We start from the raw sequence: 288,358 nt of genomic DNA, 5'->3' as shown, positions 1-288,358 counted from the left end.
GTGTGTGTGTGTGTGTGCGCGCGCGCGCATACGTGCGCGTGTGTGGCTTGCCACCTGCCTCCGCCTGCCTCCCCGTTCGTTTTCCCTGTGTGTCACCATACAAAAACATGACACTGTCACGATGCAAGATGTAATTGTAAAGGAAATCATTGTGATTAACAATTTAACTGTGTTTACATTGGAGGGTTAGGCTCTAATATTCGCTATATTTCTGTCTATCTTTGAAAGAAATAGAGATAGATATTGCAATCTTAATGCGATTAAGTTCATGTAGTCTTTTAGGGGGTTATATACATAGAGTTATAATAAGAATAGAGAGGACACCAGATATCCCCGCCCGTCCACTTGCATTGAGTTGCTCACCCAGCGCATGAGGCGTTTTCACCCCTCCTTCCGGCTAGTAAAACCGTGACGTAGTGGGGCCACTGTGACGCGTTTTGCGTCATAATTTGTGTTCGTGGACGCGCTTCATGAACGAACTCTTCCGGTATGAACGCACGTCAATACAAAGAAGCCTAGACGCGCGTTCATGTGAGTAGACCCAACTGCAGTACCTCAAAACGGCCACCATGTCCATTTGGTTTCAGGGCGCCCCCAGGGTTCTGGGGGCTTGGTTATATAGGCTCTAAGAGAGAGAGAGAGAGAGAGAGAGAGATAGGGATATACTGAGCCAAAGAATTACTTAGGCTTAACATCCTCCTCTTCTTTCTTTCTCCGTCTTCCAGTTCTTCCCGTACGGCGATGCATCAAAGTTTGCACAGCACGCCTTCAGGACCTTTGACAAGAACGGCGACGGCACCATCGACTTCAGAGAGTTCATCTGTGCCCTGTCCATCACATCACGAGGCAGCTTCGAGCAGAAACTCAACTGGGCCTTCAACATGTACGACCTGGACGGAGACGGCAAGATCACAAGGGTGGAGATGCTGGAGATCATCGAGGTATGGAAGATAGATAGGAAGGAAGAACAGACGCAAGGAAGGAAGGAAGGAAGGAAGGAAGGAAGGAAAGAAAAAAGGCAGTTCAACTACACACCATTTCAGATAGATAGATAGATAAATAGATACCTTTATTATCCCAAGGGGGAAAATCAGTTGCCCAGAGGCAGCACAGCAGTATAAGGTTATTTACAAAGTTACAGAGAAGTATGAAAAAGATTAAAAGAAAAACATGAACAGAGTACAGTAAAGAGCAAGGTACACCAAGAAAGTGAACACATAATATATAAATAAATATATAAAGTGTCCTTAAGCACAACTATCAAGTATCTCACCGTCATGTCAAACACAAGCAAAAATACTCAAAAACTACTAACACAACCTAATAGTGCAGAGTGTCCAATGGTCGGTGCGATAAAAAAAAAAAAACTAGAAAAGGAAAAAAATAAGAAAAAAACACTCAGCTAAATTTCAAATTTTGCTGAGTGTTCATTTAACTCTGAGGGTGTAAGAATGTAACCATAACGGGTCCCAAAGATGGAGGTATCTATCAGTTGTATACAGTACCTACAGGTACCTTCTGAGTAGGCTATATATATCGAAAGCTTAATAAACATCAGAGGATGAACCCTACTGTTTTTGTTGACCGGTGGCCTTTCCTCTAGCACCACCATCAGGCCAAAGTCTTCAATTGCACAGAAACATCTCAAATTCGAATGAATTGGTGGATTGCCATGAGATTTGCTGAGTGACTTCATGCTCCCTTGAGATACAATTCCCAGGAGATACACTCCCTGGAGATCTGCTCCCCCCAGCCACCACGGACGGTACAGCGAGAAATATTGTTACATTCAGTTTGCAGCTATATTTCCACTGGAGATTGGACCCTTGCCACTTGAGTCACCACAATCTTTCTATCTTTTTTTTCTATCTTTCCATCAATATCACCCTCAGTCTAAAATATATTTTTTGCATGCAAAATATCCCATAATCTAAAATTGGAGAGTTAATCCTAGTCTTGTTGGTGACCTTTGAATTCTACCAAATAAATGCTTAAAATGTCCCACCAATATAACTTAAATTATGTAACACACAAACATGTTTTATCATGGAGATAAGAGCATTGGACCTGCAGCAATGTTGAAGTTCAGTGCAGTGTATACCCTACTGTCACCCGCACAGCCTCGACCTGTGAGCCCACCTCACACAAATTAGTACTGGTTTGGGGCCTGCGTCTTCTTGTGTCTCAGTAGTTTGTGTCTCATTTGTGAAAAGCATGTGCAAAGTCCAAAAATATTTTTCCTTCACTGAACCACATAAGCCCTATATACTATGTCGTACAACGAATAGAAAATAATACCCAATCTACAATGCGTTGTGGGCCTTTAGATTATATAAGTTTGCTGTTTCTGAAGAAAAGTATATATTTTGTGGAACATTTTGAAAATCTTTGCAGGTTGAAAGTTGTTAGTGATCAAATCTCAACCCACCGCTTGTCTTTCTCCCGCAGGCCATCTACAAGATGGTGGGCACAGTGATCATGATGAAGATGAACGAAGACGGCCTGACGCCACAGCAGAGGGTGGACAAGATCTTCTCCAAGATGGACAAGAACAACGACGACCAGATCTCGCTGGAGGAGTTCAAGGAGGCGGCCAAGAGCGACCCCTCCATCGTATTACTCCTCCAGTGTGACCTCCAGAAATAAATAGGCCGGAGGGCGAAGCAAGCGCTCCCCTCCCACAGCCACCACAGACTGCACAGCGAGAATTTCATGTTCCATTCAGTTTGCAGCTATATTTCCACTGAAAAAAGAAAATATTATTATATATATTATGCTTGGACTACCTTTCAATGGATTCCCGCTTCTTGTGTTTGAAACACTCGTGTGCATGAGAATGTTATTTGCTATTAAAAAGATCTACACGTAACATACGACAACAGTGTGCGGATGCAAGAGTGCGGGTTGCACGCTGACACGTTGAACCACATACACGCACTCACTCACTCTCACGCGTGCGCGCACGCACAGACACACAGACACAGACACAGACACACACACACACACACACACACACACACACACACACACACACGCACACACACACACACACACACACACACACTCCTTCCCTAAATATTGACCCCTCGCACAAATATATAAATAATATATATATAGATATATAAATATGAATAATATATTTAAATTATTTAAAGATCAACTGCCAAAATGTGAAGTGTGCAAAGTATTTTCCATACAGTCACTCAACCGGAGCTGGCGCATCGGTGATGATGTGCTACGCTAAAGATTTACTGCTACTACACTTATTGTTCCGAGTTTACTGATGCTAGCTATACAGTATGTGATTCATAATATTGAGAAACGTCAACCAAAAACCAGTTTCCTAATAATGACAATTTATTTACAACAGATAATCCATCCTCCGATGTTAGCCCAGGATAGGCGAAGAAGAGGTGGATTAGCATCCGTCCAACTTTTCCTTCCCCACACCTGCTTGTACAAAACAAAAAGTAAATGTAGTTAATTTGCATGTCTTTAGGTTCTGCCTTAAAATCTCCTCAATGTGCATCCTGTAAAAAAAATTATGGAAGACAGAAAGCCTTATCAAAGAAACATGGTGACACTTTAAAAAAACATATAAGAAAAGATTTTTATTGAAATGGGGCGGGTGGGTAATTATATTAGGGTAGGTCGTTCTACAATTATTGTCACATGGGATGTACTTTTTTGTGATTTGTCGACATTTTATTTTGACTGCTATAACTGTGGGAGCATGTTTCCTTGTAGATTAGCTATAGTACATGTTGCAAAGATCTAATTCCCTACCCCTGTGCATATAAAAAAAACTCCATCTCCTAAATCAATTTTTGAATGAGTGGATGATATGGAGGGATGTAGAGTATCTGGTGAACCCATCGTTCTAAATCGGTATGAGGGAGAAAAGAAATCTAATAGTTAATTGGTAAATCAATTATTGATTGAAATTTAAGCTGTTGGGTTCCAAACAATTGAGATCATAAAATCTACACTACAAAACTAGGTACCACCAGAGGTAGTGAACGTTTAATTACCGGTAGGTTAAATGGTAAGAATATAAAATATTTATCTACAATAGTTTTTTAATGTATGTTATCAAACTTAGTTTCAACTTGTGCCACCCTCTCAACCACTACTTATTTTACCCCCAATGGACATACAGTACAGGTTGCATATCAATGAGGCTTTTTTTGTTTACACTGTTCAGGTATAAAGTTGTAAAGGAGAACAAGGAATAAGGCCAATGCAACATTTCTTGTTTGTCTTTTTGAACTTAAGTAAATGAGTGTTCAGAGCAGCACAGACAGAAGCAGCGCGTGACATTTCTTTGTACCCTCTAACAAGACGACAGCCCTTGAAAAGCCACGTGTTTACTAAACAGTTCTCTCCCCCTCCCCTCCTCCTAGAAGTGTTATTCTCTCTCTATTGCTCCTGTTAACCAATCCGTCTTTTTGTACTTTTTTACTCCCCTGTATCTCTCTCTCTCTTAACATACACATGCTTATGCATACTAACTGTATATAAGTTCAGTAGAGCACCGTCCACTTCAGAAAGACAAGGATTGCTTGGAAATAAGGCGCAAGCCCTGGTCGGCGCCGGTTTATGAAGACAGATCCATGGTTGTGTTAGGGCTGAGCCATAAATCTTGCTCCACTGGTATAAAAAAAAAACATATTTGAAACTACGTACACAGTAAAATCCTGATCATCTGTTAATCTGAGTGTACAAATGGAACCAAATGTACCCGTAACACTCAGAGTTAAATTAACATCGAGGACTTTGCAGTGTACACAAAATGCTGAGTGTTAGTTTAAATGCAAGAGTGTAAAAATGTACCCTTTTTGTCAATTCTTTGACACTATATGGGCCATCATTTACACTCTCGCAGTTAGACTAACAATGAGGATTTTGCAGTGTACTCATTTATCAGGGAGTTTGCATAATTAAGAGGTTTGACATCATTATATCCATTGTATACAGCACCGCAATAAAGCCTACAGTATATCAACACAACATAACACCAGTCCATTGCCATCGTTTAGCAATTAGGCGTGTCCCAGTAAGTTTGTAATCTGAATTTTGCCCTGAAATGTTTATAATTACAACTCTCTTGCTATTGCTATTATGACCGAGATACCAAATGTAAGCAATGGCAACCGTGTACGAGGATTCTTTTGTAGCATGTATTGTGTTCCTGATGACATGGCTGCACTACTCCCCTTGTGTTGTGATTTACTCTAATAAAAGGAACTCTATGGGCCCTTGACTGTTCTGTTACCTCAACCCAACTCACAAGAGCTTGTTTGGTCAAACAGCTGTGATTTAGGCATAATATGCCCCTCTACCCGATAACCATTTGAACCCTATAGTTGACTGGGGACCCAGGGTTCCAGGGATGCCCAGAAGCGAAATTTGAGTTACAAATGTTCGCTTAAAAAATGCATATATTCAAAGATTTGCACACATTTTCACGACCTTTCAAAAATAGCAGATCTACGGGGCGCCTGGTGGCCTATAGTGGACCAGGTGCATACCATATAGGCATTGCCATTTCGGCATCAATGCCTGTCGGCGTCGTCGGTTCGATTCCTGATCCGAGCGACCTTTGCCGCATGTCACTCCCTGTCTCTCCCCCATTTCCTGTCAGTCTACTGTCCTATCCAATAAAGGCAAAAAGCCCAAAAACAAATCTTAAAAAAAATAAAAAATAGCAGATCTACAAGCTCGCAGCGTGGCACTCGGTGCCGCGCTGTGAGCTTGTATATCTGCTATTTTTCAATAGCTAAAGTATAAAATAATTAAGGCTCCCACTCCACCTTGGGCCCTAGTAACTCAGCCCCACTTTCCCCCCTTGTGACGCCTCTACTTGTACACAATGTTTGCCTATGAAATTTCCAGAGGGGGAGGGTTTGCCAGGCTATATTATGACATGCCCAGAATTAAGGACGCAAGGGTTGAAGGGTTAAAATGTTTGTACTTAGTAAATTGCATACCTGTGCCAACAGATGTTTTTCCACCATACCTATTTGTTAACGTTAAACACTTTCCAATTGGTGTCTATTATTTTTGGGCATGGCAATATGAGTAAAATGTAAAAAAAAAAAAAGGAAATCAAGCTCACAATGCAAGGTGTTGTGAGCTTTGGCTATTTTGTTATGAAGGTATAAAATAAGTATACAATTTGACTTTGCATGAGGAAACCAACACATCAAACCACATGTTTGTAAGTCTCTTCGCGTGGCTAATACAGTTTATTTAGAAATGGAACTCAATTGTGACCTTGACTTTTTCAACCCAAAAGTTAATCTTCTCTTCAGGGTATAGCCTACCGGTCATTCCCTCCAAAGCTAGCCTACATGAAGATCCGGCCATCTGGTATTTTGCAAACAGATAAACAGAATGGGGAATGAAAACTACCGTCTAAATCAATTGGCAGAGATTAAGATACCAGTATCAAATAGCGGTCTGAAGTCAGAACAAAGTGGAGGATCACAATCTATTACTCCTAGCAGGACATTTAAATTTGAGTCTTAATAGATCAATGCAAAGCAACTTCTTTTTCCAGTCTATTTCACTGGATGCTATAACCTTCTAATTTAGATGGCTATCTCAAACATTATGGTAATTGGTTTAGTCCTCAAATCAATCGTTGTTGGTAGAGAAAATGTGGTTTTATTTCAGCCACACTAGAATGTAGTACTGTATACAGCCACTAGATGGTGCCAAATAATTTCCAGATAACAGGACAGCTTCAGAAACACAGTGGGGGCATACACTGTTCATTAGGCCTACATTACATCATAATAAAAGCATGTTTTTTACAACAAGGGTTCGTATTTTAGATTGTAATTAGAGAAAAGAAAAAAATAGTGTTAAAATGTTTTCATTTACTGCTTTCTATCGTTTTAGAAATTTTAGTTACTTTGATTTTAGTGGTGGGGGAATGCATGTAAATGTCTAAATGTCTTTTTAGACACAATAAACCCATTCCCAAGATGCACCATAATCCTTCATTGGAAGATGTGACTTAAATAGTAATAAAGAAATCACCAGCTTATGGTGAAAATATATATAAATATGAACCCTTGTTGTAAAAGAAAATACCGTAAGTTGTCCTTTAAACTTTTAAATGCATTACTTTGTCAGGGGTCTTCAATGTTTTTCAGGCCAGGGATCCCGTATATGAGAGAGATGAAGCTGGGACTATTGTGTAATTGTGTCCCGTTTTACATGGTATAAAATGGTTCCAAAACATCCCTTACGTAACTGCAGAGTAAAATTGATTTACATTTCCCACAAGTACATGTGTGTATTGACCATCTACTGGCGATGCTGTACATATAGAATAGGCTGCAAGCCAAATCTATGTTTAGCCATGACCCCTTAACACAGAACATGGAGGCATTGATCATCTAAGGTTCATTAAGAGGACTGTGCTCTCACATCATGACAGCAGGGAACACTGCACAGAGTGCCACGCTATGAACTGTAATTGCTCTAAATGAAATCAACATCATTTTTTTCTAATAAAAAGCAACATTTATTTTACAGAAAAGACATATTTTACACCAGACAAATGTCATATGTAGTTTCCAAAGAAAAGACCATCAGGACAAAAGAAATTACAAATTCAAACGGTTGGACAATGAAATCCAGAAAGGCAAGCCAGTTCTTTCTCTTTTTTATATATAAGTTAACTTGCCTTCTGCAATTCTATCTTGAATTGCAAGCCTAGTAAAGTGATAGGGAGAACAAAATAAAGTAAACACTGGTTTTACTTCTAAATCGACAACGTCTGATCCCATCAAACAATGGTCTAAATCCAATTCCAAGTATGACTCTAAATTAATTCTCTCAACTTTCTCAAACTGTTGAAAAGAAGATTGGGTCACTTAGGCATCACTGACAGTAAATCAAGCAATCTGAGAGTGTGTACACGTGGTCATGTGGCTGTAGGGGTGGGCGATATGGAAATATTTTATATCACAATATTTTTCCAAGCAGTATCACGATACACAATCTTGTCGCAATTCTTTTTCATGTTGTTTTTTTATGGTTATTTTTCAAGTTACTTAACAGTACAAGGTAACAAAAGCTAAAAGAAAAGGATCCTTTTGGGAGGTCTAAATTGACCCTTACAAGTATATAACTCTGACAGTATACAGATTAAACCATTTGGTTTAATTTGTATACTTTTGGTTTAATTTGTATACTGTCAGAGTTAAGTGGAGACCTTTACATTGTAAAGTTTGAGAACAACTGATTAGAAAATGCTGGTTTAAATTGAATTCTGCAGTGAATCTCTGTATTAACAATTCAACTGGATTTTTTACAAGGCTTCCCTCATTGTATCACGATATATACGATACCTCTGAAAAGGCATATCGTGGAGACATTTTATCGTCTCAACGATATTTATCACCATATCGCCCACCCCTATGTGGCTGTGCAGGGAGAAAGGAAGTGGCGTCCAGGTTGCTACTTTGGTGGGTCTGTGTTGATGCCGTATTTCTCTTTCAGAAGCTTCAGCTGCTCTTCTTTCTTCTTTGTGTCCATTTTCTGGAAAGCCTGGAAAACACAAAGAATAAAAAAGGAGACACAAAATTAATTCAGGTGAATCAGCTTCAAGCAATTAACTTTATTGTTACATCATAGGGGTAAAGATGTGGGTGGAATTTGTTTTGTGCAAGCTCCAAAGAGAAATGTTTGGGATCGGCAAAAATCTAAGGTTTGACATAAAGGTCCATAAGGTAATGCACAAAAGGTGGTAGCACTTCAGCAGGTCCACAAAGCAGAAGGTATGTACATGACATTAATTGGAAACAAGTGTCAAATACTGACATTAAAGATCTGGACCAAACAATTTTTTTTAAATAAATGTCAGCCTTCGGCACAATAACGTATTATAAGCCTTTACCAATATAGTGTTGTGTGCATCACCACTACAAAATACAGCCTCCTGGATTATATAACAATTTAAACTAGAAGTACACAGAATAAAATCAGAATACATACTCTGTTTGCATTGTAGTAGAGGACCACCAGGTAACGATTGCAGACATTGAAGCCTGACAGGTGGTCACAAGCATTCTTGGCATCAAAGATGTCCTCATAGACAACATATGCTGTTCCTCTGGATTCTGGTGTGTTCCCTCTGAAAAACACATGTCAAGGCATTATTGAAAGAGCAAGAGCATTTAGGGCTGTCACGATAAGGACATTTTACATCACGATTAATTGTCACTGAAATAATTGTGATTAACGATTTATTTATGTTTTTGTCATTGACAATTACATTTCTGTTTGGCTTTTAGGCTTTGAAGTTGCACATGGCAGATATGACACATAACCTAAATAAATAAAGACATTACTGACATATTTGACAACTTTATACTTAAAAAATAACATTGATAGTGGAAATAGCCAATCTAAAAGCTTGTAGATCGACTATTTCCACTATTTTTGACTTAAATATATGAAAATTTTTCAACATGGAAACGATTATAAAATATTATCGCGATTATGTCAAATAATTGTGATTAGACGATTATGTAATAATTGTGACAGGCCTAAGAGCATTCATTCTTTCATGGCGCATCAATATCCTGACCATTTCAGCAGTACTAAACATCAGTGAGAAAATCCCCCCAGAGGGCGAGTTTAGAGACTCTAGGCTTGCTAAGGGAAACCACGCCCCGCACTCATTTTTGAAGCTTGTGATTGGCTGAACCGGAGGTTGGGAGCGCTCCGTTGTAGTCACTTGGACCGCACGAGGTGCACCAAAACCCAATTATCATTGCGTTTATCGTGCGCTGCGGCGCTCGGGCGCGAAGAGCAGGACCAAGGTCCGCTGGCCTTCGCACCGCTTGCAATGTCGTGGACAATAACTGAAAACGAGCGCTCCTTCCCTTAGCAAGCCTAGAGTTTCTAATCTCGCCCCCAGAGGATGTTAGAACTTACGTCCTGATTTGCCGTATTGGTCCATATTTCCCAAAGATATCATACATTTCCTCGGCTGTGATCTTGTATGGAAGGTTCCTGATGTACAGGATTCTGTTTACCTCGGGAGGTAATCGTATCTGCAGGAAAAAGAAAACACACGTCAGTTACATGCATGAATCCAGTCTCAAGACCACAGTCTTTGTCTCACCTGCAATTTTACTTGGTTTTGACCATAGGGCCTTGATTATTCTTTCCGCTCATTTCCCGGGTATAACATAACGTATGCCGATATATTAGCACAAATCTTTATCCTAATAAAGGAGGACACAGGGGGGCTCATAGTAACGTAAGTAACGACTAAAGCGTCTGACCAGTAAGTGTAATGTGATGACTCAATCGAGTAGTGTCGTTACATTACCTGGCTGATACCGAAAAACGTATCTGATTACAGTAATTAGCCAGTAGCTATGCCCCTCCCCTAAAAGCTTTTGTCCAATGCTAGCTTAGCAACCGGCAGCTTGCCAAGGCTGTTGCCAAGGCAAATCTTGGCAAGCAGGAAGTTATTCTAAGCTAGCATTGGACAAAAGCTTTTTGGGAGGGGCTGCCCGCAGTGCCCTGGCACCTATGGGGCTTTTAAGCCGTGACATCATTTTGTAGTCAGACCTCTTCAGTAATGACATTTACAAACTATTTTAACCATTATACAGATCATTAGATATGTAATTCATGCAATGAATTTTCTTATTGGTAAGCAGTAGTGTTTGTTTGTGGGTAATTTGTCTTTTCCTTTTTAAAGACTATTTAGTCATAGTCTCAACTGTCTAGAACTCAAGTTGTTCTGGCCTTGACTCTCTCCAGGTGGTCTGTTTATGGATAAAGCACAGCCCTCCTCCATACAATTCAATATAGTACATACATACCACTAAATACAACATGACAACCTATCATTGCCGTCATATTAGTCGATCTATTAGCCGTTCATTTGCTACTGGTCTTTTGCCACTGCATGGCTACAAAACGTATAATAATTTAGACCAAAATATGAATAGGTAAAGTTAATGTAATCTTTCCTGCTCCAAATCTATAGCTAGCTATCAACTCCCCCCACACACTTTTTAAACAATCTTCAGACATTAACAAATAAACAAAACGGTCGTAAGCCCTTGAAAACATGGACCGCACTTTCGACGTTGTTTTGTGGGGGACCGAACATAAGTCCGACCTCTCAATATTCCGACCAGGTTAGCGTTCACCAGCGTCGGCAGGTTAGCATTCACCAGCGATAGTTTTACTGATGTTAGGTTTAGGTGGTCGTTTCGGAAGAATGGGAGGTCATGTCTCGTGTTGTGTTCCAGAACTATGGATACACATTAGCATCCTTGCTACCTCAGACGTATTTGCGCTGCAATTCTCAACTCTACAGTATGTAGTGTTGTTGCTGTGTTCATGAACAAGTGCTGACCCTCCCAAATAAATGTATGTTGACATTCTTGTGTACGTTCTAAATGCGTTAGCCAAATAGCAGATGCTATGTTAGCTAGCTCATGTTAGCCTCCGCTACTCAGAGAAGCTGGTGTTAAAAGCTGTACATCAATGAAACGCTGGTCTTTTTAACAGCGTTCAATAGATAGTAAAAACTTACATTAGCTCGTTTCGCTGCTTGCATAGCCATGGTGAGGTACTTTTAAAGAACAGTAAGCCTGTGAAGAATGGAAACTATCTGCTCAGATCACTGCTTATGGCAAAATGGCTGCGACTGTTGTTGACGAATGACGACCTTCCGGTTGGAACTTCTGGTCTATTTCCGCAGCGGCGTCAGTTCAGAAAAAGCTAAGGCATGGCAACCATACCTTAGCAACAGGCACGATTACAGTACATTTTATAATTTTCCCCTGTAGCCAAGGTATGGCAGTTGCCATAGCCAATTGACGCCTCTGTATTTCCGCCCCCATAGAAATATAAATCCCATACACAGATATATCAATACATCTATCAATAAGTTAAAAGCCATATGATAGATCAAATAAGTTTAAAAATGTAGGTCTGCCTAAATAATATATTGTAGATCAAGGTGTATAAATTGATCAAATATTCTGCTCTAAATAAAATCAGTTTGTACCGATGTATTTTGTGCTAGTGTATTTGTTTATACACAGATCAAAATTACAAGTATTAAAATCTGTGTATGAATGTGTTCTTTGATTAGTACTAAAAGTTTTTCAGTGGTCTTGTACCATAAGAAAAATTCAAGGTTGTTTTAAATTATACATTCATAAAATAAAACCTTCAAGCTTGAGAAAAGACCCATTTGAAATATCAAATGTAAAATTACTCATTGACTTCTCTTTTGTGTTTCTCTTTAGTGTGCGAGTGAGTGTGCATGCGTAGCAGGATGAAGAGAAAGGGAAATGACTCATTACATGGAGCTGCACTTTTTTTATATTTGATGTTCCCCAAAGAACAATTGCTGTGTTCAACACGGAATTAAAACAAAAATATTTTTTCAAAACAAAATTACACAGCACACTGGCATGCAAAAGGAATTAAATAAAGGAACTAAGGGAGATATAGTTGAGCTGTCAGTGATGCAAAAATAAGTTTGTTTTTTAACAATCACAATAAGCTGTACTCAGCTCAACCGGCCCTCTTGAGAAAACAAAATATCTGTAACAGTCAAAATTATTAACAGTCAAATAAATCAAAAACAAACACATTAAACTTAAATCTACCCATCGGGCATATCAAACAGAACACAACACTGAAAAACGTGCATCACAATAGAAAAAACAACACTAAGAACAAACAGTGCACTCGTCACAACATTCTCATTCCTTAACGACGTCTGACTGGTCATCCTTCTGCTGCTGAGCGGGAGCAATCGCCTTCTCAAAGATGACGACGTCATCAGGTTCATCTTCCACCACCAGACAAAGATGAGTCACCATTGACAGCTGCGCTTCTGAAAAAGCACATGAATAATGAAAGGTTTATTATCAATCCTTTTCTGATTGCCTGATCCACCGTTTCAGAAGTGTCCACACTGTACAATACATCTTCATTGTTGCGTTGAAAACACTACATTTGTTATAAACAGGGTTCCCACACATCTTTACCAATTAATTTCCAAAACCTTTCCAGAATATTTCCAGGACTATATAACAATAATTCAGCTGAATAATGAGTCGCCTACTCCTATGTGCAATGCCTAAAGACAGGTAGTGTATGCCAGTGGTTCTCAACCTTTTCAGGCCGTGACCCCTGAAATAATCATGTTTTAACTGGGGACCCGGCACCCTGACGAGCACTAAGAGTTGAGGAATTTTTTATAACGCGGTTCTATTGTGAAAATAGCAGCTGCGAGGCGTTGTGAGCATGTAGATCGGCTATTTTCACAATTTCTGCCTCTAATATTTGACAATTTGGCCCATGTTTAATTTGTCATTTCAGAGGTATTAACAAAATCAATAACCAAAGACAATGCATAGCTATTTTTTCCAGGACCTTCCAGTACCCTTGATAAATTCCAAAACTTTTCCAGTACTGGAAAAATATTTTTCTAATTTCAAAATATTTCCAGGAATTTCATGACCGTGGGAACCCTGAATTCATGGTTTATCAATCCTTTTCCGATTCCCTGATCCACCGTTGTCCACGCTGTACATCTTCATTGTTGCATTTAAAACACTACATTTGTTATAAATTACTTACCAAGACTGTTGGGAGAAGGGGAGGACTCTTCCTTGGACACATCTTCAGCTAAATCCTGTAAAATAAGCAACAATGTCAGACCAGAAGGTTGCTGTATTGGCATAAAAATAAAATGTGAAACATTTTCCATTTCTCTTCATTTACTTTCATTCACTGTGCGTACTGTAACAAAACATGTCTGTTTGAAAGACATTTTATTCATCTATAAATAAATGTTGCATTATTATGCGTGTCTAAGCCTTACCATACAGCTGAACATATAATTATACATTAATACCATTCATGACACAGCAAAGACTGACCTGACCAACCAATTATGGGTTTGTATTAATTTGTTTAATTCATGACTTATAAAGGTGTGTGAATGTATTGTACATTGAAAAGCACCTTGATAAAGGCACTATATAAATGCATTTACCATACACATGTACTACATACAGTACATATGCTGGAATAAACCATGCTAAACTCAATCACCACTCATGTACACGTGGTTGGGAAAAACAGCACCACATGGCAGTTTCCTCCATGAAGGGTCAAGGGTGTATTCTAGTACCGTGGTCTCTGTAGAAGCATCATCTGCATGCTGTTCACTGCCCGCCATTTCAGCTTCAGGTTCCAGGTCTGGGGAGCATAAGAGCACATCAGTAGAGAATGAGGAAAGAGACTGGAAGCAGAGTGCAGTCATGAGTAAATCAAGCAAGGTAGACAATCGAATATTCACAAGGATATCTTGGGAGTCTAGAATAGCTCATTCTGTAATCACAGACTATGGCATCATACATATGCACACATTACCAGAATACTCATCGTCAGAGCAGGCTGCCTCCAAAAAGTCTTCGTCATAGCAGGCTGCCTCCAAACACATGATACACACATCATCCTAGACAGGAATAGAGATCAACCTTAAGTAATAATGAAAACATTTTGTCGTTCATGAATTCTATTAATAGCATTTAGATCAAATCTTGGTGGCAAAACAAGTAATCTAACAGCAGGTGACGTCTCATTAATCAAAGAAGCCCCATAAAAAATAAAAAATAAAGAAACATGTTATGAGCTTATAGACCTTATATTTTTGCTAAATTCTGAAATTCTTTGCTTATGGTGACATCCCCAAAATAAGGACGCCAAGGATCAAAGTGGTAAAATGACAACCATGGCAGTGAGCTGTGGCAGTGTGCCATATTGTATGACAAAGTCCATCGTGAGAATACTATGAATTACCATCTTCAGGCGAGGATCACTGTGGCCTTGAGGCTCACAGGTTGCAGGTTCAGTCTCGGCTAACAGGGCTGTAGGGGAAATGGCAGATAAGTAAACAAAGATTAACAACAATTAATACATTTGCATTTAACTTTCAGTTCATTATGAAGACAGTCAAAGTGGATCAGGTGCAAATTCAAAAGGTTTATAAACAAGATCCAGAGCACCAGTTTATTAGAAGAAATGTACCCCAACAAAGATTAATAGAGTCAAACAAGACATAGGCATCTAGTTTAAGGGTCATTGATCAGTGAAATACTGACCCACATCAAGAACACCAAATACATAACAGTTTTGGATCTTGGCACTGATATAAGCTTTCGTTAGAGACCGCATTGGAGATCAGAGTAAACAGTGTTCTGTTACTGTATATGCAGTCAGTGTGCTAGTTTATTCCCCTCAAAACTAAGGGACCAGAATCTAATAATGGCCTGGATTCCCTGTCCACATTTTAGGAGCAGATGGCAAGTTACAAGTTGTGTTGATCATGATCAACTGAACAAATCTCAATCCAAGTTTTCAGTGGCAAAGCCCTACTATATACACACACAAAAACCCAGACTAGATTGTCCCCACATTGACAACTGGCTGCCTGTGGTCATGCCAACTAGTAAGGTGTCGAACTAGTATTGTCTCCATGTACATCTTCATTGGCAATCTTTATAAATACTTCACCTATAAGTACAAATCTATTTTACAAGAAAAAACTGTAAATAAGGGATTCAGTGGGGGGGAAAAATGCATAAAATGTACATGCATAAATTAACTAGGATGCAACAATCACACTCCTCAAACTATTATAGCTGCATTGCTTTATGTCTGGTATTTGTTTTGTGATGTTATGCACATAGTGCCTTAAGTTTTGACTGATCTGCATTTGAGTGGACATAGAAAGACAGACAATTGCTTATAGTTATAGACAGCATGGACATCTATACCAATATATTGCACCAAAAAGGCTTATCAAATCAAAATACAACCAATCAATGTATAATAAATGCACAAATACAGATGGAACTAACCAGATGAATGTTCATCATCATCACGACGCGTCTCCTCTTCGATCATCAAGTCGCTCTGAAACAGAACAGGTCATTTAACTCAGTCATATGTAACTATTGATGGCTTCGATGACAAATTTGCCAATTAAGCGGTGTACAGTATACACTGTATGGTAAGCATTCAAAGAAAAGAATATGTGGTCAGCCATAAAGTGGTAAAGGGTGCATTTGCTTAAATATTTCTGTGCCCTCACATAGTTTAGTCTATCTAAAATGGGAAGTACAGTGCTCATACTGGGTCAGCAGTGGCTCAGAAGGTAGAGCGGCCCCTCGAGAACCTGGAAGGATCAGAGTTGGATCCGGGGCTCCCCCAGAATTGGAGTCAAAGTGTCCTTGAGTAAGACACCGAACGCCTAATTGCCTTGCATGGTTTCTTCCGCAGTCAACGTGTGAATGTAACCTTGGATAAAGGCACTATATAAATGCACCATTCAACCCCACGCTTGCCTTGTACTGTATATGATGGATTATACAACAGGTAGTCCTGACAACACAATCTGATTGGTTGAAATAGATTTCTGCCCAGGTCTAATCAAATGAGAACATCAGCTGTGCCGGGTCCTGACCGATAATACACATGTAATATTGCTTAAATAAACCATGCTAACTAAACACAATCTCCTCTAATTTGGTTCTGAAAAACAGCATCACATGGCAGTTTCTTCCATGAAGGGTGTATTCTAGTACCGTGGTCTCTATGGAAGCGTCATCTGCATGCTGTTCACTGCCCTCCATTTCTGCTTCAGGTACCAGGTCTGGGGAGCATAAGAGCAAATCAGTAGAGAACTAGAAGCAGTGCTCTTCCGAGCACAGGTCTCCACCAGGCCACACAAATCGGCCTGTTATAGCGCCACCATGAGGCTGATTTAAAAAATGTGGGGCAGAGGTTCTGAATTAGCATCCAGGGAGTGTGTGTGCTCAGTTTGGCAGCGATCGGGCCAACGGCGCCCGGAGATTAGCTGGTAACAACCAGGCCACACAAATCGGCCTGTTATAGCGCCACCATGAGGCTGATTTGAAAAATGTGGGGCAGAGGTTCTAGATTGGCATCCAGGGAGTGTGTGTGCTCAGTTTGGCAGCGATCGGGCCAACGGTGACTGAGATTAGCTGCTCACAAACTGCGAGGACGCACGCACGGACGGACGCACGCACGCACGGACGGACGGAGGGGAAAACATACTCTCCCTCAGCCTTCGGCTGGTGGAGACAATGAGGAAAGAGACTGGAAGTAGAGTGTCAAAATACAACCAATGTATAATAAATGCACATGTTCACTGACAAATACAGATGGAACTAACCAGATGAATGTTCTTCATCACCACGCCGTGTCTCCTCTTCGATCATCAAGTCGGTCTGAAACAGAAAAGGTCATTTGACTCAGAGTCTTATTAATGCAACTATTGATGGCTTCGATGAGAATATTGCCAATTAAGTGGTGTATGCACTGTATGGTAAGCATTCATAAGAATTTGCATTTGTGTTCCCTTACCTTATGATGGGTGCCAACACTCTGTGCCTCCTCTGCAACATCTTCAGCCTTAACTTCATGTTCTGCAAGGGCATCTGTTAAGACATTCACAGTAAAGTTCCAAGTTCACATCAAATAAATGCCAAACTAATCCACACCTACAACAGTATCGTACATTGCAAAGGCCTGGGATACGTGAACACAGAAATGATTTCCAGTCAACTTCCAAACACCAAAAACATTTTGGGTTGTCTACAGAAACCAAGTTTAGAATTTCTTTGTGCAGCTGGAAAACACTGACTGCTTTTGGTATTTGTTAAGATCTTTTCACTCACCAATGAATGTCTCTGATGGCACACAAGGAGATTGTGGGGATTCAGTCTGAACCTACAATTGCAAATTACAATATTCAAATGAAAATTCCATTCACTTTAGTACAACCACCACAATGCAAAAATATTTAACTCCAAAAAAGGTAACACTAAATGCATTGTACAACATTAGAACCGAGGGAAATTGATGTTACAGAAAGGATTTCCAGTATTAAGTGTACTTGACAAAGTTGTAAAGTACAACAGTTGTCAAGTGCTGAAATTACAACCTACTAGAATGGTTACAGATTTTGAGATAAGATTTGGGGGATAAATGACAGAGATTTAGATCAGATTATTAAACAAGAAAGTTAACAGGTTTATTTGGTCTGCACAACAACAAGCAATCAAAAGCGGAACACGTATTTACATCATGACAGCGGGCCTCTGGAGCATCAAAGTCAATAAGATCATCCATTGTAATGGTATCATCATCACTGGTATCACTTTGTTCATCCAAGGTGTCTTCTGTAAATGTACAGAGAAAGCACACAACACCAAGATCAATGGGAATGCAATAGATGATGGATGGATGATAGAATACTAAAGATGCTGATGCCGTCAGGTGAGGTACCAATAAAAAGACCAGGAATCGAGATAAGAAAATGTACCTTCCAAAGACTTTGGGTTAGAGACTGTGTCGGTGCGGTCATCATTGTCACACTGGAAGAAAGGGCCAAGGAAATTGTTGAATTAAGTTTACAGTTAACATTTTATGCTTAAAAAGAATATTGACAGGATATAATGAACACCCATTATCTGTTCTCAAATCTATGGTAAAGCACGGTCTCTTTTAGCTTATTACTTAAACATGTCCATAATACTGGCATTTATTTTTGTCAGCTATAAATATTGATGGTGCAGTTGTATTTATACCTTGTGGGGTGTGAAAACACTCAGTACCTTCTCTTCAGAATCTTTGGTCTCAACATCCTGTTTTGCAGAGGCATCTGTCAAAACAGTCACACACAGCACTGAAATTAACCAGTTATATTGTAAAGACAATTTATCACTAAAAGAATATTTCTCCATCTCCAGTCAAAGACATCTAAATTCCAAACAGTTTTGAAAAGAAATGTGTATCGCTGCAAAAAACTTCACCAAGTTCGTTTTTATATTAAGATTTTGCCACTTACCAGATAACTTCTCAAATGGCTCACAATGAGACAGAGGTGATTCACTCTGGACCTATCATTTAAGAGAAGTTCACCATTTTAATGCATGAAAATACAATAATACACAATTAAAAGACATTGCAAGTATTTCTATTCACATTCACCAAACAACTATGGCAACCACAGAATTATAGGAAAAACACCATGTCTGTTTCATTCTTTTACTCGTATACTGTACATAGTGACATTTTATGTTACAGAAAGAATTTCCAAGCAGAGTGTATTTTGAAATTAATATGTAGCATTTGTTAGACAAAACATATTACCGGGTTGGGTTCAGAAGCGATCACAATAGAGGTTGTGGCATAGTCGGAGCTGCCAGCGTCACCACACTGAAAAAAGGCACAAGGCAAAGTTGAATTTACCGTTAGAGGTTTTGCTTCAAGTAATGACCCATTTAGAACGGGTACACATTATTGTGTATCATTATTTTATGCTTAACTATTGAAAAATAGCAGATATACAACCTCACAGCGCGGCACCGAGTGCTGCGCTGCGAGCTTGTAGAGCTATTTTTGAAAAATCTTGAAAATTAGAATTTTGACCCGATTCTATAAGTGTCTTTTGAATCCTTCTAAGACTTTTTGAAAAACCTATGTTTCTCTGTCCGCAATCTGGCCAGCCATCGTCAAAGAAAAGGTCCTTTTCACTTAAATGGAGCTCAGTTAGTTCTTGAGAGACTACTATGTCAGAGGTTCTCAAACATTTTCATGTGAAAGACCCCCCAAACTGATATTTATTTGGCCACGGACCCGCATCTCAAAATATTTAGTTCCAGGGACCCCCCAGAAGCAAAATTTGAGTTACAAACGTTCGCTTTGAAAATACATAGTCAAAGATTTGCACACATTTTCCTGACTTTAAAAAAAATAGTAGATCTACAAGCTCGCAGCGCGGCACTCGGTGCCACGCTATGAGCTTGTATATCTGCTATTTTTCACTGGTTAAAGCATTCAATAATTCTAGGCCTAAATGGGTTAAGATGGTTGGGAAATTAATATACAGTACATCCCAAAAGAAACACAAAATATTGTTAACAATACATTTTCCTTACCTCCTCGTGGCCTGAAAACAACTCAAAGACACTGCATGGTTCTACGTCCATCTGCGTGTCACAATCAATCAGAACAACCTGCCAATAAAAAAAAGGGGGGGGGGGGGGAGGCATAAAGCACTGGTTTTACAGACTAAACCCACAGGTTTCAAATAATGATGATTGGATTAATATTTATTCATCTTGCTACAATAAAGTATATATCAAATACTGTATAAAGTTGAAGTACATTAAGTTTCGATTCAAAGTGTCGACCGAGGGATCGATTAACCTTTATATGCATTTACACTGGCAGTGGATGAGATAAACATGACAGCTGCAGTTGTGGTGCTAAAAGGAAAGTGCAGTTTGCGCTCTCCTCTCAACTGTGCAGCAAAACTATAAATAAAATCGATTGACACATTGATAAAAGCCCCGACACGTCGACATGCAAAATACTTGTGCCCATCCCTACTTGTTCTATGACAATAGGGAGAGCAGTTTGCAAGTTAAGTGTTAAGTTTAAAAAAAAATCATAACATTATGTTTCAATTTAAATGCTGGAGTACCACATTCATCAATATTCATTTGTTGGGTAGTATTAACTAAATAAATTCAAGGCATAATTATTTATGAAGAGAAGGAAAAAGTAAATCCTTGTCAAAGCTTGTAATCCTCACACAAACCCTTAAAAGCAATGAATATTTCAGAATATTAGGAGTGTACAATTTACCAGAATGGAGTCACTTGTGCTCTTCAAGACCCTTGCTTTGCACCAGGACTTGACAACAGGTGACCAGACAACACAGGAAGAACCAACAGTGATAGTCTTGGCAGCCTTTAGTGGACCAAACTCTGTAAGCGACAACAGGAGAATAAACTATGAAAATTACATTCATGTACATGATTACCTGTTGCTACATTCACATTTATGCAAACTAGGCTAATTACAGGATTATGTAAAGATCTGTACAGTGTAAAATGGATTCTAATATCCACATCGACCATAATGTACCTTGGTGGATTTCATATCCAAATTTCAAGACTGTTTAAAGTTATTTCAGATTATGAATAATAGGGAATTCAGACACAAGATCGATATACTTTAACTTACCAGACTCCAGAACGGCAGCAGAGTCGTTTCCCTCCGTGTGGGTCTCTGGCTCCTCTGGCACACTTTCCAATTCAGGGTCCAAGGTCTGGACCTTTTCAGCCACTATGACCTCCTCCTCTTGGGCTCCCAAATCGGCTTCAGTGGTGGGAGCGGACTCTGCACTTTCAGGGGAAGCCTCAATGCAGGTCTCCACAACATCTGCTACTTCGGGTACAATATGCTCCTCTTGCTGATCAGTATTCTGTTCATCTTCCTTGCAAGGCGTTTCATCCACATCTCCTGACATCTTAGGAGTGACATCATCAAAAGGAGTCAGACTTCCAGTGGGGATTTTACAACAGATTTCAACCCTGCTGTCTTCAGGGGAAGCCTCAATGCACGTCTCTGCAACATCTGCCGCTTCAGGGACAATATGCTCCACTTGCTGATCAGTATTCGGTTCATCTTCCTGGCAAGGCGTTTCATCCAAATCTCCTGATATCTTAGGAGTGACATCATCACAAGGAGTCAGACTTTGGGTGGGGATTTTACAAGTGATTTCCACCCCACCGTCTTGCAGGTATTTGCTGTCAATGCAGGTCTCCACAACATTTGCCGCTTCGGGGGCAAAAAGCTCCCCTTGCTGATCAGTATTCTGTTCATCTTCCTTGCAAGGCGTTTCATCCACATCTGACATTTTAGGAGTGACATCGTCACAAGGAGTCAAACTAGCGGTGGGGATTTTACAAGTGATGTCCACCCCGCTATCTTCAGGGGAAGCCTCAATGCAGGTCTCCACAACTGTCGCTTCAGGGACAATATGCTCCTCTTGCTGATCAGTATTCTGATCATCTTCCTGGCAAGGCTTTTCATCCACATCTCCTGAAATCTTAGGAGTGACATCATCACAAGGAGTCAGACTTCCGGTGGGGATTTTACAAGTGATTTCCACCCCGCCGTCTTCGAGGCGGACTTCCCAAACAGACTCTACTTGTCTGATGAATTGACACTTTAACACTTTGTCTGTACTGGGCCCAACTTCCTCTTCGAAAGAGGACACAACCTCTGGATCCAGCACCAACTCCTCCTTAATAGCTGCAGCCCCGCTAAGCACACAGTGTGTACTGAACCTAGGAAATCGTAGGAATGGCTTTGAGAGTGTACACATCTTGGAAAGGGACACCACGGCACTATTTCCATAATCCACAAACTCCACAAGAGCAGTCTTGTTCGCATGAATTTCTCTTACAACTGCACGGTACCATGAATTATCATCTGGGAACTCTGCAATGATGAGGTCACCTGAGTCCAAGTCTTTAATGTTACCACTTTCTGCTGATGACTCACCATCGTTGAGTTTGTCCACAATGGAGATTAGGTCAGCTTGGTCCTCGACTAAGTGGACATAGAAACTAAGAGGGTTGTTACAATGCATGACAAAGATATCTGCTTCCATACCAGCGGTTATGGATTGTGCGGGCAGGTCTGTTAATTTAGGGAGGCCATCCTTGTCAAGTTCAGGAGCTCCAAGGTCTTTCGTCTGTTCCCCATCCTCCTTCCGGGCATCAGAAACAAACATGGGTTTGACGGTGGCATCAAAACTGTCACTGGCCTCATGACTCCTCAGTTCCGATAGTCCTGCTTCACTGCCAAGCTCCAACGGTTCAGGGTGTTTATGAACAGAACGGTCATTCGAAATTCTGGTGGATATCGTACACATAATGTCTACCCCACCATCCTCAAGGTTGACTTCCCAGACAGATCCTGATCGCCGGATAAAAAAGCACTTGAACACCTTTTCTCCATCTGTGGCTACATTCTTTTTGAAGGAGGACACAAGGTTTGGATCCAGCTTAGACTCATGTTGGAAGACTGCAGCTCCACTAAGCAGACATTGTGTACTGTATGCAGGAAACTGAAGCAAAGTTTTGTCAAGTTTGCGGATGTTATCCCTGGGTACTTCACAGGAATTTCCAAAGTCAACAAACTGCACAAGAGCCGTCTTGTTTTCACGGACTTCTTTTACAACTGCACGATACCATGCATCATCATCTGGGAACTCTGCTTGCACAAGGTCGCCTGGTTGCAAGTATTTAATGGTTTCGGTGGATGGCTGACCATCATTGAGTTTACTCACAATTGAGCATATGTGAGCCTCATCACAGGCTAACTGCACATAGAAGCTAAGAGGACTGTTGCTGTGTGAAACAAAGACATCTGCTTCCATACCCAATTCTATGGATTTAGTGGGTAGGTCAGTCAGTTTAGGGAGGGTTTCCACCTCTGGTTGAAAAGACGAATAGCTTTTCTTCTGAGATTCTAAGCTGGGTAACTTTGATCCCTCTGAACATTTTTGTTCTGACAAAGGATCCAGTGGGTGTCTGTTATTGACACCCACTGGTTCAGCGTAGTCTTGCGTGCTATTCTGTGTACTGCCATCCAGCTGCCTTTGTTGTGGAGTTCTGTAGGGCTCCAGAGTGGCACTCCTAACCTTTGGGGCAGGACACTGATTTGTCTTTGTGGCTTGTGTACCTTCCATCTCAGTGGTGGGTTTTGAGAAAGCATTAGGCGAATGCTGTGCACTGCTGGTGAACTTAGGACACTGATTTGTGGCTTGTGTACCTTCCATCTCAGTAGTGGGTTTTGAGAAAGCATTAGGCGAATGCTGCGCATTGCTGGTGAACTTAGGACACTGATTTGTGGCTTGTGTACCTTCCATCTCAATGGTGGGTTTGGAGAAAGCATTAGGCGGATGCTGGCGAATGGTACTCCTACCATGGCTTTGCACGTCAATGCAAAATCTCTGCTTGATAGTGGCATTAATTTGGGTTTTTCCGTGATACAACTCAACCTGCAGTTTGCCATCATGTTGTGCCACTACTAGAGCTCTAAACGGCTGTTCTGTTGCATTGGTCTCAAACCAGCCATTTACCTCACTGGGAACCTTAGTAGGGATGTCTGAAAGGCCACACTCTATTGCTTGCACTGGAACAGAGATGATGTCACATGCCTCTCTGGGAATGGGAAGCAAGTCAGATGGGTCCACATTGAGTGTATCACCATAATCCACAAAGTGGACCCGGATAGATGGTTGCACGGCCTTGACTTGTCCTCTGTACCATTTTCCGTCTGGGTATTTAGCAAAGCACAACATTCCAAAAGTTGTTGGGAGCTTTGAGCCCTTAAGCTCGTCACACAGTCCGTTTACTTTCAATCCAAGATCTTTCACAATGCCAGCATTCCTCTCAAGCTGGCAGTAGAACTTATTGACATTGCTGACACATGTCACTGTGACATTTTCTTCTGTCCCCGTTTTGATGTTGTGGGTTGAGTAGTAGTATGTGTCGAAACGTACATTGGAAGCAGGCTCTTTTGAGAGTGATGCGATCGTTGTATGATGGACCATGCGGGTGCAAGCACTTTCAAAGGGAGTTTCGAGATCCACAATGTTGAACACTACATTCTGCTCATTGTACATGACTGCATAAATGGTGCACTTTAAAATGACATGGCTGGATGCAGCAGCATCGACAAAGTCCTGAAACTCAGCAGTTGCGACCTCGTCCCAATCATTCATGGGTGATGTAGGTTTAACAGGGTTGTACAGGCTGCATCGAAAAGCTTGACCTTTCATGTTCAGGAAGCTTGGGTTTATCTTCCGCAGCTCATGCAGGGGGACTCTCTTCCTCTGGCCATAGTCTATGAACAACACATCTACATGCTGTGTTGTGTCCCTGTTAAGAACAAGAGCTCTGTACCACATTTTATTATGTGGATGGCGAGCAGCACACGCAGATTCTGCAAACGGCTGAAACTGGCTCTTGTCATAGAACATCTGCATCTCTTGCATCAGCAAATTCAGCTGTCCTTTGTTCTGGCACAGTTGGCACCAGAAGTCATTTGGGCTTTCAATGTAAGACACGTTGACGTCAATGGCAGTTCCTATGGGAAACATGAGCTCCTTAAAGGTAGCAGGGCCACTTCCAAGTGGGACCGGTTTGGTGCAAAGGGCCAAGTTTGGTGTTTGGGAAGGTATCTCACTGTTCTCGTTTCCTCTTAAAGGTAAAGCAGCTGGCGTTGATTTGACAGGATAAAGGACAGGAGATGTGGTCCTCTTTGCATTGGGCCTTTTCGGGGACACATCACTCTCAGCAATTCCAGAATTGCACAGCAACTTATTGACATCTTGCTCTCCATGTGCTGAAGAGTCTGTGATCTGAACGATATATGCACCATCACACTTTGCAGTAACATGCACATCCAGGACTTTATCCACGATTGCTTTGATGAAAAAGTCAACGGCACTACGGCTCCACGTCTCATCTTTTGGCTTGACACCAGCCAGGCAACATTTCAAAGCAAGTTGGGGCAGCTCTTTGCATTTTTCAGGAAGGACACGGATGCAGTTTCGGTCAATTCGTTCAGTGTTTCCATAATCGACAAAAAACACATTGACTTGAGCATTGCTGACTTCAGTCACAGTTGCCCGGTAAAATGCACCGTCTTGCGCCTTGGCAGCACAGTATAGGCCAACAGTTGGGTTTCTGATCAAATCCGTAGTGGCCAAATCACTGTAAAGACCGTCCATGTTCTCCATCAGTTCGTCAAACTCATCTGCATATTTCTGTGTCTGGATCCAAAATTCAAACGGGCTTGACACGTGATGCACAACTGCTACATGCGAGGAGTCAACAGAGAGGTCTTCTTCAGCCAGCAACTTTTGCATGTTCTTCCCTTTTGTGTCCTTTGCAGCCTCAACAGGTACAACTCCTTGGCTTTCTCGTTGAGCTGGATGCTGGAGTCTGCTTGGTGGGCTGCGGACGTCAAAAGTTAGGAGTGATTTTTCACACTCCAGAAGGCACTTCTCCTGGGAGCCAAACAAAGAGTTGATGCTTGTTTTTTCATCTCCATACAGTGTGACGTAATGGACACCCTCACACAGGCTTTGGTATTCAAATTTGGCAATCACAGTCTTGTATAGGATTAGAGATTTGAGATACTCAATCTGTGCTGCTGTCCATCCAAGCCCTTTATCAGTGACACCATGGAGTGAGCAGACATATGTCACAACTGGCATCCTGAAGAACTCAGCAGCCAATGGCCTTATGTTCTCCACCTGAACAAGCTGTTTCTTCCCGTAGTCAACATTTAGTACTTCAACCACATTGTCGGCTGGCAATATTTGCTGTAAAACAGAACGATACCACCTGCCATCACTTCCTCTTGCGGCACATGGGAATCCAAGCATGTTAGACGTGACTACACAAGGAGTAAATCTGCCTTCATAGTACAGTGTGATCTGCTCAGTGACTTTCTTCAACTCTTGTGCAAAAACCTTCAACTGACAGAAAACACGCATCGGGTTTGTTACTTCTGTGACAATGACAGTCTCGACAGTTCCCATCTGCAACTCCGGGTACATGAAGCGCTGCTGGCTTGGTGTAGACAGTCCTGTCCCTGGTTGTTCATTTCTCATAGACTCTTGGTGCAACTCGGTGGGCATTGCCACACGGCTAGGAGACTGTAATGTCTTGAGCAAGAAGTCTGAGAACATCTCTGGTGACAGCTTTTTGGCGAATCCCATCTCATACATTTGCTTAGAAATGCTGGGTATGTGCAAGACAATTGTTCTCTGGGGCACCATCACATTCTGGACATGTGCTTTCACAGTCTTCCAATTAAGAGTTTTCAAGAACTCCAAAGCCATCGGGGACCATTTGCTCTCATGTGATAGTGGCAGGACATTAGCGAGGACACAGAATTCCACTTCGGGTGGAAGGTGGAAAAACTCCTTCTTGCCCCACGCCAACATACTTGTGGTGGCACTGAGTGTCCAGCCTTTATCGATGAGAAAGACCTTGTAATTTGAGCCATTTCTTGAAACAATGCGTGACCTGTACCAAGTCTCATCCACCTGCACCAGGCATAGTTCTCCAGGACTTCCTTCAAACTCGTGAAGTTTGTTTGTGGGAAATTGAATATCTTTTGACAGGCACTGATAGTCTGCCTTCCTTTCCTGGTTAAAGTTGCCCCAGAGTTCCACATTCGGGCACAGGGGATTCAAGTTCACCCTGGTAATGAGAACAATTACATCTGATCCTGATGCAGGGAGTCCAGGGATTGAGGACATTTTGGTGCTTTCTTGTCCTTGGAGCTGACCTTGCATGTCAGCATCAGGCCTAAAACATGCAAAAACATTACTTCAGGAGGGGAGAATTTGCCAAATATTCTACAGGTTAGGGCCGTAACTAGCCATTATATTATCAGTTACATTTTTAATTAATCAAATAATCTAGAAGCATTTATTTTGATACATCAGCTAATCGCATTAGAAATCGTGAAAATAGTTGATCTACAAGCTCATAACACGTTACATTGATTGTGACATGCAGCAATTGTAAATCATCTGCAGGCAGTCAGAAAATGAAATCATTTCGAGCATGTGATGAGTGGAACGGTCAGTAATCCAATGGGAGGAGGGTTTTAAGAAAACAGTCCAGAGCAGGGCTCTAGTTTGCCTTTAGGCTGGATGAAAGGAGTGGCAGCAAACCTGGATTAGCCAATATGCACGTAGAGCTACAAGATATACAGTACTACTATAAAAATAAAAAATAAACACTTAGAGCAGTGGTTCTCATTCTCAACCTTTTCAATGCCTCACGTGCGTTGTGAGCACGTACAACTGCTATTTTTTACAAATTCGGCCTCTAATAATTGACAATTTGACCAATGTTTGACCAGAGGTGCTAAAATTAAATTGTCACTTTAGAAATGTGCAGATACCCTGTATACACGTATACTGTATGTTGGTCTGTTAACTGTTGAGTGAGAAAACAATGTAAACATTTAGCTAAACATCTGGGGACCCCCCAAAATAATTTGGGGGTCCCGACCCACAGGTTGAGAACCACTGACTTAGAGGACGTCGTCACCCATTTTCAACCAATCTTCATATAATTAGGTCCTCACTAATGCTCATTGTAATAGCAGCATCACAGCTTGTGTCTGGACTCTGTCTGGACAGTTCAGAGACTTACATAACAGCAACATCATCAATGGGGAGTGTAATTAATTACATAAAGCAGAAGAAGGTCAAATCAATTATGCCATCACTCCAGTGCAAGTCGAAGCCGGTCAGTGGCACATTAATGACCAGCGTAGGGTGACCATATTTTCAGCCACTCAAACCGGGACACGAAACACTGTTGCCTAAAACCGGGACCCTAAAAGCAATGCGCACATTACCGTGCACGCGTGTGCCCATTCTTTAACGTTTGTGCACACACGCACCGCAGGGTTGCAAACAGGCAGTGAGTGATTGACAAACAGGCTCAGTGTTGAATTCAGACACGCAATGAATTTGTTCATGTTTTCTGATTGGTTAGGTGACCATGTTTTCATGAAAAGAACATGATAAATGTCTATGCAACCACTGAAAACAGCTACTATTATTTTAATTCTGGTAAAAACAGGGACAATTTTGCAGTGAATGTTGAAAACTGGGACATATTAGTGTTTTAGAGATATTTGTCGGGACACCGGGACACGCGGCTTGAAAACGGGACTGTCCCGGGTAAACTGGGACGTCTGGTCACCCTAGACCAGCGGGACAGCTCCCCTTCAGCCATAGATAGATAGATAGATAGATACCTTTATTATCCCAAGGGGGAAATTTAGTTGTCCAGTTGTAGCACAGCAGTATACAGTTATTTACAAAGTTACAGAGAAGTAGGAAAAAAATAGATAAGAGTAAAAACAAGAGCAGTACAGTACCAAAAAAGAGAAGGTGCATCAATAGAGGGGGCGAATTAAATATAAGTATATATACATAAAGTGTCTTACAAAAAGAGACCAAAGCAGTCAATGCTAGTTAGTGCAACAAGTATCTCACTGTCATTGTTAAACAAGACACATACTCAGAAACTACCAACACAACCTAATAGTGCAATGTCGAAAAACAGTGCGAAAAAAACAACAGAAACAGCTCAGAGCAGAAGAAACTAGGCAGCGTGTCACCGCAAGACGCACATGAGCACTCTCCCTGGAAGGTCCTTAGAGGTCAAAGTCAATACAGCAATAGTTCCAACTTAATAGTGCAAAGTAAAAAAAAAAAACAGTGCGAAAAAACAAAACAATAACAGCTCAGAGAAGAAGAAACTAGGAAGGCATACTGGAACATAGGCCTACTCTGCATTATCCATGTTCTCACCGGACATGTTGGATTATTTCTTCAAATTGACTGGATCACAGAGGCAGCAGGGATAACATGGGTGATTCACATCCAGGTGTTTATAGGGGAGAGTTTTTCGCAATGTTTTCCCATCAAAATCCTCACAAAATTTGCTCTTTCTGTAAACTGACAACTGACAAGTGTCATTCTGTAGCTACTAGGCTAGATGTACTCACTGTACAGGAAGTGAATGATGCCAGCTGCAGCCAGGCTGCAGGTGACCAGCACTGTGCAGCTCAAACAAATCACCCATACTTAATTGGCATGCTTTTGCTTATTTTGCTGGTTAAAAGCAACATTTTATTAATACATGAAAGTAATATGGGTGCAAAATGGAAATTGGAAATTTTTTTAAATAAATACAGTATATATCAATAAAAAATACATTTAATAGAATAAACAAATATGTTGCAAATGTTTAGTAGGTTAACCAAATACCCACACACCCCCCAGTATGAAGAAGATAGGTTGAAAATGGGTGAAGTCATCCTTTAAGCCCCATTTTATACTTCAATGTCACAAAAAGTTATTATATTAGTTCAACTGTTAACTGTTGAAAACCATTATGCAAGCATGGCTGCAGCCATCAATTATTCTACTCTAATGTACATGCAGTGCTTGAAGCAATTTGATTCAGTGCTGACCTGTAAACAGCCCATGTCTATCATTCATATACCGTAGGTGCCTTTATGAAAGACATGCACTGATGAACTCTTGTTTCTATAATTGTTACATTTGAGCAAATGAAGCCTTGCACGAAATGTACTGACTGTTTACTCTGAGACTAACCTTTTCAGGCCGCGACCCCCAAAATAATCATAATTTGAACTGGGGACCCCACACCCAGCACAGGCACTTGGAATTGTAGGAGTTGGCATTACATTTAGTTTGACTCGATCTATTCCAGAAATTATGAAAATAGCAGATCTACATGCTCACAACGCCTCACGATGCGAGGCGTTGTGAGCATGTAGATCTGCTATTTTCACAATTTCTGCCTCTAATATTTGACAATTTGACCAATGTTTGACCAGAGGTACTAAAAAAGTCTTTAAAGTCCTTAAATTGTCACTTTAGAAATGTGCAGATAGATACCCTGTATACACGTATACTGTATGTTGGTCTGTTTACTGTTGAGTGAGAAAACAATGTAAACATTTGGCTAAACATCTGGGGACCCCCCAAAATTATTTGGGGACCCCTCTGGGGGTCCCAACCCACAGGTTGAGAACCACTGACTTTTTTTCTGCATGGGCACACTTTTCATGTCCCAAGAATCCATAATACGGGGGTATAAATATTGTCACTGTCGGGAAGAAACCTTGTATCTCCAAGTTTCAAATGTGTACGTTTCTTCGCAAAGTAAAGCCTTGTTTCATCATACAAGGCTGTCACACAACAGTAGTGAAAACAGCAGATCTACAAGCACACAATGCATCGCGGTGCGAGGCGTTGTGTGCTTGTAGATCGGCAGTTTTCACTAGTTTAAATCATTTTTAAAATAATACAATACTGTCTTTCAAGCAGTTTCAAGGGGCACACTTGACCCTTCTCAGGGGCACACCAAAGGTCCCAAGGCACAGTGGTTGAGAAACACTGACTTAAGAGGCAACATCAACTATTTTCAACCCATCTTCATATAATTAGGTCCTCACGACTGCTCATTTTAATATAGCAGCATTTTTGCCAACTCAGCCTCACAGCTTGTGTCGCAGGAGGTCTGGACTTTGGACAGTTCAGAGACTTTTACATAACAGCAACATCATCAATGGGGAGTATAATTAATTACATAAAGCAAAAGAAGGTCAAATCAATTATGCCATCACTCCAGTGCAAGTCGAAGCCGGTCAGTGGCACATTAATGACCAGCGGGACAGCTGCCCTTCAACCATAACAGGACATGTAGTAGGCATACTGGAACATAGGCCTACTCTGCATTATCCATGTTCTCACTGGAAATGTTTGATTATTTCTTCAAATTGACTGGATCACAGAGGCAGCAGGGGTAACATGGGTGATTCACATCCAGGTGTTTATAGGGGAATGAGTTTTTTTGCAACGCTTTACCATCAAAATCCTCACAAAATTTGCTCTTTTTGTAAACTGACAAGTGTCATTCTGTAGCTACTAGGCTAGATGTACTCACTGTACAGGAAGTGAATGATGCCAGCAGCCAGGCTGCAGGTAGTCTCGCGTAGCCAGACAACTATTCCACAATCTCTGAATGCTATATAGAGTCTGGAACAGCAGCTCCCGAACGGCGAGTATCGAAAACGGGCATTAAAATCAAAAAAATATATTTTAAAATGTCATTTCTGCTAAGCAGCAAGCTAAACATGCTTATATGATTTTTATTTATATAATGATAAATGTGTGCGATGTGAGACTGAAAAGGAAGTGACGTGGGGGCTTCACTTCCGCTTTCATCTCGCACTCATTTTTATCTTTCTGCTTTGCCAGACTGTATGCTGGGAGCATTTGACCAAATCGCGGAGGCAACCGTCTGGCCACGCGAGACTAGGCTGCAGGTGACCAGCACTCAGCCCAAACAAATCCCCCATACTTTATTGGCATGCTGGTTAAAAGCAACATTTTATTAATACATGAAAGTAATATGGGTGCAAAATGGAAATTGGAAAAGAAATGTAAATATATATCAATAAAAAATACATTTAATAGAATAAACAAATATGTTGCAACTGTTTAGTAGGTTAACCAAAATACCCACGCACACCCCAGTATGAAGATGGGTTGAAAATGGGTGAAGTCATCCTTTAAGCCCCATTTTATACTTCAATGTCACAAAAAGTTATTATATTAGTTCAACTGTTAACTGTTGAAACTCATTATGCAAGCATGGCAGCATCCATCAATTATTCTACTCTAATGAACACCCAGTGCTTGAAGCTATTTGATTCAGTGCTGCCCTGTAAACAGCCCATGTCTATTATTCATATACCGTAGGTGCCTTCATGAAAGACATGCACTGATGAACTCATGTTTCTATAATTATTACATTTGAGCAAATGAAGCCTTGCTCAAAATGTACTGACCGTTTACACTCCAGACATGAAGAAATCAGAAATGCTCATAAAATTTGAGTCACACAGTAACCCTTTAATCAACCACAAGGCTTCAAAATGTACCATTCAAACCTGACACTGTCCTTTATACCATTGGTTCTCAAAGTGGGGTCTGGGGACCCCCAGGGGTCCTTGAGGGAATTCCAGCTAAATGATAGTTAGGAACCAAATGGACCCTGGGTATGTAACTCACTCAGTGTACAAATGTGGACCCATTTGTACACTCGAGTTAAATTGATTTTACAATAGAAATTGGGGTCCCAGAGATAGAAATGCCATTAAATGGGGGCCTGTTGCCTAAATGCATGTCAAACTGGAGGTCCTTGAAATTATTTGTTTTGATTATCACTGTTACAGCTGGAAAAATCTCTTGTATGTATTGTATGGGGGTCCCTGAGTCCCTGGCATATCTTTTCAAATGGGGGTCAGACTCAGCAGGCAAATACGTGTCAATTTGGGGGTCCTTGACATGAAAAGGTTTGAGAACCACTGCTTTATACTTTGATGTAAGGTGGCATGTCGCAGGGGAAATTGCTGTGAGCTTGTAGATCAGCCATTTATGGAGAAGAAGTGTTCAATCTTTTGAAATGGCGCGAGTGTTTCTCAAAGGAACAGATATACAAGCCAACAACTCGTTTGCTTCGCGTCAGCACAGCGACGCGTCGTTGGCTTGTAGCTCTGTTCTTTTGGGTAAACGACGCCGTCCGCCTGTCATAGCCTACTTCATTTCGGACAGTACATTTAAATTAGGCTTTATTCGAGTAACTTCTGTATTTCACAATCTATCTACCTCTCTAAAAACAGCAGATAATCGATAAAAGTAGAACTCACTCGGCCGTCTTCCTTCCTGCATCCAGTCTTCTGGAATCGGTCGATGTGACACCTGCAAAAACATCCACACTGTTGATGATCACACTGGTTCCCAAACACTGGGTCTGTCTGGTCCCATTTTTAATGGGTCCCTTATTTTTTCGTTTCCTACATTTTGTTTTGAATTATTATTTCAAAACATTTTCAAAAAACACTACCAAAAAAAGCCAATTTGAAAAAATTAATATAAAATAAAAAGTAATTTCATTAATAAAAAAGAAAAAAAATGAAGAAATTCCATAAATTATTAAATTAATGTTTAACAAGTAGTGTAAATAATCTATATCTACAGGCTCGTGGTGATCTTGTAGATCACATCTGGCTGTATCCACTAGAAGTTTGGATCAAGGCCGGGTTAAAAAGTTTGGATTGCACACAATCATGGCCACCTGTCGTTCGTTATGCCGCTAATAAACCGTGTTTATCGGTTTTTGTGAGGTACATTCCACGTGGGAAAAGCGACGTGTGACTTGAACGACGCAGAATTGATTAATTCCGTAGAGATTAAATTATAACTTTTGCTTTTTTACCTAATTATTCTTCTTCAGACAGTCTTCTCCGCGTGCTCTCTCTCTCTCTCTCTCTGATGGATGATGAATGACGTTGACCCGGAACTCATGAGGCCTGATCATAAAAGTTCACCTAAAACACATGACCTGATGCTGGTGTCATTAAAGTAACTAAGTACATTTACTCAAGTACCCTTGGCCTATAATTAATTACAAGTTTGAGCTATTTGTACTTTACTTGAGTATTTCCAATTTCCAAGACTTTCTACTTTGGCATTTTAAGTACATTTTGATACCAATACTTTTGTTCTTTTACTCAACTAAAAAACATTGGAGTACTTTTTCCATCACTGGAAATAATGATTATGTTTGTAGTTTAAATGCACACGTATTTTATTCTCTATAAGCCTATGAATATATAATTTGTTAAAGTAAATATTTGATAGACCTATTTTCTTTATATTTTTGGGCCTATTTCGTACACGTAGGCCTATATTTATTTCGTTATTTTACTAGATGATTACATTTGATTATAAAATGTATTATAATAAATAAAATGTCATTAATAGTGAATTAATTGCTACTATCTAACTCCATGGCGTGTTAACTTATGGACAGTAGGTGGCAGTGCAGCGCTGTGGTTGGTTTCGCTTCGTTCGCGAATCTCGTCCTGACCGTAGCGATTCATACCTCCTCGTACGACGGTGGCGCGCATTGAAAATAGCCGAACTACAAGTTCACAACGCGACGAAGATGAAACGTATTGTGAGCTTGTAGATCTGCTATTTACGGCGACGGAGAAAAAAGAAAAAAGAAAAGAAAAAGGGGACTTCCCCACGCCAAGAAGCCACCTGCCTCATACGCATCCCATATTTCATCAGGTTAGTGATAAAGTACACAAAGCATACAAAGATGGATGTTTACCCATTCAATTTAGTTTGAATTAGTTTCATATAGTTTTAAATAGTAGTGTGTGTAACTATTAGTGAGTTTTATATCAATAATGACCGTCAAGGACCGTCAAGTTCCAGCTAGGGAGCTGGTATTTGCTTCCCTTGAGCCAGAGCCCAGAAACACAGGGGAATAACAAGTATACTAAAATACAGTATAGTATGTTGTTATTCCCTTGTGTTTCTGGCTCAAGGGAAGCAAATCAGATGCATATAGTAATCATGTAATATGTGAGTCCATTTTGCACATGAGCAAAACAGCTAAAATTGTTTATATATTTATCATGACAAATTGATTTGAGCAGGGTGAAGTAAGAAATGGAGTGAATAGATTATTTTTCTAAAAATGTCTTTAGAATGATTTCATAGATTAGAGTTAGACACAAACAAAGACATTATTGTTTGGTTTGCCTTTGGAAAATGTATAAAATATATGTAGTAAATGTAGTACAATTAGCTAGTTTATGTCTTGATCTTTCCCATGCTGACTGGAAAAGATGGTTTCCTCTTAAATGTCCATTCTCTCTCTTGACAGATCCAATCTGCTCCAGCAGGGTGTCAGTCAGAACAGTTAAAAATCAAACCTCGGTTCGAAGTGGAGCGGTGAATCTGAGCAGCTATACCCTGTGTGTGTTGCTAAATGCCTAAACTGTAAACTGTAAACTGTGCCTGTGAGTGAGTGGTGAGTGTGCCTGGCCTGCACAAAACAGCGCCCCTCCTTTAACTAGTGTGTTGTGTGTGGCCACTCAAGGTATTGCCAGGCTACGGACACGGCCAGCCAGCCAGCCAGCCAGCCACCCAGCCACCCAGCCACCCAGGGACATACCCACGGACATACCTGTCTATTGGGAGCGCTTTCACCGCTCCAAAAAGATGTCCACTCTGTTTCCATCTCTGTTTCCACGCATGACTGAGTCACTGTGGTTAGATATGGAGCCGCTCTGCATCGATGATGATGAGCTTTACCAACAGGAGCAAGAGCACCTAACCTGGGTAGGTTAGGCCTATACTCATGTTCATCCAACATGTGTCTTTGCATATACTAGAGCAGTGGTTCTCAACCTGTGCTTTGATCGGGACCCCCAGGGGGTCCCCAAATTATTTTGGGGGGTCCCCAGATGATTAACTTAATGTGCAACATATAAAGTTGTATAAAATAAAGTGTATAGAGGGTATATGCACATTTGACAATGTAAGGACTTTTTAATACCTCTAAAATGACAAATCAAAAATTGGCCAAATTGTTAATTATTAGAGGCCGATCTACGTGCCGATCTACATGCCGATGATCTACATGCCGATCTACATGCTCACAACGCCTCGCGTTGTGAGCATGTTGATCTGCTATTTTCACAATAGAACCGTGTTATACAAAATGTAATGCCTCAGCTCTTAGTGCCTGTCAGGGTGGGGGGGGGGGGGTCCTCAGTTAAAATATGATTATTTTGGGGTCGCGGCCCGAAAAGGTTGAGAACCACTGTACTAGAGCAGTGGTTTCCGACCTTACCTGTATTTCTTGGAGCCACCCCTTCTTACATCTGACAAAGGCTGAGACCCCCAACCAACCATTCCCGACCCATGTGGCCAATAGTAATCTATTGTATATTGACAATAAAGTTGACACCGAAATTGACCTTAAAATTGTTCTTGTAGTATAACACAGTAAGTAGTTCTGCGTTATACTGGCACAATGTGTTGAAACATCAGTTTGTAGATTTTTTTGTTTGTTTTTTGCTTTTATTTATTTAATACAATTTGTGAAAATATGACATTTGACATTTTAATGACATGCCCAAAATAGGGACGCAACTACTGTACTTCCAAACAGACAAGGCCTCGTGCCTCGTAAAAACTGAGCTAGAGGTTCACATGCTTATGGGTACAGACTAAAAAGAAAATAACTAATTCAAATGTTCCTTGTTAATGTTCTCATCGTGTGTAGCTACAGAGCATTGCTGAGAAGGACATCGACCTGGCACCTCTAGGACTCATCAGTCAGGTATTTACTGCGTTAGTAAGATAATGTGGCAAATCGGAGTCATGTGTGACTCCTATGGAACAAGCTGTCTATATGAGGGTCTTTGTGTGTGTGTGTGTGTGTGTGTGTGTGTGTGTGTGTGTGTGTGTGTGTGTGTGTGTGTGTGTGTGTGTGTGTGCGTGCGTGCGTGCGTGCGTGCGTGTGTTTGAACATTTTCTTCGCCTATTTTCATTGACTGACATCATAGTACTAATGTCATAGTACTGACCTTATAGCAAGGACGACGTCATGTTCTTACTGTAAACATGATGGAGGCGTTAACAATAAGTAAATGCTTTAAGTGTTTAAGTGTATTCATTTAAGTAGCGTATCGGTGTGTCATAAAGAATGGAGTTAATATGTGGGTGTCTGTGTGTACTGTAGATCCACATCCACCAACCTTTCACAGATTGTCTGCATTTATTGTGCCCTGTAGTGCGATTTTGAAGTGGAAGGAAAGGAGAATGACAAGGATAAGGAGGACAGCGAGGAAAGCTCTGAAGTTGAAGAGGTGAGCAGTGAGCTTTCAGGCCGTAGCAGAAAGTGGGGACTGAGACTGAGAAGAGAGAGGTTATTCCACAGCTTGGGATTCAGGAGGGAGAAAGGTCTCTTAGGGAAGGGAGGGACAGATCACAGTTCTGTCCTGTGTTAGCTGCTCTTTTTTTTTTTTTGCAGGAATGGGTGTAGGGGTACACCCATTGGTAATTGGGTGGCAATGGGTGCCATGCCCATGATTGCCTTGTACTGTAGGTCATCACTAGTATCTTGAAATGAGTGTGGGCAACAAGTGGAAGCAAGTGAAGGGAACGCAGAACTTGGCTGAAGAAGACTTGAATATGTAGGCAGGTTGAAGATCAGGCATGCCACAGCATTCTGGATCAGTAGTAGGACATCCCATACCTTCCTACAGTATGTATCTACTAGTAAGACGCCTCAGGGCGACAAGCGAGGTCGCACTATGTCTGGAGATATGCTGTTAGACCCCAAACATGCTTACTCAGTTCGTTATGTGAAAATCCTGACGTCTATCACATCTGACATCATAGATATAATGCCCATACATGGAGATCCATGTCTGAACCAGCCACACCACTGTGATGTCACCTGTTTATGCCCATATATGGAGATCCCTGTTGAGTATCTGACATCACTGTGATGTCACCTGTGATGTCACAGTGATGTACATGGGAACCACAGTGTCAGGCGTTACCCGTACGGACGGATACGGACAAGCTGTGCCGGATACTGACAGTAAACTGCAACCTACGGTCGCAATAAACAACCAGTTATATCTTGCATTTTTTTTGTTCCCCACATAATGCGAATCAATTTGGTTATTCTCGCTAGTCACGCTACGAAACAAACCGATTATACAAACCAATTTTAAACTAGCGGAATCATTTTGGAGGTGCACGGCAGCAGTGGTTCCGACCGCCTGATGACTATAAAATTACATAAAAACTAGGGGAGGGGGATAGCTACCATAGAAAAATGTATTATGTAGGAATATATATTTACTTAATTACTTACTTTACTTAATCCTCTTTGTTCTGGATAGCACAACTCTTCGCCAATGATTATGAATATGTATGAATGAATATTAATGAGCATTGTTTAATCATGTGTGGTCAGTGACACACACAAAGTGGCCCAAATCCTATGATTGACGCCTGATATTACTGTATGTATGCTATGACGTATCAGCTTTCTGGGTGGTAAGCATTTCTTCTTTTTACCAATGCTGATTTTCATGACAGTGTTATAGTTGTGTTGAATTGATCTAGCCATAATCAATTGATTGAATGCCATACCCATTCGTATTTTTAAGAATGACAGGATTGAGGAATACAGCATGGAGGAGGACACAGACAGCGTCAGCAACTAAGACTTAAAGAGGTGAGTTTTGAAACTGAAAATTGGCATTGAGTCTGCAGCATGGTCTGTGATCCTGAGTGACTGAATCAAGAATCAAGCCGCATTGGCTAGGCTAGGCTAGGGTGTTGTAGACGGGAGGGACTAATTTCAGTCTAATTTCAAAGAGTTGTGCTGTATGTAGGTAAGGGGGTGAACAAACTCTTTGGCTGGGTAGTAAAATATACATTTCAAGTATCATGTATGTGGAAGAGTACAGTAGACGTAAACTGTTCAATTTATTTTAGAATATTTGTATAATTGTATATACACAGGAAATTATATATGTTCTTTGTCTTCTACACATTTATGCTGTCTAAAAGCTGCTTCATCAACACCCATTATGAGGATTCAGTATTTGAAAGTGCACAGTAGTGTTTGAACTACTGGCTGTCCGATAGCAAGCATTACTTCCGCAGTCTGTTTAGTGATCATTCATGGGAATCATTGCTGAAAACATCTGGGCAATATATTGATATTATGATATGACAGCAGATATCGTCTGGGACTTTGGATGTCATATATCCTGTTTTTAAGGGTGACATTACAGTAAAGTGATGTCATTTTCTGAACTTCCCTGAGCTATTCTGTCATTTGCATTTACAAACTTAAATATCCATTACTGATGATTATTTATCACGTATGTCATTGTGTAAATATTCTATGAATACACAAATAGTCATATCCACAAAATCGGTAGAGGTATTATTTGTTGATATTCTGTCCATATCGCCCAGCTTTAGGTGAAAAACAGACCTGAATCACCTGATACTGTATTTGGAGAGCAGCACCATAACTCAATTGTGACTACTGATTTGATCAAGCCCAAGCCAACAAAAGAATAAGATTTCTGACTAATGAACTCTATATGAATAACCAGTCCACTGATATTGTCATAAATGTCCAACCTGGGCAGTTAAGTATGCTCATTACATTTTAACCTAGGGAGAAACACAAAATATATCTCATTGTATTTCAATGTTATGATGTCAGTGTTAAAGTAAAGCCTTCCATAATTTGACGACTGCAATCATCAAATTGGAATTTTCTTTCATGGCCATGAGAAAAGCAAATAATGGTCAGGATTTTATAACCAAATATAAGTAAAACCAGTGTCCCCAAGTCTTGCCTCAGCATGGCAGACAAGAAAATTGAAATGAGTTTGACACCATGAAAATAAAATAAATAGAATAAATAAAATATTCTGTATTCTTTACCTATTTTATTCTGTTATCTTAAATAACATTTGTATTCATGGTGAGCCTTTTATTACGTGTATTCTTGACTTTGTCCTTTTTATTACACTTGTAATTCTGCCTTGAAAAGTGCTGAATAAAGTTATGTTCACCGAAAGTCAGTCTAAGTCATCATGCATTCTCACTTTACAACTGCTGCGAAAAATTGCATTCAACACTAGACTAAACATGCACCTTTCACTACATGTGCATTCAGGCATGCATTATGCAGCATCATAGAAGCCCTTGCATACAGTGACATCATGCTTTTGCCATGTCTCATCATGAGAATTATATGGCTGCTTTTTTCTCATGCCTCTCCTGCTTTGTGACAAAGTAGAATCTTTTCCACAGCCTAGCAAGGTTTCTGAGACAAGTTGATAATAAGCTGAAAACGGTTTTGAAAATCATTCCCTTTTTTTAAAAAACTTTTGAAAATCATTCCCTTTTTTTCTTCTCTACTTGCATTGCAAACATAGGGACTATGGTTTGAGCACTCTGGCTCTGGCCCTGGGTACTTAAATATGTTGCTTTTATCATTAGTGATCAAGGATTTAAGCTTACAGAATTCTACAATTGCACAAAAAAAGAGACATTTGAAATTACCTGTCAAATAACAATTGCCCACGCTCAGAATTCATAACCACATAAAATGTTTAAGTTAGCACATTCATAAACAAGCATATCAAAGAAGCAGCAGGAGCTAATTCAAAGGTGCAATGTTGCAAAACATATGAAATAGACAGATTTACATTGTGTGCCATGTTTATCTTTCACATTCCATATTCTATCTACAAATTTAGCAGAGACAACATAAAGCCGAATAAAAGTGTTGAAGGTTTCTCATTTACAAGAAATACAGTAAGAGCTCTTGGTTGAGACCAGGCATCATACAGTCCAGATTATGCTGGTTAACATTATCTAATTCACTTACCACTCAAGTAAATTCATATCAATTTCCAGTTAAGTCATTCACACCTCTCAATCAAACTATAAGCCCAAAGCCCATGCAGCTTAGAATTCAGCATTTAGACAAATGCAACATCATATTCACATTCAATGTACGACAAGTGCGTTTAGGACATCATGTACATAGTTCTAAATAACAATTTGTAGTGCAGGGTCTCTACAATACAGCATATCAAAGTCATATCAATAGTTTGACTTATTGAGTGCATACAGAGTTGTAACATCATTGCTTATATTCTCCAGTCAAATGAACAGGAGAGATGACAACAAAACAAACACTAAAGATCTGAAAGTAATCAAAATCATGGTCACTGAACTAGTCACACTTATACAAAGTAGAATAGATACAGAGGCACTGTGGGGTACGACAATCAGCATATGAACCAGAACAGCGTGCATTAGGTCCCATATTACGTTCTTCCAGTGGTAAGATTTTAAAGGCATAATTTCAAATAATGGTGCAAAGTTGGGGAAATAATGACTACTGTGTGACTGGAAAATAAATGCTACATATAAAGATCTGTTTTGAATGAATGTGGTAATAATCCAATGGCCTAGATCCAGCTCAATAACTGTCATCCTTATTTTCATTCAACATTTACTCATTTATTAAAACTTGCCTTTATATTCATCATACTTTCTTTGTCACCACAGACTTTGCCTGACCTACCACAACAGTACAATGTTTGATAAAAGCACAGCTTTACTCCCACCTAAATGAGAACCAGGCCAAATGTACAGTATTCGCTAGCTTGCCTAACAATCCAGATCAGAAATTGTTCAGGAAACCAGTTCTTTACTGAATTTATTGTCACAAGATATTTTAATACTTAGCCTAGATGGTTTCTGACTATTTACAGCTGGAAACATGTAAACACTAATAACATCTGGTCTGGCCCACAAACTGGCAATTCCAATTAGTGATGACGAATGGGTATCCAATTTGAAATTCGATTCAAAATAAGATAACAAATACCGGTAACCAACAAATCCGACCTGAAATAAAAATGGATGATTCAAAGTGTCTGAAAACCATGGAAAGAGGAACCATGAGACAGAACGCTGAAATGCAAATTTCAAAACACTGCAGCAAGTATTAATGAGGAAATATGAATGAAAAGTAAGTGACCCTGGGATCTGGACTGAGAAAAAACATTCACTTAATCCATGTTCATTCAAGGTCTCTTCTCTTCTTCTTCTGCCTCTGCTTCTATCTCTATGTTCTCTAGTAGAGTGTGCTTCTCATCCTCTGGTAGCAAGGTGACAGGGTTTAAATGGAACATTCGCCTGAGAGAAAAAGAAAAGTGACAATACTTTTTGTCATATTCAGATGACATGGAAAGGCAAGGAGCAAAAATCAGACAATGATGTGGACATGAAGGCAGCTGCAGAGCAAATGTAATACGGAAGAAGGGATAATAAATACATTTGTGGGCTCCTTAAAAATTGTTATTGTAATTACAAAACATTTGAAGTAATTAAAACTGTATATAAAAGATAGTTTTTCCCCCCTATCACCATATCCACAAAAACCCAATTCTAACTGTAAGTGGGATTGCCAGAGGTTAGTTAGTGCAAGCAATTTAGTCGATTCAACACATTTTATTCACTTACTTGTGTTCACATGTTGGGAAAAACATGTCCAGGATCTTAACGATGACAGCTGAGCCAACCACACCGATCACCACCACCCACATCACCAGGAAGAACAGAGGCAGTGACTCGGAGCAGAAGCGCCTCAGACGCTCTCGCACCTCCTCCACCCACCGACACACAGCCTGAGGAGAGGAGACTAGTTGATTTAGCAAATATTGAAAAAAAAATATATACATATACATGGTTTGAACTTTGTTAACACCCAAGGAGCCAAACTCGTTCAGTAACGAGATAAGGCCACTAGGGGTCACTCTGCCAAAAGGAGTTGCCTCGTTCCTCAACGAGACAACAAAGGGTTAACTGTACAGCTCTGCGCGCATGCTGTGTGCCCTGTGAATGACCCTAGTCCATACGTCACACGGTGGCAGGCAGAGAGAGAGAAAATGGCGCGACTCGGCTGCATTGATTTCCATTCTAGGCTGAAACATAAAAAGGGCTTTATTTATGAATGAGGTGCAAAGAACGCCAGGGAAGCAGAGATCTGATTGTTTTCACGGCGACACTTTACCGCGATGGTCGGCCCCGTTTTGGATTTTAGTTTCGCGAGCGTTTGTAAACAAATGGATTTTCTTCCTCAATCGTCAGTGGACACTCACGTGCACACGCACGAAGCTTCCGAGGCTCTTCAAAATAAAGCGTGAGTGAACGCCGGCAGCAGCAACAGCTAGAAATGTTAGAAACCTTGGCTTCCCATGTGTTAAGGGGCGGACAATCCGCTCCCTTTTTACTTTCTCTTTGTCCCTCAAAATAAAAAAGCCAGGTCCACTGCCAGTTTTTGCCACTTCCAAAGCAGGCCAGGTGGTCAGTCAACATTTAAGGCCCACTTCACCTCTGGGACAACCAGATCTTATTTTATTGTTGTTTGGGACACGATCAACACAATCCTGAGTTATTTTTTGTGTTCAATCTGTGTTTGGAGATATTTTAGTATTTCAGCATGACTGGTGATGCATTTTGCATCATATGATGCATCATGCTGCATCATATGTTGCAAAATGCATCACTAGTCTCGGGTGGCCAGGTGAGCCAGATATCTCTGCCTACTGAAACGTCTGGTGACAACTACTGTACATTGAATGAATGGGATGAAACCAGATGGGAAAAAAACTAAAACAGCATCACAATGTAACAACCTTACATGGGAAGGTGATCATAATTGGAATTCAAAGCAGTTAATTTAGGTTTGTTGGCGCTGTTCAAGACTATACAATGAATTTAGATTTTCCCAGACGTATCAGTAGGCAGAAATCTATCTAGCAACACAAGACAACCTGGCATCCCTATTTTGGACATGTCATTGCAGGTGTAATGTTTAACCAAATTGTATTTTTATATAGCAGAGGTAAAATCTCGAAACGTCGCCTTGTGACGTTTCGTGAGCTTGTAGATCGGTATTTTGCCATTAGTTTTACAACAGTATATATATACAGTAGGTCTTAATGCTAAACTGTATCCGATTTCTGAAACATGCTTACAGAGTAACTGTATGGAGATTCAGTCTCCGTCTGAATCTGGTCCGACTGGCCTGGTTCCTCATCGTCACCGTTGTCATCTCCGCCGTCTCTGGTGTCGTACAGCAGGTCTGGGTCCATGCGCAGGGGCGTCTCTGGGAGTTTGCCTGGGGCGGCGATCTCTTCCTGGGTGGTTTCAGCGTGTTTCAGTGGGTACTGGCTGGTGGTCTGAGAGAAGACTTGGTCCTCTGTTTGATGCAACAAGGAGAGAAGAAATCAGTTCATTTGTTGAGTGTTGTTGTTAGAAGGATGTGCATTATTTTCACATAGCTGCACACCAGTGCCATAACATCTCATCACCAGATTCCATTCATATGAATATTTTCTTGACTGCATTCATGGTTATTTTAGCTAAGATTATCTACAAGCTGTCCATTAAATCTACGTTGATTTCAATATAACTTTCAAACTTTTGGGTACTCATTTCTAGATTGTTAAAGTGGGTTCTGCTTCCCCCATTTGGTGGAGTAGTAAGGTTCTATTTTCTTTCCAAGGTTGGTAAGACAGTGCCACTTGCCATTTAATGAAAAAAGAATAAACATTTCTTATATTTTAATTGTTGGAAAGTGGCCATGGTATAGCCTAAGTGACCACGGGATAATCATCTTCAGGCTGTGCTCTGAAGAATTATGCTCTCTGCAAAGCTGAACCCCTACAATAAGCCAATACCGAATAAGGTAATAAAGACAGTAGGATACTCAAGCATCATCAACAAAGCAGAGGCTACTGAAACAAAGTACAACAGTAGGTAATGAAAAAATACTTTTTAAAGGGTTTAATAACAATAAGGTTGAGTAGTACCCTTTTTAGGATTGGGTGGATCTGTGATGACCACATCATCCTCCCTGGGAATCCTGAAGATTTCACTGTGTCCAATGGGATAGATGTTGGTATACTGAGCTAGCTTCTGGAAACTCGGGCTCATGAGTATCTTCACCTCACACATATCAGGTTGGTGGACCTACATACATGAAGTCAAAATGTATTAATATTTCACAAGAACATTAAAATGTCCCATCTTTGTTCCATAGACCAGGGGTCTTCAACGTTTTCAGGCCAAGGACCCCTTAGTTGAGAGAGAGATGAAGTGACGACCCCCACAACCTGTACATAGATTCCATATACCGGTAGTTTGATTGTTTGACAGCACAATCATCAGTGTATTTTAATTTTTGGATTCATGTCAATTTGTGTTTTCAGATATTTAACCACTTGAACCGGCAATACTTAATAAAATTGTACTTAGTCTGCTCTTTTTCCCCCTCTACACCAAAGCTCTTTACCGAAAATAGCCAATCTACAAGCTCACAACGCCTCGCAGCGCTAAAGTTCTCAGAATATGGACACTAGGGTTCAAGTGGTTTTTTTTATCACTCAAAGATTTGGAGGACCCCCTATAGTAACTCTGCAGACCCCCTAGGGGTCCCGGACCCCCTGTTGAAGACCCTTGCCATATTCACATCCCACCCGGCCCGAGTATGAAGTACCGTAGGAGTCAAACAGGCGACCCATGTTTGTTGTTTGCCATGTTTACCTTCCTGCCTTCCATCTCTATGACCTCGCTGAACACCTGCAGAGCCACCACCTCCTCTGAGTCACTATAAAGCCGGTTCTGGTTGACCATCACCCGGGTGACGGTGGAGACCAGGTCCCCTGATTCAAACTCACTGGTTCCATTGATGGTCTCCACTGAGGAAAACAAGGGTGAATATAAAGAGGCTTAGAAAAATGGCAGACACAAGATATCGTCACTGTCGGGCAGAAACCCAAGTTTCAAATTTGTAAATTTTTTCGCAAAGTAAAGCACTGCTTCATATGGCCATCGCACAAAAGTAGTGAAAAACGGCTGATCTACAAGCACACATCGGAGGCGATGTTTAAGCGTCATTCCAACCGGGCACGATAAAGATAACGGTATTGTTTTAAAAATCATTCTCAATCCAAGTGGATAACCACAACGATATGCCGACATAATTGACGTGCTGACATATCGTTATAGTTATCTTTATCGCGCCCGGTGGGAATGATGCTTTAGTACCACACAAACGTTTAAGTTTAGCTCTTGTGAAATGTGTTATGGTGCGTTATCCACTATCCTCTAACAACGACAAAACTCACAGAGCAGTGCTTGGCAGTTTAGCCTGGTCACCCCTGACAGCTCCACGGGAATGTCATTGATGAGTACTTGTTCTTCATCCACAGATATATTTAGATTGATCTGAAATGTCAAATAAATAATCAATCAGTAATAAACAGAAGGTTAGATTGGTTCTTTCAATTTCAGCTAGTTAGATTGAAGTATGCAATCATTTATGACAAACAAGTCCTATAAGCGGAAAGTTCAAATCCTCCAAGTTCTGAGGCAGAATTGTATTGGCACATTAAAACAAAAAGAACCAAGGTTAATATGCCTTACCAGCCAGCACATCTATACTATAATTTTGCGAATGTCTGTCTGAGTGAGTGAGTGTCTGTCTGTATGAAACAGCGTTTCTCCTCGGTGGCTGGAGCAATTGATCTGAAATCGCATCACCATCAGCATATGAACACACCTGACATAACTGTGAAGCCCGTTTGTCACTTTCACAAATCGTATGCTGTATATTCGCATTTTTATGGTGTATCTATATCTATTTAGCCTACAGTACCTTTTGTGACCACACATGTTAAGGGAGGGGCGCTGTTGTTCAGGCCATGCACAATCACACACAAACCCACACACACACACACACACACACACACACACACACACACGGGGGGGGGGGGTTGTGCAGGCAGGCGGGCGGGGGGGGGGGGGGGGGGGGGGGGGGGTTCTGGCCCTGTTACAGATGATGTCCAAAAATCATGCAGATCGGTACACAGTATCTCTGTAGCCGTTAAATGGAACGGGTATTTCTTACATTGATGCTCCTACATATTAGCATGCAAGCACCAGTTAAAGTTACTTTCCATCCCTCATATACTGTGTGCACAGTGCACATCCCATAACCCACACACTGCACATCATTTCGGAGCTCATATCTTTGAACGGGTAAGGGCTAGTTAATAATAAAACAGTAAATTGTATCAATGTCATCATTTATTTTTGCTAGAAGTAAACCAGTTTTGATCATTTGGATTTCATGCAAGGAGACAAAATATCTCATATTTAAATCAATTGTATTTATTTTAGAAAGAGATTTTATTCTTCACCAAATGTATTGAGGACAATTGTAATTATCTTATTTGCACAGGGCACAAATCATTTCTAATATTAATGCATTAAACATGATTACATTTTCACAAATTGAGTACAAATGGAGAAGGGTGTGTGTGGGTGCGGGGGGCAAAGGGGAGACAGATTCTGACATATATGAATTTTGCCACAACACCTCCTGCGTCCAGCCCACAGCACAATAAGATGCAACACTGGAATTCGAATTATTTACCTACAGGTTGGGGCTAGCAAAAGGACAACAAGATGCTACACTGGAAATTAATTCGAATTATTTACCTGCAAGTTGTTGGATTGTTGTATCTCGGCGTCACCCACTGTTCCCGCTGTCACATTAATGAGAATGTTTTCCTGTGAGAATAGGGGATCAAATTGAGACACAGTGTTTGAATGATTGAAGAATGTATTAGCAGTTTGCAATAGAAAAAGTACAGTTTCATTTCACAAATCACTGGTACAAGGTCAACTAAAAGGAGATCCTAGTAAGCTTTACGGCTTATTTACACAGGAACCACTTTATGTATCTCATATAACATTGAAAGACAGACGGATAGAACGTAGTACTTTAGGATAACATCAATTTCAAAAGCATAGGGGGGGGGGGGGGGGGACATGGGGGCAGTCTGTCTCGAGTAGCAGCCGTCTGAAGGTGACTTTTAATACCAATTTTGAAGGAGACTAGGGATTTGCACTACTTTAAGGCTTGCGGAAGGGCGTTCCACATGTTGGTGGTGGCATAGCAGGAGAACGAAGATACTTTTTTTAGTGTTAAATCTAGGTTGAACATGATTAGTGGAGCTGCTTCTGGTGTTGTGATCGTGGACCTCATAATATGAGGTTTGATTGATTGATTGATTGATTTAAGACTTTGTTAGAAGTTTGCATAGGAAAAGGTACAGTTTCATGACGGTACAGTTCACTGGTACAAGGTCAACTAAAAGGAGATCCTCCTAGGAAAGCCCTTGGCTTATTTACACAGTAAACCAATGAAGTATCTCATATAACATTGAATGACAGACGGATAGAACACAGTACTGTGCAGTAGATATAGTCAGGGAAAAAAGGGGGAAAATATATATATATATATATATATATATATAATATATATATATATATATATATATATATATATATATATATATAATATATAATACAAAAAACAAAGAAGGGTCTGGGGAGGGTAAAGGTCCACGGACATTATGTATATGAGGCTCTCAGGCTCATATACATATGTCCGTTATTATCCCAATAAATATTAAAGCAGGAAATGTGACTGGCTTGGTTCTGCTAGAAAGCAAGCCCGTCATGCTAGCGCATCCGCGTTGCGAAACATTAGCGAGAATCCTGAATGCTTCCTTACCGTGTTCACTTGCTTGGGTGAAGATGATGATTCCGCGCCAATGAGCGAAGCGCAGAGCAACAGCAGGACCAAGTACATCGTTGCTGCTGTAGAGTTCATGTTGTGGTTTATTATGGCTTATTATGGACGCTACAGTTGAGCTGCTGCTGCTGCTGATGATTCCAACAACAACAAAAACACAAAGCTAGCACCACATCTGTATTACGTAAGAGCGTACTGCGTAGAGCGAGCTGGCAGTGACGCGACGTGCACGCGTCACTGCCAGCAGTGGCGTCATGTTCAGCAAAAGCTAAGGTATGGCAACATGACTGGTGTCTTGCACGCGCGCCCTTACCTTAGCAACAGGCACAATGAGAAGTACATTTTATTATTTCCCACTGTAGCCAAGGTATGGCAGCTGCCATAGCTTGCCATACCCAATTGACGCCACTGACTGCCAGTAACTGTAAAGTAACTAAGTAAATTTATTTAAGCAGGCTTGTCAATGCTCCTGGATTTCCCAGGAGTCTCCTGGATGTTGACCCCATCTCCTGGGAATCTCCTGGATTGGCAATTCTCCTGGATTTGGTATCAAACTCCCAAAATTCACCAGCACACAGGAAATTACATCTACTATGTTCATCATGATACAGATGAGAAGTCATTATTAAAGATGTCCTTTGCTTCAGTCATCAAATCTGTACACCTACATTTGGCATTTTAAGGCTGAAATTGTACCCATGCTATAAAGCAAGCCTGATAAAAGTATCAAATGTGCACATAACCAAAAATAAATCTCCTGGATTCTGACATTCCAATGTTGTGCCAACCCTGCGCAGTAAAACTGTAAAGTAACCAAGTACATTTATTTAAGTACTGTAATTTAGTACAATTCTGAGGTATCTGTGCTTTACTACTGGAGTATTTCCAATTTCCAATACTTTTACTTTTACTCCAATACGTCTCTCCAAACGTGAGTAGTTTTCCCAGCACAGTGCGACCTTGGTCCTGCTCTTCGCCCCCGAGCGCCGCAGGCGCGAGTGGCCGCGAAGAGCGCGCGAGGTACGAAGCCGTGGTGAATGCAATCGTTATATTTATGCCCAGGCCGTAAGGCCTGGGCAAGCCCACGATAAACGCCCTGTCCAAGCGACTACAATTGAGCGCTCCCTAGCTCCGCTTCAGCCAATCAAAAGCTTCGGTGGGCGGGGTTTCCCTGGAGCCCGGGTGTCATTTCCAATCACGCGGATTTGAGAGGAAATCAAACGCTCGCTTCTCTAGTTCAGCCTCACGGCACAGTGGAAAGAAATAACGCACCTGGCTTTGATATAAACTGATTCAAGGTATGGGTTACAGTCTCAGGTATACCATGGCACCCAGCCAATCAGAATCAAGGAATGGAACTAGCCGTTTTAGAATATTTATTTTATCCCACGATTTTGTAGTCTCGCGTGGCCAGACTGTTGCCAACGCAATTTGCAAATGCTCCCAGCATACAGTCTGGATCATCGAAAGAAGAACGATGAGTACCGGTTAAAGCGGAAGTGAAGCCTCCTCGTCACTTCCGTTTCCGTCTCACATCGCACACATTTATCATTATATAAATAAAAATCATATAAGCATGTTTAGCTTGCTGCTTAGCAGAAATGACATTTTAAAATATATTTTCTTGAACGGTAATGCCCGTTTCCATTACTCGCCGTTCGGGAGCTGCTGTTCCAGACTCTATATAGCATTCAGATATTGTGGAATAGTTGTCTGGCTACGCGAGACTGACGATTTTGCAACCCATTTTCACCCAGTGCCAATATGTAATCCTGGGCTCTGCTCTCCTCTCCCTCTGCCGCGCCTGGGGAGACAAAGGACTGACCTCAAGCTTCCTTCGATGCATGAGTAGTCCAAGTTGTTTCTTTTCACCTGACAGGGATTTCCCCGGGATGGACGTAGCGTGTGAAAGGAACACGTTATTCCAACCAGTTCCTTTCCCCTCCATCAGGTGCCCCAGCTGGCCAGGGGGAGGCCCTATCGCCTACCCCACCTAGGGTGTGGGCACTGATGACGCGGAGGGAGAAACATGCCGACACGACTGTCGGACAGTTTTGAGGAGAATAACCATACTATATAAAGATTTGGGTTGTTATTAATATCAGGTCACACTTGTTGGTGGTGATGTCACAAGAACGTTGCTCCATCATTGTCAATTTAATCAGATACACCCACCTCCTATAGTCTTATATAAGCCTATTTACCGTATTCAGCTCCATGAAACTGGGAGAGTAATCTCTCTGTATTATAAAGGAAATAAATTAGATCCAGGAAACTACTGCCCTGTTCCATCCTTTGTTCCATCTCAAAGAATATAGAGAGATTAATTCAGGAACAGATTAGCAATAAGCGGTGACGGTCGGACATACTACGGACGGACATACATACAAACAAACAAACAAACAAACAAACAAACACACAAAGCCAATTGTAGGAGCAGTTAGCACCGCTCAAAAAAAAAAGAAAATGGTCTTCATAACTCCCAAAGCAAACTGATACTACTTCTCGGCCCATGACCCACCTAATTCCATTTCCAACACATTTTGGTTTAGGAGGCTCAGGGTAGAAGACAGGGTAAAGCAAATATCACTTTTTAAGATAATCAAAGAGACATACCTGTCAAACTACTTCTCCAAAGTGAGTGACACCCACAGCCACAACACCAGAGGTAGCGACCATGCATCTGCTACCACACAAACAAACATGGGAAAGTTTTCATTCTTCTGCTCTGCCACCAAAATGTGGAATGTCCTGACACCATCCATTGGTGTCAAAATTGGCCTGAAGAAAACAATATGGCCTCTAAATGTAGTGTTTGTAGTTCTTGATGACATGTATTATTGTGTAAATGTATTATTTTTCATCAACATTACAGTATCTTGCAGCACAGAATCATTTGGTGTGGGGCCCCCTGATTAAATGAAAAGTTGAAAACCAACTTGGGGTGGGGTCTGTGTCCTGAAAAAGTTTAAAAAACCCTAAGACCACACCTATTGTGGGGTCCACACACATCCCAAGGCAAACCCCCTTGCCTTGTGAATCAAATCCCACCAGTACCCTGCTTTTTCTCTTGGCCACATGATGTCACCAGAGCACTTGTTGTGTTCACTGTCAACCAGCTTTAACATGTCCCTCATGATGACAGTGACAGTGACAAACAAGGAATAAAGAAAGTGACACATTTAAAAAATATATCTTTTTAAGATAATTTCTGCTTCATTAGATGACATGTAGTGCAGAGCGAGAGAAAAGACGGTGAAGGAGATAATGAATGCAGGTCATATGCAGCAAGGTGGTCATACAGTACAAATTATCCAAACATTTTCAAGATTTCTTAAGAACACAGATCAGAAACCAAACTGTTCCTCTCAATGTCAATCCCATCATGTGCTTATTACAGACTCACTAACAAAACACCTCTATGCCTCTCTTCTCACAATACCTCCTTTCCCTCGTTCCCTCTCTTGATGAGTTGATGTACCTTGCTCTTTACTGTACTCTGTTCTTGTTTTTCTTTTATCTTTTTCTTACTTCTCTGTAACTTTGTAAATAACCTTATACTGCAGTGCTGCTTCTGGGCAACTGATTTTCCCCCTTGGGATAATAAAGGTATCTATCTTTTTTGCTCATCTTTCTGGATGCAGCAGTACTTGAAGCAATGATTTGTTACTGTCATGAGATTGGACAAGATGTGTCAAGTAAGCGTGTGTTGGAGATCATTTTTATAGGGGAGCAGATTGACGAGGGAGACCAGACCAGTGCAGGCAAGCTGAGAGCTGGCATCAGCCACGGACAGTTCTGGCAAACGAACTGGGTGAACTGCCGGGCCTGTGGTGGTGGTGTTACTCCTACAAGTTTGAGAGAGAGAGGTTTTTATGAGCTGGAGAGGCCTTCAATGCATGAAGACAGACGTTTCCCTCCTGCCTTACGGTGCTCTGCAGAGAAAAAAACACCCTCACACACACACACACACACACACACACACACACACACACAGGGGCGTCACACCAAATTCTGGGCCCTGGGTACAAGGATTCACTGCGGGCCCCCCATGAATGTTAACTATTGAAAAATAGCAGATATACAAGCTCACAGCGCGGCACCGAGTGCTGCGCTGCGAGCTTGTAGATCTGCTATTTTTGAAAAATTGTGAAAATGTGTGCAAGAAACCCATGTTTCCATGTCAGTGATGCTCAAACTTTTTCATGTGAAGGACCCCCAAAATGATATGAATTTGGCCACAGACCCCCATCTCAAAATATTTAGTTCCAGGGACCCCCCCCCCCCCCCCCCCCGGGAAGCAAAATTTGAGTTACAAATGTTCGCTTAAAAAATACATATTCAAAGATTTGCACACATTTTCACGACTTTTCAAAAATAGCAGATCTACAAGCTTGCAGCGCGGCACTCGGTGCCGCGCTGTGAGCTTGTAGATCTGCTATTTTTCAATAGCTAAAGTTACTAGGGCCCCTCCACCATGGGCCCTAGTAACTCAGTCCCACTTTCCTACCCCTTGCGACGCCCCTGCACACACACACACACACACACGCACACACGCACACACGCACACACAAGCACAGGTACAGTACAGTACATGTTCACAGATGCAAAAGATCCTCATAAAGGGTGGACACATGGAGATGTTTCAAAAGGTTTGCTGATTCAGGGCAAAGTGCATAACAACACTGCTTCCATCCTTTGTGGTCAACATGGAAACATTCACTCTCTAAGCCCCTGACTCAAAACCTAAGCCACAGCATATTTGCATATTTGCCCTACAGTAAGTCACTCCTCCAGCCCAGTAGCATGCCTGCCTGCCTCTAAAAGTCTCCTCAGTGATGCATCATAAACTCACTTCCTCCGTTCATTTTCAAGCTGCCTGCATGCTGTCTCTGTTATGGATGAGATGCAAGCTGCACAAAACCACTGTTGATTTTGTTGACTCGTCGACTGCATTTTTTCACCGACGAAAACGGAATAAAAACATAATAAAAACGGAGCTACGATGACTAAAACTATGACTAAATATACTGACAATTTAGTCAACATTTAAAAACTTGTTTGAAATTGTATTCGAAAGCCTATGATTAAAACTAATTCAAAATCTGCTTTCAAAACATTGTCCTTGTATCTCCTCCTCTGCTGGAGGATTTATGTATTTATTCATTCATTTTTACTTCATTTGACCATGCATGACACTGTGATTTTTATATCAGATGCTTAAGTGTGGACTTAAGCATGGACATGAAATCGTGATTTATCTATTTTTGAAGCGGTGAAAGCCGCTTCCAAGGAGTGGCTTTGTGTGTCCCATGTCCATATATGGTCATTTCAGTCCAGAATGAACAGGTTTTTTCAAAAACAAAATGTGTGTCCCATGTCCATATATGGTCATTTCAGTCCAGAATGAACAGGTTTTTTCAAAAACAAAATGTGTGTCCCATGTCCATATATGGTCATTTCAGTCCAGAATGAACAGGTTTTTTCAAAAACAAAATGTGTGTCCCATGTCCATGTATGGTCATTTCAGTCCAGAATGAACAGGTTTTATCAAAAACAAAATGTCTGTCACCTCATGTCCATATATGGTCATTTCAGTCCAGAATGAACAGGTTTTATCTGTCCCGTACGTCCAGAATGTGTAGTGTCCGTCCCGGTCTGATGATTGGATACTTTGAGGATTGGTCAAGCTTCACATGACAATTCGGCCCTCCAGATAAAATCATTCATTCATTCATCAGAATATAAAGAATGTACAGATCACAGAGTTCATAACTCTAGAACACATAGAATAACAGTTCACCGCTTTACTTCGAACCAAGGTTTGATTTTTAATATACCTGCTGATATTTTTATATGCTGGATATGTTTACACCGGCACGAGACACCTTCCGTGGTGCCTCTTCTTATCTACGTCTTCTTTTTAATTATGTACTGTATATTGGACTTTGTACATTTGATTTGACTTCCTGTTATTTGACTTGTTCTGTGTTCCTTTCCTCTCTATCCTGTCTTCCCTATCTTAACTCTTCATGTAACTGCAATGCTGAGGACTGGCACACAACATCATTTCACCCAATACCCATTCTTTTACACCATGCAGTTATCATTTCCTCTTATCTATCTTTTTGAGCGGTGGTCACAACGCTCCTATACGTGGCCGTGTGTGTGGGTATGTCTGTCTCCGTCCGTGTCTGTCTGTCTGTCTGTCTGTCTGTCTGTATGTAGCCTGCCCTACAGTACCTTTTATGACCACACATGTTAAGGTAGGGGCGCTGTTTTCAGGCCAGGCCAGGCCAGGCCAGGCACACACACACACACACACACACACACACACACACACACACACACACGCGCGCGCGCGCACACACACACACACACACACACACACACACACACACACACACACACACACGCGCGCGCGCGCGCACACACACACACACACACACACACACACACACACACACACACACAGGGGGGGGGGGGGGGGGGGGGTTAAGAGGGTGCTGTTGAGACTAGCCTGGGGGGGGGGGGGGCGGGGGGGGGGGGGGAGACAGAATTCATAGATCTAGAACACATAGAATTCATAGATATAGAACACAGAATATGTACAGTACAGTACAGGGTTGGTGGGTAAACCACCGCTCAGTTCACACGGGTGTGATTTTTTTCTTACTTCTCTGTAACTTTGTAAATAACTGTATACTGCTGTGCTACAACTGGACAACTGAATTTCCCCCTTGGGATAATAAAGGTATCTATCTATCTATCATGAGATCTGATGATAAATTGATTGAGAACTTGCTCTTCTTTTCTCTTCTTGTACATCACCCTATAGGAGCCATTGCTTTCAATGGTGAACCTGTTACGTTTCCAACTACCACATTTAGAGTAAGATAATATGGACCATTAGGGAAGTAGTCAAGAAAGATGACTTGAGGAGTTGTATGGTAACAGGAATAGAACATATAGTCCGTCCTTAAATTCCCACACAACCTCCTGTTCATATTGGCCTGTACAGGCCCTTTCATAGTGAAGACACGTGGGTGCCCTACTGCCCACATTCAGATTGAGTGCCAGCATTATGCTTGGAGTGGTGGTTATGGCTTCAATGCCTTGCTCAAGGCTTACACCATAAGTGTACTATAAATTACCAACACCAAGTACTGAATAGACTGGCTCTGCTAAGCTAATTTGCTCAGTATAAAGACAAGACATTATACCCATGTTGCTGATCTAAACATTTCTAATCATTGATTTGTTCAATTAACTGCTGCATCTCTATGAGTATGTGTGGTTAATTCCACCACAACACCATCATATACCTGTCTATCCATTCCTCCTCTATGGCCCAAAGCACTGGGCTGACCCAGTGAGTGTCAGTTTGACCGTAGAGTAAAAGATCTACATCTGGATCTTAGCCATTGCACCACTGACTCCCACAGGTTTCACTGTCTCATGGCTGCTATTGAGGGCAGTCTTCAGCCACAAGTTGTGGCCCACAACATTGTGCTCACACTCCTCGCACTTTGACATTCCTGTTGCCTTCCTCCAACACGGCTGGTACTGCTACCAAAACAGATCAGTCAATAAAATCGTATTTTGTAGAGCAGTGGTTCCCAAACTTTTTAACTTGTGACTCAAAAGAGAATTAGATGTTTGCCCGGGACCCAAACTAGTGAAAACAGTAGATTGTAGATTGGCTACTTCTTAAACATCTTAAACAACAAAAAAATCTTTGAATGTTGTTTTTAAAAACATGAAAATAATAGCTTTTTTGGGAATGCTTTTTTTGGAATGAATTTTATATTTTGAATAATAATAATGAATAAACCTAAATGTAGGAAACAAAAAAAACAAAGAGACCCATAGAGATCTGTTAATTAAAACCATATACACACCTCAATGGATTTATTTTTTATTTTCTTTACAGTCAGTATTTTAATATCTAATCAAATATCTCATCAGCAACACGCCTGGGTAATGGCAACAATGACTCCCATTCTCATCCTGTAGGCTGCATGACTCCCTGTTGCCCGTAAACTCATTATCCCACAGCTTTTCCAAGTGGGGGCTGCCAGAGCAGGGTCAATAGGAAAGGAAAGGGAAAAAGTATTCACCTATTCATATGATTATTATTTTGCCCGTTTAATCACAATACTTTCAACTGTTACGCATGTTATTATTGTCAAACCTTTTCATACATTTTAAAACATTTTACAAGCTCTTCTACAACAGTGGTTCTCAACCTTTTCAGGCCGCGACCCCCAAAATAATGATATTTTAACTGGGGACCCCCCCACCACCCTGACGAGCACTAAGAGTTGAGGCATTACATTTTGTATAACACAGTTCTATTGTGAAAATAGAAGATCAGCTATTTTCACAATTTCTGCCTCTAATATTTGACAATTTGGCCAATGTTTAATTTGTCATTTTAGAGGTATTAAAAAGTCCTTAAATTATCACCCTCTATACACTTAAACTTTAGGTTGGTTTGTTTACTGTTGAGTGGGAAAACAACCCCAAATCATTTGGGGACCCCCCTGGGGGTCCCGACCCACAGGTTGAGAACCACTGTTCTACAACTCGTTAATCTGCTATTTTTCCTAAAAGCCATTTTGCAATAGGAGGGCTACAGCCAGAGGCTCTGGCTATTTGAGGGTCCTTGGCGCGGAAAGGTTTGGGAAGTTTGTATTAGCCTGTGAACACGTGAAGAATTATGTGTAGCTGTAAAGATAGTGATGTTCCTTGTGAGAATAGTTTAATTTTTTCCTTCGTTTTGTACCGTTCCTCTCTTTCTGGCTACTCATCTGTTCCATGTCACCACCACAAGTAAGCACTATATAATACGACTGTAGTGTGCAGTGCAGTTCTCTATGTCCAAGGTTATCAAAGTGGGGTCCGGGAACCCCCTGGGGGTTAACCATTCTAACCGTATATACCGGTGTACATACATCAGCTATTTACAAATAGCAGATCTACAAGGTCACAACGGATCGTGATGCAACACTTTGTGAGCTTGTATGTGCTGATTTTTATTTATTTAAACAAAACAATATGAAACCACCATCCTCATCAGAACACTCCCACCATTAGCCCCATTTCTAAATAGTGGATCTACAAGCTCTCAACGCGTAGTATAGTGGATCTACAAGCTCTCAACGCGTCGGCAAGCAACACGTTGAGAGCTTGTAGATCAATTATTTTCACTATTTTGTTTGGCGGCGAAAAGAGAAAATGTTTGGCCTATAATGACATTCCCAAAATAGGGATGCCAAGTTGAAAGTGGTTAATAAATGAATGCTTATCTAAATGATAACACATCACGTGTAGATGCATCAGATTAATCGTTGGGATAATATGCAATTATGCATAAAGTATTATTATTATTTATGGTACTTAAATGTGAACACTAAAGGTCTTTGCACACTGCTGCGTTTTTCAGGCCGAATATCGGAGTGAATTTCGGAGTGCGTGAATAAAAAAATCAACCTCACTTATGTCAATCACGTTTGCACACTGCCGCCGGTTTCGTATTTATTTTCGGACCAGGGTTGATTTTATCCGATTTTCGCAGTGTCGCCACGGACTGCCTTGCTCTCTCTCTCTTTCCTCTCTCCCTGGCCTCTGGATTTCGGTTTTCCAAAACGCAACGAAAACACGCAGTGCAGTGTGCAACCACCTTAAGGGGTGGCAATTGCCATCTCCTGATGACCCAAATGCAGGCACGTGCACACATTCCTCTCCAGACCATGAATGCAGTTTTTACTGTGGTGAAAGAAATGCAAATGCCCTCTTTCCATGCCATACCTGAAGGCAGCATTCAAGAGAATTGCCTTGTCCAAACTCTCCTGAACTTGAATGCAGCATCTTATGTTGAAAGAATTGCACTCTCTGTGTAGAAATCCATGCTGTACGCCACATCTCCAGCATTCACTTGATTATATGCTTAGTTCAGTGTGGTATCAAGCACCGAAAATAGCCGTGACGCGTTGTGAGCTTGGAGGCTCTTTTCGAAATTTCAGCCCCTGCCTATCTAACGTTCTCTGCACGTCCCTGCCCAAATGGCACCCCTGCACAATATTATACAGCACCACCACCAGAATGACCCCACCTTCCAATCCACCCACCACCACCACCACCACCACCACCACCACCACCACCACCACCACCACCACCTCTCTCTCTCTCTCTCTCTCTCTCTCTCTCTCTCTCTCTCTCTCTCTCTCTCTCTCTCTCTCTCTCTCTCGCTCAACAGTAAACAAACCAACATAACGTTTAAGTGTATTGAGGGTATCTGCCTGCACATTTCTAAAGTGACAATTTAAGGACTTTTTAATACCTCTAAATTTCTAAAATGACAAATTAAACATTGGTCAAATTGTCAAATATTAGAGGCAAACATTTTGAAAATAGCCGATCTACATGGTCACAACGCCTCGCAACGCGAGGCGTTGTGAGCATGTAGATCTGCTATTTTCACAATAGAACCGTGTCATACAAAATGTAATGCCTCAACTCTTAGTGCTCGTCAGGGTGTGTGTGTGTGTGTGTGTGTGTGTGGGGGGGGGGGGGGGGTCCCCAGTTAAAATATGATTATTTTTGGGTCGCGGCCTGAAAAGGTTGAGAACCACTGGTCTACAGTACCTGCTCCACTTGGCCCAGTGACCACTGCACTGGCCAGACCATAGGTTTGCTTAAGAGCAGAACAATGGCTGGAGGCCCATGCGGCCAAAACTGTGGCCAGAGCTAAATCCAAAGTGCTGACCCACAGCCGACCGTCCTCAGACCGTGAGAAAACAGCCCCTCTCACTGTGAAGAATGTGGGTGGCCGGCCTTTATTTCCCAAGAAGCCTAAGGGCCTCAGCTTGTGGTGCAAGACAAGTTGCACAGTAGTGCACATGCATCTCTAGACTAGAGGGAGTGTGTGTGTGTGTGTGTGTGTGTGTGTGTGTGTGTGTGTGTGTGTGTGTGTGTGTGTGTGTGTGTGTGTGTGTGTGTGTGTGTGTGTGTGTGTGTGTGTGTGTGTGTGTTTTACATGTTTGCCTTGTAACAGGCTGCTGCTATGTGCACATGTTGCACTCTTTTCCAAGGTGTCACTCCTGTAATCTATATGCCTTAGTACAGCATGTGCAGCAGGACATGATGGATTGGTGTGTGTGTGTGTGTGTGAGAGAGAGAGCTCACCGACAACCCAAGCACCGGTTTAGGGCTAATTCCACAAGCCGGCAACCGCCTTGAAGAATTAGCCCTAAACCGGAGAACAAATAAAATACGGCCACATTCGACACAAGGTTAAGTCATTGGAAATTCTTGGGAATGTTTCACTCTTCTCCCTTTTCTTTTTTTTTTTTTTTTTGCTGATTCACTGCCCTGCCACATATTACCCCCCCCCCCCCCCCCCCAAGCCCAACCACCCCACCCCACCCCCAGCAGAACCATGCACCCCACCCTCACCCCCCTCCATGTGTAGAAGCCATTGTTAAATGTACTACTGAATACTTTGTTAAAGGACTGGCCAGTGAAAGGATAAGAGAGCCTGAACTGTGCTGTCCGTTGTCTCTCCCCGTTTTGAAGGGGGATTTTGGCTCTCCTTGGCTTCAAACCTCAGGGGTCGGGGGGTCAAGGTATGTGAAGATAGCAGGGGCCACAATTTCTGTGTGTGTGTGTGTGTGTGTGTGTGTGTGTGTGTGTGTGTGTGTGTGTGTGTGTGTGTGTGTGTGTGTGTGCGCAAGTGAGTGACTGTGTGTGAGTCACTGCATTACGCAGACACACGAGACGCCATATGTTTCCACCCAGTTCGCTGAAGAACAAATGCGTCGGTCCTCTTTCTTCATGAGTGCTCCCACAAGCGTCTGTTTTTCTCACTCGCCCCATGTGTGGGTTAATGCGGCCCGAGCAGAGGACTTGGGCCACGTCAATTAAGTCGTAAAAGAAATATACACAAAGGATTAAATGGGACACCTGTTTATGGCGTCCTCACATGCAGACAAACTAAAATGTCCAATTTAAAACAAAAGCATGTGTCGGCTAATAGGACGCGGGGCTTGAGCAACCAGAAAAGCGTAAACAGTAGACTTCTGAAGGACCTCTGTGTTTGGTGCATGTATATTTGTGTGTACAGTATGTGTACCCGTGTGCAGGGGTGTCTCACCAAATTCTGGGCCCCGGGTACAAGGATTCACTGTAGGGCCCCCGTGCTTTAACTATTGAAAAAACAGATATAGCTTGTAGATCTGCTATTTTTGAAAAATCATGAAAATCTTTGAATATTTCAAATCCTTCTGCGGTTTTTTGGACAATCTATGTTTCGATGTCACTGGAGCTCAAACCTTTTCATGTGAAGGACTCCCAAAATGGTATGTATTTGGCCACGGACCCGCATCTCAAAATATTTAGTTCCAGGGACCCCCCAGAAGCAAAATTTGAGTTACAAATGTCCGCTTGAAAAATACATATATTCAAAGATTTGCACACATTTTCACGGCTTTTCAAAAATAGCAGATATACAAGCTCACAGCGCGGCACCGTTGCATATCTGCTATTTTTCAATAGCTAAAGTATAAAATAATTAAGGCCCCTCCACCACCTTGGGCCCTCGTAACTCAGTCCCACTTTCCTACCCCTTGTGACGCCCCTGGGCCCTGGCCCTGTGTATGTTCTTCATGCAAATACAAAACAGAGTCGAACCGCTTCATTTGCATAATCTGCTGAGAGACAGTTATTCAAAACATTGACATGAACCACCAAGCTGCTCAGGAGATCAAAGTGTCTTCTGTGGAGAAGTCAGGGTGGGCCACCATGACAACAAGACACTCGGCCAAACATCCTCATTGGCAGGGGTGGGAAAAGTACTCACATGCTTTACTTATAAGTAAAAGTATCAATACTGCAATGCAGAAATACTCCGTTACAAGTAGAAGAAGTCCTGTTTTAAAAATGTACTTTTCAACATTTTCATGTGGTCCAAATGTGGCTCCAGTCCAGAGAGAGGCTTCTGGCCTGTCAATCTCTTTGTTTTTTTTGTGGTTTGCTTCCCCACAATGTTGAATTCTTGGTGATACAACATTGTCACAATGCTTTAAACCATGTGGCACCAAAATTCTTCATAGAAAGTCATAAATTAACTATTACAAATGAGTCATTTGAAAATAAGCCGATGCCCGCCCTCGTTGGGAACGATGCCTGTTGGGGACGATGGCCGTTGGGAACGATGCCCGCTGGGAACGATGCCCGTTGGGAACGATGCCCGTTGGGAATGGTGCCCTGCTAGTAATGCACACCTGTTGCACCCGTTATCAGAGTACCTGTTGTATCCGTTGTCAGTGAGTAGCCTACTTAATGCAATACTCATTATTGCAGTTCCTGGAGGTCAGTCTATGGCGCGTGATTTGGGAAGGTACGGACGGGACTGGTTGGCAAACCCTGCCCCCAGGAATCCAAACTGCTACAAGCTCACAATATTAAAGAAGGTTTTGTGCATTTGTGCGGTAGGAGAAGCTATTTTCCTGTACAGTTTGCAGTGTACCGGTCTCATTCTTGGCGGGCAAATGAGACACAGACAGACAGACAGACAGACAGACAGACAGAGAAACAAACAGATACAGAGACTTTTAGATTTTTGGTTCTGGACAACCACTGGACCGACCAAATTCCCACTTGGCACAACACACTCTCGGGTCCTCAGCGATACACAGCCCAAGTTTGAAGTCAATCAGTGGAATACGGTGCTTGAGTTATGGACTTATGCGCGAGACAGCTACATACAGTACACGCACACACACACACGTACACATACGCGCATGCACGCACGCACGCACACACACACACACACACACACACACACACACACACACACACACACACACACACACACACACACACACACACACACACACACACACACACACACACACACACACACACACACACACACACACACACACACACACACACACACACACACACACACACACACATTCCATGCATTTATAGATAGATGGTGTGTGGCTGCAATTCCAGGACCCTCCTGCCTGGTTAAAAGGGTCAGGATATCATATTACAATATTTTATGAAGTATTATTGATTGTGCAAATGTGCACCCCACGTGATCTTCAAGACACTTACTGAATTTTGCCACTTGACTCAGGCAAATGCATTCCACCAAATTTTGACCGCTTATATTGCAGGAATCTATAGGCTGAAAAAATCATCCATTTTTACACCCTGAAACTCGCCAACCCATCCACTTTGTGGTGGAATCCATATGCTGCCTTATATGAAGACGCACACGTTTGTTGACACTCTGGTTAAAATGTGTTTGGAAAGTTTACATACAGATGGTGATGCATGGTGACATAGAGGGTGTTGGCTCCGTTCTCTCACAGCTGGCCATGCTGGAGGTGTGGGTTGTTGCTCTTTAATGGGTTTGCTCACCTCTACATTAAATAGCTCTTAATTAATGACAGGCGGTTTGTTAAACCAATTTAGAACGGGTACACATTATTGTGTATCATTATTTTATGCTTTAACTATTGAAAAACAGCAGATATACAAGCTCACAGCGCGGCACCGAGTGCCACGCTGCGAGCTTGTAGATCTGCTATTTAATATATATAAAAATCGTGAAAATTAGAATTTTGACCCAATTCTATAAGCGTCTTTTGAATCCTTCTAAGGTTTTTTGAAAAACCTATGTTTCTATGTCAGCAATCTGGCCAGCCATCGTCAAAGAAAAGGTCCTTTTCACTTAACTGGAGCTCAGTTAGTCTGTTCTTGAGAGACTACTATGTCAGTGGTTCTCAAACGTTTTTCATGTCAAGGACCCCCAAACTGATATTTATTTGGCCACGGACCCCCCATCTCAAAATACTGAGTTCCAGGGACCCCCCCAGAAGCAAAATTGGAGTTACAAACGTTCGCTTTAAAAATACATATGTTCAAAGATTTGAACATATGAAGCATTCAATAATTCTAGGCCTAAATGGGTTAATGACAGGCAGTTTGTTAACTGGCCACTGATTACTAATGAATGAGCCATTCAGCCATTATGAACAACCACAGCGTCCCTATTTCTGGTCATGTCATGACATAGACGAACCTTTGGGGAAAGTAATCAAACGTTCCACGAAGATAGCTGATCCACATGCTGCTCATGATGTGCGTGTTGCATTGCAATGCATTGCAAGCTTGTAGGTTGACTATTTTCAGCAAAGAGATTTGATATAGAGGGTAAAAGGGAGGGGACCACCATGTACAGACCCCTGAGGGACCCCAGTAAAAACCCCTCCTCACTGACTCTACATGACAGACACATTGATCGAAACACCTTGTATCAGTTTGCACAGACTACCAATCTGATCCATGACCTTTATTGAACATTATACACTATTTCAAGCTATATGTTTGAAGTTCCAAGCTCGAAGCAAACATTACCACAGAGCAAACAAAGCGTTGAAATGTTTACTTGCAAGGAGTCAGCATGAACCTATGTGCATGTTACCCTCTACGTCTCCGGTGAAATTAAAGTATTGTCCTTTAGTCTGTGGCCCCAGGGCAATAAAAGGACCGTTTGGTGCCAAATTTGGCACAGATGTTGTCCATAACATACTTAATCATTTTAAGATGGGTGCCAAGATGGGCACCCCATGGTACTGCCATAATTGAGCAATGCAATTGGTGTCCCATTAACTTTACATTACAGGAAAAAAAAGCAAAAAAAATAATCTGCTTTAAGTAGCATATAACTGGTCAAACTAGGGGGTTTTCCTGATTCTGAATCCATTGCAAACATCCGTTTTGCATAAAAAAAACATTCATTGGGCTAAAACGGCCACCACGAAAGTGTTAAAAGTGATGACTCATCACTTTTCATCACTAAACCATAGTCTTGTAGAGCAGTTTTTTAGCCCAAGGAATGTTTTTTGTGCAAAACGGATGCTTGCAATGGATTCAGAATCATGGAAAACCCCTAGTATGCTACTTAAAGCAGATTATTTTTTTGCTTTTTTTCCCTGTAATGTAAAGTTAATGGGACACCAATTGCATTGCTCAATTATGGCAGTACCATGGGGTGCCCATCTTGGCACCCATCTTAAAATGATTAAGTATGTTATGGACAACATCTGTGCCAAATTTGGCGAATTTGTGAGAATCTGAACCAAAATATCCCTGGGGCCCCCGAATACTTTATTAATTCAACAGGGGAAATTCAGTTCCAGCTTCACCCAGCTGATGGCTGCTCAGATGGTCATGATGAGTGCTCTGGGTGAGCAGAGCCTTGCGAGCCAGCCTCTGTTCACGGTGGGGGTTGAGTGTTTTGCTCAGGGACGTGCAGAGAATCTTAGAGAGGCAGGGGCTGAAATTTCTAAAAGGGCCTTTTGGTGAAAATATCGAAAATAGCAGACCTCCAAGCTCACAACGAGTCGCAGTAAGCTTGGAGGTCGGCAATTTTCGGTGCTTGATGCCACGCTGAAGCATAATCAAGTGAATACTGGAGATGTGGCGTAGCGGCATGGATTTCTACACAGAGAGGGCAATTCTTTCAACATAAGATGCTGCATTCAAGTTCAGCAGAGTTTGGACAGCTATAGGCAATTCTCTTGAATGCTGCCTTCAGGTATGCCATGGAAAAGAGAGCATTTGCTTTTCTTTCACCAAAGTAAAAACTACATTCTTGGTCTGGAGAGGGCACTTTTTACAGACAGATAAAAGGGCGGGGGCTCAAGCCCCCTTTGATGTCTATGTGTGCACATGCCTGGTTTTGCTCATGCTGGGTGGACCCGGAGACGAAGTGGTGAGGTGACTGGTGACCGGGAGACGAACCGGTGACCTGACCAGACCAGACGACCTCTCTACACACTACGGCTGCGCTGTCAGGTGGGCAGAAGTGGCTGGACACATGGTGGGCTATACCCTACCCAGATCTGCAGTGGGGGGTTGTGGGGGTGGGGAGCCATGCCTGCTTATTATAAGCAACTTTATGCTTAGTTTTTTGCTTGTAAATATTGGTAGTTGCGGGTTGCAGTTCTTTGGGCTTGTTTCGAAAGTGTACTTGCTTATTTTGGCTTGCTTCCAAATGTATTTATTTTTTACTATTGTTCAAATATTTTCATGTCATGGACCCCCAAATTAATATGTAGGCTATTTGTCCCTCACGCCCATATACAAATGTTTTGTGCCAGGGAGCTGCGTACCCGATTTGTGTTGGTTCGACGAAAATCGACCAAATAGCAGATCTACAGGCTCACAACATGTTGCATATAGGTTTGAAGTACTCTTGTGGCCTAGTTGCTTCTCAGCAAGCACGGTCAGGACCTGGACCAATCAGTGACGTTTCGATTGGGGCCAGATCAAGTCAAACCATGACTAGTCAGATCTGGCCTAGAATATCACCTGATTTCAACCAACATAAATCAGAGAGGGTCCGATCGAGGCCAGATAAATATCATAACTAGTCAGATATGTCCCAGAATATAACCTTACATGCTCATATTTCAACTAACATTACAAACTAGAAATACTGTTCCTACGAAACAGTGTGGGCTCGCTCGGGACTATATTCTGCAGCGTGCTAACTGTCATGTGAAGCTCAACCAATACTCCAGCTAACACCACTCCCAGATTTTCCGCACCTCAATTGCACCTCATTGGCTAAGGGCCCTGCCTTTGTACTGTCGTGGCGGTACTTGATAAATAAATAATGAAGATAACATAGTGTTCTCGCCTTTCAGGCGAGCCCACAATAAGTTTAGGGTTGGGCATAGTTTTACTGAGGTTAAAGGGGAATAACACTCATTTTCAACATTGAACTGTCATTAATATACTTTAGAGTTGTTGTGTACTGCGATCAGTGCTGTCTGTGTGTATGAGGGTGAGTAAGTTGGTACTCAGTCCAGGTGCCAACTTGCACGTTGCACCTTGTTATTTACGTATATCAGGTCGCTCTTGTTGGTGGTGACATCACCAATAACGCTGGTCCCTGGTGAAAGGCGAGACCAGTATGTTATCTTCATTATTGCCAGACCCATGAAATGGGTAGGCCTACATAAGCAAATGTCGGTCTGTCCGGGTTTTCTATATAAAGGGTATATATGATGATGACATGATGATGACATGCCTACAAAAGGCATGATGTCATAAATGATGATGACAGACAGGGGGTCTGGCACAACCAGGTTGACCTGGTCTAGTTTATATATAGTGAGTTCCGTCGCAGACGTTACAAAGGCAGGGCCCTTAGCCAATGAGGTGTGGAAAATCTGGGAGTGGTGTTAGCTGGAGTATTGGTTCACATGGCAGTTAGCACGCTGCAGAATATAGTCAGCGAGCGAGCCCACACTGTTTCATAGGAACAGTATTTCTAGTTCACATTATTTATATAATATCAGTCAAGTTCTCCTCAAATAAATGACCGAGAGTACAAAGGCAGGGCCCTTAGCCAATGAGGATCAGCGTTCTTGGTGACATCACTTTAGCCAATGAGGGAGCAGCGAGCCCACACTGTTTCGTAGGAACAGTATTTCTAGTTTATATATCAGGTTGCACTTGATGGTGACGTCACCAAGAATGCTGGTCCCTGATTGGCTACGGGTGTGAACAAAAACAGGGGTTTTCCCATTGGATGACATAAACACCGACACAGGAAACGACAGAAACCCAGAACCCAGTACTTGCACACTCTGCTGGCTCAAGTAATAATTGCATCCATCTGTCTAGGCCGGCTTGGGATGAAACTTTGCCCAAATATGGTTATTAATGATGTCACAATACTGACGTCATAGACGACTGACCTCATAGACTGGAATGCTATATAAATGGTGGAGCACGTTATAAAAGCACATTATTGCCAGACCCATGAAATGGGTAGGCCTACATAAGCAAATGTCGGTCTGTCCCTTTTCTATATAAAGGGTATATATGATGATGACATGATGATGACATGCCTACAAAAGGCATGATGTCATAAATGATGATGACAGACAGGGGGTCTGGCACAACCAGGTTGACCTGGTCTAGTTTTTCAAAGGAAGAAGCTAAGGATCAGTTCTTATTCGTGGTGTTGCTGCTGTGTCAAATGTTTCTCTGGACGGTGAATCTGAGAGGTATTGCTGGTCCTGCAGTGACTGTGGGGAACAAGCTGTACTCATTTGGACGTTACGATGAAGAACCTCGAGAGGATCACATCAGTGTCTACGTCTTCAACACAGTGTCTTTGAGATGGAGGACGCTGCCCCCAGTGGCAACACGAAGAGGAGAACCTCCCGTTGAAGTTCCCTGCACTTCCCTGCGCTCGACCCACACTGCTGTGCTGGTTGAAGATACCGTCTACATGTGGGGAGGTTGGACTAACAACACAGGTTGCTGCAACGTTCTTTATGCATTTGATGTCGACGCCCACAGATGGTTCAGACCCAGGGTTTCTGGGACTGTTCCAACGGGAAGGGAGTACCATTCAGCCTGTGTGTTGCAGAAGGTTATGTTTATCCATGGAGGATGGACCCAGCTGACTGGAAGGAATAATGACATCTACAAGTTGGACACCACCACAATGGTCTGGTCTTTAATTAACACCAGAGGAACTCCTCCACCTGCTTCATGGTGTCACTCTGCCACTATCATTGGGACAAAGATGTATATATTTGGGGGCTTTGGGAATGAGGGCTACAACGACACCATCAGTGTATTTGACACAGAGACCAACTGCTGGCTGAACCCGACTTCAGCACAGCTTCTCCCAGAGGGACGCACCGGTCATTCAGCCTTTAACTACAATGGAGAGCTGTACATATTTGGTGGCAGTAATTATGATGTTGATGATGATGATGATAACTTAAAAGATATGTGGAAATTCAGTCCAGAGACCTTCTCCTGGAAGGAGGTGAAGCCCAAGCGGGAAGGCACTCTAAGGATGACTGGTGGCAGCTGTTGCATGCTGGGAGATCGTATCTTTGGAAATTGCACTGATGGCCTTTTTATCTTAGACTTGAGTCCTAGTCTGAAGACGTTATGCAAGCTGGCAGTTATTCAGCACGGTCTGGAGCAGTCTGGACTCCCACATGACATCAGGTGGGAACTGGAAACCATGACTCTCGAACTCCAAGACTCAAATAAATATTAACACTAAAAATAGGTGGCACACGCCTTTGAACAGGCAGATTTGAAACAGTACTTATTTTAAACTCTTGTTTGATGTCATTGTGACATCACATCATATCATATAGACATATTAGGAATATGTGGCAAAAATATACGGCAGAACACATTATATATTTCCTCCCAAAGGTGACGTGTTAATTGTCATGTGAAGCTCAACCAATACCCCAGCTAACACCACTCCCAGATTTTCCACACATCAATTACACCTCATTGGCTAAGGGCCAACTGTTTGCGGCAGAAATGCCAACTGTCTGCGGCAGAAATATGCGGCGGAACTCACTCATAAATAATGAGGATAACATAGTGTTCTCGCCTTCGGCGAGCCCACAACAATAACAATAATCTATAGTCCATATGACGTCCTGGTAATGACGTCAAGACATCCCCATTTGGGCTGTGATCTGGCATAGTTCTGAACGTCACCGGAGTCACTGGAGGACGTTATCATAACGTCATCATGACGTCATTTGGCTTGCAGGGTTATTTTGGTTTTGTTTTCATAGACCTGGTTGCTTATTTCTCTCGCAAAATCTGGCAACAGTGATGGGGGGGTTGGCAGTGACAGGGAGTAGGTCTACACATGGGGAAATGGAAACAACCAAAGTGGAGAGAAAATGTATGCAATGCAAAGCAAATGCCTGTAATGAAATTAAACAAAAAATAATCTATTTTCACCCACTTCTTTATAACTGTAACCCTGTGATGTGGCAATAAAGATTCTAGTAGTGCATCTCTAGACCAGGTGTTCCCAAACTTTTTCGTCTCAGGGCACCCCATGAATATTTTTTTTAATCCGAGGCACCCCTACATTATGATTTTCACTCACAGCACTATTTATAGCATATTGTCGTTGTCGGGTGGAAACCTTGTAGGTCCAAAACCGTTCGTTTTGTATTTATCATCTAGAAAATGTACTAAACTAGTGAAAACAGCAGCTCTACAAGCACACAACGCCTCGCATCGCGAGGCATTGTGTGCTAGTAGATCGGCTGTTTTCACTAGTCTTGTATAATGAAGCAGGGCTTTGCTTTACCAAAAGACGTACACAACTTGGAGATACAAGTTTTCTGCCCGACAGTGACAATATTTTAGTGATTATGTTGCGAGGAAAACATTGAGATAATAGCCATTTTGGTTAGAACTGACTGAAAATAACTTTGTACTTCAAGTTTAAAATGACACTAAATATTTTTTCAAGTGTCCAAATTAATACAAATATTATCAAATGATCTCACGGCACCCCTGGACTGCCGTCGCGGCACCCCACGGTGCCCCGTCACCCACTTTGAAAACCCCTGCTCTTCTAGACCCTTCAAAATTAAGTGGGTGGTGTGCTATAAGCCCTATTCCCGGCCCGCCCACTCAGCAAATTTCTCAGCAACTTCCTGGTGCTGACGTCAGTTTAGAAGGGGAAACTATAACAGAAATAGCTGGACTTAAAGCCAACAAATCATTATTTTGAACGGTAAAGTAAATTATAATGCTCTGCGCCTTTTACTATCTTGTGTTCTTGATCATGCTAGCCGTATTTTATACTGTACTATTCGGAAATTGCATTAAATTTGTGATTTCTGTGTTAACTCTATGGGCTTTTAGCAGGGTTTTACCCTTCAAAAACGTGACTTCAGCACCAGGGGGATGCTGAGTGGGCGGGCCGTGAATAGGGCTAATTGGATAAGCTAGGTAAAGTGTATAATGTATTGGGTTCAAATCCAGAAATCCATATCACCTCACCTCTTTACTCAGTCACCTGTTGCCTCACATTTCTCGCTCTTTTCTTTCCTGTCAGTCATCCTCCAGAATATTCAACCTAAAACACATTAATTGATGGAATACTTTATTAGGCAGAAATGTAAACAGCACAAGGTACAGTCAGACATTCGGGGTAAAAGGATAACACAAAAAATATAGGAAAACATATGATTCAGAATTATGTTTGAATAAAGCATCATATTGTTGAATGCAGAAAACAATACTAAACTATGGGCGTGCGACTACGCACACATACACGCACACGCGCGTGCGCATGCATGCATGCACGCGCGCACACACACACACACACACACACACACACACACACACACTGACACACACACACAATAGCTCACTTCAAACTTGGTTTGATTTTCTCGCTCCAGTCCGTTTCATAGTTTCCATTAAGATTGACTGACTTTCCCTACAGAGGTTCTAAAAACCTTTTCATGTCAAGGACCCCCAAATTGACACTTATTAGCCTGTGGACCCCCATTTGAAAAGATATGCCAGTGACCCCCATAAGCGAAGATTTTTACGGCTCTAGCAGTGATTCTCAACCATTTTAATTTGGTTTGACATTCATTAGGCTACAAACCCCCATTTAATGGCATTTCAATTTCTGGTACCCCAATTTATATTGTAAAATCTATGTTAATTTAACTCTGAGAGAGTACAAACTGAGTTACATACCCATAAGGGGGGGTCGGGGATTAAAGTATAATTTGATTTAAATCAAATTATACTTTAATCCCCCGACCTAAGGGTCCATTTGGTTCCACTTGTACACTCTGAATTACATACCCATAAGGGTCCATTAATTTGGTTCCTAGCTGGGGGACCCCCTGGAACTCCCCCCTGGCCTGGACTTTTGCTGTACACAGTAAAATCCTAATTAGGCCTACTGTATGCATCCACTGGGTGTACAAAACAAATGGACCTTTGTTAGGGGTTAAGACAAGTCAAGTTAAATGAACAACGAGGATTTTATCTCTGCAAAAAAAAAGTTCACTTTCTTTGCAAACACACTTCCTCTCTTCACCTTCGTTTGAAAAAAACAAAAAGGGAAAGAAAAGTCTCGCGATAGGCGCTCGCTTATGCCGCCGCCATATTCTGTGACAGTATTTTGATTCGTATCTGAACAGTGGAAGTGAGAAAAGCAGAAAAGAAAAAGGCAGAGGGGGTGGTGGCGACGAGGAGAGTAGCGAGAGGGGGGAGAGAAGAGGAGCTGTCAAAACTTTTTTTCCCCAGAGTTTGCTGCTCGAACGGCGGGGGGTTGCGGTGGTGCAAGTGTCGTCCCCCCCTCCGGCCCCCCTACTACCTAACCTACGTATCCGAGGACGACAGACGGACGGACGGGGAAAGGGAAGGAAAGGGAGGCCCAGGCAGGCTAAGCCCAGGCAGGCCTCGGTCGTTCGAACCTCTCCGTCCTCCTCCTCCTCCGCCTCTTCTCTCAGCACCAGCAACGGCCCCGCGGAGCGGACACTCGGTGGCGGCTGTCTCTGGGTGTTGAGAAGGTGGAGACCCGGGGAGCGGCAGGCAGCACTGGAGAAAGACGGTAAGAAGGCTTTCGCTTCACAAGTTCACACACAGGCCCCGGCGGGGGATAATAATAAGTTCACAAAAGTTTTACCTTTTCCACAAAAGTCCTCCACATCGAACCCCCCGGCTCGGTGGAGGATTTTTATGCGACAAGAAGAAGTCAATCCTGTCCAAGAAGAGAAAACAGTCGGAGGAGGAAAAGGCGAGGAAAAACTTTGTTGTCTGTCGGCTTTTCAGGTGTGGAAAACTATTTGTCTGCAAAGCGAGCTTGAGCCGAGAGAGAGCGAGCAGCTGGGGTGTTTTTTTGCAAAGCGGCTGTTGTGTTTGTTTAGTTTATAAAGCGCTTATAACAAACCAGCCCAAAATACACCCGTTTTAACTTAATAGTTTTGATATGAGTGTGAGTTTTTTCGTTAGCAATGAGTTCTTTATTTTAACATGACGTAGGGCTACATGTTTTGTAGCCCGTGTAGGCTACATTTTCCATTGAGCAGCAGCAAGAGCTCCGCAAACCGTCGTCCCCACAAAGTTTCGACTTCTAAAAAACGTCCCGATTTCACACCGCTCCGACTCTGTACCAAGTGTTTTTATGTTCAAAACGGAGACATTTGTTCATCAAGAAGTTATTTACTTTCCTTCTTTTAATAAGTTGACTGTGGCTACTAGTACTACACAGACACATACACACCACCGTCTGTGATTGCATTGTGCTGGTAACATAATTATAAGTGACGACGTTTCCGATAAAAGTTACCATTTTGGTGCGATTTGTTTGTCTACCAGTCGCCTTGACATCAGTTAATGTGTTTACGCTCGTGTAGTTGAAGCAGTTGTCACAGAACCGTATGAAGCAGTCTATCCACTCCATGGTAATGTAAATAGGCCCCTCTCCTAGGCCTAAACACAGACTAGACAGAGGGAACTTTTTGGGGAGTTGTGCTGCTCTGCAAAAGTACATTAATGAGGCTAGTCTTCTAGTTGAGCCAACGGTCGACTTGATGCATAACTAACTATATAACGTGAGCTTTGTGTATACAAATCCAAGCATATGGTGCATGAATTAGATGTTGTTGTGACAGTTGTGAGTGACGTTTCAGGCAGGAGGGTGCATCTGGTTCATTGCAAAGGTTTCCTAACGTACAATATGACAGCTCCAAGAGCACTTTGTTCTTCATATTCATAATATGTGTATTAGTTCAGCAGCCTTTAACCCAGTGTGACCTAATTTCTACCATGCTGTGTTGTTTGCTGCTCTGTTCTGTTTTCTGTTTATCTATGACAGCAGGATGGACTTGTAGACATTATGCTTTTATTACATTGGTTGGGCCTGTTTTTTAAGGTTGCACATTTTGTTTGTTAGCCAAGGCCAGTGATTGCAACATAGACATACACACACACCGGAACCATGCATGCTGTTGCACTGAACCTGTTACAAGGAACATGCTGAGTGATTTACACACCCTCTGTGAAGTTGGTCGAGCTGCTTATGTATGTTCGTGTTATTTGTTTGTCTTTCACTCGGATCGTCACATATAATTGCTCTTACTAGTGCACAGATGTTGTTAATAATGACAAGTGGGGTGTTGTTCACTATTGGTCATGTTGGTGTTGTTGATTTATTAGTCTTTAGAGATGACAAAACGTGCTTCTTCATAGTAGCATTTCTTCATTCTTAGTGGCGTTGTCTGTTTTATGCCTCCCATGTTACACTTACTTATCAACTTAACACTGGGCTTGAAATTGTTAGCCACAAGCCAAATACTGGTAAACTTTCTTTGTGATTGTCAAATCCATAATATTCTACTTGCTAGTTTGGTAGCTTCGAAATTGAATTTCTCAATGAAATTCTGAACCCAGTCGCCAGTCTCGCCACTTTGGGCCGCATCGACAGATAAATAAACTGTGGACTTGGGCAGAAATCATCCTCTGAACACACGATACAACACTGTGGTATTTATGTCACTGAATCTCGTACGTAACGTATGCTCACGTCTCAGCAGAATATGAATGACAACTTTCTCAGGTGGCTGCTTGCTTCAAGAGGCGTGGGTTCATCAAGGACGCACGACGAGTCCAGAATCACTTCTCTGTTGCCCTCTAAACACCTTCTAACGGCTAAAGTGTGTTGTTGTAGCTGATGGTGGAGGGTGTACTGTGTGTATATCATTCATTAGCAGCTTGTGCCTGTCTTGACTTGCCGTCAACATTGCACTTCCTGACCAATAAGCTGCCACGGCCAACTGTTTATAGGTACAGACCCTAACTGAAACCATGTGTGCTTGTAGCAGGGCAAATATGTCGTTGGGAGGGCTTGCTTGCGAGATTTGCCACTCTTCTCCCACTAGTAGAGTGGGGGTAATGGCTGCACACACAGTCAGTGTGATAACGGTATTAAATGCACTATGTTGGGTTGGGGGAATTCCTGTCTTGGGAATTAATGGGCAGACACATGCATGCTAACAAGATAATGCATCATGGCTTTTAGGGCTTTGCAGAATGTTTAAGCCTACAAATGGATCGGGATATGTTGAGATATAACCCAGGTTGCTCTGATGTGATCCAGCAGAAGGAGGAACAATGAAGGGGTTAGGATTGTTTGTTTCCAGTGTTTGGTTATATACAACAAGCAGGTAGGGCCTGCCTAAAACTCGTGTTTTTGAGCTTTTTGGAAACACGGTAAGCTTGTGGCATGTTCTCATTAAGACCTATGCCAACACTTAAATCCTCTTTTCCTGAAAAACCTGTTTCCAGGTTTATCATTTGCTGTTTGCACAACAAGTTATCACCAATCAGAGAAGTGGGAGGTGGTGTATGTGTGTTTTTTTTTCTTTCTTTTTCACAAGGGGAAGGATAATTATATGAGTGTGTGTTTTACAGAGTACAAGTGCTCATTGTTTTGGATCAACAGCATAGAGTCAATTGAACCTAGGAAACGATATTGGCTTACCGTGCCCCTTTCCCTGTTTGTCAAGTACAGATTTTCTGTAAAAGCACTGCAGAGGAATCGGACTATGAATAGATTTTCCCCACAGCCAGATGTGTAATTAATTGTGGATAGAACTGGCTGTCTGATATGACTTTGGTATTCTCATGATGTTTACGGGCCAAAGAACAATATTCAGCATTTCACGAATCTACTGTCACATTTTCTCTCAACTTCCTCTTATCATGCTACTGTAATTACTTACTTGCAAATGTGCCTATTGCCACCTCATCATGTGTTATGACACAATTACTTTGGCTTCCTCAGAGCAGCAGGTCCATCTCAGTGCAGACGAGAAAAACACATAAGGCTAATAGAAAAGTGAGTTGTGTGTGTGTATTTTACAGTCAAACGCAGTGGTTCCTAAACTTTTCAGCTCGAGACCCAAAAGAGATTTAAATGTTTGCCCGGGACCCAAAACTTCACGCTGCCTTGTGAGCTTGTAGATCGGCTATTTTCAATACTTCTTATTATATATTTTTTATCTATGGATTTTTTTTTTAATTGTTTGTTTTTATATATATTAAATATATATATATATATTCCTAAATGATGGGATTTTTACTTCTAGGGCATTAACGAAAAAGTCGACAAGTCGACGCAGTCGACTTCATTACACAAGTCGACTCCCACCAGAGAAAGTCGAAAGAAAAAAAAAACGTTCTATTGTGAAAATAGCAGATCTACATGCTATTCTCACAATTTATGCCTCTATATATTTGACAATAATTTTTGTTATTTAATTTGTCATTTTAGAGGTATAAAAGTCCTTAAATTGGCACTTTAGAAATGTGCAGATACCCTCCTCTATACACTTAAACGTTATGTTGGTTTGTTTTTTTGTGAGAAAACAATGTCTCACATTACGTTAATCATCTGTGGACCCCCCCCCCCCAAAATATTTGGGGGGTCGTGTGTGATGTGATGACGTCATCAAATGATAAAGTGGACTTCAACTCAACTTTTTACTGAGTCGAGTCGACTTGCAAAAATCACAAGTCGTTAATGCCCTAGTCGTGACCCATGAAAATTTGTCGCATCACATGAATGACATGAAATTCTAGAATATAAAGTTTAGTTTCACAAAAAAATGATTATAAGTCAGTGGAAGGAATAAGGATCCATCACATTTATGCCCATTGCTGCTCAGGAAGAGGGCTTGGTGAGTGTTTTCAAACCCTCCCCCCACCACTGTGTGGATGTCAGGAAGAGACGCTCTTAGTGGAGCCCCCTCCCCCTGTCAGAAGAACTCTCGCCTGACTTTTCGGCTTCAAATGAAATCCTCAGTTACACTGGGTCGGGACCCATTTGTGGACACGTTTTTTATGCTGGGTCCCTTAATTTTTTATTTCCTACATAATTTTGTTTTTGATTATTTCAAAACATTTTCCAAAAATATTCCCCCAAAAAGCAAAGATTTTGATGATTAAAAAAGAAATTCCAATGATTAAATAATAAATTCTATAAATTCGAAAACAAATGTTTAAGAATTAGTGAAAATAGTTGATCTACATGCTCAATGAGCTATTTTCACTAGTCTGGGTCCCGGGCAATTTCTCTTTTGGGTCACGACCTGAAATGTTTGGTAACCACTGCTCCATTACACATGGAGCATCCATTTCAAAGGTTAACCACATGAACTCTAGACTAGTGTTCCTATTCTGGGCATAATAGATGAACTTTTAGCAAAAAAATAGGTGAACAGTTGCTGAAAATAGATGTTTGGAAAAAGCAGGGGACCAAATATAGACAACCTTCCATGAAGTATATAGGGTTCAACTTTGGTTAAATTGAGGGTTTGAGAATGACAATGCTGATGTAGCTGCACCACTTGAGTCTAGTTGTGGTTAGGGATGGGACGATACGTGATATTATCGTTTATCGTGATAAAAAACACTCATGATAATCATATCGCGGAGATTTTATTTATCGTGATATCGTCCTCCGTCATGCACTGGGCTCAATTCACCTATTATTTGCCGAGCTGCATATCCGGTACCACTTAAACCCAAAGGTACTTATAATATATGTACTTGATACAGTCTTTTTTTCACTCTCTATCAAATGAAATGTCTTTGCCAAAAAATAGCCGATCTACAAGCTCACAACGCGTCACGTTGTGAGCTTGTAGATCTGCTATTTTTTGACAAATGCTCCACCCCAGGATAATGGATTTTAATTATTCGTGATAATATCGTAAATCGTGATTTCTTTGGTCACAATAATCGTGGTATGACATTTTCATATCGTCCCATCCCCTAGTTGTGGTGTGGTCTACTACTTCATGCATTTAAATTCCATTGCATTGTGCATGTGTTTCTGCAGCACCTTTTTGAACTGGCTAGTAGTGAGTCCAGTGTGGGTCTGGACTCTGGACCCATTTGTAGGTCACGGAACAATTTTTACGACTCGAGTAGACATCCTATTTTCCTTTCATACATAAAATTATATAATACAGTATATATATATATATATATATATATATTTTTTTTTTTTTTTTTCAAATTATATATATATATATCAAAATATATATTTATGAGAATAAAAATATTAAATAGAATGTTTATACATTTTAAAACAAACACATCTAAGACATTCCATACAAAAAAAGAAAGAAAAGAGATTAAGAAATAGTGAAAAATTGCCGATCTACAAGCTCGCAATGCGGCACAAAGTGACTCGTTGTGTGCAGGTGATCTGCTATTTTCACTATTTTTGGTCCCGGGCAAACGTCTAATTTCTCTTTTGGGTCTCGAGCTGGAACCACTGGGGTAGTCCCTACCCAAGAGACTCACTACTACATTGCTGTAAGGGCCATATTACAATTTAAAGTGATTCACAATTGCAACAACCATTTTGTATTAAAAACTAAGCTTGTGGCTTACCAAAATAAACTGAATGCTACTGTACTGGAAGCTATATGATCATCTGGTGCAGATGAAAGGTGCTTGATAGCCAAATTGATCATTTATTTACAGCATTTAAATATGCCAATTAAACTAACCAGTATAATGGTGCGTCATTCGATTTCAAAACCATTTACCTGTATTTAATTTTTGCTCTGACTGACAAATATCACAACATTTGCAGAATTTGCACAGACATTGTCCTTTCCATTTGCTTCAACTAGATAACAATAACCTCTCAGTAAGGGTAAAGGGACAACTCTTGAGATAAATAATTAATTCACACATTAGGGACGTGAACCCCTTTGGGGTTTTAACCTTTCAAGATGGGACCCCTTTTGGCGTTGTTGCTAAACAGTATATAGCATCATTTTGTTTTTTGTAATTTTTTAATCAATATTTAGTTTTTCAGAAAACTTAGGTCAGGATTTAGAAGGCCTCAGTCCTAAATTGGTTAAAGGGGAGGCTGGGGAGCACACACTGGACGTGGGTGGCTGTGCAGCGTCGCCTCGCGGTATCGACGCACGTGAAGTGCCGCGCGGTAACCCCAACTGGATGTGGCGTGCTGCCATACAGCACATCCATTTCCCCCGGTGGGGAGAACCATGGGAGAACATTGTTCACCGGGTGGCAACGCTGGAAAAATAGAACAGCGGCGTATCGGCAGGCGCCGGTGTGGGTTAGTTAAATGAAAATAATGGGGCTGTACGTTTTGACACGCCGCATCCTCGCCGCCTCCGCGTCCGGTGTGTTCCCCTTAAGATACCCTCATACTTGTACGCCTCTTCTGTCACTAGGCAAAGGCAAATCACTCTAGCATTTGCTTTCGAGCCAGTGTTGCCAGACGTACGATAATTATCGTATTTGTACGATAATTTGACCCTCTGTACGATGTACGATCAATAATTCCAAAAATGCCCAAATGTACGATAATTTCGGCATATCATCAAAAAGAGCGTGAATTCACTATTTTCCCTGGCTGCTGATCTGGGATCTGGTTTGGCTTCTCAAAATAAGCCAGGAAATCAGTCAATCTGACCCTAGATCTGTACTTGGAGGCATTAAAAACACTGGTTGCATCTTTCCAGACCAGTTTCAGGCTTTTATTTGTGTAAGCTCCAAGAAGTTGCCTGCCTCCACACAGCAAATCTGATGCGTTTTTGTCACGCAGGAGTCTAAAACGAGGTCGTTTCTTACACTAAAGACGCATTTTTTTGTGAAATTACGTTTTTACGCGAGTGATTTCTCTTTTTTGGCCGTGTACGATAGTTTCATGTCAAATACGATAATTCTGAGCCTCCGGTACGATAATTCAACATTTCCCATCTGGTAACACTGTTTCGAGCACATTTCCCTCTGCATTTAGATTGACCATTGAGAACGTGTGCGTGTTTCTTTTGTCATAATAAGAAGGTGATTTATTTTAAAGTTGGAGAAACAACATTTCAGGATTGTGATGTGTACTGTATAGGACTGCTGAATGAATCAGATTGGATGCAGTTTGGTGCTAGATGCATACTGTAGGTGGCACGATTGTCATGCTGCTTCTTTGCCACTTAAAGTTCTAAGAACTGACATGACCTACAGTAAGGGTCATGCATAAATGCCTAACATGAGCGTGTTCATTGAACATACTCGTGTTTTTGTGGATGGTGAACTGAACGTATCCCTTTGCAAACAATGATCATCTTTAACTCCCACAAGAGTTAACGTTGTTTCTAACTGTTGCAAGTTGGTGAATAAAGAGTGCCGGCAGTGGCTCAGGGGTAGAGTTGCCGTCTTAGAACACGGAGGGTTCCCGAAGGGTTCCCCGTTCGATCGGGCTCCCCCAGAGTTGGTGTCGAAGAGTCCTTGAGCAAGACTCTGAACCTTTTAGTTGCTCCCGGTGAGAAGGTTGGTGCCTTCATGGTTTCCTCCGCCATTGGTGTCACTGTGAATGGGTGAATGTAATGCACAATCTTTGTAAAGCGCCTTGGATAAAGGCGCTATATAAGTGCACCTTTTACCATTTAAAGACGCTAGGCAGATCGTGGCCATTTATTAATTAATACCAAGAACGCAAGAAACAGACTTGCGTCCTAGGAAATTATGTACTAGTATGAGAAATGAGAAAAGACAACACATCTTTCTAGTTTGAAACAGACATGTACTTGAGGTCATGTGATTGTGCACTGCAACTTGCTGCTCTAATGAGCTGTGTGTGTTTCAGTCAAGAGTGGGACCTCGCATCTCCAAAAATGAAATTGTCACTATATCATCATCTCTCATGTCTGTGATTCTATAACTATACTATAATGAATTGAGTGTAATTGGGCAATGGGCAGTGGCAGTGATTGGGATGGATGGGAAGGAGGAGATTCTATTGAGAAAGAATAGCTCTGTGCATCTCATAATAAATAAAAACGGATGAAATGTAATGAACACGAGTAGTTAAAATTGAGACTGTGTTGTGAACTTACTAGGTCATAGCTCAAACCTCCTACAAACTTTTACAAATTAACAATTTCTCTTTGCGCGACCAGGTGAAAGTTGTTTCATTCACTCTGAGCCGGGGTATCTGTTGTCAGTAACTTGGCTGTTTGCAAACACTGCACAGAGAGGATTCAGTTCCATTTTGTTGGCCCTCTGCGGTCATGCGCCTTGAGCGCATGATACAGTGCACACACAAAGTCAAAGGTATTATTATAGCCTACCTTCTTGCTGTCTTTCTTGTGCCTCAGGAAACGGGAGCAGAAGAGTGAACCACATCCTATGTTGAGATTATTTGTTGCGCATTGCCCTCCCCTCTGTGCCCTTAACCTGAGGGTCTGTTTCTCTACCAGCTTCTCTCTTCCTCTAAAATCCTTTCAATGCTTCTTTAAAAGTGTCCGTCTCATCGTAGCTGAGCAGCCTCTGCAGCCTATGTTACATTCAAAGCATATAGTGTGGTTGCTTAACCCTGGTTAACCCCCAAAAAACCCCAACAAATTTGAAAAATGATGACCCATCAATAAACCATCGTTTTGTGGGGCCATTTCTAGCCCAATGAAAGTTTTTTGTGCAAAACAAATGCTTGCAATGGATTCAGAATCATGACAAACCCCTAGTTAGACCCTCACATCATACTTAAATCAGACTTTTTTTCTGGGTATTTTCCTCCTGTATAGAAAGTCGATGGGAGCCCAACTTGATATGGATAATTCTATGGGTAAACTTCAAAATAAAGTTTGGTACCCAAGGCTAAAATCCATCGTTGGGTCCTAAAGAAACCTAAAAAAGAAGTTTGGCGCTTTTATCCGCTTCGTTTCGATAATTTTGTTAAGCCAACCCACTAATAAGAATTGTCATGCTCTGAGTCCATCCCAGTTGATCGTTAACATTACGTGCATCGCAATTCGCAAGTAATTGCTTTTGACATTTTCAATCATATGTGATCATGTTTCCTTGCAAGCACTTGTCACAACAGTGGAAAAACAAATCCAAGGCTGTTCATTTGCTTATGGTCTTATTGGTATGGGTACAGTGTTGTTCACCCGTCACCACTGAAACCAAAGCGAAGAGCTCCCTCCACTTAGATTCTATAGGCCTACTAATTGCTAACAATGTTACCCGGGGCACTTGAAGCAATAACGTTTTCTCTCAATGCAACAAGTGAATGATGAAGGAAGAAAAGCCAGGTTTTAAGCTATTCGAATTGACTTTTTGGTTACCACTGCGCTCTGACTCGACTGGTGCGGTGTCCCTTTAGATCAACATGTATTCATTAGAGGATGGATCACACACACACTTCTTCAGTGTATCTGAGATACACTGAAGAAGGCTGATAGAACGAAACCTTTGTTTCTCATCCATGTAATAATAAAGAAAGAAAAAACAACTCTTGCCACTGTGTGCAAGCTATTCGAATTGTCAGTATCCATTATCTCAGGTTTTGAAGCCAGGTCACATCACTCCCAGCATGACCCACTAAACCCAACTGACTGCAACTTGTTCAGCGAAAAATCCATTATCTCAAAATAGCCATTCCTTTGCCTTGTAAATCAGTGCAGAACACGGTGAAATAACTAAGCCTTTCATGCTAATAAAGTGTTTTTTGAAGTGTTGTTGGATGAAGTGTTTGAATTAAGTGTTTGAATGAAGTGCAGGAACTCGGCTATGAAATAGGATAGTAGCGCAAACCGTCAATTAAAGGAATATAGCAGACTCTCTTTGGATGTAGCATTTAGGCTAATTAAAAACAGAGCTGCGCGTGTGTGTTAAACAGGCATATGTTTGCAAAGACAGCAGTGCAGCTTTTGAGACACTTAAAGGCATTGTCAGCGGGATCCAGTGTTGTGCCCCCCCATTTTCTCATCTAAAAAGATTTATAGATCAATAGAAGCTGCTGACCCAAGTAGTCAAGGCTTTTATTCTGTGTGACACGCACTGTCAAAACACGTGGGTTAAACATGTAATCAATTAAAAACACACTGATTTGTTCTCTTACTTGACTTGTATTTATTTATTATTTGTTTTTGGGGGAATTTTTAAGCTTTGTTTTAGGCTGTTTTAGGCTTTTTGTGCCTCTTGTATTGATAGTTTTTTAGTGAGGATTGACAGGAAAGAGGGAAAGAGACAGTCAGAGACATGCAGGAAAGGTCGTCGGGAACGAGACTCAAACCTGCAATGCGCTGTCAGTCTACATTAAGCCTTGGTGCCCGGACCGCTAGGCCAGCGATCCGGGCCTTAAGTAGGCCAATGACTAAATATCAAAATTGTCAAATATGTCAGTAATTTCTTTGTATATTTAATTTATGTGTCATGATTGCCATGTTAACTTCAAAGCCTAAAAGCCAAACAGAAATGTAATTGTCAACATCAAATACACAATCAAATCGTTAATCGCAATTATTTGAGTGACAATTAATCGTCATGTAAAATGTCATAATCGTGACAGCTCTACAAACAGTTAAATTGTTAATCGTAATGATTTCCTTTACAATTACAACTTGCATCGTGAAGGTGTCATGTTTTGTATGGTGACAGTGACAGACGGGGAAGATGAACAGGGAGGCGGGGGAATGGGGGGGGGGGGGGGGGGGAGCTACGGGAACTGGTGTAGGGGAGAGTGTCAAGCCCTGAAGACACCGTGGTGTAGTGTGCAGGATATGCATGTGACACAAACACTTCCTCTTGTTCCTGCATCCTTCTCATAACTGCCTCAGTTTGAGTTGTTTGTCTCCTTCTAAATATGTGGTGCTTTTAAAAGGATACAGGAAGTTCATCTTACATTCATATTTTGATAAACTGCAGGCTATTAGTGTTTGTTTATTCACACGCTTAAGTTAAAATTTACACTCAGGATTTTTGGTCACATTCGTCACTGGCTGTGTTGTGAAGTGAGGTTAATGACCCAAAAAGAAAAAATGTCCTCGTGAATTGGTTTCATCAACATTATGTTGACCCAGCACAGCATTCTACAGTGATTTAGCATAGCCAGTGTTAGCTCATAGCTATAATCTGCAGTGCTAAATTATAGGAGAAAGTTACGTTTTGTTCCATCTTCATTTTAAATCCTAGGTTACCAGTAAGACGCCTAAGGGCGAAAAGCGACCTCGCCCTAAAGGGTGAGGTCGCGCCATCTGTCTTGGCAGGGGAAGCAGCTATAAAGCAAGCTATCCGTGTACAAAAGTTGGAGTCGGTAGAACCAACCGTGAGACGTGAGACCCCAGACATTCTTACTTAGTTACTCCTTATGTGAAAGTCCTATGACGTCTATGCCGTCTGACATGATACGTACAAACCGTTTTATACCCATATATGGAGATCCCTTTCTGTAGAGCCAACCAGCCACACTGGTTAGACTGACATAGTCTATAGGTTAGATTGACATGTGTGTATATATATATTGGCATTCACAGATATGGGCTTTATATTGATGACATCTGGGATCTCCATATATGGGCATAAAAGGGATTCTGTTATTGTGGTACCCCTGACATCGCGAGTGCAATCAGTGTGGAGCAGCGCAAACGAGACTGTGTGTGTGTGTGTGTGTGTGTGTGTGTGCCGTTACAGGCAAGCATTACAGGCAAGAGTTACAGGCAAGAGTTACAGTGTGACACAATTGCTGCAGGTTTTCACACTTAACTGCTCCCTGCGGTCGCAACAACAACACTACATGTTTAGGGCAGTGGTGCAAACAGATTGTGCTTTTAAAAGACAGTAGACTTGAGACGTTTCTTTACTCCCACCCGCATCAGCGGAGCTGCTCAGTGACGTACAGTACAGTTGAACTTTGTGGTTGACAGGGAAACTGCACGGTACGAGCATTCTAGTGTGAATGAGGACATTGCAGAAAGAGAACCCACCCAAAGCACCACTAACATTGAGAAAGAAACTTTATGAAACCTGAAAAGTATTAAGTGACGGGGGACGACAAGCCCTGAATCTGTGACCTCACAGGCATGCATATATGCAGTTGTATCTTCTGTGGTTCTGTGATCTACAAGCTCACAGCGTATCTCATCGATGAATTCTGAGCAATTTTTCTGTGTTTTTGTGTGACACTGTTGTGTGGAAGTAGAGTATAGGCCCAGGGCTCAAGTGGTTAATCAGACTAATTGTTTTACTTGATTAGATCAGAAAGAAAAGTGCTTCTTGAAAACCTTGTTTCATGGCTTAAAGTGGAGGGTTAAATACTCTAGCACTAGTTTCCTCTAGTGCAGTGGTTCTCTTTTTGTAAACCTTTTGAATTTCATGGACCCCCATTACTCTGAAAGTGAATCTTGGTTCCTTTTGTATACTGTCAGAGTTATAGACCGGTAAGGGTCCATTTGGAACCCCCTCAAAGAACCCCAGGGGGTCCCTGGACAGAGGACCCCACTTTGAGAACCACCGCTCTGGTGCCAGTGTCTCTGTGTAGCTTGTCTGTATTATAACATCATACTACAGTATAGTGCCTTAGGCTTGCTCAAACCAAAGAGCGCTGACTCCAGGAAGGGTCTTTAAACAGTCATGCTTTTTTGTCTGTTCCTTATTTTTGCCAGACACATGTCACATTGCGGCGGGAAGAACATTCCTACGTTTATCCTGCAGCTACCTTACCAATGGCTTGTTAGCATAGCATCAAAACAATGGGCTCTGCTGGCTTTGAGCTAGCATATTTGAGGGGAGCTTGAATGAGAAATGGTCGAGGTAGTTCGAGGCTAGTGTGAAGGAGGAATGCTAAAAATGCTAACATGCTGTTCTCGAGCTCACCCAAGTGCCAAGACCGAAACCTGTTCCCCACATTTTGACATGGCGAAAGTCTATCTGGCAAAGAGAAACAGCTGGCTGAAGTTCAATCTGCCATTGTGTCTCCTTAATACAACATGATGGTGCAAACTACAGCCACATTATAGCACAGAAGCTGTGCAATAATTTGTCTTCCTGGTGACTGTTGCATGGAAGCAGTTGCTGTTGCACACCTAACCTCCCTCAATGCAATGTGAATTTATTAAGCAAAAAACAATGTTTTTAACAATAGTCTTCTTCAATGTATTACCTGAAGAATACTTTTTTGTCAAGGCTACAAGTGTGCGACTTATTAAACTTGCATGGATGAACCAGGACATCAAGGAGGACTCTGTTTAAGTTGCATTGCTCAACACTCTGTTACCTTTTGCCATTTCCCAAGTATTTCCATAATATACTTAACTGTTTTCCCTGTCTTCATTAGCATTTAGCAGCTTTATTATTCCATAGAAATAGCCATTTGAACCCCCCCCTCCTCCCGTACACAGATGTGCACAGTTTACAGGAATTTGTTTTTCCGTGCTTCCCCCGGCATTGATGCCGTTTTATTCTCCTGGTAAGCATATTAGCTTGACAGCTTGTTTTCTGAGGCACAGATATTGCAGGCGGTTGTCTTATCACTGCACCGCTTATCCTGTGGACAGATTCTGGCCCTGTGTGTGTGTGTGTGTGTGTGTGTGTCTCCACTGACTCCCCCTGACTTCCTTCACAGACACACACACACACACACACATACACACAGACATGCACACACACAGATGCTGCCTTCCTCGTGTTGTTCACCGTCCTGTTGTCTTAAAAACGCCACGGAGGGGAGGAGTTGCTCTGCCCTTCATCATTTCTCCCACAGTTGGCCTTTCATCTCTCGCTCAGGTTCTTCTGCTCCCCAAACATTGGGGGAGTCGGGGGGGCTTTGATCTGGCCTGCCTATCAGTGCAGCGTGGGCCTCCGGGCCCTCCTTGGCCCTCCTCACTCCCTCGCCGCCTGGCTCGCTCAGAAAACATATTGGTCAGGGTGTGGTGGACAGTGGAGTCGACAAAGCTTTTGTTTGTTGTGGTTCAGTGTAGCTTTGCCAAGGGCAACTGTCTGTGTGGGTCTCTCTCTCGCTCTTCCCTCTCTCTTGATCATCCCCCCTTCTCCCTCTCCCATCCCATCCTCTGTTTATCTCTCCCTCTCTGTCTCTCTCTCTCTTTCTGAGAATCTTGCAGCAGTAGCGGTATATTGAATTAAGCCCCTTACATTTGGTGATGTTTTGCAACTCTCACATCTCGATCTCAACCAGAGCTCCAGGGTAAGAAAACAAGCTTTACTTCCCATTGAGCTTGGAGGGGAGTCCTCTTTCCCCCCCTCCCAACACAGATTGCACAACGACACTGCAAACATACACAAAAGTAAAGCTTGTTGAAATGTCACCCTCTTCCTGCCCACCCCTATTCCTATTTCGCTGCATGCTTTTACAGTGCACAAAGACATCAGAATGTTTCCCTCTTTTAATACGGAAGAAGACATTTTCCATAAGTACCCCCACAGCAGAACTAGTATGTAGAGAGAAAGGAGCTTGCTGGGTACATGCTTGTAAAGGACAAGGTAGAAGCAAGCCACACTGCTGCTGCAGCTTGAGAGAGAGAGAGAGAAAGGGGGGTTAACATCATCTTCCCAGTTGCCCAAAGCCTCCCTTTGTTTGGGTTGTTTTTGATAGTTTCCTTGTTCCTGGTTACTGATCCATGGAAACTTCTCTTGACTTTTAAAGGAGTGGAGTGGAGTGGAGCATCCGGGGGCATAGCTGAGTGCAGAGCTAGGGCTGTCTAATCGTGATTATTTGACATTATCACAATTATTTTGTCATAATCGTGAATGTTGAAAAATGTCAGAAATAGTGGAAATAGCAGATCTACAAGCTCACAATGCGACGCGTTGTGAGCTTGTAGATAGGCTATTTCCACTATCAATGTTATTTTTTAAGTAGTAAGTTGTCAAATATGTCAGTGATGTATTTGTATATTTAGGTTATGTGTCATATCTACCATATGCAACTTCAAAGCCTAAAAGCCAAACAGAAATGTAATTATCAACGACAAAAACACAATTAAATCGTTAATCGCCAATTATTTTAGTGACAATTAATCTTCATGTAAAATGTCATATCGTGACAGCCCTAAGCTGAGTGCAGAGCCACCTCCCTTGTGGTCTCCTTCTTTCCTCTTTAGGGCTGCACAATTAACCCTGTTATTAACCTTTTATTGTAACTAATAATTCTGATTAATAAGCCAAACAACTAGTTGGCCAAATAGTCGACATTGTCCTTTGAGCCAGGCCTCTCCTTGACCCTCCTCCTTAACTCTCTCTCACCCCCCACTGGCTTCCGACCTCCCAAGTCCTACGGGCCCCGCTCAGCTCCTGGTTAGAGATGTCATAACAGAGCTGCTCTGCCACGTTATTCCTTGCAGGAATGTACTGCCGTGGCCCGGTCTTTATACAGCGCGTGTGTGTGTGGTTGTGTCTCTGAGAATGCATATCGCTGCGTGTCTCCCCAATGCACCAATGAACTAGCGTAGCGAATGTTCGGTGCATGTTTGGTTTTTGCATATGTGTATGGTCTGTTCCTCTGTGTGTGTGTGTGTGTGTGCGATCTGTGCATGGGTGTGTGTGTGTGTGTGTGTGTGGGGGGGGGGGGTGGCTGCTTTCTCTGCATTGCCTCAGGCCAGGATGGCGCTGGCACCCTCCTTAGCACACCTGTCAGTGCCAGTCGAGGCAGAGCCACAGAGTGCGGTGTTGTCCCGCCCCGTCCTCTGTGGTGTGGGCACCAGCAGAGCAGAGCCACTCGCTCCCTGCACACACACAGCCTCCACGCACAGACCAGCTGTGGGAAGAAGAGTGATCTGAGAGCAGCACACATTAGGCTTTCTCATACTGTGTACCAGCAGTATGTATAGCACTGCTATACGTAGGGGTGGGCGATATGGTGATAATTATCGTTGAGACGATACAATGTCTCCACGATATGACAATGTCTCCACGATATGCCTTTTCAGAGGTATCGTATATATCGTGATACAATTGAGGGAGCCTTGTAAAACATCCTGTTTAATCATTAATACAGAGATTCATTGCAGAATTCAATTAAACCTGCATTTTGGTCAAAATCAGTAGTTCTCAAACTTTAAAATGTCAAGGTCTCCACTTGACTCTGACAGTATACAAATGAAACCAAATGGACCCTTACGGGTCCATTTGGTTTCATTTGTATACTGTCAGAGTTACATACTTGTAAAGTTCAATTTAAACCTCCCAAAAGGAACCCAGAGAGTCTAGTTTTTGTCAAGTAACTTCCATAAAAAACAACTTGAAAAAAGAATCGTGATGAAATCGTGTATCATGATACAGCTTGGGGAAAATATTGTGATATTGTATTTTTCCATATCGCCCACCCCAAGCTATACGTACGTAACTTTAGAAGCATGTAAAAGATTTTTTCTGTTGGTGGAGGATAATCCTACAAAACCTACCCTACTAACCTACTACAAGCCCACTGGGTTTCATGTAATCTCACTGCCTTTAATACATCGCTGAGGCATCATTTTCTAGGCTAATGCTTTTACAATATGACTTTGGTATTAACATTTCTTACTTTTGAAAGTTATTTCTTTCTTGAGCAACTTTGGAAACTGTCTCTACCTTTTTGGACGACGGACAGCTAGTGTTTTAAACACCACTGTGTGTACTGACTGTGGGTCTCACAGCTGGGTTTGCCGTGCACCTGGGAGTCCCAAATCCTTTGCCGTTGACAGAAGCGATTTTGCCGTGTTTATGTGATTATACCCCGGCACATGGGATGTTCAGACAATCACGATCACGTCTGATCCACTTAACCACTTAAACCCTATACTTAGTTGACCGGAGTCCCCCAGGGCTCTATAGTAGACCCCCCCACACCCCCTGTTTCTGCTGCACATTAAATATCTTCGCCGAAAATAACCATAGAAAATAGAATATTCTGCCATCTGCAGAATATTGACACTTAGCTTACGCGCGTCCACTTATCTGACAGCCACCATGCCCATTAAAGCGGACCATATTACCAGACCAGTCAATTACTGTGATCTGGAGAACAGGGCACCGCTTGGCCAGTGAGACAAGAATGACTAGAATGTTTTGAGAGCGGGTGGAATAAGACTGAATGGCAGAGCAGAGTCACATGACTTGGCTGCCATTTGTCTTTTGCTTGGCTTCAAGGTGGAGAATAATACTCCAAGCAGCTGCAGGAAGCATTTCCGGTAGAGTTTTTTTCTCTCTCTCTCTTAACTGAGCACGTGGAGGTCCAGACTAGAGATATACTGAAGCAGGGGACGCAACGTTGTTTTTATTTATTTGTATTTCACTGCTGATTCCGAGTACTAAAGCTTCAGCACAGGGATGACAGTTGACTATTTGAAATTTCATCACAATTATTGGGGCCAAAATACATTTGATTAACGATATTATTTGCGATAATCAAAACATGCTTAAAACTCTCCCATAACATAAGACAGCTATTGGAAGGGCCAGTAAAGAAGACTTTGGCAAAGTTATCTGAGGCCACGGAGGGACATTTGAGTTGCTTAACACTTAACACCATCAATGGACACTGCTGAATGATAGACTAGGATTAGTACTCATTTAGAACCATCAAACCTCCTTCTATATGTGAAAACAGGACTCATATTGTTTCTGACATTTCTTATATGTGACACATGGCTCGTGATATCAATATTTTGGTGCTCTGGACGTTTTCCACCACTAATACCTATACAGTTAGAGTTTACAGTTTAGGCATTTAGCAGACGCTTTTAATCCAAAGCGACTTACAATAAGCAGGTACCGTAATACACATCACTATAATAAGCACAAGATAATATGTCAGTACATTAACAACAATATAACAAATGCATAGGAATATCAATCTAGAAAAACAATAACATAGGTAGACCACGCACCTACTTGGTAAAAAACTCTAAAACCTAAAATAAATGCTATCTAGCTTCATGTATGGTCATTGATGGTCATTGAGGGAAGGGGGAGTGTTACAGTAGTGCTATGGGTTTAGGTGGAGTCTGAAGAGGTGAGTCTTCAGTCCACGGCGGAAGATAGGGAGTGAGTCTGCAGCTCTAAGTGCGACAGGGAGTTTATTCCACAGTTTGGGGGCCAGGAGGGCAATAATACCATGCTAAGATGGGGTGTCTGCCTGATATCTGATTCTAGTATCAGTTTTGTTGCATCAATACTAACTGAAGTCCCACATTGATTTGGCCATAGGGACAATAATAACCACAAGCTTGACAGACCGCTGAAGACAAAGCCAAACACAGAAATGGTCCTGTAATATTCTGCAGACGGTTTGCTCTCTGAGACCATGTTGACATACAGTAAGTGTATTTAGTTGGACAGTAAAGGGGAACTGACTGTTGCATGCTTGGCATATTAGTGGTAAGCGCCCTGAGAGTACGCATGTCCATTGTGTTTGATCAGCCTGGAGTGAGTGATGAGAGAAAACTGCAGTCAGTCACTCTGTTTTTTTCCCCCCCCCGGTCCGTGGGAGGTTCAAACGGATCCATTCTGTGGAGGTTGATCACCTTAAAGAGACCTGGTTTTGTGTGCGGTAGGAAACATGGGGTGTAATCTTGTCAGTCCGATGGCATGCCGTCTTTGCGTGTCTGCATTGTTGCACCACTGAAAGAGGTGTGTGACTTCCTTTGGAAGGTGGGGCTGTGGTATGGGATTGACATGGAAGTTATGCTTGGTATTTATGGCTCTTTTCTTTTTTGTATGCAGCTTTGTTATCCCAAGGACAGAGCATAGTCGACTGTTGAGATTCCATGCTAGATATCGGCAGGCATTGTAACTGCACTGCTGTAGAATTTATACAGATGTTAGCGGCAATTATATGATCATCAGCAGACATCTGTACAGTGTACACCAGGGGCAAACCCACTGTAAAACCTGTTACACTATTGGGTCCTTAAAAGACAAAGGTGGCTATTTTAAATGTATTGATGATGCTTAATTTGTATTTCATTTAGGAAAAGCTTTATCCAAAAGTCTTGTGAAAATGTATTCTATCTGCCATAAGCATGCTTTAATTGGGACACACAATATCACATTATGACATAGCCTAGTACATGCATTATCAGCAAAAGGCCAACACTCTGATTACATCATTTCACAGTAAATTCAGATTAATCTTGATTTTGTGCAGCCTTGACGCTAAGCTACTTGATGAGTTAATGAGGCAACCCACCGCTTTCCGAGCTGGAAGCACTGTTGGGGTCGTATCCATGACTCTCAAGCTAACAAATACAGTAACTTGCCTGTAGTGGAAAAAATCTGTTGCCACACAGTGGACCATGGAAGCCAGGTGGCCCTTTGAAAACTTGTGTCGGAAAAGCCATCAGAACCAACTGTTTCTGAACCTTTATTTAGCCCCCTCCCACCCAACCCCCTTGTTCTGCTCCTAATGCTCTGTCCTCCTTCAACCCTTGTTGCTGTCAGATCACTTTTCATTTGCAGTACTACCGTTTTCTTAGACTCACCGCTGTCTGTGTTATGTGACTAATGAGAAGTTGCTGAAAAGACCATGAGAAGAGCGAGCGCTAAAGGGGCGTGCGTCTCATAGAGTAAGAAGGTATTGGAAGGTGCTCTTTATTATTGGTGGTTTTCAATGGAATCCAAAAAGACACCTATAAGTGGCTTCATTCATTACGCATTGTTGTACTTAGGATGACTCGCAAATGTATTCTGACCACCATATGCCTTCGTCGGGATGCAGCCTTAGGTTGTTTTGTCTTCAGTCGTCCCCCATAGGAATGAACTGAACACCAGATGCTCACTTCAGCAAAACAGACGTGGGCTGGCAGGCACGGTGGCCTGGTGGTCAGAGACGCCGTCCTGTAATCAAGAAGATCTTCCGATTCCTCACACCAGCCAGAGTGTGCATCAACAGCCTCACACGTGCTATGTTGGAAACTTCTTTAAACAAAAGGCATTGAGTGACATCCCACCTGTCTCTCGCTGTATTAAGTCAGCCGAGTGCCTTCAATTTAAATGTGTCGCCGGAAACGGCAGTACACATGCTACTACTCAGTAGTTTTTTCAAACTACGACTCAGCATGTACTCAGTTGTTTTTAGTAGCAGCCAGCAGGTTAAATCTGCCACATGTTCATGAGTCATGTATGACTTGTTGTGGACAGAGACAGGAGCTCCTCTGGGGAGTGTAGTGTGGGAACAGAGGCCCACATGCAGAGTATCTCTCTCTTAAAGGCATCTGAAAGAGCAGGAAAGAATTGAACTGTTAAGCTTTTTGTTTCGTTATTAGGGTCCACTAACCATGGGGTCAGTGCATGCATTCTAATGTTCAGTAGCTCTGTCATTATACGGTATTATGTTACTTTTATGATAAAATCATTAGTAGATGTACATGTATGTACTGTTTGCTACAAAATGGAAAATAAAATTTGTGTTTTTCTAAAAAAAAAAAAAAGAAGGAAAAAAGAATCTTTGCAAGCCACAGCTTAAATGTACTTGCACAGTGCCTGATGTTACTATTATAAAAAAAGATGATTACATCTTTCAATTGAACTTATCCAAATGAGTTGATGACTTTGGAGTCATCCTCTCCTTGTAACTAAGGCCTGTTTGTGAGTATTTAAACATTTTTTGAGAAACTCATCCAAGCTGCATCGCATCCTTCAGCTTCTCATGAAGGCACAGGAAAACACACACATCTATCTCTTCCCCTAACTAAAGTTCACCAACCATCTAGCACTGCAAAGTAATGAATGTAACAATCAAGGATTCTACAGTTTCCAGTTTTAAAACATTTAAAGTACAGTTCATCTTTGATAGAGGTTTGGGTTGTTTAGTTACCTTGCCATCAGTATTTGGAGTAACTCCAAATACTGGCATCATGGCATGATGTCTTCGGAGGTTTCCCCATAGATGGTCAGCGGGGCTATAGATCAGAAGGTCACCAAGCGCCTCCCAGTCCGTCCAGCATTCATGTCCAAGTGTGCCTGAGGAAGACACTTGACCTGACCCTAACAACACCCCCCGGGTGCCCCTGTGCAGCCAGCCATCAGGTGGGTGAAGCCGTAACTGAATTTCCCAGATTAGAAATGTTCTACCATCTTGAGGAAAACGTTACTTGCGCTGAGTGGGGAAACGGGTTTCAAAGTCACACTTACCCCTAAAGGGCGAGGTCATGCAGGACGGAATTCATTTGCAAGTGTGAATCGAGTTGCGGTTGGTTGTTTAAGTTGGACAAAATGTGGACAAAATATTTTCCCAACTATGATTGATGTCTGACATCATAGATGTTTTATGTTATAGATCACACAATATGTCCATATGGGCATTCCAATGGGGCGGCATAGCTCAGGGGTAGAGAAACCGTTATTAAAGCACAAAGGGTTCCCGAAGGGTTCCCTGTTCGAATCCGGGCTCCCCCTGAGTTAATGTCGAAGAGTCCTAGAGCAAGACTCTGAACCCCTAATTGCTCCCGGTGAGTAGGTTGGTGCCTTGCATGGTTTCCTCCGCCACCGGTGTATGAATGTGTGCGTGAATGGGTGAATGTAGTGAATGGGTGAATGTAATGCACAATCTATGTAAAGCGCCTTGGATAAAAGCGCTATATAAATGCACCATTTACCATTTTCCAAGCTATGGGCTTAATATTGATGACATATCCATATATGGGCAGGTAAGCTATAGACATTGAAGCATTTGTAAATGAATTCTGTCTTGGCCATATATGGAGCGTCTATATATGGGCATTGCCAAATATAGATCAACAATGTGATGTCACAACAGGTCAGCTATGGACATTGAGGTGTAACTTACCTACCTACTTACTGACTCACTCACTGACGGTCAGGATCTGCCGGGTTTGATAGTAAATGCTCCCTACGGTCGCAATAACCCTGCTTGGGACCGTCAGGTCGCAGTTACTATCAAAACCTCCACCGACTGTCAATCTGTCTGTCAGTCTGTCTGTCAGTCACATGTCACGTCACACTTTTGCCCTACTCATATCTCCGCTACCGTTGCTCCTATCCATGCCAAACTTTGCACACACACTTCTTGGCTGCCAAACCACAACCTCCATCCCTCATTTCCCACATGGCCCTCTTCTAGCGCCACCATGAGGCTGATTCTTGCAAAACACATTTTTGGACACTTCTCCTACAGACTTTTCCCTGAAATCACACAAAGCGGTACACAGTATCTCTAAAGTAATTTCATCAACATGGATCTGTTCCATTTCCCATATTCCCTCCTGATTGGCTATACCATTGCCTTCTAAAGTTTGTGTGCGCGACCTGATGGTCGCTTATCTCCCGATTAGAGAGTCTTACTGGTAGATAACTGTGTGATGGCCATATCATTAAGCAAACGGACTGAGATAATCATGCAGCCTTATGGCAACATGCCTCCCGTCGCCTCTCTCCTGTCGCCTGGGCCATAAAACAGCCGTTAGTCCATACCTTGTTTCTTCAGGGCATCGTTTGGAAGCAGATCTAAAGGCTTCTACTCGTGATGAAACCAAAAAGCTGTTGGTCCGAGAGGCCGTCCAAATATAACAGGATCCACACAGACGGGAAATAATAAATAACAATATATGGAGCAGAGAGGGCCTTGCTATTTAGCATTGACTCAGGCCAGAGGCCCTGCTGCTGCTGTGCTGAGATGGCTTTGTGCAATGCTGTGATATAGAGCGGTCAGACAGGCGTCCAACTGATTTATATACAAACCCCTGCTTTATATAAATGTTTAGGCCTTTTTTACAGGCTTGCATTGGACCATTTTTATGTCACAATTATTATTATTATTATTAATATTTTTTTGAGCGCTCCATAGAGTGGCTGTGTGTGTGTCTGTAGCCTTTTTCCTCAGCGTTTTGCCATAGCAAAACGTGTGTGTGTAGCATGGCCGCTCCATAGAGTGGCTGTGCGTGTGTCTGTAGCCTTTTTCCTCAGCGTTTTGCCATAGCAAAACGTGTGTGTGTAGCATGGCCGCTCCATAGAGTGGCTGTGTGTGTGTCTGTAGCCTTTTTCCTCAGCGTTTTGCCATAGCAAAACGTGTGTGTGTAGCATGGCCGCTCCATAGAGTGGCTGTGCGTGTGTCTGTAGCCTTTTTCCTCAGCGTTTTGCCATAGTAAAACGTGTGTGTGTAGCATAGCCTGTACATCCTAGACTCAAATCCTAGTCTGAAGACGTTATGCAAGCACGACCACCGCTCACTTCACATTGGGTGTGATTTTTTTTTTACATTGCCTGGGCTTGCTGGAATCTCCAAGCGTTCTATTCCTGAGTTTGGTTATCAGTAGTCTTATGTTATCATTCTTCTCTTTAACGATTATTCTACCAATTACTTTTTTCGATCCATCAAATAATCAAGAAGCATGTGTTTTATTTTAAAAAATAGATGCAAAGTAGTTCTAATACAGTTTTTAAGTCGACAATCGAGTACTCTGATATTAACCATTTAAGACCTATTTTATACTTCAATTGCTACAATTGCATACTTCTACAAGCTCACTCACTGCGTGTCGCATCGTGACATTGTGAGCTTATAGAGCAGCTGGTAATTGGGCTATTTAAAAAAAAAAAGGAAAATAAACACTCATTCAACTATTTTTGCAATTCTTTTCAAAATGTTTGAAAAGTTATGAACATTTGACGATTATGCAAATAATTTCGACTAGGAGATTATGTAATAATTGTCACAGGCTTAATTGACCAGTGTTTTATTTCCTGTGGCCAAATGGAATTATTTTTACTTCATCTACAGTACTAACGTGCTTCATAAGAACAGCGTCACTTTGACATTCTCTGACGTTTATTTTTAACTGCATGGATTTTCAAATATTATCCAACTTTCGTAATCTTCTGTTTCTCATTTCTTCAGTTGTGTGATGTCTTCATGTACATACAGTAGCTGTGAGCTGTGACTGGTCATTTTTGAGGAGAATGATACATAGGTTGGCTTTGGCCTCCCTGTAAAAAAAAAACAAAAAAAAAAACACAGAATACACTTTGTTTGCAATGACTGATAATAACTCCCCATCATCTTACTAGTGGTAGGCAAAACTGCTCATTTCAGTGAATGAATCATTTCCTTCACGGTAATGATCCGTTCAAATGATTCGTTCACGGTTCATAGCGCTATCGTCCCGTGAAAAACAATATTGCGGGAGCGTTTTTTATTACGTCGCGCGTACAGCCTGCTCTCCCGTCCTGTGTGCCGAGGGCTATTAGGGGGAGGGGACGGGGGGTATGAACGAAAGCGTCAACGTAACAGTTTAAGGAAATGAACGAATCATTCGTGATTCATTCTTGTGATTCGAATCACTCATGAACGACACATCACTACACCTTACCTGCCGTGCAGAAACAAGTGTATTAGTACTGTGAATAGGCCTGCATTGAAAGGTAAAACAAGGAATACTGTATATTGCTTGCCATGGATGCAAACACTTGTAAAGCTGTCTAGGTCTTGCTTTCCTCCAAAGCAAACTGCTGCCTGCAACAAGGTGTGACAGTAACGCACGTGGTCACATGGTCTGCAAGGTAAGCTCTATTGCTGACATTTTACTGCTGGAAAGTGAAGCCTAATTTACGCTTCCATGGCATGACGGTGTCACTTACCGAAAATCGAGTTATTTTCATCAAGTGACCCCGGCATGTGACAAAGTATAGGCTAAATTAGTCTTAACCCGTTTAGGCCTAGGATTATTGAATGCTTTAACCAGTGAAAAATAGCAGATATACAAGCTCACAGCGCGGCACCGAGTGCCGCGCTGTGAGCTTGTAGATCTGCTATTTTTGAAAAAGTTGTGAAAATGTGTGGCAAATCTTTGAATATATGTATTTTCAAAGCGAACGTTTGTAACTCAAATTTTGCTTCTGGGTGGTCCCTGGAACTAGATATTTTGAGATGGGAGTCCGTGGCCAAATACATATCATTTTGGGGGTCCTTCACATGAAAAGGTTTGAGAACCACTGACATAGTAGTCTCTCAAGAACAGACTAACTGAGCTCCAGTTAAGTGAAAAGGACCCTTTCTTTGATGATGGCCAGCCAGATTGCTGACATAGAAACATAAGGGTTTTTCAAAAAGTCTTAGAAGGATTCAAAAGACACTTATAGAATCGGGTCAAAATTCTAATTTTCACGATTTAAAAAAAATAGCAGATCTACAAGCTCGCAGCGCGGCACTCGGTGCCGCGCTGTGAGCTTGTATATCTGCTATTTTTTTAATAGTTAAAACATAAAATAATGATACACAACACAGTGTACCCGTTCTAAATGGGTTTAAAGCTCCATCATGGCGGCCTCCTATCCTTCTGGAGAGTTGCTTGGAAACTCTAGCCTATAATATACCAATACCTGCTCAATGAGAGTCTGTGTCCGGGCTTGTCAGCTGGCAATTAATGTTTCCACAATGTAAGGAAAAAAAAAACTCAACTTGTGCAGAGTGCCCTGTGGAGGTGGTTGGTTGGTTGTTGCTACACTTGTGTTTTTCTTTTTCTGTTTTTCTTTTCTGTTTTTTTTTTTCCTCGAATGGGCTACTCATTTTTAGTCGGTAAGATTGCTCACACCCTTTGCTTTTAATTCAAATATTCTTGGCTCAGGCAAAACAAAAAGATTAGTGGGTTTGGGATAAGGTTTTTTCTTGTCACTGAAGATTCTATTTTAAGCTCAGGCTGTGGTCCTGACATATAATGCCTGAAGGCAGGGAGGAGGAGGAGGAGGAGGAGGGGGTTCTGAGGACTGAGGAGGAGCATTGAGGCTTCCAGGAGGATTGTTGCTGTTGCACAACCTCTCACTACAGCCATTCATGGAGCTGCACCGTTAGTGTGACACTTGTTGGTGGCATTGGCAATGAATGATAGTATTGTTCTACTGAGTATTATGGGGGCTGTCATTGTACTAACCACATTAAAGGAGTGGTTCAGACCAAAACACATATAGGGTTAAATCTGCCTTTGATCATACCCCTTCATACCTGCTTTAGTTTAGATTTTTTTCATAGCTGCCCCTGTTGCTAGATTTCGGATGTCCCTGTTGCTAGATTTCGCGGGCCCTCTCATAACTAACAGAGTAGATAGTCCTTAGGCTAGTGCGGTTATTTCTTTAGCTTCAAAGTTAGTATTTTTTTATTGGATAGTGTTTACACAACGCCCTGAGACCAACCAAACCGCTGTTTTGACCTCACAGGCACCATTACAAACAGACGAGAAGATCCTCTGCTCCTCCCCTCCCTTTCTAGGCTCTCCTCTCCCTGCTCTGGTGCAGAGCAGAAGCCGTTTGACAAGTAAGGGTGCCTGTGAGGTCAAAACAGCGGTGTGGTTGGTCTCAGGATGTTATTGTTGTGTAAACACAATCCAATAAAAAAATTCTAACTTTAAAGCTAAAGAAATAACCGCACTAGCCTAAGGACAATCCACTGTGTTAGTTATGAGAGAGCCCGCGAAATCTAGCAACAGGGGCAGCTATGAAAGAAATCGACTAAAGCAGGTATGAAGGGGTATGATAAAAGGCAGATTTAACCCTATATGTGTTTTGGTCTGAATGACTCCTTTAACCCTGGGTTAGGGTTAGGATTTGGGTTAGGATTATTAATTTTAATATAGTGGAAATGGATGATTACAAAACTCACGTGGTGTGACGTGTTGTGAGCTGGTAGATCACCCATTATTTTCACTATTTGTCATGTGACAAAGTAGGTATTACGATCGTAGAGTGCTGGGGTCATCATTATGCAGATATATCTGTGTTCAAGCAGCTAGGACACCATAGCTGACTGAAATTACATCATGATCATTGACTGATTCCCAGATTGCCATCTGCCAAGTGGGAATTCCTTTGGACCAGCGGGTTGTTGAGAACTGGAAAGCCACTGACGTCTGCTATCTGTCTGACTGCGGGTCTGCGGAAGGCGCAGAGTCTTTGCGTTTGGGAAATGCAAGGCACTGGCTTCCCTGATTGAAACCATTGTCCGTTTATGAATACAATTGATTGTAATATCTAACGTTATTAGTATTGTGGTAACTGGGTACTTGCATAACCGGGTGGGGCATGCATTCCCAATTTGCGTCCTTGTTGAGTCTAAGGCACCGGTCTAATAACTTAAATACACATAGCCTAGTGACAATACACAAAGAAATGACTGGCAATGACGGGCACCGATAATCAAATTAAACAATGTATTATGGCCAAAGCAGCATATAGAGCATCAGTCAAATGTAAATTGGTGGAAAATAATGATGAAAATGTGACAGTTTCATCCAGTTGTTTTAATACAGAATTGCATTCAGGCAGTCATATAATGTAATGACGTGCTTAATTACAATGTCATGAAAAGTGATAATTCTATTATTGTTGCATGTCATGTCATTGTCATTTTGGTCTCACACTCCATGCACATACAGTACATACAACTTGGGGCTGGGTAATTTAATATAAATAATTCTTCAATTTCATATCCACCTTCTTCTCCTTTAGCCAGTTGATAAATAAACATTTAGATTAATCAAATACTGACAAATAGCCATGCCACCCACCTTAGCCCACCTAGGCACACACTATTACTTGGAAGGGAATCATCTTGACATACAATCAGGTTGTTTGGACTTGACAGAAACCATGTATGTTACCCAGGCCTTTAAGTAAAGTTTAGGAAAACAGTTTGACACCAGCTGCAGGCAGTCTGTGAGGATAATGACATGGATGGTGGAATTACAGATGTCAGTCGTCTGTGCGCTTTGGTGTCTTTTTAAAATTCGTCCCATGTGTCCATTTCTCAGGCCTAGGCTCCTCCTTGGGTTTTCCTGGGCCACCTTCTCCCGCTGGTCTGATCCACTTGAAACTAGGGCAACAGTACATTTAATTACAGGTTTTAATCGATTATTTAAATTAAGAAATGTTGTAATAATAAATTAAATCTATTTAGGAAGGGGAAAAAACATGTTTATTTTTGCGGGTGAAAGTTACCGCAATCTGTGGTGTGTGATAATGAAAGGTAAGCTTATCATATAAATATCTATATTGAAGCAAACTACTTTAGAAACTAGGATGCACACAAAACGTCAGAGTAGATGTGAAAATCACCCCAGAATTGTCAACTGAATATATACACAAACAATACAAGAAATGAAAGACATCTGGATTTTTGTCTTGAAATATGGATGATTGATTTTTATGATCAAAAAGTAATTGATAGTTGGCAGTAATTGAAAAGCCGTCTTTTTGACACTTGTCGCATGGATTCTTTTTGCCTTTTTATTTATTTATTTTTTACAAATAGACCACATTTCAACAGTGTTTTCTCTGAGGAGCGTCTGAAATAGATCAGATATGGCCACTATGGTTTGGTTTGTAAAAGCATCTTCTAATGCATTTGGGCACAGCATCATAGAGAAATCCTCTTTATGAAATTAGGACTCTTCTTCTCTTTCATTTCAACAGATAAATGTAAGCAAGCCAGCTCTGAATTACTGACTCATAAATCTTCAGTCGAAGGAGAAAAATCCTCAACTCAAATGCTCCTATGTAATTATGTAAATTCAGTCTGGCTGGAGTTTGTTTTTCAGCGCTGAGTACTTCATTACTTGATCATTGTGTAGCCTACTGCATTTCTGTTAACTGTTTGCAAAGTGAGTGTAAATTGGCGTGCTTTATTAGTGGCCGTCCTGCTGGGCATAATTCTTGGCGTCTTGGATTTTGAAACAATTGCAATTGTACTGTGGCTGCCAACGGTCTGTTTGTGTGTTCTAACCTTTTATCTACGGACTGAGGCTGAGCGTGGTGCTCGTATTCATGCATACAATGGTGCCCACTTATAATAACCCCAGTCTTCTACTGTTGGATAGGCTTGTCACAGTTATAACCACTGTAGAACAGTTATTAGAGCAACTCGCAATTATTTGTGCATAATCTTTAGAATTGTTTCCATTCATCTGAACAAAACGGCTGGATGATATAAACAATCATATTTCCATCATAATTTCTAGTTCATAACACATGCTCCTTTAACCACTAAAAAAGTTAAAAGGGCAGAACTACAAGCTCACAAAGTGGCATGGCATTTTTTAATATGCTTTGTATATTTAAGTTATTGCCCCTGTGTAATTTGTTTACAAAGCTTAAAGGCATCCTACAAATGCACACAATCTATGTGTTTGTAACTCTACACGTTTCAAGATTTGTCCAACCCAACTGGGAGGGGGTGAAGTTTGGTGGTTCTCATTTCTCTTATCTATGAATCCACAAATCCCCATACATGGATAGATCCCTGCTGTCATGAATATGTGCAAAACTAGTGCATGTCACCTTTTGATTCAGGAGTCCTGCAGCCTCTCTTCTTACCTTGTACGTTCCTTTGCCACAGTCATGGCAAGAATCCACCCGACGATTCAGACCAATGCTTTATGTGTAATCTAACCTGACGGATTTGCACGGTTTGGTTTGTTGCAACAATGACCGTATTTGTAATTTCTTCTTTTTTTGGGATGCTCATTAAGTTAAAATGTTACTCACAAGTCACTGCATACTTCTTCTTATACAATCAAAAGTGAAGAAGATTAGTGAAGATAGTTCAGTTTATGTTGTTGTGTATGGCTGACCCCTCTGGTCATCTGTTTCCACATGCTGACTGAGAAACATGATTCATTGTGGTCATGAGTCCCATGAAAAGGAAGAGGGACAGGGCTTGTCTGACCAGGGCAGGCTACTGGACATCTCGGATGGAGAGCTCCATTCTGTATTATTTATTGTGGGGAGGGAGCTATTATTCTTCATGTCTGGGACATCACGAGGAATTAATGACCAGAAACCGTGAAATATAGTGTTGTTTTTAGCACCGTAGAAGATGAAGACTGGTGGGGTTTACTTTGGGTTAGATTCTGAATGACAGACGGATCCAAATAGTTTTTTGAATATTGTACCATCTTAATATTGAATGTTCAGGCCTTGGCTGCTGGTGCAGTGGTGGTCCAGGCACCTATAGGCTCAGTGTAGCCTGACGGCGTGTCGCAGGTTTGAGTCCCGATCCCTACGGACTTTGCTGCATGTCACTCACACATGCCCATCTCTCTCCCCCATTTCCCAGCAGCCTACTGTTTATCTCTATCAATAAACTAAAGGCATACAAGCCAAAAAACGATCATCCCCACCCAGCTGGGTTGGAGACATGGTACAAAGTTTAGACTAGAGGATGACATTTGACAGGAATTCCTGTGGGTCCCGTGGGATTCCCGCAGGACGGGAGTCAAATTTGTATTAATGCCAGGATCGGGACGGGACAGGAATGAAAATCAACAGGAGTGGGCATGAGCGGGAATCATCCCAGACCAGTTCATCAAATCGCAGAAATAAATTGCACATGAAAGTGAGGTCTTTGAACTGCGAACATTATCAAATTATTCATTATATAATAATAAACATGATATCCGGATATCTCCCGGATTTTCCGGGAGCGGGATGTGAACGGGAGTGTTTTTGACCAGGAGCGGGATGGGACCAGGAGACATTGTACAGGAGTGGGACAGGACGGGATTTATTTTTTTACTCTGGCCCAGGATTGGGATGGGACAGGATTTCTTCTGCGGGAGTGGGACGGGACAGGAGTGAAAATCCACTCCTGTGTCATCCTCTAGTTTAGACTCCCTTGACTACCATCTGTGCCCTGGATGGCTTATTTCATAAGCCTGAAATATACATCACTGCCCATTTCACATTGGGATGTGACATGGCACCCTTTTCACATTGGCCTTTATAGCGCCACCAGGAGGCCACAATACCTACCTGACCTATACTTCTAGTTCGTAACTCTTGTCGGTTTATTACCTCCATTGATGCACACAAAGAAAGCACTTTGAGTATGTATAGTATGTAGTTAGCTTGGCCAGGCATTGTCATTTGCGTATCTTGCGTATGTTTCAACCTAGAGCGATAGCTGTTATTGTCCTACAGCAGAGTTCTCATAACTCCCGGTGTTGCCTTTTTTAAGGGTAACGTGGTGAATCGATCTCATCTCCCACATGCAAAAATGCAAAACAAAAAATGCACTGTGATTCTTGGACCAATCCAACCCATCTAACATATAATTTAGCGAATGTCTGAGTGTCTGAGTGTCTCAGCGTTTCTCCTCGGTGGCTGGAGCAATTGATCTGAAATCGCATCACCATCAGCATATGAACACACCTGACATAACTGTGAAGCCCGTTTGTCACTTTCACAAATCGTATGCTGTATAATAGCATTTTTATGGTGTATCTATATCTATTTAGCCTACAGTACCTTTTGTGACCACACATGTTAAGGGAGGGGCGCTGTTGTTCAGGCCATGCACAATCACACACAAAGGGGGAGTGTGTGTGTGTGCAGGCGGGCAGGCGGGCGGGCGGGGGGAGGGGGGGGGGGGGGGGGTGGGACAGTATCTCTGGAGCCATTAAAAGAAACATCCCATAACCCACACACTGCACATCATTTGGGAGCTCATATCTTTGAACGGGTAAGGGCTAGTTGATGTAAAAGATGAAAAATGTATGAGCATCAAAATGGTAAAAAAAAAACGACCAGTTTTACCAGCTGACACTGAGCTAAGGGTCTGTGCTCTGTTCTCACTCAGCCCCCTTGAGACACACAGTTTCTGCCTGTGGTCAAGACAACTGCAGGTTAAACCAGCTGTCATCCTCTCTGTGATGGAAGGCACCAGCATTAGCACTTCAAGAGGCTGCTGCTAGGTGAGCTCAGCATTTTGTTGCCCACAGAAATCGTTCAAGAGGTTTGGGGGAGGAGTGGTTTTAGAAAATGTTAACCAGTGCCTGAGCCTGTGTGTAGACTGAGGGAAGGGAAAACACATCGACACCCTTACAATACGTTGTAGATACGTGTAGCTGTTTTCGCCCCTCGACCACGGACCAAGTATAACATAGGGCTTAACAACTTAAATCCTATATATTTCATTGACCGGGATCTCCCAGAGCTCTCTACCTTTTTCTCTCTTCACCAAATCTCTTTGGTGGAAATGGCTGAAAGGTGATATAGTGATATACAATCTCACAATGTGCGCTGTCACTTTGAGAGCTTGAAGCAGCTCACCTGTTTTCGCCTGAATGTTGGCCCGATTATTAAGTGTGTCGTTATTTCTCTCTTCACCAAATCTCTTTGGTGGAAAATGGCTGAAAGGTGATATACAATCTCACCATGTGCGCTGTCACTTTGAGAGCTTGAAGATTTTTGAATATTTTCCTCTGAATGTTGGCCGATTGTTAAGTGTGTCGTTATTTAAATAAGTGGTTCAAATTCAACATAAATTAACACTCCAGATTTGTACTGTTCAAACTGCATTCTTACTCGTTCTTAAACCCCCCTGCCCTTCTCCGTGCTCCTTATACGGTAAAGAGAGACACAACACAACCCAGCCAGGCAACTTTCTTTTCAACCGTTATTTACACTGTTTATGAGGGGAAACCAAAAAAAAAGGTTCAGCTTTCTGATTGTTATTCTGGGCTTATTTTCTCGGTGAGCCCAGGACTTAAACCCATTTAGGCCTAGGATTATTGAATGCTTTCTTTAACCCGTGAAAAATAGTAGATATACAAGCTCACAGCGCGGCACAGAGTGCCGCGCTGCGAGCTTGTAGATCTGCTATTTTTGAAAAAAGGTCGTGAAAATCTGTGCAGATCTTTGAATATATGTATTTTCAAAGCGAACGTTTGTAACTCATTTTGCTTCTGGGGGGGGGGGGGGGGGGTCCCTGGAACTAAATATTTTGAGATGGGGGTCCGGTGCCAAATAAATATCAATTTGGGGGTCCTTCACATGAAAAAGTTTGAGAACCACTGACATGGTAGTCTCTCAAGAACAGACTAACTGAGCTCCAGTTAAGTGAAAAGGACCTTTTCTTTGACGATGGCTGGCCAGATTGCTGACATAGAAACATAGGGGTTTTTCAAAAAACCTTAGAAGGATTCAAAAGACACTTATAGAATCGGGTCAAAATTCATTTTTCAAAAATAGCAGATCTACAAGCTCACAGCGCGGCACTCGTTGCCGCGCTGTGAGCTTGTATATCTGCTATTTTTCAATAGTTAAAGCATAAAATAATAATACACTATAGTGTGTACCCGTTCTAAATGGATTAAGAGGAGGAGGAGGAGGAGGTGGAAGACTGGCGTGTCGTCCCCCACACCCCCACGTTTTTTTTGTGAGACCTCCCCATTTCCCACAGTGCCTTGGGAGGGTTTGGGCCGACCTGGGGAGCTTGGTGCCCTTGCCTGCTTCCAATCAACCGCCAGCTGCAGGCTGTGGTGCTGAAGAATTTTTGATTTCCTGTCCCCCCCCCCCCCCCCCCATTACACACACACACACACACACACACACACACACACACACACACACACACACACACACACACACACACACACACACACACACAACAAACACTACATTTGCACATACACACACCCTCTCCTACCCTTGTTTTCAAAAGTGGGCAACTAAACGGCTTGTCTCCCTACTGAAGCTCCTTGCAGAGCTGATCCCCAACTCCATCTTCTCTCTGTGTCTCTCCCATTCTCTCTTTCTCTCACCCACACTGTGTGTGTGTGTGTGTGTGTGTGTGTGTGTGTGTGTGTGTGTGTGTGTGTGTGTGTGTGTGTGTGTGTGTGTGTGTGTGTGTGTGTGTGTGTGTGTGTGTGTGTGTGTGTGTGTGTGTGTGTGTGTGTGTGTGTGTGTGTGTGTGTGTGTGTGTGTGTGTGTGTGTGTCTCTCTGCACCATGAGGCCCATGCAGCTTCATGGCACAGTTGAGTGCAGTTTGGGTTCTGCACATAAAGTGTGGTTTGTTTCTGTTCTGCAGACACGGAACAAAAGATCTCCTCTCATGCTCCTATGCACTCTGCTTTGAAAGGCTAATGCCTGATTCATACTTGGGTTATGCGCAAGTGTTGCGCATTCAAGAAAATAGCAGACCTACAAGCTCACAACAGGTCGTTGCTGCGATGCGTTGTGAACTTGTAGATTAGATCTCTGTGTGACACCTGTGTGCAAGTATAGAATCAAGCCTGAATGTGCATGCGAACACCGTTGAGCCATGTGCAACCGTTTTGTTTCCCCCTTTTGTGATGATGATGGATTGAGATTACAATTGGAAAATTATTATTTATTTAAAACAAATGAATAAATAAATGCATTTTTTAAGACTGATGATTTTTGGCATTCTGCTAACATAAACTGGGTTATTCGTCTTAATATTTTGCTCCCAGTTCCTCCGGCTGATTTTTCCCAGATCCCATTTCAGGACAGTTCAAGAGGTGGTCTGACTTAAGGTTCCCATAGTGTTTGCAAGTTTCCATTGACGCAGTGACTAATGTGACGGGACTTTATCTGAAAGAGTATTTGTTTCAGTCAATCTCAACATGAGCCAGTCTTTGACATTCATATGGTGAGGAATGACTTTGATTCTGAGAGACACGGCTTTTCTGGCATGTCTGGCTCTGCTCTTAATGCGAGGCACCTCCGTGAAGTTTCCATTTGAGGTCAGGCACCCCCCGAACCTCCACTGGAGTCAAGGTAAAGCCTGTGGTTACTCAAATGATAAGTTGAAAGCAGTCAGTGGTGGACAAATATGTGCTAAGTAAAATAATCAGTATTCAAAAGCACAACCTAAAGACTTAACATTTTCTTTTTAATATCAATGCATTGTTTGAAAGTTAGCACATAAAAAAAGTTAAACCTTTAGTGAAAATATAGTGAAAATAGCAGATCTACAAGCTTGCAGCATGTCGCACTATTTTAACTATATTTGAAGTTCCTAGTAAGAATGATGTCAAAAGTACAATATTTTACTTGAAATGTAAAGTGCTTGCATTTTTTTTTTTTATAAATCCCAAATTTAAAGTGCAGTACTATCCACCACTGGTTTAAAGGAACAAGTAGAGCTCGGAGCAAGTCAGAGCAAGTGAATATATTATAAAGGCTGTGCCATTAATGCACAGATACAGATAATTGATAATCGTAGCTTATCTGCAATTTCACAGACATTTGTCTTGTTTTGATTGCCCAGTGTTGTTGGACGTGGTCAACATGTTGATATACAAAACGTTCAATCAAATGATGTAGCTTAAACCAAATCACAGACACAGACTAACCATCACGGTCGCTGCCTGCATCGAGCAAAGCATCCAGGATTATAGTTTTTGCCATGAGCATGCTGACCTAGGAAATTGCAAGACCTTCTGTGGGCCTGGCATTCGTTTGTTTCCATCAGGGCTGCAATCTGAGGTACACCACGTTGCAGGATGAGCCCTGGAAGAGGGTCTGACTCGCAGTCCAACAAAATGGGACTTAACTTTTTCTGCAGTCGAACAAACGATGGCCGAAATAGAATTGACTCTTCTGTTGTCAATGGGATACTCGGTAAACATTGACCAATAATGTTTTTGTGGTGCTGTTATTAAAAGCTCTTAGTGAATATCCACTTATCTCTTAGATGTGGCATATCATCATAGAACACTTTAATTTATTTTATTCTACCTTGCTGTAGGTGGTGACATTTGCTGACTTTTACTGACTATTAAGACCTCTATGCAGAGAGGATTAGATACTGTATCATATTTGTCCGTTAAGATGCTGGAACAGTAGCCTGTGCGTGCGTGCGTGCGTGCGTGCGTGTGTGTGTGTGTGCACCAACGTCTGCATTGCTACTGTGGATGCCTGGGTCTCCTGCCAACAGGCCTCAACAGCATCCACTGCCAATTAGTCCCTTTATTTGTTTAAATTTTGTCCAGACTGAGAGACAGCAGTTAGACATTCCATGCCGCGTGGTTGGCCCTTAAAGCGGCAGAGGAAATTTTGTATTGAAAACTCTGTGGGTACTTTTATTTTATGGTCTCCACTGTGGCACTTCTCACAGCAGACTTGCTGCATGGGGGAGGGGTGTGGTCTGATCTTGAGCATCCATCCACCGTTAAAAACTAAAAAGCATTTATTTGTTTCTTTCTTTTATTTGTATTTAAGCTGTGCCCCCTGAGATGTACATAGCAGCAACAAAACACGCATTAAAGTCACGTACAAACATCCATCAACCAATGACAAACAATTAATAATCACTTATGCCCAATATACTTTGTTGTACAATGAATGGCGAAAATAGCTGATCTACAAGCTAACAACGTGTCATGATGTGACAGCTTGTAGTTTAGAAAAAGTTGAACTTTTTGGAATAAAAAGAAATAAAAAGAGATTCTCTTCCTTGTGAGCTGAAGATGAACTGGCTTGACATTTGCGTGTGTGTGTGCGTTTGCGTGCGCGCGTGTGCATGTGTGTGTGTTCCCGCCGCTGTGTAGCTCCATCGTGTGCGTTAAATGGTTTTGTGTGGGCTGTGTGACACCGGCACCGTGTCAGGTGTTGGGAGGCTAATCTTTCAGCCCGAGGCTCCCGTTGATGATTAATCCACCTTTTATTTTCTCCCCTAATTGATTCAGACGTTTTTAAGTGCGTTTCTCTGCGGCCAGGGTGAATGGCTCCATTGACAGAGTGTGGCAGGGCCTGTAACTTCCAGAAAATGAGTGTAGGGCCGCGGGTCAATGCTTTGGCACGGCAAATAACAGCTCCCAGCAATGGGGGCTTTGTCTCTATCTCTGCTGGCACCGCAGCACTGCCTCCGGCCTGTTCCACTGGTAGTGCCTCAGGGGACGGCCAGGCCTATAGGCTCACCCACTCACCCTCCCCCGACTACGAGCCACCTACACACATTGGGCAGGCTGCACAAGTGACTGGGGTAGGGCAGGGTTAGTGTGCCAAACCCAAGGCCCGGTCGATTGGCCTATAATTATGTACAGTGAGGGAGGTGTGGACCTTTTTTTTGTTTTTGAAGCCGGGAAACAATCTAACCGCAGTGTTGACCCGTTATGTGGGTCACTTGCCAAGTAGTGTATTTCCTTTCCCACAAACGGTTGTTAGGCCGTGCTCATGACATGAGCTGCAGGCTGAATGGTTAGGCACCAGGTCTGTGCAAGCGGCGTGCTCTCTTCTGCCCCCGTAAATCACACATACACACACACAGGTAGATATGTGAGCCGATAATTGTTTTTAGATTCTGGTCTTGGCTGTAGTATTATCTGATACTCATGTAGTATTATCTGATAATCATGTTTGGTTTTCCTAGTGACGTATTACTCTGCCAGCCTTTTGGATCAGGTAGATGAGATCTGATTGCCGCTTTGGAGTCTAGCCTTGGCTATAGTGGCATATCTGATCCTGAAAAAACAGGCTTGGATCTCCGCAGGGCCTTATTAGCTTCATCTGACTGCTGGAAGAGTTGGAAAATACTTCACTGTAGGCGGTAAGGTTTGCTCTAAACATGTAATATGAGATATGGCAAACTGTTTTCCTCTGGTTTGCATTTAGATGGCTCTCCGTGCTGCCGTTGCACTCTTCTTTTGACAGAACACAAAATGAATTCCACAGTCTGGTGGTATGATTGCAAAACGTTCCATTTCCTTATATTGCAAAAGACAAAGAAAAGCATTGAGGGATGGCTTTAAGCGTGGTTTGACACAATGAAATTGTCAGCTTTTATTATACAGACATTTTCCCCAAATTGTAGAACCAAATAAAGTTAAACAAGACTAATTCTAAAATGTAATTTTACAGTTGGATAATCAATGTTATATGTAAAACTTTTTATTAAACATGAATTTGTAAACAACCATTATTTTATACTTTTGTTAAACGACTTGGAGCAAATCTACAAGTTCAGAATGCGTTGCATCCGCCATGTTCAACAGTCTACTTGCGTGTTGTGTGTAGGTGGATGGCACTGGTACATAGGTACATAATATTCTTTTCTCCAAAGAATTTAATTGCCATGAGTATTATACTATGGCCACATTGGTAATTAAGCCCCTGACCCATATGATGTTGATGCCTAGCTCTTCCTATATGAGCTATGCAAGGATATACGGTATACCCTTTTTACATTATTACTTGACGGAGGACTGGTCACTTCCTTCTTCTCTGGCTGACTCCCTTTCACTGGCTCCCTCTCTGACAGTAGCCCCGGTGTTGTTTTTGACAGAAAATGTTGATTTAGTTTTAGTCATAGTCCTTTGAATAAAATGTCTTTTAGTTTTAGTCACAATTTAGTCACCCGAACAGTTTTAGTTTTAGTCTAATTTTAGTCGACTAAATATCATAAGATTTTAGTCGACTAAATCCACTGTTGATTTAGTCAACTGTAGAATTGTATTTTGGGCAGGCCTTGATGGCATCATAATGACTGATTTTACACTTGGTTCCGTGCGGAAAATAGCAGATCTACAAGCTCACAACGCGTCGCAGCACAACCAAACATAAAATGACTCTTCTCCACTTGTCCCTCCCTAACGGTTTAGTCTAGTTTTTGTTTTGTTGACGAAATTGTCAATATATTTAGTCTTAGTTTTAGTCATCACAGCTTAGTTTTTATTTCGTTTTTATTTCGTTTTCGCCATTGAAAAAAACGCAGTAGACAACCATTTTTCGTCATAGTTTTAGTCGACAAAATCAACACTGCTGACTCCCTCACTGGAGCAGAACTCATCTAAAATATCCTCTTGACGGAGGACCGGTCACTTCCTTCTCCTTCTGGCTGACTCCCTCGTTTCACTGGCTCCCTCTCTGACAGTAGCCCCAGAGCCCCGCCCCCCTGTTATCAGCCCCAGACGGATGTTTTAGCGAGCAGATTTACGGCTGCTCAGCTACAGTATGACATAACACATGCTTGCTTGCTGCTGCGCCGATAAGAGAGACAGCAGCAGCATAGTCACGCCGCCTGACACCAAGGCTTCTTCTTCTCAGCACAAAGAAGGCGGCCCGACATGTTCCCATACTAGTTCCACGCTTTAATAACCCTTATCGGCCAATCAGACTGTGTTGGTTAATGTCCTTTTAAAGGTGGCTCTGGGTTGTGTTTGTCCTTGAAATTCTCTCTGGTGGATTTTAAGTTGAGGATTTCTTTTATAATTCTTTTTGAGTGGACAGCTGTAGTGTTTTATTTTTTTGAGACAGAAACATTGGGGAAATGGAGGAGATGAGACTTAATTGATTTTAGTAGGGATGGACGATTATTTGTTCATTATATCGGTATAGGACATTATTTACTTAAAGTACAATACTGAAGGCACAATACTGAAGGCGGCTGCATATTAAATACGTTTTTTCTTTTCTTCTGGGAAACCTGTCAAAAGGGTTTACCTGTAGAACAAATGGTACGTCTTTACTACATTTAAGTTGTTTGAACTAATATGTGCATCAGTAGCCATTCGTAAGTCACTCGGCTAATACGTTTTTAATAAGTCTCCTTATATATATAACTATATATATAAGGAGACTATATAACTATCCATCTGCTCCCAGAATCACAGCAGCAGTAAGGTAAACCCTACTGGAAATGTACATTGCAATATGGGGTATCAATCAATCGATTTGACCACGCAAGTGATTGGTTATCGAACATCAGCCAATATGTCAATATTGTGCAAATACAATTTTAGACTCACCTTGGTCAACCCGGGTGCAAGCGGGTTCAGCGACAAGGGTTTTGACATTCCACCATCGCTGCTCCACCTGACTTCAAAACAAAGAACACAGACGTCATGTCCCTCACTGTATGGACTGTAACATAACTGCACCTCAGCCCCTAGACGGCAGAGCAGAACAGGGCGTGCTTCCATCTGTCATAATGTTTTGAATGGCATTTCTGAGGTTCCCACAGGAGGAAGTTTTGAAAGACTGTGGTTGGAAGAGAAGAGAGTGAGGAGGGAGCATGCAAGATGGCTGTCTTGCACCGTACTTACACTGCAAGATTCTCATGGATGTGGTTGTGATCCCCAATGGTTAACGTTGAGTAATGGTTAGGGATGTGAGCTTGACACTGTGAGGACACTGTAAGGCTAGTGACGTTTGAATGGTGAAAGGATTGGTCTGTGTAGCCTTTAGATATGTCTTAATGCTGCTGCTATTCAGCATAATGTACCAAAGTCACTGACACAAATACCAGCAAGTAACATATAAAATGTATTCTTCGAGCAAGGCACCTACACCTGTACCGCTAGCCTGGCTGCTCTAGGTGAGCACGGAGCAGTGCGTCAAATAGTGTTGGAAATCATTCTCATTTCACAATTTTCAAGACTTGTGCAACCTTTTTACGGTGTAGCACAGAAAGGGGACTGCTATATACTATATAGCAGGGGTCTTCAACAAAATAGCAGATCTACAAGCTCACAACGCCTCGCAGCTTGTAGATCGGCTATTTTCGGCAAATAATTTTGGTGTAGAGGGGAAAAAGAGCAGACTAAGTACAGAGCGAAAGGTCAAGTTTATTAAGTATTGACGGTTCAAGTGGTTAAATATCAACTAACACAAATTGACATGAATCCAAAATACACTGATGATTGTGCTGTCAAACAATGAAACTTTGTGGAATCTATGAAAAGGTTGTGGGGGTCCCTGCTTCATCTCTCTCTCAACTAAGGGGTCCTTGGCCTGAAAACGTAGAAGACCCCTGCTATATAGAGCATTGTTTTCTTTATCTTTGTCGCTGTATCTCTCTCTGTCCCCACAATAGTAGACCAGTCACACAACTTAACTGACATTGCTACACCAGTTACAGTCTCTGCGCAAGTGCACCAATCACAGTGAACCACAAAGCCTAGCTGACACTGCTACACCAATCACAGCTTGGCTCACGGTGCTACTGTAGGCTCACGTTCACTGGTGCTTCCTTCACAAACTGCACACCTATTAGTAACACCTTGCTGTCTATACATTGGCTGCATGTTGCAGTTGTGGATAGTTATTATTTATTCACAACAAGCTAGTACTTATCACTTGCGTGTAGGGATGGGACGATATGAAAATTTCATAACACAATTATTGTGACAAAAGAAATCGCGATTTATGATATTATCGTGATAATCAAAATCCATTAACCTGCGGGGGAACATTTGCCAAAAAATTGCCGATCTACAAGCTCAGCGCGTTGCGAGCTTTTGATAGGGAGTGAAAAAAGACTGTATCAAGTAGGTATATTATAAGTACCTTTTACCAATTATAGAGGGTTTAAGTGGTACCACATATGCAGCTCGGCAAATAAAAGGTGAATTGATCCCAGTGCATGACGGAGGACGACATCACGATAATTTAAATCTCCACAATAAGATTATCGCGTGTGTTTTTTTATCGCGATAAAACGATAATATAGCTTATCGTCCCATCCCTATCTTGTAGATGGGATATTTTCGCTACTTGCATGACAGTCTTGCCCATTAATTAGTGGAAAAAAACAACAACATAAAAGTTTAAATATGGAGATACAAGGTTTCTGCTCGACAGCAATGATATGACCCAGAGAGGCTGACGGGGAGAGTGTGTGTGTGTGTGTGTGTGTGTGGCATCAGAAACAACGTTCCTCGTTCTGCCTTGGAATGATGATAAGTTGACTAATGATTATGTGCAGATTAAGGCTGCCCTACTTGGCTGCCGTTCAGATCTTGCTCTCTCCACTCAATAAGGGAATGTTGACGTTGAGATCTGCCGGAGAGGCCTCGTTTCCTCAATAGTCAGAGGTGGTTTCCTCTTTTGCCCTGCTCTTTTATTAAGCAGCTTTGTGGGGAGGAGGGCTTTCTGAAATGAATCGCCCTATATGCACTTTTTTGAGAATCTCTGAAGTTGTTCCTGTTTCGAAAGCTCGGCGTCGTAATGAAATGGATGGATGACCTCAAACTTCTGACTGATGTCTCTTTTTTTATTTATATATATATATATCGTCGTTGTCGGGCGGAAACCTTGTATCTCTAAGTTTCAAATTTGTATGTTCTTTCGAAAAGTAAAGCCCTGCTTCATCGTACAAGGCCGTCGCACAAACGTAGTGAAAACAGCGGTGCGAGGCGTTGTGTGCTTGTAGATTGGCTGTTTTCACTAGTTTAAATCATTTTTTAAATGAAAAATGCAAAACGAACGGTTTTGGACATACAAGGTTTTCACCCGACAACGACGATATATATATTTTTAGTGTGGAGCTGCGATAGATCAACCATTGGCTCCCTCCCTAGCCGTCGGTCATGCATACTTTTGTCATTTATCTGCCCTTAGCTGCCCTCCAAAACACAGAAGTTGTCTAGCTCAGACAGACCACCAGTCTTCCAACTCCCGTCTTGCGTATGGGAAGAGGACTGAGGTCAACGGCAGTGCGTGCTTCTGCACTTTTTATGCGTGGTATATGTATATAATTATGTATATGTTGGACAGAAAACTGACTCACACGATGACTTCAATGCTGAAATATCTATTTAAGCAATGCAGCCTCTTTTGCAAGTAAAGCAGTTATCTTTTACATGGTTTACTTTGGGCATTCCTTGGAAAACCCCCTCATGTCCTCTTGTATGTTGGATAAATATTGGGTTTCATCGTTGTTTTCTCTGTAATGTATAATAGACATCGTTTTCACTTGGAGCTTACTGTATGCTCTTGTACTGCTAATGTGTAATTCCAATTACACTTTCCAATTAATGGGTTAAGTTGCTTGGTGAGAATTCTTTGTATTTAGTCAAAACTCTGCAGTAAACACAACGAAGGCAGCGTTTCTCAAAGTTTTCATATTTACTAGTATATCCTTTTTTGTCTGTTTGTGGTATTTTCTGCTGTATCATTTACTTTGGTGCGATGACATAATTTTCCCTAGGGGATCAATCAATAGGCTACAGTTCATTTCAGTGATTTCACAAACTGTGTGTCGTGAGTCCAAGCGCTGGCTTTGTGATTTTGTGACATTCATTATCGGTGCAACACTTTATATACAAATATACAAAAAGTTAAGAATTAATTTTACTTTTTAAAATCAGTATTTCATGCACACTTTTTTCCCAATGCAAATGCTAATAATATACTGTACTACATAAAAAAAATATATATATTTTTAACCTAGCAGATCCACAAGCTCACATGGTGATGCATTGTGAGCTTGTGGATCATCTATTTTTTGTATTCTACTAGATTTACTTTATTTTACTTGCCCACTGGTGTGTGCCTTGGACAGAAAAAGTTTAAAAACCACAGTTTTATCTTATCTTCTTATCTCTCTCTCTCTCCACAGAAGATGTTGAGGTTGGGTTGCTGCCACCACTGAGGCTCCCAGAGTGCTGACCAAAGCAAGCAGCCCTGACCTGCTGACACACGAATGGCCCAAGGAAGCCACCAGATTGACACTCAGGTTTTGCATGACCTGCGCCAGAAGTTCCCTGAAGTCCCCGTGGGTGTTGTTTCACAGTGTGTTCTGCAGGTACAGTTGACCAATGTTAGCCCTCGGGGTGGGCGATAAGGTGATAAATATCGTTGAGACGATACTATGTCTCCACGTCCACGATATGCCTTTTCAGAGATATCATATATATCGTGATCCTTGTAAAACATCCTGCTGGACTGTTAATAGAGATTCATTGCGGAATTCATTTAAACCTGCATTTTGGTCTGAATCGGTAGTTCTCAAACTTTAAAATGTCAAGGTCTCCCCTTAACTCTGACAGTATACAAATGAAACCAAATGGACCCGTAAGGGTCCATTTGGTTTCATTTGTATACTGTCAGAGTTACATACTTGAAAGGGTCAATTTAGACCTCCCAAAAGGAACCCAGAGAGTCCCTGGACTCCTTTTTATTTTAGTTGTTGTTAACTTTTAGGTGGTTGTACTGTTAACTTGAAAAAGTAACCATTAAAAACCAACATGAAAAAGAATTGTGATAAGATTGTGTATCGTGATTCGTGATACAGCTTGGAAACATATCGTGATATTTTATTTTTCCATATCGCCCACCCCTAGTTAGCCCTACTGCAAAAGATGTACCCCTTATTTAGCCAAAAATATGTTATTTTTGGACAGAGGTCCCCCAATAAATACATTTTTCAGAAATGTATTTTAGAAAAAATATTAGGGCTGGGACTTTAACTGATGAATTTAAATTAAATTAACTGAACTGTTCTCACTGGACAGGTTTCAAGTGTACCGATCATACCGGTGCACCAACCAACAGACAACATTGGAGAAGAAGCCGATCAGACCGCTTTGCTTGGGGAAATTTAGATTAAAAAAAAACTCAGACATTGATTCACTCGTATACCAAATGCATTTTAATTGAAAGAAATTGCTTCTCAGGTCAAATATTTATATGGGATTAAACATGCGATTAATTTAGATTCTAATTCATTCGAGATATATATATATATATATATATATATATATATATATATATATATATATATTCTTTTATCGAGTCCCAGCCCTAAATAATATAAATATATTATATCTTTTTTTCTCATCTGTGTGTGGAAAGAAAAGTGAATTGTTTTTGTACATGAATCATATATATTTTTTGTTTAGGTACTGTAAATGCTGGTTTATTGACTGAGCAATGTTTCCGTTTGGTTTATCCATAACTGTGTTTGTGTTGTACTTGTATGGTCTAAATACCGTACCTCATTTCCAAATGAGAAAATACTTTAACCATCAGTAACACAACTAGCTGTATCATACACCACAGTATTATCATACACCACAGTATTGTGAAGTCTGAGTGCCCTTTCTCTCGCCTCCCCCTCCAGAACAACAACAACCTTGACGCCTGCTGCGAGTACCTGTCCCAGGTGAGCCCGGGCTACTTGTACAGCGAAGGAGGAAACCTTAACTTCACGGACGACCCCACGTTCATCAGGCTCCGCAATCACATGACCCAGCTGAACCTTGGCCTGCAGACCCAGAATGTGCATGCGGCCTCAGCGCGCGGCGGCGACGGCCTGAGGATGAACGGCAGCAGGACTCTGGCCCACAGCCTGAGCGACGGGCCCCTCCAGACGGGCCAGGCGGCCAACAGTGACTTCTACCAGCAGGAGCCCCAGTCAGCCCCGGCGCAGGTTCCCTCCGGCCTCAATGTCTTTGGTGTGATGGAGCCCACGCGTAAGCCGCAGCCGCCCCAGCACCTGGGACTCCTCGGACTCAAAAACGCGGGCGGCCAGCATCAGGCGCCCCGCTTCAACCCCATCACCGTCACCCTGGCGCCCAACATCAACACGGGCCGCAACACGCCCACCTCTTTGCACATACACGGCGGGCCCCAGTCGGGCCTGAGCAGTCCTAACTCCATCTACATAAGGCCTTACGTCAGCCAGTCCGGTACGAGCCGGCAGAGCCAGCAGCAAGCGGGCCGGGCCCAGTATAGCCCCACCTCGCAGCCGGCGCAGCAGATCTACCAGATCTCCCACCCCTCGTCCCTGCCCGGGTCCTGGTCGGGCTCCCAGCACGCCCTGTCCTCCTCTTCGCATACCTCACAGCACCAGACCCAGGGCCACCAGACCTCCCACGTCTACATGCCCATCAGCTCCCCCACCAACCCCCAGGCGCCCTCCTTCCTCCAGGCCGCGTCGGGAGGCCAGCCGTCCTCCACCTCCTCCTCCTCCGTCATGCCCACGTCCATGTCCTCCTTCAGCCAGTACAACATCCAGAACATCTCCACTGGCCCGCGGAAGAACCAGATCGAGATCAAACTTGAATCTCCGCAGCGGAGCAACTCCACCACCACCACGGCGGTGCTGCGGACGGGCAGCGGGCCGCGCTCTTCGTGCTCCACCTCCTCGTCCAACTCCTCCTCCTCCTCCTGCCCTTCGTCTTCCTCCTCCTCGGCGGGGGGGGCCCCCGGGGGCCCCAGCTGCCCGCTCTCCATCGGAGGCCCAGGCCTGAGCCGCAGCCAGCCCACCGTTTACATCTCCGCCAGTCCGCCCAGCGCTGCTACCACGCCGTCCGACGAGGCCGCCATGGCCCCCGTGGGCTCCCGCTCGCAGCCCAAGTTTTACATTTCTGCCGGCGACGACGGCGGCGGGGGCCGGAACCCCCCCACCGTCTACATCTCGGCCAACCCTCCGATGCAAGGCCAATCTGGGGCCAGGAGTTTGGGGGGCCAGGTGAGCATGGGCCCGGCCTACATCCACCACCACCCGCCCAAGTCTCGCGCCTCGATGGGGGGCCACGGCGGCACGGCGAACTCGCCGCGGGTGGTCGTGACCCAGCCGAACACCAAGTACACTTTCAAAATCACCGTGTCGCCCAACAAGCCCCCCGCGGTGTCGCCCGGAGTCGTGTCCCCGACCTTTGAGCCCACCAACCTCCTCAGTCTCCCCGCGGACCACCACTTTGTGGAGCCGGACCCCCTCCAGCTCTCGGATCCGCTGTCGGCGCAGAGGGAGCGGCCCAGTGAGCCCCGCAGGCTCAGCATGGGTTCAGACGACGCCGCCTACACGCAAGGTGAGGCCCACTGTGTATCACAAATATGTTGCTCAGCAGTGTTGTTTTGACAGCAAATTTTGATTTAGTTTTAGTCATAGTCTTTTGAATAAAATTTATTTTAGTTTTAGTCATAATTTAGTCACCTGAACAGTTTTAGTTTTAGTCTAATTTTAGTCGACTAAATATCATAAGATTTTAGTCGACTAAATCCACTGTTGATTTAGTCAACTGTAATTGTATTTTGGCAGACCTTGATGGCATCATAATGACTGATTTTACACTTGGTTTGCGTGCTGAATATAGCCGATCTACAAGCTCACACCGCGTCACGCTGCGACGCGTTGTGAGCTTGTAGATCTGCTATTTTCAGCACGCAACACCTGAGAGCAACCAAACATAAAATGACTCTCTTCTCCACTAGTCCCTCCCTAACATTTTAGTCTAGTTTAATTTTTTTTGACGAAATTGTCATTATATTTAGTCTTAGTTTTAGTCATCACAGCTTAGTTTTTATTTTGTTTTTATTTCGTTTTCGTCAGTGAAGAAAACGCAGTCGACAAACATTTTTCGTCATAGTTTTAGTCGACGAAATCAACAATGTTGCTCAGTACTGAAGTCTATGGGTGCAACATTTAATTGAACTAATTGATGTAATCAGTTATAAAATATCATTGATTTAAATACAATAATCACTTTTGGGGGGCAGAGATATACATATATATTTTTCGCAACACTTTGCAGGCTAGGTCAGCAATTTTGCACAACACCGTTGTAATAGTAATAGGGCTTAAGTGGTTAATCAGACTAATCTATTTTGTTGATTGTAAAAAATCTATTCAAATTGTTTTGCGTTGTTTAAAAAAAATATTAAGAAACCCATTTTCTTAGTCATTTTGATTAATCAAAAAGGTAATAAAAAAAATCAAGAATAAAATAAGCAATAGTTGCAACCCTATTGAAGTCCCTATGTTTAGATCCACGGGTGTTAAATTAGTTTTTACTTGGTGCACATGAGAATAAATAATGATCCTTTGTTGGCAAATGGTTTTGTTTTGAAAGCAGGTGATTCATTTACCAGCTTTGGTGACTCGTGGTTTATCTAAATGTTTCACATGTGAGGTAGCAGCCGTGGCATTGCAAAGTGTCTGGCATTTGCCATCCTATCTTAATGCCATTTTCACAGATCAACAACTGTGGCATGCCTGCCTGGCGCCTGGCCAAACCTACTCCAGATAACGACTAGTTGTCGTAAACTTGGAACACCGACAAATTGCTCCCCCACCCCCCTCAAAAATAAATGTTTACGCTACGAATCATCTTCAAAAAACGGCATCAAACATCTGGGTTTTTACTGTCTGCTTCACAGACTATTGGTTGTTTAGCAAATGTCAAGTGGCTGAAGAGTCCACTTCCTCTCCGATCTTCCACAGCACAATGCTTTAAGAGGCTGCATAGGCCCTTTTCAGAGACGCTCGGTTGTTACAATAAATAACGGTATACATTTTTGTCTACCAGCAAGTTGGCCTTAAATGCTTTTTCCACAGCGTCCTGCCAAGAAAGTAATTTTACTATAAAGCACGCTTTATGTCATTTTCAAAGTTGGTTTCCATAATATTGGCCATAAAGCATTTCTTCGGCCAAACTGTGTATACTCGCTGTCATTAAAACTTCAGTCAACGCTGAAACGCTGCTCCGCTGCATACTAATCCCACTGGGGGAGATAAAAGCTAAGGTGACTCGCTCAGGGAGGGACGTGGAGATGACTGGGGGAGTGAGTAAATGCTGTGTTTGCACCGGCAGCCTTTAAGAAGGAAGGGGCCGTATTCTGTTAGCGTGACTCAAACTCATCTTAGCACAGTGGCGTTTCCTTTTTTGGACTTTTGACTGCATTACATTGTGAGTCACTGGCTGTGGCCCTCTCAACGCTACACTGACTACTGCCATGCGAGGCTTCTCCCTGTGGCCTACTTCTGCCAACCCTCATCAGTTTAATTTCACTCCACAGGGGCTTTATTGACATTGACAACAAACATTGTGGCATTTGCCAAAGCACAAAATGTGAAACGCTTTGCTGATTCGTCTCAATTCGGTGTGGTGGAATTGACCCATGACAATTCAATTTGCCTCCACGAAAGTCCCCGGGCACGATGAGATCAATCTTGCAACTTGCCAGAGCTTAAGTGCAAAACACATTTATTTTGGATGGAAATGTGGATAGATCTTCATCACTTCAATTACAGTACAATTCTTGACGCTTTAATTAGGAATGATAAGGTCCATTGTTCCATTATCTGAACTTATGTCAAAATAAATTACCAGCGTGAATTGAACAAACATAATATGCAATTTAGTCAAATGTTTTATATTTATGTATTAAGACATTTTTTTAGGGTGATTCTATAGACACAGGACAGTGTAGTGATCAGTGTTGATTTTGTCGACTAAAACTATGACAAAAAATGTTTGTCGACTGCGTTTTTTTCACTGACGAAAACTTAATTAAAACAATTTTGTCAACAAAATAAAAACTAGACTAAAATGTTGGGGAGGGACTGGTGGAGAAGAGTCATTTTATGTTTGGTTGCTCTCCGGTGTGTGTGCTGAAAAAGCTGTGAGCTTGTAGATCTGCTATTTTCAGCATGCAACCAATTGTAAAATTACCATTACAATGCCATCAAGGCATGTATCAAAATACATTTTAGTTGACTAAATCAACTGTAGATTTAGTCGCCTAAAATGTTATGATATTTAGTAGTCTAATACTAGACTAAAACAAAAACTTTTCAGGTGACTAAATTATGACTAAAACTAAATGACATTTTATTCAAAAGACTATGACTAAAACTAAATAAAAATTTGCTGTCAAAAACAACAGTGCAGTGATCCATGAAAGGAGTAGAGAGGATGGTGCTATCAGGCATGTACTGCAGGTAGCTAGCTACACTACATAATCTTGTAGCCAGGCTGCATGTTTCCCATAATTTGCTTAACTGTCTGTTAGGTTTTGGAATTCATTCCATTGTTATCTGTCTTGCGCAAGACCGTTCTGTCTCACATGACACAGCAGGCAGAGCAGAGTGGGTAGGGCCTGGACTGCAGTGCTGGAGGAGCATATTTACACTGTAGGAATATAGCCACCAGCCAGGCAGACGTGCACTGAGGGAGCAGGTGTAGGCGCTCAAGGTGTCTTGCCAAGGGACACACATAGGGGTGGGCGCTGGGCGATATGGTGATAATTATCGTTGAGACGATACAATGTCTCCTCCACGATATGCCTTTTTAGACGTATCGTATATATCATGATACAATTGAGGGAGCCTTGTAAAAAATCCTGTTAATACAGAGGTTCATTGCAGAATTCAATTTAAACCTGCATTTTGGTCTAAATCAGAAGTTCTCAAACTTTAAAATGTCAAGTTCTCCACGTAACTCTGACAGTATACTGTCAGAGTTACATAGTTGTAAAGTTCAATTTAGACCTCCCAAAAGGAACCCAGAGAGTCTAGTTTGTGTCAAGTACCTTGAAAAACAACCATAAAAACCAATGTGAAAAAGAATCGTGATAAAATCGTGTATCGTGATACAGCTTGGGAAAATATCGTGATATTGTATTTTTCCATATCGCCCACCCCTAATTTATAGCCACTAGCCAGGCAGGCGTGCACTTAGGGAGCAGGTGTAGGCGCTCAAGGTGTCTTGCCAAGGGACACGCATCAATTAAAGTTCTCAGTCGCCATCCACTGATTTGAGTCATTTTGAAGCACGTCGCGCACTGAAAACAGCCGATATCTACAATCGATTATTTTGGGTTATTAGTTATTTTAAGATGAAAGTGTATTTGAAGTGGCCAAACTAGCAATAGAATACATGTTCAGAGAAGCATCTTCCATAAACCCTGATGGTCTCGGAACTTTCCATAAAGGCAAAGGTTAAAGCCTTAATCTGCAATTTCAACGATAATACCTAAACATAGTTAGTCTACATTATTGTTAGGCTGCGTCAATAATTGTTTAAGAACCTGTAATGTCATGCTTTCACAAATCACAGATTAGGACTGTGATTGTATTCACAATGAATCATGAATCATTCATGAGATTTTATTTTTGCTTTATTCCATGAACACACAGCTCTTGATAGACACATTAACTCATACCCTGCCAAAAAAGAAGTTTCTATGATAAAAACGTCTTTAAAACGTCTTTTTCACTATGGACCTCCCTGCCAGACGTCTTCTGAATGTCTTTTTTAAAAAATAAAATAAAAAAAATAATAAAAAAAAAATTTAAAAAAAAAATTTTGAAAAAAAGATTTTTGGACCTCCAACAGTGTACTAGGCATGATCGCGATCGCGAAATTGCATGTTTAACCCCCATACCAACCCCATCTTTCAAACATGGCAGCCATGTTTGTTTACATTTGAAGAAAACATAAGGGCTCCTTTCTCCTGAATGCCTGAACGGATTTCCAAGCGGATTTTTTTGTTTGAAAGCTGTGAAAAGCATGCACATGCATAGTGCATGATCTGTGCACGAATGTGTGCACCAGCGTGCACACTATTTTTTTAACCCTTTGTTGGCAAACCGGCAATATAAGAGGTCATCCCACTTTAAATATGGCACCGACTGAGTTAACTGGCTGCTGGGATCGAACGTATGTCTTTTCCCTTATTGCATAAACGCTTCAACAACCCATGTGGCAAAAATAAATAATACAATAAAATGCCATCTGTTTGGCTAGTGCACATGGGGGATGCTGTTTTTTGTTGATTAACTGCTCCTATATACTTAGTTGACTGAAAAAGGACCGGACCAACTATAGTTGGTCCGGTCCTTTTTCCCCCCTCCAAATCTACCAGATAGATTTAGATTGGCTATTTTTTCGCCGAATGTTCACCCCCATAATAGGGACACTTGGGTTCATCTGGTTAACACGTGCGAGTGTGAGTGTGTTTGCGTGTGCACACTGCACAAGTGTGTGTGTGTGTGTGTGTCGGGGGCGTTATTACCTGTCAACACACACAAGAATTATGGCATACAGGTACTGTACAGACTTGTACACATCTGTACATTTATGTGTATCCATAGTATCCTGTACTATATATACGCTATGTACTAGACCAGAATTTGCCTCAAGCAAACCTGCTTAACTGCGATCAATTTCAGCTCCTCCACACGACCACAATAGGTGTTGAAATGAGGGCCGATAGGAGGCGGTGAGGAATCTGCGTGAGCCTGATATAGTTCCCCTTTCCTTCTCCGCACAGAGTTGCTTTCACACAGAGGATAATAATGACTCAGAACTGGTTTGATTGCTCCGTGCGGCCATTAGCGTTTGGGTTATCTGATAAGTCTGTCACCGCACCTGCGGCAATGTGCCACTCATTTCTCCTTTGAATTGAATGTTTTTCAGTATTGTTGTGTGAAGGTCTCTCAGTTACACACGTCCTTTCCTGTTTAGACCCTTCTTTTGCACTTAAACTGTTTCTGTTTAACTCTCAAATACCTGGAACGCGCCCAAGTCGCGTTAGATTTGAACCACTTTAACCATTATTTTATGCTTTAACTATTGAAAAATAGCAGATATACAAGCTCACAGCGCGGCACCGAGTGCGTGAAAATGTGTGCAAGTCTTTGAATATCTTTGACCCGATCTTTGACCCGACTTCTAAATCCTTCCTCTAAATCATGCTGTTCTCAAACCTTTTCATGTCAAGGACCCCCAAAATTACAGGTATTTGGCCACGGACCCCCATCTCAAAATATGTTGTCCCAGGGACCACCCAGAAGTAAATAGTTGAGTTACAAATGTTCGCTTTTAAGTAGATATATTCAAAGACTTGCAAATTAAAATCGTGATTTTTTAAAAATAGCAGATCTACAAGCTCGCAGCGCGGCACTCGGTGCCGCGCTGTGAGCTTGTAGATCTGCTATTTTTCAATAGTTAAAGCAGTCAATAATCCTAGGCCTAAATGGGTTAAGAGACTTTGTCTCATTGTGGTGATGGTGGAGCAAGAAAAATAATGGCAAATTATCTTCTTATTTTTTGTGTAGCAGTGCTGCCTGCCAGTGCCAATGTTTCACTGCTGAATGAATGCAGAACAGAGACAAAACAATGGTTGACTGTATCGTTTGTGTGTGTGTGTATGTTTGTGTGTGTGTGTGTGTGTGTGTGCGTGCCTCTTTGTCTCCATCCAGCCTTGCTGGTGCACCAGAAAGCCCGCATGGATCGGCTCTGGCACGAGCTGGAGCTGAAGAAGAGGAAGCTGGAGAAGCTAAAGGAGGAAGTCAACGAGATGGAGAATGGCCTCACCAGGCGACGGCTCGAGAGATCCAACTCCGCCTCCCAAATTCCTTCGGTGAGCCTCTTCTCCTCCTTACGGGAACATCAAGTGATCTCCGTGCAGTGACAGCTTGATGAGCATGAATTCACCGCAAGGGTTTTGAATATCAGAAATAAGGTCTGCAAACGGCCTGGAAAAATGTGTAGGAACCATAACTCTTAATTTCACTGGAGTAGTTTTATTTATTACCATGAGAAACGTTGTATCTTGTCTCCATGTAGACGTGTACACAGAGGCAAACCTATAGACCGTAAAAATGTGTCGTCATGATGTCACTGTGATGTCACACTAACAGAAAACCTTTTATGCCCATATATGGAGTTCCCTGATGTCATCAATGTTAATGATCTAGTTAATGATGCCCTGTTAGAGAGATCCCTGTGATGCTAGGGGGAACAAATCCCTTTTTATGCCCATATATGGAGATCCCTTTGATGCCAGGGGAACAAATCCCTTTTATGCCCATATATGGAGATCCCTGCTGTCCATATCCCTGATGTCCACAACGTCTCTCTGTTTGTCGCCCTGAGGCGTCTTACTAGTTTTATATACCGTTTTCCCCCTTTTAAAATCGCACACAATTTGATCAACAGCTTTATTTGCGACTAGGAATCCGACGTGCAAACATTCAACGTTCAGACATGTTTTCTGACTCTTGTTATCCATAATTGCAAACAGGCAAAGTCACTCATTGACAAATACAAAGCAGAAGACGGAAGAAAATGATATTATCTGGCTCACATTGCCTTGGCTCGTATGTGTATTAGAACCTCTGTGGAGAGAGATATCCCCTTATGGAACATCAGCACTCCTGCTGCAGAGAGTAGGTCACATTAGGGTTTGTTTACAATTTATTTAAAGGATAAATGTTCCATATTTTTAGACCATGCACCTACATAGACACAGACAGCACTATTAGAGTGCCAGGGTCACGTTACAATTTAGTTTGGAGCGGCGTGGCGGATTTTTCACCTACGTGCAGGGAAACAATGACGACCGCGAGGCGAAAGAGAAACAAGAAACCACACGTCTTTTCTTATGCATTTCAAACCGTGTTTACATTAAGCTCACAGCTGCAGGTTTGTTGAAATCGTCGGAGGGCCAAATGAAGTGTTGCTCTTTAGTTTTTGTTGAATCAGCTGGTTTTGTTGGCTATTAGTGTTTCAGTCAACAGAGGGGAGAGCGGGGCAGCAGAAGGCTAATTGGCTACTGAGCTCAGTAGCTCTGTGGGCTGGTGTTATTTATTGAATCCAGGCATCTGTTAGGTCAGCACACCTCATGATGCAGCCACCTACAGCTTCGTATCACACACAGTAAACCTTTAAATTAACTTCTCTCATACTTTTTCTTTTTACAATATCCTCCCATAGTGAATGAAGGCATATTTCAATCTGATTTGGTAATCCAACTCAGAATTTCATAATGTTTGATGTCATTAATTAACGGTGGGAATGTTTTAGTCCTGCGTGAATCAAAACAGCATCCCGGTTCCAACAATGGAACAAGGGAAGGGAGCGCTTGTTTTCAGTGGAGATGACGGAGGCGCGCCAGCGTTATATTATAAACACAATCTGATAGCTATAACAACAATCATGACATAGGCTATTTATTATAATCACTAATTCACTATGAAGTGTCTTTTATTAGTAAAAATAGTCAAATAGCAAAGGACAAAATGCCTAAACTACTGTAGGCCTATTATTATAACTATGATAATGGTTCTTAACTTCTTGTAAGTCCCAATTATTAAGTATAATACTTGACCTTATAAATATATAATGTTTATGATTATTTCTTGTGTTATATGTTATGAAACATCTCATGTAGGCCTATTATATTACCTATAACCTGAGCTCTCGGCAACGCCGCACGTCCCAGGCGAATACAACGGAGCGCTCCCTACCTCCGGTTCAGCCAATCACAAGCTTCCATTGTTGGAATCGGGATGCTGTTTCGATACACGCTTTAGTCCTACTTCTGGTCTCACTGAATTACATGTATGCATTTCCTTTTGTCTGATCATCGTCCGTTTTTACGTCTGGAGATTCCCGTCAGGTTCAGATCTACAGGTTCAGATCTAAACCCATTTGATTTAGCTTTAGGGCAGGGGTCTTCAACAGGGGGTCCGGGACCCCTAGGGGGTCCTCAGAGTTATTACATGGTGTCCTCCAAATCTTCCAATCCTTTTTTATATTAAACCTATAGAATAGGGCTAAATCAGAAATTAGCCTACAAAACAAATATGTTGCTACATACTGTACATGTACTGTAAGCCCCTCCCAAACAGCGAAATGTGTTCCCGGCCTGAATGGGTTATCAACTTGAACCCTAGTATCCATATTCTGAGAACTTTAGCCAAAAATAGCAGATCTACAAGCTTGTAGATCGGCTATTTTCGGCAAATAGGTTTGGTGTAGAGGGAAAAAACAGCAGCAGACTAAGTGAAAGGTCAACTATATTAAGTATCGACGCTTCAAGTGGTTAAATATCTGAAAACACAAATTGACATGAATCCAAAAAAACGATTGTGCTGTCAAACGATGAAACTATATGGAATCTATGAACGGGTTGTTGGGGGTCCATGCTTCATCTCTCTCTCCACTAAGGGGTCCTTGGCCTGAGTAGGGACCTTCCTTTTGTTCTCAAACAAACAGTTGATTATGATCCTGTTTCATTCTCTCTCTCTCAGATTGAGGAGATGCAGCAGTTGCGATGTAAAAACAGGATACTGCAGATCGACATCGACTGTCTAACCAAAGAAATTGATCTCCTTCAAACACGAGGTAGGAGACCGATCTTGTGTTTGTGTGTAGTTATGAGCGACTTTGCTTATTCCTCCTGTGTGTGAGTGTGAGTGTGCGTGCGTGTGTGTGCATGTGCGCGCGCCAGGCGTGGAATTTCGTAAATTTTAGTGGCAAGGCCACTTGGCCTTTTGTGTTGTCCATTTCTTGAGGGCACAAATGCCAGGGCAGGAAGGCCATCAAATAAAACAAGATGTTAGTCCATTGAAAGAATTTGTTGAATGTAAGGGTTAGGGACGATAACCTAATCTGTCAGTAAAATAGATAAATTATGGTATTTACAATCTGATCCATGCTCAGCCCTGCACCAATCAAAGTCACTGGATTGGTTTAAAAATGGAGACTCAGAATCTCAAAAAAAGACGCTGGTGTCTACATGACAAGATTGAAAGAGACACCGGTGTCAACTGTCTACATATTGACAATAAAGAGACAGAGGAGAAAGTGTTACAGTCAGCTGGGGCATTAAGGCGACTGTGGCCTCAGGTCATGCCATTGGTTTGAGGGGCACAAGGCCAAACTGAGGGGCAACGATGGCCATGGCCTCCCTGAAATTCCTGCCCTGGCGTACGCACTTGTTTCAATAAATATATTCCTACTCACATGGTCTTTATGCACGCAGCATCCATTTTGCTCTTATGTTATAACATGGGAGCAAATTGATAACATGTCAATAAAGTCAATAGTGTTGAGTTTACCAGCAACATTTTATACTGTGGTTGTTGGGTACACTTGAAAAAAAAAAATCTAATGATGTGTGGATCACTTGATCCACACGGGAACAGCGTGGTTCAAATGCGGATTTCAGACTTCATGAGTGCGACTTTGATTGATTGAATACTCCATTAGACAGAAATATAAACAGCGCAAGTCAGACATTTGAGCTAAAAGGATAACGCAAAGTCCTGGATTAGCTCTTGACACACAGACCCTCTTCTAGACCATTGGTTCTCAACCTGTGGGCCAGGACCCCCAGGGGGGTCCCCACAAGATGACAGTGGTGTGACTATTCAAGGGCGTTTAAGACCTTTTATGAGAAAGAAAAGTGAAAGACCATTACTGCATCAACAAACTATACTATAAAAACTGGTCAAACATTGGCCAAATTGTCAAATAATAAATTATAGCTAAATTAGAAAGAGGCAAGTATTGGGGGAAAATGGCAGATCTACAAGCTCCTACATTCCAAGTGCTTGTCAGGGTGGGGGGTCTCCAGTACAAATATGATTATTTTGTGGGGTCGTGGCCTGCAAAGCTTTAGAACCAATTGTTCTAGACGGTTAGGAAATGCCGCAGAGCCACACGCCGTAAAAATCTTGGACACCCGTGTGTTGACCTGGCCTCATGTTTTTATTTATACTCTATAAATAAATGGATAAAATCGTAGTAGTAGCGGATATGAGAAAAAATAACGGGCCAAAATCAGCTCTCTGATTCTGCGCTGACCCTCTCACGTCCCCATCAGCGGCGCACGCAGTCCCAGGTGCTGCCATTGTGCTACTAACTGCCATTAGTTTCCTGAATTGCATCCTGTTGCTGGTTGCTAACGAGGGATTTATTGGCCCTCTGGCAGCACTCTGCCGCTCACAGTCCAGCGGTCACGCAGGTGAAGGAAGGAAAACGCTGGTAAATAAGTAACACTAAATGTCAAATGAGTTGTCCTTCCCACTGAATGCAAGAGGACTAATAACCACCTTCCTCCTCTTCGTTGCAGAGTAATCCTTAACTTGTTCTATGCTGAAATAAGTAAGGAGTCCGTGCTGGAGAACTGGTGATTTAACCCATTTAGGCCTAGAATTATTGAATGCTCTAACCAGTGAAAAATAGCAGATATACAAGCTCACGGTGCCGCTCTGCGAGCTTGTAGATCTGCTATTTTTTGAAAAAGTCGTAAAAATGTGTATTTTCAAAGCGAACGTTTGTAACTCAAATTTTGCTTCTGGGTGGTCCCTGGACCTAAATATGTTGAATGGGGGTCCTTGGCCAAATAAAAATCATTTTGGGGGTCCTTCACATGAAAAGGTTTGAGAACCACTGACATACTGTAGCAGTCTCTCAAGAACAGACTAACTGAGCTCCATTTAAGTGAAAAGGACCTTTTCTTTGACGATGGCCAGCCAGATTGCTGACATAGAAACATAGGTTCTTCAAAAAACCTTAGAAGAATTCAAAAGACACTAAATAGAATGGGGTCCAAATTCTAATTTTCACGATTTTTTAAAAATAGCAGATCTACAAGCTCGCAGCACGGCACCGGCTCGCAGCGCGGCACTCGGTGCCGTGCTGTGAGCTTGTATATCTGCTATTTTTTCAATAGTTAAAGCAGTAAATCCTAGGCCTAAATGGGTATTACAAAATATATTCCAAGTAAACATGTGAACAGCCAGGTTTCTAACTTCAGTATCACTCGTCGACAAATAAAATATATCACTGCTTGTAAAATGTGTGCCCACGCTCTTCTCTACCTGAACCAGAAGTAAACACCGCACCAAGCGTATCCCATCGTACCCCTCTGCAGCCCGCCAAGTAACTACTTAAAGGCACATAGCCCTGGCCCTGTGTATACTGTATATAGCGTAGGGTTACAGGACTGCAGGCCGGCCTGGAGCCAGCGTTCATTTTGACAGCACATTTTGATTTGGTTTTGAAAATAAATGAATGTAGTGTCAGTCGTATTTTCAGTCATCTGAAATGTTTTACTTTTAGTCTGGTTTTAGTCGACTAAATCTGCATTGGCGAAAATGTATTTTGGCGGGCTTTGATTCCGTTGTAATGCTGGATTTCACACTTGGTTGCGTGCTGAAAATAGCAGATCTACAAGCTTGTAGATCGTCTATTTTCAAATGCCTGCCCATCTGCAAGCTCGAGCTTGTAACTTGTGTAAGCTTGCATATCTGCTATTTTCAGAGCGCAACACCCAGCGGAACCAAACATAAAATGACGTATTAGTTCTACTGGATCTCTTCTCCAGTAGTCCACACCCTAACATTTTAGTCTAGTTAAAATGTTTTGACGAAATTGTCAACATATATATTCTTAGTGTTGTCATCGTGGCTTAGTTTTTATTTTGTTTTCGTCAGTAAAAAAAGGAAGTCAACGAACATTTTTCGTCATAGATTTAGTAGACGAAATGAACACTACCTGCCGTTTAACCACTTTACTGTAAGCCCTCAGCCCTGTATATTTAACCGTACGACAAATAGCAAATGTACGGTAGCAGATCTACAAGCTGACAAGGCCTTGCATCGCAATGTGTTGTGGGCTTGTAGATCTGCTTTTTATTTTTGGAAAAGATATTTATTTGCCTATAAGGACATGCCAAAAATATGGACGCCAGGTTGAAAGTGGTTAAAGTCCTAATGCAAATGTATGCTCAAAGTCCGTGCTGGAGCATTAATAGGAAGGTTTAAATGGCGGTCATGTGAAGCCTGGTGGTTTGACCATGGCGCCATAACACTGTCAGGATTACAGCTTTGGTTTTCCGTAGTGACAAAGATGTTGTATCCAACAGATAACATAATAATACAAATGTTACCTTTTTCAATCTTATATTTTTGGGGTTTTCGCTTTTGTGCCTTATTTTGGATACAGTGTATGTAGAGTGACAAGAAACAGGGAGAGAGGAGAGCAACACGCAGCTAAGGTCGTCAGGCTCGGGGATCGAACCTGCAGCTCGCTGTCGGGCTGCATCAGAGCCTATTATGTGGAATGCAACTTAACCGCTAGGGCTAGGCCAACACGAATGTAGGCTTTCCTGGTGCCTATTTTTTTGCTGCTTTGGATTTAATAGATAGATAGATAAAGCTCATTGGCTATTATTTAATACAGGTGTAAAGTTTGTCAAGGCTTCAGCATACTTAGGAAAACTAACTTCAGGAAAACCATGTTGCCTTGCCCAATGTCTTAACGACACTTCTTGCGCCTCCAATGTTTTCTAACTAGCCAGACATTATGCACTTTATGCCTTACGCACGCAGCATCCATTTTGCTCTTAGGTTATAATAATAATAATAATACAACATAATGATAATATAATATAACATAAGAGCAAATTGCTACTATGTCAATAAAGTCAATAGTGTTGAGTGTACCAGCAACCTTTTATACTGTTGTTGTTGTTGTTGTTGGATACACTTGAAAAACATTCTAATGTGATCACTTGATCCACACAGGAACAGCATGGTTCAAATGTGGATCTGGGACTTCATGTGTGTCGACATTGATCGATTGAACACTGCATTAGACAGAAATATAAACGGCACGAGATAAAGTCAGACATTTGAGCTAAAAGGATAACGCAGAGTCCTGGATTAGCAGAGACATCAACATTATGTGATTAGTCCATCTTTCAAGGCGCTCGTGAAGTCGTGATTTATTTTGTTTTATTCCATGGTCAGATCCAGGTGGTAAATTCACAGTGAACTGTACAGGGTTCCCACGGTCATGAAATTCCTGGAAATATTTTGAAATTAGAAAAATATTTTTCCAGTACTGGAAAGGTTTTGGCATTGATCAAGGGTCCTGGAAGGTCCTGGAAAAAATAGCTATGCATTGTCTTTGGTTATTGATTTTGTTAATACCTCTGAAATGACAAATTAAACTTTGGCCAAATTGTCAAATATTAGAAGCAGAAATGTCAAAATAGCAGATCTACATGCTCATAACGCCTCGCAAAATAGAAACGTGTTATACAAAATTCTTCAACTCTTAGTGCTCGTCAGGGTGCCGGGTCCCCATTTAAAATATGATTATTTCGGGGGTCACAGCCTGAAAAGGTGGAGAACCACTGGCATACACTGCCTGTCTTTGGACACAGGAGTAAGCGACTTGTTATTGAGCTGAATTATTGTTATATAGTCCTGGAAATTGGGTTCAATATTCTGGAAAAGTTTTGGAAAAGTTTTGGAAATTAATTGGAAAAAATATGTGGGAACCCTGATTGTATATCTTTCTGCTTTTCATCTGTTTCAGGACCACACTTTAACCCCAGTGCAATCCATGACTTTTACGACAACATTGGATTCCTAGGTCCAGTCCTACCCAAACCCACATTATCTGTTGGTAAGTTTAGTAAGGAGTTCCTGGACATCACTTTCTCCTTCCTGTACTTCTCGGGCGGTCTGTACTGACTGGCTTTATTTTCATTTGTTCCTTTTTTTTCCCTTTTTTTTTGCAGCATGCTCAGGTTTTCACATTTCACATTTAAAACCTAAATGACATTATGTACTTCAACCGTGAAGCCTATTGTCTTGTACTTGTGCTAATTCATCTGCCATGTTACATTTCACGGCCATACTTGGATTAGATGTAGGGGTGCAACAGTTAATCAAACTAATCGATGTGATCATTTAAAAAATGTATAAAATGTTTTTTTTTACAGTAGCAAAATACACCAAATAGCAAATCTATAAGTGTTAAAATAGGGCTGAAGTGGTTAATCATAGTAATCGATTATTTATTTGACTCTTTGATTTATACAGTATATGTATTTAAAATAAACATCCCTGATAATTGGATTAATCAAAAAAAGTAATCAATAGAATAATTGCTAAGCAAACAATCGATAATTGCAGCCCTACTTGCATGTTGGTCACCTCTGCACTTCTCCCCTTGTCATCTACACTGCAATCGTCTGTCCGTGTGTGCGCGTGCGTGTCCGCGCGCGTGTGTGTGTGTGCGTGTGTGCGTGCGTGTGTGTGTGTGTGTGTGTGTGTGTGCGTGCGTATGTGTGTGTGTGGGCGGGCCGGTGGGAGGTTGCAGGCATGGGGCCTGAAAAGAAAGGATGTCGATTTAATGTCACCTCTGAGGTCATGATGGAGCCCTCTGCCTGCCCGTCCCCTCCTCTGCCAAAGGGTTGGTAGCTCTGTCCCTACACAGTCAAATCTGGAGTGTTATGCCTAATCCAGGGGTTTTAAAACTTGTAAAGGGTGTTCAATAGGGTGTTCAATAGCCCTGATTTATGCCAAAAAAAATCTAAAACCTCAAAAATTGAGTTAAGAGGTTTTGGCCAGACAGTGACCATATACAAAGAAATGACTCTGACATATTTCACAACTTTATACTTAAAAAATAACATCGACAGTGAAAATAGCCGATCTACAATCTCACAACGCGACACGTTTTGAGCTTGTAGATCTGACAGGCCTATTAGTCAGGGAATATTATCTGAATACCTGTCAAAGCTGGGAATAAATTCCTTACCAAACGATTTCTTCACCAATGTGTTCGTAAAGGTGTCTGGTAACATATTTAACAGAGATTGAAATTCAACATCCCTAGGAGAATCTTTGACAGCTAGGGTAATTCTGGGTCTCATTCACTTACTATACACTATATAACTAGGTGTTTTTAATTATTCTGAATCCATTGCAAGCATTTGTTTTGCACGAAAAACATTCCTTGGGCCAAAAATGGACCCCATACAACTGTGAAAAGTGATGACTCAGAGACCCAGAATTACCCTAGCTGTCAAAGATTCTCCTAGGGATGTTGAATTTCAATCTTTGTTAGATATGTTAATAGACACCTTTACGAACACATTGGTGAAGAAATCGTTTGGTAAGGAATTTATTCACAGGTTTTATTAACACGTTGCAGTCCGAAATAGAATGGTGGTTGGTAGATTAGCCGTGAAATTTCTATTATTGTATTGTGATCTGAGACATAATATTATGTTTATAAACATGACCCCGCAGCCCCTCCATCTTGAACAGCGCCGCTGTTTTTTCTTCTTTTTTTTTCCCCCAGGCCAGTAACTCACCATGATTTTCTCGATCTCCGTTGGGATAGAATGGGGGTTTTGGCCGATCGTCGATGTCCCCGTGCGTTTCGCGTGCGCGATCCTTTCACGTAAATGTCCCCGCAAATAGTCCATGTGTGACTGAAGAACAGAACTGAAAAGTTTCGCTAGCATAGCCCCAAGCATGGCTGCAGGAGGAGCTCGAGTGTGTAGACAGTAAACGGATGGGTGGAAGGTGCCTTGGAGAAGGAGAGGCGCTGACGTCACCTCTGCTTCATGCACGGTCTGCATGAGCCATCAGTGCACGAGTGGTGACTAGGGAAGGTTAGACGATCGCCGATTTTCGGATCAAAAGCTTTTATTCCGGTTTTAAAGACAAAGTCCGGGAATAGACGGCCTGGCTGAGAGTCCCTGGGGGGATGTGCGATATAGTACGGTTTTAACATTAAGGGGCCCCCCTTGGCTTAGAAGGTGTTAAAATCCCCTGACTATATATATATATATATATATTTTTTTTTTAACCTCCTCTCCTCCTCCCCTGCACACACAGAGTCGAGCAGTAAGACCAGCGCCGCCAAGCCTGTAGCGGAGCAGGAGGAGGACGAGGGCACGCAGTGGAGCTGCACGGCCTGCACCTTCCTGAACCACCCCGCCCTCAACCGCTGTGAACAGTGCGAGTTCCCACGGCACTTCTGAGCCAACAGCAAGACCGCCAAGCCAAGCCTACCCAAGCCTACCCAACCCACACCACCAACCAACCAACCAACCATCCCATCCCGTCCTGTCCCATCCCAGACCTACCTACCTACGTACCTACTGCCCTCCCCTCTGGATGCCTTTACACCCGGACTGAATGACTAGATTAGAGAGAAAAAAAAGAACCCTTTGTTTTTATAGTATGAAAAATACTAGAAAAGAAAAAATCAAGGGAACTGTGGGGGAGAGAATCATCGAGAGACCTGTTTTCCTTTTTGTGATCCACACATATACTGTACACACACACACACACATAGCCTGCAGTATCTCCTGAGGTTGGTAAAAATGCTGTCCACTGAAGGCTGGATTGGATGGCGTCCACGGCTCTCTGTCGGATGATACCTAACCTAACCTGGAGAAGACTGGTGATGGTGTGGGCTCCCCTTCCCTGCTCGTCGTCAACGGGCCATCTTTAACTCCCCGGGTTACCTCCTCGCTGCTTCCATTTACAGTATTATGAGTGGTGACCGGAAGTGTGATGGGCCGACACACACACAGACACACACAAACACACACACGCGCGCACACACACACAGACACACACACACACGCACATGCATACATACAGCACATGCATACATACGTACATATGCGCACAGATAACACGCGTGCAACCAACTAAGGCACCAATGTGCCTTTGCTGAAAATAAAAAGATAATTTTTCTTCTGTGGTGGCGTGATCAGGAATGGGAACTACGGTTGGGCCACCGCTCTACGTCTGAAGGGAAACAAACTAAAACGATCAGACTACTTGTTAGACTTTTTCTTTTTTTTAAGTTTGGTTGCTGTTTTAGAGGATGTCATGGGGGAACTAGCAGTGTTACTGCCACTAAAACTCATCTCTGGTGTCTCCCCCCCCCCCCCCCCTCCCAACAACAACCCCAACACCCCCAACATCTCCCTTTAGTATCCCTCCTTGTCAGTCTGCGTCTCTCCTTCGATCGTGAGTTTATAAAACAAAACCAAAAAAAAAAAAGGTAAAAATGGAAACTAAATTGCATGCTTTGTGTACAGTACACGGAGAGGGAAGAAGAATTTTGCCCTGAGCTTTTTACTGTACATAATTTCGAATGTGCCTTTAAAAAAGAGAAAATGACAAAAAAACAACGCCTTGTTCCTCCTCACATGAATCACTTCTATTTCCTTGTAAGTATAGCTTTATAGACTTTATTAACTATTGTTTCTTTTTTTTTCGTGTTTCATTTCTTCTCTCTCTCTCTCTCTCTCTCTTTCAAACAAATAAGCACCGTGTCCCTTTTTGAGCTTTTTACTTGATTTCTGTGAGAGTTTGGGGAAGCATTGCAAAAAAAGAAATAAGAAGAGGCGAGGAGAGGAGCAGAACAGTAAATCGAAAAAACCGTTACAGCCGTCACAAAGCTATGTCGTCTGCATCGGTCTGTTCGCCGCTTGTGTAAATGCTGAATTTCCTGTACGATGATCTGCCGAGTAAAAAGATGAGGTTTTCTTTTTTTTATTGTTTAATGATTCTTTTTTTTGCAGGATGCCAAAGATCTTGTGACCGTTTGAGGGTAAAAAAACTAACAAACTACAAAAATTACAAACTGCCATCTGACAACTGGAATGTAGGTTTATTTCTTGGGGGATATCTATCTACACCTCAGTGCCAAGAAGAGATGCATGATATATATTTTTTCCTTCACTGCATTACATCCTAAAAACTCGCATCAAATCAGACAAGACTTGAGAGTTTGGATGTAAGATTGAATCAAAAGGATTTTTTCCCCCCACCCTCCTCCAGGTCTCCCTGTATGGTTATAGTTGGACTGAAAAAGTGAAACGTTTCTTTATAGGGATTTCATGATCCAAGTAGATACCATGCTGTTCAGAAATTGAGGTTTCATCATCAGTGTACCAAGAGATCAAAGTGAATATGTTTAGAAATGTTTTTAAGTATTCCTGTTCCCAATCGAAGCAAAAAGAAAATATATTTATATATGTCATGTGCCTTTATATTCACCAGGTCAGAACTGTATTATTAGATCTCTCATGCAGACAAGGCGAAAAAAAAAGAAAGAAAGAGAAGCATTTGGCCAACCCGTGCCACCCTCCCTGCCAGCCTGTGCATCTTCGCAGTCCCTCACCCTGCTACTGACATGCCCTACTTCATGCGCCCCTTCCCCTATTCCTTCCCTCCCCTCCTTAACCCTCAAATACCTGGAATGCGCCCGAGTCGCGTTAGATTTGAACTACTTTAACCATTATTTTATGCTTTAACTTCTGAAAAATGGTGCCGCGTTTCGAGCTTGTAAATCTGCTATTTTTGAAAATTTGTGAAAATGTGTGCACATTTTTCAATATATATTTTTCAAAGCAAACTTTTGTATCTCAAATCTCTGCTTCTGGGGTTTCCCTGGAACAACATATCATGAGATGGGGGTCCGTGGCTAAATAAATGTAATTTTGGGAGTCCTTGATATGAAAAAGTTTGAGAACCACTGATTTAGAGGAAGGATTTAGAAGTCTGGTCAAAGATCGGTTCAAAGATATTCAAAGACTTGCACACATTTTCCATGATTTTTCAAAAATAGCAGATCTACAAGCTCGCAGCGCGGCACCGAGAGCTTGTAGATCTGCTATTTTTCAATAGTTAATGCATAAAATAATGGTTAAAGTGGTTAAAATCTAACGCGACTTGGGCGTGTTCCCTGTCTTTGAGGGTTAAGTTAGCTGCATACTCCTGCCGAAAAGTTGTGTTCAGTTGGACTCTCTGGGAAGTATGCAGTCGCCTTTTGCCAACTCCCATCTCTTGGGAAGCCAACCAACCAACCAACCCTCCGCCTGGCATGGGCATCCCGGCCCTGTCCTGTTCTGCAGCAAGAGTTTGGTCCGCAACAACGTCAACTTGATGTCGGCTGTTCTCCGCCGACATGCCAGTTGCAAGCTCCTCCACCATGTTTTCAGCCACTGCAGCTGCACCCACGGACGGCCTGGCTTCCTCCTGACACCCCATCATCAAGCCCTGTGAGACCACCAAGCACAACTCGTTTAACCACATGAACCCTGGTGTACCTGTTCTGGGGGTGAGCGTTTGGTGAAAATGGCAGATCTACACTCTGTAAGCCAGTGTTCCTCAACCTTTTTTCAGCATGGGCACACTTCATGTCCCAAGAATCCATGGGCACACCAACATAATACGGAGGTGTAAATATCGTCACTGTCGGGAAGAAATCTTGTATCTCTCCAGGTTTCAAATGTGTACCTTTCTTCGCAAAGTAAAGCCCCGCTTCATCATACAAGGCTGTCGCACAACAGTAGTGAAGACAGCCGATCTACAAGCACACAACGCCTCTCACCGATCGGCTGTTTTCACTTGTTTAAATCCTTTTTAAAAAGATAAACACAATACTGGCTACCCTTCTCAGGGGCACACCAAAGGTCCCCAGGCACCATGGTTGAGAAACACTGCTGTAAGCTTGTAGATTGGCTATTTTCGGCAAAGATATTTGATGCAGAGGGGAGAAAAGGGAGTGGGATGGAGCCCTGGGGGACCCTGGTCAACTAAGTATACTGTATAGGGTTTTACGTGGTTAATCTTTTTATTTGGCTTATTGTCCTCTTATAAGCTTTTATCGGTGAGGATGGTTCAAAAAAAGTTTACTTTATTGAGATTACTTCACCTTAGCTGTGGAATACTTACTCTGTGAATTTGTTCACATTTTGTAAAATGTTGCCTTACGTTAGTGCCTTTAGAAATTGTATTGATAATCTTTGCTGTCACAAATCAAAAGTGCCATTTTTTAAAAAGAAAACCTTTAGTATTGTTTAAATCCAATTAAAGTAGAAAAAGAATTTGTAGTTGTCTCTTAAGCACTTATGCCATACTTTACCTTTTTAAGCCCAAAGAAACCCAGTTTTCAGCTTTTGTCTGCACCTTGGTGTGAAGAGGTGGTTCATACATGTTTTATTAAATGGAAAAAAACAAAACAAATTTGGGTATCTAAAGTGTTTTTGATTTTATCTGGGAAAGCTGATTTGAACCATTTTGGTGCAACCTGTTGTAATTGCACCAGCAGGTGGTGATCAAGAGCCACGACATTGAGGAAAAAGGATTAGTGAATTCTGCAGTATTTGTTTTTATTTTTTCTATATTTTGGTAGTTGCTAAGACTATTCTGCAGGCCGTCTCTGGCTAAGACAGTCATTCTACAAGCCACTTTGCCAGGTACTGTACAACACCTCAGCTCAATTTATTTTTAAATCTTAGTATTAAAATGACTAAAGACTTAACTCATTTTTGAAAAACAGAACATTGGCGATGAATAAGTACATTGGGTGTTAAAGATCTAGTGCAGGGATTCCAACTCCAGCCAGGATTTCCAACTTCTCAGCAACAATGGAATGGAGGCAGGGAGAGTTGGGCGGGCTACAGTAGTCATGTAGCTGGCTGGCTATTGTCTGGTTGTCTATCATTCATTTAAACCTGGGGGAAAGTGACTTCACACCAGGAACTAGATTGGATTTCTAAATATGTTTGTCATGACAACAAGAGGGGAGTTTTTCATGGGGTGTCAAGCGTCAAATGTAACTTTATATTAACACAGTGGTTCTTAAAGGGTGGACCCTGTTGGACCCTTTATAGGTTTGTGACTCTTATGAGAGTGTACCTACAGAGTGTTCCTTTTGTACACACTCAGTTGTATGGGGGTCTTTGAAATTAAAAAGGTTTTGAGAACCACTGCATTAACTGATCGTTGTTGGATCAGTTGTTCTCAACAGGTGGTCTGTCGGTGGAACCCCAGGGGACCTTGAGGGAGTTCCAGGGGGCTTGCCTCCTTTTCCCATACCGCTCCACCTAGTCCACCATAGTTCGACTACTTTTTAAATTTGTATTATTATACCATTTCCAGTGGGGGTTCCCTCACCAGCAGGGGTGTCGCACCAAATTCTGGGCCCTGGGTACAAGGATTCACTGCGGGCCCCCCATGATAGGGGGGAGGAGGTTTGACCCATTTAGACTGGGAAGCTATTATTATGCATCATTTTGTGCTTTAACTATTGAAAAATAGCAGATGGCGAGCTTGTATATCTGCTATATCAGAAAAATCATGAAACTTTGTGCAAGTCATTGAATAGCCTATTTCAAATCCGTCTAACCTATGTTTCCCCAAAATATTTAGTTCCAGGAACCCCCCAGAAGCAAATCTTTAGTTACAAATGTTCGCTTAAAAAAATACATGTATACATTTTCACGACTTTTCAAAAGATCCTGTCCAAACCTGCTGCAGAGCCAATCAAATCTACTGTAAGCTATGGGGAAATGGACTGGAACAGGAAATGAGGATGCCACCTTCTGGAAGCTGAGAATACTACTGTTGTGCACAGAGACACTTAGAGAAATTACATTAATGGCCTTTTGATCAGAGTGTAACCTCTCTCTGTAGACTGTCATGGAATTCGGGGTCAAATCATACCTAGCAACACAAACCTTAGATTGGGGTCCCAGAGATTAAATATAATGGGGGTCTGTAGTCTAATGATGCATATTGTATGAAATTGCGGTCTGTGAATTACATTGACCTTTAATAATCAGAATCTGGGGCGCCTGGTAGCCTAGTGGACCAGGCGCATACCATATAGGCATTGCCATTTTCGGCATCAATGCCTGTCGGCGTCGCCGGTTCGATTCCCGATCCGGTCGACCTTTGCCGCATGTCACTCCCTGTCTCTCCCCCATTTCCTGTCAGTCTACTGTCCTATCCAATAAAAGCAAAAAGCCCAAAAACAAATCTTTAAAAAAAAAAAAATAATAATCAGAATCTACCCCTGACTGGAGGTTGTAGCGACCGTCAGGTCGCAGTTACTATCAAAACCTCCACTGGCTGACTGGCTGGCAGTCAGTCTGTCACGTCATCATGTCACACTTTTGCTACTCTTATCTCCGCCACCGTTGCTCCGATCCATGCCAAACTTTGCACACATACTCCTTGGCAGACAAACCACAAGCTCTCACATGGCCCTCTTCTAGCGCCACCATGAGGCCGCTTATCTCCCGATTAGGGAGTCTTACTGGTAGTAAAGTTATGTTCTCCTGGTTTGTTTCTACTAGCCCTTACCCGTTCAAAGATATGAGCTCTGAAATTATGTGCAGTGTGTGGGTTATGGGGTGTGCACTGTGCACACAGTATATGAGGGATGGAAAGTAACTTTAACTGGTGCTTACATGATAATATGTAGGAGCATCAATGTAAGAAATACCCGTTTCGTTTAATGGCTATAGAGATACTGCGTATCGATCTGTGTGATTTTTGGACAACATCTGTAACAGGGCCAGACAACTAACGATTTCAGATCAATTGCTCCAGCCACTGAGGAGAAACGCTGTTTCAGACACTCAGACAGACAGACAGACAGACAGACATTTGGAAAATTATATGTTTGATAGGTGTCTGATGTGATGTGATGCAGACTGTAGCCTTCGGTCAAAATGTAATCAGTAACCATAGAAATATAGAAAAACAAGGATTGGGGCTTCATTTATTTCATATACAGTTTTTATGTACAGTAAAAACATTTATAAAAGTGATAACAAATATTCAAATACAGGTAAATGCTTGTTCGCTATGGTACAAAATGGCTCTCCTCACTTTGAGGCAACCTGAGAAAACAACACATGCTGCTTTGATTTAAACGTCGAGTCAATGCTACGAAAACGATAGCACGTAGAGAGTAGTGCATTGCACTTATACAGTATAAAAAACAACATACAAGCACAGTTCAGTCTGCTACATAATAAAGCCTTTTCTTCATCCTGTGAAGACCTTTAATGCTTAAAACATAAAACACCAACTGTTCACCCACATTGTACTAAAGTAAGAGTAATAGTATTTTAATAACGGTGTGAATTGTAATTGCATGCATATTCACAGTTGCTACGAGAGAATTCACCGGATAATATATATTTAGTTGTAGTCTTTAGATTCTGAATGACATGCTGATGCTACGTAGTACTCAGTTTTCAGAATGTTCTCCGCAAACCAGGTCAGGAATTTCAGGGAGGCCATGAAGGCCATGGCAGCCGTTGCCCCTCAGTTTGGCTTGACCTGAGGCCACAGTGGCCTTAATGCCCCAGCTGACTATACCACGTTCTCCTCTGTCTCTTTCTGGTCGATATGTAGACAGTAGACACTGGTGTCTCTTTCTTGTCATGTAGACACCATTGTCTTTTGTTGAGATTCTGAAATTTGAACTCCCTCGAGTTCCCATCTTTAAACCAATCCAGTGACTTTGATTGGTGCAGGAGCATGGACCAGTTTGTAAATACCATCATCTAAATCTTTATTTGATGGCCTTCCTGCCCTGGCATTTGCCCTTTGTGTCCTCAAAAAATGGACAAAACTTAAGGCCAAGTCACAAGTGGCCTTTCACCTAAAATGACAACATTTAAGGCCTGCCGCAAACGCAAGCGAGCAAGGTTGCAGCCCTGCATGGCTTAGAAGGTGAACTGATTCTGGCCGGCTCTGTACCTCTGAATGAGCGTGATCAGTTGTGACACGTCTACGACATGGGGGTACAAGGCCATGATGTGGTCCACCACGCTCTGAGGAAAGAGGGTGCTGAGTTGACTCCTCAGGTTCTTTCTCTGCTCGCTGCTGGGGGTCTGATTCTGGCCCCTGGTCAACCCTGCATCGCGGGCACCGCCCTGCCCCCAGTGCTCCTCCGGCAAGCTGTGGCTCTGTCTCTTTGTGATGATGGACGGGAAGTGCTGGTTGTTGGGGGAAATGGCGCGGTTTTCGCTGCTGTGTGGATGCAGAGACGGGCAGGAACCCCTGGGTGGATGCTGGATGAACCTGGGGCTATGGGTGTGTTGGTGGGCGTACCTACACGGGCCACACGTGGAGTGGTGGTGGTCGCAGGTGTGGGAGTGGTGGTCGCAGCCGTTCTGGAGGGCTCTCTGTGGGGTGTAGTAACCGTCTGTGGAGGAGGGGTATCCACCCTGTCTCTCTGTGTTACTGCCATAGGTTCCAGAGGGGAAGTAGTTCTCGCTGCCCTGGACCAAACTGGCCACCCCACTGCTGTAGCCGTAGGAGGGCAGTCTCTCTGAGCTCTTGGTGGCGTCCTGGATGTGCATCCTGGACAGGTAGCTATCCAGGGAGCCAAAGGCCTCGTCCACATCCGGACTGGGACACAGGCGGTAGCCGGGGTTCCACTGGGGTGTGCCTGGACTGCCGGTGTCTCTTGGACAGACAAACTGCTCGATGGGCGAGGCCCTGTGTGACTGGTCGTCCTTACCCAGGGGGGGCGGAGTGGGATTGGACGGGAGGTACGTGTGTGGATGAGAAACGGTGCGCTCTAGGTCGTGGTAGGGAGCCGGGCTGACGCGCGATGCGTCCTGGTCGACGACCTGACCTGGCGCTTTAGTCGAGGTGGAGAAGCCGGGCTTCGCTCTTTCCGCCGCAGGCCTGCTCATCGCTCGCAGCTCATCCGCCACGGACAGCTGTGATTGGTTAGCGCGCTCTGGGTGGTAGAACTTACACTTCACTCCATAGGTACACTTCTTTCCTGAAATTAAATAAATACAAAAAAGGGGTATTTATAGTATTTTAAAACACAGGCCACACAGATATAACACTGTTTCTCTTTGAAGAGACTGTCAACACGGATGTGCGTGTCGTCTGACGCTGCTGTCTGCTGTACGGTAAACACACTTGGCTTAGCAAATAAATCAGGTCTGGGTCTACAGTCTTCTTTTTGTTCCTATACTGTAGGTACACAAACGGATGCTTATTAGGGCTCTTTGTGAGCCATTTTACAGGACTAAATTCCATTCCCGGGCTTGCCGTTTTGGCACTCAAAGCTGTTATTGTCGCAGGTGTTGATAAAAAGGCTTTTGTTTGTGTGAGTGGGCCACTACTACGTGGTGGAGAGCAGCTCTCTCAGGACTAATAAGTGACTGACAGACAGGCAGCCTCATGAATCATCAACTGATCTAATCTGTGTGACAGATGGGTTGGCCCCTGTGAACCTCATGTGCCCTGGCATGCACATCTGTCTGGGGCTGCAGTTATTCCTTATTTTCAATTATATATTTTGGGCTTTTATGCCTTTATTGATAGGACAGTAGACTGACAGGAATGGGGGGAGAGATGGGGAGTGACACACGGCAAAGGTTGTCCGGATCGGGAATCGAACCGGCACCGCCGCCAGGCATCCATGCACATGTGGCAATGCCTAAGTGGTATGCGCCTGGACCAGTAGGCCAGCGGGCACCCCTGAAGCGTGTGTAAATATATTATTATACAATATATTGATTGATTAACCACTTAAACCCTAGTTATTCCCCTGTGCACAACAGTTTCGGGGAAAAGATAGTTACAATAGCTGATCTACAAGCTTATAGATCAACTATTACCACTATTTCTGAACGTTTTTGAAAATGTTAAACTATAATTAACTAGCCCTTACCCGTTCAAAGATATGAGCTCCGAAATGATGTGCAGTGTGTGGGTTATGGGATGTGCACTGTGCACACAGTATATGAGGGATGGAAAGTAACTTTAACTGGTGCTTGCATGATAATATGTAGGAGCATCAATGTAAGAAATACCCGTTTCGTTTAATGGCTATAGAGGTACCAATCTGCATGATTTCTGGACAACATCTGTAACAGGGCCAGACACCCCCCCCCCCCCCCCGCCCCGCCTGCACACACACACACACACACACACACACACACACACACACACACACACACACACACACACACACACACACACACACACACACACAGCTGGTTAAACATGTTGCCTCATGCTAGATGCAGAATAGATATGCCTCATGCTAGATGCAGAATAGATATAGATAAACCATAAAAATGCTAATATACAGCATATGATTTGTGAAAGTGACAAACGGGCTTCACAGTTGTGTCAGGTGTGTTCATATGCTAATGGTGATGCGATTTCAGATGAATTGCTCCAGCCACTGAGGAGAAACGCTGTGACGGACACTCACTCACTCAGACAGACAGACAGACAGACAGACAGACAGACACTCAGACATTCGGAAAATTATATGTTTGATGACATACCCAAAATAGGGAATGATTACTAATGGATTATTTTATGAAACGGTTATTAGTTCTATTAACTATTGTCCAATGATGTGTTTGTAGTGGCTACATAATGGAGGAGGACAGTGACCACCAGTGACACCTACTGGTGAGTTAATGATGGAGAACTGATGAATGGAATTTCGTTTTTAAGCTCTCCAACAATAAGCTAGCATAATCAAGTTTAAATTTATTACGTATCACGTTTCATACAGTGTAAGCTTACACGTAAGTATGGTGTATCTCAAACCATTGGTCATAGGGCCTATATTAGTTTCCTCTGAGCTTGGAAAGCGGCCAGCATTGAGGGACTTGTTTATTTGTCTTCAATATATTTCATGTTGAAACCTGAATGGTGACTCTTCCTGCATGTACCTGCAAGATGCCTCCAAGCTGCCTAGAGCTGACTCTGTTGAATGAGACTTCCAGTGAATTCCCCGGGCGTGTAGTACAAGGAAATGTAATTTGATTAGAGTTGGATTGTGTGGGTACGTGTCGTGAGGTGAGCCCTGTGCATGTGAGAAGCAGTGGTGGAAACTGGAAAATAAGTAGCCTACGTGTAGATACTCAAGTGCCTAGTTAAAGGGATATTTCACTTGAAAAAAGAAACTACTTTTGGACATTTTATCATCTAATCAGGCTTTTATGAACACCCTGAACAGTTTTTAATTTGCTTTTATTCAACATTTAGATATTTGATGTAAATGTTACCAGGCCCTCCTCCTCGGTCACACTCATTGTGACTTCAAACTCAATTTTAACCATGATAGATTCATTAAAAACACCCATTATTCTTTCTGGTGACTCATACTACCCTCCTAATATGTGTTTTTTCTTTTATAACTTTTTTCATTTATTTTTACTAATTCTATGGGGGAAAAATATAATACAAGTGGAATATCCCTTTTTTTTTAATCCAAACCGCAAAACGCATCATGTGTTGTGAGCCTATGGATCTGCTATTTTCGAAGTAGCCTACATTTATTTGGTACATTTAAGTATAGTTTGATGAAAAAAGTCCATTTGCACACAGTGACACCTAGGAGAGGGACAGGTGCTATGAACTGGAATAGCAGAAGAATGGGGGACTCATGGGACCTTCATCATCCGAGTGACCAAAACGTTGTATCTTTACCAATAAATGTTTTGTAAGTGAAGACAGTCCCCCATTCTTCTACTATTCAATATATAGTTGGATCCCAATACTTATGTGGTATTGGTAGGCTACTTTTACTGAAGTAAAACATGTGAGAAGTGTCAACCCACCATAAGGACAGTGCTGCAGCTTGTTGTCCACAGACCAGGGCTTGTTACGCAGGAAGTCGTCAATCGTGGGACCGTTTCGCCCCAGAGGGTCGTCTGGGGGCATGAACCTGAACAAGACAAAGACAACACGGTGAGAAGCGGGTCGCATAACTACTTTAATCATGGCCTCCATGATTTGGACCTGGAGTTACAATAAGTCTGTGAAGAGGCATAAATCCCTGCCCTCTGCATTTCATGGTAGCCTACAGTAGGCCTCTATATGATGAATATAAGCCTACTGAGGCAAAGAGACACTAGAAACTGTCACAGCTGCGCTGCTTCTACCTGTCCAGCAGATGGCACTCTCGCCCCTTCATCCATTTCCTCTGTACTGTATGTTATGTCTTCCTGTGTGTGTGTGTGTGTGTGTGTGTGTGTGTGTGTGTGTGTGTGTGTGTGTGTGTGTGTGTGTGTGTGTGTGTGTGTGTGTGTGCGCGCGCGTGTTTGTATGTGTCAGTCATTCCTGTATTCAGCCTGTTGTGTAAGTAAACTTGTTTTATCCCTTCATAAATCAATACTGTAGACTAAATAATGCAGCTACTTGTCAGTGATTCTCAAAGTTGGATCCTGCCCAAAGAGGGTTTGCAGCCAAATACAGCTTGTACTACCTGTCCCCACTTGATGTCCCATATGACAGTGAAGTGACAATTGAGGGATTCAGCTGGTTTTTGATTGATTGATTGAAGAATTTATTAGAAGTTTGCAATAGAAAAAAGTACAGTTTCATGACAGTACAAATCACTGGTACAAGGTCAACTAAAAGGAGATCCTAGAAAGCCGAGGCTTATTTCCACAGGAACCACACTTTAAGTATCTCATATAACATTGAAAGACAGACGGATAGAACATAGTACTTTATCTAGGATAATATCAGTTTCAAAAGCATAACATCAAATACAAAAGGCAGAATACAAAGAAAAAGGGGGGGGGGGGGGGAGCACACTGCTGCGTTTTTCGGGCCGAATATCGGAGTGAATTTCGGAGCACGCAAATAAAAAAATCAACCTCACGTTATGTCAGTCACGTTTGCACACTGCCGCCCGTTTCGCGCACCACTCAGTCCCTTGGTCTCTCTATCTCTCTCTCTCTCTCTCCTTGCCCTGAAAAACGCATTTCGCAACGGAAAACGCAGCAGTGTGCAACCAGACCATTTTAATACCTTTGAAAAGGAAAATAACCTTTACTGCATCAAAAGTAACCAACTTTACATTAAAATCTGGTCAAACATTGGCCAATTAGTCCACTTGCCAGAATCTGAACCCTGGCATATTGAGTACACCAAGGTTTTATGTTAGAAATGTTGAGTATGGGTCCCCAGCATGTAGAAACTGCCGGATGCTAATTTGCATAATTGAGCAATTTTCATAATTTGCATAATTCGATTTATTTAGCATAATCCCCCATAATAATGGATAATATGTCAAAAACTGATTGGCCGATTTGAACAATATTGGAGTGGTTTTGGGGGGTATTGAGGATGCTGAATCCATTTCTGACATTTTCTAAATTCAAAATTGCCGTTTTACACCGGAAATGGCCATATACCAACTGGAAAATCAACAAAAAAGTATCAAAATCACCCCACTTTAAGTTGGTATAAGGCCATTTCCGGTTTAAAACGGCCATTTTGAATTTAGAAAATGGATTCAGCATCCTCAATACCCCCCAAAACCACTCCAATATTGTTCAAATCGGCCAATCAGTTTTTGACATATTATCCATTATTATGGGGGATTATGCTAAATAAATCGAATTATGCAAATTATGAAAATTGCTCAAGATATGCAAGTTAGCATCCGGCAGTTTCTACATGCTGGGGACCCATACTCAACATTTCTAACATAAAACATTGGTGTACTCAATATGTCTGGGTTCACAATGGGGCTCTATGGGCTGGCAAGTAGACTAAATTGTCCAATAAGCAAGAGGAAAATATTTGTGTTGTGAGCTTGCAGATCTGCTATTTTCACAATGTGTAGTAATATGTAGTCTATCTGGGGAACCGAGTCAAACCAAATGTAATGCCTCAACTCCTAGATTCCAAGTGCTTGTCAGGTGGGTGGGGGGTCCCCCGGTTCAAATATGATTATTTTGGGGGGTCCCCATGAAGTTCAAATATGATTATTTTGGGTCACTGCCTGAAAACATTGAGAACCACAGCATTAGATCAGTGGTTCTCAACCTTTCTAGGCCACGACTCCCAAAATAATCATATTTGAACTGGGGACCCCCCACCTTGCACAAGCACTTGGAATTGTAGGAGTTGACATTACATTTAGTTTGATTCGATTTATTCCAATGTGAAAATAGCCGATCTACATGCTCACAATGCCTCGTAGATCGGCTATTTTCACAATTTCTGCCTCTAATATTTGACAATTTGACCAATGTTTGAGCAGAGGTACTAAAAAGGTCTTTAAAGTCCTTAAATTGTCACTTTAGAAATGTGCAGATACCATGTACACACTTATACTGTATGTTGGTCTGTTTACTGTTGAGTGAGAAAACTATTTTAACATTTAGCTAAACATCTGGGAACCCCCCAAAATAATTTGGGGACCCCTCTGGGGGTCCCGACCCACAAGATAAGATACTGCATTAGACTACATAATAAGATGCATCCAGACAGTGGTGTGTCTTACTTACTTGTCATTGGCGAAGGTGTACATGAGCAGCCTCTCCTCTATGAACTTCTTCCACTGGGGGCTCTCTGTCTGCAGGTCGCGGTAGTTGTCATTGGAGACGATGATGCCGTCCAGGTCGTAGGCCAGCTTGACGATGTAGCGGTCGTCGTAGCACACCACCCTCCTGCCGTTGACGCAGCGCGACGGCGTGTACACCAGGATCTTCCTTCTCTCCAGCTCGTGGAGAACGTGTTGGTCTGCACACAGAGGTTTGTCCCGTTTAGACCGTGAGGCTGATTCTACAACTGCCTTCTAAAGCACTAGTTCTTGGTACTTACGTAATAATTCTAAATTATTCAACATAATCAAGATTTTTAAAACATGTTCAAAAATAGCAGATGTACAAGCATGTACATCTAATCGCTATTCATTTACCGAATGTCTGTCCGCTGTCTGACTGTCTGTCTACATGCTGACATCACTGATACCAAACAGTGTCGCCACCGTGGTAACAATGCCCAACTGACATCAACAAAGCTCAACTGACATCACTGACTGACATCACTACAGTTCCCACATTTGGAGTTGACATCACAGACTGGCGTGGACACGGAACACCATATATGGGCATTAAAAAGAGCCAGACAGACAGGGGTGCATCTCTCCACTCCGACATGTCTCCTTTCCGACATGTCTCCATTCCGACACTAACCCTATCTCTACCCCTACCCTAAACCTTAGGCCCATGGGGAGTGTCGCCACTCCGACAATAAGAAGTCCATTTCGGAGTGGCGACATGTCGGAATGGAGAGAGCCTCCCGACAGACAGACAGACGGATACAACGGGTGTTGCACAACTAGACATCGATGGTGACTGTTCTGCCCAACCGGTCTGGGTTCTCCAACGTTACCACTGACTCCTACATTGAATCCCTCATCGCACACCCCCGGGTACAGAACTAGTACTCATAAAGTATGCCAAGGTTATTCGCCAATAGCCAATTTAAGTTGTGAGCTTGTAGAGCCGATATTGCTTGAACTTTTCTTTTTTTTAATCTTTTCACCCATAATGACATCCCAAAATAGCCTATAGGGATGCCTGGTAGAAAGTGGTTTGAACAGCTTTGTTTGCCGTGTGAACAATGAGCTGTGTTTTAGTATGGTTCCACTTCCCTGTTCCATGATAGCTATGAAAGGGATGTGGATTAAGTTGTCAAACAATTGTGACATGGTTTCAGATAACATTTATTACACCACGGAGATGACACTGAACACTGTATCTTAACCGCTGTTGGACCATGCGTGAGAACAGCTTAGTACTGATAGTAGTACTGCACCATCACCGTGACCATACAGTAGTAGTAGCCTACACAAAAGGACCGTTATGGGTCTGTGACTCTTGAGAGTTTAATAAGAACTGAGGATATCACAGTGTAGATCGGAGTCCAAGAGTTCTAACAGGCCTAACAAATTAAATTGTGTCCTTAAAATAAAAAAGGTTTGAGCATCACTGCAGTAGCAGGACCAGTACAAAATCACAAGTCTTGTAAACATAATTGACTAATGCACTGGCAGTGAGTAGGCACAGTGAACAGTGGCCATGTATTGGTGATATCTGGCAGTGTGACAGCAAAGACGCCATGGTTTGATTGCTTATTATTTTTGGATTCTTAGGGATATTTTCTGTCTTTATTTCAAACAGTATAGTAGAGACTAACAGGAAACAGGAAGAGAGTAGGGGAGTGACCACACGTAGCAACGGTCCACCGGGCTCAGGAATCGAACCCGGGACTCACTGTCAGTCTGCATCAGAGCCTACATGCGGTATGCGCATTAACCACTCGGGCTCATTTATTGGACAGGCATCCGCCCTGATACGGGGGCAGTGCAAAAGGCATAGCCTGATTTCAGACTCTGCGCTGAGCTTGAGTCTGACATTGACAAGAGATTTCAAAGGGGAGAGGATTTGAAATTTGAAATTCCCAATCACAAGAGATCTGGTAGGAGGGGTTGTGACTTGTGTGTACACAAAAACATTCCACCCTCCTCCTCCCCTCTATGACAGGCATTAAACTGGTCGTTGTCTCTGATGCTAACGAGGTAAGCACAACCCCCTTTGAAGTTCAAAGGGAGCAATTAAGAGCTTTGGCTGAGCTCCCCCTCCCTCCACTGTTTCTGTTGATTTTCAAAAGTTAGACCCACCCCCTCCTCTGAGGCTTCGACTCTCATTGGCTTGGTTTTGCCTAAACCAGAGAAACTTTAGCGTCATATGACAACACCAGACCAAGAGAACCAGTCCACTCAGAGAGTGGGCGGGTCTATGGGCTGGAGCCAGGCAACAAAAGGCAGTCTTCTCACCTGTGATGGGGGCTTCGGGTCGAGGCTGCTCCTTCCTCCACAGGGGTACGAACACTGTGACGTCCCGGACCCCTTTATCCCAGAACCACTTGACCGCCAGCTGCAGCCCCTTGCAGGAAAACACTTTCTTGTCGCCATGGCTGCAAAAAGATTCAAAAACGATTCAGCTTCCTTTTTTCAGTTTCTATAACTCACACTCACACACCTCTTCTCCCTTTGCCAGGAAACAGGCTGTGGTGGCAACAAGTACCGTGTGTGTGTGTGTGTGTGTGTGTGTGTGTGTGTGTGTGTGTGTGTGTGTGTGTGTGTGTGTGTGTGTGTGTGTGTGTGTGTGTGTGTGTGTGTGTGTGTGTGTGTGTGTGTGTGTGTGTGTGTGTGTGTGTGTGTGTGCGTGTGTGCGCGCACGCAAGTGCACGTGTCTTCACGTGTGTGTATGTGTATTCAGAAGTAGGGCTACATTAAATAGTAGAAGCAAGTGGAGAGGCTTGATTCATCAGGCTGGCCCTCAATCTATGTTTAAAGTTATTGAGTGTAAATGAGGAGTTGGCAATAAGCATGTATTCCAGAGTAAGGAACCTCTGTCTTTAATGGAGAACTGGCTATGAGTGGTATTTTGTTTTTCCCACAAAATCTATCAACACCGCAAAGAAATATGTTCTCCCCCCGAGCGGTTATACAGAAGCACTGCAAAGCACTGAAAGCAGTGGTGGACAAAGTACTGTATTGTTTTGCGACCGGCGGTCGCAGTTTACTGTGAGAAACGTCACAGCTTGTCCGTGTCCGTCTGTCTGGACGTGTAGATTTGTAGGCTATACATGTCTACGCTCTATGGGTTTGCTGCTCTGACATCATGCTCTGATGTCACTGTGATGTCAGGGGAACCACTCTAACAGAATGGGTTTGCCGCTCTGACATCACGCTCTGGCTTCACTGTGATGTCACACTAACAGAATTCCTTTTATGCCCATATATGGAGTTCCCTGATGTCATCAATATTAATGATGCCCTGTTAGAGAGATCCCTGTGATCAAGGGGAACAAGTCCCTTTTATGCCCATATATGGAGTAACCCTGATGTCCACATCCTTCATATCCACATCACTGTGGTGCGACCTCGCCCTATCACAGCTTTTCCGTCCGTGTCCGTCTGTCTGGACGTGTAGACGTGTACACATTTCTTAAGGTCTATGGGTTTGCCGCTCTGACATCATGCTCTGATGTCACTTCTTCTTCTTTCGTGTATCATCATCCTTGATGATTGGTTGACAACATTTTATTTCACAAGATTTCTTGTTACTTAGGGGAGGCCATGGGGCTGGCTGTCGTCTTCTCCCCCTTGCTGACGTCGGCTTAGGCAGGGTTTGAACCACTCACCTTCCGTATGAAGGGCATATGCACTAACCACTACACCAACTGTTCTGGCTCCACTGCCCTTTAGGGTGAGGTCGCTTGTTGCCCTGAGGCATCTTACTAGTGTATACTCTAGTAAATACTCAAGTATTCTTTTTGGTATCATTTAGAAATTGAGAACATCTACCTCGCGTTGTGAGCTTGTAGATCTGATATTCACTATATTTCAAATGGGGCTTAACTGATTAATTCATAATACGAGTGTATACCCGCCATTTCCACCCACTGTCAATCCAGGCTATGGGACTGCAACCATGACTACAGATCCCATTGCCTGTGAGGACTGTTAACAAAAATGCGAATAAACCGCTTTAATTTGGAAAAAAGGGAGTATTTGGCTTGGCCATTGTCTTCATATGCCAATGGTCAATGCCCATGTGCAAGTTCAGTTCCATTGGTCATATCCCACTGAGGAGAAGATTGGGGAACAGACAGAATGAGGTCTCTTATATTTCTAGTAGGATATCTTTGTAAGTTTGGGTTTTTGATTGAATATTTGCCAGACCCATGAAATGGGTAGGCCTACATAAGCAAATGTCGGTCTGTCCGGGTTTTCTATATAAAGGGTATATATGATGATGACATGATGATGACATGCCTACAAAAGGCATGATGTCATAAATGATGATGACAGACAGGGGGTCATCCTTGGCCTGTTGTTTTAAGTCATCCATATCATAATGTATCTGACATTCTTTTTTGTGTGAAAGATGTTTCAGAATATGGATTTTTACCTGTTTGCAACCCTTGCAAAAAACAAAGGTTGCGCTCTTCAGGAGAGCCTGTATTGTTAACAAATTTAAGGGGAACTCTGATAGAGGCCACTCCACTGTTACCCTGAATGGTGCTGTGCATCGATCCTGCAGTCTCTGTGGAATCGCTAGCTAGTATAGCCTCTAGCCTGGGCATCTTGTTGGCAGAACCGGGGTCTGGCACAACCAGGTTGACCTGGTCTAGTTTATTAGCAGTTAGCAAAAGAAACAAGCACAGGAAAGTACTGTTCAATACAAGGTCGGCTAAGAGGATTTTAAACCCAAGAAAGCACTATGGCTTATTTCCTTTGGAGTCTAAGAGTCCCAAGAGTCCCTTCCTAGAAATGTAGTTAATTAAAATAATTAATTTTGAAATGTAGCAGAGTGAAAGTCAAAACAAATACTCCACTAGCCAACAGTACTCAAGTAAATGTACTGCTGCAAAGTGACTGTTTAACGAGCGCTGTAGTGTAGGCACTTCACTTCAAGGCAACACTTGAGTGATGCCTGGCAAAGTTCATACTGTATGACCCTGTACTGGAAAAACTGGAAGGTAAATACATGTTTGGGTCCATTTCACTGCCTCAGGAGTTCACATGAACACTGTGGGTTTACTGAGTTTGTTTCCTCTAGCCCAGGGTTCCCCAATAGGCGACCCGCGGGAGGCTACTGTTTTGTCACTTTTGTGCAATGGTCTTGTATGATGAAGCAGGGCTTTGCTTTACCAAAAACGTACACATTTGAAACTTGGAGATACAAGGTTTCTGCCCGACAGTGACGATATCTGAACTGTCTCTGGAGTAGAGGGAACGCCACCGTCACCCACTGCAATGTTGTGGCCCTCGGCTTGGTACCCTAGACATAATTCGGCCCTTGGGGAAAACTAATTGGGGAACCCTGCTCTAGCCTAAAGCCCCTTTTCCACTGACATGGCCCAACACCACACCACTCCACACCGCCCACTTGTGCCAGGTTTTCCACTACAAGGACCTGGGTAGAGTGGTGTGAAAGCGGTACTAAACGTGGTACTAAAACGTATCCAATCCAGAGTAGGTCTGAGCTAGGCCAAACAGGGCCAACCACTTCATAATGATGACTGATCACTAGATATAGATTCTATTGTGTTATAACCACTATTATAGTGTATTATATACATTAATACTTTATAGTGTGTTATAATCACAGTTAAAAGGGTCAATTTGTTTCTTACCGATAGGGGTACTTTTGTGTAATGGAAAATGTAGATATTTTTATGTGGTGCGTTGTAGTGTTGTGTAGTGTGGTGCTAAAGCTGCAGTCGAAAAGGGGCTTAAATGTGCAGTACTGTATGTCATGAATGTCTCATCACTCTCACAGTGAGTGCACGCATATTAGTATGGCAACTACTGATTATTTTCGTATGGTGATTATTCTATCATTACGTTTTTTTTTTCCGAGAAGAGCGTTTTTTGTTGTTTGTGCAGAAATATAGAAAATATCTACAAGCTCACAAAGTGTCACATGATCGCGTTTTGAGCTTGTAGATCGGCTATTTTCACTAGTCTTTTTTTAAAGGTTTTAAAAAATAATACCAGAAAAGGAGTGGTTATATAAGGATATATACCCTATCTCTGAGGAAATGGATTGGCTTATGAGACAGAGAGACAGTAAACAGACTACGGGGATTCCCCCTCATGCTGCCACCAGGAAGTGGTAGCACGGCAGATTTGCATATACAACGCGCGCACAGAAGATAAGACATAGCTGGGGCTCTCAAGTATAGCAGGTGCACTGCACAGGTAGAAAAATGTATGCACTTTCCATAATGGAATGTGATTTTAAGAAGAGACGCACTTTGCATACCTCCATGCCAAAAGGCATACATGCATATACAGTACTGTAGCCTATGTATCATGTGAGGAAGTGAATGATGTGACTGGGTTAGTAATGACTGGATGAACCGATACTGAGAAACTACACGACTACTACGACAGCACGTTTTGCAGTTTATAAGCCACCTCAACAGCATGTTTTGCAGTTTATAAGACTCCTCAACAGCACGTTTTACAGTTTATAAGCCTCCTCAACAGCACGTTTTGCAGTTTATAAGCCACCTCAACAGCACGTTTTGCAGTTTATAAGCCACCTCAACAGCACGTTTTGCAGTTTATAAGCCTCCTCAACAGCACGTTTTGCAGTTTATAGGGTTTCCTTTTCAGGTTTCCTTGTTGTGGAATCTGGTGTGGAATCGTGTCATCTAAACGGTTTTAAATGGTTGATGAGTGAATTTTGCTTTAATCGAGTCTTCATTGCTGCCTTTTTCCCTCGCCGGGCCTCATTTCCAGTACCTGAGATTTCATTTCGAGGAAAATGTGGTTGGCGTGTCTGAGGAGGAATGGCAACAGCAAAAAAACACCTTTGTCCTCCCCCTCTTTCTCTTTCACTCTCAATCTATTTACAGGCGATAAGGGAATATAATACTGGGTGTATCTGGCACAACTTATTTTTGTTCTCTGTATCAACTGAAGGTTCTTATTTATAGATACAAATTTCCTCATATTTTCTATTCAAATCACAAGCCACGGCTTCGTGGTGGACATGGGATTTTAGGTCAGTCCTGGCTAAGGTGGCACAGTGGCACCCACAGTGGTACTGTGGGCATTTACAGCTGTCCTCTTAACAGTTTAGAATGTGGTTTGTGCCTTAAATAACGCCCTCATGCACCTCGAAATACCTGTCACGAGGCATGGAGTCTTCACTTCTCCATATTTAGGATGAAATATAATAGGCTCGGATCAGGGTTTCACTTCCCATTTAATTTAAGAGGAAGTATAAGGTGATGTAGTTAGCAAACTCACACCAGGTCTGAATCACAATGGAGGCGCTGGTAGGCAGTTATAGTCACAAAGACAGGACAAATTTGAATTCATTCAAAACAGCATGGTCACGTACAATACCATATATAAATATATATTTTTGCCTTCACCAACAATTTACACATTTTGTGCATGACGATATACTGTACGGGGAAATCTCGCTCTTTCGAACGACCGTCATTTCGACAACGGAGCGTCGGGAGGATTAGTGACTCACCCCACGGAGGTTAGGGTAAGGGTTAGGTTTGGGTGTCGAAAAGATGACACATAGAAACAGAGAAACGCTCCCATACTGTACAACCTTATAACGTATTAGTCACGACTGGTTACCTATGTGACATCACTGTCCTGTAGAACATCATACTGTATCTCTGAAAAGTTTAAAACATTTAAACCGCTGATAGAAAGAACTTAGGAAGAACCAGAGAGATACATGCCTTTTCTTAATTGGCTACAGTATCATGTATTTTGGATATAATATATAGTACAAGTACTGTATGTTATTGTGAGATATCAGTTCACTAAAAACAACAACAGACAAAGAAACAATGGCCAAAGTAAAGAGAGAAGGATCTCATTGGACTCTGATAACGAATTACACTAATACTTAAGCTGATATTGGTGGTACTAAGCAAAGGTCACTCACCTCATGGCCACGTTGCTCCCATCAATGACCACTGGCTTGAAGCCAGCACTAGAGTCTCTGTCTGCAGCTGGATCAGGCCTGGATGGGGAGAGTTTAGGACTGGAGTTTGAGCTGGTCGGGAGGGGGCCGCAGCCTCGCGGGACCAGCTTGGGGCTGGGCTGGGAGCCCATGGACGCACTTCTGTTGCTCGACCTGTGGCCAGTCTTTATCAGCTCCTCTAGGATGTCGTTGGTCTGCGCGTCGTGGTCCAGGCTGTCCAGCACGCGCAGGATGTCGCCGTGGGAATAGCCCAGCTTTATGAAGCGCTCCACCTTGCTGTGCTGCTGCTGCTCCATGCTGTGTCGGATAGAGTCTCTTGGGGCGCGTAGGTGATTCCTCTTCAACTCTCCTCTCTCAAGACTTGTTGTTCAGGGAATCCCTCTCCTCCGCCTTATTTTATCACTGTCACCACGGCAACGGCTTCTGTTTTGGAACAGTTGACATGTGTCAAAAGAGGGCGTATACACACACACACGCACACACACACACAGCATCCTCTTGCTATTGTAAACACAGGATGCAAGTGCTTGGTGTCACTTGGGGGTTTCGTACCACAGGGCTGTGGTACGAAAACCACACGCGGCAGTGTCGTCACAAGTCACAGCATCATGCCTGCAGGCGCATGCACACGCCGACGTCATACTGCGCAAAGAAAGCCCCCTTCACACGCGTGGATAGGAAGTATGGGGTCGACCGACGTAAAGCCCTGGTCTAATTTTAACTCAAATGTCACCGGGGTCAGTTGCCATAACAAGCATGAATGGAATCGATGCGTATGTTTTCCTCTCTTGAACCGAGTGTTGTGTTTTGCAAACAGGGGGACGGCGTCGCCCCTGTTCAACAAACATCTTATCGCAGTGTTTCTAAAGCTTTTACATTTCAAGTTCTCCCCTTAACTCTGACAGTGTACAAATGGAACCGAATGGACCCGTTGGGGTCCATTCGGTTCCATTTGTACACTGTCAGAGTTACAGACTTGTATGGGTCCATTTAGAACCCCCTAAAGGAAGTAAGGAACCCACAGAGTCCATGGAATCCACTTTGAGAAACACTGTCTTATTGCAGTGTTTCTCAAGCTTTTACATTTCAAGGTCTCCCCTTAACTCTGACAGAATACAAATGGAACCAAATGCCATTTTGGTTCCATTTGTATACTGTCAGAGTTACAGACTTGTACGGCTCAATTTAGACCCCCCCCCCCCCTAAAAGAAACCCACAGAGTCTCTGGAATCCACTTTGAGAAACACTATCTTATTGTATCTGGAAATCCCCCAGCATTTGCAGCCAAAGAGAGATAAAGTTGTAAGAAATATGTCTGGATGACCCAGCTCAGACTTTTTACTTTCTGTCCCATAATATGATAACCTGTTATTGCTTGCCTAAGACGGAAACAGGTGCGACTATCACGCCTGTGAGTCCGCAAACATGACAGCACTTAATGGAACAGAACGAAGATGAAACCGCTTTTTCATTTGACTGCACGAACCTGAAACCAAAACAACTGTTTCCTTGTTTCGCCCCGTTGCTTGATACTTATTTGATTATTTTTTCAGTCATGCCATGCAAGGATTGTCTTTGATATGTTGACTACACTTTAATGTATGAGGAAGAAAGTAGCTTGCATGAGACAACACGGTCAGGTGTGATTAGTTCTCAAAGGGCAAAACAATTAGACGACAGTGAGAGACACGGTCAGGTTTGATTAGTTCTCATGGGAAACTGCAATGACTTAACTGAATGTCATGCCTTTACTAGGAACTAGTAGTGCATGCAATTAAAGTGGATTTATTTTTGGCAAGGGCGTTCTCCTCCCTACACAAGACTCAGCCTCACACAGGCTTGCTACAACCTGCAGCAAACCACATCCTTCATTGTTGTGTTTCATAGAGCAGAGTTCATGTGCAGCGCTGCCTTCCACCCAAGACCCACATTTCATGAATACAAAGAGAAAGATTGTCTATTGGTCACTTGTTGTAGTAGACTTAAGTCACCTTCCATGGACACTGTTCTCTCAGTAATCTGTATCATAGACTGTATAAAAGATCTGTATGCACATCAGATCACAACATGACATGACAGCCTGTCCCTCTAAACAGTTAATTTAACTTTAGTTCAAGTCATACATTTTTCAAAGGTATTCGTTTCTGGTCTCCCAGGTCTAAAGTATTTCTGATTGAGACATCTAGAATGAAAACTGGAGACACCAAGGTTCCCAGGACTGCCTTTGTCAACTACTACTACTGTGGATAACACATGACAAAACACTTATCAAGACAAACTACATGCAACTACTGTCACACACTACAAATCACAACGAAAATCAATAGCCTTTGTTTCTTCTGCACAGACAGAACCCAGTGCAGAATATCAGGTGACCACTGGTGCAGTTTCTCCTTGTACTTACACTTTGAACGAGCAGTAACTCGGGAGCGCTAGTCTTGGTAAATGCCTCTTGCTGTGTGAGGCGCCCTCGGTCTGTCACTCCGACCGGCAGATGGGAGTGTATGAAGAAGTCTCTGCTGCTCTGCTGTCTCTCAGTCAGTCAGCCTCCTTTGGCAGACAAACCCAGCCTGTGTGCAGCCAGCGTCTCTTATTATTACTCATAAGAGGAAGTGAGTGCTTGCTTTTTGAGAAAGGTTTGCTCAGGCCAGCAAGGAAGAGAGAAAGCTGTGTGAACTGTAATTTACTTCCTCCTCAGGAATTGCAGCAGCTGCAGACACCTAAAAGTTTATATGGGAGCCCAGAGGGGTTTTGTCCTGTTGCCCTACTCCCCTTGCTCTGCCTCTTCCTGGTGTGGAGTTACAGCGCTGCACCTTACAGTTACAGATTTGGTTTGGTTTAGTTTCACTTATTTGCACACTGATAAAACACAGAGCCACAGTGATAGACAGTTATTTGTGGGGACAAAAGGTAACCTTGAGAAGTTTGTTGATAGATAGTGAGATAGATTATGAACCTCGCCAAGGGCTTAAATAACAGCTCAACGACAAAGAGACAAAAGCATTCATATTTTCAGTAGTAGAGAACGTCTTGACTTTTTGGCAAGGTTCCCTTGCCGGAAATGATACTGAACAGTAAATTACCTGTCAGTGTGTTGTACTGTATATGCTTACAAAAATACTTTTTGGAGTCATTTGTATTCAGATGAACATTCCATAATAGTATTTTATGCAATCTTATGTAATCTTATGTAATCGAAGCAGAGTTAGAGGTAGGCAGCACCGAGAAACGACCCGAGGGTGTGTGTCAAGTGTTTTCATAGCATAGGACAGAAACGTTATCAATCCTCTGGGAAGAAATTCAATGCAACAAATCATACAACGATGATATAACTAACATGGCGCACACAACATGCATGCAGTGCAAACAGGAATACAATTAGTTTGTGTTTGTTCTGCTTGTGTTAAGTAAAACACAAAAAGACAAGCAGCGTGAATTATACATAATCATCATCATAACCTTTGTTTTTGTGCTCGGAAATACAGTTGAGGGGCAGGCCCTCATTTTCACTGTAGCCGAGACAACAACACCGAACACAACAACTCAACAGGTGTGGAGTCATTCACACTCAGCAACATCAAAATACACGAACCAGAAGACAGAAAACACTCAAAAACAAAACTACTCAAAAAGAAAACTCAAAACAGATAAACAAAAGACATGTAATAAAGCAGCTACTATCTTGAACAAAGATGTGGTAAAGAATGGTGGCTGTTGGCACAAAGGGAACAGTGTCTCCTGGGAGGGATTAAGTCTGACACTCATCTTCAGTGACCTCATTACCTCATTACACAGGATCGCCTCAAGTTCATTCCTGGGTTGCCTCTCAGTCTGCACCACCGTCTCCGAGGTGTCAGTGGCCATGCACCCCTACGACTGAGCTGGTACCTTTTTCACCTGCTTGTTCAGCTTGTCCTTTTCAGAATCTCCAGTCCTGACGTGTGCCCCCAGAGTTCAGATTTCTTTTATAAAATAGAGGGGAGAAGGGGTATTTCTTGACCACTGATGCAATGTGTTGTGAACTTGTAGATCTGCTATTTTTGCTATTTTTGACGCCAGGGGTAAGGGTCATTCCTACCAGGCAAGATAAAGTTCTCAATTGAAGTGGATGGTAGTATCCACAGGGGACGCTGCCATCCACTCCCATCCACTTCAATCGAGAAATATATTTTGTATCTTTATCTTTATCTTGCCCGGTGGGAAGGACCCTTCAATGTGTACTTTACTTTACTTTAAGATCAGGTCTGTAACGCATTATAATCACTTTTATGCATTATCGTCAGATTTATAATGCATTATAATGTACTTATCAGGCATTAAGAACACTAGTTATACATTTATAATCATGTAGGCTATAATAAGCACATTATAATGGTAACATGTCCTTAGGTCGAACACCCTTTGGTCCGACCACCAAAACCTAACCCTAGCCTCAGTAACCGTGACGCGGGTGATTATCGAACCTGCCGACGGTGGTGAGTATCTAACCTGCCGACGCTGTTCGACCCAATGGGAGTTCAACCTATGGGGCACCGTTATTATGAAGTTGTTATACATTATAAACATTTATAACGAGTGTTATAAATGTATTATCATGTATAGAACTGCTACTGGAATAGGGGAAGGTTGTTTAAGATTTCCCACCAGCCTGCCATTCAGTCTCTGCATGGGAACTGAGTGACTTGCAAGAAGAATATTTGCTTTTGGTGTTGCAAGAAGGCTTTAGCAAAGATGTAGGATGGATTAGGCTTAGTTGTCAGACAGTGAGGGAAAGGTTTGGCATGTACCAGCAGTTATTTCCTTGTTTGCCCAATTTGTTGTTCACTCTTGTATTCTGGGCAACAGAAGCAATCTGTTGCCCTGTTCTGAACTCGTCCTGAGGAAGTTATTTTGCAGTTTTAGAAGTTATTTTTACTCAAAGGAGCTTCATCAGGGGTGTCACACCAAATTCTGGGCCCTGGTTACTTTAACTATTGAAAAATAGCAGATATACAAGCTCACAGTGCGGCACCAAGTGCCGCGCTGTGAGCTTGTAGATCTGCTATTTTTTTTAAATTGTGAAAGTTTGTGCAAATCTTTGAATATTTTCAAATCCTTCTAAGGTTTTTGAAAAAAAAAAAAAAAATTGTTTCTATGTCAGTGGTGCTCAAACCTTTTCATGTGAAGGACCCCCAAAATTATATGTATTTGGCCACGGACCCCATATCTCAAAATATTTAGTTCCAGGGACCCCCCAGAAGCAAAATTTGAGTTATTAATGTTCGCTTAAAAAATACATATATTCAAAGATTTGCACAAATTTTCACGACTTTTCAAAAATAGCAGATCTACAAGCTCGCAGTGAGCTTGTATATGCCATGCCTCTGCTTTTGACATTCCCTTTCTGATCATTATTTTTTATCGGACTATGTTTTATCCCTGCTTCTGATCAGACAGAATTAAATTCACTTGCATTTCCTTTTGGGAAATGTAGACTGTTTATTTTGCATATTTATGCAAGTTAAGCAATATAGGCTACCTGTTGTCAGAGAACAGAGGTACAGTTCCATACAAAAGGATGCTAAAAGGATAAATCCAAGAAAGCACTATGAATTGTTTCCATTGGGGTTCTGTGTATTCAATTCATCGAAACATTTAAAGACAAACACTAATATACAATTACAAATTTGAAAAACAAGAGCCAGGTACAAACATGGAAAATGTTGAACCTGCAAACTTCTGTTTACTTTTTGTACCACAAAGGCATCGGAAAGATTTAATTAAATACTTGGCTCCATAGGTAGGGTGACCAGATCCAAACTGTTCATTTGAGGGACAGAAGTATTGTTTGTGTGGGACAATGTGGGACGGGCAGACGGGGTGGTTAATAGCAACTAGGCTATTTAGTTGCTATTAAATGCTTTGAGGTAATTTGATACTGCTTATCGTTTTGTTAGTAACCTGCTGTAGCCTGGGTGTTATTTCTCATGATATTTTAACAGGCTTAAAAACATCTTGCAGGAAAAGAGACAATGAAAGAGATTTACAATGGAAAGCCAATTATTAGGAGGGTATCCTAGTACCCTATAATGTATTCACGTGCTGCTAGAGCAATGCTGTATGTGTCCAGTGTGGTCCAGTATAACTTGCTCACCTATCAACGCCTGCGCATTAATATTACTGGAGCCTGCCAGTCTCAATGTGGGTCAGGGTCTCATGGACCATAGGATTTAGAGACATTTGAAATCACAACACGTGTTTGCTTGTAGATCTGCTAGTTTAAATCAATTAAGCCTAATTTATTAGAAACTAGACTCTTCGAATACAGTACTTTATGAGGTAGACCATGAGACTGCACCAGCTTGTAATACTGCGTCAAACCTTTGAGTCCAGGGTCACTGGGGTTGAGTCTGACAAAGGTGGGTTCTCTCATGTACCGAGCCAGGTGCTGAGCAAGGGATTCTGGGTAGGTGGCGGAAACCTGTGCTCTTCCGAGCACAGGTTTCCACCAGGTTAAGTATGTTATTGTGGCCTCCTGGTGGCGCTATAATAGGCCAATGTGAAAAGGGTGCCATGTCTTCTTTCGGCCATTAGCGGCAATCTGAGGCTGCATGCATAATATGAGGAGTTTGGTTCCAAAAATGAGTGTGGCAAAAGTCAACCTGCTGGTGGCACTATAACAGGTCAATGTGAAAAGAGTGGCATTTGTTCCTTGACCTAGAGGCAATGTGCGTGCAGAATTCCTCTGAAATCACAAGCTGCATTCATGATTTAAGTAATTTTGTTCAAAATGGACCAATCCTGCAACTTTGGAAGCCAATGCTAGGCAATTAGGATGGAATCTGAAATATCGGACAGGTGCGTCTTCATCACATGACTATGGAGATACTGTGTACTGATTTGCGTGATGTTTTGATCAAATCTGAAGGAATAATAGGCAGAAATGTGTTTTACACCATCTAAGTCAGCCTGCTGGTCGTGCTATGAAAGCTAAAAAATATAAATATATTCTTAAAAAATACATATATTCAAAGATTTGCACACATTTTCACTACTTCTCAAAAATAGCAGATCTACAAGCTCGCAGCACGGCGCTGTGAGCTTGTAGATCTGCTATTTTTCAGTAGCTAAAGTATAAAATAATTAAGGCCCCTCCACCTTGGGCCCTAGTAACTCAGTCCCCCTTTTCCCCCCCTAGTGACGCCCCTGGATATTGGTGACTGACAAATTACTTGGTATCATAGGATTTTGACCTACTTGCGGTTTCTGCTGGCAGTTAAAGAAACCATTATGTAAGTTTAGAGTTGAGTTACACGCAGGAAATGATTTGGATACCCAACCCATTGTTATATTGGCGAGAGTGAAAGAAGCTTCAGACAAAATTAATAGGTTTCAGAATCAGTAATAAATATAAAAACACGCCTACCACCTCATCTCGACTCACCACGACTCCGCCTTTACATCATCTGTAAGAATTAGGCTTACATAACGAACGCCTGTATTGTCCTCACTTGAAAGAAGATAAACTAATTGTGTTTGTTTTAAACGATAACAGTGACTCATTGCGTGGTTGCACAATGCATTTGTGGCCCAGTAGAAAGAACTTGGTTTGTAGAGTGACAGGGAAGTGGAGGAAAGAAACAATGATGTGACAACAATGATTTTAATTTAGATATAGAAGCACAGTGCTGTAACATGTATGATGTAAACAACATGCAGCTTACTGTAGCTCATAGGACAAGCTGTACATTGCAGGATTGTACACAATACACATCAGATGTTAGCTAAGACTTAGAGCCATATGGGCTTGTATCATGGCTGTTGGTTCAGATCTCTTTGCTCTAAAGGAGAAAGCAAACAAGAGGCTCTCTTCCCATTCTCAACAACTGCTGATTGCAGATCTAAAAGCTTGCAGCATGTGTTGTGATTTTATAGTTATAAATCCTATGGAGTTAAGTATTATTTATTGCCACAAATATCTTTGTGACAATTCTTCGCACTTGTCAGTGGTTCTCAAAGTGGATTCCAGGGATCTGTGGGTTGCTTTAGGGGGGTCTAAATTGACCCATACAAGTATGTAACTCTGACAGTGTACAAATGGAACCAAATAAATCTGTTGGTTCCAACCCTAAAATAGTTTATTTTGGGAGGTCTGCAATTTATTATTTAGGATCATCGGGATACCATTGGAATTGTTCCATGATGTGATTGTGCATGCATAATCAAAATGACACTGAATGAGTGCCGCTGCCAAAACTTTCATTGCACTTTTATCTATAAATGTTAATATTCTGGCTAAAGATTTTACCCTTTTGGTGGACCTTAACTCTAAGATAACTCTTAGAGACATAACTTCTCCAGATAATTTATTATCTAAAATACAACTCAAGTAAGTAATTTCATTTTTAACTAAAATGGTGTCCCCTGACTCCCCTACCACTATTCTGAATCCAGGCTACCTCTTCAATTTTACATTTGACCCAAAAAGAACTGACTGTTTTCCCAAAACGCAGAGACAATTCTTGATGTACAGCCAGTGCATGTTAAGTAAATAAACTACTTTTATTGTATTACGCATTATGCTGTTCTTTCAGTTCCTAAAACCGTATCTATTTTCATGAAATGGGGAAGAAGCAGCGCAAATAATAATGAAGGATGATACAGTTACATGTTGCTGCGTGATTGTCCCGTGACTTTCCTACATGGGGTAGTCTGGACTTGTTGAGATACAGTGAGAGCTAGACCATCACCTAGGCTTGGCCCAGGCTCTGTATATTCCAGCAAAACAACCTGTGGCCAGGGGGACAGCCTTGGGTATGTCATGGGTACAATGTCATGTGACATTTCTGTCATAGAGAATAGCTCAGATAGATTGTTATGCCAAAGCAATGACATTTGTCCTTTATCCTATTAAGTCAAGATATACAGTAGGATTACACAAACCCATCAAAAAAAGTAAATCTTCCCTTGAGACCGAATGGCTGCAAGAAAGTATTTTTTGAGTGTTTGTTGAGGTTCTGGACGCATCTTTCAAGTAACATTTTTAAATGGTTCCATGTAGTTCATGGTTTGACCGAGATGTTTTAGTTTCTTCTATTTTTATAGATGTCATAATACAGTATGTCATCAGTTCCTCTTTTTACTATCCATTTCCCATTTTTGCTCAGTTGTTTTAATATACTTTTGGCAGTGGTTTAGGACTTGGTACCCCCTTATCTCGTAACATGGCAAAGATGAGTGGGCAGTATTCTTCTTCTTCTTCTAGAGATTGTTGTTGTCCATGTTGACCTATGCCACAGCTTTGTCATGTACTGTAGGAGTTTTGACCACAAATCATGTTGGTGAAACCAAAACAAGGAACACACACTGTCTGTATCCTACCGTATGTGACTGAGCAATGTGCCTGACAACAAGACACCTATCACTCTGACATATCACTCTGATTTACCTTCAGTGATGGAAGAAGTACTCTCGTGTTTTACTTAAAAAAAATATATGTCAATAGTACAGTATGTCAATACTGCAAAATAGAATTCCACTATTCAAAATTAACTTCAGTAAAATTATCAAAAATAAAAGTAAACACCCAAAAGTCACGTGTTCAAATACTGGATTCTGATTGGCTTAAAACAGTGGTAAATCAGTCAACAACCTTGAGTTGGCTCATGGTGGACCCCGCCCACTGAAACAATTAATGATTGTAACTAAAGATCCTTGCAAGTTACAACTGTGTTTTCTTTCATTTATATGGTAAAAGTGGTAGAAAAGCAATTTACCATTTGAGGTTGTGAGTTTGGCACTCGGCTTCGCCTTGTGCCACAACCCTGAAACAGTGGTAAATCAGCCAACAACCCACTCCCTCTCATGGTAAATGGCTTACTTATTGGAGTGGTTCCGGAGGGGTTGACTAATAAACAAGTGGTTTACATTTGATTATATTCCCTTACTGATAGCAAGAACAATTATCACCCTATCCTGGTTGCGACCTCTACCATCTACAACTAATCAATGGCACAAGAGGCTGTTGAATACTGTTGCATACTATGTTGCTGCTAAGCTCCAGGTGAAGTATGATGTGGTTCTAAAACATTGGGCCCTGGTAATAGGTTATCTTAACCTCCCTATATGAGTGTAAATGTAGGAGCCATGCTAATACTGTGATATATTATTATATATTCTGATTTCCAGTTCATGTCCAGAAGGTAGGCCTAAGTTTTATTGAGGCATAATGGAATAATGATGGGGGGAAAAAAGTATCATTGTGCAGAATGTCACATTTCACAAGTTCAAAATGCATTAAAATCAAAATAGCAGATCTACAAGCTCACAATGCATTGTGAAATGGCTATGGAGGGCCCTGAAACTGAAAGTGTGTGACAGGTGCATCACTGGTGATTGGGACATAATGAGCTTCAAGATACTACCGTATGTTTTATAGAATGCACTGGCTGGAAGACAGTTGGCCACAAACCAGGGGCGTCACAAGGGGTAGGAAAGTGGGACTGAGTTACTAGGGCCCAAGGTGGAGGGGCCCTAGTAACTTTAGCTATTGAAAAATAGCAGATATACAAGCTCACAGCGCGGCACCGAGCAGTGCCGCGCTGCGAGCTTGTAGATCTGCTATTTTCGAAAAGTCGTGAAAATGTGCGCAAATCTTTGAATATATGTATTTTTTAAGTGAACATTTGTAACTCAAAGTTTGCTTCTGGGGGGTCCCTGGAACTAAATATTTTGAGATGGGGGGGTCCTTCACATGAAAAAGTTTGAGCATCACTGACATGAAAACATAGGTTTTCTTGGCACACATTTTCACGATTTTTCAAAAATAGCAGATCTACAAGCTCGCAGCGCGGCACTCGGTGCCGCGCTGTGAGCTTGTATATCTGCTGTTTTTCCAATAGTTAACATTCATGGTGGGGGGCCCGCAGTGAATCCTTGTACCCAGGGCCCAGAATTTGGTGTGACGCCCCTGCCACAAACAACCTGAGTTTACCAGCTGGCAGCCATAGTCTGTCTGCTGTGACCGACCGTGCCCTTAAGCTCTTTCACACCTGGAAATGATGACATTTATTTTTTCTGTACTTTTCCCAGACTTGCCAGACCTGTGTAAGAACACCGACTGACTGTCACCACAACAGTCTTGACAGTGGAATGTTGTCTTTACTTGACATTTATGTATCGTGTTTCACCTTCAGACATTTGATACCATGTCATTAACCAAGTTGGCCAAATGTATGACAGGATTCAGCTGTCATTGCAGCACCACACGACCGCAGTATGACACACATGACAGATACAGATGGCGATAGATACTGTAAGACTAGGCCTACTAGTGGGGTAAAGTAACTAACAGGGTTCCCACACATTTTTACCAATTAATTCCCCAAACTTTTCGAGAATATTTAACCCAATTTCCAGGACTACCGTAATTGCTGGACTATAAGCCGCACCTGAATATAAGCCGTACCAGCTAAATTTAGAACAAAAAACAAATGTTTACATATATAAGCCGCACCGGACTATAAGCCGCAGGTGTAGTTCCTGCTTCCCGCTAGAGCGCCCCTGGAGGCTGTTAGCTGTAAAAATCTTTATATAAGCCACACCATTGTATAAGCCGCAGGGTGCAAAACATGGGAAAAAAGCTGCGGCTAATAGTCCGGCAATTACGGTATATAACAATAATTCAGCTCAATAACAGGTTGCTTACTCCTATACGCAATGCCCAAAGACAGGTAGACATGGCTGGTGACAGACGTGGTTCTCAACCACAACCAATGTTTTAACTGGGGACCCGGCACCCTGACGAGCACTAAGAGTTGAGAAATTTTGTATAACACGGTTCTATTGTGAAAATAGCAGATCTACATGCTCACAACGCCTCGTGTTGCGATGCGTTCGCGTTGCGAGGCGTTGTGAGCATGTAGATCGGCTATTTTCACAATTTCTGCCTCTAATATTTGACAATTTGTTCCATGTTTAATTTGTCATTTCAGAGGTATTAACAAAATCAATAACCAAAGACAATGCATAGCTATTTTTTCCAGGACCTTCCAGGACCCTTGATAAATTCCAAAACTTCTCCAGTACTGGAAAAATATTTTTCTAATTTCAAAATATTTCCAGGAATTTCATGACCGTGGGAACCCTGGATAATATACCTATATTACCTGTTATACACCCATTGTAATAAGACGTGGAGCTGCTGTGTGTATGGGGACTGCCCATAAGTCTGAAATCTCATTAGTCCTACATCTCATTAGTCCTACATCTCATTAGTCTGAATTTAGTTAGGTTTTAGGGTTAGGTTTAGGCATAGTTTTACTGAGGTTAGGGTTAGGGTTCACCAAAGGGGACAGAAGAGATCACAATGGAAAATGGGTGTATCACATAAAGCCTACAGGCCTTGAACCACCCCCAGAGACTTCCCTTGCAGCCCACATATTCAGTATCAGACAGCCAGAATATTATAGAAAACGTCAAAGCAATAGCAGGTGACAAAGAAAGAACATTTTATATATACACACAAAATGTTCTTTCTTTGTCACCTGCTATTGCTTTGATGTTTTCTATAATATTCTGGCTGTCTGATACTGAATGTGTGGGCTGCAGGGGAAGTCTCTGGGGGTGGTTCTGGGCCTGTAGGCTTTATGTGATACACCCATTTTCCATCGTGATCTCTTCTGTCACCTTTAACATTTTAATATTTTTAACTTCTACCCACTCAGTAACCGCTTATGTACAGTAGTTCCATGCAACCCGGAACCCCAGCATCAAGCATGGATTAAAGAAAAAACAAAATCTCACGACTGAAAAAATGTGTGATTTGTCAAAAGGAGGCCCCCCCCCACACACACACAAACAATTAGTACAATATGTAAAATTCTGTTTCAGTAATATTGTTTGTGATCTACATTCTGCCAAACGGGTGAAGAAATGACAGATTGAGGCTTTAACCTTTGTATGATATATCCAAGACCATTATGGTTTTATGGAAGATGCTTCTAAACATATTGCTAGTTTGACAACTTCAAATGCTCCAATCTTAAAATAATAACCGAAAATAGCCTATCAGACGCGTTGCAGACGCATTGAGAGTTTGTAGACAGGCTATTTTCGCTGCCTGTGCAACATGCTTCCATAGAAGACATTCTGGCTTCTATGGAATCTGACTAATGAACTATAAACACTGCACTAATAAGATGTGGCAAGATTTCAGATTTTAAATAAAATGGTTCATCATTCACTAAACATATCATTTGAACCTCTGTTCAATCCTGTCGGCCATAAGCAACTTTGAACAAAATCACATAAATGTGATTATACTGCTCAATAATTTAATTTGTATGTACTGTGGGCATTTTTGTCCAAAGACATTTTAAGTGGGGGAAACACAAGCACATGTGACATGTAGTGAGATACCGTATGGTGATAATGACATGCCCAAAATAGGGACACCAGGGTTCATTTGGTTAACAAGCCACTGGAGACAAATAAGAGGATGCATCTATATTTACAATCATGGGGCTGCCCTTTAGTCTACTGTCTCAAAATTGCACATCTGACTTGGGTGGGCGGAGGGGAGACCCAGAGAATTCCCTTCACACAAGTGAGTAGAGACACCATATGCAACTTTTTCCATGCCCACGTTTATTCTGAGTACAATTTACAAAAAGACTTGTAAATCTACAGTTGAAAAGTCAGATACAAAAAGACAGGTAACCTCCTGAACTCCTGAGCTGGTGGGAGGGGGGTTGCAAAACTAATTTTTTATCAAGGAATTAAAAACAACATTTTATGTTTGTAAATTATAATGATAAATGGAGACATTGATGGTGTCAGACTCATTACTTAACTCAATGTTTTTGTCTTGACATTTGGAACTTGTGGCTGATACTGTATTTCTTCCTGTTTTACTTGCCATATTGCTTTATGTACATACAGGGAAAAGGTTTTGGTTCGTATCATCAATACAGTTAAACAGCCACCTTTATTGTATTTCAACCACAATATGATAAGGTACTGGTGGGAAGAGAAAACAAAGGAATCCCATTAGTATTGAGGTGTGCTCTAAGAAGTCCAGTAATTCAGCATGATGAGTTGCCGCATAGTGTAATTCATGATGAAGAGGCCTCGCGGTTCAGTGTAGTGAATAAATGACAGACATGACAAGCATTTATGCTTTGAGCGTACATACTGTACACTACAGACAGTATGAGTGGAAGTGGGCTATTCCATAGGATCTCTCACAGAGCCAGGACAGTAAGAATGAAACACACACACACACACACACACGCTCACTGAAATGCTAACCTCTTGGAAGTAATTGTCTCACACACTCACACTCTTGCTCTCAATTCCGCTGGTTCTCAAAGTAGGGTCCTTGAGGGGATTCCAGGGGGTCCCCGGGAAAATGAACACTTGATCTTTTAACCCTCATTTATTTTTTCAGAAATTCAAAAATAGCCAATGTAAGAGCTTGTAGATCGGACATTTTTGAAACATTTTGATAAATCCTGACAAATGTTCTCTTATGGGGGGCACAGGATCTTTTTAAACAGGGTTCATGGCCAAATACATATAGATTTGGGGAGGGGTCCTTGACATGAAAAATGCTTGAGAACCACTGCTCTGCTCAGCTCAACGGTGTCTGCTCCTCTCTTTGTCTTTGGACTTCTTGGGTGATCTGCTGCGGCTCCTGTCCTTACGGCCGTGGCCCTTGTCGCGTCCCTCCTGTCGGTGCTTCTCCCGAGACTTGCCGTGCTTGTGGTGTCCGTCCCGCTCTCTGGAACGAGACCGCGAACGGGAGCGCTGGCGTTTCTCTGCCTTTCTCTCTCGCTTGCTCTCCTCGCTCTCCTGTTCAGAGCCAGAGAGGAGACAAATGATCAGTGGTGGAAGAAGAACTAGTATAAGAATACTCGGTTCGCCTCAATTAAAAATTGTACGAGTAAAAGTATTGACACAGTAGTAGTAGTCTAAATCTGCAAAGTAATGTATAACTAAAGCCGTCAATTAATTGTAGTGGAGTAGAAGTATGAAGTATCAAAAAAGGCAAATACTCAAGTATAGTAATTGAGTATTTCCAATTTGTAATCAATATTTGCATTCTGCAATTATGCTGCCGATGTGTTAGCACTTTCATCCTAGTGTCTCTATTTTGGTAAAAAAATCTAATTAATATTCTTTGTTTTACAAAATGATCAGTCAAAACATGGGTAACATGTGCTCTTGGTCCGGACTCTCCAAAATGAGGATTGGACCCAAAAATCGGTCGGGCTTTACAAATGAGACAAGATGATGGCAGCGATGATGAGGAACGCAGCCTGAACAAGTTCTAACTTCTATGACCTTGTAAAAAACACATGCTTTAGAAATACCCGGCACTCATGATGTTGACATAATGTAGATAATGCTATTCCCGGACGGGCGGGCGGGCGGGCTGGCTGGCTGGCACGACTCATTGCTTACTCATGCAATTCTGGTTTAATGCAGTTGTAAAACTGGTGTTGTGAAACTGGCAAATCTTGCCCTGACTTGGCAGTTTGTCTAACAATAACAACAGGAGTCACCTGGAACAGGAGATTATTTAGGGGGTTCATGACCAGAAAAGGTTTGGAACCACCGAGTTATATTAGAAGACCTGTCAACTTGTGACCCAACAAGCAGTTTCCAACTACAAACCCATCCAACCAAACATGCCTTCCTTGAAGTGGCCATTTATTTATGTAAATGAAAGTGCCTGGCCTTTACAGTTGTGCTTGAAATTATTCAACACCCTCTGACAAATTTGTTCATTAGTGTAACCACTGTTCCTTAGAACTTGTCAACTATGCTCAAAACTGTGCTTTTTGGAACATTCAGTGTCTTTGCAATTGTTTTATATCATTTTCCTTATTTTTACAAAGCAATAATCTCTTCTCTGAACTTTTCTGAACATTCCTTAGATTTAGCCATGTTTTTAACTTCCCTAATCCCAGTCAACAAGTCAACAAACTTCTAGTCTGGCTAGATTACACATCTGATGCAACTATTTAAGCCCTTGATTAGTTGATTGCAGTTGATTACAGATGTTTTCAGGTGTAATTAAGAGTTGAATAATTGAAAGTGAAAGTGGCGTTGAAAGTGGCATTTAGCATTGAATTTGGAAAAAAACAACGAATGTTACTTTTGAGCTATTTACATTGTTCTTGTATGATTTATTTCATTCAGTTGTCAGTTTGTGAACTTAGCCAATAAACCAGATTTGCAGAGAGGGGGGGTTGAATATGGGAATACACGGTAACAGCAAGTTAATTTCTTGGTCGGGAGGAATAAATAAGGAGGCTACATCCTCATCCTTTCTTATTATTTTAGATGATGTTGGGCTACTAGTCTCTGCTAATTGTGGGGTGGGGGGTGGGGAGGGGAGTGCATTGGGAACTGAATGTTCAACACTGAAGCTGTCACATTTGCACTGTAAATAAGAGGCGACACAGAATGTTAAACCCTGAATTTAAATGATCAATACCTAGTTGACCCCAGGGCTCTCTACTTCGTCTGCTCCCCCATCTCACCCCCATCTACATCAAATCTCTTTGCTGAAAAAAGCTGATCGACAAGCTTAGGATGCATCAACAAAATGCATTGCGAGCTTCTCGATCTGCTATTTTTGCCAATTGTTTGCCCCAGAATATGGACACTAGTGTTCATGTGGTTAAATTCATTCTCAGGGTTTTACCGTGTGTGTACCTTGGATTTTTTAGGCTTCCTACTTTCCTCATCATCGGAGTGGTGATCTGAGTGGTGATGGTGCTTCTTATCTTTGTGTTTCTTCTCAGGGTGGCGGTGGCTGCTTGCTTCCTCCTCCTCGTCTAAAACCAGGTCATACTTGGAGCTTGCGGGAAGCTTAAGGAAAACTCCAGGAAGTAAAAGGTTCATTTAGCTCTGAAGCGTGTGTACACAACATTTGCACACTCACTGGGTTACAAATGGACAAATGAGGACTTGTTATGACATGGTGAGCTTTGTTTATGGGACAAAAGAGGAAGGAAGTTCCACGAGACATCTACTAAGGCAGCATGTCCCAACCCAAAACGCAGGCGGCCAGAGTAGACATCACAATTTACTGTTTATCTTATCCAAAGTGTCGTCCAGAAGGCTAGAGAAAGAGCCATGAACATTTTGTCAAAAAGGCCACAACATTAGTGTGCTAACTTCAGACTGAACAAGTTGAACTCTTGCCCACCGCTTGTCAATTTCAATACAATTCAAAGGAGCTTTATTGGCATGAGAAAACATACCTTTACATTGCCAAAGCAAGTGTCACGTCCTTTGCACCTTAATGTCTAATGTCATTAGACAAAGTTTACACAAAAAAGTATTTCACCCATTTCTTTACACCTGTATACCTGTGATGTGACAATACAGTTGACTCTAATTCTGCAACAAGAATAAAGCAATGCAGATCAACATTCCTAGCATCTCTTTAGGTTTAGAAGTCATTGCTAAAGATTTGCATAAAGGAAGGAGTATTATCTCCAGCCAGTAAAAGGAGGCTGTTCCTGCTAACACTAACGCAGACAGAAAATGTTGGTCTAATTGTACAATGCCCTATAATGGTAATAACATCTAACTGCACTTTTGAGCGGTGCATTCCAGTTCTGCATCCAACACCAAGCTACAAGCTTGGTGTTAGAGTTAGTAATGTTAGTGTATTGTTAGTAAAGTTAGTGTATTGTTTAAATTGAAAGAGATTGATTGTTTGTAATGCATGACAGCCATGTTTGGTTCAGTCAGCATGTGCAGCACTGCCCTCTAGTGTCTATCATAATGAATCATAGCTCTGTTGGGAGAATCAAGGATAATTTGTCACACTCATACAGGTGCAAGATAGGGAGATAGACTGACATGGGTAAAATGTTTTGTTTGACAAGGAAGTAGTCAAGATTGAAATTTGTAGTAGTCAAGATTGAAATTTTGATCTATAAATGTTTTGACAAAACTCACAGATGGGTGGAAATTGTATTTGCTAAATATTCCACTCTCAAAGTACAACCCAATTCTAGATTGGTAGATATCTTTGTGCAATATATGGTACAGGGCTGGATATTCTGCATGTACTTTATGGCGGTGCCGTACTCGAGGCCAGCTTGTAGGCTATCACCAGTGTTTTAAATTGGATTAATAGGGTAGCATTTTATACCAAGTGGCGAGGCGAGGTGATGACGTATCTTGTTAACTTACAAGCGTATCTTCACTAAAATGAGGTGCCCAAAGTGAAACCATAAGGATACTCTTGTTTGGGTTTGACCTTATCCTTGAGAGCCAACTTGGAATGGCTGTCCACGTCTTTTTCGAAGGCTTTGAAGTCATCTTTGCTATATTTTCCACCTGAGAAACGAGAGGGCTATGATAAGTTAAATGTTAAGGCAAAGTGTCATTGTTTAACGGACACAAGATAACATTAAGGTAATTAATGCTCGTTAGGAGGCTATAATATTTTCATCCTTTAAAAATGTTATAATAAAATAACATAATGATGACATTGCCAAAATAGGGACGGACACACGGTTGAAAGTGTTTAAGTTTGTCTGTGGGTTGACGACCTGATAGAAGCCAAGTGGTTAGAAGCACAGAGATGTACCGATACCAATATTTCCTTCCTGATACCGTTTCCGATACTCATAACTTGCGTATCGGTCGATGCAGAGTTCTGATACCGGAGAATACAGTGTGAAATTTACAAATAATCTAGGACAGTGGTTCTCAAAGTGGGGTTAAAAGATTCTGTTAATACACCATTGTGTATTTTTGTCTCCACCAGCCGAAGGCAGGGGGAGAGTATGTTTTCGCCCCTGTCCGTCCATCCGTCCGTCCTCCGAGTTTGTGTACAGCTAATCTCCGGCGCCGTTGGCCCGATCGCTGCCAAACTGAGCACACACACACTCCCTGGATGCCAATTCAGAACCTCTGCCCCACATTTTTCAAATGGCCCTGTTCTAGCGCCACCATGAGGCCGATGTTTGCAAAACACATTTCTGTACACTACTCCTACAGATTTTGTCCAAAAATCCTACAAATCGGTAGACAGTATCTCTACAGTCATGTGATCATCATGGATACGTCCGATTTTCCATATTCCATCCTGATTGGCTACAATTGGCTTCCAAAGTTTGCAGGATTGCTCCGTTTTGAACAAAATGCCTCAAATCATGAACACAGCGTGCAATCTTGATGAAATTGAGCGTGCACGTTCCCACTAGGTAGAGGAAGAAATGCCACTTCAAATTTCTCAAATCAGCCTCATGGTGGCGCTATAACAGGGTAATTTGTGTGGCCTGGTGGAGACCTGTGCTCGGAAGAGCACTGCTTCTAGTTTTTTTTTATATTCAGTGTGAACGCTGCCATCCACTTGACTTTTTTTTTTAAAACTATACTTTTATAGTTATGGTGCTGCTCAGTGGGAATGGCCTTAACTCTGAAAAGTGTACTAAAATTCCATTAACAATTGTGCAGCTGCAAGTTAGTATTCTAATAATAGTACAGTAAGCTTGAGACTAAATAATTATACTGGATCCATTGGAAGGTTATATTTTTTTCCATTTTCCTGAAATGTTCCGGTTTTGGACAAAAAGGTATCTGCCCGACAGCATCAATATTTAAAAAATATGAAGTGCAAGCTGGCCGACGGCAACCACCTTTTCCTTTCCATTTGATCTTTGCAACAGACTGGCTGAAGTCCACGTGTATGCGGCGATCATCTATAAGCACATTGTCCATTTTGAAGTAGGCCTTTTCACAGTCATCCTCCTGTGGAGAGGAAAGAATGTATCATGGGAGGAAAATAAAAACTTGCAGGCAACAGCAGACATAATAATGTCTCTGGTCTCACTGGAAGCTGTGTACTTTAAAAGTGACAAGCTCAGGCCTTCCATTGATAACTACAGTACAGCTTACAGGGACAGTGCACATGAAATTAAAAGTGCCAGTGTTAGTTAGAGGGCTCGTTTTCAACCACTGACCCCTGGGGTAGCTATTAAAATGGCCATTAAAACATAAATGCATGCAAACATTTAAAAGCTAATAAAAGAGTAAACAATGAGAATAGAGAATGCAAGCCGTTAGCACAGCAAGGCACACACAAAGCAGGCATTTAACACATAACTAGACATAAAGCACTGGAATAGAAGACAAGATACACAGAGAATATGCTGTACAACCATCAATACAATGCATTGTTTCTACTAAACTCAGAAATAAGATTACGATTGTCCTTGCATTTCAAGCGTATCTGTGACAAGACTGTATAGAAAGAGGAATCTGTGAGAACGGAGAGGATTCATAAGTTCATCCTCATGCTTTGTTATTGAAAACATGAATGAGGAGGCGTCTCACCTTTTCAAACTCAATGAAAGCATAGCAGAGAGACTCCCCAGATTTCCAGTCTCTGATAATCTCGCAACTGCACAAAGAAAACAGCCAAACCCATCAGTTATGTTCAAATGACAGAATGTAGCCAATACCAAAACCTGGTCACCATGTGCATTATGTCAAAAGATACAGTATACTGTATACACAAAATTACAGTATGTATTGCTGACTGATTACTAATGTCAGTCATTTAAAGCTGCAATCCATTCCAACTACGTTAGCTGGAGGGGATCTCCCTGCTCCTCTATTGAGACATTTAGATCCTGTGGGGTAGGACCACTACTGGTTGATCAGAGTTATTGCATGAAGCTCAGAGAATAATATAGCCAAAGCCCAAATCATCCTTGTTCAACAGCAGAAATGTTGGTGCTCACGCAGGAAACCTGGGTTCTGTTTTTCGGTAGGACAAAGATCTTACAGATTGCAGCTTTAAGGATTTCTATGTTTGCAGAGCCACTGTGCATAATAAGAGTGTCTGCTAAATTCCTAAGATGTAAACCTAACTTTATATGCATTGTATTGTTATGCAGGCTAATCAGTCAACAGGAGGTGAGGCTTGCCATTTGATGGCTCCAAAGCGTGAAAAGATGATTTCCAGGTCGTCGTCCGTTGTAACCGGGTTCAGTTTACACACAAACAGCACGTTCTCTGGAGGCTTGACCTCTGCATCAGGAAGGTCACCCACCTGTAGAAAGAAAGAAAGAAATCAAAGATGTCAATGTGTGGGATCAAAACATTCATTCAATACATCTCTACATTGTTTTTTTTTAAACACATGAGATAAGAAATACATTGTGTTCCATCAATGTAGCTCTCACCATCTCCAGCAGAATGGCCTGAGTCTTGGCCTCTTTCTCCTTCAGGATCTCATCCAGTTCCGCAGCCCCTTTCCCCTCCATGTCGTCTATGGCTTCATCCGCTCCGATACGGCCACTCTGCACACCCAGAATTCACATTTTAAACCTTTAACTCATCCACATTTACTCTGCATACATTACAAAGAGAGGTTTATAGGACAAGTTTTATATTTTTGTTATTTGTTGATTATGAAATCAACAGAAATAACACAAATACACGTGTAGTAGTAGCAGCCATGGCACAAATGCACTTTTCTTTTCTTTTTTTATATACTTTATTGTGTCAAAAAAAACTGTAACACTACAGTAGCACAAATGCACTTAGATCAGGTGGTGCTGAGGGAGCAGTGCTTAGTGTAGCTGTATGTCCAGTTCACACAGTATTAGCAGAATTTCCCTGTTTCTGTGTGTTTTTATTTTATTTATAATAATAATCATAAAAAGCAACTTGAGCTTCAGGCAAGAATAGACTTTGCCAGTGCAGATTACACCCTGCAATTCAGATTTTATGATTTAGAAGCGCTTAACTTCTTATTCTTGTTGAATTACACCATATCTGACCATCTGTGCCACCTGGTCATCAACCATGGGGAAAACTTAATCTTTCCCATCTTCATATAATTGGTCCTCACTAATGCAAGATCATGTTGAAAAAAAGACTACATTTTCCTTTGAATAAAAGGCTACCCACATCTAGCTGCTCTTTGGTGGGCTCTGGGGAGCGATCAGGCACTGGCAGGTTAGGAGGGTCGTCGAATGGATCATCCAGGATCACGGTGTGGTTTATTCTGCAATGACATTACAGCTATGATTGAATTGAATCCACTGACATGACATTCACTCAAAGGTGTATTAGCCCCTGCTCATTATGCAAGGGTGGGGTGGCTCAGGCCTGACAGAGTACAGCAACTTGCAATGAGCCTTGTCTTCAAGATATTCAAGTGCCCATGTACCTGTCAGGCAAACTACTTCAATAACGTGAGACACGCACAGTCAGGCACAACACCTGAGGGAGCTCCACTGATCTCATTCAATGCAGGTTTGGCACAAACAAGGGGTTAAATTCCTTCTACTGTTATCATTTCAAGATTCCATTAAGCTAATGGAAACTATAGCCTGTCTCTTCCTGGAAAAGTAGCATGCTCAAATATAAGCCACAGTTGTTGCATCAATGGAGAAAAAAAAGGTTTTATATACTAGCCACAGTATACAGACATTACAAATCTGAACAGAACATTAGTAAGGACCCACATAGGGAGATGAGGTTGCAAAGAGGTAAAATGTTCCTTTAGTTTATAGTTCCAACACAAAGCATTAGAATATCACAAGCATCTAATGAAGCCGGGTTTGCAATGTTGATTCTACTCCACCTGATATCCTGGAAGGGTATGAAGTCCTTATCAACAAAGGTCTCATTGATCTTGGCCAAGATGTCCATGCCTTCTGATACCTCCCCAAACACAGTATGGACCGTGTCCAGGTAATCCAGGTTCTCTCCGCTGGTGATGAGGAACTACAGAGACGACAAATACCACATTTAACCATGTGAAACCTAGTGTCCCTATTCATTTGAAAACATTAAGCAAAAAAGAGCAAGCTCAGGACACAATGTGATGTGAGCTTATAGATTGGGGTCCCCCAGTACAGTTCCCTGGGGGACTATGGTAAAATATATAGGGTTTAGGTGGTTAACATGGTTACTGTTGCTGCTGTGACACCTGAATGTACCCCTAGGTTTATCTTATCATGTATGCTTACGTGAAATCAGACATCACAATTAATAATGAGAGGACATAAATAGGGGGGGCTTCTCAAATAAATAAAGGACTTGTGAACAGTAGCTCCAACCAGCATTGTCTCCCTTACTTTTGACAAAGGCACACTGGTAAGAATGTTTATTTATGCAACGCACTTCTCTCTGGTCTGCCAAAGAAAACAACTGACAGTCTACAACTTGCAGCAGCCAGAGTTTTAACTAAAGCTAAGATGAGAGAACATATTACTCCAGTCTTAGCGTCGCTACACTGGCTCCCGGTTGTTTTTAGGATTGATTTTAAAATTCTTTTACTTGTTTATAAAGCTCTAAATGGTCTGGCACCTTCGTACCTCTATGACTGCCTGCATAGATACGTTCCAAACCGCCCACTCAGGTCTTCTAGTGCTGACCTACTCGATGTGCCTAAAATGAAATATAAAAAATATGGTGAAGCAGCTTTCTGCTTCTACGGACCGACAGTTTGGAATACACTCCCACTACACCTAAGACAGGCAGCCTCTGCGGATAGCTTTAAAGCACAGCTCAAGACCTATTTTTTTACTATTGCTTTTAGCTGAATTTTTTAATCTCTTTGATGCTATTGACATCCACGCTGTTCTGAAATTGTTCTTCAATGTTTTATGTTTTTATTTTTTCTGCTTTATTGTATTCATGTGTATTTTTTTTTTCTGTTAAGCACTTGTGCTTCATTTTCTGCTCTGTAAAGCACTTTGAGCTGCATTTCATGTCATGAAAGGTGCTATACAAATAAAGCTTTATTATTATTATTATTATTTAGATTACCTGAGAACCATGTTGATCACTCCCGTTGTTCACCATGGACACCATCCCTTTCTTCTTGTGTTTGATGCGGGGCACCTTCTCTGCATCGAAGAAGCGGGCCTGGTCCCCGTATAGTTTGCTAATGAAAGCAAGAGGTGTTGGATAACGTTGTTTTTAAAAGTAACTTGTTACTTTACAGTAATGGTCGGATGTATTTTCCTTTTCCTTAGTGGTAACAGAAAGAACAGGGAAATACACAGTCTTAAATGTATCACCATTATTTCGTAAAAAAAGGAACTAAATAACCAAGTACATTAAACTCTCAAAACTAACTCTCACTGATCACCACCAATCTCAATGCATGTATAAAATGGTCACTACTACTGACAGGCAATTCTTGTTCAATTCAATTGGATATTTAATATTTAATGAATGTCAGAATGTCCCTTAGGAGTCATATAACACTCAGCAGCACTATTAGACAGGTGTCAGGTGATGGCATGGCAGTCTCTCCGATTGCCAATATAAAAGCATGGGTTTCCGAGGCTATCATGGCAGTGACCATTACAAACAACTTACCCAAAGATGGACTCTCCACCACGGCCTGTCCCGGTGGGGTCTCCAGTCTGTACAATGAAGTCTCTCTGGAGGGACCATTAGATTATTACACCAATTGCTTTACAGTGACTAGCTAAAAACACACAGTTATCAGTCCAATATGGATAACATCGAGATATATATATATATATATATATAATACATCATTATAATAGGGCTGAGCCCGATTGGCAGGGCTGTTGTGGGCTGGTTCATGGCTGTACTAACAAGCATACAGATTTGCAGTTAACGTTACACATTTGACAAATGCTTCTAGAAGTGAAGTGGTGTCGATGGATTAGTCCGCATGACTCTACAATAACTTAAGCATCTTTACCTGAACATTGTGGATGAGGCAGTAGTTGTAGAATTTTATTTTGCACAACTTCAGAAAGTTCAGGGAAGCTGCAAAACATAAGCAAGACATAACGTAAGCTGTAAGCACACATGGCGTGTGGCTGTTTTATTATAACAATAGAAGTCACGTAAAGACTTCCAGTAGGGTAAAGTAACTATATAGTACATTTACTTAAGTAGTACTGTACTTCTGTACAATTCTGAGGTATTTGTACTTAACTGGTCTGGAGTAATTCCAATTCAATACTTCTACTCCACTACATCTCAGAGGCAACTATTATACTTTTAATCCACTACAATTATTTGAAAAAAATAGTTACTAGTTACTTTGTAGATTTTGATTTTTTTTTTTACAAAATATACATTAACCACTTCAGCCCTACATACATTTCTGAAAAATTTAAAATAGCAGATCTACAAGCTCACAAAGCGTCACGATGCGACACACTGTGAGCTTGTAGATCTGCTATTTTCAAAGGATTTGAAAACTTGAAATGGGACATTCTGCCTAATGAGTACTTTCAACTTGTGTTACTTTAAATACACACGCATTGTACTTTTGTACAATTACTCAAGTACATTTTGAATACAGGACTTCTAAAGAATACAGAAATAACATTGCAGTATTGATCCTTTCACTCAAGTATAAGAAATTTGAGTACTTTTTCCACCTCTGGTCAAAGCAAAAAACAATCTCGCTAGCAGAGTTAACGTTAGCTAGCCAGCACAGCAGTGCACTACTGTCATGTCAGCAAGTGCTTACTGCTTACTAGTGAATGTACCCTGCAACTAAATGCATAATTAATCAATTATAACATACAGCTGGTTGGATTTTGACAACATCATAGTAATCATTGTAATTATGCCTTCTTACTTTTAGGCCTTTCTTCTGTAAACAAATCAATGACGATGTCTCCCAGCGTTGTTTCAAGCAGCACCGCCATGATAACCAACAACACACACACAGGACATGACGCACTGACGCACTGTGCTGGGAAAACTACAGGTCCGTGAACTGAGCAAATATAGAACTTCCGGTGTCAGAGCTGCAAATATAAGACTTCCGGTTTGAAGCAATCGCCTTCAAAATAAAATGCTCGTAATTAATTCCATTGAAAAACGTTGAATTTGCAAATTATATGCTCATTAAAAATATAATTTATGTGTAAAAAAAAGTTTTAATAACAAAAAATATATCTAAATAGATAAATGCTGTTCACTGGAGTGCATAGCCTTTACAAATTGGACACTGGACAGTAAACGGCTCTTTGCGTCGGCACTTTGAACACACGCACGCGTTTGGGGAGACCTCCTCTACCACACCACACTCTCCGCTAAGCGGGAGAGGTGTAAAATAAAAATGTTATGGCCTTCCAGTGTGGCTAGACATAGAAAAAGTACAATTTTTCAGACATTTTCAAACTCTAGTTGGCGCTGGAGAGCAGACGGCTCGCTGCGTCGGCACTTTGAACACACGTACGTGTTTGGGGAGACCTCCTCTACCACACCACACTCTCCGCTAAGCGGGACAGGTGTAAAATAAAAATTTGATGGCTTTCCAGTGCAGCCACCGCTCCAAAAAGTGACATTTTCAGACATTTTCAAACTCTAGTTGGCGCTGGAGAGCAGACGGCTCGCTGCGTCGGCACTTTGAACACACGCACGCGTTCGGGGAGACCTCCTCTACCAGACCACACTCTCCGCTAAGCGGGAGAGGTGTAAAATAAAAATTTGATGGCCTTCCAGTGTGGCTAGACATAGAAAAAGTACAATTTTTCAGACATTTTCAAACTCTAGTTGGCGCTGGAGAGCAGACGGCTCGCTGCGTCGGCACTTTGAACACACGCACGCGTTTGGGGAGACCTCCTCTACCACACCACACTCTCCGCTAAGCGGGAAAGGTGTAAAATAAAATTTTGATGGCCTTCCAGTGTGGCTAGACATAGAAAAAGTACCATTTTTCAGACATTTTCAAACTCTAGTTGGCGCTGGAGAGCAGACGGCTCGCTGCGTCGGCACTTTGAACACACACACGCGTTTGGGGAGACCTCCTCTACCACACCACACTCTCCGCTAAGCGGGAGAGGTGTAAAATAAAAATGTTATGGCCTTCCAGTGTGGCTAGACATAGAAAAAGTAAAATTTTTCAGACATTTTCAAACTCTAGTTGGCGCTGGAGAGCAGACGGCTCGCTGCGTCGGCACTTTGAACACACGCACGCGTTTGGGGAGACCTCCTCTACCACACCACACTCTCCGCTAAGCGGGAGAGGTGTAAAATAAAAATTTGATGGCTTTCCAGTGCAGCCACCCGCTCAAAAAAGTGACATTTTCAGACATTTTCAAACTCTAGTTGGCGCTGGAGAGCAGACGGCTCGCTGCGTCGGCACTTTGAACACGCGCACGTGTTTGGGGAGACCTCCTCTACCACACCACACTCTCCGCTAAGCGGGACAGGTGTAAAATAAAAATTTGATGGCTTTCCAGTGCAGCCACCCGCTCCAAAAAGTGACATTTTCAGACATTTTCAAACTCTAGTTGGCGCTGGAGAGCAGACGGCTCGCTGCGTCGGCACTTTGAACACACGCACGCGTTCGGGGAGACCTCCTCTACCAGACCACACTCTCCGCTAAGCGGGAGAGGTGTAAAATAAAAATTTGATGGCCTTCCAGTGTGGCTAGACATAGAAAAAGTACCATTTTTCAGACATTTTCAAACTCTAGTTGGCGCTGGAGAGCAGACGGCTCGCTACGTCGGCACTTTGAACACACGCACGCGTTTGGGGAGACCTCCTCTACCACACCACACTCTCCGCTAAGCGGGAAAGGTGTAAAATAAAATTTTGATGGCCTTCCAGTGTGGCTAGACATAGAAAAAGTACCTTTTTTCAGACATTTTCAAACTCTAGTTGGCGCTGGAGAGCAGACGGCTCGCTGCGTCGGCACTTTGAACACACGCACGCGTTTGGGGAGACCTCCTCTACCACACCACACTCTCCGCTAAGCGGGAGAGGTGTAAAATAAAAATTTGATGGCTTTCCAGTGCAGCCACCGGCTAGCGGAGAGTGTGGTGTGGTAGAGGAGGTCTCCACAAACGCGTGCGTGTGTTCAAAGTGCCGACGCAGCGAGCCGTCTGCTCTCCAGCGCCAACTAGAGTTTGAAAATGTCTGAAAATTTCACTTTTTGGAGCCGGTGGCTGCACTGGAAAGCCATCAAATTTTTATTTTACACCTCTCCCGCTTAGCGGAGAGTGTGGTGTGGTAGAGGAGGTCTCCCCAAACGCGTGCGTGTGTTCAAAGTGCCGACGCAGCGAGCCGTCTGCTCTCCAGCGCCAACTAGAGTTTGAAAATGTCTGAAAATGTCACTTTTTGGAGCGGGTGGCTGCACTGTAAAGCCAGCAAATTTTTATTTTACACCTCTCCCGCTTAACGGAGAGTGTGGTGTGGTAGAAGAGGTCTCCCCGAACGCGTGCGTGTGTTCAAAGTGCCGACGCAGCGAGCCTTCTGCTCTCCAGCGCCAACTAGAGTTTGGAAATGTCTTAAAAATTGTACTTTTTCTATGTCTAGCCACACAGAAAGCCGTCAAATTTTTATTTTACACCTCTCCCGCTTAGCGGAGAGTGTGGTGTGGTAGAGGAGGTCTCCCTGAACGTGTGCGTGTGTTCAAAGTGCCGACGCAGCGAGCCGTCTACTGTCCAGTGTCCAATTTGTAAAGGCTATGCACTTCAGTGAACGGCATATCTATTAGATGTAAAAAAAAAAAAAAAAAGTAATTAAAACTTTATTTTTACACAGAATCATTATTTTCGTTGTATAGCTTTAATTAAATGGTTAATCTATATTTTTAATGTGTATATCATATACAAATTATTCGTTTTTCAATTACGTTAGGGGTACTCTTATTCTGAAGAGATCGCCACCGGAAGTCTTATATTTGCTGACACTAAATTTGTTCACGGAACATAGCCCATCGTTCTTCTTTCGATGATCCAGACTGTATGCTGGGAGCATTTGCAAATTGCGGAGGCAACAGTCTGGCCACGCGAGACTACAAAATCGTGGGATAAAATAAATATTCTAAAACGGCTAGTTCCATTCCTTGATTCTGATTGGCTGGGTGCCATGGTATACCTGATACTGTAACCCATACCTTGAATCAGTTTATATCAAAGCCAGGTGCGTTATTTCTTTCCACTGTGCCGTGAGGCTGAACTAGAGAAGCGAGCGTTTGATTTCCTCTCAAATCCTGCCGTGCGGGTGCTTCTAAGCACCGCCCGCATGCATAGGACAGTGACTGAATGGCTCCGGGCGGGGCTTGTAAAGGCAACAAGCGCCCTCTATTCTCCAGGCACCACTCGGCTGTTTAGCTTAGGTTGCTATGCTAGCGTTTTTTATGTGATACATAGCAGCTAAATCTGGATGAAAATAAACATGTTTATGGATCGAATATGGTTCTTAACATGAGACTGATCTAACACAAGTGTTGTTTCCCTATTTGTTTTTTGCAAAAAGAATGACGTGACTTTGTAAACACACACTGGCTTCCGTAAGTCCCGTTCCTGCTGGTAAACGCAAGGATATGTCTCTTCCTGGTGGCGGAGAAGTGTACTTTTTTCTTTAAATAATGCAATGCTATGATATTCATGTTGCAATATTGTGACCGTTTTAGAAAAGCAATAAGCCACGCGAGGCTTGTGGTTACCGGGGGAGTATACACCGGCTGAGAGGGTCGGAAACACTCGGCTGCGCCTCGTGTTTCCCAACGCCTCTCAGCCGGTGTATACTGCCCCGGTAACCACTCGCCTCTTGTGGCTTATTGCTTTAACATACAACACCCACATGACATTTTTTTGTGTTTTTTGAAATATTTAACTTTAAGCACCCAATGCATTTCCAATGGGAAATGAGTCTGGAGAGAGGAAGAGAGACCCCTTCAATGGGATTGAATGTAGGAGTCTCAGAAGTAATGTTGGGAGTGCCCATTGGGCAGATCTTTATGCCCATACATGGTGTTCTTACAAACTGTCTGGGGTACATAGAAAATTCAGAGTAGAGTATCCATGTTCCCCGGCAACCTCCTAGCCTAGCTGCAGCTAGACATCCCCACACATGTTAAAACAAGGATATACTATACTGCAGTTAGTTAGCTACACTAGTATATAGGCTGGCCCCAGGCTAGCCTATTTTAATGTATCTGGTCATTGCTACTTCTAGCCACAAGAGGGAGGCAACAGACTCATATTGTACCTATAGAAGTGTATTTTGAACTGCAAATCTCTCTGGGGAGTCAAAAAGTTTAAACACAGCTGAAGTGAAATATCCCTTTAATTTAATTTGGTTGAGCTTGTTCTAAACCAGAGTGCCTGTGTGCTGAAATGATAGCAGACAAGTTAATGTTTATTAGCGCTTAGATATTAAAGAGAAGAAAGAATATTCCCAATAACTCAAAACAATTTCTGTACAAAGGAAAATGGTCGAAGCAAAAGAGGTTTTATTACAATAGAGGATATAAAATAAATATACATGACTTTTTTTTAATCATTTAACAGTCATTTGTACAGTGAAATTTGGACAGGTTTGCTAAAAGCAGCAGAATAAAACCTTTTTCTTTTTTAAATGTTCCTGCACTGTGCTATTGCTGCCTTATCTATATAAATACTATGGAAACACTTAGGCCATGTGTATGCACACATGTACACACACACAACACAGCAACAACAACAAAAAGAGTTGACAGACAGACAGACAGACAGACAGACAGACAGACACTCCAACCTACAAATCTCACTGGTGATACTACACAGAAAGAGCCTCGTGGGGGAGGGAAAGGCATGTAGGATTCAATGGCACATTTCAGCAAAACGAGAAAGCTCCCTAATTGAAATTCCCCAAACAAGCATTGTTTTGCCTCATTTATAAGAATTCCATAGCCAAATTGAGACCACCATTATGCAATTTCTTTTTGCTTTAAAACAGGGAACACTTGCTGTAGGCCTATGCTTTTTGACATAAAGTAAAAAATAAAATACAATTTGAGTAGCCAGGGACAGTCCTGCATCACTGAAACACTTTGCAGATGGTGTGTCTCTCGTTCTGTACAAGCTGTTGAGAAAGGTGACAATAAGTGCTTAAAGGCAAATTTATGCTGGCAAGTAAAGCGTCATGTGACACTTTGAAGCATAAATTGGGCTTAATTGGAAAAAAGACAGGCACATGCAACACTATTAACTAAAGGAGTAGGAAATGTGAGAGGAGAAGAGAAGAGGCCTAGCGCAGGGGTCTTCAACGTTTTCAGGCCAGGGACCCCCAAACTGATGGGGAGATGGAGCAGGGACCCCCTACCACCTCGTAGGGTGGGGGGGTCGGGGCTACGACATATTTTTTATTTTAAACATGTACAAGTTACAGCGAGCAGGGTGGGCCGTACCACTATCATTTCTAAACATACTACTTATTAACTGAGAACCAATGTCAATAATATCAACAATCTGTCAATTGCATAGTAATCATGTATTCAAGCTATTCAAAATGGATAGAATCATGATTTATTTTTTAACATAAATGTGAAAAAAAACGGACCCCCCTGTTGAAGACCCCTGTAGCGGTTTCATGTCATTATGCCTAATTTATGGTCCGTTGTATGACAGTGTTACGCAACAGCGCATAAATGAGGCTTTAGGTGTATATCCTACTATTGTGTGCCTGTAAATATCAACACACACAGCCAGAGGACGGTTGTCTGGGTTACTTATAACTTTCATATCCAATTAGTGTCTAAATGAGACATAAAAAGGAAAAACATTAAATATGCTTTTATTTACCACTAAATATATGAGCAACAACAGTGCATTAAAAGACAAATATCTTATCAATATTTCAATGAGAAATTCTTAAAATGTGTTCTTATGTACAGCATTTTTCAAAACATACTTAACCGCGTCTCAATAATGTGTCAGGACAATATATACTTAAATGACAGCTAATCCTACGTCAAAATTGTTTTGCAGTCTTAAACATTAGGTGGGACATGTACTTAAAAAAAAAAGATATTCAGTTGCTAGTTTGCACATTGTGTGAAATAATAATACACTAGGCCTACAGTAATGGGGAAAAAAATAATATTATGAGCACAGGAGAAATATAAATTATTCTTTTCACAAAACAAAATAAAACAATCATGAACAATCAATTCCCCATTCTTTAGGCGCACAAGATGAATGCTGAGATTAAAAAAGGCACTGTCCACACAAATGAAAAACATGCATCCTTTGATTCCTGAAAAACCTACGAGTCTACAGAGGAAAAAACAACAGATAAACAAAAAATTAAATTGGCCATGTCAGTCAGTAATCACTTAATTGTCATGACAACAGTAACACAAGCATAGGGTTAGGGGGCATTAGTGCCAAATAGTGTCCCTCGATGGTAAAATTCCTTAGTGTTCATTTAACTCCGGAAAGGGTACAAATGGAACCCCTTTGGAGTATAATTAACACTGGGATTTTACTGTGTACTGCAGCGGTTTTCAACCAGTGGTCCAGGGACCACTAGTGGTCCTTGAGGGGATTCCAGGTTGGTCCCAAGCTAAATGATGGAGAGTTGGTAACCAAATGGATCTATAGATCTTTAACTCTTGAGAGTCTAAAATGAAACCACTAACAAGAGTTAAATGATGAAAACCACTACCGTACACCTGCAACACAATAGCCCAGTGTTTCTCAATCTTTTTTCTGCATGGGCACACTTTTCATGTCCCAAGAATCCATGGGCACACTTTTCATGTCCCAAGAATCCATGGGCACACTTTTCATGTCCCAAGAATCCATGGGCACACAAACATAATACGGGGGTGTAAATATCGTCACTGTCGGGAAGAAACCTTGTATCTCCAAGTTTCAAATTTGTAAGTTTCTTTGCAAAGTAAAGCCCTGCTTCATCATACAAGGCTGTCGCACAACAGTAGTGAAAACAGCAGATCTACAAGCACACAACGCCTTGCACCGCGAGGCGCTGTGTGCTTGTAGATCGTCTGTTTTCACTAGTTTAAATCATTTTTAAAATGATAAATACAATACTGGCTTTCAAGCAGTTTCAAGGGGCACACTTGACCTTTCCCAGGGGCACACCAAAGGTCCCCAGGCACAGTGGTTGAGAAACACTGCAATAGCACGATACAAGCCATTCATGTAGATGATCGTTGCTGTCTGTGGGGAAAACCGTGTTATGTCCAAAACTGATACTTAAGAACCTGTGGTTCCAATGTTGTTACTATTTAGTCACAAACTCTTGTTAATACCACTTTCACGTCATTGTTTAAAAGTAGCCAAAATAGAAGATCTAAAAGTTCACCTGTCGCGTTGTCTGTGCTTGTATCAGTACTTTTGTGGGACACAGGCCAGGGACACTGTAGTGTTACAAATTACTTTCCGCGTTCATTTACGAAAAAACGTATAAAAAGTTGAAATGTGGAAATACAAGTTTTCAGACGGCAACGGTGTGTGATTATCATATTATGTCACTCTAAAGACAAGTAGGAAATAGGATCTAGAGATGCCTTATTTTGTCTGACAGAGGTCCCTTTCTATAGCTACTATAGTTAAGGCAGTGGAGAAGTCCAAAGTAAGGAAGATGGGTATTATTCATATATGTATGCAAATAATAAATATGATTGTATACTATCCATATATATATATATGTGCATTTCTTTACAATAGTTCATTTTAAGTACAATGTAAAATGCTGTCAGAAGGGAGGGGAAAAACGACAACAAAAGCCTTCAACAACACCACGTTACAGAGAACAGATATATCCCAGTGAGAACCCATAGGGAACCCATGAACAACACGCTGTCACCATGAAACTCTTAAAGATGCACCTTTTTCCAACCATTTCTTCATAGAATTGGTCCTCACTATTGCGTATTATAAGATGGCACATTTCAGTCTACTTGCTTTTAGGGATGGGATGGGACGATATGAAAATGTCATGTCACGATGATGGTGACAAAATAAATCGCGATATACTTATCACGATAATCAAAATCCATTATCCTGGGGCGGAATATTTGCCCAAAAAAAAATAGCAGATCTACAAGCTCACAGCGCGTTGCGTTGCGACGCGTTGTGAGCTTGTAGATCGCCTATTTTTTGTCAAAGTCATTTGATAGAGAGTGAAAAAAAGGTGAATTGATCCCAGTGCACGACGATAAATGAAATCTCCACATACGATTATCGTGAGTGTTTTTTATCACGATAAACGATAATATCGCTTATCGTCCCATCCCTACTTGCTTTGTGTCTCAAGAGTTGGAGGGACGACGGTCCAGAAACCTGCCTACCATGACATCATCTTATGGTGGTTTCTTCCAAGCTAAAGGAAATGGGGAACTATAGCCTGCTGAAATAGCCAATAGTCACTGTTCTTACACCCGCCGACGCTGGTGAATGCTAACCTGCCGACGCAGGTGAATGCCAACTTGGTGAAGGCTAACCCAAAGCCTAAACCTACTGGGACCTCGAAACAACGGGACATCGAAATATCTTTATTATATATTGCCATCTCAGACTTCATATGGCCAGCCTCAGCCTGTGACATTGGTCATCAATGACGGTTTTCAGACCAGATCACTGACCCATTCAACTTTCATAAAATAAACGTTTAAAAAAAGATTTAAGTTAGAGGGCTCAATTTTGATTGTCTTAAGTACCAGCTCTTATGCCTTAACTCAAAGGCCCGGTCCATACTGTCTCCGACCACCGAACTTTACATCGGAAAGGTCCGGTTCAACTACAAAATTACATCACAAGCATTACCCCGAATTCGGAAAGCTGCACATCGGAAAGTCAGAACTCTCTGACAAACTGTTTTGTGGTTGGAGACAGTATGGACAGGCCTTAAAGTTAAGGCACAAGAGCTGGTACTTAAGACAATCAAAATAGAGCCCTAAAAGTTTTAACATTTTCAAACGATCCACCAAGGACGTGCAGAGAATGTTAGAGGCAGGGGCTGAACTTCCCTAAAAGGGCACTTTTGGCAAAAGAGCATGAACTGTAACACAGAAACACAGAGCAAGTAGACATAAAATAGCCATCCTATTAGTGAGCATTAATGAGGACCCATACATGGAGATGATGCAGTAAAAAAGGCAAATATTTTCCTTTAAGCACTGCACAGATGCAAGCTATTTTGAAAGCCTGTTTTCTTCTTTTTTGCATAGGAATTGTTGTTTTGACAGGATATCGCCCCCTGCTGCTATCTGCTTCACGCTGAATGGTAATGCTTCCCGACAACCTCGTTTTGTGCACTGTAAAATCCTGAGTGTTAACTTAACTCTGAGAGGAGCGTACAAATGGATAACTTAGCACTGAGGATTTTACTATGTGAAGAAGAAAATGTACAACATGTGATCCATTTAGGCCTAGAATTATTGAGTGCTTTAACCAGTGAAAAATAGCAGATATACAAGCTCACAGCGTGGCACCCAGTGCCGCGCTGCAAGCTTGTGGATCTGCTATTTTTTGAAAAAAGTTGTGAAAATGACTGCAAATCTTTGAATATATTTTCAAAGCGAACATTTGTAACTCAAATTTTGCTTCTGGATGGTCCCTGGAACTAGATATTTTGAGATGGGGGTCCGTGGCCAAATAAATATCATTTTGGGGGTCCTTCACATGAAATGGTTTGAGAACATAGACATAGTAGTCTCTCAAGAACAGACTAACTGAGCTCCATTTAAGTGAAAAGGACCTTTTCTTTGACGATGGCTGGCCAGATTGCTGACATAGAAACATAGGGTTTTCAGAAAATCTTAGGATTCAAAAGACACTTATAGAATCGGGTCAAAATTCTAATGTTCACGATTTTTCCAAAATAGCAGATCTACAAGCTCGCAGCGCGGCACTCGGTGCCGCGCTGTGAGCTTGTATATCTGCTATTTTTCAATAGTTAAAGCATAAAATAATGATACACAATATAGTGTAATGTTCTGAATAGGTTAAATGCGGTCCTCATTGCTACTGAATTAGATTTCATACAAGATACACGGTACACATAAGAAAGAAACCAGATGGAGAAAACCTTTGATGAATAGCTGCTGGTTTAAATCCCCCATCAAATATGACTGCTCCTCTGAGAAGGTTATTGTACTGTACTGTACTGTACTGTACTGTACTGTACTGTACTGTACTGTACTGTACTGTACTGTATGCCATCTGGAGCCTGTGTTCTGCCAGACCACTGGAACAACAACAACAACAACAAAATAGAAAAATAAATATTTTATCTATTAAAGATTAGAGATTGACAGAGGTGGCAGTCCTCGTGCAAATGCAGGGGGTGGTTCGAGGTTTCCGTTTCGAGGATAATATTGAAAAGTGTCTCATAACCCCCTCCCCATACAAATTCAGTAATACATCAGTTAAAAATTTGCTTTAAAAAACTCTGGAATTGAAAAAAACAAAAACATATCAGTTCCCTAGCAGACGTGATGCTATAATGGAACTGAGCCAAGAGCATGACCAAATTACTTGGGTAGTTGTTTAACTTACTGGGGCGGCCTATATGACTTCTGACTCTTTCGCTTCATATTGCACAGAAATATGTCGTTCAGGGTGCAACCACTGAACTGAAGTTTTGCAGTTAAACGTATCAATTTTAGAAATCATACTAACTTGAGGCCAGAGGCCCAAAAGACACCAACAAACCCTCAAAGGTATTACTTCCTGCTGTAAAATGCAAACTATTGTCAGTATTCTCTTCCAGAAAGTAGAAGCCGATGTCCTATAATCTCCGACTGTGACAAAGGACAACGGTGACCATCAGCCGTGTTACACCAGTGCAACGTGGGCTGGTGAATTCTGGACACCAGAAGAAAGGCAGTTTCATAGAATTGTCTTGCAAAGAAATGTCTTGCAAAAAACCTCTTTGAGCACTGTATCAAACATGTCCAAGAGGTCCAGAGGTCCAGTTTTCTTTTCATCCTCTAGGTGTCAGTATTTCTTAATCCAGCTGTCTGTTTGCATTTCTTTCCCCTGTGTCCACATCTGCATCAGAGCATACTGTATGCGGTACAGTTACACTTGAGTCATTGGGTGCGTTCTTTAATACAACCCCGCTGACAGGCTGGCATGTGACTTGAACAGGACCAGTAGTATGAAATGAAAAGGCGTATAGCGACAGAGGGACTTGTGCTTGAAGATGTCCTCTAACCGGAGTGTTCTCTTATCTTATTATCAACATAATTCATTAGTTAATTAACACAAACCGAAGAGACATAGCTGAGTGTACTTGGCATAGAAGTAGATGTACAACTTCAAGATGGCCTGCACTGGCTCTGCAGCCTGGGGACAGCATATACACATATCGTCACTGTCGGGCAGAAACCTTGTATCTCCAAGTTTTAAAGTTTGTACGTTTTTTCACCAAGTAAAGCCCTGCTTCATCATACAAGGCTGTCGCACAAAAGTAATGAAAACAGACGATATACCGTACAAGCACACAACGCTTCGCGGTGTGAGGCGTTGTGTGCTTGTAGATCTGTACATACAAAATGATCTGTACATACAAAATACAAAACGAACGGTCTTGGACATACAAGTTTTCCACCCGACAACGACAATATATATGCACATACTGTATATCCTGTATAATCTATATTAGAGAGGCACATAAAAAACAATATATATATAGCTTTAAATCACAACTGCATGTGTTCATTCCTATGTAAGTTGAACCGGGCAGGCCTGACGTTTCCTTATAGGCATTCTGGCTGTGGACCAGACAGCCTGCCGGGTTCCTACTGAACACCATCGGCACCAGACTTTCTTCTTTCGGCCCTCCGTTTCTCCAGATTAAAGAACGCATCCATTCTCACATGGACCACATTTTGATTTAGCTCACGTCTCTCTACCTGGGCTTCTTCTACTGGTCAGTGCACAGCCCGACAGAGGGGGGCGGAGGAGGAGTGGAAGAGAAGAGAAGAGAAGGATTGCGGGCAGCAGGGCTATCATCATCACCCCGAATATTTGTTCCAGCTCTTTTTGCAGACGAGTTCATCATGAGTCAGTGCAGTTCTTTGACCGAGTGAGACAATAAACGTATTAATAATAACAACAAATAATAATAATAAAAGAAAAAACACGAAACAACACAGTTAAAAAAATATCAAAATGAAAACAAAGGACGCTGACATCAGGCAGTAACAGTCTCGGAGAACAAACGGGGACTGGTTGTCATGGTTGAGGGCAGGGGTGGGTGCACTGTTAGCTGCCCTGTATTATATACAGGGGCGTCACACCAAATTCTGGGCCCTGGGTACAAGGATTCACTGCGGGCCCCCCATGAATGTTAACTATTGAAAAATGGCAGATATACAAGCTCACAGCGCGGCACCAAGTGCCGCGCTGCGAGCTTGTATATCTGCTATTTTTGAAAAATCGTGAAAATGTGTGCAAGAAACCTATGTCAAGGACCCCCAAGATGATATGTATTTGGCCACGGACCCCGATCTCAAAATATTTCGTTCCAGGGACCCCCAGAAGCGAAATTTCAGTTAGAAATGTTCGCTTAAAAAAATACATATATTCAAAGATCTTCACACATTTTCACAACTTTTCAAAAATAGCAGATCTACAAGCTCGCAGCGCGGCACTCGTGCCGCGCTGTGAGCTTGTATATCTGCTATTTTTCAATAGATAAAGTTATTAGGGCCCCTCCACCACCTTGGGCCCCAGTAACTCAGTCCCACTTTCCTACCCCTGGTGACGCCCCTGATTATATAGTTTTATGCGCACGTTGGGTAACCTTTACAAGGTTCTTTGTTCCAATGATGGGATGCGTTTCAAACGAACACCTCCACCACCAGCAACACCTCAACACTGGAAGACCAGCACTCCACATAGCTGCCGGCCTTAAACGGTCAAACATTCAGGGTCCTTAAAAATGGCGTGTTTTGTCGGAGAAAAAAAGTGCTACATGTTTTTTCTCTTACACACATTTGTTGAATAGCTTGTTTTGTTGGATGTGGCATCTCAAAAGGTAGAGGAGCAAAGGCGATAAAATATATAGAACTTATAGTCCATAGAAAGACAACAATTCTTCTTTTTTTTCCAAATTTAAATCTTGACAGACAGGTCTAAATATAGAAAAACCCATAACAAGTAGCTTAAGATAAATTGCGCATTTCTGATTTCCCTGCACATACATCAGCGGGAAAGCTGATTTACTGTGTACAAATATTGATTCTAAGGAGATAGTAAAGAAGCTCTCTTGTTTTAAAAAGGACAGGGTTTGGCTCATACCTCGTCTTCGTGTCATCTTGATTATCCCAAGTTTAAGCCCAATTTGTATTCTTTCACGAGACAGTGGCACAATCTGTAAATAATTGAAAGTCAGTTTACGGCCAGGGCCACCGTGATGTGATGAAGTACAAGCAAGGCTTTAAGAGCAAGATGAATGAGAGTGATGACAGTAAAGGGCTGTGTGTTTCCTCCCAACGCTTCAGTATTTAACAATATTTACAATGACATCAACTATCAAGGTAAACCTTAAAACTCTAGGAAACAAGCAACAAAAAAAGAAAGAAAAAGCCAACAGAAAAAATAAATCCAATAGAAAAAAGGTGCTATATATAATATAATATTATACATATGAACACAGCTGCGATTCTTCCTCTTGAAGAACATGTTTCTATAAGTGCCATAGTTCTTAGTCTTTGTGATAAGGGTACGTCTCCCCACACCCTCAACGCCCCTTTGTTTAGTTTTTGTCTTTTTTTTCTCTTTTTTTCTTCTTCAAACCAATTCTATCTTACATGGTTTATCAGTTTGTCATCCCTGGAGGGTGGGATTCATGTGTAACTATAATTATTTTGGTTCCTATGTTTGAGTTGCCTTCATATTGCAGTGCCCTTTGGGGAGTGGGATGGAAGGGTTCCATCATAGAGTTATGAGGTCATCAAAGGTGAAAGGTCTCCCCCCGCGGAGGGTAGGATCCGTGCGGGACAGGAAGAAGGGATGGCGCGGGTTCAGGGGGAGGAGAGGAGGGAGAGGGAGGACTGAGGAGTAGGAAGAGAAGGAAGAGGGCATGACTCCTCTGCTGGTTGGGGATGGAGTGACTGGTCAGCCTCTCAGTAGCGGTGGGTGGCGTGGGAGTACTGGGAGCTCTGCTGGGAGGACGACGAGTATCCCATGGTGCTCTGGGGCTGGGTGGAACCTTGGACGTTGCTTTGGTAACCAAGGCGGGAGCCGGAGTGCTGTCGGAGAGAAGACTTGTGTGATCACATAATCCAGTGGTTCTCAAACCTTGACATTTGAAGGTCTCCCCTTAACTTTGGCAGTGTACAAATGGAACCAAATGGACCCATTACAAAGCTCACAACGATCTACAAGCTCACAACGTGTCAAGCCATTGAGGAGCATGCAGATCATCTATTTTAGCCAAAAGTTTGCCTATTTTGACATGGCCAGAATAGGAGCGCCATGCAGGATTCATGTGGAGAAGTCGTTGGGTAAATGGCACCTGAAACAGCGTTCTTCAATTCTGATCATCAAGAACGGCTACCAATGGCGACGTGGAAGTTGTCATTCTTTTTGAAAATAACTAACGAAGGACTTTCTGTGGACATAACTCTGTCTGTGCAAATTAGACCGCTGAATTTACGTTGGAGCCACTGCCAACACACATGAACCGCAGAGCAAGAGAGAGAGAGAGCAAGTGGTGCCCCACATGGTTAGAGAGGCCACTTCACTGATACACTTTATGAGCCACTAGTTATATGGTGGTTAAAGCCATTTCTGAAGCTGTATGTAGGCATTGAGACACCAGCAGGAAAGGTCTTTGGTTTCTGTGTATTCTACAATGTTAGATGTTAAAATAAGTCCCATCTGGCATCATAACCTCCATTAAGGGTGATTTATACCGCTTCTTCAACACTGCAAAGCATTGTGAGCTTGTAGATCAGCTATTTTATAGTTAAGTATAATTTTCACTTATAATTTCCCCCAAAATGTGAAAGTGAAGCAGCAGTGTAGCAGCAACACAGCGACTATGCTTCAACAAATGACACATTTGCATCTCAAGTGTTCAAGTTACAGAACGATTTCATCAGTTTCCCTGTTGTTTGTAGTATCCTTTTGGCTGTGTGCGGTTGTTTTGCTCATAAATATATGTCAATAATAAAAGGCAAAAGTAGCAGAACGGCCTTTGAGACCGTTTAAAATGCAAAACATTAGTCCAACAAGTCTCATAGCTAGGCAGTGACCTACATAATATTACTGTTGTATAATATTACCTCCAAATACTCCTTTCTGAGCAGCATCTTACACTGGGGGTTATTTCCAATCTGAGGTGCAAATTAGCACAGGCTTCCAAGCTAATTCACTGCGATTTTCCAGCAAAAGCCTTATAATCCCTTAAATCTAAACAAGTGATTACTAATCACAGAATTAACCTACTGTATTGAGATATACGGTATAATGTAGGAGTGCATGCCTCTCTAATTAACCACTAGCTTACTGGTCCCACTTAGTTGTCGACCTTTGACCCCTATTTGTAACTATGGAAATACTGTATCAGTGTTAACAGCAACCTCAGGAAAATACTACATTTCCTCACAGAAACTAATGCTCTGAGCAAATTACAAATTGGCTTCCTTCCAAATGATCATATAACAGACCATATTTTCACCCTCACCACCCTAATTAACAACCACATTCTGTTGACTCCAAAAAGAAATTTGGCACAAGGGCCTGTTGTACAAACTGTTGGAAAGCGGCATTGGAGAGAAAACCTATGAAATCGTAAAATCAATGTACACCAACAACAAATGTGCTCTAAAGATTGATGGAAAACATGCAGATTACACAGAGGGTTCGCAGTTTGATCCCAGGCTCCCCAGAGTTAGTGTGGAAGAGTCCTTGAACCCCTAGTTGCTCCCGATGAGCAGGTTGGTGCCTTGCATGGCTTCCTCTGCCATCGGTGTATGAATGAGTGTGTATGAATGGGTGAATTTAATGCACAATTTCTGTAAAGTGCCTTGAATAAAGGTGCTATATAAATGCACCATTTACCATTAACCCATTTAGGCCTAGAATTATTGAATGCTTTAACCAGGGAAAAATAGCAGATATACAAGCTCACAGCGCGGCACCGAGTGCCGCGCTGCGAGCTTGTAGATCTGCTATTTTTGAAAAAACGTGAAAATTAGAATTTTGCCCGATTCTATAAGTGTCTATTGAATCCTTCTAAGATTCTTTGAAAAACCTATATTTCTATGTCAGCAATCTGGCTAGCCATCGTCAAAGAAAAGGTCCTTTTCACTTAAATGGAGCTCAGTTAGTCTGTTCTTGAGAGACTACTGTGTCAGTGGTTCTCAAACCTTTTCATGTGAAGGACCCCCAAAATGATATGTATTTGTCCACGGACCCCCATCTCAAAATATTTAGTTCCAGGGACCCCCCAGAAGCAAAATTTGAGTTACAACCGTTCACTTTGAAAATACATATATTCAAAGATTTGCACACATTTTCATGACTTTTTCAAAAATAGCAGATCTACCAGCTCGCAGCGCGGCACTCGGTGCCGCGCTGTGAGCTTGTATATCTGCTATTTCTTTTCTTCTCTGAGGTGGTAGTTGGTGTAAAAGGGTTGAGAACCACTGGCTTAGTTAATTTAGAATATTCTAACTAAATACATATATTATTTTCATTCCTCTCACCCTCAGTCTGGGTCTGCCTGTTCCTCACGCTGCTTCTGTTTGAAGTTCATGACACCATGGTGCATCACCTCCTCTCCTCTCCTCTCCTCACGAGGCACGTTGACCCACGTCTTGTGTCCAAATGTACACAGCGTCGTCTCATGCTGTCCCAAGTTGTTTAAAGAGCAATTGAACAGAGCAATGTGACATCTATATATATACATCCCTTGACATTGAAGCAACACTCAACTCATGCGTCTGCTCCTAGGTAAACAGAGAAGGAGAGAGAACACTTCCTGGTCAGGTGATTGGGGAGAGCCAAGGAGAATGTATCCCATGGGCTGGGGGGCCATGGCTGGCTTGATTGGTTACGTGGTTTGGGTTTTCTAGCGTAGCTGCCATGGCAGCTAGTGTCAATTAAGGGAGTTTTATTTCACCAGACTCTACCTGGCTCCAGGGGGCTGAGGGGGGCCGCGGCCGCTTCGCGGCCGCAGCCAGAGCACGCAGTCCGGCTTGGGTGCCCTCCGAGACCTCGGTGTCTGAGTCTGGAGCTCTGAGAGAAAAAAAAAAAAAAAAAAAAAAAGCCAGCTGCTAAGCTGAGCTGACCTGTGCGTGCGTGCATTCAGTGCAATGTGAATGCATGTGACTAATTGATAGGAAGATAGAGAGATAGATAGATACGTAATAAACATGATTTGGTACAAGCCCAACTAAAAGGAGATCCCAGTAATGTTGTTGGCTTATTTCCACAGGGAAGTCATTCATGAATGAACTAATTATTGATATAGGACTGTCATAGGTATACAGTGTCATTGACAGTACAGTTCACTGGTACAAGGTCAACTAAAAGGAGATCCTAGAAAAGACTAAGCTTATTTCCACAGGAAACCATTGAAGTATCTCATATAACATTGAATGACGGATAGAACAAAGCACTATGCAGGGGAAACAATTTAAAAAATAAAACAATAAAAACAGCCGATCTACAAGGCTGCATATGTGAGCTTGTGGATCAGCTGTTTTGGGCGCCGCCACTGTCGAGGCTGACAAATGAATGATTGCGACCGTCAGGTCGCAGTTACTATCGAAACCTCGACCAGCTGTCTGTATGTCCGTCACACTTTTGCACTGCTCATATCTCTGCAACCTATCTCTGCAACCGCTGGCCGATCCGTGCCAAATTTTGCACAGACAGTCCTTGCCCTCCACCCATCGATTCTCTCCTCCTCTTCTAGCGCCACCATGAGGCGAAACCCATTCTGGACACTACTCCTACAGATTTTGCCCTAAAATCACGCAAATCGCCACGCAGTATATATTAGGGAGTCTTACTGGTTTAATTATTTATTTATCCATGCCAAACGTTGCGCACGCACACACACACACACACACACACACACACACACACACACACACACACACACACACACACACACACACACACACACACACACACACACACACTCCTTGGCTGTATTTATTTAATTAATGAATGAATGAATTAATTATTTCCCTGTCTGCACCAGGCCGAAAGGACACATTGGCCCCGGCAACTAACTTTCCCCCGACTGCGTAGGCTACTGATTCTTTAAATAATTAATTAATTAATTATGGCCCCGCCCCCTGCACTGGCTGGGCTCACTGGTACAAGGTCAACTAAAAGGAGCTTTATTTATTTCATTAATTATTATTATTATTATATGAGGCCCCTGTCGAGACTGACTATTTATTTATTTATTTATTTATTTATTTATTTATTTATTTATTCATTCATTTATTTATTTATTTATTTATTTCCCTCCCGACCATGTTTCCTTCCATCCATCCATCCATCCATCCATCCATCCATCCATCCATCTTCAACCGCTTATCCGGAATCGGGTCTCCGCCCCCCCCCCCCAGGCGTCTGCCTATCGGCTAAATAAATAAATAAATAAATAAATATATATAAACAAATAGCGTACATCTTTCTTCCTTCCTTCCTTCCTTCCTTCCTTCCTTCCTTCCTTCAATAAATAAATAAATAATTAAATAGCGTGCAACCTTTCTTTCCTTCCTTCCTTCCTTCCTTCCTTCCTTCAATAAATAAATAAATAATTAAATAGCGTGCATCTTTTCCTTCCTTTCTTTCTTTCTTTCTTTCTTTCTTTCTTTCTTTCTTTCTTTCTTTCTTTCTTTCTTTCTTTCTTTCTTTCTTTCTTTCTTTCTTCCTTCCTTCCTTCCTTCCTTCCTTCCTTCCTTCATAAATAAATAAATAAATAAATAAATAAATAAATAAATAGCGGTCCCCGAGGGTGTCATCGCGTGCGGGGCGGCGAGCCTGATTATCATGTATATGAGGCTGCATTAATTATGCTAATGAGGTTGGGGGCGTGGTTTGCATTAATTATGTTAATGAGGGGCGTGGTCTGCATCAATTATGTAAATGAGACTGCACAACATGGATTTGACGCGCGCTTCTTGTTGCTAATTACACGCGAATGCAGGGGGGCGGGGCTAATTAGCCTAATTATTCAAATTGGGGGCGTGGTCTGCATTAATTATGTCAATGAGGTTGGGGGCGTGGTCTGCATTAATTATGTAAATGAGGCCGCATGACAAGCGTTCTCGTCACCGCGCTGACGTGTAATTACACGCAAGTACAAGGGGTGGAGTCAAACTTAATGAGTGGGAGGAGTCTAACGTAATGAGTGGGCGTGGTTTCAACAAGAGGAGGAGTCTAACTTAATGAGTGGGCATAACGTAATGATCTACAAGCTCACAACGAGTCGCATCACGACTCGTATGTAAATGAAGGGGAGGAGCTTAGACGACATATGCAAATTGGGGCGGGGCATGTTTTGGAAATACGCGTGGGCGTGGTGCGCATACATTATGCTCGCATACATTATGCTAATGAGGTCGTTAAGGCAGGTTTCGCAGCGCGTAAAAAAAGCAGACGACCGTATGTAAATGAAGGGGAGGAGCTTAGTGGACGTATGCAAATTGGGGGCGGGGCATGGTTTGGAAATGCGTGTGGGTGTGGTTCGCATAAATTATGCTAATGAGGCTGTGAAGTGGCGTTTCCCAGCGCGTAAAAAATGCAGACGGCCGTATGTAAATGACGGGGAGGAGCTTAGTCGACATGCAAATTGGGGGCGGGGCATGGTTTGGAAATGCGTGTGGGCGTGGTGCGCATACATTATGCTCGCATACATTATGCTAATGAGGGCGTTAAGGTAGGTTTCCCAGCGCGTAAAAAATGCAGATGACCGCATGTAAATGAAGGGGAGGAGCTTAGTCGACGTATGCAAATTGGGGGCGGTGCATGGTTTGGAAATGCGTGTGGGCGTGGTGCGCATACATTATGCTCGCATACATTATGCTAATGAGGGCGTTAAGGTAGGTTTCCCAGCGCGTAAAAAATGCAGATGACCGCATGTAAATGAAGGGGAGGAGCTTAGTCGACGTATGCAAATTGGGGGCGGTGCATGGTTTGGAAATGCGTGTGGGCGTGGTGCGCATACATTATGCTCGCATACATTATGCTAATGAGGGCGTTAAGGTAGGTTTCCCAGCACGTAAAAAATGCAGATGACCGCATGAAAATGAAGGGGAGGAGCTTAGTCGACGTATGCAAATTGGGGGCGGTGCATGGTTTGGAAATGCGTGTGGGTGTGGTCCGCATAAATTATGCTAATGAGGCTGTTAAGTGGCGTTTTCCAGCGCGTAAAAAATGCAGACTGTCGTATGTAAATGAAGGGGAGGAGCTTAGTCGACATATGCAAATTGGGGGCGGGGCATGGTTTGGAAATGCGTGTGGGCGTGGTGCGCATACATTATGCTCGCAAACATTATGCTAATGAGGGCGTTAAGGTAGGTTTCCCAGCGCGTAAAAAATGCAGATGACCGCATGTAAATGAAGGGGAGGAGCTTAGTCGATGTATGCAAATTGGGGGCGGTGCATGGTTTGGAAATGCGTGTGGGTGTGGCCCGCATAAATTATGCTAATGAGGCTGTTAAGTGGCGTTTCCCAGCGCGTAAAAAATGCAGACGGCCGTATGTAAATGAAGGGGAGGAGCTTAGTCGACATATGCAAATTGGGGGCGGGGCATGGTTTGGAAATGTGTGTGGGCGTGGTGCGCATACATTATGCTCCCATACATTATGCTAATGAGGGCGTTAAGGTAGGTTTCCCAGCGCGTAAAAAAAGCAGATGACCGTATGTAAATGAAGGGGAGGAGCTTAGTCGACTTAAAAAAATTGGGGGCGGTGCATGGTTTGGAAATGCGTGTGGGTGTGGTCCGCATAAATTATGCTAATGAGGCTGTTAAGTGGCGTTTTCCAGCGCGTAAAAAATGCAGACTGTCGTATGTAAATGAAGGGGAGGAGCTTAGTCGACATATGCAAATTGGGGGCGGGGCATGGTTTGGAAATGCGTGTGGGCGTGGTGCGCATACATTATGCTCGCATACATTATGCTAATGAGGGCGTTAAGGTAGGTTTCCCAGCGCGTAAAAAAAGCAGACGACCGTATGTAAATGAAGGGGAGGAGCTTAGTCGACTTAAAAAAATTGGGGGCGGTGCATGGTTTGGAAATGCGTGTGGGTGTGGTCCGCATAAATTATGCTAATGAGGCTGTTAAGTGGCGTTTCCCAGCGCGTAAAAAATGCAGACGGCCGTATGTAAATGAAGGGGAGGAGCTTAGTCGACATATGCAAATTGGGGGCGGGGCATGGTTTGGAAATGCGTGTGGGCGTGGTGCACATACATTATGCTCGCATACATTATGCTAATGAGGGCGTTAAGGTAGGTTTCCCAGCGCGTAAAAAAAGCAGACGACCGTATGTAAATGAAGGGGAGGAGCTTAGTCGACTTAAAAAAATTGGGGGCGGTGCATGGTTTGGAAATGCGTGTGGGTGTGGTCCGCATAAATTATGCTAATGAGGCTGTTAAGTGGCGTTTCCCAGCGCGTAAAAAATGCAGGCGGCCGTATGTAAATGAAGGGGAGGAGCTTAGTCGACATATGCAAATTGGGGGCGGGGCGTGGTTTGGAAATGCGTGTGGGCGTGGTGCGCATACATTATGCTCGCATACATTATGCTAATGAGGGCGTTAAGGTGTGTTTCCCAGCGTGTAAAAAAAGCAGACGACCCTATGTAAATGAAGGGGAGGAGCTTAGTCGACTTAAAAAAATTGGGGGCGGTGCATGGTTTGGAAATGTATGCGAGCGAGGGCGGTGCATCTCGCTCTCGGAGCACTCGGTGCCGCGCCGTGAGCTTGTAGGTGTGCTATTTTTTTTAAACCGTGAACATTTGTTATGGCAACATTTTATAACGTATGGCTTGCTTTTGGACATTCAGAAATACAGATCTACAAGCATAGCACGTCAGTTTGTGTCAGAGTGGGGTTTGGGACCCCCCTCCAGTCACACTTGACCCCCCTGAACCCAAATAGACCCACCCAAACAGAGATGGGAAGTAACGAAGTACAAATACTTCGTTACTGTAACGAAGTACATTTTTCAGTACTTTGTACTTTACTGAGTAATTATTTTTCTGGGTACTTTTTACTTTTATCCGTTACATTTTAACACAAGTATCTGTACTTTTACTCCGCTACATTTTCAAAACAGGCTCGCTACTTTGGTTTTATGTTAATGTTGCGCCGATGCGTGGCAGATCAAACAAAATGATTACAGCGCTTGATCATCATTCATAGAGGCTGCGCTGATGCTCTGCTGCTGGACAGAGTGAGAGTCACTGTGTCAAGTAGGAAAGCACCGGTCTATTTACTTCCTGTAACTAGACTACCAAATAAAACTAATCATATCCTACATAACATAATAGCCTAATACCCTATGCTCTTATTTTGAAATCCACGGTTTTCAGAGGAAGACGAAGGAAGGTGGTTTAATTCTACCATCATGCTGTAAACCATTCATCTCGTCACAGCTTTCAAACATGTCAACAATGAATTCACGTGGATTATAACTACTAACTATGGATTATAAACACAAGACTTTGGCCATATGCTGCTCCTGTAATGCACACGCGTTGGAAATGCGTTCTTTTTTAACCTCCGAAGCTTAGGTGAGTCAGTGCAATTGCTTTTTATCTCATGCTGGATAAAGTTCTGTATGGAAAAAGTGAAACGTTCTGCAGACTCTGCACAACTGTAGCTTCGGTCATCTTTGCCTCACAAAAGCCTTTAGCGTGTGTGTGTGTGTGTGTGTGTGTGTGTGTGAGTGAGTGAGAGAGCGCGCGCGCGTGCGTGCCCTCATGCGCGTGCATGCATGTGTTTGTTTGAATTGATTGATTGAATACTTGATTAGCAGTTCGCATAGCAAACGCACTACTGTATGATTATCATCCATACCGTCTGTATGGCTTGTTTACATTGGGGTCCTCTGACAGACATGCAAAACATCTTAAAGTATAACAGTCAGAAATCTGTCTGTCTGTGGATGTGAGATGTATTATAATTATAATTGAACAATGAAAACGACATTCTTATTAGGAAACCTTATCTGTATTTTAACATCAGTCATAATGGTGTAGGCCTACTTGGTGGTCAATTGGCAAAAAAAATGGGTTACAAAATCGTGGGATATACATATATTTTTTATAATAATAATGATTGTTCTTGGAGAGTCAAATATTATCTATAACTAGTACTCAGTCTAGGAAACCAATTCTGGGCCAGTTTTAAGACGTATGCTTGGTGGGGATCTTTTCATTTTAATATCCTTCAAATTCTAGAAATATACGGTAAAAATACTTTTACTTTTACTTTAAAAGTACTTTTCAAAGCACGTACTTTTTACTTTTTACTTGAGTAATTATTTGGAATGAGTACTTTTACTTTTACTTAAGTACAGAACGTGAGTACTTTTCCCATCTCTGTCTTTCTGTCATTTGTTTCTTTTCCCACGTCCGTCCGTCCGTCCGTCCGTCCGTCCGTCCGTCCGTCCATCACAGCGGCGCTTGCCCCCCCCCCCTCGCTATTTATCTATCCATCCAGAGCGTGCGCGACAGACAGACAGACAGACAGACAGACAGACAGACAGACAGACGGCCAGCGCTTGCCGAAGTCAACTATTTCTCTCTCTCTCTCTCTCTCTCTCTCTCTCTCTCTCTCTCTCTCTCTCTCTCTCGCTCTCTCTCTCTCGGTGGATGGATGGATGGATTGGATGGATGGATGGATGGATGGATGGATGCAGAAGGATGCATCGGTGGACGCACAAAGCCTTATTGCTCGGTCAATTCTCAACGGATTTTTCTAATTTTAAGTACTGTATATCTGTGAAGTATCTGTATTCATTCAATGTATATAAATCATGTTTTAATTGTCTGGAGAGAGAGAAGAGGGAGAGAGAGATGGAGAGAGAGAATGAAAGCAGGAATTAGTCATTAGTAGCCTATTACGCACCAGGCATGGACAAAACCTGCGCCATATAATAATTATTATAATAATAGCAATAATAAAGAGAGAGAGAGAGAGAGAGAGAGAGAGAGAGAGAGAGAGAGAGATGGAGAGAGAGAGAGAGAGAGAGAGAGAGAGAGAGAGAGAGAGAGAGAGAGAGAGAGAGAGAGACAGACCCATTCAATGGGATTGAATGTAGGAGTCTCAGAAGTAATGTTGGAGTGCCCGTTGGGCAGATATTTATGCCCATATATGGTGGTTCCATGTTGGAGTGCCCGTTGGGTAGATCTTTATGCCCATACATGGTGTTCTTACAAACTGTCTGGGGTTATAGTATCTATGTTCCCCTGCAACCTCCTAGCCTAGCTGCAGCTAGACATCCCCACACATGTTAAAACCCTATACTATAGGCCTACTGCAGTTAGTTAGCTGCATTAGTATATAGGCTGGCCCCAGGCTAGCCTATTTTAATGTATCTGGTCATTGCTACTTCTAGCCACAAGAGGGAGGCAACAGACTCATACTGTACAGTCTATGTACTGTGTACCTATAGAAGTGTATTTTGAACTGGGGAGTTAAAAAGTTTAAACACAGCTGAAGTGAAATATCCCTTTAATTTCATTTGGTTGAGCTTGTTCCAAACCAGAGTGCCTGTGTGCTGAAATGATAACAGACATGTAAGTTAATGAAGAAAGAATATTCCCAATAATCAAAACAATTTCTGTACAAAGGAAAATGGTCGAAGCAAAAGAGGTTTTATTACAATAGAGGATATAAAATAAATATACATGACTTATTTTCTCATTTAACAGTCATTTGTACAGTGAAATTTGGACAGGTTTGCTAAAAGCAGCAGAATAAAACCTTTTTCTTTTTTAAATGTTCCTGCACTGTGCTATTGGAATATGGAAACACAATACACTTAGGCCATGTGTATATTTTAAACTGACGTGTGCACACCTGTACACACACACAACACAGCAACAACAACAAAAAAGAGTTGACAGACAGACAGACACTCCAACCTACAAATCTCACCGGTGATACTACACAGAAAGAGCCTCATGGGGGAGGGAAAGGCTTGTAGGATTCAATGGCACATTTCAGCAAAACGAGAAAGCTCCCTAATTGAAATTCCCCAAACAAGCATTGTTTTGCAACTTTTGCCTCATTTATGAGAATTCCATATAGCCAAATTGAGACCACCATTATGCAATTTCTTTTTGCTTTAAAACAGGGAACACTTGCTGTATATGGCTCTGATGCATAGGTCAACCTTAATATCATATGCGTTTTGACATAAAGTTTTAAAAGAAATACAATTTGAGTAGCCAGGGACAGTCCTGCATCACTGAAACACTTTGCAGATGGTGTGTCTCTCGTTCTGTACAAGCTGTTGAGAAAGGTGACAATAAGTGCTTAAAGGCAAATTTATGCTGGCAAGTAAAGCGTCATGTGACACTTTGAAGCATAAATTGGGCTTAATTGGAAAAAAGACAGGCACATGCAACACTATTAAAAGGAGTAGGAAATGTGAGAGAAGAGAAGAGGCCTAGCGGTTTCATGTCATCATGCCTAATTTATGGTCCGTTGTATGACAGTGTTACGCGACAGCGCATAAATGAGGCTTTAGGTGTATATCCTATACTATTGTGTGCCTGTAAATATCAACACACACAGCCAGAGGACGGTTGTCTGGGTTACTTATAACTTTCATATCCATAACGTTAGTGTCTAAATGAGACATAAAAAGGAAAAACATTAAATATGCTTTTATTTACCACTAAATATATGAGCAACAACAGTGCATTAAAAGACAAATATCTTATCAATATTTCAATGAGAAATTCTTAAAATGTGTTCTTATGTACAGCATTTTTCAAAACATACTTAACCGCGTCTCAATAATGTGTCAGGACAATATATACTTAAATGACAGCTAATCCTACGTCAAAATTGTTTTGCAGTCTTAAACATTAGGTGGGACATGTACTTAAAAAAAAAAGATATTCAGTTGCTAGTTTGCACATTGTGTCAAATAATAATACACTAGGCCTACAGTAATGGGGAAAAATAATATTATGAGCACAGGAGAAATATAAATTATTCTTTTCACAAAACAAAATAAAACAATCATGAACAATCAATTCCCCATTCTTTAGGCGCACAAGATGAATGCTGAGATTAAAAAAGGCACTGTCCACACAAATGAAAAACATGCATCCTTTGATTCCTGAAAAACCTACGAGTCTACAGAGGAAAAAACAACAGATAAACAAAAAATTAAATTGGCCATGTCAGTCAGTAATCACTTAATTGTCATGACAACAGTAACACAAGCATAGGGTTAGGGGGCATTAGTGCCAAATAGTGTCCCTCGATGGTAAAATTCCTTAGTGTTCATTTAACTCCGGAAAGGGTACAAATGGAACCCCTTTGGAGTATAATTAACACTGGGATTTTACTGTGTACTGCAGCGGTTTTCAACCAGTGGTCCAGGGACCACTAGTGGTCCTTGAGGGGATTCCAGGTTGGTCCCAAGCTAAATGATGGAGAGTTGGTAACCAAATGGATCTATAGATCTTTAACTCTTGAGAGTCTAAAATGAAACCACTAACAAGAGTTAAATGATGAAAACCACTTCACCGTACACCTGCAACACACTAGCCCAGTGTTTCTCAATCTTTTTTCTGCATGGGCACACTTTTCATGTCCCAAGAATCCATGGGCACACTTTTCATGTCCCAAGAATCCATGGGCACACTTTTCATGTCCCAAGAATCCATGGGCACACAAACATAATACGGGGGTGTAAATATCGTCACTGTCGGGAAGAAACCTTGTATCTCCAAGTTTCAAATTTGTAAGTTTCTTTGCAAAGTAAAGCCCTGCTTCATCATACAAGGCTGTCGCACAACAGTAGTGAAAACAGCAGATCTACAAGCACACAACGCCTTGCACCGCGAGGCGCTGTGTGCTTGTAGATCGTCTGTTTTCACTAGTTTAAATCATTTTTAAAATGATAAATACAATACTGGCTTTCAAGCAGTTTCAAGGGGCACACTTGACCTTTCCCAGGGGCACACCAAAGGTCCCCAGGCACAGTGGTTGAGAAACACTGCAATAGCACGATACAAGCCATTCATGTAGATGATCGTTGCTGTCTGTGGGGAAAACCGTGTTATGTCCAAAACTGATACTTAAGAACCTGTGGTTCCAATGTTGTTACTATTTAGTCACAAACTCTTGTTAATACCACTTTCACGTCATTGTTTAAAAGTAGCCAAAATAGAAGATCTAAAAGTTCACCTGTCGCGTTGTCTGTGCTTGTATCAGTACTTTTGTGGGACACAGGCCAGGGACACTGTAGTGTTACAAATTACTTTCCGCGTTCATTTACGAAAAAACGTATAAAAAGTTGAAATGTGGAAATACAAGTTTTCAGACGGCAATGGTGTGTGATTATCATATTATGTCACTCTAAAGACAAGTAGGAAATAGGATCTAGAGATGCCTTATTTTGTCTGACAGAGGTCCCTTTCTATAGCTACTATAGTTAAGGCAGTGGAGAAGTCCAAAGTAAGGAAGATGGGTATTATTCATATATGTATGCAAATAATAAATATGATTGTATACTATCCATATATATATATATGTGCATTTCTTTACAATAGTTCATTTTAAGTACAATGTAAAATGCTGTCAGAAGGGAGGGGAAAAACGACAACAAAAGCCTTCAACAACACCATGTTACAGAGGGAACAGATAGATCCCAGTGAGAACCCATAGGGAATACCAGAAAAGTTGCCCTCTTTCAAAGTCGCCCCAGACTCGTTTCCCAACGGGTCTGTGGCCTTAAGCTAGATGCAGATTAGACTAAAATCAAATCTGTGCTTCTGGGGGTCCCTGGAACAAAAACGTTTGCAATAGGGGTCCATCCGTGGAACAACATATTTTGAGATGGGGGTCCACGGCCAAAAACACATTTTGGGGGTCCTTAATCATTGATAGGCACATTCTACAAATGTCTTCTAAATCCTAACAGTTTTCTGAAAAAAACTTATGTTGCCATCAGTGTTTCTCAAACTTTGTCATGTGAAGGACCCCCAGAATGATATGTATTTGGCTACGGACCCCCATCGCAAAATATTTTGTTCCAGGGACCCCCAGAAGCAAATATATGATTTTAGTCTATTCTGCATCTAGCTTAAGGCCACAGACCCGTTGGGAAACGAGTTTAGGGGCGACTTTGAAAGAGGGCGACTTATCTGGCTACCCCATAGGGAACCCATGAACAACACGCTGTCACCATGAAACTCTTAAAGATGCACCTTTTTCCAACCATATCTTCGTAGAATTGGTCCTCACTATTGCATATTTTAAGATGTCACATTTCAGTCTACTTGCTTTTAGGGATGGGACGATATGAAAATGTCATAAATCACGATGATGGTGACAAAATAAATCGCGATTTACGATATTATCACGATAATCAAAATCCATTATCCTGTGGCGGAACATTTGGTAAAAAATAGCAGATCTACAAGCTCACAACGCGTCGCAACGTGATGCGTTGTGAGCTTGTAGATTTTTTGGCAAAGACATTTGAAAGAGAGTGAAAAAAAGACTGTATCAAGTACGTTTATTATAAGTACCTTTTACCAGTTATAGAGGGTTTAAGTGGCATTGGATATGCAGCTCGGCAAATAAAAGGTGAATTGATCCCAGTGCACGACGATAAATTAAATCTCCACATACGATTATCGTGAGTGTTTTTTATCACGATAAACGATAATATAGCTTACAGTATCGTCCCATCCCTACTTGCTTTGTGTCTCAGAGGTGGGGGGGCGGGGGTTGTTGACAGTCCAGAAACCTGCCTACCAATATGACATCATCTTATGGTGGTTCCTTCCAAGCTAAAGGAAATGGGGAACTATAGCCTTTATCTCCCGGGAAAGTTAGCATGCTGAAATAGCCAAGTCATTGTTTTTACACCTGCCGACGCTGGTGAATGCTAACCGGGTGAAGTCTAACCCAAAGCCTAAACCCTAACACTAACCCTAAACCACCTAACCCTTAAGGCCTGTCCATACTTTCTCCGAAATGTTTGGTGAGTTGGACTTCCCGATGTGCAAATTTCCGAACTCTCATTTGGTCTAATAATTTCAGAAGTCGCGAGTGATGTCATTTTGTAGTCGAACTGGACCTTTTTCGGTCAAAGTATGGACGTGCCTTTTATTTACCCTAACCGTACTACTGGGACCTCAAAACAACGGGACATCGAAATATCTAGATTTTGTCATCTCAGGCTTCATATGGCCAGCCTCAGCCTGTGACATTGGTCATCAATGACGGTTTTCAGGCCAGATCAGAGACCAATTCAACTTTCATAAAATAAACTTTTCAAACGATCCACCAAGGACGTGCAGAGAATGTTAGAGGCTGAACTTCCCTAAAAGGGCACATTTGGCAAAAGAGCATGAACTGTAACACAGAAACACAGAGCAAGAAGCCGTCCTAATAGTGAGCATTAATGAGGACCCATACATGGAGATGATGCAGTAAAAAGGCAAATATTTTCCTTTAAGCACTGCACAGATGCAAGCTATTTTGAAAGCCTGTTTTCTTCTTTTTTGCATAGGAATTGTTGTTTTGACAGGATATTGCCCCCTGCTGCTATCTGCTTCACGCTGAATGGTAATGCTTCCCGACAACCTCGTTTTGTGCACAGTAAAATCCTGAGTGTTAACTTAACTCTGAGAGGAGCGTACAAATGGATAACTTAGCACTGAGGATTTTACTATGTGAAGAAGAAAATGTACAACACGTGTCTTAATGCTGTTCCTCATTGCTACTGAATTAGATTTCATACAAGATACACGGTACACATAAGAAAGAAACCAGATGGAGAAAACCTTTGATGAATAGCTGCTGGTTTAAATCCCCCATCAAATATGACTCTGAGAAGGTTATTGTACTGTACTGTATGCCATCTGGAGCCTGTGTTCTGCCAGACCACTGGAACAACAACAACAACAACAACAACAACAAAATAGAAAAATAAATAAAGATAGATCTATTAGAGATTAGAGATTGACAGAGGTGGCAGTCCTCGTGCAAATGCAGGGGTGGGTGGTTCGAGGTTTCCGTTTCGAGGATAATATGACTATTGAAAAGTGTCTCCCCACCTTGATATAACCCCCTCCCCATAAAAATTCAGTAATACATCAGTTAAAAATTTGCTTTAAAAAACTCTGGAATTGAAAAAAATCAGTTCCCTAGCAGACGTGATGCTATGATGGAACTGAACTTAAGAGCATGACCAAATTACTTGGGTAGTTGTTTAACTTACTGGGGCGGCAGGGCCTATATGACTTCTGACTCTTTTGCTTCATATTGCACAGAAATATATCTCGTTCAGGGTGCAACCACTGAACTGAAGTTTTGCAGTTAAACGTATCAATTTTAGAAATCATACTCAACTTGCACCAGAGGCCCAAAAGACACCAACAAACCCTCAAAGGTATTACTTCCTGCTGTAAAATGCAAACTATTGTCAGTATTCTCTTCCAGAAAGTAGAAGCTGATGTCCTATATCTCCGACTGTGACAAAGGACAACGGTGACCATCAGCCGTGTTACACCAGTGCAACGTGGGCTGGTGAATTTTGGACACCAGAAAAAAGGCAGTTTCATAGAATTGTCTTGCAAAGAAATGTCTGGCAAAAAACCTCTTTGAGCTGCTGTAACAAACATGTCCAAGTGGTCCAGTCAGAGGTCCAGTTTTCTTTTCATCCTCTAGGTGTCAGTATTTCTTAATCCAGCTGTCTGTTTGCAGACAGCTGGTCCACATCTTGTAGTCCACATCTTGTAGTCCACATCTGCATCAGAGCATACAGTATGCGGTACAGTTACACTTGAGTCACTGGGTGCGTTCTTTAATACAACCCGGCTGACAGGCTGGCATGTGACTTGAACAGGACCAGTGTGAAATGAAAAGGCGTATAGCGACAGTCTAGGGACTTGTGCTTGAAGATAACTCCTCTAACCGGAGTGTTCTCTTATCTTATTATCAACATAATTCATTAGTTAATTAACAAAAACAGAAGAGACATGGCTGAGTGTACTTGGCATAGACGTACGGTAGATGTACAAACAACAACCAGATGAAAAGGGGAGTGCAGGACTTCAAGATGTCCTGCACTGGCTCTACAGCCTGGGGACAGCATATACACATATCGTCATTCTCGGGCAGAAACCTTGTATCTCCAAGTTTCAAGTTTGTACGTTTTTTCACCAAGTAAAGCCCTGCTTCATCATACAAGGCTGTCGCACAAAAGAAGTGAAAACAGACGATCTACAAGCACACAACGCCTCGCGGCGCGAGGCGTTGTGTTCTTGTAGATCTGCTATTTTCACTAGTTTAGTTCATTTAAAATGATAAATACAAAACAAACGGTCTTGGACATATAAGGTTTCCACCCGACAACGACAATATATATGCACATACTGTATATCCTGTATAATCTATATTAGAGAGGCACATAAAAAACAATATATATATAGCTTTAAATCACAACTGCATGTGTTCATTCCTATGTAAGTTGAACCGGGCAGGCCTGACGTTTCCTTATAGGCATTCTGGCTGTGGACCAGACAGCCTGCCGGGTTCCTACTGAACACCATCGGCACCAGACTTTCTTCTTTCGGCCCTCCGTTTCTCCAGATTAAAGAACGCATCCATTCTCACATGGACCACATTTTGATTTAGCTCACGTCTCTCTACCTGGGCTTCTTCTACTGGTCAGTGCACAGCCCGACAGAGGCGGGCGGAGGAGGAGTGGAAGAGAAGAGAAGGGAAGGATTGCGGGCAGCAGGGCTATCATCATCACCCCGAATATTTGTTCCAGCTCTTTTTGCAGACGAGTTCATCATGAGTCAGTGCAGTTCTTTGACCGAGTGAGACAATGAACGTATTAATAATAACAACAAATAATAATAATAATAAAAGAAAAAACACGAAACAACACAGTTAAAAAAATATCAAAATGAAAACAAAGGACGCTGACATCAGGCAGTAACAGTCTCAGGGGAGCAAACGGGGACTGGTTGTCTTGGTTGAGGGCAGGGGTGGGTGCACTGTTAGCTGCCCTGTATTATATACAGGGGTGGGTGCACTGTTAGCTGCCCTGTATTATATACAGGGGTGGGTGCACTGTTAGCTGCCCTGTATTATATACAGGGGTGGTGCACTGTTAGCTGCCCTGTATTATATACAGGGGTGGTGCACTGTTAGCTGCCCTGTATTATATACAGGGGTGGGTGCACTGTTAGCTGCCCTGTATTATATACAGGGGTGGTGCACTGTTAGCTGCCCTGTATTATATACAGGGGTGGGTGCACTGTTAGCTGCCCTGTATTATATACAGGGGTGGGTGCACTGTTAGCTGCCCTGTATTATATACAGGGGTGGGTGCACTGTTAGCTGCCCTGTATTATATACAGGGGTGGGTGCACTGTTAGCTGCCCTGTATTATATACAGGGGTGGGTGCACTGTTAGCTGCCCTGTATTATATACAGGGGTGGGTGCACTGTTAGCTGCCCTGTATTATATACAGGGGTGGTGCACTGTTAGCTGCCCTGTATTATATACAGGGGTGGGTGCACTGTTAGCTGCCCTGTATTATATACAGGGGTGGGTGCACTGTTAGCTGCCCTGTATTATATACAGGGGTGGGTGCACTGTTAGCTGCCCTGTATTATATACAGGGGCGTCACACCAAATTCTGGGCGCTGGGTACAAGGATTCACTGCGGGCCCCCCATGAATGTTAACTATTGAAAAATAGCAGATATACAAGCTCACAGCGCGGCACCGAGTGCCGCGCTGCGAGCTTGTATGTCTGCTATTTTTGAAAAATCGTGAAAATGTGTGCAAGAAACCTATGTCAAGGACCCCCAAGATGATATGTATTTGGCCACGGACCCCGATCTCAAAATATTTCGTTCCAGGGACCCCCCAGAAGCGAAATTTCAGTTAGAAATGTTCGCTTAAAAAAATACATATATTCAAAGATCTTCACACATTTTCACAACTTTTCAAAAATAGCAGATCTACAAGCTCGCAGCGCGGCACTCGGTGCCGCGCTGTGAGCTTGTATATCTGCTATTTTTCAATAGATAAAGTTATTAGGGCCCCTCCACCTTGGGCCCCAGTAACTCAGTCCCACTTTCCTACCCCTGGTGACGCCCCTGATTATATAGTTTTATGCGCACGTTGGGTAACCTTTACAAGGTTCTTTGTTCCAATGATGGGATGCGTTTCAAACGAACACCTCCACCACCAGCAACACCTCAACACTGGAAGACCAGCACTCCACATAGCTGCCGGCCTTAAATGGTCAAACATTCAGGGTCCTTAAAAAATGGCGTGTTTTGTCGGAGAAAATAAGTGCTACATGTTTTTTCTCTTACCCACATTTTGTTGAATAGCTTGGTTTGTTGGATGTGGCATCTCAAAAGGTAGAGGAGCAAAGGCGATAAAATATATAGAACATATAGTCCATAGAAAGACAACTATTCTTCTTTTTTTTCAAATTTAAATCTTGACAGACAGGTCTAAATATAGAAAAACCCATAACAAGTAGCTTAAGATAAATTGCGCATTTTTGATTTCCCTGCACATACATCAGCGGGAAAGCTGACTTACTGTGTACAAATATTGATTCTAAGGAGATAGTAAAGAAGCTCTCTTGTTTTAAAAAGGACAGGGTTGGCTCATACATCTTCTCCGTGTCATCTTGATTATCCCAAAGTTTAAGCCCAATTTGTATTCTTTCACGAGACAGTGGCACAATCTGTAAATAATTGAAAGTCAGTTTACGGCCAGGGCCACCGTGATGTGATGAAGTACAAGCAAGGCTTTAAGAGCAAGATGAATGAGAGTGATGACAGTAAAGGGCTGTGTGTTTCCTCCCAACGCTTCAGTATTTAACAATATTTACAATGACATCAACTATCAAGGTAAACCTTAAAACTCTAGGAAACAAGCAACAAAAAAAGAAAGAAAAAGCCAACAGAAAAAATAAATCCAATAGAAAAAAGGTGCTATATATAATATAATATTATACATATGAACACAGCTGCGATTCTTCCTCTTGAAGAACATGTTTCTATAAGTGCCATAGTTCTTAGTCTTTGTGATAAGGGTACGTCTCCCCACACCCTCAACGCCCCTTTGTTTAGTTTTTGTCTTTTTTTTCTCTTTTTTTCTTCTTCAAACCAATTCTATCTTACATGGTTTATCAGTTTGTCATCCCTGGAGGGCGGGATTCATGTGTAACTATAATTATTTTGGTTCCTATGTTTGAGTTGCCTTCATATTGCAGTGCCCTTTGGGGAGTGGGATGGAGGGTTCCATCATAGAGTTATGAGGTCATCAAAGGTGAAAGGTCTCCCCCCGCGGAGGGTAGGATCCGTGCGGGACAGGAAGAAGGGATGGCGCGGGTTCAGGGGGAGGAGAGGAGGGAGAGGGAGGACTGAGGAGTAGGAGGAGAAGGAAGAGGGCATGACTCCTCTGCTGGTTGGGGATGGAGTGACTGGTCAGCCTCTCAGTAGCGGTGGGTGGCGTGGGAGTACTGGGAGCTCTGCTGGGAGGACGACGAGTTTCCCATGGTGCTCTGGGGCTGGGTGGAACCTTGGACGTTGCTTTGGTAACCAAGGCGGGAGCCGGAGTGCTGTCGGAGAGAAGACTTGTGTGATCACATAATCCAGTGGTTCTCAAACCTTGACATTTTGAAGGTCTCCCCTTAACTTTGACAGTGTACAAATGGAACCAAATGGACCCATTACAAAGCTCACAACGATCTACAAGCTCACAACGTGTCAAGCCATTGAGGAGCATGCAGATCATCTATTTTAGCCAAAAGTTTGCCTATTTTGACATGGCCAGAATAGGAGCGCCATGCAGGATTCATGTGGAGAAGTCGTTCGGTAAATGGCACCTGAAACAGCGTTCTTCAATTCTGATCATCAAGAACGGCTACCAATGGCGACGTGGAAGTTGTCATTCTTTTTGAAAATAACTAACGAAGGACTTTCTGTGGACATAACTCTGTCTGTGCAAATTAGACCGCTGAATTTACGTTGGAGCCACTGCCAACACACATGAACCGCAGAGCAAGAGAGAGAGAGAGCAAGTGGTGCCCCACATGGTTAGAGAGGCCACTTCACTGATACACTTTATGAGCCACTAGTTATATGGTGGTTAAAGCCATTTCTGAAGCTGTATGTAGGCATTGAGACACCAGCAGGAAAGGTCTTTGGTTTCTGTGTATTCTACAATGTTAGATGTTAAAATAAGTCCCATCTGGCATCATAACCTCCATTAAGGGTGATTTATACCGCTTCTTCAACACTGCAAAGCATTGTGAGCTTGTAGATCAGCTATTTTATAGTTAAGTATAATTTTCACTTATAATTTCCCCCAAAATGTGAAAGTGAAGCAGCAGTGTAGCAGCAACACAGCGACTATGCTTCAACAAATGACACATTTGCATCTCAAGTGTTCAAGTTACAGAACGATTTCATCAGTTTCCCTGTTGTTTGTAGTATCCTTTTGGCTGTGTGCGGTTGTTTTGCTCATAAATATATGTCAATAATAAAAGGCAAAAGTAGCAGAACGGCCTTTGAGACCGTTTAAAATGCAAAACATTAGTCCAACAAGTCTCATAGCCAGGCAGTGACCTACATAATATTACTGTTGTATAATATTACCTCCAAATACTCCTTTCTGAGCAGCATCTTACACTGGGGGTTATTTCCAATCTGAGGTGCAAATTAGCACAGGCTTCCAAGCTAATTCACTGCGATTTTCCAGCAAAAGCCTTATAATCCCTTAAATCTAAACAAGTGATTACTAATCACAGAATTAACCTACTGTATTGAGATATACGGTATAATGTAGGAGTGCATGCCTCTCTAATTAACCACTAGCTTACTGGTCCCACTTGGTTGTCGACCTTTGACCCCTATTTGTAACTATGGAAATACTGTATCAGTGTTAACAGCAACCTCAGGAAAATACTACATTTCCTCACAGAAACTAATGCTCTGAGCAAATTACAAATTGGCTTCCTTCCAAATGATCATATAACAGACCATATTTTCACCCTCACCACCCTAATTAACAACCAAATTCTGTTGACTCCAAAAAGAAATTTGGCACAAGGGCCTGTTGTACAAACTGTTGGAAAGCGGCATTGGAGAGAAAACCTATGAAATCGTAAAATCAATGTACACCAACAACAAATGTGCTCTAAAGATTGATGGAAAACATGCAGATTACACAGAGGGTTCGCAGTTTGATCCCAGGCTCCCCAGAGTTAGTGTGGAAGAGTCCTTGAACCCCTAGTTGCTCCCGATGAGCAGGTTGGTGCCTTGCATGGCTTCCTCTGCCATCGGTGTATGAATGAGTGTGTATGAATGGGTGAATTTAATGCACAATTTCTGTAAAGTGCCTTGAATAAAGGTGCTATATAAATGCACCATTTACCATTAACCCATTTAGGCCTAGAATTATTGAATGCTTTAACCAGGGAAAAATAGCAGATATACAAGCTCGCAGCGCGGCACCGAGTGCCGCGCTGCGAGCTTGTAGATCTGCTATTTTTGAAAAGATTTGTGCAAATCTTTGAATATATGTATTTTCAAAGCGAACGTTTGTAACTCAAATTTTGCTTCTGGGTGGTCCCTGGAACTAAATATTTTGAGATGGGGGTCCGTGGCCAAATACATATCATTTTGGGGGTCCTTCACATGAAAAGGTTTGAGAACCACTGACATAGTAGTCTCTCAAGAACAGACTAACTGAGCTCCAGTTGAAGTGAAAAGGACCTTTTCTTTGACGATGGCTGGCCAGATTGCTGACATAGAAACATAGGTTTTTTCCAAAAATCTTAGGATTCAAAAGACACTTATAGAATCGGGTCAAAATTCTAATTTTCACGATTTTCCAAAAATAGCCGATCTACAAGCTGACAACGCCTCGCAGCACGAGGCGTTGTGAGCTTGTAGATGGGCTATTTTTGGCAAAGAGCTTTGGAGGGGGAAAAGAGCAGACTAAGCACAGTGAAAAGTCAAGTTTATTAAGGTTCAAGTGGTTAAATATCTGAAAACACACATTGACATGAATCCAAAACACACTGATGATTGTGCTGTCAAACGATGAAACTATATGGAATCTATGAACAGGTAGTGGGGGTCCCTGCTTCATCTCTCTCTCAGCTGAAAACCCCGGATTTTTAAATCAATGTAGTGAATGTAATAAATAGACAGGTCCACTAGAGGGCTGCAGAACACAACACAAGCCATGATGCGACACTCGTTTCAACACACGAGACACCAAGTTATTTAAAACACTCTATAGCAATGATTGCTGTCACAATATAGAGCTATTTAACACTGTTACTGAACACTCTATAGCAAAGATTACTGTCACATATTTACCAGTGTGAGTGAAGACGTACAGACGACAGAGCCACTCTCCTCTCCTCTCCTCTCCTCTCGTGGTGTAAACACAGAGACAGAGAGGCACTTCCTGGTCAGGTGGAATTCCTTGGCTACAGCGCCGTCTGTTGACGTTGAGCTACAGATAGGTTTTGGAGGCTTGCAGTCTAGCCCACTTCCAGGGGGTTGGGGGGGCCGCGGCGGCTTCGCCGCCGCTGCCTGGGCACTCTGTCCGGGGTTGATGCTTGTCAAGGGTCGGTGTCAGTCATGGAGCTTTGAGGAGAAGAAAAAAAAAAAAGAAAAAAAGAAAGTGCAATTAAAGTAGCTGATCTGAGCATGCATGCATGCGTTCAATGAAATGATGATGATAGGTTACTATTGACATTTAAAATAAAAGCATGAATATAGGAATGTGTTATTTTAACAGCTTTTAACAGGCACAACAGCACGGTATGTTTCTACACATGAAACACATAAATATACAACATCTCCCCATCAGTTGGTTACTTGTAACAACTACAGTACAGTAACAGTACAGTTCACCGGTACAAGGTCAACCAAAAGGAGATCCTAGTAATCTTTTTGGCTTATTTACACAGGAAATTAATTCATGAATGAATGAATTAATGATATAGGCCTATTATCTACAGTTTCATGACAGTACCGTTCACTGGGTCAACAAGGTCAACTAAAAGGAGATCCAATGAATACATTAATTATAAGTTATAGGAACAGGTACAGTTTCAGTACCGTTCACTGGTACAAGGTCAACTAAAAGGAGATCCTAGTAAGCTTTTCGGCTTATTGCGACTTGCAGTTGCGGTTGCAGTTACTATCAAAACCTCCCGTCTGTCTGTCTGTCAGTCAGTCAGTCAGTCAGTCAGTCAGTCAGTCAGTCACGTCACGTCACGTCACGTCACGTCACGTCACGTCACACTTTTCCCCTACTCATATCTCCGCCACCATTGCCCCTATCCATGCCAAACTTTGGACACACACTCCTTGGCTGTATTTATTTAATTAATTATTTCTCTGTCTGCGCCAGGCCAAAAGGCCCCGCCCCCGAGCCCTCATTCTTCCTATTGGCTGGGCTTAAAAGAACCATAATTCCGGGTGGCAGCATGCTACCGTCTCCAAACTCGCTGTCTGGACTTGGATGGCCAATAGGGACGAGCTGCAATTGTTGAAGCCCCGCCCCCTTGTACAAGTCTCCGCCCAGTCGATTCTCGTATTACTGGTATTAAAAACCACATACTGTACAAGCTCACAACGCGTCGGATCGCGGCGGTTGTTTTACTAGCAACAGAGTATTTAATTAAATAAATAAATAAATAAATAAATAATGAATGAATGAATGAACACATGAATAAATAAATAAATAATGAATGAATGAATGAATGAATGAACACATGAATAAATAAATAAATAAATAAATAAATAAATAAATAAATAAATAAATAAATAAATAATGAATGAATGAATGAATGAACACATGAATAAATAAATAAATAAATAAATAAATAATGAATGAATGAATGAACACATGAATAAATAAATGAATAGCGTGCAAGCGTGCAATCCGTCCGTCCGTCCGTCCGATACATAAATAAACAAAGTCTGTCCGTCGGTTCTTTCTTTCTTTCTTTCTTTCTTTCTTTCTTTCTTTCTTTCTTCCTTCCTTCAATAAATGGATAAATAAAGTGCCTGCCTGCCTGCCTGCCTGCCTGCCTGCCTGCCTGCCTGCCTGCCTCCCTCCCTCCCTCCATCCATCATTTAATTAATTAATTAATTAACTGCCTCCTCGTTAAGAACCTCGCAAGATGAACTGGGAGCTTAGTTCAATTTAGGCAAATTTCTTTCTTTCTTTCTTTCTTCCTTCCTTCCATCCTTCAAAATCCTTAAATAAATAAATAAATAAGTAGCCTGCAAAATCATGCCTTTCCCAGCGCGAAAAACATGTAGATGACCGCATGCAAATGAAGGGGAGGGGCTTAGTCGACATATGCAAATTGGGGGCGGGGCATGGTTTGGAAATGCATGTGGGCGTGGTGCGCATACATTATGCTCGCATACATTATGCTAATGAGGGCGTTAAGGTAGGTTTCCCAGCGCGTAAAAAATGCAGACGACCGTATGTAAATGAAGGGGAGGAGCTTAGTCGACTTAAAAAAATTGGGGGCGGTGCATGGTTTGGAAATGCGTGTGGGTGTGGTCCGCATAAATTATGCTAATGAGGCTGTTAAGTGGCGTTTTCCAGCGCGTAAAAAATGCAGACTGTCGTATGTAAATGAAGGGGAGGAGCTTAGTCGACATATGCAAATTGGGGGCGGGCATGGTTTGGAAATGCGTGTGGGCGTGGTGCGCATACATTATGCTCGCATACATTATGCTAATGAGGGCGTTAAGGTAGGTTTCCCAGCGCGTAAAAAAAGCAGACGACCGTATGTAAATGAAGGGGAGGAGCTTAGTCGACTTAAAAAAATTGGGGGCGGTGCATGGTTTGGAAATGCGTGTGGGTGTGGTCCACATAAATTATGCTAATGAGGCTGTTAAGTGGCGTTTTCCAGCGCGTAAAAAATGCAGACTGTCGTATGTAAATGAAGGGGAGGAGCTTAGTCGACATATGCAAATTGGGGGCGGGGCATGGTTTGGAAATGCGTGTGGGCGTGGTGCGCATACATTATGCTCGCAAACATTATGCTAATGAGGGCGTTAAGGTAGGTTTTCCAGCGCGTAAAAAATGCAGACTGTCGTATGTAAATGAAGGGGAGGAGCTTAGTCGACATATGCAAATTGGGGGCGGGGCATGGTTTGGAAATGCGTGTGGGCGTGGTGCGCATACATTATGCTCGCATACATTATGCTAATGAGGGCGTTAAGGTAGGTTTCCCAGCGCGTAAAAAAAGCAGACGACCGTATGTAAATGAAGGGGAGGAGCTTAGTCGACTTAAAAAAATTGGGGGCGGTGCATGGTTTGGAAATGCGTGTGGGTGTGGTCCACATAAATTATGCTAATGAGGCTGTTAAGTGGCGTTTTCCAGCGCGTAAAAAATGCAGACTGTCGTATGTAAATGAAGGGGAGGAGCTTAGTCGACATATGCAAATTGGGGGCGGGGCATGGTTTGGAAATGCGTGTGGGCGTGGTGCGCATACATTATGCTCGCAAACATTATGCTAATGAGGGCGTTAAGGTAGGTTTCCCAGCGCGTAAAAAATGCAGATGACCGCATATAAATGAAGGGGAGGAGCTTAGTCGATGTATGCAAATTGGGGGCGGTGCATGGTTTGGAAATGCGTGTGGGTGTGGTCCGCATAAATTATGCTAATGAGGCTGTTAAGTGGCGTTTTCCAGCGCGTAAAAAATGCAGACTGTCGTATGTAAATGAAGGGGAGGAGCTTAGTCGACATATGCAAATTGGGGGCGGGGCATGGTTTGGAAATGTGTGTGGGCGTGGTGCGCATACATTATGCTTGCATACATTATGCTAATGAGGGCGTTAAGGTAGGTTTCCCAGCGCGTAAAAAAAGCAGACGACCGTATGTAAATGAAGGGGAGGAGCTTAGTCGACTTAAAAAAATTGGGGGCGGTGCATGGTTTGGAAATGCGTGTGGGTGTGGTCCGCATAAATTATGCTAATGAGGCTGTTAAGTGGCGTTTCCCAGCGCGTAAAAAATGCAGGCGGCCGTATGTAAATGAAGGGGAGGAGCTTAGTCGACATATGCAAATTGGGGGCGGGGCGTGGTTTGGAAATGTGTGTGGGCGTGGTGCGCATACATTATGCTTGCATACATTATGCTAATGAGGGCGTTAAGGTAGGTTTCCCAGCGCGTAAAAAAAGCAGACGACCGTATGTAAATGAAGGGGAGGAGCTTAGTCGACTTAAAAAAATTGGGGGCGGTGCATGGTTTGGAAATGCGTGTGGGTGTGGTCCGCATAAATTATGCTAATGAGGCTGTTAAGTGGCGTTTCCCAGCGCGTAAAAAATGCAGGCGGCCGTATGTAAATGAAGGGGAGGAGCTTAGTCGACATATGCAAATTGGGGGCGGGGCGTGGTTTGGAAATGCGTGTGGGCGTGGTGCGCATACATTATGCTCGCATACATTATGCTAATGAGGGCGTTAAGGTGTGTTTCCCAGCGTGTAAAAAAAGCAGACGACCCTATGTAAATGAAGGGGAGGAGCTTAGTCGACTTAAAAAAATTGGGGGCGGTGCATGGTTTGGAAATGTATGCGAGCGAGGGCGGTGCATCTCGCTCTCGGAGCACTCGGTGCCGCGCCGTGAGCTTGTAGGTGTGCTATTTTTTTTAAACCGTGAACATTTGTTATGGCAACATTTTATAATGTATGGCTTGCTTTTGGACATTCAGAAATACAGATCTACAAGCATAGCACGTCAGTTTGTGTCAGAGTGGGGTTTGGGACCCCCCTCCAGTCACACTTGACCCCCCTGAACCCAAATAGACCCACCCAAACAGAGATGGGAAGTAACGAAGTACAAATACTTCGTTACTGTAACGAAGTACATTTTTCAGTACTTTGTACTTTACTGAGTAATTATTTTTCTGGGTACTTTTTACTTTTATCCGTTACATTTTAACACAAGTATCTGTACTTTTACTCCGCTACATTTTCAAAACAGGCTTGCTACTTTGGTTTTATGTTAATGTTGCGCCGATGCGTGGCAGATCAAACAAAATGATTACAGCGCTTGATCATCATTCATAGAGGCTGCGCTGATGCTCTGCTGCTGGACAGAGTGAGAGTCACTGTGTCAAGTAGGAAAGCACCGGTCTATTTACTTCCTGTAACTAGACTACCAAATAAAACTAATCATATCCTACATAACATAATAGCCTAATACCCTATGCTCTTATTTTGAAATCCACGGTTTTCAGAGGAAGACAAAGGAAGGTGGTTTAATTCTACCATCATGCTGTAAACCATTCATCTCGTCACAGCTTTCAAACATGTCAACAATGAATTCACGTGGATTATAACTACTAACTATGGATTATAAACACAAGACTTTGGCCATATGCTGCTCCTGTAATGCACACGTGTTGGAAATGCGTTCTTTTTTAACCTCCGAAGCTTAGGTGAGTCAGTGCAATTGCTTTTTATCTCATGCTGGATAAAGTTCTGTATGGAAAAAGTGAAACGTTCTGCAGACTCTGCACAACTGTAGCTTCGGTCATCTTTGCCTCACAAAAGCCTTTAGCGTGTGTGTGTGTGTGTGTGTGTGTGTGTGTGTGTGTGTGTGTGTGTGTGTGTGTGTGTGTGTGTGTGTGTGTGTGTGTGTGTGTGTGTGTGTGTGTGTGTGTGTGTGTGAGTGAGTGAGTGAGTGAGAGAGCGCGCGCGTGCGTGCCCTCATGCGCGTGCATGCATGTGTTTGTTTGAATTGATTGATTGAATACTTGATTAGCAGTTCGCATAGCAAACGCACTACTGTATGATTATCATCCATACCGTCTGTATGGCTTGTTTACATTGGGGTCCTCTGACAGACATGCAAAACATCTTAAAGTATAACAGTCAGAAATCTGTCTGTCTGTGGATGTGAGATGTATTATAATTATAATTGAACAATGAAAACGACATTCTTATTAGGAAACCTTATCTGTATTTTAACATCAGTCATAATGGTGTAGGCCTACTTGGTGGTCAATTGGCAAAAAAAAATGGGTTACAAAATCGTGGGATATACATATATTTTTTATAATAATAATGATTGTTCTTGGAGAGTCAAATATTATCTATAACTGGTACTCAGTCTAAAAAAAACACTGCTGCATTTAGATTTCACATCATAGTAGGAAACCAATTCTGGGCCAGTTTTAAGACGTATGCTTGGTGGGGATCTTTTAATTTTAATATCCTTCAAATTCTAGAAATATACGGTAAAAATACTTTTACTTTTACTTTAAAAGTACTTTTCAAAGCACGTACTTTTTACTTGAGTAATTATTTGGAATGAGTACTTTTACTTTTACTTAAGTACAGAACGTGAGTACTTTTCCCATCTCTGTCTTTCTGTCATTTGTTTCTTTTCCCACGTCCGTCCGTCCGTCCGTCCGTCCGTCCGTCCGTCCGTCCGTCCGTCCATCACAGCGGCGCATCACAGCGGCGCTAGATTTCACATCATAGTAGGAAACCAATTCTGGGCCAGTTTTAAGACGTATGCTTGGTGGGGATCTTTTAATTTTAATATCCTTCAAATTCTAGAAATATACGGTAAAAATACTTTTACTTTTACTTTAAAAGTACTTTTCAAAGCACGTACTTTTTACTTGAGTAATTATTTGGAATGAGTACTTTTACTTTTACTTAAGTACAGAACGTGAGTACTTTTCCCATCTCTGTCTTTCTGTCATTTGTTTCTTTTCCCACGTCCGTCCGTCCGTCCGTCCGTCCGTCCGTCCGTCCGTCCGTCCGTCCATCACAGCGGCGCTTGCCCCCCCCCTCGCTATTTATCTATCCATCCAGAGCGTGCGCGACAGACAGACAGACAGACAGACAGACAGACAGACGGCCAGCGCTTGCCGAAGTCAACTATTTCTCTCTCTCTCTCTCTCTCTCTCTCTCTCTCTCTCTCTCTCGCTCTCTCTCTCTCGGTGGATGGATGGATGGATGGATGGATGCAGAAGGATGCATCGGTGGACGCACAAAGCCTTATTGCTTTTCTAATTTTAAGTACTGTATATCTGTGAAGTATCTGTATTCATTCAATGTATATAAATCATGTTTTAATTGTCTGGAGAGAGAGAAGAGGGAGAGAGAGATGGAGAGAGAGAATGAAAGCAGGAATTAGTCATTAGTAGCCTATTACGCACCAGGCATGGACAAAACCTGCGCCATATAATAATTATTATAATAATAGCAATAATAAAGAGAGAGAGAGAGAGAGAGAGAGAGAGAGAGAGAGAGAGAGAGAGAGAGAGAGAGAGAGAGAGAGACCCATTCAATGGGATTGAATGTAGGAGTCTCAGAAGTAATGTTGGAGTGCCCGTTGGGCAGATATTTATGCCCATATATGGTGGTTCCATGTTGGAGTGCCCGTTGGGTAGATCTTTATGCCCATACATGGTGTTCTTACAAACTGTCTGGGGTTATAGTATCTATGTTCCCCTGCAACCTCCTAGCCTAGCTGCAGCTAGACATCCCCACACATGTTAAAACCCTATACTATAGGCCTACTGCAGTTAGTTAGCTGCATTAGTATATAGGCTGGCCCCAGGCTAGCCTATTTTAATGTATCTGGTCATTGCTACTTCTAGCCACAAGAGGGAGGCAACAGACTCATACTGTACAGTCTATGTACTGTGTACCTATAGAAGTGTATTTTGAACTGGGGAGTTAAAAAGTTTAAACACAGCTGAAGTGAAATATCCCTTTAATTTCATTTGGTTGAGCTTGTTCCAAACCAGAGTGCCTGTGTGCTGAAATGATAACAGACATGTAAGTTAATGAAGAAAGAATATTCCCAATAACTCAAAACAATTTCTGTACAAAGGAAAATGGTCGAAGCAAAAGAGGTTTTATTACAATAGAGGATATAAAATAAATATACATGACTTTTTTTTTATCATTTAACAGTCATTTGTACAGTGAAATTTGGACAGGTTTGCTAAAAGCAGCAGAATAAAACCTTTTTCTTTTTTAAATGTTCCTGCACTGTGCTATTGCTGCCTTATCTATATAAATACTATGGAAACACTTAGGCCATGTGTATGCACACATGTACACACACACACAACACAGCAACAACAACAAAAAGAGTTGACAGACAGACAGACAGACAGACAGACAGACAGACAGACAGACAGACAGACAGACAGACAGACAGACAGACAGACAGACAGACACTCCAACCTACAAATCTCACTGGTGATACTACACAGAAAGAGCCTCGTGGGGGAGGGAAAGGCATGTAGGATTCAATGGCACATTTCAGCAAAACGAGAAAGCTCCCTAATTGAAATTCCCCAAACAAGCATTGTTTTGCCTCATTTATAAGAATTCCATAGCCAAATTGAGACCACCATTATGCAATTTCTTTTTGCTTTAAAACAGGGAACACTTGCTGTAGGCCTATGCTTTTTGACATAAAGTAAAAAATAAAATACAATTTGAGTAGCCAGGGACAGTCCTGCATCACTGAAACACTTTGCAGATGGTGTGTCTCTCGTTCTGTACAAGCTGTTGAGAAAGGTGACAATAAGTGCTTAAAGGCAAATTTATGCTGGCGAGTAAAGCGTCATGTGACACTTTGAAGCATAAATTGGGCTTAATTGGAAAAAAGACAGGCACATGCAACACTATTAACTAAAGGAGTAGGAAATGTGAGAGGAGAAGAGAAGAGGCCTAGCGCAGGGGTCTTCAACGTTTTCAGGCCGGGGACCCCCAAACTGATGGGGAGATGGAGCAGGGACCCCCTACCACCTCGTAGGGTGGGGGGGTCGGGGCTACGACATATTTTTTATTTTAAACATGTACAAGTTACAGCGAGCAGGGTGGGCCGTACCACTATCATTTCTAAACACTACTTATTAACTGAGAACCAATGTCAATAATATCAACAATCTGTCAATTGCATAGTAATCATGTATTCAAGCTATTCAAAATGGATAGAATCATGATTTATTTTTTAACATAAATGTGAAAAAAAAAAAAAAACATTTTTTGAAATCTTTTTTTTTTTTTTTTTTTTAAGCAATAATTTCGCGGACCCCCTGCAGTACCTCCACGGACCCCCCTGTTGAAGACCCCTGTAGCGGTTTCATGTCATTATGCCTAATTTATGGTCCGTTGTATGACAGTGTTACGCAACAGCGCATAAATGAGGCTTTAGGTGTATATCCTACTATTGTGTGCCTGTAAATATCAACACACACAGCCAGAGGACGGTTGTCTGGGTTACTTATAACTTTCATATCCAATTAGTGTCTAAATGAGACATAAAAAGGAAAAACATTAAATATGCTTTTATTTACCACTAAATATATGAGCAACAACAGTGCATTAAAAGACAAATATCTTATCAATATTTCAATGAGAAATTCTTAAAATGTGTTCTTATGTACAGCATTTTTCAAAACATACTTAACCGCGTCTCAATAATGTGTCAGGACAATATCTATTTAAAATGACAGCTAATCCTACGTCAAAATGGTTTTGCAGTCTTAAACATTAGGTGGGACATGTACTTAAAAAAAAAAAGATATTCAGTTGCTAGTTTGCACATTGTGTGAAATAATAATACACTAGGCCTACAGTAATGGGGAAAAAAATAATATTATGAGCACAGGAGAAATATAAATTATTCTTTTCACAAAACCAAATAAAACAATCATGAACAATCAATTCCCCATTCTTTAGGCGCACAAGATGAATGCTGAGATTAAAAAAGGCACTGTCCACACAAATGAAAAACATGCATCCTTTGATTCCTGAAAAACCTACGAGTCTACAGAGGAAAAAACAACAGATAAACAAAAAATTAAATTGGCCATGTCAGTCAGTAATCACTTAATTGTCATGACAACAGTAACACAAGCATAGGGTTAGGGGGCATTAGTGCCAAATAGTGTCCCTCGATGGTAAAATTCCTTAGTGTTCATTTAACTCCGGAAAGGGTACAAATGGAACCCCTTTGGAGTATAATTAACACTGGGATTTTACTGTGTACTGCAGCGGTTTTCAACCAGTGGTCCAGGGACCACTAGTGGTCCTTGAGGGGATTCCAGGTTGGTCCCAAGCTAAATGATGGAGAGTTGGTAACCAAATGGATCTATAGATCTTTAACTCTTGAGAGTCTAAAATGAAACCACTAACAAGAGTTAAATGATGAAAACCACTTTACCGTACACCTGCAACACAATAGCCCAGTGTTTCTCAATCTTTTTTCTGCATGGGCACACTTTTCATGTCCCAAGAATCCATGGGCACACTTTTCATGTCCCAAGAATCCATGGGCACACTTTTCATGTCCCAAGAATCCATGGGCACACAAACATAATACGGGGGTGTAAATATCGTCACTGTCGGGAAGAAACCTTGTATCTCCAAGTTTCAAATTTGTAAGTTTCTTTGCAAAGTAAAGCCCTGCTTCATCATACAAGGCTGTCGCACAACAGTAGTGAAAACAGCAGATCTACAAGCACACAACGCCTTGCACCGCGAGGCGCTGTGTGCTTGTAGATCGTCTGTTTTCACTAGTTTAAATCATTTTTAAAATGATAAATACAATACTGGCTTTCAAGCAGTTTCAAGGGGCACACTTGACCTTTCCCAGGGGCACACCAAAGGTCCCCAGGCACAGTGGTTGAGAAACACTGCAATAGCACGATACAAGCCATTCATGTAGATGATCGTTGCTGTCTGTGGGGAAAACCGTGTTATGTCCAAAACTGATACTTAAGAACCTGTGGTTCCAATGTTGTTACTATTTAGTCACAAACTCTTGTTAATACCACTTTAACGTCATTGTTTAAAAGTAGCCAAAATAGAAGATCTAAAAGTTCACCTGTCGCGTTGTCTGTGCTTGTATCAGTACTTTTGTGGGACACAGGCCAGGGACACTGTAGTGTTACAAATTACTTTCCGCGTTCATTTACGAAAAAACGTATAAAAAGTTGAAATGTGGAAATACAAGTTTTCAGACGGCAATGGTGTGTGATTATCATATTATGTCACTCTAAAGACAAGTAGGAAATAGGATCTAGAGATGCCTTATTTTGTCTGACAGAGGTCCCTTTCTATAGCTACTATAGTTAAGGCAGTGGAGAAGTCCAAAGTAAGGAAGATGGGTATTATTCATATATGTATGCAAATAATAAATATGATTGTATACTATCCATATATATATATATGTGCATTTCTTTACAATAGTTCATTTTAAGTACAATGTAAAATGCTGTCAGAAGGGAGGGGAAAAACGACAACAAAAGCCTTCAACAACACCATGTTACAGAGGGAACAGATAGATCCCAGTGAGAACCCATAGGGAATACCAGAAAAGTTGCCCTCTTTCAAAGTCGCCCCAGACTCGTTTCCCAACGGGTCTGTGGCCTTAAGCTAGATGCAGATTAGACTAAAATCAAATCTGTGCTTCTGGGGGTCCCTGGAACAAAAACGTTTGCAATAGGGGTCCATCCGTGGAACAACATATTTTGAGATGGGGGTCCACGGCCAAAAACACATTTTGGGGGTCCTTAATCATTGATAGGCACATTCTACAAATGTCTTCTAAATCCTAACAGTTTTCTGAAAAAAACTTATGTTGCCATCAGTGTTTCTCAAACTTTGTCATGTGAAGGACCCCCAGAATGATATGTATTTGGCTACGGACCCCCATCGCAAAATATTTTGTTCCAGGGACCCCCAGAAGCAAATATATGATTTTAGTCTATTCTGCATCTAGCTTAAGGCCACAGACCCGTTGGGAAACGAGTTTAGGGGCGACTTTGAAAGAGGGCGACTTATCTGGCTACCCCATAGGGAACCCATGAACAACACGCTGTCACCATGAAACTCTTAAAGATGCACCTTTTTCCAACCATATCTTCGTAGAATTGGTCCTCACTATTGCATATTTTAAGATGTCACATTTCAGTCTACTTGCTTTTAGGGATGGGACGATATGAAAATGTCATAAATCACGATGATGGTGACAAAATAAATCGCGATTTACGATATTATCACGATAATCAAAATCCATTATCCTGTGGCGGAACATTTGGTAAAAAATAGCAGATCTACAAGCTCACAACGCGTCGCAACGTGATGCGTTGTGAGCTTGTAGATTTTTTGGCAAAGACATTTGAAAGAGAGTGAAAAAAAGACTGTATCAAGTACGTTTATTATAAGTACCTTTTACCAGTTATAGAGGGTTTAAGTGGCATTGGATATGCAGCTCGGCAAATAAAAGGTGAATTGATCCCAGTGCACGACGATAAATTAAATCTCCACATACGATTATCGTGAGTGTTTTTTATCACGATAAACGATAATATAGCTTACAGTATCGTCCCATCCCTACTTGCTTTGTGTCTCAGAGGTGGGGGGGCGGGGGTTGTTGACAGTCCAGAAACCTGCCTACCAATATGACATCATCTTATGGTGGTTCCTTCCAAGCTAAAGGAAATGGGGAACTATAGCCTTTATCTCCCGGGAAAGTTAGCATGCTGAAATAGCCAAGTCATTGTTTTTACACCTGCCGACGCTGGTGAATGCTAACCGGGTGAAGTCTAACCCAAAGCCTAAACCCTAACACTAACCCTAAACCACCTAACCCTTAAGGCCTGTCCATACTTTCTCCGAAATGTTTGGTGAGTTGGACTTCCCGATGTGCAAATTTCCGAACTCTCATTTGGTCTAATAATTTCAGAAGTCGCGAGTGATGTCATTTTGTAGTCGAACTGGACCTTTTTCGGTCAAAGTATGGACGTGCCTTTTATTTACCCTAACCGTACTACTGGGACCTCAAAACAACGGGACATCGAAATATCTAGATTTTGTCATCTCAGGCTTCATATGGCCAGCCTCAGCCTGTGACATTGGTCATCAATGACGGTTTTCAGGCCAGATCAGAGACCAATTCAACTTTCATAAAATAAACTTTTCAAACGATCCACCAAGGACGTGCAGAGAATGTTAGAGGCTGAACTTCCCTAAAAGGGCACATTTGGCAAAAGAGCATGAACTGTAACACAGAAACACAGAGCAAGAAGCCGTCCTAATAGTGAGCATTAATGAGGACCCATACATGGAGATGATGCAGTAAAAAGGCAAATATTTTCCTTTAAGCACTGCACAGATGCAAGCTATTTTGAAAGCCTGTTTTCTTCTTTTTTGCATAGGAATTGTTGTTTTGACAGGATATTGCCCCCTGCTGCTATCTGCTTCACGCTGAATGGTAATGCTTCCCGACAACCTCGTTTTGTGCACAGTAAAATCCTGAGTGTTAACTTAACTCTGAGAGGAGCGTACAAATGGATAACTTAGCACTGAGGATTTTACTATGTGAAGAAGAAAATGTACAACACGTGTCTTAATGCTGTTCCTCATTGCTACTGAATTAGATTTCATACAAGATACACGGTACACATAAGAAAGAAACCAGATGGAGAAAACCTTTGATGAATAGCTGCTGGTTTAAATCCCCCATCAAATATGACTCTGAGAAGGTTATTGTACTGTACTGTATGCCATCTGGAGCCTGTGTTCTGCCAGACCACTGGAACAACAACAACAACAACAACAACAACAAAATAGAAAAATAAATAAAGATAGATCTATTAGAGATTAGAGATTGACAGAGGTGGCAGTCCTCGTGCAAATGCAGGGGTGGGTGGTTCGAGGTTTCCGTTTCGAGGATAATATGACTATTGAAAAGTGTCTCCCCACCTTGATATAACCCCCTCCCCATAAAAATTCAGTAATACATCAGTTAAAAATTTGCTTTAAAAAACTCTGGAATTGAAAAAAATCAGTTCCCTAGCAGACGTGATGCTATGATGGAACTGAACTTAAGAGCATGACCAAATTACTTGGGTAGTTGTTTAACTTACTGGGGCGGCAGGGCCTATATGACTTCTGACTCTTTTGCTTCATATTGCACAGAAATATATCTCGTTCAGGGTGCAACCACTGAACTGAAGTTTTGCAGTTAAACGTATCAATTTTAGAAATCATACTCAACTTGCACCAGAGGCCCAAAAGACACCAACAAACCCTCAAAGGTATTACTTCCTGCTGTAAAATGCAAACTATTGTCAGTATTCTCTTCCAGAAAGTAGAAGCTGATGTCCTATATCTCCGACTGTGACAAAGGACAACGGTGACCATCAGCCGTGTTACACCAGTGCAACGTGGGCTGGTGAATTTTGGACACCAGAAAAAAGGCAGTTTCATAGAATTGTCTTGCAAAGAAATGTCTGGCAAAAAACCTCTTTGAGCTGCTGTAACAAACATGTCCAAGTGGTCCAGTCAGAGGTCCAGTTTTCTTTTCATCCTCTAGGTGTCAGTATTTCTTAATCCAGCTGTCTGTTTGCAGACAGCTGGTCCACATCTTGTAGTCCACATCTTGTAGTCCACATCTGCATCAGAGCATACAGTATGCGGTACAGTTACACTTGAGTCACTGGGTGCGTTCTTTAATACAACCCGGCTGACAGGCTGGCATGTGACTTGAACAGGACCAGTGTGAAATGAAAAGGCGTATAGCGACAGTCTAGGGACTTGTGCTTGAAGATAACTCCTCTAACCGGAGTGTTCTCTTATCTTATTATCAACATAATTCATTAGTTAATTAACAAAAACAGAAGAGACATGGCTGAGTGTACTTGGCATAGACGTACGGTAGATGTACAAACAACAACCAGATGAAAAGGGGAGTGCAGGACTTCAAGATGTCCTGCACTGGCTCTACAGCCTGGGGACAGCATATACACATATCGTCATTCTCGGGCAGAAACCTTGTATCTCCAAGTTTCAAGTTTGTACGTTTTTTCACCAAGTAAAGCCCTGCTTCATCATACAAGGCTGTCGCACAAAAGAAGTGAAAACAGACGATCTACAAGCACACAACGCCTCGCGGCGCGAGGCGTTGTGTTCTTGTAGATCTGCTATTTTCACTAGTTTAGTTCATTTAAAATGATAAATACAAAACAAACGGTCTTGGACATATAAGGTTTCCACCCGACAACGACAATATATATGCACATACTGTATATCCTGTATAATCTATATTAGAGAGGCACATAAAAAACAATATATATATAGCTTTAAATCACAACTGCATGTGTTCATTCCTATGTAAGTTGAACCGGGCAGGCCTGACGTTTCCTTATAGGCATTCTGGCTGTGGACCAGACAGCCTGCCGGGTTCCTACTGAACACCATCGGCACCAGACTTTCTTCTTTCGGCCCTCCGTTTCTCCAGATTAAAGAACGCATCCATTCTCACATGGACCACATTTTGATTTAGCTCACGTCTCTCTACCTGGGCTTCTTCTACTGGTCAGTGCACAGCCCGACAGAGGCGGGCGGAGGAGGAGTGGAAGAGAAGAGAAGGGAAGGATTGCGGGCAGCAGGGCTATCATCATCACCCCGAATATTTGTTCCAGCTCTTTTTGCAGACGAGTTCATCATGAGTCAGTGCAGTTCTTTGACCGAGTGAGACAATGAACGTATTAATAATAACAACAAATAATAATAATAATAAAAGAAAAAACACGAAACAACACAGTTAAAAAAATATCAAAATGAAAACAAAGGACGCTGACATCAGGCAGTAACAGTCTCAGGGGAGCAAACGGGGACTGGTTGTCTTGGTTGAGGGCAGGGGTGGGTGCACTGTTAGCTGCCCTGTATTATATACAGGGGTGGGTGCACTGTTAGCTGCCCTGTATTATATACAGGGGTGGGTGCACTGTTAGCTGCCCTGTATTATATACAGGGGTGGTGCACTGTTAGCTGCCCTGTATTATATACAGGGGTGGTGCACTGTTAGCTGCCCTGTATTATATACAGGGGTGGGTGCACTGTTAGCTGCCCTGTATTATATACAGGGGTGGTGCACTGTTAGCTGCCCTGTATTATATACAGGGGTGGGTGCACTGTTAGCTGCCCTGTATTATATACAGGGGTGGGTGCACTGTTAGCTGCCCTGTATTATATACAGGGGTGGGTGCACTGTTAGCTGCCCTGTATTATATACAGGGGTGGGTGCACTGTTAGCTGCCCTGTATTATATACAGGGGTGGGTGCACTGTTAGCTGCCCTGTATTATATACAGGGGTGGGTGCACTGTTAGCTGCCCTGTATTATATACAGGGGTGGTGCACTGTTAGCTGCCCTGTATTATATACAGGGGTGGGTGCACTGTTAGCTGCCCTGTATTATATACAGGGGTGGGTGCACTGTTAGCTGCCCTGTATTATATACAGGGGTGGGTGCACTGTTAGCTGCCCTGTATTATATACAGGGGCGTCACACCAAATTCTGGGCGCTGGGTACAAGGATTCACTGCGGGCCCCCCATGAATGTTAACTATTGAAAAATAGCAGATATACAAGCTCACAGCGCGGCACCGAGTGCCGCGCTGCGAGCTTGTATGTCTGCTATTTTTGAAAAATCGTGAAAATGTGTGCAAGAAACCTATGTCAAGGACCCCCAAGATGATATGTATTTGGCCACGGACCCCGATCTCAAAATATTTCGTTCCAGGGACCCCCCAGAAGCGAAATTTCAGTTAGAAATGTTCGCTTAAAAAAATACATATATTCAAAGATCTTCACACATTTTCACAACTTTTCAAAAATAGCAGATCTACAAGCTCGCAGCGCGGCACTCGGTGCCGCGCTGTGAGCTTGTATATCTGCTATTTTTCAATAGATAAAGTTATTAGGGCCCCTCCACCTTGGGCCCCAGTAACTCAGTCCCACTTTCCTACCCCTGGTGACGCCCCTGATTATATAGTTTTATGCGCACGTTGGGTAACCTTTACAAGGTTCTTTGTTCCAATGATGGGATGCGTTTCAAACGAACACCTCCACCACCAGCAACACCTCAACACTGGAAGACCAGCACTCCACATAGCTGCCGGCCTTAAATGGTCAAACATTCAGGGTCCTTAAAAAATGGCGTGTTTTGTCGGAGAAAATAAGTGCTACATGTTTTTTCTCTTACCCACATTTTGTTGAATAGCTTGGTTTGTTGGATGTGGCATCTCAAAAGGTAGAGGAGCAAAGGCGATAAAATATATAGAACATATAGTCCATAGAAAGACAACTATTCTTCTTTTTTTTCAAATTTAAATCTTGACAGACAGGTCTAAATATAGAAAAACCCATAACAAGTAGCTTAAGATAAATTGCGCATTTTTGATTTCCCTGCACATACATCAGCGGGAAAGCTGACTTACTGTGTACAAATATTGATTCTAAGGAGATAGTAAAGAAGCTCTCTTGTTTTAAAAAGGACAGGGTTGGCTCATACATCTTCTCCGTGTCATCTTGATTATCCCAAAGTTTAAGCCCAATTTGTATTCTTTCACGAGACAGTGGCACAATCTGTAAATAATTGAAAGTCAGTTTACGGCCAGGGCCACCGTGATGTGATGAAGTACAAGCAAGGCTTTAAGAGCAAGATGAATGAGAGTGATGACAGTAAAGGGCTGTGTGTTTCCTCCCAACGCTTCAGTATTTAACAATATTTACAATGACATCAACTATCAAGGTAAACCTTAAAACTCTAGGAAACAAGCAACAAAAAAAGAAAGAAAAAGCCAACAGAAAAAATAAATCCAATAGAAAAAAGGTGCTATATATAATATAATATTATACATATGAACACAGCTGCGATTCTTCCTCTTGAAGAACATGTTTCTATAAGTGCCATAGTTCTTAGTCTTTGTGATAAGGGTACGTCTCCCCACACCCTCAACGCCCCTTTGTTTAGTTTTTGTCTTTTTTTTCTCTTTTTTTCTTCTTCAAACCAATTCTATCTTACATGGTTTATCAGTTTGTCATCCCTGGAGGGCGGGATTCATGTGTAACTATAATTATTTTGGTTCCTATGTTTGAGTTGCCTTCATATTGCAGTGCCCTTTGGGGAGTGGGATGGAGGGTTCCATCATAGAGTTATGAGGTCATCAAAGGTGAAAGGTCTCCCCCCGCGGAGGGTAGGATCCGTGCGGGACAGGAAGAAGGGATGGCGCGGGTTCAGGGGGAGGAGAGGAGGGAGAGGGAGGACTGAGGAGTAGGAGGAGAAGGAAGAGGGCATGACTCCTCTGCTGGTTGGGGATGGAGTGACTGGTCAGCCTCTCAGTAGCGGTGGGTGGCGTGGGAGTACTGGGAGCTCTGCTGGGAGGACGACGAGTTTCCCATGGTGCTCTGGGGCTGGGTGGAACCTTGGACGTTGCTTTGGTAACCAAGGCGGGAGCCGGAGTGCTGTCGGAGAGAAGACTTGTGTGATCACATAATCCAGTGGTTCTCAAACCTTGACATTTTGAAGGTCTCCCCTTAACTTTGACAGTGTACAAATGGAACCAAATGGACCCATTACAAAGCTCACAACGATCTACAAGCTCACAACGTGTCAAGCCATTGAGGAGCATGCAGATCATCTATTTTAGCCAAAAGTTTGCCTATTTTGACATGGCCAGAATAGGAGCGCCATGCAGGATTCATGTGGAGAAGTCGTTCGGTAAATGGCACCTGAAACAGCGTTCTTCAATTCTGATCATCAAGAACGGCTACCAATGGCGACGTGGAAGTTGTCATTCTTTTTGAAAATAACTAACGAAGGACTTTCTGTGGACATAACTCTGTCTGTGCAAATTAGACCGCTGAATTTACGTTGGAGCCACTGCCAACACACATGAACCGCAGAGCAAGAGAGAGAGAGAGCAAGTGGTGCCCCACATGGTTAGAGAGGCCACTTCACTGATACACTTTATGAGCCACTAGTTATATGGTGGTTAAAGCCATTTCTGAAGCTGTATGTAGGCATTGAGACACCAGCAGGAAAGGTCTTTGGTTTCTGTGTATTCTACAATGTTAGATGTTAAAATAAGTCCCATCTGGCATCATAACCTCCATTAAGGGTGATTTATACCGCTTCTTCAACACTGCAAAGCATTGTGAGCTTGTAGATCAGCTATTTTATAGTTAAGTATAATTTTCACTTATAATTTCCCCCAAAATGTGAAAGTGAAGCAGCAGTGTAGCAGCAACACAGCGACTATGCTTCAACAAATGACACATTTGCATCTCAAGTGTTCAAGTTACAGAACGATTTCATCAGTTTCCCTGTTGTTTGTAGTATCCTTTTGGCTGTGTGCGGTTGTTTTGCTCATAAATATATGTCAATAATAAAAGGCAAAAGTAGCAGAACGGCCTTTGAGACCGTTTAAAATGCAAAACATTAGTCCAACAAGTCTCATAGCCAGGCAGTGACCTACATAATATTACTGTTGTATAATATTACCTCCAAATACTCCTTTCTGAGCAGCATCTTACACTGGGGGTTATTTCCAATCTGAGGTGCAAATTAGCACAGGCTTCCAAGCTAATTCACTGCGATTTTCCAGCAAAAGCCTTATAATCCCTTAAATCTAAACAAGTGATTACTAATCACAGAATTAACCTACTGTATTGAGATATACGGTATAATGTAGGAGTGCATGCCTCTCTAATTAACCACTAGCTTACTGGTCCCACTTGGTTGTCGACCTTTGACCCCTATTTGTAACTATGGAAATACTGTATCAGTGTTAACAGCAACCTCAGGAAAATACTACATTTCCTCACAGAAACTAATGCTCTGAGCAAATTACAAATTGGCTTCCTTCCAAATGATCATATAACAGACCATATTTTCACCCTCACCACCCTAATTAACAACCAAATTCTGTTGACTCCAAAAAGAAATTTGGCACAAGGGCCTGTTGTACAAACTGTTGGAAAGCGGCATTGGAGAGAAAACCTATGAAATCGTAAAATCAATGTACACCAACAACAAATGTGCTCTAAAGATTGATGGAAAACATGCAGATTACACAGAGGGTTCGCAGTTTGATCCCAGGCTCCCCAGAGTTAGTGTGGAAGAGTCCTTGAACCCCTAGTTGCTCCCGATGAGCAGGTTGGTGCCTTGCATGGCTTCCTCTGCCATCGGTGTATGAATGAGTGTGTATGAATGGGTGAATTTAATGCACAATTTCTGTAAAGTGCCTTGAATAAAGGTGCTATATAAATGCACCATTTACCATTAACCCATTTAGGCCTAGAATTATTGAATGCTTTAACCAGGGAAAAATAGCAGATATACAAGCTCGCAGCGCGGCACCGAGTGCCGCGCTGCGAGCTTGTAGATCTGCTATTTTTGAAAAGATTTGTGCAAATCTTTGAATATATGTATTTTCAAAGCGAACGTTTGTAACTCAAATTTTGCTTCTGGGTGGTCCCTGGAACTAAATATTTTGAGATGGGGGTCCGTGGCCAAATACATATCATTTTGGGGGTCCTTCACATGAAAAGGTTTGAGAACCACTGACATAGTAGTCTCTCAAGAACAGACTAACTGAGCTCCAGTTGAAGTGAAAAGGACCTTTTCTTTGACGATGGCTGGCCAGATTGCTGACATAGAAACATAGGTTTTTTCCAAAAATCTTAGGATTCAAAAGACACTTATAGAATCGGGTCAAAATTCTAATTTTCACGATTTTCCAAAAATAGCCGATCTACAAGCTGACAACGCCTCGCAGCACGAGGCGTTGTGAGCTTGTAGATGGGCTATTTTTGGCAAAGAGCTTTGGAGGGGGAAAAGAGCAGACTAAGCACAGTGAAAAGTCAAGTTTATTAAGGTTCAAGTGGTTAAATATCTGAAAACACACATTGACATGAATCCAAAACACACTGATGATTGTGCTGTCAAACGATGAAACTATATGGAATCTATGAACAGGTAGTGGGGGTCCCTGCTTCATCTCTCTCTCAGCTGAAAACCCCGGATTTTTAAATCAATGTAGTGAATGTAATAAATAGACAGGTCCACTAGAGGGCTGCAGAACACAACACAAGCCATGATGCGACACTCGTTTCAACACACGAGACACCAAGTTATTTAAAACACTCTATAGCAATGATTGCTGTCACAATATAGAGCTATTTAACACTGTTACTGAACACTCTATAGCAAAGATTACTGTCACATATTTACCAGTGTGAGTGAAGACGTACAGACGACAGAGCCACTCTCCTCTCCTCTCCTCTCCTCTCGTGGTGTAAACACAGAGACAGAGAGGCACTTCCTGGTCAGGTGGAATTCCTTGGCTACAGCGCCGTCTGTTGACGTTGAGCTACAGATAGGTTTTGGAGGCTTGCAGTCTAGCCCACTTCCAGGGGGTTGGGGGGGCCGCGGCGGCTTCGCCGCCGCTGCCTGGGCACTCTGTCCGGGGTTGATGCTTGTCAAGGGTCGGTGTCAGTCATGGAGCTTTGAGGAGAAGAAAAAAAAAAAAGAAAAAAAGAAAGTGCAATTAAAGTAGCTGATCTGAGCATGCATGCATGCGTTCAATGAAATGATGATGATAGGTTACTATTGACATTTAAAATAAAAGCATGAATATAGGAATGTGTTATTTTAACAGCTTTTAACAGGCACAACAGCACGGTATGTTTCTACACATGAAACACATAAATATACAACATCTCCCCATCAGTTGGTTACTTGTAACAACTACAGTACAGTAACAGTACAGTTCACCGGTACAAGGTCAACCAAAAGGAGATCCTAGTAATCTTTTTGGCTTATTTACACAGGAAATTAATTCATGAATGAATGAATTAATGATATAGGCCTATTATCTACAGTTTCATGACAGTACCGTTCACTGGGTCAACAAGGTCAACTAAAAGGAGATCCAATGAATACATTAATTATAAGTTATAGGAACAGGTACAGTTTCAGTACCGTTCACTGGTACAAGGTCAACTAAAAGGAGATCCTAGTAAGCTTTTCGGCTTATTGCGACTTGCAGTTGCGGTTGCAGTTACTATCAAAACCTCCCGTCTGTCTGTCTGTCAGTCAGTCAGTCAGTCAGTCAGTCAGTCAGTCAGTCACGTCACGTCACGTCACGTCACGTCACGTCACGTCACACTTTTCCCCTACTCATATCTCCGCCACCATTGCCCCTATCCATGCCAAACTTTGGACACACACTCCTTGGCTGTATTTATTTAATTAATTATTTCTCTGTCTGCGCCAGGCCAAAAGGCCCCGCCCCCGAGCCCTCATTCTTCCTATTGGCTGGGCTTAAAAGAACCATAATTCCGGGTGGCAGCATGCTACCGTCTCCAAACTCGCTGTCTGGACTTGGATGGCCAATAGGGACGAGCTGCAATTGTTGAAGCCCCGCCCCCTTGTACAAGTCTCCGCCCAGTCGATTCTCGTATTACTGGTATTAAAAACCACATACTGTACAAGCTCACAACGCGTCGGATCGCGGCGGTTGTTTTACTAGCAACAGAGTATTTAATTAAATAAATAAATAAATAAATAAATAATGAATGAATGAATGAACACATGAATAAATAAATAAATAATGAATGAATGAATGAATGAATGAACACATGAATAAATAAATAAATAAATAAATAAATAAATAAATAAATAAATAAATAAATAAATAATGAATGAATGAATGAATGAACACATGAATAAATAAATAAATAAATAAATAAATAATGAATGAATGAATGAACACATGAATAAATAAATGAATAGCGTGCAAGCGTGCAATCCGTCCGTCCGTCCGTCCGATACATAAATAAACAAAGTCTGTCCGTCGGTTCTTTCTTTCTTTCTTTCTTTCTTTCTTTCTTTCTTTCTTTCTTCCTTCCTTCAATAAATGGATAAATAAAGTGCCTGCCTGCCTGCCTGCCTGCCTGCCTGCCTGCCTGCCTGCCTGCCTCCCTCCCTCCCTCCATCCATCATTTAATTAATTAATTAATTAACTGCCTCCTCGTTAAGAACCTCGCAAGATGAACTGGGAGCTTAGTTCAATTTAGGCAAATTTCTTTCTTTCTTTCTTTCTTCCTTCCTTCCATCCTTCAAAATCCTTAAATAAATAAATAAATAAGTAGCCTGCAAAATCATGCCTTTCCCAGCGCGAAAAACATGTAGATGACCGCATGCAAATGAAGGGGAGGGGCTTAGTCGACATATGCAAATTGGGGGCGGGGCATGGTTTGGAAATGCATGTGGGCGTGGTGCGCATACATTATGCTCGCATACATTATGCTAATGAGGGCGTTAAGGTAGGTTTCCCAGCGCGTAAAAAATGCAGACGACCGTATGTAAATGAAGGGGAGGAGCTTAGTCGACTTAAAAAAATTGGGGGCGGTGCATGGTTTGGAAATGCGTGTGGGTGTGGTCCGCATAAATTATGCTAATGAGGCTGTTAAGTGGCGTTTTCCAGCGCGTAAAAAATGCAGACTGTCGTATGTAAATGAAGGGGAGGAGCTTAGTCGACATATGCAAATTGGGGGCGGGCATGGTTTGGAAATGCGTGTGGGCGTGGTGCGCATACATTATGCTCGCATACATTATGCTAATGAGGGCGTTAAGGTAGGTTTCCCAGCGCGTAAAAAAAGCAGACGACCGTATGTAAATGAAGGGGAGGAGCTTAGTCGACTTAAAAAAATTGGGGGCGGTGCATGGTTTGGAAATGCGTGTGGGTGTGGTCCACATAAATTATGCTAATGAGGCTGTTAAGTGGCGTTTTCCAGCGCGTAAAAAATGCAGACTGTCGTATGTAAATGAAGGGGAGGAGCTTAGTCGACATATGCAAATTGGGGGCGGGGCATGGTTTGGAAATGCGTGTGGGCGTGGTGCGCATACATTATGCTCGCAAACATTATGCTAATGAGGGCGTTAAGGTAGGTTTTCCAGCGCGTAAAAAATGCAGACTGTCGTATGTAAATGAAGGGGAGGAGCTTAGTCGACATATGCAAATTGGGGGCGGGGCATGGTTTGGAAATGCGTGTGGGCGTGGTGCGCATACATTATGCTCGCATACATTATGCTAATGAGGGCGTTAAGGTAGGTTTCCCAGCGCGTAAAAAAAGCAGACGACCGTATGTAAATGAAGGGGAGGAGCTTAGTCGACTTAAAAAAATTGGGGGCGGTGCATGGTTTGGAAATGCGTGTGGGTGTGGTCCACATAAATTATGCTAATGAGGCTGTTAAGTGGCGTTTTCCAGCGCGTAAAAAATGCAGACTGTCGTATGTAAATGAAGGGGAGGAGCTTAGTCGACATATGCAAATTGGGGGCGGGGCATGGTTTGGAAATGCGTGTGGGCGTGGTGCGCATACATTATGCTCGCAAACATTATGCTAATGAGGGCGTTAAGGTAGGTTTCCCAGCGCGTAAAAAATGCAGATGACCGCATATAAATGAAGGGGAGGAGCTTAGTCGATGTATGCAAATTGGGGGCGGTGCATGGTTTGGAAATGCGTGTGGGTGTGGTCCGCATAAATTATGCTAATGAGGCTGTTAAGTGGCGTTTTCCAGCGCGTAAAAAATGCAGACTGTCGTATGTAAATGAAGGGGAGGAGCTTAGTCGACATATGCAAATTGGGGGCGGGGCATGGTTTGGAAATGTGTGTGGGCGTGGTGCGCATACATTATGCTTGCATACATTATGCTAATGAGGGCGTTAAGGTAGGTTTCCCAGCGCGTAAAAAAAGCAGACGACCGTATGTAAATGAAGGGGAGGAGCTTAGTCGACTTAAAAAAATTGGGGGCGGTGCATGGTTTGGAAATGCGTGTGGGTGTGGTCCGCATAAATTATGCTAATGAGGCTGTTAAGTGGCGTTTCCCAGCGCGTAAAAAATGCAGGCGGCCGTATGTAAATGAAGGGGAGGAGCTTAGTCGACATATGCAAATTGGGGGCGGGGCGTGGTTTGGAAATGTGTGTGGGCGTGGTGCGCATACATTATGCTTGCATACATTATGCTAATGAGGGCGTTAAGGTAGGTTTCCCAGCGCGTAAAAAAAGCAGACGACCGTATGTAAATGAAGGGGAGGAGCTTAGTCGACTTAAAAAAATTGGGGGCGGTGCATGGTTTGGAAATGCGTGTGGGTGTGGTCCGCATAAATTATGCTAATGAGGCTGTTAAGTGGCGTTTCCCAGCGCGTAAAAAATGCAGGCGGCCGTATGTAAATGAAGGGGAGGAGCTTAGTCGACATATGCAAATTGGGGGCGGGGCGTGGTTTGGAAATGCGTGTGGGCGTGGTGCGCATACATTATGCTCGCATACATTATGCTAATGAGGGCGTTAAGGTGTGTTTCCCAGCGTGTAAAAAAAGCAGACGACCCTATGTAAATGAAGGGGAGGAGCTTAGTCGACTTAAAAAAATTGGGGGCGGTGCATGGTTTGGAAATGTATGCGAGCGAGGGCGGTGCATCTCGCTCTCGGAGCACTCGGTGCCGCGCCGTGAGCTTGTAGGTGTGCTATTTTTTTTAAACCGTGAACATTTGTTATGGCAACATTTTATAATGTATGGCTTGCTTTTGGACATTCAGAAATACAGATCTACAAGCATAGCACGTCAGTTTGTGTCAGAGTGGGGTTTGGGACCCCCCTCCAGTCACACTTGACCCCCCTGAACCCAAATAGACCCACCCAAACAGAGATGGGAAGTAACGAAGTACAAATACTTCGTTACTGTAACGAAGTACATTTTTCAGTACTTTGTACTTTACTGAGTAATTATTTTTCTGGGTACTTTTTACTTTTATCCGTTACATTTTAACACAAGTATCTGTACTTTTACTCCGCTACATTTTCAAAACAGGCTTGCTACTTTGGTTTTATGTTAATGTTGCGCCGATGCGTGGCAGATCAAACAAAATGATTACAGCGCTTGATCATCATTCATAGAGGCTGCGCTGATGCTCTGCTGCTGGACAGAGTGAGAGTCACTGTGTCAAGTAGGAAAGCACCGGTCTATTTACTTCCTGTAACTAGACTACCAAATAAAACTAATCATATCCTACATAACATAATAGCCTAATACCCTATGCTCTTATTTTGAAATCCACGGTTTTCAGAGGAAGACAAAGGAAGGTGGTTTAATTCTACCATCATGCTGTAAACCATTCATCTCGTCACAGCTTTCAAACATGTCAACAATGAATTCACGTGGATTATAACTACTAACTATGGATTATAAACACAAGACTTTGGCCATATGCTGCTCCTGTAATGCACACGTGTTGGAAATGCGTTCTTTTTTAACCTCCGAAGCTTAGGTGAGTCAGTGCAATTGCTTTTTATCTCATGCTGGATAAAGTTCTGTATGGAAAAAGTGAAACGTTCTGCAGACTCTGCACAACTGTAGCTTCGGTCATCTTTGCCTCACAAAAGCCTTTAGCGTGTGTGTGTGTGTGTGTGTGTGTGTGTGTGTGTGTGTGTGTGTGTGTGTGTGTGTGTGTGTGTGTGTGTGTGTGTGTGTGTGTGTGTGTGTGTGTGTGTGTGTGTGTGTGAGTGAGTGAGTGAGTGAGAGAGCGCGCGCGTGCGTGCCCTCATGCGCGTGCATGCATGTGTTTGTTTGAATTGATTGATTGAATACTTGATTAGCAGTTCGCATAGCAAACGCACTACTGTATGATTATCATCCATACCGTCTGTATGGCTTGTTTACATTGGGGTCCTCTGACAGACATGCAAAACATCTTAAAGTATAACAGTCAGAAATCTGTCTGTCTGTGGATGTGAGATGTATTATAATTATAATTGAACAATGAAAACGACATTCTTATTAGGAAACCTTATCTGTATTTTAACATCAGTCATAATGGTGTAGGCCTACTTGGTGGTCAATTGGCAAAAAAAAATGGGTTACAAAATCGTGGGATATACATATATTTTTTATAATAATAATGATTGTTCTTGGAGAGTCAAATATTATCTATAACTGGTACTCAGTCTAAAAAAAACACTGCTGCATTTAGATTTCACATCATAGTAGGAAACCAATTCTGGGCCAGTTTTAAGACGTATGCTTGGTGGGGATCTTTTAATTTTAATATCCTTCAAATTCTAGAAATATACGGTAAAAATACTTTTACTTTTACTTTAAAAGTACTTTTCAAAGCACGTACTTTTTACTTGAGTAATTATTTGGAATGAGTACTTTTACTTTTACTTAAGTACAGAACGTGAGTACTTTTCCCATCTCTGTCTTTCTGTCATTTGTTTCTTTTCCCACGTCCGTCCGTCCGTCCGTCCGTCCGTCCGTCCGTCCGTCCGTCCGTCCATCACAGCGGCGCATCACAGCGGCGCTAGATTTCACATCATAGTAGGAAACCAATTCTGGGCCAGTTTTAAGACGTATGCTTGGTGGGGATCTTTTAATTTTAATATCCTTCAAATTCTAGAAATATACGGTAAAAATACTTTTACTTTTACTTTAAAAGTACTTTTCAAAGCACGTACTTTTTACTTGAGTAATTATTTGGAATGAGTACTTTTACTTTTACTTAAGTACAGAACGTGAGTACTTTTCCCATCTCTGTCTTTCTGTCATTTGTTTCTTTTCCCACGTCCGTCCGTCCGTCCGTCCGTCCGTCCGTCCGTCCGTCCGTCCGTCCATCACAGCGGCGCTTGCCCCCCCCCTCGCTATTTATCTATCCATCCAGAGCGTGCGCGACAGACAGACAGACAGACAGACAGACAGACAGACGGCCAGCGCTTGCCGAAGTCAACTATTTCTCTCTCTCTCTCTCTCTCTCTCTCTCTCTCTCTCTCTCTCGCTCTCTCTCTCTCGGTGGATGGATGGATGGATGGATGGATGCAGAAGGATGCATCGGTGGACGCACAAAGCCTTATTGCTTTTCTAATTTTAAGTACTGTATATCTGTGAAGTATCTGTATTCATTCAATGTATATAAATCATGTTTTAATTGTCTGGAGAGAGAGAAGAGGGAGAGAGAGATGGAGAGAGAGAATGAAAGCAGGAATTAGTCATTAGTAGCCTATTACGCACCAGGCATGGACAAAACCTGCGCCATATAATAATTATTATAATAATAGCAATAATAAAGAGAGAGAGAGAGAGAGAGAGAGAGAGAGAGAGAGAGAGAGAGAGAGAGAGAGAGAGAGAGAGAGACCCATTCAATGGGATTGAATGTAGGAGTCTCAGAAGTAATGTTGGAGTGCCCGTTGGGCAGATATTTATGCCCATATATGGTGGTTCCATGTTGGAGTGCCCGTTGGGTAGATCTTTATGCCCATACATGGTGTTCTTACAAACTGTCTGGGGTTATAGTATCTATGTTCCCCTGCAACCTCCTAGCCTAGCTGCAGCTAGACATCCCCACACATGTTAAAACCCTATACTATAGGCCTACTGCAGTTAGTTAGCTGCATTAGTATATAGGCTGGCCCCAGGCTAGCCTATTTTAATGTATCTGGTCATTGCTACTTCTAGCCACAAGAGGGAGGCAACAGACTCATACTGTACAGTCTATGTACTGTGTACCTATAGAAGTGTATTTTGAACTGGGGAGTTAAAAAGTTTAAACACAGCTGAAGTGAAATATCCCTTTAATTTCATTTGGTTGAGCTTGTTCCAAACCAGAGTGCCTGTGTGCTGAAATGATAACAGACATGTAAGTTAATGAAGAAAGAATATTCCCAATAACTCAAAACAATTTCTGTACAAAGGAAAATGGTCGAAGCAAAAGAGGTTTTATTACAATAGAGGATATAAAATAAATATACATGACTTTTTTTTTATCATTTAACAGTCATTTGTACAGTGAAATTTGGACAGGTTTGCTAAAAGCAGCAGAATAAAACCTTTTTCTTTTTTAAATGTTCCTGCACTGTGCTATTGCTGCCTTATCTATATAAATACTATGGAAACACTTAGGCCATGTGTATGCACACATGTACACACACACACAACACAGCAACAACAACAAAAAGAGTTGACAGACAGACAGACAGACAGACAGACAGACAGACAGACAGACAGACAGACAGACAGACAGACAGACAGACAGACAGACAGACACTCCAACCTACAAATCTCACTGGTGATACTACACAGAAAGAGCCTCGTGGGGGAGGGAAAGGCATGTAGGATTCAATGGCACATTTCAGCAAAACGAGAAAGCTCCCTAATTGAAATTCCCCAAACAAGCATTGTTTTGCCTCATTTATAAGAATTCCATAGCCAAATTGAGACCACCATTATGCAATTTCTTTTTGCTTTAAAACAGGGAACACTTGCTGTAGGCCTATGCTTTTTGACATAAAGTAAAAAATAAAATACAATTTGAGTAGCCAGGGACAGTCCTGCATCACTGAAACACTTTGCAGATGGTGTGTCTCTCGTTCTGTACAAGCTGTTGAGAAAGGTGACAATAAGTGCTTAAAGGCAAATTTATGCTGGCGAGTAAAGCGTCATGTGACACTTTGAAGCATAAATTGGGCTTAATTGGAAAAAAGACAGGCACATGCAACACTATTAACTAAAGGAGTAGGAAATGTGAGAGGAGAAGAGAAGAGGCCTAGCGCAGGGGTCTTCAACGTTTTCAGGCCGGGGACCCCCAAACTGATGGGGAGATGGAGCAGGGACCCCCTACCACCTCGTAGGGTGGGGGGGTCGGGGCTACGACATATTTTTTATTTTAAACATGTACAAGTTACAGCGAGCAGGGTGGGCCGTACCACTATCATTTCTAAACACTACTTATTAACTGAGAACCAATGTCAATAATATCAACAATCTGTCAATTGCATAGTAATCATGTATTCAAGCTATTCAAAATGGATAGAATCATGATTTATTTTTTAACATAAATGTGAAAAAAAAAAAAAAACATTTTTTGAAATCTTTTTTTTTTTTTTTTTTTTAAGCAATAATTTCGCGGACCCCCTGCAGTACCTCCACGGACCCCCCTGTTGAAGACCCCTGTAGCGGTTTCATGTCATTATGCCTAATTTATGGTCCGTTGTATGACAGTGTTACGCAACAGCGCATAAATGAGGCTTTAGGTGTATATCCTACTATTGTGTGCCTGTAAATATCAACACACACAGCCAGAGGACGGTTGTCTGGGTTACTTATAACTTTCATATCCAATTAGTGTCTAAATGAGACATAAAAAGGAAAAACATTAAATATGCTTTTATTTACCACTAAATATATGAGCAACAACAGTGCATTAAAAGACAAATATCTTATCAATATTTCAATGAGAAATTCTTAAAATGTGTTCTTATGTACAGCATTTTTCAAAACATACTTAACCGCGTCTCAATAATGTGTCAGGACAATATCTATTTAAAATGACAGCTAATCCTACGTCAAAATGGTTTTGCAGTCTTAAACATTAGGTGGGACATGTACTTAAAAAAAAAAAGATATTCAGTTGCTAGTTTGCACATTGTGTGAAATAATAATACACTAGGCCTACAGTAATGGGGAAAAAAATAATATTATGAGCACAGGAGAAATATAAATTATTCTTTTCACAAAACCAAATAAAACAATCATGAACAATCAATTCCCCATTCTTTAGGCGCACAAGATGAATGCTGAGATTAAAAAAGGCACTGTCCACACAAATGAAAAACATGCATCCTTTGATTCCTGAAAAACCTACGAGTCTACAGAGGAAAAAACAACAGATAAACAAAAAATTAAATTGGCCATGTCAGTCAGTAATCACTTAATTGTCATGACAACAGTAACACAAGCATAGGGTTAGGGGGCATTAGTGCCAAATAGTGTCCCTCGATGGTAAAATTCCTTAGTGTTCATTTAACTCCGGAAAGGGTACAAATGGAACCCCTTTGGAGTATAATTAACACTGGGATTTTACTGTGTACTGCAGCGGTTTTCAACCAGTGGTCCAGGGACCACTAGTGGTCCTTGAGGGGATTCCAGGTTGGTCCCAAGCTAAATGATGGAGAGTTGGTAACCAAATGGATCTATAGATCTTTAACTCTTGAGAGTCTAAAATGAAACCACTAACAAGAGTTAAATGATGAAAACCACTTTACCGTACACCTGCAACACAATAGCCCAGTGTTTCTCAATCTTTTTTCTGCATGGGCACACTTTTCATGTCCCAAGAATCCATGGGCACACTTTTCATGTCCCAAGAATCCATGGGCACACTTTTCATGTCCCAAGAATCCATGGGCACACAAACATAATACGGGGGTGTAAATATCGTCACTGTCGGGAAGAAACCTTGTATCTCCAAGTTTCAAATTTGTAAGTTTCTTTGCAAAGTAAAGCCCTGCTTCATCATACAAGGCTGTCGCACAACAGTAGTGAAAACAGCAGATCTACAAGCACACAACGCCTTGCACCGCGAGGCGCTGTGTGCTTGTAGATCGTCTGTTTTCACTAGTTTAAATCATTTTTAAAATGATAAATACAATACTGGCTTTCAAGCAGTTTCAAGGGGCACACTTGACCTTTCCCAGGGGCACACCAAAGGTCCCCAGGCACAGTGGTTGAGAAACACTGCAATAGCACGATACAAGCCATTCATGTAGATGATCGTTGCTGTCTGTGGGGAAAACCGTGTTATGTCCAAAACTGATACTTAAGAACCTGTGGTTCCAATGTTGTTACTATTTAGTCACAAACTCTTGTTAATACCACTTTAACGTCATTGTTTAAAAGTAGCCAAAATAGAAGATCTAAAAGTTCACCTGTCGCGTTGTCTGTGCTTGTATCAGTACTTTTGTGGGACACAGGCCAGGGACACTGTAGTGTTACAAATTACTTTCCGCGTTCATTTACGAAAAAACGTATAAAAAGTTGAAATGTGGAAATACAAGTTTTCAGACGGCAATGGTGTGTGATTATCATATTATGTCACTCTAAAGACAAGTAGGAAATAGGATCTAGAGATGCCTTATTTTGTCTGACAGAGGTCCCTTTCTATAGCTACTATAGTTAAGGCAGTGGAGAAGTCCAAAGTAAGGAAGATGGGTATTATTCATATATGTATGCAAATAATAAATATGATTGTATACTATCCATATATATATATATGTGCATTTCTTTACAATAGTTCATTTTAAGTACAATGTAAAATGCTGTCAGAAGGGAGGGGAAAAACGACAACAAAAGCCTTCAACAACACCATGTTACAGAGGGAACAGATAGATCCCAGTGAGAACCCATAGGGAATACCAGAAAAGTTGCCCTCTTTCAAAGTCGCCCCAGACTCGTTTCCCAACGGGTCTGTGGCCTTAAGCTAGATGCAGATTAGACTAAAATCAAATCTGTGCTTCTGGGGGTCCCTGGAACAAAAACGTTTGCAATAGGGGTCCATCCGTGGAACAACATATTTTGAGATGGGGGTCCACGGCCAAAAACACATTTTGGGGGTCCTTAATCATTGATAGGCACATTCTACAAATGTCTTCTAAATCCTAACAGTTTTCTGAAAAAAACTTATGTTGCCATCAGTGTTTCTCAAACTTTGTCATGTGAAGGACCCCCAGAATGATATGTATTTGGCTACGGACCCCCATCGCAAAATATTTTGTTCCAGGGACCCCCAGAAGCAAATATATGATTTTAGTCTATTCTGCATCTAGCTTAAGGCCACAGACCCGTTGGGAAACGAGTTTAGGGGCGACTTTGAAAGAGGGCGACTTATCTGGCTACCCCATAGGGAACCCATGAACAACACGCTGTCACCATGAAACTCTTAAAGATGCACCTTTTTCCAACCATATCTTCGTAGAATTGGTCCTCACTATTGCATATTTTAAGATGTCACATTTCAGTCTACTTGCTTTTAGGGATGGGACGATATGAAAATGTCATAAATCACGATGATGGTGACAAAATAAATCGCGATTTACGATATTATCACGATAATCAAAATCCATTATCCTGTGGCGGAACATTTGGTAAAAAATAGCAGATCTACAAGCTCACAACGCGTCGCAACGTGATGCGTTGTGAGCTTGTAGATTTTTTGGCAAAGACATTTGAAAGAGAGTGAAAAAAAGACTGTATCAAGTACGTTTATTATAAGTACCTTTTACCAGTTATAGAGGGTTTAAGTGGCATTGGATATGCAGCTCGGCAAATAAAAGGTGAATTGATCCCAGTGCACGACGATAAATTAAATCTCCACATACGATTATCGTGAGTGTTTTTTATCACGATAAACGATAATATAGCTTACAGTATCGTCCCATCCCTACTTGCTTTGTGTCTCAGAGGTGGGGGGGCGGGGGTTGTTGACAGTCCAGAAACCTGCCTACCAATATGACATCATCTTATGGTGGTTCCTTCCAAGCTAAAGGAAATGGGGAACTATAGCCTTTATCTCCCGGGAAAGTTAGCATGCTGAAATAGCCAAGTCATTGTTTTTACACCTGCCGACGCTGGTGAATGCTAACCGGGTGAAGTCTAACCCAAAGCCTAAACCCTAACACTAACCCTAAACCACCTAACCCTTAAGGCCTGTCCATACTTTCTCCGAAATGTTTGGTGAGTTGGACTTCCCGATGTGCAAATTTCCGAACTCTCATTTGGTCTAATAATTTCAGAAGTCGCGAGTGATGTCATTTTGTAGTCGAACTGGACCTTTTTCGGTCAAAGTATGGACGTGCCTTTTATTTACCCTAACCGTACTACTGGGACCTCAAAACAACGGGACATCGAAATATCTAGATTTTGTCATCTCAGGCTTCATATGGCCAGCCTCAGCCTGTGACATTGGTCATCAATGACGGTTTTCAGGCCAGATCAGAGACCAATTCAACTTTCATAAAATAAACTTTTCAAACGATCCACCAAGGACGTGCAGAGAATGTTAGAGGCTGAACTTCCCTAAAAGGGCACATTTGGCAAAAGAGCATGAACTGTAACACAGAAACACAGAGCAAGAAGCCGTCCTAATAGTGAGCATTAATGAGGACCCATACATGGAGATGATGCAGTAAAAAGGCAAATATTTTCCTTTAAGCACTGCACAGATGCAAGCTATTTTGAAAGCCTGTTTTCTTCTTTTTTGCATAGGAATTGTTGTTTTGACAGGATATTGCCCCCTGCTGCTATCTGCTTCACGCTGAATGGTAATGCTTCCCGACAACCTCGTTTTGTGCACAGTAAAATCCTGAGTGTTAACTTAACTCTGAGAGGAGCGTACAAATGGATAACTTAGCACTGAGGATTTTACTATGTGAAGAAGAAAATGTACAACACGTGTCTTAATGCTGTTCCTCATTGCTACTGAATTAGATTTCATACAAGATACACGGTACACATAAGAAAGAAACCAGATGGAGAAAACCTTTGATGAATAGCTGCTGGTTTAAATCCCCCATCAAATATGACTCTGAGAAGGTTATTGTACTGTACTGTATGCCATCTGGAGCCTGTGTTCTGCCAGACCACTGGAACAACAACAACAACAACAACAACAACAAAATAGAAAAATAAATAAAGATAGATCTATTAGAGATTAGAGATTGACAGAGGTGGCAGTCCTCGTGCAAATGCAGGGGTGGGTGGTTCGAGGTTTCCGTTTCGAGGATAATATGACTATTGAAAAGTGTCTCCCCACCTTGATATAACCCCCTCCCCATAAAAATTCAGTAATACATCAGTTAAAAATTTGCTTTAAAAAACTCTGGAATTGAAAAAAATCAGTTCCCTAGCAGACGTGATGCTATGATGGAACTGAACTTAAGAGCATGACCAAATTACTTGGGTAGTTGTTTAACTTACTGGGGCGGCAGGGCCTATATGACTTCTGACTCTTTTGCTTCATATTGCACAGAAATATATCTCGTTCAGGGTGCAACCACTGAACTGAAGTTTTGCAGTTAAACGTATCAATTTTAGAAATCATACTCAACTTGCACCAGAGGCCCAAAAGACACCAACAAACCCTCAAAGGTATTACTTCCTGCTGTAAAATGCAAACTATTGTCAGTATTCTCTTCCAGAAAGTAGAAGCTGATGTCCTATATCTCCGACTGTGACAAAGGACAACGGTGACCATCAGCCGTGTTACACCAGTGCAACGTGGGCTGGTGAATTTTGGACACCAGAAAAAAGGCAGTTTCATAGAATTGTCTTGCAAAGAAATGTCTGGCAAAAAACCTCTTTGAGCTGCTGTAACAAACATGTCCAAGTGGTCCAGTCAGAGGTCCAGTTTTCTTTTCATCCTCTAGGTGTCAGTATTTCTTAATCCAGCTGTCTGTTTGCAGACAGCTGGTCCACATCTTGTAGTCCACATCTTGTAGTCCACATCTGCATCAGAGCATACAGTATGCGGTACAGTTACACTTGAGTCACTGGGTGCGTTCTTTAATACAACCCGGCTGACAGGCTGGCATGTGACTTGAACAGGACCAGTGTGAAATGAAAAGGCGTATAGCGACAGTCTAGGGACTTGTGCTTGAAGATAACTCCTCTAACCGGAGTGTTCTCTTATCTTATTATCAACATAATTCATTAGTTAATTAACAAAAACAGAAGAGACATGGCTGAGTGTACTTGGCATAGACGTACGGTAGATGTACAAACAACAACCAGATGAAAAGGGGAGTGCAGGACTTCAAGATGTCCTGCACTGGCTCTACAGCCTGGGGACAGCATATACACATATCGTCATTCTCGGGCAGAAACCTTGTATCTCCAAGTTTCAAGTTTGTACGTTTTTTCACCAAGTAAAGCCCTGCTTCATCATACAAGGCTGTCGCACAAAAGAAGTGAAAACAGACGATCTACAAGCACACAACGCCTCGCGGCGCGAGGCGTTGTGTTCTTGTAGATCTGCTATTTTCACTAGTTTAGTTCATTTAAAATGATAAATACAAAACAAACGGTCTTGGACATATAAGGTTTCCACCCGACAACGACAATATATATGCACATACTGTATATCCTGTATAATCTATATTAGAGAGGCACATAAAAAACAATATATATATAGCTTTAAATCACAACTGCATGTGTTCATTCCTATGTAAGTTGAACCGGGCAGGCCTGACGTTTCCTTATAGGCATTCTGGCTGTGGACCAGACAGCCTGCCGGGTTCCTACTGAACACCATCGGCACCAGACTTTCTTCTTTCGGCCCTCCGTTTCTCCAGATTAAAGAACGCATCCATTCTCACATGGACCACATTTTGATTTAGCTCACGTCTCTCTACCTGGGCTTCTTCTACTGGTCAGTGCACAGCCCGACAGAGGCGGGCGGAGGAGGAGTGGAAGAGAAGAGAAGGGAAGGATTGCGGGCAGCAGGGCTATCATCATCACCCCGAATATTTGTTCCAGCTCTTTTTGCAGACGAGTTCATCATGAGTCAGTGCAGTTCTTTGACCGAGTGAGACAATGAACGTATTAATAATAACAACAAATAATAATAATAATAAAAGAAAAAACACGAAACAACACAGTTAAAAAAATATCAAAATGAAAACAAAGGACGCTGACATCAGGCAGTAACAGTCTCAGGGGAGCAAACGGGGACTGGTTGTCTTGGTTGAGGGCAGGGGTGGGTGCACTGTTAGCTGCCCTGTATTATATACAGGGGTGGGTGCACTGTTAGCTGCCCTGTATTATATACAGGGGTGGGTGCACTGTTAGCTGCCCTGTATTATATACAGGGGTGGTGCACTGTTAGCTGCCCTGTATTATATACAGGGGTGGTGCACTGTTAGCTGCCCTGTATTATATACAGGGGTGGGTGCACTGTTAGCTGCCCTGTATTATATACAGGGGTGGTGCACTGTTAGCTGCCCTGTATTATATACAGGGGTGGGTGCACTGTTAGCTGCCCTGTATTATATACAGGGGTGGGTGCACTGTTAGCTGCCCTGTATTATATACAGGGGTGGGTGCACTGTTAGCTGCCCTGTATTATATACAGGGGTGGGTGCACTGTTAGCTGCCCTGTATTATATACAGGGGTGGGTGCACTGTTAGCTGCCCTGTATTATATACAGGGGTGGGTGCACTGTTAGCTGCCCTGTATTATATACAGGGGTGGTGCACTGTTAGCTGCCCTGTATTATATACAGGGGTGGGTGCACTGTTAGCTGCCCTGTATTATATACAGGGGTGGGTGCACTGTTAGCTGCCCTGTATTATATACAGGGGTGGGTGCACTGTTAGCTGCCCTGTATTATATACAGGGGCGTCACACCAAATTCTGGGCGCTGGGTACAAGGATTCACTGCGGGCCCCCCATGAATGTTAACTATTGAAAAATAGCAGATATACAAGCTCACAGCGCGGCACCGAGTGCCGCGCTGCGAGCTTGTATGTCTGCTATTTTTGAAAAATCGTGAAAATGTGTGCAAGAAACCTATGTCAAGGACCCCCAAGATGATATGTATTTGGCCACGGACCCCGATCTCAAAATATTTCGTTCCAGGGACCCCCCAGAAGCGAAATTTCAGTTAGAAATGTTCGCTTAAAAAAATACATATATTCAAAGATCTTCACACATTTTCACAACTTTTCAAAAATAGCAGATCTACAAGCTCGCAGCGCGGCACTCGGTGCCGCGCTGTGAGCTTGTATATCTGCTATTTTTCAATAGATAAAGTTATTAGGGCCCCTCCACCTTGGGCCCCAGTAACTCAGTCCCACTTTCCTACCCCTGGTGACGCCCCTGATTATATAGTTTTATGCGCACGTTGGGTAACCTTTACAAGGTTCTTTGTTCCAATGATGGGATGCGTTTCAAACGAACACCTCCACCACCAGCAACACCTCAACACTGGAAGACCAGCACTCCACATAGCTGCCGGCCTTAAATGGTCAAACATTCAGGGTCCTTAAAAAATGGCGTGTTTTGTCGGAGAAAATAAGTGCTACATGTTTTTTCTCTTACCCACATTTTGTTGAATAGCTTGGTTTGTTGGATGTGGCATCTCAAAAGGTAGAGGAGCAAAGGCGATAAAATATATAGAACATATAGTCCATAGAAAGACAACTATTCTTCTTTTTTTTCAAATTTAAATCTTGACAGACAGGTCTAAATATAGAAAAACCCATAACAAGTAGCTTAAGATAAATTGCGCATTTTTGATTTCCCTGCACATACATCAGCGGGAAAGCTGACTTACTGTGTACAAATATTGATTCTAAGGAGATAGTAAAGAAGCTCTCTTGTTTTAAAAAGGACAGGGTTGGCTCATACATCTTCTCCGTGTCATCTTGATTATCCCAAAGTTTAAGCCCAATTTGTATTCTTTCACGAGACAGTGGCACAATCTGTAAATAATTGAAAGTCAGTTTACGGCCAGGGCCACCGTGATGTGATGAAGTACAAGCAAGGCTTTAAGAGCAAGATGAATGAGAGTGATGACAGTAAAGGGCTGTGTGTTTCCTCCCAACGCTTCAGTATTTAACAATATTTACAATGACATCAACTATCAAGGTAAACCTTAAAACTCTAGGAAACAAGCAACAAAAAAAGAAAGAAAAAGCCAACAGAAAAAATAAATCCAATAGAAAAAAGGTGCTATATATAATATAATATTATACATATGAACACAGCTGCGATTCTTCCTCTTGAAGAACATGTTTCTATAAGTGCCATAGTTCTTAGTCTTTGTGATAAGGGTACGTCTCCCCACACCCTCAACGCCCCTTTGTTTAGTTTTTGTCTTTTTTTTCTCTTTTTTTCTTCTTCAAACCAATTCTATCTTACATGGTTTATCAGTTTGTCATCCCTGGAGGGCGGGATTCATGTGTAACTATAATTATTTTGGTTCCTATGTTTGAGTTGCCTTCATATTGCAGTGCCCTTTGGGGAGTGGGATGGAGGGTTCCATCATAGAGTTATGAGGTCATCAAAGGTGAAAGGTCTCCCCCCGCGGAGGGTAGGATCCGTGCGGGACAGGAAGAAGGGATGGCGCGGGTTCAGGGGGAGGAGAGGAGGGAGAGGGAGGACTGAGGAGTAGGAGGAGAAGGAAGAGGGCATGACTCCTCTGCTGGTTGGGGATGGAGTGACTGGTCAGCCTCTCAGTAGCGGTGGGTGGCGTGGGAGTACTGGGAGCTCTGCTGGGAGGACGACGAGTTTCCCATGGTGCTCTGGGGCTGGGTGGAACCTTGGACGTTGCTTTGGTAACCAAGGCGGGAGCCGGAGTGCTGTCGGAGAGAAGACTTGTGTGATCACATAATCCAGTGGTTCTCAAACCTTGACATTTTGAAGGTCTCCCCTTAACTTTGACAGTGTACAAATGGAACCAAATGGACCCATTACAAAGCTCACAACGATCTACAAGCTCACAACGTGTCAAGCCATTGAGGAGCATGCAGATCATCTATTTTAGCCAAAAGTTTGCCTATTTTGACATGGCCAGAATAGGAGCGCCATGCAGGATTCATGTGGAGAAGTCGTTCGGTAAATGGCACCTGAAACAGCGTTCTTCAATTCTGATCATCAAGAACGGCTACCAATGGCGACGTGGAAGTTGTCATTCTTTTTGAAAATAACTAACGAAGGACTTTCTGTGGACATAACTCTGTCTGTGCAAATTAGACCGCTGAATTTACGTTGGAGCCACTGCCAACACACATGAACCGCAGAGCAAGAGAGAGAGAGAGCAAGTGGTGCCCCACATGGTTAGAGAGGCCACTTCACTGATACACTTTATGAGCCACTAGTTATATGGTGGTTAAAGCCATTTCTGAAGCTGTATGTAGGCATTGAGACACCAGCAGGAAAGGTCTTTGGTTTCTGTGTATTCTACAATGTTAGATGTTAAAATAAGTCCCATCTGGCATCATAACCTCCATTAAGGGTGATTTATACCGCTTCTTCAACACTGCAAAGCATTGTGAGCTTGTAGATCAGCTATTTTATAGTTAAGTATAATTTTCACTTATAATTTCCCCCAAAATGTGAAAGTGAAGCAGCAGTGTAGCAGCAACACAGCGACTATGCTTCAACAAATGACACATTTGCATCTCAAGTGTTCAAGTTACAGAACGATTTCATCAGTTTCCCTGTTGTTTGTAGTATCCTTTTGGCTGTGTGCGGTTGTTTTGCTCATAAATATATGTCAATAATAAAAGGCAAAAGTAGCAGAACGGCCTTTGAGACCGTTTAAAATGCAAAACATTAGTCCAACAAGTCTCATAGCCAGGCAGTGACCTACATAATATTACTGTTGTATAATATTACCTCCAAATACTCCTTTCTGAGCAGCATCTTACACTGGGGGTTATTTCCAATCTGAGGTGCAAATTAGCACAGGCTTCCAAGCTAATTCACTGCGATTTTCCAGCAAAAGCCTTATAATCCCTTAAATCTAAACAAGTGATTACTAATCACAGAATTAACCTACTGCATTGAGATATACGGTATAATGTAGGAGTGCATGCCTCTCTAATTAACCACTAGCTTACTGGTCCCACTTAGTTGTCGACCTTTGACCCCTATTTGTAACTATGGAAATACTGTATCAGTGTTAACAGCAACCTCAGGAAAATACTACATTTCCTCACAGAAACTAATGCTCTGAGCAAATTACAAATTGGCTTCCTTCCAAATGATCATATAACAGACCATATTTTCACCCTCACCACCCTAATTAACAACCAAATTCTGTTGACTCCAAAAAGAAATTTGGCACAAGGGCCTGTTGTACAAACTGTTGGAAAGCGGCATTGGAGAGAAAACCTATGAAATCGTAAAATCAATGTACACCAACAACAAATGTGCTCTAAGGATTGATGGAAAACATGCAGATTACACAGAGGGTTCGCAGTTTGATCCCAGGCTCCCCAGAGTTAGTGTCGAAGAGTCCTTGAACCCCTAGTTGCTCCCGATGAGCAGGTTGGTGCCTTGCATGGCTTCCTCTGCCATCGGTGTATGAATGAGTGTGTATGAATGGGTGAATTTAATGCACAATTTCTGTAAAGTGCCTTGAATAAAGGTGCTATATAAATGCACCATTTACCATTAACCCATTTAGGCCTAGAATTATTGAATGCTTTAACCAGGGAAAAATAGCAGATATACAAGCTCACAGCGCGGCACCGAGTGCCGCGCTGCGAGCTTGTAGATCTGCTATTTTTGAAAAAATTTGTGCAAATCTTTGAATATATGTATTTTCAAAGCGAACGTTTGTTGTAACTCAAATTTTGCTTCTGGGTGGTCCCTGGAACTAAATATTTTGAGATGGGGGTCCGTGGCCAAATACATATCATTTTGGGGGTCCTTCACATGAAAAGGTTTGAGAACCACTGACATAGTAGTCTCTCAAGAACAGACTAACTGAGCTCCAGTTGAAGTGAAAAGGACCTTTTCTTTGACGATGGCTGGCCAGATTGCTGACATAGAAACATAGGTTTTTTCCAAAAATCTTAGAAGGATTCAAAAGACACTTATAGAATCGGGTCAAAATTCTAATTTTCACGATTTTCCAAAAATAGCCGATCTACAAGCTGACAACGCCTCGCAGCACGAGGCGTTGTGAGCTTGTAGATGGGCTATTTTTGGCAAAGAGCTTTGGAGGGGGAAAAGAGCAGACTAAGCACAGTGAAAAGTCAAGTTTATTAAGGTTCAAGTGGTTAAATATGTGAAAACACACATTGACATGAATCCAAAACACACTGATGATTGTGCTGTCAAACGATGAAACTATATGGAATCTATGAACAGGTAGTGGGGGTCCCTGCTTCATCTCTCTCTCAGCTGAAAACCCCGGATTTTTAAATCAATGTAGTGAATGTAATAAATAGACAGGTCCACTAGAGGGCTCCAGAACACAACACAAGCCATGATGCGACACTCGTTTCAACACACGAGACACCAAGTTATTTAAAACACTCTATAGCAATGATTGCTGTCACAATATAGAGCTATTTAACACTGTTACTGAACACTCTATAGCAAAGATTACTGTCACATATTTACCAGTGTGAGTGAAGACGACAGAGCCACTCTCCTCTCCTCTCCTCTCCTCTCGTGGTGTAAACACAGAGACAGAGAGGCACTTCCTGGTCAGGTGGAATTCCTTGGCTACAGCGCCGTCTGTTGATGGGGACCTACTGACTGGTTCTAGAGGCTTGCAGTCTACCGCACTTCCAGGCGTTTGGAGGGGCCGCGGCGGCTTTGCCGCCGCTGCCTGGGCACTCTGTCCGGGGTTGATGCTTGTCAAGGGTCGGTGTCAGTCATGGAGCTTTGAGGAGAAAAAAAGAAAAAAAGAAAGTGCAATTAAAGTAGCTGATCTGAGCATGCATGCATGCGTTCAATGAAATGATGATGATAGGTTACTATTGACATTTAAAATAAAAGCATGAATATAGGAATGTGTTATTTTAACAGCTTTTAACAGGCACAACAGCACGGTATGTTTCTACACATGAAACACATAAATATACAACATCTCCCCATCAGTTGGTTACTTGTAACAACTACAGTACAGTAACAGTACAGTTCACCGGTACAAGGTCAACCAAAAGGAGATCCTAGTAATCTTTTTGGCTTATTTACACAGGAAATTAATTCATGAATGAATGAATTAATGATATAGGCCTATTATCTACAGTTTCATGACAGTACCGTTCACTGGGTCAACAAGGTCAACTAAAAGGAGATCCAATGAATACATTAATTATAAGTTATAGGAACAGGTACAGTTTCAGTACCGTTCACTGGTACAAGGTCAACTAAAAGGAGATCCTAGTAAGCTTTTCGGCTTATTGCGACTTGCAGTTGCGGTTGCAGTTACTATCAAAACCTCCCGTCTGTCTGTCTGTCAGTCAGTCAGTCAGTCAGTCAGTCAGTCAGTCAGTCAGTCACGTCACGTCACGTCACGTCACGTCACACTTTTCCCCTACTCATATCTCCGCCACCATTGCCCCTATCCATGCCAAACTTTGGACACACACTCCTTGGCTGTATTTATTTAATTAATTATTTCTCTGTCTGCGCCAGGCCAAAAGGCCCCGCCCCCGAGCCCTCATTCTTCCTATTGGCTGGGCTTAAAAGAACCATAATTCCGGGTGGCAGCATGCTACCGTCTCCAAACTCGCTGTCTGGACTTGGATGGCCAATAGGGACGAGCTGCAATTGTTGAAGCCCCGCCCCCTTGTACAAGTCTCCGCCCAGTCGATTCTCGTATTACTGGTATTAAAAACCACATACTGTACAAGCTCACAACGCGTCGGATCGCGGCGGTTGTTTTACTAGCAACAGAGTATTTAATTAAATAAATAAATAAATAATGAATGAATGAACACATGAATAAATAAATAAATAAATAATGAATGAATGAATGAATGAATGAACACATGAATTAATAAATAAATAAATAAATAAATAATGAATTAATGAATGAACACATGAATGAATAAATAATGAATGAGTGAATAAATAAATAAATAAATAAATAATGAATGAATGAATGAATGAACACATGAATAAATAAATAAATAAATAAATAATGAATGAATGAATGAATGAATGAATGAACACATGAATAAATAAATGAATAGCGTGCAAGCGTGCAATCCGTCCGTCCGTCCGTCCGTCCGTCCGTCCGATACATAAATAAACAAAGTCTGTCCGTCGGTTCTTTCTTTCTTTCTTTCTTTCTTTCTTTCTTTCTTTCTTTCTTTCTTCCGTCCGTCCGTCCGTCCGTCCGTCCGTCCGTCCGTCCGTCCGATACATAAATAAACAAAGTCTGTCCGTCGGTTCTTTCTTTCTTTCTTTCTTTCTTTCTTTCTTTCTTTCTTTCTTTCTTTCTTTCTTTCTTTCCTTCCTTCCTTCAATAAATGGATAAATAAAGTGCCTGCCTGCCTGCATGCCTGCCTGCCTGCCTGCCTGCCTGCCTGCCTGCCTGCCTGCCTGCCTCCCTCCCTCCCTCCCTCCATCCATCATTTAATTAATTAATTAATTAACTGCCTCCTCGTTAAGAACCTCGCAAGATGAACTGGGAGCTTAGTTCAATTTAGGCTAATTTCTTTCTTTCTTTCTTTCTTTCTTTCTTCCTTCCTTCCATTCTTCAAAATCCTTAAATAAATAAATAAATAAGTAGCCTGCAAAATTATGCCTTTCCCAGCGCGAAAAACATGTAGATGACCGCATGCAAATGAAGGGGAGGGGCTTAGTCGACATATGCAAATTGGGGGCGGGGCATGGTTTGGAAATGCGTGTGGGCGTGGTGCGCATACATTATGCTCGCATACATTATGCTAATGAGGGCGTTAAGGTAGGTTTCCCAGCGCGTAAAAAATGCAGATGACCGCATGTAAATGAAGGGGAGGAGCTTAGTCGACGTATGCAAATTGGGGGCGGTGCATGGTTTGGAAATGCGTGTGGGTGTGGTCCGCATAAATTATGCTAATGAGGCTGTTAAGTGGCGTTTCCCAGCGCGTAAAAAATGCAGACGGCCGTATGTAAATGAAGGGGAGGAGCTTAGTCGACATGCAAATTGGGGGCGGGGCATGGTTTGGAAATGCGTGTGGGCGTGGTGCGCATACATTATGCTCGCATACATTATGCTAATGAGGGCGTTAAGGTAGGTTTCCCAGCGCGTAAAAAATGCAGATGACCGCATGTAAATGAAGGGGAGGAGCTTAGTCGACCTATGCAAATTGGGGGCGGTGCATGGTTTGGAAATGCGTGTGGGTGTGGTCCGCATAAATTATGCTAATGAGGCTGTTAAGTGGCGTTTTCCAGCACGTAAAAAATGCAGACGGCCGTATGTAAATGAAGGGGAGGAGCTTAGTCGACATATGCAAATTGGGGGCGGGGCATGGTTTGGAAATGCGTGTGGGCGTGGTGCGCATACATTATGCTCGCATACATTATGCTAATGAGGGCGTTAAGGTAGGTTTCCCAGCGCGTAAAAAAAGCAGACGACCGTATGTAAATGAAGGGGAGGAGCTTAGTCGACTTTAAAAAATTGGGGGCGGTGCATGGTTTGGAAATGCGTGTGGGTGTGGTCCGCATAAATTATGCTAATGAGGCTGTTAAGTGGCGTTTCCCAGCGCGTAAAAAATGCAGGCGGCCGTATGTAAATGAAGGGGAGGAGCTTAGACGACATATGCAAATTGGGGGCGGGGCGTGGTTTGGAAATGCGTGTGGGCGTGGTGCGCATACATTATGCTCGCATATATTATGCTAATGAGGGCGTTAAGGTAGGTTTCCCAGCGCGTAAAAAAAGCAGACGACCGTATGTAAATGAAGGGGAGGAGCTTAGTCGACTTAAAAAAATTTGGGGGCGGCGCATGGTTTGGAAATGCGTGTGGGTGTGGTCCGCATAAATTATGCTAATGAGGCTGTTAAGTGGCGTTTCCCAGCGCGTAAAAAATGCAGGCGGCCGTATGTAAATGAAGGGGAGGAGCTTAGACGACATATGCAAATTGGGGGCGGGGCGTGGTTTGGAAATGCGTGTGGGCGTGGTGCGCATACATTATGCTCGCATATATTATGCTAATGAGGGCGTTAAGGTAGGTTTCCCAGCGCGTAAAAAAAGCAGACGACCGTATGTAAATGAAGGGGAGGAGCTTAGTCGACTTAAAAAAATTGGGGGCGGTGCATGGTTTGGAAATGCGTGTGGGTGTGGTCCGCATAAATTATGCTAATGAGGCTGTTAAGTGGCGTTTCCCAGCGCGTAAAAAATGCAGGCGGCCGTATGTAAATGAAGGGGAGGAGCTTAGTCGACATATGCAAATTGGGGGCGGGGCGTGGTTTGGAAATGCGTGTGGGCGTGGTGCGCATACATTATGCTCGCATACATTATGCTAATGAGGGCGTTAAGGTGTGTTTCCCAGCGTGTAAAAAAAGCAGACGACCCTATGTAAATGAAGGGGAGGAGCTTAGTCGACTTAAACAAATTGGGGGGCGGTGCATGGTTTGGAAATGTATGCGAGCGAGGGCGTTGCATCTCGCTCTCGGAGCACTCGGTGCCGCGCCGTGAGCTTGTAGGTGTGCTATTTTTTTTAAACCGTGAACATTTGTTAAGGCAACATTTTACAACGTATGGCTTGCTTTTGGACATTCAGAAATACAGATCTACAAGCATAGCACGTCAGTTTGTGTCAGAGTGGGGTTTGGGACCCCCCTCCAGTCACACTTGACCCCCCTGAACCCAAATAGACCCACCCAAACAGAGATGGGAAGTAACGAAGTACAAATACTTCGTTACTGTAAAGAAGTACATTTTTCAGTACTTTGTACTTTACTGAGTAATTATTTTTCTGGGTACTTTTTACTTTTATCCGTTACATTTTAACACAAGTATCTGTACTTTTACTTCGCTACATTTTCAAAACAGGCTCGCTACTTTGGTTTTATGTTAATGTTGCGCCGATGCGTGGCAGATCAAACAAAATGATTACAGCGCTTGATCATCATTCATAGAGGCTGCGCTGATGCTCTGCTGCTGGACAGAGTGAGAGTCACTGTGTCAAGTAGGAAAGCACCGGTCTATTTACTTCCTGTAACTAGACTACCAAATAAAACTAATCATATCCTACATAACATAATAGCCTAATACCCTATGCTCTTATTTTGAAATCCACGGTTTTCAGAGGAAGACGAAGGAAGGTGGTTTAATTCTACCATCATGCTGTAAACCATTCATCTCGTCACAGCTTTCAAACATGTCAACAATGAATTCACGTGGATTATAACTACTAACTATGGATTATAAACACAAGACTTTGGCCATATGCTGCTCCTGTAATGCACACGCCTTGGAAATGCGTTCTTTTTTAACCTCCGAAGCTTAGGTGAGTCAGTGCAATTGCTTTTTATCTCATGCTGGATAAAGTTCTGTATGGAAAAAGTGAAACGTTCTGCAGACTCTGCACAACTGTAGCTTCGGTCATCTTTGCCTCACAAAAGCCTTTAGCGTGTGTGTGTGTGTGTGTGTGTGTGTGTGTGTGTGTGTGTGTGTGTGTGTGTGTGTGTGTGTGTGTGTGAGTGAGTGAGTGAGTGAGAGAGCGCGCGCGCGTGCGTGCCCTCATGCGCGTGCATGCATGTGTTTGTTTGAATTGATTGATTGAATACTTGATTAGCAGTTCGCATAGCAAACGCACTACTGTATGATTATCATCCATACCGTCTGTATGGCTTGTTTACATTGGGGTCCTCTGACAGACATGCAAAACATCTTAAAGTATAACAGTCAGAAATCTGTCTGTCTGTGGATGTGAGATGTACATGTATTATAATTATAATTGAACAATGAAAACGGCATTCTTATTAGGAAACCTTATCTGTATTTTAACATCAGTCATAATGGTGTAGGCCTACTTGGTGGTCAATTGGCAAAAAAATGGGTTACAAAATCGTGGGATATACATATATTTTTTATAATAATAATGATTGTTCTTGGAGAGTCAAATATTATCTATAACTGGTACTCAGTCTAAAAAAACACTGCTGCATTTAGATTTCACATCATAGTAGGAAACCAATTCTGGGCCAGTTTTAAGACGTATGCTTGGTGGGGATCTTTTAATTTTAATATCCTTCAAATTCTAGAAATATACGGTAAAAATACTTTTACTTTTACTTTAAAAGTACGTACTTTTTACTTTTTACTTGAGTAATTATTTGGAATGAGTACTTTTACTTTTACTTAAGTACAGAACGTGAGTACTTTTCCCATCTCTGTCTTTCTGTCATTTGTTTCTTTTCCCACGTACGTCCGTCCGTCCGTCCGTCCGTCCGTCCGTCCGTCCGTCCGTCCGTCCGTCCGTCCATCACAGCGGCGCTTGCCCCCCCCCTCGCTATTTATCTATCCATCCAGAGCGTGCGCGACAGACAGACAGACAGACAGACAGACAGACAGACAGACAGACAGACAGACAGACGGCCAGCGCTTGCCGAAGTCAACTATTTCTCTCTCTCTCTCTCTCTCTCTCTCTCTCTCTCTCTCTCTCTCTCTCTCTCTCTCTCTCGCTCTCTCTCTCTCGATGGATGGATGGATGGATGGATGGATGGATGCAGAAGGATGCATCGGTGGACGCACAAAGCCTTATTGCTCGGTCAATTCTCAACGGATTTTTCTAATTTTAAGTACTGTATATCTGTGAAGTATCTGTATTCATTCAATGTATATAAATCATGTTTTAATTGTCTGGAGAGAGAGAAGAGGGAGAGAGAGATGGAGAGAGAGAATGAAAGCAGGAATTAGTCATTAGTAGCCTATTACGCACCAGGCATGGACAAAACCTGCGCCATATAATAATTATTATAATAATAGCAATAATAAAGAGAGAGAGAGAGAGAGAGAGAGAGAGAGAGAGAGAGAGAGAGAGAGAGATGGAGAGAGAGAGAGAGAAAGAGAGAGAGAGAGAGAGAGAGAGAGAGAGAGATGGAGAGAGAGAGAGAGAGAGAGAGAGAGAGAGAGAGAGAGAGAGAGACCCATTCAATGGGATTGAATGTAGGAGTCTCAGAAGTAATGTTGGAGTGCCTGTTGGGCAGATATTTATGCCCATATATGGTGGTTCCATGTTGGAGTGCCCGTTGGGTAGATCTTTATGCCCATACATGGTGTTCTTACAAACTGTCTGGGGTTATAGTATCTATGTTCCCCTGCAACCTCCTAGCCTAGCTGCAGCTAGACATCCCCACACATGTTAAAACCCTATACTATAGGCCTAATGCAGTTAGTTAGCTGCATTAGTATATAGGCTGGCCCCAGGCTAGCCTATTTTAATGTATCTGGTCATTGCTACTTCTAGCCACAAGAGGGAGGCAACAGACTCATACTGTACAGTCTATGTACTGTGTACCTATAGAAGTGTATTTTGAACTGGGGAGTTAAAAAGTTTAAACACAGCTGAAGTGAACTATCCCTTTAATTTCATTTGGTTGAGCTTGTTCCAAACCAGAGTGCCTGTGTGCTGAAATGATAACAGACATGTAAGTTAATGAAGAAAGAATATTCCCAATAACTCAAAACAATTTCTGTACAAAGGAAAATGGTCGAAGCAAAAGAGGTTTTATTACAATAGAGGATATAAAATAAATATACATGACTTATTTTCTCATTTAACAGTCATTTGTACAGTGAAATTTGGACAGGTTTGCTAAAAGCAGCAGAATAAAACCTTTTTCTTTTTTAAATGTTCCTGCACTGTGCTATTGGAATATGGAAACACAATACACTTAGGCCATGTGTATATTTTAAACTGACGTGTGCACACCTGTACACACACACAACACAGCAACAACAACAAAAAAGAGTTGACAGACAGACAGACACTCCAACCTACAAATCTCACCGGTGATACTACACAGAAAGAGCCTCATGGGGGAGGGAAAGGCTTGTAGGATTCAATGGCACATTTCAGCAAAACGAGAAAGCTCCCTAATTGAAATTCCCCAAACAAGCATTGTTTTGCAACTTTTGCCTCATTTATGAGAATTCCATATAGCCAAATTGAGACCACCATTATGCAATTTCTTTTTGCTTTAAAACAGGGAACACTTGCTGTATATGGCTCTGATGCATAGGTCAACCTTAATATCATATGCGTTTTGACATAAAGTTTTAAAAGAAATACAATTTGAGTAGCCAGGGACAGTCCTGCATCACTGAAACACTTTGCAGATGGTGTGTCTCTCGTTCTGTACAAGCTGTTGAGAAAGGTGACAATAAGTGCTTAAAGGCAAATTTATGCTGGCAAGTAAAGCGTCATGTGACACTTTGAAGCATAAATTGGGCTTAATTGGAAAAAAGACAGGCACATGCAACACTATTAAAAGGACTAGGAAATGTGAGAGAAGAGAAGAGGCCTAGCGGTTTCATGTCATTATGCCTAATTTATGGTCCGTTGTATGACAGTGTTACGCAACAGCGCATAAAGGAGGCTTTAGATGTATATCCTACTATCGTGTGCCTGTAAATATCAACACACACAGCCAGAGGACGGTTGTCTGGGTTACTTATAACTTTCATATCCATAACGTTAGTGTCTAAATGAGACATAAAAAGGAAAAACATTAAATATGCTTTTATTTACCACTAAATATATGAGCAACAACAGTGCATTAAAAGACAAATATCTTATCAATATTTCAATGAGAAATTCTTAAAATGTGTTCTTATGTACAGCATTTTTCAAAACATACTTAACCGCGTCTCAATAATGTGTCAGGACAATATATACTTAAATGACAGCTAATCCTACGTCAAAATTGTTTTGCAGTCTTAAACATTAGGTGGGACATGTACTTAAAAAAAAAGATATTCAGTTGCTAGTTTGCACATTGTGTGAAATAATAATACACTAGGCCTACAGTAATAGGGAAAAAAATAATATTATGAGCACAGGAGAAATATAAATTATTCTTTTCACAAAACAAAATAAAACAATCATGAACAATCAATTCCCCATTCTTTAGGCGCACAAGATGAATGCTGAGATTAAAAAAGGCACTGTCCACACAAATGAAAAACATGCATCCTTTGATTCCTGAAAAACCTACGAGTCTACAGAGGAAAAAACAACAGATAAACAAAAAATTAAATTGGCCATGTCAGTCAGTAATCACTTAATTGTCATGACAACAGTAACACAAGCATAGGGTTAGGGGGCATTGGTGCCAAATAGTGTCCCTCGATGGTAAAATTCCTTAGTGTTCATTTAACTCCGGAAAGGGTACAAATGGAACCCCTTTGGAGTATAATTAACACTGGGATTTTACTGTGTACTGCAGCGGTTTTCAACCAGTGGTCCAGGGACCACTAGTGGTCCTTGAGGGGATTCCAGGTTGGTCCCAAGCTAAATGATGGAGAGTTGGTAACCAAATGGATCTATAGATCTTTAACTCTTGAGAGTCTAAAATGAAACCACTAACAAGAGTTAAATGATGAAAACCACTTTACCGTACACCTGCAACACAATAGCCCAGTGTTTCTCAATCTTTTTTCTGCATGGGCACACTTTTCATGTCCCAAGAATCCATGGGCACACTTTTCATGTCCCAAGAATCCATGGGCACACAAACATAATACGGGGGTGTAAATATCGTCACTGTCGGGAAGAAACCTTGTATCTCCAAGTTTCAAATTTGTACGTTTCTTTGCAAAGTAAAGCCCTGCTTCATCATACAAGGCTGTCGCACAACAGTAGTGAAAACAGCAGATCTACAAGCACACAACGCCTTGCACCGCGAGGCGCTGTGTGCTTGTAGATCGTCTGTTTTCACTAGTTTAAATCATTTTTAAAATGATAAATACAATACTGGCTTTCAAGCAGTTTCAAGGGGCACACTTGACCTTTCCCAGGGGCACACCAAAGGTCCCCAGGCACAGTGGTTGAGAAACACTGCAATAGCACGATACAAGCCATTCATGTAGATGATCGTTGCTGTCTGTGGGGAAAACCGTGTTATGTCCAAAACTGATACTTAAGAACCTGTGGTTCCAATGTTGTTACTATTTAGTCACAAACTCTTGTTAATACCACTTTCACGTCATTGTTTAAAAGTAGCCAAAATAGAAGATCTAAAAGTTCACCTGTCGCGTTGTCTGTGCTTGTATCAGTACTTTTGTGGGACACAGGCCAGGGACACTGTAGTGTTACAAATTACTTTCCGCGTTCATTTACGAAAAAACGTATAAAAAGTTGAAATGTGGAAATACAAGTTTTCAGACGGCAACGGTGTGTGATTATCATATTATGTCACTCTAAAGACAAGTAGGAAATAGGATCTAGAGATGCCTTATTTTGTCTGACAGAGGTCCCTTTCTATAGCTACTATAGTTAAGGCAGTGGAGAAGTCCAAAGTAAGGAAGATGGGTATTATTCATATATGTATGCAAATAATAAATATGATTGTATACTATCCATATATATATATATGTGCATTTCTTTACAATAGTTCATTTTAAGTACAATGTAAAATGCTGTCAGAAGGGAGGGGAAAAACGACAACAAAAGCCTTCAACAACACCACGTTACAGAGAACAGATATATCCCAGTGAGAACCCATAGGGAACCCATGAACAACACGCTGTCACCATGAAACTCTTAAAGATGCACCTTTTTCCAACCATTTCTTCATAGAATTGGTCCTCACTATTGCGTATTATAAGATGGCACATTTCAGTCTACTTGCTTTTAGGGATGGGATGGGACGATATGAAAATGTCATGTCACGATGATGGTGACAAAATAAATCGCGATATACTTATCACGATAATCAAAATCCATTATCCTGGGGCGGAATATTTGCCCAAAAAAAAAATAGCAGATCTACAAGCTCACAGCGCGTTGCGTTGCGACGCGTTGTGAGCTTGTAGATCGCCTATTTTTTGTCAAAGTCATTTGATAGAGAGTGAAAAAAAGGTGAATTGATCCCAGTGCACGACGATAAATGAAATCTCCACATACGATTATCGTGAGTGTTTTTTATCACGATAAACGATAATATCGCTTATCGTCCCATCCCTACTTGCTTTGTGTCTCAAGAGTTGGAGGGACGACGGTCCAGAAACCTGCCTACCATGACATCATCTTATGGTGGTTTCTTCCAAGCTAAAGGAAATGGGGAACTATAGCCTGCTGAAATAGCCAATAGTCACTGTTCTTACACCCGCCGACGCTGGTGAATGCTAACCTGCCGACGCAGGTGAATGCCAACTTGGTGAAGGCTAACCCAAAGCCTAAACCTACTGGGACCTCGAAACAACGGGACATCGAAATATCTTTATTATATATTGCCATCTCAGACTTCATATGGCCAGCCTCAGCCTGTGACATTGGTCATCAATGACGGTTTTCAGACCAGATCACTGACCCATTCAACTTTCATAAAATAAACGTTTAAAAAAAGATTTAAGTTAGAGGGCTCAATTTTGATTGTCTTAAGTACCAGCTCTTATGCCTTAACTCAAAGGCCCGGTCCATACTGTCTCCGACCACCGAACTTTACATCGGAAAGGTCCGGTTCAACTACAAAATTACATCACAAGCATTACCCCGAATTCGGAAAGCTGCACATCGGAAAGTCAGAACTCTCTGACAAACTGTCTTGTGGTTGGAGACAGTATGGACAGGCCTTAAAGTTAAGGCACAAGAGCTGGTACTTAAGACAATCAAAATAGAGCCCTAAAAGTTTTAACATTTTCAAACGATCCACCAAGGACGTGCAGAGAATGTTAGAGGCAGGGGCTGAACTTCCCTAAAAGGGCACTTTTGGCAAAAGAGCATGAACTGTAACACAGAAACACAGAGCAAGTAGACATAAAATAGCCATCCTATTAGTGAGCATTAATGAGGACCCATACATGGAGATGATGCAGTAAAAAAGGCAAATATTTTCCTTTAAGCACTGCACAGATGCAAGCTATTTTGAAAGCCTGTTTTCTTCTTTTTTGCATAGGAATTGTTGTTTTGACAGGATATTGCCCCCTGCTGCTATCTGCTTCACGCTGAATGGTAATGCTTCCCGACAACCTCGTTTTGTGCACAGTAAAATCCTGAGTGTTAACTTAACTCTGAGAGGAGCGTACAAATGGATAACTTAGCACTGAGGATTTTACTATGTGAAGAAGAAAATGTACAACATGTGATCCATTTAGGCCTAGAATTATTGAGTGCTTTAACCAGTGAAAAATAGCAGATATACAAGCTCACAGCGCGGCACAGAGTGCCGCGCTGCAAGCTTGTGGATCTGCTATTTTTTGAAAAAAGTTGTGAAAATGACTGCAAATCTTTGAATATATTTTCAAAGCGAACATTTGTAACTCAAATTTTGCTTCTGGATGGTCCCTGGAACTAGATATTTTGAGATGGGGGTCCGTGGCCAAATAAATATCATTTTGGGGGTCCTTCACATGAAATGGTTTGAGAACATAGACATAGTAGTCTCTCAAGAACAGACTAACTGAGCTCCATTTAAGTGAAAAGGACCTTTTCTTTGACGATGGCTGGCCAGATTGCTGACATAGAAACATAGGGTTTTCAGAAAATCTTAGGATTCAAAAGACACTTATAGAATCGGGTCAAAATTCTAATGTTCACGATTTTTCCAAAATAGCAGATCTACAAGCTCGCAGCGCGGCACTCGGTGCCGCGCTGTGAGCTTGTATATCTGCTATTTTTCAATAGTTAAAGCATAAAATAATGATACACAATATAGTGTAATGTTCTGAATAGGTTAAATGCGGTCCTCATCGCTACTGAATTAGATTTCATACAAGATACACGGTACACATAAGAAAGAAACCAGATGGAGAAAACCTTTGATGAATAGCTGCTGGTTTAAATCCCCCATCAAATATGACTGCTCCTCTGAGAAGGTTATTGTACTGTACTGTACTGTACTGTACTGTACTGTACAGTACTGTACTGTACTGTATGCCATCTGGAGCCTGTGTTCTGCCAGACCACTGGAACAACAACAACAACAACAACAAAATAGAAAAATAAATAAAGATAGATCTATTAAAGATTAGAGATTGACAGAGGTGGCAGTCCTCGTGCAAATGCAGGGGGTGGTTTGAGGTTTCCGTTTCGAGGATAATATTGAAAAGTGTCTCATAACCCCCTCCCCATACAAATTCAGTAATACATCAGTTAAAAATTTGCTTTAAAAAACTCTGGAATTGAAAAAAACAAAAACATATCAGTTCCCTAGCAGACGTGATGCTATAATGGAACTGAGCCAAGAGCATGACCAAATTACTTGGGTAGTTGTTTAACTTACTGGGGCGGCAGGGCCTATATGACTTCTGACTCTTTCGCTTCATATTGCACAGAAATATATCTCGTTCAGGGTGCAAAACCACTGAACTGAAGTTTTGCAGTTAAACGTATCAATTTTAGAAATCATACTAACTTGAGGCCAGAGGCCCAAAAGACACCAACAAACCCTCAAAGGTATTACTTCCTGCTGTAAAATGCAAACTATTGTCAGTATTCTCTTCCAGAAAGTAGAAGCCGATGTCCTATAATCTCCGACTGTAACAAAGGACAACGGTGACCATCAGCCGTGGCCCGTGTTACACCAGTGCAACGTGGGCTGGTGAATTCTGGACACCAGAAAAAAGGCAGTTTCATAGAATTGTCTTGCAAAGAAATGTCTTGCAAAAAACCTCTTTGAGCACAAACATGTCCAAGAGGTCCAGAGGTCCAGTTTTCTTTTCATCCTCTAGGTGTCAGTATTTCTTAATCCAGCTGTCTGTTTGCATTTCTTTCCCTTGTGTCCACATCTGCATCAGAGCATACTGTATGCGGTACAGTTACACTTGAGTCATTGGGTGCGTTCTTTAATACAACCCCGCTGACAGGCTGGCATGTGACTTGAACAGGACCAGTAGTATGAAATGAAAAGGCGTATAGCGACAGAGGGAGTGTTCTCTTATCTTATTATCAACATAATTCATTAGTTAATTAACACAAACCGAAGAGACATAGCTGAGTGTACTTGGCATAGAAGTAGATGTACAACTTCAAGATGGCCTGCACTGGCTCTGCAGCCTGGGGACAGCATATACACATATCGTCACTGTCGGGCAGAAACCTTGTATCTCCAAGTTTTAAAGTTTGTACGTTTTTTCACCAAGTAAAGCCCTGCTTCATCATACAAGGCTGTCGCACAAAAGTAATGAAAACAGCCGATATACAAGCACACAACGCTTCGCGTGTGAGGCGTTGTGTTCTTGTAGATCTGTACATACAAAAGGATCTGTACATACAAAATACAAAACGAACGGTCTTGGACATACAAGGTTTCCACCCGACAACGACAATATATATGCACATACTGTATATACTGTATAATTTATATATTAGAGAGGCACATAAAAAACAATATATAGCTTTAAAGCACATGTGCATGTGTTCATTGTTGTAAGTTGAACCGGGCAGGCCTGACGTTTCCTTATAGGCATTCTGGCTGTGGACCAGACAGCCTGCCGGGTTCCTACTGAACACCATCGGCACCAGACTTTCTTCTTTCGGCCCTCCGTTTCTCCAGATTAAAGAACGCATCCATTCTCACATGGACCACATTTTGATTTAGCTCACGTCTCTCTACCTGGGCTTCTTCTACTGGTCAGTGCACAGCCCGACAGAGGGGGGCGGAGGAGGAGTGGAAGAGAAGAGAAGAGAAGGATTGCGGGCAGCAGGGCTATCATCATCACCCCGAATATTTGTTCCAGCTCTTTTTTGCAGACGAGTTCATCATGAGTCAGTGCAGTTCTTTGACCGAGTGAGACAATAAACGTATTAATAATAACAACAAATAATAATAATAAAAGAAAAAACACGAAACAACACAGTTAAAAAAATATCAAAATGAAAACAAAGGACGCTGACATCAGGCAGTAACAGTCTCGGGGAGCAAACGGGGACTGGTTGTCTTGGTTGAGGGCAGGGGTGGGGGGTGCACTGTTAGCTGCCCTGTATTATATACAGGGGGACTGGTTGTATTATATACAGGGGCGTCACACCAAATTCTGGGCGCTGGGTACAAGGATTCACTGCGGGCCCCCCATGAATGTTAACTATTGAAAAATAGCAGATATACAAGCTCACAGCGCGGCACCAAGTGCCGCGCTGCGAGCTTGTATATCTGCTATTTTTGAAAAATCGTGAAAATGTGTGCAAGAAACCTATGTCAAGGACCCCCAAGATGATATGTATTTGGCCACGGACCCCCGATCTCAAAATATTTCGTTCCAGGGACCCCCAGAAGCGAAATTTCAGTTAGAAATGTTCGCTTAAAAAAATACATATATTCAAAGATCTTCACACATTTTCACAACTTTTCAAAAATAGCAGATCTACAAGCTCGCAGCGCGGCACTCGGTGCCGCGCTGTGAGCTTGTATATCTGCTATTTTTCAATAGATAAAGTTATTAGGGCCCCTCCACCTTGGGCCCCAGTAACTCAGTCCCACTTTCCTACCCCTGGTGACGCCCCTGATTATATAGTTTTATGCGCACGTTGGGTAACCTTTACAAGGTTCTTTGTTCCAATGATGGGATGCGTTTCAAACGAACACCTCCACCACCAGCAACACCTCAACACTGGAAGACCAGCACTCCACATAGCTGCCGGCCTTAAATGGTCAAACATTCAGGGTCCTTAAAAATGGCGTGTTTTGTCGGAGAAAATAAGTGCTACATGTTTTTTCTCTTACACACATTTGTTGAATAGCTTGTTTTGTTGGATGTGGCATCTCAAAAGGTAGAGGAGCAAAGGCGATAAAATATATAGAACTTATAGTCCATAGAAAGACAACAATTCTTCTTTTTTTTCAAATTTAAATCTTGACAGACAGGTCTAAATATAGAAAAACCCATAACAAGTAGCTTAAGATAAATTGCGCATTTTTGATTTCCCTGCATATACATCAGCGGGAAAGCTGACTTACTGTGTACAAATATTGATTCTAAGGAGATAGTAAAGAAGCTCTCTTGTTTTAAAAAGGACAGGGTTTGGCTCATACCTCGTCTTCGTGTCATCTTGATTATCCCAAGTTTAAGCCCAATTTGTATTCTTTCACGAGACAGTGGCACAATCTGTAAATAATTGAAAGTCAGTTTACGGCCAGGGCCACCGTGATGTGATGAAGTACAAGCAAGGCTTTAAGAGCAAGATGAATGAGAGTGATGACAGTAAAGGGCTGTGTGTTTCCTCCCAACGCTTCAGTATTTAACAATATTTACAATGACATCAACTATCAAGGTAAACCTTAAAACTCTAGGAAACAAGCAACAAAAAAAGAAAGAAAAAGCCAACAGAAAAAAGAAATCCAATAGAAAAAAGGTGCTATATATAATATAATATTATACATATGAACACAGCTGCGATTCTTCCTCTTGAAGAACATGTTTCTATAAGTGCCATAGTTCTTAGTCTTTGTGATAAGGGTACGTCTCCCCACACCCTCAACGCCCCTTTGTTTAGTTTTTGTCTTTTTTTTCTCTTTTTTTCTTCTTCAAACCAATTCTATCTTACATGGTTTATCAGTTTGTCATCCCTGGAGGGCAGGATTCATGTGTAACTATAATTATTTTGGTTCCTATGTTTGAGTTGCCTTCATATTGCAGTGCCCTTTGGGGAGTGGGATGGAGGGTTCCATCATAGAGTTATGAGGTCATCAAAGGTGAAAGGTCTCCCCCCGCGGAGGGTAGGATCCGTGCGGGACAGGAAGAAGGGATGGCGCGGGTTCAGGGGGAGGAGAGGAGGGAGAGGGAGGACTGAGGAGTAGGAGGAGAAGGAAGAGGGCATGACTCCTCTGCTGGTTGGGGATGGAGTGACTGGTCAGCCTCTCAGTAGCGGTGGGTGGCGTGGGAGTACTGGGAGCTCTGCTGGGAGGACGACGAGTATCCCATGGTGCTCTGGGGCTGGGTGGAACCTTGGACGTTGCTTTGGTAACCAAGGCGGGAGCCGGAGTGCTGTCGGAGAGAAGACTTGTGTGATCACATAATCCAGTGGTTCTCAAACCTTGACATTTGAAGGTCTCCCCTTAACTTTGGCAGTGTACAAATGGAACCAAATGGACCCATTACAAAGCTCACAACGATCTACAAGCTCACAACGTGTCAAGCCATTGAGGAGCATGCAGATCATCTATTTTAGCCAAAAGTTTGCCTATTTTGACATGGCCAGAATAGGAGCGCCATGCAGGATTCATGTGGAGAAGTCGTTCGGTAAATGGCACCTGAAACAGCGTTCTTCAATTCTGATCATCAAGAACGGCTACCAATGGCGACGTGGAAGTTGTCATTCTTTTTGAAAATAACTAAAGAAGGACTTTCTGTGGACATAACTCTGTCTGTGCAAATTAGACCGCTGAATTTACGTTGGAGCCACTGCCAACACACATGAACCGCAGAGCAAGAGAGAGAGAGAGAGCAAGTGGTGCCCCACATGGTTAGAGAGGCCACTTCACTGATACACTTTATGAGCCACTAGTTGTATGGTGGTTAAAGACATTTCTGAAGCTGTATGTAGGCATTGAGACACCAGCAGGAAAGGTCTTTGGTTTCTGTGTATTCTACAATGTTAGATGTTAAAATAAGTCCCATCTGGCATCATAACCTCCATTAAGGGTGATTTATACCGCTTCTTCAACACTGCAAAGCATTGTGAGCTTGTAGATCAGCTATTTTATAGTTAAGTATAATTTTCACTTATAATTTCCCCCAAAATGTGAAAGTGAAGCAGCAGTGTAGCAGCAACACAGCGACTATGCTTCAACAAATGACACATTTGCATCTCAAGTGTTCAAGTTACAGAACGATTTCATCAGTTTCCCTGTTGTTTGTAGTATCCTTTTGGCTGTGTGCGGTTGTTTTGCTCATAAATATATGTCAATAATAAAAGGCAAAAGTAGCAGAACGGCCTTTGAGACCGTTTAAAATGCAAAACATTAGTCCAACAAGTCTCATAGCCAGGCAGTGACCTACATAATATTACTGTTGTATAATATTACCTCCAAATACTCCTTTCTGAGCAGCATCTTACACTGGGGGTTATTTCCAATCTGAGGTGCAAATTAGCACAGGCTTCCAAGCTAATTCACTGCGATTTTCCAGCAAAAGCCTTATAATCCCTTAAATCTAAACAAGTGATTACTAATCACAGAATTAACCTACTGTATTGAGATATACGGTATACTGTAGGAGTGCATGCCTCTCTAATTAACCACTAGCTTACTGGTCCCACTTAGTTGTCGACCTTTGACCCCTATTTGTAACTATGGAGATACTGTATCAGTGTTAACAGCAACCTCAGGAAAATACTACATTTCCTCACAGAAACTAATGCTCTGAGCAAATTACAAATTGGCTTCCTTCCAAATGATCATATAACAGACCATATTTTCACCCTCACCACCCTAATTAACAACCAAATTCTGTTGACTCCAAAAAGAAATTTGGCACAAGGGCCTGTTGTACAAACTGTTGGAAAGCGGCATTGGAGAGAAAACCTATGAAATCGTAAAATCAATGTACACCAACAACAAATGTGCTCTAAGGATTGATGGAAAACATGCAGATTACACAGAGGGTTCGCAGTTTGATCCCAGGCTCCCCAGAGTTAGTGTCGAAGAGTCCTTGAACCCCTAGTTGCTCCCGATGAGCAGGTTGGTGCCTTGCATGGCTTCCTCTGCCATCGGTGTATGAATGAGTGTGTATGAATGGGTGAATTTAATGCACAATTTCTGTAAGGTGCCTTGAATAAAGGTGCTATATAAATGCACCATTTACCATTAACCCATTTAGGCCTAGAATTATTGAATGCTTTAACCAGGGAAAAATAGCAGATATACAAGCTCACAGCGCGGCACCGAGTGCCGCGCTGCGAGCTTGTAGATCTGCTATTTTTGAATAATGGTGAAAATTTGAATTTTGACCCGATTCTATAAGTTTCTTTTGAATCCTTGTAAAGTTTTTTTGAAAAACCTATGTTTCTATGTCAGCAATCTGGCTGGCCATCGTCAAAGAAAAGCTCAGTTAGTCTGTTCTTGAGAGACTACTATATGTCAGTGGTTCTCAAACCTTTTCATGTGAAGGACCGCCAGCCAAAATGATATGTATTTGTCCACACGGACCCCCATCTCAAATATTTAGTTCCAGGGACCACCCAGAAGCAACATTTGAGTTACAAACGTTGAGCTTTGAATATACATAATTAGGTATTAAAATATTTGCACACATTTTCACGACTTTTTCAAAAATAGCTGATCTACAAGCTCACAACGAGCTTGTAGATGTGCTATTTTCGGCAAAGAGCGTTGGTGTAGAGGGGGGAAAAAAGAGCAGACCAAGTACAGAGTAAAAGGTCAAGTTGAACAAGTATTAAGGGTTCAAGTGGTTAAATATCTGAAAACACGAATTGACATGTAATGAATCCAAAACACACTGACGATTGTGCTGTCAAACAATGAAACTATATGGAATCTATGAACAGGTTGTGGGGGTCCCTGCTTCATCTCTCTCTGCTAAGGGGTCCCTGCTTAAAACCCCGGATTTTTAATCGTTCAACACAGGAGTGTCAGGTGAGTGACTGGGGGAGAATTCCTTGGCTACAGCGACATCTGTTGATGGGGACCTACTGATAGGTTTTATTTCACCAGACTCTACCTGGCTCCAGGGGGTTGAGGGGGGCCGCGGCCGCTTCGCGGCCGCAGCCAGAGCACGCAGTCCGGCTTGGGTGCCCTCCGAGACCTCGGTGTCTGAGTCTGGAGCTCTGAGAGAGAAAAAAAAAAAAAAAAAAGCCAGCTGCTAAGCTGAGCTGACCTGTGCGTGCGTGCATTCAGTGCAATGTGAATGCATGTGACTAATTGATAGGAAGATAGAGAGATAGATAGATACGTAATAAACATGATTTGGTACAAGCCCAACTAAAAGGAGATCCCAGTAATGTTGTTGGCTTATTTCCACAGGGAAGTCATTCATGAATGAACTAATTATTGATACAGGACTGTCATAGGTATACAGTGTCATTGACAGTACAGTTCACTGGTACAAGGTCAACTAAAAGGAGATCCTAGAAAAGACTAAGCTTATTTCCACAGGAAACCATTGAAGTATCTCATATAACATTGAATGACGGATAGAACAAAGCACTATGCAGGGGAAACAATTTAAAAAATAAAACAATAAAAACAGCCGATCTACAAGGCTGCATATGTGAGCGTGTGGATCAGCTGTTTTGGGCGCCGCCACTGTCGAGGCTGACAAATGAATGATTGCGACCGTCAGGTCGCAGTTACTATCGAAACCTCGACCAGCTGTCTGTATGTCCGTCACACTTTTGCACTGCTCATATCTCTGCAACCGCTGGCCTGATCCGTGCCAGATTTTGCACAGACAGTCCTTGCCCTCCACCCATCGATTCTCTCCTCCTCTTCTAGCGCCACCATGAGGCGAAACCCATTCTGGACACTACTCCTACAGATTTTGCCCTAAAATCACGCAAATCGCCACGCAGTATATATTAGGGAGTCTTACTGGTTTAATTATTTATTTATCCATGCCAAACGTTGCACACACACACACACACACACACACACACTCACACACACACACTCCTTGGCTGTATTTATTTAATTAATGAATGAATGAATTAATTATTTCCCTGTCTGCACCAGGCCGAAAGGACACATTGGCCCCGGCAACTAACTTTCCCCCGACTGCGTAGGCTACTGATTCTTTAAATAATTAATTAATTAATTATGGCCCCGCCCCCTGCACTGGCTGGGCTCACTGGTACAAGGTCAACTAAAAGGAGCTTTATTTATTTCATTAATTATTATTATTATATGAGGCCCCTGTCGAGACTGACTATTTATTTATTTATTTATTTATTTATTTATTTATTTATTTATTCATTCATTCATTCATTCATTCATTCATTCATTCATTCATCCAGGCGTCTGCCTATCGGCTAAATAAATAAATAAATAAATAAATATATATAAACAAATAGCGTACATCTTCCTTCCTTCCTTCCTTCCTTCCTTCCTTCCTTCCTTCCTTCCTTCAATAAATAAATAAATAATTAAATAGCGTGCAACCTTTCTTTCCTTCCTTCCTTCCTTCCTTCCTTCCTTCCTTCCTTCCTTCAATAAATAGATAAATAAATAAATAATTAAATAGCGTGCAACCTTTCTTTCCTTCCTTCCTTCCTTCCTTTCTTTCTTTCTTTCTTTCTTTCTTTCTTTCTTTCTTTCTTCCTAAATAAATAAATAAATAAATAAATAAATAAATAAATAGCGGTCCCCGAGGGTGTCATCGCGTGCGGGGCGGCGAGCCTGATTATCATGTATATGAGGCTGCATTAATTATGCTAATGAGGTTGGGGGCGTGGTTTGCATTAATTATGTTAATGAGGGGCGTGGTCTGCATCAATTATGTAAATGAGACTGCACAACATGCATTTGACGCGCGCTTCTTGTTGCTAATTACACGCGAATGCAGGGGGGCGGGGCTAATTAGCCTAATTATTCAAATTGGGGGCGTGGTCTGCATCAATTATGTAAATGAGGTTGGGCGTGGTCTGCATCAATTATGTAAATGAGACTGCACAACTTGCATTTGTTGCTAATTACACGTGAATGCAGGGGGGCGGGGCTAATTAGCCTAATAATTCAAATTGGGGGCGTGGTCTGCATCAATTATGTAAATGAGGTTGGGGCGTGTTCTGCATCAATTATGTAAATGAGACTGCACAACTTGCATTTGACGCGCGCGTCTTGTTACACGCTAATGCAGGAGGCGGGGCTAATTAGACTAATTAGACTAATGGGAGTCTAACTTAATGAGTGGGAGGAGTTTAACTTAATGAGTGGTCGTGGTTTCGAAAAGAGGGAGGAGTCTGACTTAATGAGTGGGCCTAACGTAATGAGTTTTGTGGGCGTCGCACGCATTAATTATGTAAATGAAGCCGACTTATGCAAATGGGGGGGGGCATGGTTTGGAAATGCGTGTGGGCGTGGTGCGCATACATTATGCTCGCATACATTATGCTAATGAGGGCGTTAAGGTAGGTTTCCCAGCGCGTAAAAAATGCAGACGGCCGTATGTAAATGAAGGGGAGGAGCTTAGTCGACATATGCAAATTGGGGGCGGGGCATGGTTTGGAAATGCGTGTGGGCGTGGTGCGCATACATTATGCTTGCATACATTATGCTAATGAGGGCGTTAAGGTAGGTTTCCCAGCGCGTAAAAAATGCAGACAACCGTATGTAAATGAAGGGGAGGAGCTTAGTCGACTTAAAAAAATTGGGGGCGGTGCATGGTTTGGAAATGCGTGTGGGTGTGGTCCGCATAAATTATGCTAATGAGGCTGTTAAGTGGCGTTTCCCAGCGCGTAAAAAATGCAGGCGGCCGTATGTAAATGAAGGGGAGGAGCTTAGTCGACATATGCAAATTGGGGGCGGGGCGTGGTTTGGAAATGTGTGTGGGCGTGGTGCGCATACATTATGCTCGCATACATTATGCTAATGAGGGCGTTAAGGTAGGTTTCCCAGCGCGTAAAAAAAGCAGACGACCGTATGTAAATGAAGGGGAGGAGCTTAGTCGACTTAAAAAAATTGGGGGCGGTGCATGGTTTGGAAATGCGTGTGGGTGTGGTCCGCATAAATTATGCTAATGAGGCTGTTAAGTGGCGTTTCCCAGCGCGTAAAAAATGCAGGCGGCCGTATGTAAATGAAGGGGAGGAGCTTAGTCGACATATGCAAATTGGGGGCGGGGCGTGGTTTGGAAATGTGTGTGGGCGTGGTGCGCATACATTATGCTCGCATACATTATGCTAATGAGGGCGTTAAGGTAGGTTTCCCAGCGCGTAAAAAAAGCAGACGACCGTATGTAAATGAAGGGGAGGAGCTTAGTCGACTTAAAAAAATTGGGGGCGGTGCATGGTTTGGAAATGCGTGTGGGTGTGGTCCGCATAAATTATGCTAATGAGGCTGTTAAGTGGCGTTTCCCAGCGCGTAAAAAATGCAGGCGGCCGTATGTAAATGAAGGGGAGGAGCTTAGTCGACATATGCAAATTGGGGGCGGGGCGTGGTTTGGAAATGCGTGTGGGCATACATTATGCTCGCATACATTATGCTAATAAGGGCGTTAAGGTGTGTTTCCCAGCGTGTAAAAAAAGCAGACGACCCTATGTAAATGAAGGGGAGGAGCTTAGTCGACTTAAACAAATTGGGGGCGGTGCATGGTTTGGAAATGTATGCGAGCGAGGGCGGTGCATCTCGCTCTCGGAGCACTCGGTGCCGCGCCGTGAGCTTGTAGGTGTGCTATTTTTTTTAAACCGTGAACATTTGTTATGGCAACATTTTATAACGTATGGCTTGCTTTTGGACATTCAGAAATACAGATCTACAAGCATAGCACGTCAGTTTGTGTCAGAGTGGGGTTTGGGACCCCCCTCCAGTCACACTTGACCCCCCTGAACCCAAATAGACCCACCCAAACAGAGATGGGAAGTAACGAAGTACAAATACTTCGTTACTGTAACGAAGTACATTTTTCAGTACTTTGTACTTTACTGAGTAATTATTTTTCTGGGTACTTTTTACTTTTATCCGTTACATTTTAACACAAGTATCTGTACTTTTACTCCGCTACATTTTCAAAACAGGCTCGCTACTTTGGTTTTATGTTAATGTTGCGCCGATGCGTGGCAGATCAAACAAAATGATTACAGCGCTTGATCATCATTCATAGAGGCTGCGCTGATGCTCTGCTGCTGGACAGAGTGAGAGTCACTGTGTCAAGTAGGAAAGCACCGGTCTATTTACTTCCTGTAACTAGACTACCAAATAAAACTAATCATATCCTACATAACATAATAGCCTAATACCCTATGCTCTTATTTTGAAATCCACGGTTTTCAGAGGAAGACGAAGGAAGGTGGTTTAATTCTACCATCATGCTGTAAACCATTCATCTCGTCACAGCTTTCAAACATGTCAACAATGAATTCACGTGGATTATAACTACTAACTATGGATTATAAACACAAGACTTTGGCCATATGCTGCTCCTGTAATGCACACGCCTTGGAAATGCGTTCTTTTTTAACCTCCGAAGCTTAGGTGAGTCAGTGCAATTGCTTTTTATCTCATGCTGGATAAAGTTCTGTATGGAAAAAGTGAAACGTTCTGCAGACTCTGCACAACTGTAGCTTCGGTCATCTTTGCCTCACAAAAGCCTTTAGCGTGTGTGTGTGTGTGTGTGTGTGTGTGTGTGTGTGTGTGTGTGTGTGAGTGAGTGAGTGAGTGAGAGAGCGCGCGCGCGTGCGTGCCCTCATGCGCGTGCATGCATGTGTTTGTTTGAATTGATTGATTGAATACTTGATTAGCAGTTCGCATAGCAAACGCACTACTGTATGATTATCATCCATACCGTCTGTATGGCTTGTTTACATTGGGGTCCTCTGACAGACATGCAAAACATCTTAAAGTATAACAGTCAGAAATCTGTCTGTCTGTGGATGTGAGATGTACATGTATTATAATTATAATTGAACAATGAAAACGGCATTCTTATTAGGAAACCTTATCTGTATTTTAACATCAGTCATAATGGTGTAGGCCTACTTGGTGGTCAATTGGCAAAAAAATGGGTTACAAAATCGTGGGATATACATATATTTTTTATAATAATAATGATTGTTCTTGGAGAGTCAAATATTATCTATAACTGGTACTCAGTCTAAAAAAACACTGCTGCATTTAGATTTCACATCATAGTAGGAAACCAATTCTGGGCCAGTTTTAAGACGTATGCTTGGTGGGGATCTTTTAATTTTAATATCCTTCAAATTCTAGAAATATACGGTAAAAATACTTTTACTTTTACTTTAAAAGTACGTACTTTTTACTTTTTACTTGAGTAATTATTTGGAATGAGTACTTTTACTTTTACTTAAGTACAGAACGTGAGTACTTTTCCCATCTCTGTCTTTCTGTCATTTGTTTCTTTTCCCACGTACGTCCGTCCGTCCGTCCGTCCGTCCGTCCGTCCATCACAGCGGCGCTTGCCCCCCCCCTCGCTATTTATCTATCCATCCAGAGCGTGCGCGACAGACAGACAGACAGACAGACAGACAGACAGACAGACAGACAGACAGACAGACAGACGGCCAGCGCTTGCCGAAGTCAACTATTTCTCTCTCTCTCTCTCTCTCTCTCTCTCTCTCTCTCTCTCTCTCTCTCTCTCTCTCTCTCTCTCTCTCTCTCGCTCTCTCTCTCTCGGTGGATGGATGGATGGATTGGATGGATGGATGGATGGATGGATGGATGGATGCAGAAGGATGCATCGGTGGACGCACAAAGCCTTATTGCTCGGTCAATTCTCAACGGATTTTTCTAATTTTAAGTACTGTATATCTGTGAAGTATCTGTATTCATTCAATGTATATAAATCATGTTTTAATTGTCTGGAGAGAGAGAAGAGGGAGAGAGAGATGGAGAGAGAGAATGAAAGCAGGAATTAGTCATTAGTAGCCTATTACGCACCAGGCATGGACAAAACCTGCGCCATATAATAATTATTATAATAATAGCAATAATAAAGAGAGAGAGAGAGAGAGAGAGAGAGAGAGAGAGAGAGAGAGAGAGAGAGAGAGAGAGAGATGGAGAGAGAGAGAGAGAGAGAGAGAGAGAGAGAGAGAGAGAGAGACCCATTCAATGGGATTGAATGTAGGAGTCTCAGAAGTAATGTTGGAGTGCCCGTTGGGCAGATATTTATGCCCATATATGGTGGTTCCATGTTGGAGTGCCCGTTGGGTAGATCTTTATGCCCATACATGGTGTTCTTACAAACTGTCTGGGGTTATAGTATCTATGTTCCCCTGCAACCTCCTAGCCTAGCTGCAGCTAGACATCCCCACACATGTTAAAACCCTATACTATAGGCCTACTGCAGTTAGTTAGCTGCATTAGTATATAGGCTGGCCCCAGGCTAGCCTATTTTAATGTATCTGGTCATTGCTACTTCTAGCCACAAGAGGGAGGCAACAGACTCATATTGTACCTATAGAAGTGTATTTTGAACTGCAAATCTCTCTGGGGAGTCAAAAAGTTTAAACACAGCTGAAGTGAAATATCCCTTTAATTTAATTTGGTTGAGCTTGTTCTAAACCAGAGTGCCTGTGTGCTGAAATGATAGCAGATATTATGTTTATTAGCGCTTAGATATTAAAGAGAAGAAAGAATATTCCCAATAACTCAAAACAATTTCTGTACAAAGGAAAATGGTCGAAGCAAAAGAGGTTTTATTACAATAGAGGATATAAAATAAATATACATGACTTTTTTTTTTTATCATTTAACAGTCATTTGTACAGTGAAATTTGGACAGGTTTGCTAAAAGCAGCAGAATAAAACCTTTTTCTTTTTTAAATGTTCCTGCACTGTGCTATTGCTGCCTTATCTATATAAATACTATGGAAACACTTAGGCCATGTGTATGTGCACACATGTACACACACACAACACAGCAACAACAACAAAAAGAGTTGACAGACAGACAGACAGACAGACAGACAGACAGACAGACACTCCAACCTACAAATCTCACTGGTGATACTACACAGAAAGAGCCTCGTGGGGGAGGGAAAGGCATGTAGGATTCAATGGCACATTTCAGCAAAACGAGAAAGCTCCCTAATTGAAATTCCCCAAACAAGCATTGTTTTGCCTCATTTATAAGAATTCCATAGCCAAATTGAGACCACCATTATGCAATTTCT

The 288,358-nt window shown here is 42.1% G+C and overlaps 7 protein-coding genes across 9 annotated transcripts in view; 2 read left to right on the top strand and 5 right to left on the bottom strand.

Moving 5' to 3' along the window:
• The window catches only part of LOC308300663 (visinin-like protein 1), a gene marked incomplete at both ends in the record, with an annotated part of 49,017 nt that extends 46,371 nt beyond the window's left edge, over positions 1 to 2,646 (top strand). Inside the window, 2 exons of one of the 2 annotated variants that reach the window (XM_080744545.1) lie at positions 726 to 941; positions 2,449 to 2,646. In XM_080744545.1, coding sequence (XP_080600671.1) covers positions 726 to 941; positions 2,449 to 2,646 — 414 coding nt within the window. The remainder of the gene's footprint in view (positions 1 to 725; positions 942 to 2,448) is intronic. The other variant, XM_080744546.1, reaches the window with a different exon arrangement.
• A 4,873-nt stretch (positions 2,647 to 7,519) lies between these two features.
• sf3b6 (splicing factor 3b, subunit 6) lies at positions 7,520 to 11,707 on the bottom strand. Its single transcript, XM_080744661.1, has 4 exons — positions 11,582 to 11,707; positions 9,958 to 10,076; positions 9,013 to 9,151; positions 7,520 to 8,565 (listed from the first exon to the last, which is right to left on the bottom strand). Exons 1-4 carry the CDS (start codon positions 11,609 to 11,611, stop codon positions 8,476 to 8,478), a joined length of 378 nt encoding a protein of 125 aa, XP_080600787.1. The 5' UTR covers positions 11,612 to 11,707; the 3' UTR covers positions 7,520 to 8,475.
• Positions 11,708 to 12,764: 1,057 nt separating this feature from the next.
• tdrd6a (tudor domain containing 6a) lies at positions 12,765 to 27,244 on the bottom strand (the record flags this gene model as incomplete). Its single annotated transcript, XM_080745035.1, has 15 exons — positions 12,765 to 12,898; positions 13,648 to 13,702; positions 14,204 to 14,271; positions 14,446 to 14,530; positions 14,875 to 14,942; positions 15,936 to 15,990; positions 16,662 to 16,729; positions 17,273 to 17,327; positions 17,464 to 17,537; positions 18,425 to 18,476; positions 18,690 to 18,746; positions 19,255 to 19,320; positions 20,755 to 20,876; positions 21,136 to 22,509; positions 23,827 to 27,244. The coding sequence occupies 15 exons, from the start codon at positions 27,242 to 27,244 to the stop codon at positions 12,765 to 12,767; spliced, it is 5,751 nt and encodes a 1,916-aa protein (XP_080601161.1).
• Positions 27,245 to 40,018: 12,774 nt separating this feature from the next.
• ginm1 (glycoprotein integral membrane 1) lies at positions 40,019 to 48,818 on the bottom strand. Its single transcript, XM_080745340.1, has 8 exons — positions 48,630 to 48,818; positions 47,549 to 47,620; positions 46,174 to 46,273; positions 45,590 to 45,744; positions 44,857 to 45,016; positions 44,020 to 44,243; positions 42,503 to 42,666; positions 40,019 to 42,175 (listed from the first exon to the last, which is right to left on the bottom strand). Exons 1-8 carry the CDS (start codon positions 48,726 to 48,728, stop codon positions 42,064 to 42,066), a joined length of 1,086 nt encoding a protein of 361 aa, XP_080601466.1. The 5' UTR covers positions 48,729 to 48,818; the 3' UTR covers positions 40,019 to 42,063.
• A 22,863-nt stretch (positions 48,819 to 71,681) lies between these two features.
• Positions 71,682 to 190,101, top strand: tab2 (TGF-beta activated kinase 1 (MAP3K7) binding protein 2). Of its 2 annotated transcripts, XR_013962882.1 has the most exons (8): positions 71,682 to 72,120; positions 115,421 to 115,606; positions 116,924 to 118,616; positions 124,793 to 124,953; positions 127,628 to 127,721; positions 132,711 to 132,800; positions 135,029 to 138,567; positions 190,065 to 190,101. XR_013962882.1 is itself a non-coding variant. In XM_080745364.1 (7 exons), the coding sequence occupies exons 2-7, from the start codon at positions 115,505 to 115,507 to the stop codon at positions 135,172 to 135,174; spliced, it is 2,286 nt and encodes a 761-aa protein (XP_080601490.1). In that variant the 5' UTR covers positions 71,682 to 72,120; positions 115,421 to 115,504; the 3' UTR covers positions 135,175 to 139,210. The 2 variants fall into 2 exon arrangements, 1 of the variants encoding a protein (XP_080601490.1); XM_080745364.1 differs by lacking the exon at positions 190,065 to 190,101 and having other exon boundaries at positions 135,029 to 139,210.
• Positions 142,684 to 157,586, bottom strand: LOC308301140 (putative ribonuclease ZC3H12D; the record flags this gene model as incomplete). Its single annotated transcript, XM_080745034.1, has 5 exons — positions 142,684 to 143,753; positions 146,569 to 146,675; positions 149,254 to 149,488; positions 151,590 to 151,729; positions 157,252 to 157,586. 5 exons carry the CDS (start codon positions 157,584 to 157,586, stop codon positions 142,684 to 142,686), a joined length of 1,887 nt encoding a protein of 628 aa, XP_080601160.1.
• ppil4 (peptidylprolyl isomerase (cyclophilin)-like 4) lies at positions 170,917 to 182,973 on the bottom strand. The gene is made up of 13 exons (XM_080743962.1): positions 182,900 to 182,973; positions 182,006 to 182,073; positions 181,651 to 181,715; positions 181,093 to 181,210; positions 179,903 to 180,045; positions 179,224 to 179,320; positions 178,494 to 178,610; positions 178,236 to 178,360; positions 177,640 to 177,706; positions 176,943 to 177,054; positions 175,539 to 175,635; positions 173,995 to 174,139; positions 170,917 to 172,122 (listed from the first exon to the last, which is right to left on the bottom strand). The coding sequence occupies exons 1-13, from the start codon at positions 182,967 to 182,969 to the stop codon at positions 171,907 to 171,909; spliced, it is 1,440 nt and encodes a 479-aa protein (XP_080600088.1). The 5' UTR covers positions 182,970 to 182,973; the 3' UTR covers positions 170,917 to 171,906.
• Positions 190,102 to 288,358: the final 98,257 nt, after the last annotated feature.

Source organism: Nannobrachium achirus (assembly GCF_963921795.1).
Source record: "Nannobrachium achirus genome assembly, chromosome: 16".
Lineage (NCBI taxonomy): Eukaryota > Metazoa > Chordata > Actinopteri > Myctophiformes > Myctophidae > Nannobrachium > Nannobrachium achirus.
Note: the sequence above shows the minus strand (reverse complement) of the source record. Positions and strands in the feature narration are given on the sequence as shown.

Bases quoted from the DNA above. Each gene is read 5' to 3' on its own strand.
- sf3b6 (XM_080744661.1), bottom strand. From the start codon at position 11,611: ATGGCTATGCAAGCAGCGAAACGAGCTAAT. The intron at 10,077-11,581 runs GTAAGTTTTTAC...TTTTTCCTGCAG, and splicing joins AAGCAGCGAAACGAGCTAAT to ATACGATTACCTCCCGAGGT. The intron at 8,566-9,012 runs GTATGTATTCTG...TGTGTTTTCCAG, and splicing joins TCTACTACAATGCAAACAGA to GCTTTCCAGAAAATGGACAC.
- ginm1 (XM_080745340.1), bottom strand. From the start codon at position 48,728: ATGAACTCTACAGCAGCAACGATGTACTTGGTCCTGCTGTTGCTCTGC. The intron at 45,017-45,589 runs GTAAACATGGCA...TCATGTATGTAG, and splicing joins TAGAGATGGAAGGCAGGAAG to GTCCACCAACCTGATATGTG. The intron at 44,244-44,856 runs GTACTACTCAAC...TGCATCAAACAG, and splicing joins TCCACCCAATCCTAAAAAGG to AGGACCAAGTCTTCTCTCAG.
- tab2 (XM_080745364.1), top strand. From the start codon at position 115,505: ATGGCCCAAGGAAGCCACCAGATTGACACTCAGGTTTTGCATGACCTG. The intron at 115,607-116,923 runs GTACAGTTGACC...CTCCCCCTCCAG, and splicing joins TTTCACAGTGTGTTCTGCAG to AACAACAACAACCTTGACGC. The intron at 124,954-127,627 runs GTGAGCCTCTTC...TCTCTCTCTCAG, and splicing joins CCGCCTCCCAAATTCCTTCG to ATTGAGGAGATGCAGCAGTT.
- ppil4 (XM_080743962.1), bottom strand. From the start codon at position 182,969: ATGGCGGTGCTGCTTGAAACAACGCTGGGAGACATCGTCATTGATTTG. The intron at 182,074-182,899 runs GTAAGAAGGCAT...TATGTTTTGCAG, and splicing joins TACAGAAGAAAGGCCTAAAA to CTTCCCTGAACTTTCTGAAG. The intron at 175,636-176,942 runs GTGGTTGCCGTC...CTCGTTTCTCAG, and splicing joins GATCAAATGGAAAGGAAAAG to GTGGAAAATATAGCAAAGAT.